At 48.5% G+C, this 278,693-nt stretch overlaps 9 protein-coding genes and 2 long non-coding RNA genes across 21 annotated transcripts in view; 6 read left to right on the top strand and 5 right to left on the bottom strand.

Moving 5' to 3' along the window:
* Nucleotides 1-17,565, top strand: part of VPS8 (VPS8 subunit of CORVET complex) — a 74,677-nt gene extending 57,112 nt beyond the window's left edge. Inside the window, exons 41-45 of the mRNA XM_068692475.1 lie at nucleotides 3,554-3,634; nucleotides 5,063-5,232; nucleotides 6,148-6,316; nucleotides 16,208-16,288; nucleotides 16,964-17,565. Coding sequence (XP_068548576.1) covers nucleotides 3,554-3,634; nucleotides 5,063-5,232; nucleotides 6,148-6,316; nucleotides 16,208-16,288; nucleotides 16,964-17,110 — 648 coding nt within the window. The 3' untranslated portion in view covers nucleotides 17,111-17,565. The remainder of the gene's footprint in view (nucleotides 1-3,553; nucleotides 3,635-5,062; nucleotides 5,233-6,147; nucleotides 6,317-16,207; nucleotides 16,289-16,963) is intronic.
* Nucleotides 17,566-18,367: 802 nt separating this feature from the next.
* On the bottom strand, nucleotides 18,368-38,484 carry C9H3orf70 (chromosome 9 C3orf70 homolog). The gene is made up of 2 exons (XM_068692485.1): nucleotides 38,113-38,484; nucleotides 18,368-21,552 (listed from the first exon to the last, which is right to left on the bottom strand). The coding sequence occupies exons 1-2, from the start codon at nucleotides 38,282-38,284 to the stop codon at nucleotides 20,996-20,998; spliced, it is 729 nt and encodes a 242-aa protein (XP_068548586.1). The 5' UTR covers nucleotides 38,285-38,484; the 3' UTR covers nucleotides 18,368-20,995.
* A 3,244-nt stretch (nucleotides 38,485-41,728) lies between these two features.
* Nucleotides 41,729-68,285, bottom strand: EHHADH (enoyl-CoA hydratase and 3-hydroxyacyl CoA dehydrogenase). Its single transcript, XM_068692476.1, has 7 exons — nucleotides 68,089-68,285; nucleotides 60,522-60,625; nucleotides 59,764-59,936; nucleotides 58,521-58,632; nucleotides 58,092-58,196; nucleotides 51,716-52,057; nucleotides 41,729-44,201 (listed from the first exon to the last, which is right to left on the bottom strand). Exons 1-7 carry the CDS (start codon nucleotides 68,160-68,162, stop codon nucleotides 42,931-42,933), a joined length of 2,181 nt encoding a protein of 726 aa, XP_068548577.1. The 5' UTR covers nucleotides 68,163-68,285; the 3' UTR covers nucleotides 41,729-42,930.
* A 5,693-nt stretch (nucleotides 68,286-73,978) lies between these two features.
* MAP3K13 (mitogen-activated protein kinase kinase kinase 13) lies at nucleotides 73,979-148,490 on the top strand. 6 transcript variants are annotated; one of them, XM_068692849.1, is made up of 18 exons: nucleotides 73,979-74,110; nucleotides 80,659-80,743; nucleotides 81,923-82,039; nucleotides 100,048-100,193; nucleotides 122,476-123,032; nucleotides 129,837-130,020; nucleotides 130,511-130,702; nucleotides 131,508-131,666; nucleotides 134,681-134,839; nucleotides 136,352-136,460; nucleotides 137,388-137,497; nucleotides 138,654-138,770; nucleotides 139,288-139,425; nucleotides 139,876-140,620; nucleotides 142,041-142,111; nucleotides 143,962-144,259; nucleotides 144,931-145,028; nucleotides 145,117-148,490. In XM_068692849.1, exons 5-18 carry the CDS (start codon nucleotides 122,531-122,533, stop codon nucleotides 145,151-145,153), a joined length of 2,919 nt encoding a protein of 972 aa, XP_068548950.1. In that variant the 5' UTR covers nucleotides 73,979-74,110; nucleotides 80,659-80,743; nucleotides 81,923-82,039; nucleotides 100,048-100,193; nucleotides 122,476-122,530; the 3' UTR covers nucleotides 145,154-148,490. The 6 variants fall into 6 exon arrangements, with proteins under 6 accessions (XP_068548950.1, XP_068548949.1, XP_068548952.1 ...); XM_068692848.1 differs by lacking the exon at nucleotides 73,979-74,110 and adding an exon at nucleotides 74,117-74,339; XM_068692850.1 differs by lacking the exon at nucleotides 73,979-74,110 and adding an exon at nucleotides 75,138-75,392.
* A 1,085-nt stretch (nucleotides 148,491-149,575) lies between these two features.
* On the bottom strand, nucleotides 149,576-151,709 carry TMEM41A (transmembrane protein 41A). 2 transcript variants are annotated; one of them, XM_068692858.1, is made up of 5 exons: nucleotides 151,523-151,706; nucleotides 151,273-151,426; nucleotides 151,019-151,180; nucleotides 150,331-150,469; nucleotides 149,576-150,019 (listed from the first exon to the last, which is right to left on the bottom strand). In XM_068692858.1, exons 1-5 carry the CDS (start codon nucleotides 151,618-151,620, stop codon nucleotides 149,799-149,801), a joined length of 774 nt encoding a protein of 257 aa, XP_068548959.1. In that variant the 5' UTR covers nucleotides 151,621-151,706; the 3' UTR covers nucleotides 149,576-149,798. The 2 variants fall into 2 exon arrangements, with proteins under 2 accessions (XP_068548959.1, XP_068548960.1); XM_068692859.1 differs by lacking the exon at nucleotides 150,331-150,469 and having other exon boundaries at nucleotides 151,523-151,709.
* A 132-nt stretch (nucleotides 151,710-151,841) lies between these two features.
* On the top strand, nucleotides 151,842-164,432 carry LOC137861435 (uncharacterized). The gene is made up of 3 exons (XR_011099599.1): nucleotides 151,842-152,097; nucleotides 163,106-163,828; nucleotides 164,009-164,432. It is a non-coding gene; the product is annotated as an uncharacterized lncRNA (long non-coding RNA).
* A 9-nt stretch (nucleotides 164,433-164,441) lies between these two features.
* On the bottom strand, nucleotides 164,442-168,743 carry ANAPC13 (anaphase promoting complex subunit 13). The gene is made up of 3 exons (XM_068692860.1): nucleotides 168,565-168,743; nucleotides 168,238-168,363; nucleotides 164,442-165,698 (listed from the first exon to the last, which is right to left on the bottom strand). The coding sequence occupies exons 2-3, from the start codon at nucleotides 168,334-168,336 to the stop codon at nucleotides 165,573-165,575; spliced, it is 225 nt and encodes a 74-aa protein (XP_068548961.1). The 5' UTR covers nucleotides 168,337-168,363; nucleotides 168,565-168,743; the 3' UTR covers nucleotides 164,442-165,572.
* On the top strand, nucleotides 166,245-189,868 carry CEP63 (centrosomal protein 63). 4 transcript variants are annotated; one of them, XM_068692855.1, is made up of 15 exons: nucleotides 166,245-166,263; nucleotides 169,890-170,025; nucleotides 171,782-171,962; nucleotides 172,989-173,084; nucleotides 175,350-175,475; nucleotides 176,341-176,454; nucleotides 178,845-179,081; nucleotides 179,309-179,454; nucleotides 180,249-180,383; nucleotides 181,008-181,122; nucleotides 183,008-183,205; nucleotides 183,610-183,696; nucleotides 184,157-184,359; nucleotides 184,917-185,241; nucleotides 187,466-189,868. In XM_068692855.1, exons 2-15 carry the CDS (start codon nucleotides 169,982-169,984, stop codon nucleotides 187,622-187,624), a joined length of 2,166 nt encoding a protein of 721 aa, XP_068548956.1. In that variant the 5' UTR covers nucleotides 166,245-166,263; nucleotides 169,890-169,981; the 3' UTR covers nucleotides 187,625-189,868. The 4 variants fall into 4 exon arrangements, with proteins under 4 accessions (XP_068548956.1, XP_068548958.1, XP_068548957.1 ...); XM_068692856.1 differs by lacking the exon at nucleotides 166,245-166,263 and adding an exon at nucleotides 168,812-168,993 and having other exon boundaries at nucleotides 178,848-179,081; XM_068692854.1 differs by lacking the exon at nucleotides 166,245-166,263 and adding an exon at nucleotides 168,812-168,993.
* Nucleotides 189,869-192,609: 2,741 nt separating this feature from the next.
* KY (kyphoscoliosis peptidase) lies at nucleotides 192,610-217,206 on the bottom strand. 2 transcript variants are annotated; one of them, XM_068692196.1, is made up of 14 exons: nucleotides 217,074-217,206; nucleotides 213,101-213,150; nucleotides 211,886-211,939; nucleotides 205,396-205,458; nucleotides 204,631-204,693; nucleotides 202,743-202,817; nucleotides 202,529-202,570; nucleotides 201,955-202,005; nucleotides 200,671-200,753; nucleotides 200,290-200,398; nucleotides 199,558-199,675; nucleotides 195,704-195,889; nucleotides 195,024-195,214; nucleotides 192,610-194,264 (listed from the first exon to the last, which is right to left on the bottom strand). In XM_068692196.1, the coding sequence occupies exons 1-14, from the start codon at nucleotides 217,112-217,114 to the stop codon at nucleotides 193,360-193,362; spliced, it is 2,031 nt and encodes a 676-aa protein (XP_068548297.1). In that variant the 5' UTR covers nucleotides 217,115-217,206; the 3' UTR covers nucleotides 192,610-193,359. The 2 variants fall into 2 exon arrangements, with proteins under 2 accessions (XP_068548297.1, XP_068548296.1); XM_068692195.1 differs by lacking the exons at nucleotides 211,886-211,939; nucleotides 213,101-213,150; nucleotides 217,074-217,206 and adding an exon at nucleotides 206,182-208,496.
* On the top strand, nucleotides 210,464-216,149 carry LOC137861108 (uncharacterized). The gene is made up of 3 exons (XR_011099391.1): nucleotides 210,464-211,710; nucleotides 212,028-212,257; nucleotides 215,260-216,149. It is a non-coding gene; the product is annotated as an uncharacterized lncRNA (long non-coding RNA).
* Nucleotides 217,207-218,466: 1,260 nt separating the features above from the next.
* On the top strand, nucleotides 218,467-267,925 carry EPHB1 (EPH receptor B1). Its single transcript, XM_068691653.1, has 17 exons — nucleotides 218,467-218,786; nucleotides 236,937-237,001; nucleotides 239,273-239,954; nucleotides 247,319-247,474; nucleotides 249,931-250,266; nucleotides 251,882-252,063; nucleotides 252,173-252,335; nucleotides 254,498-254,606; nucleotides 254,802-254,866; nucleotides 257,037-257,159; nucleotides 258,195-258,442; nucleotides 258,541-258,756; nucleotides 260,223-260,372; nucleotides 260,851-261,044; nucleotides 261,143-261,298; nucleotides 261,387-262,738; nucleotides 267,575-267,925. Exons 1-16 carry the CDS (start codon nucleotides 218,729-218,731, stop codon nucleotides 261,493-261,495), a joined length of 3,012 nt encoding a protein of 1,003 aa, XP_068547754.1. The 5' UTR covers nucleotides 218,467-218,728; the 3' UTR covers nucleotides 261,496-262,738; nucleotides 267,575-267,925.
* Nucleotides 267,926-278,693: the final 10,768 nt, after the last annotated feature.

Below are 278,693 nucleotides of genomic sequence, written 5' to 3'. Positions count from 1 at the left end.
TGGGTGCTCAGCTCAGATATTTTTGAACACTCATTGGGGTTGTTTGGGATCAGGAACAAGACTTCCTCTGTGTTAGACAGTTAGCACTGGATTTTTTTTGCCTCCTTGCATAGTGTGATCTGTCATCTGCTTCCTTGGATTGCTTGAGAATGCCGTTTAAGTGTGCTGCAGGGAAGATTAACAACACGGCATGAATACATGGTGCTTCCCCGGTACAGCTTTCTGAACTAGAGGTTGTCTCCTTCTTGTTAGCCTAGGTTGGATATTCCTTTTGCAAAGCTGCCTGGTGGCTCTTGAAGCCACGTGAAATTCTAAACCTGGCTGCCAAACAGCGCTGCCGTGGCTCTGAGCAGTGTGTAGCTTGGTGAAAGTGTTACCGATGTGCCACCTGAACCGTGATCTTAAGTGAGTGCTTAATCTAGCTCTTCTGGGCCCTCTTTCTCAAGATGTTTCTGTGAAATCCAGAAGTACAAGGGGTGCTTGAAGTCTGAAAACACCCTCAAAAGCTGTTGCAGCAGAGGTCAGGTTTTTGTGGTGGAGCACAAATCGCTGGATCTGCTGGTGTGGAAGGTAGAACAGCTGCCCAGGAATTACTGTGTTTTTGTAAGGTGGATGACATCAATAAACTGAGGTAGATGATCTTCCCTTTTCTGAAAAAGAATTAGATTATTCCAGTTTTAGTGGACTGTTTTTCTTCCTCTTCTGTGCTTAACTGCCTAGAGATTATACCTTATGCAAATGTTAACTTTGCAAGCAAAATGCTGCACTAAAGGGCACCTTGCAATGAGCTAGGACCAGACTCCACAGCTTTCACAGAAAATTGGTAGATTCGTAGCATCTGTAAAAATGTATTGACTCAACTTTATACTGTTGAAGTCATATGAAATGAAGATTAATATATTTATGTTCTTGCTCATCCTTAACAAAAACTTTATTTATTAAACAGTCTGAAATAACTGCGTTAGGGGTGATGCTAGAGGAATCCTTTTGAGCATTATGAAAAAAATCCATGTCATTACAGATGTGAACACTGTCTGATGAGGGCTGAAAGGTTGAGTGTTAATTCCCTTACAGAGCTCTAATCCTTCATAAACGTTTTGTAAGTAGATCCAGCTGTTGCATCCTACAAAATAGAGAACTAGAGAAACCAGAAATTTACATCCTACCTGTAGGAACCCCATAATGGCGAGGGAAGGAAGGAAGGAATCTAAAATCTGTTAGCATGGAAGCAGAAAGATTCAAAAAGCCTTTTCTTTATTTTTATTTTTTTCCCCATACCTGCTTAGGGTCCTGCCTGTCCTTTTCTTTCCAGCCCTGGAGGTGTCTGGATTAATTTTACGTACAAGAGTTGCTCTGTCCCCTTGCAAATCAGATGAAGCTTCAGCTGCATACGAATGCATTTTCTGAGTTCATAGTGCATTAGCACAGCTCTGTGAGTGCTGTCAGCAAAGAAATTTTTGTTTCCTGGTCCCAGGAAGAAAGGGAAATGGAGGAGACAGAACTGGCTCAGAGGCTGCATGAGCATCTCTGGTTTGCATACCAATACCGGCAGACTTTTCCTGACGTATGTGTTTGTGTAGCCATGCTGGCAGTGAGTTTGGCTTTGGCTTACGGTGCTGAGTGGTCCACGTGCCTGAGGAAATAACCAGCCTGGGGAAAGTAGCTGTGATCTCTTCCTGACTTGGCACAACTCACTTCTAGTAATGGGCCACCCCATACGGTGCATTCAGAGCATGTATAAATCCCAGAGACAAATTTTACAAGGTGGAATTAATGAAACATATTCCTCCATGAAAGTAATTGATCCCATCAGGCTCTCTGTAAATTTTGTGGGGGCTGAAAGCAGCAAATTGGAAGAAAGCTTTATAACTTGCTGGGAATGTGGACTTACAGATCTGGATTTCATTCTCAAGGCAGGTAAACAGCTGCAGCCTAGGGCTGTGCAGCACTCTAATTGATTCCTCTCTCGTTCATGTTTCCTCTTCTTCCTCCTGTACCTTTATAAAGAAAAGAAACAAGTTGCACTGAAAGTGGTGGCTTGTGGCTTGGGAAGTCTTATTTGCTCCGTGTAAGTGGTTGCCTCTGTACAGTTTGGGTTAGCAGCTTGGCTTTCCTTGGCCATGTGCTTGAGTTCTTCAGAAAAGTATCAGGTGAATACAGAAAGAATATGCTCCGTACGTACATGCTGGGTTGGGAGTCCTGCCTTCTCTGTTGCTCTCTATAATTCATACCGTGACTCAGTGTAGTGTACTTCCTATGCTGTTGCTTTTAAATTATACATGCAGAAAGAAAGCTTAATGTCATTTGAGGCTGTACTGTTCACCTAGCAAAAAAGTAGCCTTTGCAGCATGTCAGGCTCTTCTGTGTATCCCAAATCTACAGCCGTTTTGGACTCTAGTGATATTACTCAATGCTCGTTTTATTTAGGCTTGCATTTTGGCATTTCTCCCCATCACATTTCCTGTGAAAGCTGTTGTCCAAAATTGCCTGCCTGCCTCTCTGTCCCTATTTTGGTGTTCTCTCTGGGTGTCTTGCAGTCTAACTTCCATGCTACTTGTCTCTTCTTTGCCAACTTTTCTGCTCTTGATTCTCCTCTCCCTTGCTCTCACTCCCAGCATGGAAGAAGCTTTACTCCTGCTTTTACTCATTCATCTAATCCAGAACTTGTTTATCTAGGCCCTTCTGTCCCTGTTTCCAGCATGCTTCCATCACTTTTCTACCTTGGTGTTACTTTCCTTATCACATCTTGCCAGTCCATCTCTACTTTTGCCCGTGCCCTGCCCGTTCCACCAGTCAGCTGCTTCTCTGCTTTCAGCAGCCTTCCCCGTTTGCCTTTCACTGCCTCCCAGCAGTGCAAAATATTTTTTCCATGTCCAGCTCAATGACTGCCAGTCTCTGGAATTTGTATGCTCTCTGCCCTTCTTTGCTTCCTATTTATGTTAAAGACACAAAGCTCACCCCAGAACGGGAGGTGCACCCTAGGCTAGGATTCCTGTCCCGTGCTGAGTGATGCCTCAGAGGGTGCCAGAGTGGCTGGGGAGGAGGAGGAGAGGTTTGGTTTGAAGCAGGCATAAGGAAGCTGGCTGAGCTGTGCCAGGGCAGTGACTCGTAGCCAACCCTTCTCTTGTGCTACAGGGAAATGGAAGTGGAGCTGCTCAGAGCATGTGGAACCAGCCCCAAGTGGCACCACGGGTGGAGTCGGTTCCTCTGCTCTTGCTGCAGGGTGCTGCTTGTTGCTTCCTCTGATATTCCTCAAGCATTCTCTAGTCAGCTCTTGCACCTCCTGAAGTTTCCAAGGTCACATCTGAAGTCTTTTGACCCAAGTGCCGTAATCGGTATTGATGATGGCATCTACTTGGTTTTGCTAGTCGCCAGTTTTCCCATCAGTACGTGTGGTTACTGTGCCTGCCTTGTGTGTGTGCAGTGTCTTTAAATCTGGAGTCGTAACTTCTGTGTGTGATGGCAATCTGGAGGGGAGGAAGAAAAGGGGGGTGTGCAATAATAAATTACCATGTCCTGTGATTCAGCTGCAGCTTCTCATTTCTTCACACAGGATCCAGTTTATGGAAAAGGGAAACTTGGAGAAATTCAAGGACTTGTCCTGGGAATGCTGGACACTTTTAACTATGAACAAGTAAGTTGCACGTACTTCTATTCTGTCCATCCCTAAATACAGGGATTCTTTTTAGTGTCTAGCCTACTTCTCTCTCTGATTTGCTATTTTTCTCTGCAAGCAAAGTAAATGGGCATGCCAGTGATCTATATTTGTGTGATCTGGGGAAGGGGAATGAGTTTGTGTAGCTTGCAAGCATATTACAAGTGAAGGGACCGACAGGTACGTGGTGATGTGAACACCTCTGTAGTGGAGATTTATGTTAAATGTACTGGAAGCATGAACACCTGCTTTTTTTTCGGCAGTTAGGGAGTCAAAAGCACAAAAGCAATATGGTTTGTTTTTTTTTAAACATGATTTTAAATATGTGCCTTTTAAATTAGTCTGTTTTGCCATTTCCCAGTGGTAACACTGCACTTCCTTTGTCACCCTATTACATTTTATCTGTCTGACTCCTGCCTTTCTCTGTTCAGTTTTAAATCCCAGAGAGTCTCCAACCTTCTACGTTTTCTAAAGGTCATTTTTCCTGAAACAAAACGTGTAGTCTTCCTCCAAACTCGCTGTCTCCTGTTTTTTCTACCATAAGGCGCTACCATTGTAGCTAGTGCTCAGGCCTCCATGCAGCATCATCCAATTTAAAAATAAAATGGGGAATAGCTTTACTGTGGAGGACTAAATGTAAAGAGAGATTCTCTGAGTTTTTGAGGAAGGTCTGCTCTGAGCAGCACAGGCTCTCTGATCTGTTGTTGAGAGCAGTTGTCTGGTAAAGGCTGCGTATTCATTATATGGACCAGGCCATTGCCTTTGATTTTTGTCTTTCTAAGGAACCACCAATACAACCTTTGAAGCCTTTGGTGAGTTGCTATCAGAGGGCATCAATAAGTCACAGATCAAAGCACCTATCCCTGATACCTGTTTTGTTGTTGCTTAAGGAAGCACTGGCCACTAAAAACTAAGGGTGTTCTGCTTTTGGTTCTTAGAAATGAAGATCTCAGTTGGGAAGAGCTAGCAGATGAGAGAGATGCAGTGTCCTTTCGTATTTTAATTGCGATAGTGCATTGGACTTTGATTTTTCTCTGTACATTTCTAAGAAAATAGGGGGTTGTATGCAGTAACTTAGCAGGTAGAGGGGAAAAGAAGCCTGATACAGAAGATGACAAGATGAGCTTGCTCTCCCACATCTCTTTTAATGCTCTCAGACAAAAATCAATAAAGCACTTACCTATCTATTTAGGAGTGAAAAGGTATCGTCGGCATTAACTTGTGGTAAAAAGGTAAGTATTTTGAAGACAGCAGCTACAAAATGTAAAAAGAAGCAATTTTGTGTGGTTGGGTTTGTTCTTAGCAATCTGATAAGCCACTTGTTATGAAGAATTGAACATTGTGGATTTTCTGCACTGTGAAGATGACACAATGACTTAGGTACTCTGCATATTGTCTTCCACACAGACCCTTCTAGAGACAACTACGAATCTTTTAAACCATGATCTCCACTGGTCGCTGTGTAACCTAAGAGCTTCTGTCACTAGAGGGCTTACCCCAAAGCAGGATTACTGCTGCATTTGTCTACAGCAGTACAAAAGAAGGCAAGAAACTGCCGATGAAATCATTGTTTTCAGGTAAAGTTAAGAGGATAGATTCACAGATGTGTTCATGTTAGTAGTTTAAAATAAAAAATAATTTTAAAAGCTACTGGTCTTCTCTAAGTAATGGTATGTATTCCTGTGGGCATGTATCTCCTGTTCCCTTGCACTGTGAATGGGCTGGCCAGTCAAACTGATCAGAGCCTGATTCTTTGCATTTAGCTACCTCTGTCTTAGCTGAAAAAAAAAATTCCTTACAGTTTTGTGAGAGCAGTTTGGGAAGCTGTCAATTCATGCTAGCTCTCCTGGCAAAGCCTGTGTTAGCAGAAGGTGATTCTTTGATGTATACGGACAGCACAGTCCTCATCAATACCCTTAACCACCTGTGAGCCCTTACTGAGCAATGCTGTAAAACAGAGCAGAAACTCTTTGCAGAGCTTCATAACACATAAATGGTCTGAAAACTGGATGCAGCAAGTAAAACCAGGGCCACTGTATGTTGCTGCCAGCTGACCTAGTGCTGTTCTGTGCCAAATACAGTGCTTTGTGCTGGGGAAGTCTTGGGGCCCGGTGGATACCTGTTGTCCCAGAAATAATTGCAGCATTGTGGTTTTATTTGCCTATATTTGTACATCTCGGATCTATTGCAGCCCTGATGATGTGCTCTGGCACCTCTAATATTCCTGTGTGGCCAAGTGGCTGTAAAACAGGATCATTATTCCTTTAGTATTGTGATCTGTAACTGCATCAGCAAATGCACATCTGCTGCTACTTTTGCAAGGCTAGAAATCCTGCAGGAGAGTGTGGAGGTATGAAGGGGGTGTACACACTGCTGGTGTATATGCAGCCAAACAGACTTGTTTTCCATTGACCAGAGATTTCCTCCACAAACTGTAGTGCCGATAGGCTGCATTACCCTGCTTTAATAGAAGTTTTCTCCTGCCTTTACAGCTGCGGCCACTTGTACCATTCTCTGTGTCTGCTGAGTAAAGAGTGTGGGGTAGTAACCAAAGGCCTGATGCGGTGGATGTGCTATAAATGCAACTCAAGCAACAAGGGAGGAAAACTGAGTGAGAACTTTTCAGAGCTGAAAAAAGGAAGTGCGACATCCTTGGCGCAGGTAAGGCTTGTAAAGCGTTTTCTCTTCAAGTTAACTTCTAGACTTCAGTGCTTTGTTTTCACTCTGCTTCCAGACAAGCCTACAGTCAGTGTCAAACAGTATCTGCAGTTAGCTAGTCACATTTATGAATTTTGTTTTGGTGTGGATATACAGAGCTGTGCAAGAAAATATAATGTGTCCATCCAGAAGGTCTGGGAACCACTAGCCAGTGTGAAGGGAAGCTGGATACGTGCAGCTGATTATCTGACAGATGCATCCATTGCTTTGTCTTGTTTGTGAGAGCTGCGATGGGCCAATGGGGACAATTCATTTCAAACCATATTTAGCTGTGTTTTATGTAAAACTTTTAGTAAAAGCTGGTGCATTCTTGTGGTTGGACTGTAGAACCTCTGTTCTACCTTCCTAGCCTGACTCTGGGTAAGGGATCTGGAATTGATTTGACTCGTAAAACGCTAGCACAATGTTTAAAGAAGCTTGCATGTAAACAAGACTGCTGCAGCTGTATTTGGGCAAGAGAATGGATAATTAGTTTGTATTTATTGTCAATATGTGCAAGAAGTTTCACCACCCCTACTTCAAACAGACACTAGGTCTCAATGTGCATGCTGCTGTGTTTTCCCTGGCCCAGTACTGTGGACTGGAAGCAAAAATAGCAGGTAGCTCGTTGGCATGTCTTTGAGAAATCCTGCATAGGGGTGGAGCTGAACTCTGCTGTCCCATGTTCCAGTCAGGGTCACTGATGAGGGTTTGTTCCTAAACGCCTCGAGGTACGTGGGACACTTGTCACCACCCAAATGGCACGCAAAGCAATGTATTTCCACTTCTGAAAGCAGAGTAATTCAATCTGGGAGTACGTTCTTATAGTACTACTTCAGTTTTCTTCTAGCTGATTATTTCAATTTCTGCCAAATCAATTCTGATCAAAAGATAGCTAACAGCATTAGTCAACTTCCATCAGCTTCTGTATTAACAAAAAAAGAAGCTTCCTGTTTGAAGGGAGACTTAGGGGAAAAGCAGTCTCTGAGGAGTGCAGGGAGCACAATGCAATCTTTGCAGTCAGATTGTGTTAGTTTCTAATATGGTGACAGAAAGAAAAGCTTTCCCAGTAGAGACTGTAAATCGACTGCGATCCAGCCTGCGTACAAATGGTTGGCATTTTGTTTCCATCCCGTTAGCAGTGAGATACAGATACTGGCTCTAAAGCTGGGCAGAATCAACAGCTCTGTATTTTACCCCCTACACTTTTGCTTCAGAGGAATGCGTGCCAAGCAGGTGTGCCAGACCAGACTTAGCTTGAAAAGCTAAAGGCAAAATTAAGTGCTAAAACCACGCCAGTCATTAAAGTGCCTGGTGTTTCACAGCACCGCCTCATAACTTGATTATTGCTGGGCTTCTCATGAGCTGGTCAGAGAAGCCCTGTGTCTCCTTGTTAATAGTAGCCTAGACACACCTGGGAGCAGAACGAAGCAGAAAATGCTCCGGATGACACGGGAGTGATGAGGGCAGGGAGGAGGTGATGCCGCCCTTTAACGGATCCGTTTGCAGGAGTGAGGGACTGGCCGGGGACTCAGGCCTTAAAGGGAGCCATGTGGAGAGGGACTGGATTGGGGAAAAAAAAGGGTAACAGCAGAGATCATCTGACGTTAGGCTAGAAAACATCCATGCCAGGTTACCCGAGTGCTGGATGCTTCCCCGCTGTCTGTCATGTGCTCTTGGCAGGGAAACGCATCCTTCCTGCTCCGCGCAGCCGGCCCGGTGCAGCTTGGCTCGGGCTCCTCAGAGCACTAGCACTGCTTCCAGCCCCCCGCCTCCTCCTCCTGATGGCCCAGATCCTCTCCAAGTTTGCGATGTTCATCATATATTTAAATTATAATATTTAACTGTAGCGCTTGCATGTGATTAAACTGTTGTGCAGTCACATCTTTAAAAAGCTGAATATATTTAGACTTGGCGAGACTGAAATCTCTAGCTTCTCCGGGAAGTTTGTTTGCTTAACAATTGCTGCTCTGTAGTGTTAATTAACCCTGTGAGGTAATGATTCAGCTGGCAGGGAGCAGTCTGAGGCACAGAGCAGACTTGTTCTGGGGAGACACTGGGAGGGTGCGGGGGCTGCACCGAGGCCGACAGCAGAAGGCCGCAGGCAGGCCGGCGCTGCGGGGCTGGGTCTCGTGCAAACTCAAATTAATTTAAGCGGAGGTTCTTAGAGAATTACACATGGGAATAGCTAAGCTCGGCAGGGCATAATCCCCGTGCTTGTTTTGGTGTGGCACTGGTCCATGCAGAAGGCCTGGGGCTGTGGGGAAGGTGGGGCTGGTTCCCCAGCAGCCGGGTGGTGCGGGGTGCTGGAGAGAGGAGCGGACAAGCAGTTTGAGGAGCAGACCCAGAGGTTTGTGCTCGTCACACTGTGCTTGCTTCCACATCTGGCGTTTCTGCAGAGAATGACCAGGACATCCCAGGGAGGTCGCACTGACATACCTGCTGCTTTGGGCCCTGCCTCCCCGCACTCTAGAGAACCAGCTCCGAAGCCCCTGGGATGTTTTGTGTACGAGGCCATGGGAAGGCTGTTTCTTTGCAGATCCTGGAAGTGCTGTCTGTCCCCTGATATGAGCTAATGCTGGTGTCTTCTGTAGTGAAATCTTCACTTTAGATACTTATTTTCTTAGTAGGCCTTGAATTAGGAGCAGATTCATACTGAGAGATGCCACCAAGCATCTGGAGTGCATTTCATAGTACCGGTTCTGCTCTGTTGAAACAAAGACTGTCAGTTTGAATTCTGCGATGTTGTAGAGATTTATATGTGAAATGACAGCCCAGCAGACAGTGTTTTCTCTGTCCCTGCTTTGCATGCATGACTTCTATAGCAATTGCCTTAAAACTGAGGGCGGTGGAGAGGTGCCACAAACCAGCACGGAATCGTTATTGAATCCGGCGACAGCACGTATTTACGTGGAGCCTTGCTCTGGTAGGGGCTTCAGGCATCTTGCCCCAGCAAAGGAGAGGAATAATGAGAAAAGGCCAGAGGGGCTTTCTTTCCCATTCATTTTTCTCACCGAAAGTTTGTGCTTTCTGTGTTATCCCTAACACCTTGCTGTCCTGCCAAGGGTAATCTTCAGTGTCTAAACCCCGATCATCTGTCCTGTATGCCTTACCTTATCTCTTTCCAGAAATGAACATTTGTGCGTGTTGTTTTTCATAATCTCTTTTAAAACCTTTCACTGTGTTTTTTTTTTTTGTTTTGTGGTGATTGAAGTCAACTGATGCAGAAGCACAGTAGATAGTCTTTTGCCTAAATACGTAAGTGAAATAGTCTCTGTATCTTAGTCATTGGTCTTCAAAACTAATTTGCCTCGTTACGGTGAGGTAGGTAGCGTTTTCCATTTATTCTGCCAGGCTGCGCAGTAGGGATCAGGGAGAGGAGCACAGGCTTGGTTTTTGGACCATGAATTCTGCAGAAAACGCTGTGAAAGACTAAGCTGAAATGCTCTGGTGCTTCCATGTCTGAGAGCGATGTGAGTTCTGAGGGCACCATTGTTAGAGCTGTCCAGATGGCAGATATGTTTTATTCAGGAGTTTAATCCTGTGAAGTCACGCCAGGACGGACAATGAGTGTGATCCGTGGTTAATCCAGTTTGTTGGACTCTGCGTTTGGGCTCTGCTCTGCAGCCTGTCTCTGGCACCCCTCTGCAGTGCAGCTTTCCTTCCAGCACGGGGGGGTTTGACAGCACCTGAAGAGGTATTGGTACCACATTGTATCACTCGCCTGAGATGTGAAATGTTCCTCTGCAGCACGTCTGTGTGCTTTCTGTTGGGTAAGAATGAGGGTTAGGACTCTTTTTTCCCCCCCCAATACTTATTTTAGAGCTAGAAAAACGTTACATGATCTCTGTCAACCAGTAGACGGAGCCAATTTTACTGTTCTCAGTGTAATGGCGACCATCAGCCATTACCCTGACTCCAGCAATACCAGAATTTTCCAAGGACTTTTTAACTTTGGAAATATCCACGCATGAATTTTTCCCCAGATGGCACAAGGCAGATAATGAGCACTGCGTACGGTGACAGGATGGCACGTTCTCCTCTGGGAGCCCTGTCCCTCAGCCTTAGAGTTGACGTTGGTGGTGGGTTCCTCAGCTTCTACAACGCTTAGAAAGTCCATGTGAGGAAGGACGGGGAGGCGCTTGGTACTATTGGCTCCTTATCAGCAGAACATCTGTGTTTTAAGATTTCTTCTAATATATTGGAAGCAAAAATGATTTAATAAGAAGAAAACTGAGTGCAGGGGTTTAAATTAGCAGCCAGAAGAGGGCTGGCAGCAAAGTTAAAACTGAAAATAAAATACAAATTTAAAGCAACTAATTTCAGGAAAACAGGCATCCTTTAGCAGCTTCTAAATCAAAATTGACTGTTTTCTTGCACTTTCCATGTCCCTGGGTAGTTTGTTTTGTTGGGATTTTTTTTTTTTTTTTTTTTTTTTTTTTTTTTTTAAGAGAAAATCTGACTGAATTGTGATTGCTTCCCCTGGCCTTGCAGATGTAGTAGTCTGCAGTGCAGCAGAAGTTTTTTTCTGCCTGAAACCCAAAGTCATGCCCTCTGGCACCGGAGAGAGGCTGACACCAGGCGCAGACAGCTTACTTCCAGACTGCCTAACGCAAAGACCAAAGCAGCGGGCTGCTCCCCAGGTGTTGTGTCCTTGCTAAGAGAAAGGGTGGCAAAATTTTGGTGTGTAATCTTCTTCGCTTCAAATCTCAGTTTCAGAGAAAATATTCCTATATGGTTCAGTGGAAATTCCGTGTTTGAATAAAACATCTCAAATCTCGGAGGGTCTGTAAATCAGGCTCGCAGGAAGGCAGTGACAGCTGCGGGACTGCTGCAGCCTGTCGACGTTCCCACAAGCTGCACCAGTCCCTGCTGCCAGCAGCCCTGTGCGGCTCCACACCGCTCGACAGTTGTGTGCCTGCTCCCCGAGAACCAGCACCACTCGCTGCAGGGCTGCAGTGTGACATTGCAGGCTTTCAGCCTGTCTTTGCACATCTGCTGTGGAGCACAGGCAGGAAAGAAACGGCGTGACTTTGCTAGTGGAGGCTGCTTGTCCAGAGCCAGCGTGGTGCTCGGTGCTCCCGGTGGCTGCTGCTCCCCTGGGCTCTGTGCTCCTCCTGAGCTGAGGAATGAGAAACTGCTAAGGGGTCAGGAAGGCCCTACAAGACTGTCCGTTCTCCTTGATGCCCCTTTGGAGGGGAGCAAAATAAGCGGGAGCTGAGGTTTTGTTTCACTTTGCAGTCCCCAGGTGGGAGACTTTGAGAGGGAATTATGGCCTGGCCAGTGGTGGTGTGGGAGCCAAGGGGTCACTGGCTGTCTTGGGCAGCCTTCAGAAGTACAGGTGGTAGACAAACACCTCTCCCTCAGCAGCGGCAGGTTAATGCACGGGTGGCAGGGGCTTTGAAGGGGACAGATAGCAGAGGTGTCTGCGTTTTCACTGGGGGTTGGGGTCATGTTATCAACCAGCCCCTGACACGAGGCCTTAGCGAATCCTTCTCACCCCGGGTAGAACTTCTCTCCTCTGCACCTCATCCTTCCCTTTCTTGCCCTGAAGTCCTGCCACTGAGAGGACACCGCACCTCTTCAGTCTTCTGTGCCCAGCTCTTGTGGAACACGGTCAAGCAGCCTCCATAACTCATATTTAGAAAGTGAATTATTTGTCTCGCGTGATGCTTTTGCTATCTTGGGCTTGGGCACCGAACTGGGATCAGACCGAGCACAGGTAGTTGGGCAACATTTAATGTGATGTTCATTCCACGCGCTGCCGTGCTTCCCCTGGAGCCTGCTACATTATTTATAAATGCTTTGTCTGCTGGGCCACAGTGTCCAGTGAGGATGCTCATAGTGAGGATGCGTGGTTTTTGTTTATCTAATTAATCCCGAGCAGCATTGTTGCTCCTTTGGCTAAAGGCAGCAGCAGAAGTCCTTGGGAATATTCCAGCAGTGCCTGGCGTGAGCGTGAGCTGCTGAGCACAGGGAGAGCAGGGATGCCAGCGTGCTTTCTGGGTATTCCATACAGACAGCTCTCCTGCCTCCCCCCTCCTCAGTCGCTGCAGTACCTCACATCGCAGCAGCAGTGGGGCCACCAGTGCACTGCTAAGCCTCTCCTCTCCCTTGCCTCGAGTGGGAGCTCTGCTCCTGAAGTTCAGCGAAGTTCAGCTGGGACCAAGAGACACCTGCCCTCCCCGTCCTGCTCCTGAGGAGATCGGAGGAGGGCTGTGGTGAGGCAGTGCTTCAGTTCCCTGCAGCTGCTGCTCGCAGCGCTGCCAGCCCCGAGGGACCGGCGCAGTGCCCACGGCTGGAGCCCTGCACGTGCTGGTGGAGGTGGGTGCCGACACTAAGCAGCACCTCATGCTGCTGTGGTGGCCCCAGGCCGTCCTCCCAGCAAAGATGTTGCTTGCTTGCAGCACTGCCTGGCGTGGCCTGCAGGGCCGGGTGCCCCGCTCCAAGGGGATCGCCTGGGCTGCGTCTGTCCTGTACCAGGGGCGCAGATCCGCAGCGACACATCTTTGTTCTGTGAGGAGTTGCCTGAGGTTTTCTGGAGTTAACAATTCTCTAATGACTGTGGGTCCTGTCACTGCAGGGGAGGGCTGGCAGGAGGCAGGTTTGGTGGCCGGTGCTGGTGGGCTCAGCTCTTTAAAAGAGGGAGCCAGGTGTTGCTTTTATTCCTAGGAATCCCGAAACCTTCCCCAGGACTTCTGGCTGCATCTGTCCTGTGTTAGGAAGCGGCCCTCCAAGGTAATGTGGTGCAGCAGCACGCTGTCAGATGGATGTAGCAATGTCTTGTGTGGGAGCTGTGGCTCCGAGAGGCAGCACTTAGATGGCTCTCTTGGTGTGACTGTTATCGGTGCCTCTGCTTACAACTGCGGCATGATCTGCTTTGCTTAGGCACGAGCTGATGATGGATTTTGTAGCTGTTAAATTAAAGATAATTGCAGGCTTAGGAGGGTGGTGTGGTGACTACCAGAGGGGGGTGGAATACGTGCACGCAAAATGTGCTACGAGAGATTAGCATTATAGTGGTGGGATCTCAGTACGACAAAAAGGCACCTTTCGGGTTGCTGGCCCAGCGTCTCAGGGGGATAAACCGAGTCTCTTGGATTCTGCATCAAGTCTGAGACCTTCCTGAGGCGGTGCGAGGGTTGGGCTGGAAAGGGCTTGGAGGAGCTGAAGCGCTTCAGAGCTGATGTAGCCCATAATGAGCTGAGTGGCCCCGGGGTAGTGCTGGAGGCCGTGGCTGCGTTGGGGGGTGAGCGGAGGAGCTGAGCAGATTCCACTAACGCCTGAGTGCTGATGCTGGACTCTGAGAGCCTGCCTGTAGCTCTTGAATGGAAACATGCCTTTAGTGACACGGTTAAAAAAGGAAGAGGCCTGACAGCAGCTGTTCCCATGACAACAGCGAGAGTTGCCTGCAATATTTCAGCTCATCAGCCTGGAGAACAGCCTGATTGATAGTTACATACGCGTGGTAGAGAGATAACAGAAGAGGGGAGGCCAATTATATTGCATTTTCCTTGTCCTTGAATGCCTGTGGCCACACAGCAAATGCGGAGGGCAGTTTTTCCTTGTTCTTCTGTTGATAGTCTTTTTTCTTTTTTTTTTTTTCCCCAAGTAGGAATGACCTGCATGGCCCTTGGGAGTGCCTGTACTCCCTGTCAGCTGCAGATGTGTGACCCTTACGGTCACAGGCTCTCTGGTTCAAAGCCTATGCCATTTGCGCAGGGACTATCAACATTTGGCTCCTTGATTGGTGGTTACAAATAGTTATTTACAATATAAATAATGTAATGGAAAGGGAAGAAATGAGTTTAAGCGCAAGCTCCTAGCATGAGCGAGCTGTAGTCAGGACGTTGTTTGTCTCAAACCACTTGATGAGCATCAAAGGTACAATGTACGGGGCTTCAAGAGCAACAAACCTACTTAGGTTTCAGGAAATGTGTGGCAGGTTGGGTGCATTCCCTCTGAGCACTGCCATGCCCTCCATCTCTGCAGCATTTCCAGGGCATTCATGTGGCGAAGAGGCAGGCGGATGCATGCCGAGCTTCTGCCCTGGCTGGGCTTTGCTCAGAGCTCAGCAGGAATGGGGGCACATGAGGGAGGAGATGCCAGAAGAGAGGGGCAGGTAAAGGTACTATTGGGGAATAAACAACCCCACCAAGGCTCTGAATAAACCATTCCCAGATGGAGTTTCCTTGATACCAGGGCCAACATGGCTGTGGTGCTGCAGGGAGCTGCTGCTGGGAGGGAGGCTTGTGCCACCAGGGAAGCCAAGGCTGCTGCCAGTGCCTTGCTCTGACTGGTGCTTGTGTGCTCCCTGTGGCGTTTGTGCACTGAGTTTTGTCCACCATAACTTTCCTGTGAAGCAGTTTGTTTTGGTTGATTTTCCTTGTGCAGTAGCCAGAAGGGTTCCTGCACCAGGTTGCTGTAGCGTGTGCTTTATTTCTGCACGTAGCACTGGGAGTCGTCCTCACGGAGCTTTTGAACGTGGTCCTTAAACACGCCACAGAGCATGAGAAGCATAAAGGCAGCTGGCTGCTGCAGCACTGCAACCCCGGAGGAGAAATCCTCCCTGGAGAAAGGCCTCATGGTGGCAGGAGCAGCAGCAGCCAGAGAGGAGCAGGACGTGCCCGCCTGGCAGCCACCCTGCTGGGCTGCAGGGAGCAGCAAAGCTCCACCTGCCCTTGTGGGGCCAGTTCAGCCTTCAGCCCAGCTGGCCGTGCTCCTCGAAGTCATGCTGTGTCTTCAAATTGGGCTTGTTCTGTGGCCAAAAAGTTAAGGTAAATTCAACTTCAGTGAGCAGTCGCTTGTAGGACTGTAGCATTTTGGGTTTATAGCCTTTGGGAAGTGTGTTTTGGGGAAAATATTTAAGAATGAATATTGAATGTTCCCTTAAAAATAGATCCCCAGAGACGACAGATGCCAGATTGCTGCTCATGAGGGAGGCTGTTCTCCCTGGCTCCTGTCGTAGCTCCTTGATGATGCTTTTGAAACAATCAAAATAGAAACATCGTGATGTGCTGAAATGGAACAAACCTTACGAGAATCCGTGATACTGTGTCATCCCTCCCTGGGACATTTAAATAATGCCTTTTAAAGCAGTTTGAGTACGCATTCCGCCCTTCCTGCCTAATAATTTGCTGCAGACCGTGGCACCTGTGTTTGCAGCTCTGTTACCCTCACCCGCGGCGCTGCAGCAGCCCCCAGAGCTGCACAGGAGCAGCCCGCGCTGCTGGGGCTGCCTTCCCAAGGAACGTGGTTGCCACTGGCGCATGAATCGCCTCCTCTCCCCACACCCTTTCTCTCCTCATTTCCTAGTTTTTAGCCCACTAGGGGAAAAGCAGACTTTAGGAGAGAGACCGTTAGCAGATAATAATCATTTGAGCAGTTGTTGTTCCCAGTTGTGCCTGATGGCAGCGTGCCGCCGGGCCGGCCGGGAGCGAGCAGGACCTGGGGGACCACAGGGAGAGAGGCCTGGGGGAGCTTGGAGAGGCTGCTCCTCCTGGGAGACCCCTTACTTCTCTTCCTGGCTGGCTGTGGTCCCATCCCCTTTTCTTCCTCTCTTCCTTTTCTTTTTTCTTCCCCCAAACCTAACTTTGTCTGCAGTCAGCTACAGCCTTCCTCCGCCCGAGTCATTGTGCACACAGCAGCACCTCGGCATCCTTTGTTCAACAGCAAGGTTTCCTTTCCAAAGTCACACAGCGCTACTCGCAGTGACTTGCAGCCGGAGGGAAGTCTTATTTCCCCGACCAGGCTGCAGACTGGCTGCTCTGGGCCCAGTGTCAGGGGCAGGGATAAATTTGTGTATGTGAACTTGGCACCTTATTGTTTTTGTAACCTTCTCATTCTCTTCACCAGACAGGTTCAGAGTCTGTGTTAGATCCCCAGCAAATCCAAGCTTTTGACCAACTCTGCCGACTCAACCGAGGAACCTCCAGAGTACGTACCGCCCGTTTTCCTTCCCGTTCTCAATTGGTGCGGGGCATTTTGCGTGTTGCCAGGCCTCTCATTAGAACTGGCAGCGTGGGCTTTGGCTTTTCTCTTGGGTTTCATTCAGTGCTGGCAATTTAGCATGCACAGAGCTGGCCGTTCAACATCACAAGGCATCCACACTGCCTCTGACAGCTGAGGAAATTCACTGGCAGCAAAACAGTGGAAATGCCTCTGGCTCTGAGGCTGGGCCTGAAAGAGTCCACGGTGTGACATTTCTCAGGTACTTTTCAGATCCCTGTGGCTCCTATGCACAGAGGATCCCCTCCTCCTGTCCCCTGCGTGCTGCCCTGCTCGGCCAAGCAGGGCCACTCCCTCTGTCCCTGGCTTTTTCCTTGTGCCTCCTGCCTGTTCTGGCTGCGTTTTTTGGCACTCTGAGCTCTTTTCTGGGATTGTTTTCCAATGATGTAATTTAAAAATAACCCAAAGACACGTGGAAAGTTGCTCAGCTCAAGACTGTTGTGCTGCAGATTTCTGTAGGGTCACCGCACACAGCTTTTTCTTCGCGTGTTAAGGTTTCTCTAACTGCAGCAGGAGATGATCCCTGTGAGCTCTGAGCCCTTCTGCACCTTACACAAGCGCTTCAGGGGCCTCAGTTGATGCTGTCTGGGTTTTGTCTTGCAGCTCGCTCTCCTGACAGAACTGTCCCGCACCCATGGTGAAAAGCACGGGCTGCTCAGCGTGGCGCACGGGGACCCCGCCACCAGCAGCGTCTTCCAGAACGAGACCTTCCAGCTGCACCTGGCGCCGCCCCCGCTGGTGGAAGAGTAGCGCTCCTGCTCTGCAGCGAGCTTTTCTGTGACGATGCTGGAATTTCCCCACTGCCCTTCCCACAGCCCTGTGTGCCATGCTGAGCCTTGCTGGGCATGTGAGGGTTTGCAGCAGCGGGCGAGCTCCTTGTGCCGCCGCTCACCGAACAGAGCGGCAGCTGGATGGGAAACTGGGAAGCCTGGGGTCAAAACAGAGCATGCTGAAGCACTGCAAGCACCGGGGCTGACCCACGCTGACCTGCAGGTTTGTGGCAGCACCTGTAACTTTGCGAAGTAACCGTGTCCTCTCCGCTCCACTGGAGCCTGTGACACAGCGTGCCCTGCTGCCGCGTGCGGGGTTTGGGGGCAAAGGATGGGCAAACCTGGGAAAGGCTGCGGAAAGCAATTCACGTGAGAAAATGAACCTGAGCACAGCGTGTTCATACAAACTTCCATTAAAAAGGCCCTTGGTTGAAATTGGGTGTGTGAGCTGTGTGCCTGGGGAGTGGGTAACAGGCTGCTGGTGTGCCAGTGCTGCTGGCTGCTGTTTTCTTGGTACAACTACTGCTCAACTGGTAGCAAAAGGATGCTCTGCAGAAGTGGCACAGGAGCCAAAACAAAAACTACAAGCCCTGCTGGGCAGCTTTGGGTTCTGCTTTCTGTCTGCCTGCAGTCCTGGCTGGCCTGAAAGGGCCCTGGGATGGCTCAACGTGGTCTGAGGCAGGTCCTCGGGTGCTGCAGGGGGAAGAGGATCGGTGTGACTCTTACTGATTGCTGAAGGTTTGTCACTACTAAGCTCAACTCTTTCTTGTTGAACACCAAGCTGGGGAGTGTCACTAGGTGAGGCTTGGCGTCTGGTGGCACCTTTATCAGTCTGCTCACAGAGTGGCAACCTAATAGCAGTGGTGTTTGTGTGGTCTCCTCTGGCTTGTGAAATGGCGTTACCGGGTTCATGATCACCACCTCCTCTCTTCCTGTGTCTGTTCTGGCACCAGCACTGGGACGTGTTGGGATAACACCCCCTTGGTGTCCCAGCCAGCACACCTCAGAGCTGCAAAGTCTTCAGATGCCTGGTACCCGAGGCTGGGCTCTGTGCCCTGCAGGAGCACCAGGCAGGTGGAGCTCCGTGCACAGAGCTCACCCAGAGCCACAGGGCTCTTCCAGGCATTTGGTACGTGTCAGGTAATGCCATCTGAAGCTGTGAGTGAGCTCTCCTTTGTTGGAAACTCTGCAGTGTTTCACTGTATTATGGGAAATACACAGTTAGGACAATCAGAACTTGAGTTGTTGAGTATTTTATTAAAGAGGAAATATACACACCTCTCCCTGGCGGAGTGGAGCAACTAGCTCAGGGCAAGTCTCTTACAGCACGTCTGCGCAATGTTTGTGCAAACAAAAGGAGTCACGTTTCTGTGAGGAGCGTTTTTCTGATCTGGGGTGCGTGATGGAGCGCAGTGAGAAACCTGCCCCTGCGCTGGCTGCTAGGACGCTTTCCAGAACTAGCCCTGTCCCACACCAGGCTGCTCCTCTCAAGTTTTACAACAGAAGGAAGAGGCAGCTTATTGTGCTTGACATCTGAACAAATCCTGGGTAGGAGACACTCACAGCTTGTGAATATTGCTAATTACTTTACAGTTAAGAAAGAATGTATCCTGACGACAGTGATATGAACCTGCAAGACCACAGGACCACGTGGTAAGTCTTGGTCATGAACACCCAGCTCATCTCACTGCGCTCGCAGCAGGTGCCCCCAAACAGCAGCAGGACGCAGCGGCAGCCCCTCTGTGCTGGCGGAGCAGACCACGGGCGCTCTCGTGGAGCAGGAAGGGCCTGGTGGCCTCTGCAACAGCAGGTAAGGAGCACCCTGGTCTCGGGAAGGGCCCCGGACGTACCCATGCCCACCAGTCTCCCGGCCTCCCTGGGAAGGCTGAGGCAGACCAGGCACCAGAGCAAGTGTTTGCAGCTCTCCACTCAGATTACAATTGAAAGATTAAATATGAGTAAATGCTGTAGGCTTATACATAATGCTTTCTTCTACCTTACGAGATGTGCCTGAATGGTCAAAAGACACTAAAACATTGTTAGAAACCTTAGTTAACCAAGAAAGACAATCCCGCCCTCAGAAAATAATTAAAACCTTACTTAGTTTTACTACAGCCTTCGTTTAAATGCCCTCAAAAAAAGAAAACAGGATACTTAAGTGCCTTGTGAGAATGTATCTGTTCATGCAATGGCCCAACTTCCTCATTTAACAAGCATTGCACTTTTTTTTATATAATTCATCAAAACTATAAAACCTATTATTTTTTGTCTGAAAGTGTTAGTCTAAAAAGTACAGTATTACTTTATAACCATTTATGGTAAACTCCTAGCACGCGCATGTGCACATACACACACTGTTGCCTAAACGTTTTCTAAAGATACCGATTACAAAGTGTATAAAATTAGTAATACATTGTCAGGATACAGTGAGAGATGAGCCATCCTATAACACGGACTATAATCTAGTATCAATCACTAAACTGTACACGTTTATACAGCCTTATATTCACCGATGACTTTTGAAACGTAAACAGCAAGTACACAACGAAATCCAGTAATGCTGTTGAAAACAGTTATTACTGACTCCAACTGATTCAAGCTGACTGAAATCTTCTGAGAAAGGTATTTTTGTTCCGTTAAGGAGGGCTGAAACAAAACCACCAGCAGAACAGCTCTTTCTCACCAGCTATGCGAGCAAAACTTTAAAACCTGCTCTTGAACTGGGTGCAGAGGAGAGTGAGCCGAAGCTTCCTCGCTCAGCATCGGTGGCCGTGGCTGCGTCTGGACAAGCACACGCGCTACGCGTGCCTGGGCCACCTCACGGGCACCTCCGTGCTGTCCCCGAGCTCTGCCAACACAGTGGTGTGGCTGAAGGATTTTGTGTTTTAAGCTTTGTTTTTCTTCAGGCAAATGCAGGCCCTGAGGCCTTTTGGTCCTGAGTGCGCGTGTCCGGCACCAACAGCACAGGAGGAAGCAGCAGGCAAAGCTGAGGGTGGATTTTGCGTGTTTGGAGGTAGTCGCTTCCCTTCACCTGTCGTTTTACACCCGGTCTGGAATGGTATTGGTGAGACTGCTGCGCCTCCTCCCTGCCTGCTCCCCCTCCTGCTGAGCTGCAAGAGCCAGCTCCCCTGCCAGAGATCCACGCGGAGAAGGGATCCGGGCAACTGCTTGGCCTCGGAAGCAACAGTTGCCTTTTCAGGAGATTTCAGAGCCTGACCTAACTCAGCAGATGCTCGGTGCATAGCCTGGAGAAAAGTTGGAGGCACTTTGTGCGTTCTCTAGCCTGCCATACCAACCCACTGGAAGAGTGGTGCCAACGCGTACGGGGAGGGTCGCACCAACACTAGAGAAAAGGACGGGCACTGCGGGAGGCCAGACAGAGGCAGAACGAGCCTCCTGCTGCTGCACCTCGCACCATCTATAAGAAAGAATAAGGACAACTTGGTTTTGCTGCTCGCAGGCGTGCTGCACCAGCTCACCCTCTGTGCTTTGAAGGCCCACTGCAAACATCCTGACAGCTGCAAACATCTCGAGCAGCATGTCCTCATATGAGAAGTAACATAGGATGTAACCCAGACCAAGAAAAAGGCCTTTTTCAGCGATAAGAGTCTTAGGATTTATCGCTACCTTATGTGCAGACATGGGAGGTCTGATCAGGCTGAGAACACGTTAAAATTGCTCAGGCTGCTGCTAGTTCACCACTATGCAAGTCCCGCGGCCACGCTCCCATCAGGGATCTGAAATATCAAGTGCACTGGAAAAAAGGGATTGTCAGAAAAAAGAAAAAAAAAACAACAAAATATAAATACTACAAAAGCAACATTACTGAGTGGGAACTGGACTGATCTGATACCACCTTGTCGGATCACACAGTGGTTTCTATAGTCTCAATCACTTCCATTTCACACTGTGAGGGCGACAAGAGTGGGCATTCATCTGGTTCCCAGCTGCTATCCGGGCTGTAATCTTCTTCTGAACTTAGCTCGGCCACCCCCTCCGTGTCCTCATCGCACGACTCCATGTAGTGAACCCCCACCGCGTTGATCCCGGAGTCCTCCGAGCTGGAAGGGGACGAGCAGTGATCTGTTTTTGGTGTATTGCTCTCTTTTGTGAGTAAGGCATTGCGGACAGAGACTTCCTCGGCCTTTGTCTTGTGGGGCACGGGGGGAGGCTGCCTCTGCACGTAGCACATCTTCCCGTTGATGCATTTCACGCGGTAATTGTCAATGAAGAGGTCTGCGATCGTGCAGAACTGCGGGGAGGCGGGGGGCAGCGGGGGCTGGAAGACGGGCGCGAACTTCAGGAAGTGCTCGGTGAGCGAAACGGCGATCTGGATCGTGTTCGTGGCCTCCCGAGGGCGAACAGGGATCTCGGTGCTGGGAAGCTGCTCCACGGGTGTCATGGGCTGATAGACGTATTTACCTGCGGGGAAGGCAGAAGAGCAGCATGTAAAGACTTAGCTTTAAGTTAGAAAGAAGCCAATCAGGGGCTGCCTGCCTTTGGCAGTCAGTAATAACCTGCAGCTCCTGGCAGTCAGCAGCTGCTGTTTTAGTGGCTTCGAGGTGGTTTTTTTTAGTTCTCTCCTAGTGGAAGGTCTCTGATGCTTAATATTGCGCTAAGCACGGCTTCTCTAGCCCTGGTCCTGCTGCTCTCCCTCTCGCTGCTCCCAAGACGTCTGTAGGAAGTCACTAACTTGACAAAATTGACTCCAGGGACCCAGCTCCCCGGCTGAGAAGTGGGGCAGACAGCAGCTCTGCCTGCGCCCCTTTCTAGGGGGAAGAAAATTGCACAGACGCCCAGAAGACGCTTTTTCTTCCCCCCACCAAATGCAGAGCAGTTCCACCAGACATCTTTGCTACAATGATCTACGTTTTAGATTTTATTATTACTCTCAACGATGAGTCTCCTTGTATGCACTTCCACGTTCGTTCTTTGAGTGCTAATGTGTGATTTTCTGTGTTACAAACCAGAGCACTCACACGTGATGACAACTGGAATTTTAAGGCAGAAAATAAGGGAATTCCCATGCCATAGAAATGCCTTTAACATTTTGATTATCTGGTTAAATAATAAGAAAAACAGGATTATGTTGGCTATATAGAGCTGAACCAAGTGCGAACTAAAGAGCACAACTGAAATTCTCTACTAAAAGAAACAAATAAGAGAGCAGAAAATCAGTACTTTGTTAGGAAAAACTGAGAAACCTGAGGCTACGCCAAGACTGTGAAATGCTGCATTTTATTTGCATGAAGCCTCTGCAAGATTCATGCCTCCCCAGGGGGCTCATACGCTGTGAAAGCACACGTTTCCAGAAGACTTGCAAGTAGTGGGACTCTCAACAGAGTTTTGATGCAGGAGTTACAAATATCACAAATACTCCTTTACAAAGGCCAAGAAAGTATCAAAGCAATGAGGGGCTGCTCTGATGCTCGAAGCTCTGTGGGTAAGGAGCAGAAAGGCACCAAAGGCCTGGCCGTGCTGGGACGAGGCGATGCCTCTGCCTGCCCTGCGTGTTTCTGTTGGCTCAGAGGTGGTGCAGCCTTTCCTCCTGCATTAGCTGTCACTTTGGAAATTCGGAGCGGTGACTGTGTTTGTGTTTCTGCTCGGGGTGGCTGAGCACAGCCTGGACCAGCAACAGGCGAGGAGGGGACAGGAGAGCAGGGCTCGCTCTGCCATGCCTGCCTGGTAAGGAAGCCTGTCCTCAGCCCGGGAACCCTTCCCAGCCACACAACCAGCGCTGACTGCACCGAGCTCTCAGCCAGCGTGGCACTGGGCTGGGCGAAAGGATCCCAGCTCCTGGCTGTAGCTGTCGCTCTGCCAGCCCCAGCGAGCCAGGGCCCACACACAAGCTGTGCGCTGCCAGCCGGGCTCCGGTACGTCACCAGGGGAAACCTCGAGCGCTGGAGAAGGCTCTTCCCACCCTGCTGTGCCTGTTGGTACTGGAAGGGGGACAGCCTGCTGGAAAGCAGCCTGCGCTCTGGGGCTGGGGCTCCCGAACCCCTAGCGTCGGAGGAAAGACCCCAAGGAGGGGTGTGGGAGAGGCACAACGCGTGGCCAGCAAGGCAGAAAGTGGGCTCAGAGGAATGAGCACCAACCGTGCTGAAAAGAAACCCCCCTTGTCGTGCAGCCAGAGGGAACAGCCAGCAGCCGGGCAGAAAGCAGCGAGCGCACTGCAGTAAGTGGGCCGGGGAAGAGAACATTTTGTGAATAGATTTGACCAGCTTCGCTTGAATACCTCATCAAGCAGCTTTCTCCTAGGATCTGCGGAATGATAATTGTTAACAGAGCTGCTGGAAAAGCTCAGTGAGAATAAAACAGCATTTTTTCCTCCTACTTGATTGTGGCTGGATGGCAGTTAGGAAACACACGGCCGTCCTCTCCTCCTGCCATCTTTGTAGCAGTGTGGTCTGAGCTCACTGCGTCTCTGAGGACTTCAGGGCAAGCACCAATGCACTGAAGGCTTCAACCGAGGCAGAACAGAGCGTTTCTCCTCCAGAGCCAGCTGAGGCAGCAGCACGGACGTTGCTGTTGTGGCAGCTGCTGGGGCTGCAGCCTCCTGGGCCCTCCTCAGCCCCTGCACAGCACAACGGCGCCGGGGTGGCCGGGCAGGCCTTGCCCTCCCCACCTCACAGCAGCCTGTGCCTTCCTGCCCGCCGCTCTGCTCTGGAAATCTTTTTTCAAATCAGTGAACATTAAACACGCTCCTGTCTTGCAAAGCGACCCAATGAAATGACCGCCGAGCACGCTGCTGGCTGGATTGGTGTCCAACAAATTCAGCTCCCAGAACTGAAACGCAGCCTGCGTGGGACCAGCAAACCCTCGCCCGAAACAACGAGGCTGTACTGAGGCAGGTATTTGGGCCGCTTCTGTGTGGGCTCCTGTTCCCTTCCATTAGCAGCCAAGGGTAAGACACACCACTGGAGAAAAAAAAGTCTCAACTCTTCTTTTGCCTCAGTTCTGCTTGAAGTGTCCAAGGATGGCTCTGATAAAGATCGCAGTGGGATGAAGAATCAGGGTTTCTGTGCAAGGCTCTGACTGTCCTCTCAACACCGCTGCCACATGCTGCCAGAGGGGCTGGGGGAGGAAAAGCAGAGCACTTAAGCCACGGCAGCTCACAAGCACGGCATTAAAGGAAATCGAAGATTCATCCAATTTTACTCCTTTTCCTTTATGGAAGATGGTCAAGGAAGAAGCTCACTGACGAACCGTGTTAGGCGGAGGACACATGTGCATGCCCTGTGCTGTTTCTCACCGCTTGTTACAGAAGCAGAAATTTGGATTTTCCCAGCCAAGCTGGTGTCTGGTAACTGCAGCACTTCAACCCCCCGGGCAGGGCTTACGGCTGTAGCCTCTGCTGGGTTTTGGAAAACAGAAACCCAATCACAAGTGTGTGGCAATGCGAGGCCCTGGTTGTGGTCACGCTTCGGCTCTGTTCGAAGCCAGGCTGAAAAGCACCGGCAGGAGGAGAGGTCGGGGAGCCAAGGTGCTCCTGGGCACGTGGCTGCCTGTCAGAGCTGCACAACAACGCGGGGCGATTCGCCACCTGCTTCAAAACTGCCACGCTGGCACTAATTTCAGGGTAGAAGAAAGCAGCAGCTAGTCTGTTAGCAGAGGATTTCAAGCCTGTTGGTGTGACCTGACCTTGGCTGGAAACATTTCCTCGCCGTCCAAGGACAAGTGCTGCCAGGGAAAGGCAGAAATCACCTAATGGGAAAAAGAAAATTTTCCACATAAACTGATTTTCTGCGTTTCTTCAGGATTCTGTTATGAATTTGTTATTAAGTTCCAGTGGATTTTAGGGCCAAACCTGTTTATTTTAGACGAAGCCTCTCTTTTATGAACGTGATCAGTTACCTCTGTTAAAAGGTGCTGGTGCTCACAGCTGGAGCTGTCAGAGTGGATCACGGCCAGGGCTGTGGTAATAGCATCGCTTATAGCTCCCTACCCTACATAATGCATGTAAATGCATCAACCACGATGCGGATGCTATGAAAAATTTATGCAGAAATTTAAAAATAAGATCGCCCACCCACTACAGCTTGCAGGATTGGCAGCAGTGTCTTTTTTTTTTTTTTTTTTTGTTACAGCAAATTACCCCCAAAGCACAAGTCCCACCTTCTTTTATAATACATCGTGGTCTGGTAAAAGCCCCCCTGAAATAAGCAGAAATGTTTCTGCTGACTTTAAGCAGCTGGCAAAAATCCATGATAAAATAGTATTTCGAGCACCTATTCCGACACGTTCCTTTTAGTGCTCTAGCACGTAATTTATTGCAGCTTTATTTCCACCAAGTCAGTTGGAGAACTCTGAATTGAGCTCTGCTGATGAATGTTCCTGTAAATTACAGTGTTTTGCACAAATACAGATGCCAGACCAGACACCGCATCGCGAGTTGTTTCCTGGGTCAGTTGCCACTCCTGCCCACGCAGAAGACAGCATTTCAGTGAAGGAAAAATACCGCACATGGTGCACGCGAGGGTTTTTGTCCAAAAAAATCCAACTCTAAGTTCTGTGACAAGCAGCTTGCTGCAGTTGCAGAGGTTTGGGAAGACCCTGAGCACTGTAAGGCTGCTGCAGAGCAACCGCTGCAGCTCCAGCTCTGCGTTCTGCCAGTACGGCACAAGGGCTACGGAAAACAGCACTGGGTTTGTGTCCTGGGTGTTGAACAGGAAATGCATGAAGCCAGGAGTGCCAGGATTGCTTTCATGATAAGTCTCAGTTATCCCTGCCAGCCGTATGTCGATGGATGGTACGAAATGCAAGACAGCTGAGAGCCCAGGGAAGCAGGTACGTCGGCTGCGCTCGGCGTCCTGCGGCTCCAGGCTCACCGAGCATCCTCTGCGTGAACACTGCGCCTTTGTCTGCTGCTAATCACACACCGGGTTGTGCACAACTGCAAGGAGTGATTGTTTTTCCATTGCTTCATTATTCAGCCAACCCTTGTGAAAGCCTAAAAGCCAAATCCCCCAAAGAATTAACCCCCAGAGGCCAGCAGGAGCTGGTTATGGCAAGGGCCAGCGGAGCTGCAAGCCCCGGTGTGGGGCACAGAGCTCAAGCAAACAGACTCGTCCCGCTTGGGAAACACTTTATCCCCGCAAAGTAGACGTACTTCCATGTACATAAAGTCTCTTTGTGGTATTGATTACCAGAGCGATGCGGTTGATTGATTGGAAGCTGTATTATGGTGTCTCCTGAATATAAAAAATAAATAAAAGCTTTTAGAAGTAAGCCATGAGGTCATTTCTTTCTGTTTTTTTGCTAATTGAGCAGTCGGCATGCATCTTTACCGAACAGACACAGCAGTAATTTCCGTGGCTAATACAAAATAACTTAACCATGAAATAAGCAGAGGTGCTGCTTAAACACTTAATTCTCCACTTCGCTTCGTCCCAGCATTCTAGTTTACCTCTGACACCGATGTGCTTGGCATGGTAAAAAAGAAATTAAAACTTCACCTTTCAGCAGCGGGGTTTCTCATAACAAAGCCCCCGCCCTCACCCTCTCAAAATGCTACCTCAAAGGATTTTTCGTAATAAACAGCAACATGAAACGTACCACACTTCAGAAAGACGATAAAAGATAGTTCTGGACCTTCTGTTGTGGGTTTTGCACATCTAAATCAGCAATACCTATGGCGTAGCAAACAGCTGTTTGCATGCAAGACGTTTAGACATATTTTAACCAAAACAAAAGCTTTTTTTCGTATGTATGCTTTCTCTTGCAGCTGCTTGGACAAGGATTTCTACACCTGCCAGTTCACCTACTCTCCCCAAATCTGCAGGATTAGTGACACTGCCAATTGTATGCTAACTAAAAAAGCCTGGCTCAGTTCAACCGGTGCAGCTCAGGAACTGCTCCCGTGGCCCTGAGCTGGCTGAGCGCCGTGGTGAAAGCACGAAGCTGAGGGGTGCTGGAGGAGAACGGGCTCTGGCTGCAAAGCAGATTTCACTGCCTTTGGACGTGGTGCATGATTCAGAGAGGCTGACGCCGCAGCAGCTGTGTGCTCCTGCGGTAGGGGTGAGCACCGTGGGTACCAGCGGAGAGCGGCTGGTTTGGGGCTGAAGCTTTTGCTTGATGCTGCTACACCGGTGTAACAGCGGCAGCGAGCTTGGGTTGCAAAGTCAGCCTGAAGGCTGACACGTGCAGCACTGCCACTGTCGTATCGTACCTAACGCCATGGCAGGTGTCAGGAACGTGAGCCAGGGAATGAGCCACCAGGGGAGAAGAAGATTTCAGGACACTGAGGCACTGTCAGCTTTACGGTACCAGCTGAAGCAGAGCTGAACTGTGCCGTCGGTGGCTGCAATGAAGCACGACTAAAATGTTTGTCAACGTTGAAGCCTCCTCGTATGTAAAGCCAGGGAACGCCTTAACACAAGTGATACTCTTGCCTTGCACTTCTTCCAAGCAAATTTGCAAAGCATGCAGAGGTTGTTCAAACAAATTTCTACTGCGGCAAATGCAAACAGAGCAAGCACCGCGCTCCCAGTACTCCTGGCATAGATGGCAGGCACGGTGAGGGATCGCAGAAGACACAGAGGGACAACTCTGCCGAGGAGCAGTGGTTACCCCAGCACCCCAAAGTTACACCGGTTCCCCCAGCACCACCGTGGAAGAGGTCGCAGCAGGCCTGTGGCAGCCTGTAAGTACACTGGGCAGCGTCAGCAGGCTCTGCCCTCACAGCCGTGTGTCCCCCAAGCAGCAGGGCAAGCAGCCTCCTCTCCCAGACACAGCTGCACCAGAGCACCAACACGTCTGTCCCGCTCCCTGTCTCAGCCAAGCACAGGAAGGAACCAGCCTGGTGCTATTTCTTCAGTGGCTCCCCAGCAGCGATCTCGTACAGTTGCCAATTTTCTTCTGATATGAAGCAGAGGTGTTCCCTCTGATTGCTGTATAGTGAGAGACAGCTGTGACAGCCCTTGACTTGATGAGCCGTGAGCTTTTCACAGAAAGCTGAGAAAGGGGAAAATAAGAAAGTTTTTCTTCCTCATAACGTGTATGCTAATGCCCTTTGGTCTTGATTTGTTTTAAATACAAAGAAGGATCATGATCTTCCATGCTGTGAGTCTTTCAGGGTTTTCTGCACGCTTCCACTAATAGCAAGTAACTCAAATGCAAACAGACCCGGAGCTTCGTGCTACCATCCCTGCTCTTTCCTCTCGTTTCTTGTACGGATTTACCAGCCTTAAGGAAAAAGCAACATTGGAGGATTTAGGAATGCTTCGTGCAGCTATCAGTCCTCATAAAGGGGCCACATTTGCTTTCTGCCTGTTACAAGGGAACCCAACAAGGCACAGCACATGTGTGGTCCAGAAGTAACATGGCAAGGGCTGTGTTCATCACAGGTACTGCTACCCACAGCCTGGCACACGGTGGCTTAGGAGGACACAGACACAGCATCCCAGGTGCCGCAGTGCCTCTCGTTACCTGCATGAGCACAGCTGGCCGTGAGCACAGCAGCTGAGCACTGGCAGTCAGGATCTGAGCTCTGAACCCAGCATTTGCCTTCCACCATCCCTTCGTGCAGCTGCTCTGCAAAGAGGAGAGCAGCCATGTTTTGCGCTTCCCTGAAAAATGTTATTCCTCCAACTTATGCTAGATATTTGTTAAATTCAGCACAGAAAATAGCAAAAAAATGCCTTAGTGTTAAATATTTATTTTACAAAACCATCCCTGTGTACCATCTGCTCGAGATTCAGCATCCCATCACTTCCACGCAGACAGCCAGCGTGCTGATATGGTAACAGAGAAGGATAACCACGGCTCGGTGTCAGGAGCTACCTATGGAGAGCGAAGGCACGTCCTGCTAGGGAGGACTCGCAGGCAGTGGGGACACAAGTACCTGCCCTCCAGGGGCAGAGCACACCCTGCAGGTGGTGCCCCCGTGGGCTCCTGTGCGAGATGGGAACACTTCCCTGCGAAGTCTTAAGCAAACAGAGCAGCTCGATGGTCCTTGAAGGGCAGGTCCTCTCCAAAGGGCCAGGCGCTCTACCCCCACGGCAGAGCTGAGGCAGGAGCCTGTTCTTCGGAGCTCGGAATAGCTGCTGCTTGGCACAGATGTGTCTTTACGGCCGCAGTCCCTTTTCCTGGTGGGTTGACAGGAGAAACAACAGCATATGTGCTGTGCTGTACCTGTGCTGCTGCCTTCCTGGTGTCAGAGCACGCGTCTCCTGCTGACAAGTCATCTGTGCCGGGGCCTGGCAGAGGGCCGGCCTTCTGGGCTCAACAACCAGCACGTTCATCGGCTTCACGGCTGGGGAGCACGGCCCTACGACTGACACAGGCCTCCCTTCTGACCCCATTCTGTTGGTTCTGGTGACCTGCACACGTTTCCATTCATACTTCGCTCATCCCAATCTTTGTATTTCTGTTACAAGGCTCTACAGAACCTATTTCTGAAGTGTTTAATGCTCTCCTCACACAAGAGGGCTGCAGGAGCCCATCAGTGCAACCTGGCAGTGTCCGAGCCCCTCAGCAGGGACAAGCAGCACTCCCTGAGTGAAGCACAGGCACCTAAAATACGGCTCCAAAGCAGCAAAGGCCCCAAAATCCCACCACCGCTGGCAGCCACACAGCAAGGAGCACGAAGCAGCCCAGCTTGATGGCTGAGATGGCCGCAGGTGTGCTCCGGTGTGGGCATCGTGCACGAGGGCAGGCGGCAGAGCTGCTGTGACCGCGCTGCGGGGCCGGGTGCGAGCAGCCAAGCAAAGCAGCGCTTCTGCCAGCACGCGTGTGGGCTCCCCAGCTCTGCAGCCACCGGTGAGAACAGGAATACAAATGCATGCTCCTGTTAAAACTGTTTTACAACACAGGTTATATATAAATTCCAACTGTTACGTTGCTTAAATTAAAGTCTGAGTAGATTAAAAACAAGGTACAGTTGCCAAGCGATCAGACTTTACTTTTCCAGTAGGTCTCTGACCTCCATTGATGTGAAGGTACTGAACTACTGGCAAAAACGTCTCTCAACTGCAGCAACTGCACTTCTTGAATTCTGTGATCGGGCACTATCCAAAAATTGCTTCCCGGGAGAATGCAAGGAGTTCTGAAAACATGCTCCGTATCTTACGGACAGATACATTCACACAGGTGCTGGAGTAAAAACCGCAGCACACTGAAATAGGGTCACTTTCTATACACAGAGGGAGAGACAGACTACCTGGACGCCAACCTACCACCAACCAGCTTTCTGCGTTACTCTGAGCTGATGCCATCCACCGACGGCTAAGCCCACACTGTCACAGCTCTCACTCGGAGCATCTCAGAACGTGAGCGAAGCATTTCAGATCTTGTCCTTTACAGAGACAAAAATTCCCAGCATAGACTTACCAATGTGCAGAACGAAGTTAACAAGGCTTGAAGTGACTCACGAGGTGTAAGGCAGCTTTGGGTAAATTGCGAGGCACTGCAGAAAAACACCCCAAGATGCCCATTCTGTACGAGCCCGGCTCTGCTGGCTTCATCACCACACGCAGAGAAAGAACATGCTCCTGATGAGCACCCAGGTGCTGCCAGGGGACTCAGGGTCCTGTGCCAAGCACCTGAAAGCACTCGTCAGTGCTCCCAGCAAACCTGAGCACACGCTCAGCTCTGCAGACCTGCAGGACAGGAACCATGAAGATGACAATCTCGTGATTCAGGCATAGGGCAATGCGAGGATATGACCACGGGCTGTAGTGAAGATACATGAAACATCCATCAGCAACCACAGGAGTAAAGGTAGCACGTTAGAGGGCACCGGAGCCGTACACTTTTGCATTTAGACACCCAAATTAAATATCTGCTCACAGAATCAAACAGGAAAATCGACTTCCTCACTTGCAGAGTCCAGGAAGGAAGCCGCACGTTTGCCAGGGGCAGTGGAGCTCCAGCACACATTTCATCTGTGAGCTGTTACTCTGCAGTGAGAAAAGTGCCTCGAGCGTTTTCCCAGAGCGAGGACCTCGGAGCAGGAGCAGAGGCTCAGCCTTCATCACAAACCCTTCCAGGAACATCCTGAATTCACAGCCAACCACGCCAGCTGACGGGACACAACATTAATGAATTCTCCCTCCAAGCTGCTTGCTTCTGGAATAAGACAGCCGCAGCCTCCTCAGTTCAGGCTGGTCCTGAGCAAGCTTCACGAAAACAGCAGGTTAACCCTTCAAGCAGTTACAGAAGAGAGGTCTCCTTTATCCACAGCTCTCAGCAGCTTTTTTCAGCAGCTCACGGAGTTTTGGGCAAGCAGACATAATGTTTTGTGAATCATGCTCCTCAGATGGACGGACAGATTATGAAACACAGCCTCATTGTCATGCATGGCAACCAGGAGGTTTTGGCTAGCAGAAAGCAGTTTGGTACACAAGGCTCCTTTTTGTCAGGACTTCTGGAGAAAGAAGTAAAACGATTTCTATTCGATCCTGTATGAGGCACAGAATTAGTCCTGCAAGATGTACTTAGAGCACGTAACTCGAATTCAAAGCTTTTCTCGTGGTCTACTCCAGTTAAGGGTTTCTGTTGGTAATGATGATGATAATAAAAAAGGATCAGGCACGTCTCTAGACATAAGTGTGCATCCCAGCAAGGATTTCAAAATGAATGCCAGCAGGTTCTTTCAAAGGCACTGATGTTTCCACAAGGTTTGATGAAATCTACATGTTTGGGTTCTCTCCCTGAGACACAGCATTAACAGTCTCTTCACGCTGCGATTTGGGGATTATAACTAAAACCACAGCAACAAACCACAGCAATCCAGGGCCAGAAAGGTGCACCCGTGAAAACCGGCAGAACACCGCTTACCCTTTGAGTTCCACGTCAGGATGCATTGAGCTGACACTCCTTTCGCTGTGTACAGCTCAGCGAAATGAAGCCAGAATATCACAGGTCTTCAGAATACAGGTGAGGAGAAGATGTTGCACAGCCACAGGCAGTGACCGCTCGTTAAGCACGTTTCCCCGGCACAAGCTGACAAATCCACCTCTGGGCGAGCCTCGCCTGGTGCTCAGCACAGTGCCTTGCTTGTGCACAAGCATTATGTCCAGATACACAGACTTACACCAGATGGACGTTCAAATCCTTTTCACAGCAAACACAAAAGAAAAGCGGGTATTTCTTCTGGGCTTTGTAGTCATCCTGCCGCCAAGACAAGCCATTCCTCACAGAACCCCCAGCCCCGAGTTCCTGGCCCAGCTGCTCCAGTTCTCCTTAGGCAGAGCTCTTCCACAGCGAAAAGGTGCGAGCTGCCCCCAGTATTCAGCCTCATAATTTAAAACATAACCATGTTACAACTCCTTTTCCACATTTACCCACCAAGTCAGTCCTCAGGACAGGGTTTTGTCCTGTGGCACAGCACCGCTGCAGATTCAGGCCGCCCCCAGTGGTGTCTGGCTGGGACAGGCCGGCCCCTGCTGGAGGAGAGCCCACCTCCAGGTACATGAGGCGCCATCACCCTGCTGCCCAAAAAAGCCACCGAAACCAAGGCAAAGGAAACCCCCCAGAAGAAAAGCAAGTCTTTTGGAGGCCTACAGCACATGCAGTGCCATAGAGCGCCCCAGGGCTGTAGCTGCTTCCCGAATGTGGAGAGATCAACAGAAGCAGGCTGGCAGGCAGAGCCAATTCTCTTTAAACCCGCAAGCTCTGTCACGGTGCACTTGAAAACCTTCAATAGACACTTTAGCTCACTTACCAGTGCTCTGTTACAGGAAACAAAGGCTGCCTTGCTGATTCCCTGCTTACAGTTCTCACAGGCAGGCTGGGGTCTGAATAATTGCATGGGTTTCAAAGATTGTCGGAGCCCTGCTGGCGGCTGCTGTCACTTCAGAGGTGGGGGAGACACCGCGGAAATAGCACTTGGGATGTGCACTTGGGGTGCAGCACCCAGCTGCCTGCGTACCGCGTGCCTCACTGCAGAGCGGGGCCAAGGACCAGCACCCGGGGCCGTGACGTGCCCGCTGCCAGGAGCGGTGGGAGAAAAGAGCGGTTTTGCGGGGTGGAAAAATAATGTTTTTAGCTAAGAATGTTGTAAAGTAAGAACACCGGTGTGTCAAGTAGAGAAGGCTGTCAGAAGCAAAGCTCAGAGTACTCCCAGGTGCAGTGAGTGTACTGACTGGCTTCGCTCCGTGGCAGCAGCTGTGGGAGACCGACCATCACCTCTGGCTGCCCGGGCCCTGCAAGAGCGACCGCACACAGACCCCAAATCACAGCCAGCTTGTCAGCCCCGTGGCAGCCCCAGGTGCCCACGAGCAGGCAATGAGGAAGTGATGCAGCTGGCTCTGAGAGCAAGAACCCCTGGCCTCCCTGTCACCGTGGGCAGCCAGGCACGCGATTTAAGTACGCTTGGGTTCTTCGTCCCCGCAGGGTGCACTGGCACGGCCAAAATCAGGGGAGCCCTCCCCCCTGAGCTGCCCGGAAAACATATGCCCTTCTTGGCATGCCACCTGCCACGTAAGCCCATCTCCTCCTGTTGGCCGAGGAACGCCAGGGCTTCTTGCCAAGCTGCCTGACCTGCTGCAGACCCCACCAGCTCAGGACGCAGTTTGGGGCGCAGCGGTCCCGTAAGGACATGAGGCGCACCATGGAGCAGGGAGCCATCGCAGGGCGCAAGGGCAGGGGAGCATTTGTACCTCTGAAAACCTACACTGCCCCCACAATCTGTTCAGAGGTCTGAGCCCAGCGACTGTTTTTCCTTTCTGACCACCCAAAGGAGGCTCACGGCTCTCAGCCGTGCTCAGTTTGCTTTCCTGTAGTCGTCGAGAACAGCTGGATCTGGAGAAGCGGCGGAACACAAAATTTATTTGCTGCATCAGTTTTTCAGTGTGAGATATGCAAGAGGCTTTAAGTAATAAAGGTCTGCTTTTTGGATGCTGAACCTGGGTAAAATAATAAGCCACAGAGAGACTAATATACGGTAGCAGTTCCTGTCTGCTGATACGACTGCTGTGAAATGAGTGTTGTGGAAGCGTTATTCGTGACGGATTTTTGATAATTGCAACACAGCGTACTGAGAGTTTTGCAAGGTGTTTAACGTACTGCAAAACGTTCAGACGGAAAATAAACCCCTGCAAAGGAGTTACAACAGAATGCCCCATCTTTGCGCTGTCCAGGAACGAAGCCAATCCCGAAATCCTACCGAGTGCAATGCCTTCTCTGATGAGCTACTTTTTAGGCAGTGAGATGAGAAACCACAGCCCAAGTCTAGCTGTCAGGACGGAGGTAACCCCCGGCACCTGCCCCCTTCTGACAGAAGCAGCGACACCACGCAGGCAGCAACCTGCTGATGGGCATCGCAGACAGCACCAGCACGAATCAGACCCGCAGTGGAAACCCAGAGGCGAGGAAAGGAAGGCAAGCACCTTGCCGCACACCCACCTCTGTTGTGTGTCGTCTTTTTGGAAAAACTGAGCAATTTAAGGCTCTCACCCTGCAGCTAATGAACAAAATCCCACAGGGCTGCCAGAGGGACAGAGGAAGGGGAGCAGGGGGAGCCCCCCTGGCAAGAGGAACGTGCACAGGCTGAAAGGTGCAAGCAGGAGCAGCGTGTAACAGGACAAGTGTGGGTCAGACGTTTTTTAAACCAAAAAAAAATCCTCCTTGGGCAGCACTTTCCTCCCTGTTGCATGGCCCCAGCAGGGAGGGCATCACAATGCCTGCTGCAGCCAGCTACACGGTGCTCTCATCCTCCAGAGCCCCTCGTTGCACCCTCAGTGCTCCCACCCCAGGAGCTTACAGAGGTTTTATTTGGCCCACTAGCAAGCCAGCTCCCCCCTCACCCAGAAACCTGCTCCCCACCAAGCACCAAACAGTGACAGTGATCTGAAATAAACTGCCAGGCCCAGGCACAGAAGTCACAGACCCAGCACCTGAGGGTTTTGGAAATGTTTGGACATACCGACCAGTCTCTGCGATCCTGCCTGCAAGCTACTATTGCCATTTTACAGAGGGAAACATCAGAGGTAAAGAGAAAGCCTGAAGGAGTGCTTACTTCAGAGTGTGCCACCAAAAAATGGCTTTGGGGAATTCAGACTAGGTTCTTTCTCAATTATTACTTCTATAGCCAAGTGGCTCAGCAACGCTGAATTGTGTCTGTCACTGAAGTAAGCAGATGTGATGCTGAATACACATGAGGAGGCAATCTACTGCCTGGAGCGGCGGTGAGTTTGTGTCATTTTTCAGTGCAGGTGCACTTCAATCGAGCTGACATCCTCCAGGACCATGGACACCAATGGAAAATAACACTGCACGGGCCATTTTAATTGACGTTGGGATTCCTGTACCCCTGTGCAGCTTTTAGGAGTCACAGCACAGCACTTTCAAGAGCCCTCTGAGGATTGCTGAGGCAGTATTACAGCACTGTCTTTATGGAAGATAACTTCCAACACTGCTTAATTACATCGCTGACCTCTATACCATCTTCCATTATAGGCCTTGTTCTTACCCCCTTTTAAGTCCAACTCCACTCATTTTGCAAGAGCGGGGTACAAAGAGATCCTCAGCTCAGACATTTGCATTAGGAAATAAGGGGGCAAGAAGGCAGCGTTCTTGTTCCTAGCTTTCAGATTAACCAAGAACACGAGGTTTGCGACTTCTTTCATTTAAAATGACAGCTTTGTAGGACAAACATCTGAAAGTTCCCTTAGCTGTAAAGGGAGAAATTAAGAAAAAAGTTTGTACTTTTTACAAAAGCTACAGTTATTTTTAGTTCCTGTGATTGCCACAGGGAAGCTAAGGGTTGGATGGCATCTCAAGAAGGTGTCCTTCCAGGAGGGAATCAGCTCTGTGTCACTCCAGGAGACACTGGTGTAAGCCCTCCTTAAAGGCCTCCAGTGAACGTGACTCCTCACTCTCTGAAGCACTCTGTTGCCTTGCTTCATTTCTCTTGTTTTTTAACATGTTTTTTTACTACCAAGCCTAAACTTCCCTTGCCACAGGTAAGTGGTAACTGGTTATCTTCCAAGTCTGCGAGGAGAAGGACTAGAACACAACTTCCTTTCCCTTTATCCTTTGCAAAGCTCATCTCCCCTCCCTCCCTCGGTGCTTTTACAGCCCAAGCAACGGCTTTGCTTTTGCACCCCCCTGTAAATCCTATTTTCTGCACCGAGCGCTGTGACCTCCTACAGAACCTCCCCAGTTCTCCTACAGTTTTTTTGAAGTGCAATGCTCAAAACTAAACCCATCAGTCTGGTTTCATCATTACTGAGCTGAAGAGACTAATTAAATTGCATGCTTGCAATGTTCCTGTTAATGCATCCCCAGTGAAGTGAAGGCTCGGGTTCTGTTTTTGGATTTTCTACCACAAAGGCCTCCTGCTGATGACGCATATCCAGTTTGTGATCCATCTTAATCCCCAGATCCTTCTCTGCAACGTCACTTCTCCAGGTGTTCCCAGCTCTGCGATTGACTTCCCCATCCCAGGACTACCCCTGCTGATTTCCGACAACATCTCCAGTTTACAAACACCATTTTGAGCTCTGATCTTGTCCTACGGAGTGCTCAAATAACTGAAGTCACAGCAATTCTGGAAAATAAAAATACATCTAGGTCGTAACTGGAGGGCCTTTGTGTCACTGCCGAAACGCCACTCATGAGACATCCCTTTCCCTGCGCAACAGGCGACTGTGACACCTCCTCACGTAGCCAGTTGTCACCACACAGCACTCATTGCAGGGTGCTGACAAAACACAGCTGCTCCAAACTGCTTTCAAATGAGCCCCAAATTAGGGGAACAGTCCTAATCCATGCATTTAATTCAAACACAAGCTCTCGTCCAAATAAAAGGAGCCTTTTTAGGCAGACCCTTTTTCCATTAAACCAAATCTGCAAAAAACGCATGAATGGGAAACCCACGTAGGAGTTTAAATTATAAAGAAAGGCAGTGACAGACCGAAATGGAGAACAGGATGTCAGGAGTCAAGGGACATCCTCGGCAGCACCCAGCAGCCCTCACGCTGAGGTTCAGCTCTAACCCCGTCCCTTCAAGCTTTAAGATCTCCACGGCACAACACGAGCCGAGCCCCTAGCTCCATCACCATTTTCTGACCTCAGACAGACGAACTGGTTGGAAAGCCTGCTCGTCAGGGATGTATGTGATTAATTATTTATTGAACTGCCTTTGGCCGCCCCAGCCATGATTGCCCACATCGGTATCTCCAAGGCAGACATCAAAGTTGTCGGGCACCTTTCCGACAGAGTTGGCTCAGCACTACGTTTTGAGGCAGTAACTATCTGCTGTATCCTGCAGGGGTTATTTCTCTACTCAGAGCATTTTAAGTCACGCATTCCTGCAAGAATAAGCAGGATTGCAAAGCGTAGGAATGGGAAGGAAGCCCCCAGCCACAAGGACAACCCCAGAGGACGAAGCAGAGGCTTTCCCTGATGCTTCAGCACCGGCAGCGGGGCCACGGCACGGGGCTGCCTGCAGCAGGCCTCTGGGCAGCCCCCCGGCTGCTGCCACTGCTCCTTGGGAAGGGACCGATGGGATGGGATGGGATAGGACACAAGGGGATGGGATGGGATGGCATGGGATGGGATGGGACACAAGGGGACAGGATGGGATGGGATGGCATGGGAAGGGACAGGAGGGGATGGGATGGGATAGGATATGGGAAGGGGCAGGAGGGGATGGGAAGGGATGGGATGGGATGGGATAGGATAGGATATCAGGGGATGGAATGTGGGATAGGAAGGGACAGGAGGAGGCAGGATGGGACGGGATGGGATATGAGGGGACAGGATGGAACGGGATGGGATAGGATAGGATAGGATGAGGTGGGACGGGACGGGACGGGATGTGGGATGGGAAGGGACCGGAGGGGATGGGATGGGATGGGGAATGACAGGAGGGGATGGGACAGGAGGGGATGGGACGGGACAGCACAAGATGGGACCGGACGGGACGGGTCAGGACGGCAGCCCCCTGGGCAGCGCGGAGCCGCTCCCCCCCCCCCCTCCCCTCGCCCCCTCGGTTTTGGGGCCGTTTTGGGGCCGCGGGCTCGCTCGCTCACTCACAGTGGCACCATCCCAGGTGGCAGCACCAGTGCAGGCGGAAGCAGCGGCCGTGGCTGTGCGTGGCGCAGAGCGAGAGCCCGTCGCAGGGCTGGAAGTCGGGTCTGCCCGCGCAGCTGCGGGCCAGCGCCTGAGCCTCGTCCAGCTTCTCGCTCTTCGCCGCCGCCCCGCTCATGGCGCCGCCGCTCCGCCCGCAGCCCCCGCGCCGCAGCGGCCAGGAGGAGGAGGAGGAGGAGGAGGAGGAGGAGGAGGAGGAGGAGGAAGAGGAGGGGAGCAGCCGCACGGCAGCAGCAGGAGGAGCAGGAGGCGCCGAGCCGCAGCGGGGACCGCCCGCGCCACGGGGGCAGCGCCGCGGGCAGGGCCCGGCCCCAGCCCCGACGGCTCCGCCCCGCCCCGCCCCGCGGGTGGCCCCGGGGTCCCCTCGGTGTCCCCCTGTCACCCCTGGTCCCCTCTCGTCTCCCCCGGTCCCGGGGCTGCCCCTGTGCCGCCTCGCCCCGACGGTCCTGGCCGGGGCAGGCACGGCTGCGGCTGGGGTTGGGGTTGGGGTCGGGGTTGGGGTTGGGTTGGGGTTGGGTGCTCCCGGGTTCCTTCCGTGCTCCCAGGCAGGTGGAAGTGTTTCTGCCTGCGCATGCTGTGGTTCTGTAAACGCCGATAAACTTTGCCTTCCATTTTGTGGGACGACCACGGCACGATTTCGGCTGTCGGAGGTACGAACGCGTGCCCGTACCTGCAACAAGCGCACCCCCGGGCTGAAGCTGGAGGGGTGTCACCTCTAACAGCTCGATATTTGGCTTCCCGAGGGTAGCAGTGGGCTTGTCTCCCCGTCAAGCCTGAACTTTAACTGTGCTTTGATTGTCCCCCCGGTCAGCACTAGCAGAGCTGAAGCCAGCCTCCTGTTTGGGCAGAAGTCAGGCTGTCGCTCGCAGCCACCCAACTGCGCAGTGCCACCAGCTCCCTGTCTCTCATTTGTCCTCCAAAACGTTCGGACACGGCTCCTTCGGGGCCGTCCTTGGGGCAGATCCCAGAGCTGTCCCAGTGCTGAGCACCCTCCTGAAGATGTGCTGAGCAAAGCGTCTGCGTCGTGCCCACAGAATGAGCTTGAGAACCACCGAGCCGCACGTGTATCACTGTGCCAGCTGTGTGGTTTATGGGGAAAATCAAGGAATATGGGTCAGTGACTGGGCACAGACTTGCCTGGGGACTTTGTCTGTGAGTACGGTCCCTGGCTTGCTGAGCAGAGCCCTCTCCTCCCTGAAGACACCAGAGTGGGAGGGCTTGGATGCTCCCTGTGGTCACCCAGCGCCTTCAGGCAATGCACACGGGCAGCCAGCACCTACCTGGGCACTGCTGCCCGTCCTGCAGTCCTGGGGAGTGTCACAAAATGTTTCCACTGCCAGGGCTGATCGTGGCTGCTGAGTCAAAACGGGAGCTGGCTGCGGGTGGCAGGGAGCTTCAGGCCATGCCTCGGGGATGGGGCCGTCAAACTCAGCTGAACCGGGCTGGAGTTGGGTGCCCCGCTGGGAGCCCTGAGCCTTCCTGGGCACTGGGCGCTGCGACTGAGGGTGCTTCACGAGCCAGCTGATCTTCAGGGCCTCCAGGGTTAATGGCACTGGAAAGTGAATTTGTTGAATCGCTCCTCAAGGCTTAGCTGCCTTTGTTTTGCTGAAATCCCACTGAATTCAGCAAACATTCAGGGCCTTGCACAGCTGTTTGCAAGCAGAGGAAAAACTGATTGCAAAACCAGGTGCTTCTTTGGCACTGTCCTGCTGGTTTGCGAAGAACGTCCTAAAAATTCGTGTTCCCTGGAGCCTGCCAGCAGCAAACAGGAAACGCAGCTCAGCTCCCGTGAGACCCCAGGCGCAAGAACTGCCTCTCCTGCTGCTGGCACAAAGCCGCCCTTCACCACCGCTGCTTCTCCTCCAGAGCTGCTCTCACCCCCAGCTCGGGCTGCAAGATTACTTTCTGTTAAAAAGCAATTCCGTCAAGGAAGGTGAACTGCGGGTCAGAGAACTGGGAGTAGGTGTTTCTGACGAGACTCAGGCGCCCCAGCCAATTCGCCTGCGTGCTGCAAGACGGTGCTCTGAGCACAGGGAGCTTTCTGCCTCTCTTTGAAGGCCCTGTGCTGCAGGGGACGCTGATCAAAGCCGAAGCAATTCTCTCCTTTGGTGCACTCCTATTCTTTACTGTTTTGCAAAACGCCTGTGGCTGAGCAGTTAATGGAGGCATCTGCTGCACTGGCAGAGTTCACTGACTTAATTAAAGACATCTAACAATTCTGCAACTGCATGTGAGACCAGGGGTACTCGCAGGGCTGAAACCAGACAACCTCAGCACTGAAAGCAAGCATCCCTCCTCTGCAGAGAGCACGGCTCTGCAGCCAGACACGCACATAAACGTAGAGTCAGGGCCCAAAAACTGAGGATGGGCTAGAGCCAGCTTGCACCGTGTGCCACGGAGCCCTCATCACGCTGGGTAACGCACAGTCCCAGCTCACACTCACCTAGGTCAGATGTGTGACCAGTGGGCAGAGCCTGGGACGCTCCTGCACACACCAACGCTCATCAGTAGGAAGAGTTTACCTGGAAAACGTTTTAAGTAGATACTTCTTCACTGAATGAAATTTGCCAGCTTGTTTAAACAGACAGTAGGAGAATCAATCCCATATGAGGTGGTTAAAGTTCAGCCCTGGGGGTCTGGGGGCCAGGGAGCTGCGGCTGTCCTCTGGTGTACTCAAGAGGCTGGGGCTCAGAGCCTCACGCTGGCCCTCCCAGAGCTGCCAACGCAGCCTCTCCGTGCTGGCAATGTCACTGGCGGTGGCCGGGACACAAAGCAGACAGAACAATCAATGCTGGGCTGCTCTGGTCAATACGAATTTACAAATGAACTTCTGTCAGTAGAGACGTTGCCAGTGCGAACAGCCTCTGTTCTCAGTAACCTCCTGGAGGGGAGATGGGCAGGGGTGGGCACGTCAGATGCAGCAGCACGGAGGTGCAGCAGGTGAGGAGACATTTCGGCTGCCAAGTAGAAGTCGCTGGGGCTTGGTACTCCGAAACCAACATCTCCCACTCCTCATCCCACTCCCGCTGCAAGGGCAGTGCCCTTTTCCAGCCCGTCTGCGGTGCGGGTGAGCAGGGCAGCACGAGGCACGGGAGAGGGGATGTCAGCGTGGCGTGTCCGGGGCTGTCCTGCCGAAGGACATGCGAGCCGGCAGCGCTGGGCAGAGCTGTTGTGTAACATGTCATGCGGAGTCCGCTCGCGTGGAAGCAGCGCTTCACCTATGAGCAAATGCTGGATTGCTCTCAGCTGTGACACGCAAGTGATGGGGAGGGGGGGAACTGCTGCAGCTTTCTGGGCCTAGAGTTATTTCTGTTTCTGGTCCTGGAGAAAAACGCCCGCTGGAACCAGTCATTTGGTTGGGTTGCGGCTTCTTTTGCACCCTCATCCACAGAAGGACAGGAGTGGAAAGAGGGCAAAATAAGTTACATTTAGAAAAAAGCAGCAAGCAGCCTCTTCAAACAAAGAGTTCTTCATTAACAGGAAATGTATCTAATTCTGCCATGTAAAGAAACAATGGAGGTATGAAGAAAGAACAAACACATTTTCCGTTTTCACTATGGTATCATATAATCAAAGCAGTTTTATTAAAATAAAAAGCAGAATCTGATGTTAATCTTCCTGAGAAGGGAACCCAGACCCACCCACGCCCCACGCCAACCTAGACGATAAATTCAGAGGCCACGAGCAGTGGGTGACTGCCCCACAGCAGCAAGCCTGGAGGAAGCTTGGTCACCTCCCCCTGCTCTGCTCCCTGTGTGCCTGCAGAAATGTTCCTGCCTGCACAGCTCTGGAGCCCTGCACTCCTCCGCGTGCCCTCTGTGCATGTGGAAACCCACTAAGTGCCAGGCCAGGCTTCGGTCTGGTCAATTAGATCAATTAGGTAGCTGTAGGCAGGCAAGAAAGGGGGAGGGTTGGCAACACAAACCCACACTTGGAGATGCCAGAAGATGTTTCTGCCTGGACACAGACAGGTGGATGGTAACGGAGGCTGGAGCCTGGATGCAGAAGGCTGGTCGTGAGCCAACAGCATGGGGCAAGTTAGGCAGGTTGATGCATTTGTGGCTTTTCTGCCATTTATCAGAATTTTCTTCTGTGGGAGGAGGGGACAGTACCAGCCCTGCCCCTCGCTCTCTGTCCAAAGCTGCTCCCTCCAATTCATTTGAATTTACCTCTGAAAGGCGCTGTGCCCCTTGTGCCAACTGCCCCCAGCAGCAGGAAGGGAACAGGTTCCAACTGGCTGCGTTTCGGAGCCAGGAAATCTGGGCTGGAGATGGGCTGCCGGGGGAGATCTGAACAGGCTGGGAAATGGATTCAGGCCAGGATCTGGTAGATCCAGCTCATGCGGGGTGAACCGTGACCATCTCCTTTGTGAATTGTGACCACCTCGCTCTCGCTTCCCTCTGTGATTCGCTCTGAGGGCTGTGTGCTGCTGTCCCTTCGACACAGACAGACCAAAAGAGAAGCACTGCTGTGAAATCCTAAAGGCAGAGCAAAGTGAAACACGTCCGTGCACAGCGATGTGCAAAAAGTGTGGGTGAGGCTGGTGGTGAGACGGAAGGGTGGGCAATGGCAGTGGCTGCCAGCAGCAGGGGGCTGACTGAGATCAATCTTTGGCCAAAGTTATTCTCTGCGAAGGCCCAGGAAGGTTAGTGACATTGTTTATGAGCCTGAAGCACTTTGGTTTTGATTGGAAAAGACAGGGCAATCACAGCACCTGTTTCACGAGATCTCTCCCATGAATTTATAGAGCAGGCGTCAATGAAATCACAGCTTGCTGCTCTGCGAGCCTGAGCAGGACATCCACTCTTTGAGGGGAGGGCTCCCCGCAGCTACCAGCTTTTTCAGAAAGGCACTGGGACGCAGCTCGGGGACATCAGGGTGGGCCTCGGAGTATTTCTGCAGCTTAGCCAGAACGCGAGGGAGCCCGACGGTGGAAGCATAGAACATGGGGCCGCCCTTGTGCTTTGGCCACCCGTAGCCATTGATATAAATGACATCAAGGTGTTCTGGGCCTGAAGCTATTCCTTCAGCCAGGATGTTAAACCCTTCATTGATGAGAGAAAACAAACACCGCTCCAGGATCTCCTCCTGGTCTACAAAGCGGGTCTTGATCTGATGGGTGTCCCTGTACTCAGACAGGAAGCTGTGAAGCCACGGATCTGGCCTGGCTGTCCTGCCCCCAGCCTTCTCGTACTGGTACCAGCCTTTTCCAGTTTTCTGCCCAAACCTGCCTTTCTCACACAGAAGGTCGGGCAGCGGGCTGTAGCGACGGCCGTGCCGCTGGCGGGCAGGTGTTCCTGGAGGCAGTGAGGCCCCAGTGAGGCCCTGGCCCTTTCGAGACCTCCAGCCCACGTCCAGCCCTGCGAGATCGGACATTCGGAGAGGCCCTATCTTAAACCCAAAATCTTCAAGAACCCGATCTACATCCTCTGGTCTGCTTCCTTCCTCTAAAAGGAAAACTGCCTGTTGTACATATGGAAACATCATTCGGTTCCCGACAAAGCCAAAGCAATTCCCTACCACCACTCCAACCTTTTTCATCGCTTTGGCTAGCTGCATGGCAGTGGCAATGGCAGCTGGGGACGTGTGGCGGCCATAGATAATTTCTAATAGCCTCATCACATGAGCAGGGGAGAAGAAGTGTGTGCCAATGACCTGCTGTGGGTGGCTCGTGGCAGAGGCTATTTCATCGATGTTCAGGGCTGATGTGTTTGTGCACAGAAAGGCCCCCGGCTTGCAGATCCCTGATAGCTTTTTGAATATTTCCTTCTTCAGTGCCATGTTCTCAAACACAGCTTCAATAACTAGGTCTACATCCCGCAACCCATCAAAGTCTACAGTGAACTGGAGACGTGCAGGGTTATGGAAATCCAGGCTTTGGGCATCCTGCCCCATTTTCATAGCCTCACGTTCCAAAAGGAGCATCACAGCTTTTCTTCCCGTGTTCAGATACTCCATGTCCTGCTCCAGGGCTACCACGGGTATGTTGGCCTTAACCAGAGAAGTCACAATGCCTCGGCCCATTGTTCCCAGCCCTAGGGATAAAAGGGAGATAGAATCAGAGACTATGAATAGAAAATGTTACAATCAATCACTTGACAGCAGCACTTCCTCTGGTATCTCCAGGATAAAAAGCAGAAGCCTAAGCAAGATGAATGGTGCACAGAGAGAAGAAAAGAACTGAAAACTCCGAAAAAGGAAGGTGAAGTCTCTCTTTCAGCGAGCCTAAATGTTTGAAAAGCAAGAGCAGAAAGGCAAGTTGACGTCTTCTCAAGATTACAAAATACCAATGGGATTCACTCCATGTGATTCACATATTCTCCCTGTGAAGTTTTATACCTACGGAAACCAGCATTGCTTAAGAGTTAGAACCTGGTGAGTGCAGACAAGATCTGAGTTTCTACTTCCACCTTGTTGCCAACTTCTAGCAGCTTCACCCTCAGGATACCAGTGGTTCTCTGGGGCACTCACAGAAGAACATCAGTGCAAGCAAACACACCCCACAGAGATTCAGACACCAGCAAAGCTCAGACAATTGGTTTCTCCCTCCTCCTTGCAAGTTTCCTCTTTGTCTCCTTCTTCTCCCTCTGCTCTTCATTGCATAATCTTTGATGCAAGCACAAATTCAGCTGCAATTTCTGTAAAGACTCTCAGAAACTGAGCTGCTCTTGATTTTGTCTCTGTCTCCTATGTCTCCCATCACCAGTCCAGGCATGGAACTAATAATGTCTTCTTAATCCAGAATTCAACATATCCCACCTCCTTTTTAATCACTTGGGAACATCAATAGCTTTTTTTCTTGCTGTTCACACTTTATCCTGGACATCTCTGCCCACCGGGAACAAGCCAAGTCATCCAATACAGGCTATTGCTAACTTTTGAAGGTCACCGAAGATACACTCTTCCTTGTCCAACCGTGCAGTTAAAATTCTTGTCTAGAATTCCCATTACTGAACACCCATTTGAGCTGTATTTTTTCCTCCAAGATCCATAAATGTGCTATTACCAGCTCATAATAACATTGGAGGAATAATATTGTGGTGATTACTGGCTTGCTCCTTTCCCTCCTCCTGAGCCCTTCCGCCAGCTCTGCCCTCTATTACATTAAACGAAGCCGCAGGCTTACACTCTCCTATGATACCCAACCCACGCTACTTACGCTGTTCTCCCCTGATGGACGCTTTTTGGACTGAGCAAATGCAAACTAGTGAGCAAAGGCCAGTGCAATTTTACCAGCTTTAAAAGTGCAAAGCATTTGAATGGGAGGATTATTAATATCCTAAATAAAGCAGCAACTAGACAAAGTCCAGGTTTGTCATAATTCTGTAAAAATGATTTTTTTAATCCCAGGTTTACAAATGAAAGTCTGCTAAACAAATAAACAGAAACAAGGGGATTAAAAAATTTGTCTAAAGCAGCTTTATAAAGAAGAGCTGAAATTATGTCATCAGTTAAACAAGTTCCAACTCTGAAGGTCAAACAAGGTAGTATATTTCTCCTGCAAGCTACATACCCTTGATTTAGATGTGTCCACGCTAAATTTTTATACACAGAGGACATTTAAAACACTCCCTGCTTAGCTTTAAGAGCAGTTCTTATAGACATCACTATCTGGATGCTTGCTCATAAACCACTTTGCTGCCAAGCAAATGCTGAACTTCCTTTCTAGGAAATTGAATCTTCATGATCAGACACTACTAAAATTAATTTGAAAATAAAGGTAGAACAACATGAATCAATTCTTAGTATTTCATTGTCCACGGTTTGCTGACTGACAACCAAACACAAATAGCTCCTTCTGCTTTGCTCAGTTCTCAGAGGCTTGGATGTGTCGGCAGGGTGTTAAAACAGCTCTTTCTGTCTTTGTTGAGCTACAAAGACTGCTTTCTTCTCAGACAGTGCGGGAGTGTCACGCACAACCTCCTGTACAGCCACCAAGCCTAGACCCATCTTTAAGGCTCTCTTTCGACACCATGGTAAAGGGTTTGCAGTTCCACATCCTGGTTCTTCACAGCTCCCTCTTGAAATCTCTTATTCCATTCTGGGATGGAGACCTGGGGTTTCTCCTCTTTATTTCCAAGCCATACTAAAGAAACAGCCTGTACATCCTGGGCCTTAGTAACTCCTGCTCCTCTCAGCTTCAGTTTCCTGACTGAAATGTTAGCAGTTCTCTCACAACGTGAACAAGCTGTTCCCTCCTAGATCAAAACTTTGGTGTCAGCTGATTCAGCTCTTTGCTTTCTTTCACGTGTAGTGTAAGTACTCCCATCTAGGTTTTCACCGTCCCACGACAGACAGGCGTACATGCCGGTAGTCCTGCACTTTCTAGGCCACAGGAGGAGGCTTATAGATAAGACATGAGCTTGCCAAGCTTGTTTCTGACCTAGAAAAGCTGTCTCTCAACTTACTACATAACTCTTCAGTGGCCTGTATGAAATGATGTTTAATGAAGCTGGCAGAGAGAGTAATGAAAGCCCCAAGGGTTTTGTTACATTAGAGCTTGCACAGCATGACTCCCCTGGAAATATTTTCTAAAATTGGGCTGTAAAACCAAGGAGAGATCTGGCTATTTAGTAGGGAAAGAAGCATTTCTAAGGACTTCCCTTTCAAATTTATAGACTCGTGATCTTGGCAAAAAATGTATTACAGCAGTAAAAAATGGTAGGGAATCACTGGGTCTTGCATGGGTAGCAGGCTGTAGAAGAAAGGGAAGTGTTGCATGCTCAGTTCAGGTTGCGCAGACCAAAACACAGCTAAGAACTACTCCAGGATTTCTACTGTACATTTTGTTTTGTCCCTCAGTTGGGCTCTTACTTCCCCCAAATCTTTACAAAAATCCTATATTCTTGTCTTTTATTCAGTGAACTGTTTCCAGAGCTGTGTTCATGCCCAAGGCCCAGCTTCCAAAAGAAGACTGAAATGTGCTTCAGGAAAAGCCCAGTGTCTAGCCATCTTGCTTCTGGCCTTTCGTTGTGAAATGTAGCCTTGGCATATAAACAAAGCTACACTTAAACTCCCGAAATTTAAGGCCAAACATGGATACAACGAAATCATTTGTGGGGCAAGCAGAGTGAATAATGATTGCTAATTATTGCGCTGTCACATGAGGTACCGAGAATATGAAAAATGATGCAAAGTTAATTGAAGGATTTTAAAAACAAGTTCCAAAACAAATGAACTCGAAATATGTATTAAACAACTTATGTAGAGTCACACGCACTAGAGAAATACTTATCAGTAGAAAATATTCTGAACTATAATGAGTATTTGGACCTTAAAATAACAGGAACTGGAAACAGCACTTTATGAATTGGTAAAAATATACATGGACTGTTCCAATTTTCATGTTAAAAAAGAATAATGAGCAATTGGTGGTGGTGGACTGATGCAGCCTGGAGCTGCTTCTTTCTCTAACTGTTTCAGGGTACAAGCTTCAAGCGGAAATAATGTGGTACTCAAGGCAAGCGGGAAGCTACTGAAAGACTGCGGAAGGGACAGAGATGAACTCTTTTTCTGTGTAACAAGGAATCAGAGAAGGTGGAAAGAGATGGGAGGTGAGAGCACAGAGCAAGCAGGAGCAAATGAGGTAGGTCGCATCGCCTGTGTCTGAAGACAGCCACAGACAGCTAGGCCAAGAGCAGGAGGGATCTTGCCCAGCTGGGTGCTGCCCGTTATCAGTCCTGCAGCAAGCAACCCGCAGACAAAGGTAGCTGACGGGAAGCCAGGACTGCACAGCAACAGTCGCCAACTCATCAGCAATGCCATCTATCAAGCAAGCCTACAAAAATGACACATAATGCTTGATGCTGAACATCCATTAGGACTTGGTGCCAACTCCCTCTAACAATGTCCTGCTAATACTGGATTGACAGGGGGTCCACAAAGCAAGGCTCCCCCAGCATTCATGACACTGAATACCCAAAAAGTCCTCTGTGCTGGCAGAAAAGCTACTGAAGGAGGAAGATGTTGCAGTGATCTGCTCAGCTGCTTCCCATTTTGCAGTGATAACAGACAGAAGAACCAGCATATTGCAACAGGGTTTTAGTGTGTGAAACAGCAGTATTTGGAATCAGGGGCTGCATGATTTCTGACCATCCAAAATGGACGCAAGATCATGTCTTCTTCTCTCCAGGGAAAACAGGGAGACCCTGGATAACCTATAGAGGCTCAGTACTTTAAAGGGATGATCAGCACTATTTTAAGAGGTGACCCTAAAAGTTTGTCCCTAAGAGTTTGGTTTCTGGTGCTACAAGAATGTGTTAAAGATCAAGAATATGGAAATATGAGATGGTACTCGCTGGCGAATGACTTCTTGTTATGGCAGCCTGAGAGAGAAAAAAATGCAACGGTGGTGGCATATTCTGAACCCATCTCCAAAGGACTTGCTATTTGTTTGATACCAAAAGGTAAGACATTAGGAAGTCCTTCCAGAGGAAAGAAAAAAAGCCCAGTGGGGTGGCAGAAAGAAGTAAATGATGGAAAGCAATGACATTTAGTATGGCATAAGATTAAGAGTTAAGAGGAGGTGATCAATGGCCTCCCAAACAGAAGCTGCTTATCAAATGAAGCATAACATCTACACCTCGCACAAACAAAGCAAACTATATTGCTTATGGGGGTTACTGATAGAAGCAGTGATTCAGAAAACGAATTAGGAGGTTTGGCAGGTGTCAAGGCCTTGAGAGGATTGATAAGCTTTAATGACCCTGACCAGCTACACCTGGAGCCTCCACCCCACACCCACCACCCAGGAGCTTCAGAGCCTGATTTAAACTCAGCCCCGGGCCCCTGCTCTCCTTTTGAGCTATGCTGGAGAACTGTATGGCTCTAGCTGTGGTCCCACTGAGCCACACCTCAATCTGTTGATTGGCTTCCCCACTCTACCTTGGACCTGCTTCATCGTGTGAATTTTCATTGATTGTCTGGATCCTGGCATGATCTCAAGTCTGTCTTCTTTGCCTCACTTGGGTACTGTAAATAATTGATGTACCAGAGAGCTGTGCTGCCGTCCAGAGGGAGAACTGACAGGTATGTCATGAACCTCATCAACAGGGAGAGATGCAAAGTACTGTGCCCTGGGTGGCATAATCCTATGCACCAGTACATGCTTGGGGCTGACTGGGTGGAAGTAGCATTGCAGAAAAGGATCTGGGGTCCTGGTGGGCACCAATTTGACCATGAGCAGCAGTGGGTCCTTGCTGCAAAGAAGGCTGATGGTATATGGGGCTGTATGAGGAGTGTTGCCAGCAGGCTGAGGGAGGTGAGATGTCCCCTCTGCTCAGCACTACTGGGTCCAGTTCTGGGCTCCTGAGTATGACAGAAACATGGAGATATTGGAATGAGCCCAATAAAGGGCCACAAAAATGATTAAGAGACTGGAATGACTCATATATGGGGAAGGGCTGTGAGAGCTAGGAGTCTTTCTGCCTTGAGAAGGTGGAAGTGAGGCAGACTCTTGTCAATGTATGCAAAACCCTGAGGGCAAGGTGCAAAGAAGAGGTAACCAGGCTCTTGTCAGTGGAGCCTGGTGGCAAGGCAAGAGGCAAAGGGCAGAAACTGAAAGGGTTTCATCTGAATGTCAGGATTTTTATTTTTATTTTTTTTTGTGCAGTGAGGGTGACTGAGCACTGGTATGAGTTGCCAGGGAGGCTGTGGAGTCTCCATCTGTGGTGATATTCAAGAGCTGTCTTGTCACAGTCCTGGGAAATTGGCTCTAGGTGGCCTTGTTTGAGCATGGGAGCTGGACAGGGTGACTTGTAGAGGATTCTGGGATTCCCCTCAGCACTCCATCCCTTGAAGAACTGCTGGCCCTTGCTGCTTCTGGCCAGTGGATAATTAACAGGATGTAGTAAACATGGCTAATGCAAACATTGGGTGTTACCTTGAGCATATTAGGCAGGAGCAAAGAAGAAATATCTTCTTTGTACCTGGTCTTAGCATAATTGCTTCTGGAATACTGTTCACACGTCTGGTGTGTGTGCTTTGGGGAGTGTTGGGAAAAATCAGAGGAAGTTCAGAGAATAAAGAAAATGACTAAAGCATGACAGACTGTGCTCAGCAGCAAAAGAATCAATGCAATTCGTTTATTTCTTCTGCAAAAGGCATGGGTTAACTTGAACTGTGTCTGTAAACAGCTGCAAGAAAACTGAAACCTAGGTAGAGGTTGGGTCAGCTTCAGACAAGAATTTGGAAGTCTGGCAGATTTTTTTGGCAGTTCTTAATCCAAAGGGTGGGAGATGTAGCCCTGCCAGTTCAGTCTGGAAATAAGATACAGGCTGTTTTTTCTAGGAACCTTCAGACAGGGATTGGATTTGTCCCTAAAATTTCCCTTAGTTTAGTTACAGCATGAACATAAGCAGGTCAGATGCCCTGAATGGTCCTTTTGGCTATACTGTTTATTAGTATTGAGACTCTTCAAGAAAAGTTAGTAATTGTAGCATCATTTATCAGTCCCTAATAAAGACTGTCCATTTAATTGTTGATTCTATTCACCTGATCGTTCCTACAAACTTCAGAATAAGCCCTTTTTGCCAAAGAACACCAGAGGACTGACCTATCTGGGTTTGCTTGCACCCAGGTCACATGATAAATTTGGTGATAGTTCATGCCTTATTATCCACATGACATAACAGCCACAGATCTGCCTCACAAGGCTTGTGGACCAATGTTCAAGAAACATTTTCATTAAAATTAAAGCATGGATTAAGTCAGGGAAGCTAATGAAGAGAAGGGAACTTTGAAAAAAGTGCTTCTCTGGTCTGAAATGAGCTTCCAGAGGGCTTCTTACTGGGCACAGGAGGCCTGGAAAGAGCAGTGTTGGTCTGGTGAGCTTTCTCTGAAACAGAATGGATGTTTTCCAAGTGCTCCATTACTCATCTAACCATTTCTGAGTGCTACTATCAACAGGCAGAGCTGAAAGATTTCTTTTTTTTTTTTTCTGTTTTTAAATCTCAGCAGTGCATCGAAGGTTTTATTTAAATTGCTCTTATAAAAAATTAATGAAGGCATTATCTTGCTGGGCTACAAAATGGCAAGAGTGGATCCCAGTGAGATGAAATCTTCTTAAAATACAGCTGTCAAAACATTTTTGTTTTAATATATCCCTGAGTGACTCTATGCACATGCACTTCTAATACAGAACTAGACCAGGAGGAGGAGAATTTCATGCAAACCTGCTTCTAACATGGAGCGAAGCCAGGACTCAACATGGCAGTATTTAAAAGGGAACAGACTGCTTATGATCCACAGATGAAGCGACTCTGAAAGTGGAGGAAGTTTCTCTCCCAAAGAAAGGGGTGGGATTAGGTAGCAATCTATTAGGAAATGACTTACCATCTGACCTTCCCTGAGCTTACAAGTGACAGCTTCTCTCCTTGCATGTCACTTACGGGCCTGGGATATCTCTCCTGTGCTGGGTACCAGTGACTGCTAGGGAATTAAGGCTTAGGCTTTCTGCCATGAGTAAAGCCTTGCTATACTCATCTTGCTCCCTTTCAGTGCTGCTGTTAGCTGCACAATCAGGAAACGCAACAGCTTTTCATCTCCTTACCTATCACAGCCGCTCTGCGGATGGGCTGAGGGGAAGCACTTTTCCATGAAGCTCCAGTGGGCGTTGTCCACCTCTGCACTGCTCTCTCTGCAAAGAAAGCATACTGCAGTGCTTGGGCCTGGCCTGAGGTCAGCAGGATGTTAAACAGCTCCCGTTCCTTCCGGACTCCATCTGCAAAGGGCTTCTCTGTGGCGGCTTTGACTGCCTGGAAGCAGAGCTCTGGCGCCAGGCACCCCTGGGCCTGTTTCTTCACCTTCATGAGAGCCTCACTGAGAAATGCTTCCATGTTGGGCAGCTTTGGAACAGGCTTCAGGCTGAGCCTGCGGGGTCCCAAGGGCTGGCCTGTGGGTAGAAAAATACAGTTATAGAACAAAACATTCCACACTTGCTGGAGGACTACAGATTTGTTTCTCTACATAGAATGAGAATCTGTTACACCTTTTCCCCCTCCTGCTAAGCCCACTGCACTAGGGCTTGCATGGCACAATGATCTGGGTCAGCATTCAAGTGTCTGATGCTTCTTTAACTTTGTTTGCCTCGACAATGGAAGTTTTTCAAGACCCTTCTCCCTAGACTTCAACAAAGCAAGCTTTCAATTTCAAAGACAACTCTTTCCTTCCTTTTCTTGGCTACAGAGTGACTTGACTTCTCCAGTTCTTACTCCACAGTTCCAGCTGTCACATTCATAAAGCTCCTTCTGTTCTGTGAGCTTCAGTACTAGAGCTTTTCCCCAGTGTTGCTCAGCACTCTGTGCCCAATTGGCATTGCCAGCCAGATGCATTCCAGCCAGGGTCCTGACCCAGGTGTTTGTATGAATGACTGGGAAATGTACCCCGACTTCAATTCTTCCCTAACAGCAGGAGTCCCCCTGTTCCCTGTGAGACCAGCCAAGAGGATGGCTCACACAGCATGAGATGGGGAGCAAATGAATAACAAGGAAGAGTTCATGCTTCTGTGTCAGCAAGGGGTGAATCAAGCAGCCACAGAAATACATGAGCCTCATTACAGAAGGAGGTTGCTATGGTAATACCTAGAAAGAATTCTTAATTGAGAGAAGTTAGTTATATTTCAGACACCAAAATCCTCTTCAGAAACATAAACCTTGGTGCCCACTGGGAGATCTCTGATCTGTCCATGCTCAGGCTATTGCTATGTTCTTAGCAGCTTGCCTCACTAAAGACCATGGAGGAACAAGGTCAGAAATTCAGGATGCATCTCCTCAATATTTGCACAAAGCCTTTTGTCATCATAATTTATGGATCTGGATGTGGCTAAGTGATGTTATGGCATTGAGCACTGCAGCACTGTCCCCACGAGCATCGTGGACCACCACCACAGCAGGATGGTGAGTGGGCCCCCTCTGATGGGAACCCAGAGGTGAGAAGTTCTCTTGTGTGTAACATCATTGGCCTGGCTTCTGTTATGAGCTCTGTGTAGGAGCACATTTCTTTCAAAGGTGGCATATTGCACCCAGCTCTCTCTTCCCTTCCACTGTCTGACTGAAAATGCCGCTGCATCAGCAGAAGATTCAGGAGCAGGAAATCTGGAGCCCCAACATACACAGGGTACTGAAAAGCAGGAATAATGGCAGCACTGCAATTGTGGTTTTCCAAAGAACATGTCCTGACTCTAACTCTTCCTCTAAGACCAGATGCTTTTAAGAGAGGGGGGAAAAAAAAACAAACAACAAAACGCACATGAATTCCCAGGCTGAGTTGGTATTGATTTTCTGAAACAGTGGTCTTCAGAGGTCAGGCTCTTTAACTAAGCCTTTTAGAGAACACAAAGATGAACGCTGACTGTGTAAGTAGCTTCCCTTGTAATGTGAGTCCATCCAAATGCTTCCACACTGACAATGAATATAGCTTGGATTTGCCAGTACTGCAGGATTTCAGTCAAGATATTTCTTTATTTTTGAACCCTTTATCTTCCCTAAGTGTATGTTTTTAATATGAGAATGCTCTTCATCCATAGTCCTTTATTTAGGACTGAAATAGTGGGTTTTGTTCTTTCAAAAAGGAAATCTGATGGCTGGAAGACCACTTAGGACAGGACAGACCAAGAGACCTCACATATGTCCCATGTGAGAAGTGAACGGAAATGCTACTGGCAGCCTTCAAACATGGTCTTCAGACAGCAAATTGTACTTGTTAAGCACAAATACTGATGAGGAATGTGAGACAGTTGCTCAGACTGAAAAGTAACTCTCCTCAGCGTCCTGTAATAAAACTTGTATTCAGCTGAGCATTTCTATAGCACCTCCATGCAGCTTCCTTGCTGCCTAAATGCTACTAAGAACCAAAAGTGTACTTATGAATAGAAAGAATGATCTGAATTTAAACCTTGGAAGAAGAGATTAGTGCAGGATACCTACAGCTTGGTTTCTGAAATCAAAGAAGCAAGAACATGGTGAATGATACTGGACATCAGTGATGTAGGAAAAGGCATCTCCTGTGAACAGGAGCTAGCACAGGTATCTACTTTGTTTTGCTAGGGTTTGTAATCTAGGTGGCACAAAGGATGGACTAAGTCTATAACACTTATCAGCAAAAGCAACATGGAAGCCTGCAGTATCAAACACTGCTATTTAAAGGAAAAAAAAAAGGCATCCCAGAGTGAACTCTAGGGATATTACTGGACTGAAGGCGGGGCTAGCTCAACAGTCTGCATGGTGCAGCAATGCTTGTACATGTCCAGGGAGCAAGGCTGGAACTGGTTCCCTGTTCTTCAGGCTAGCAATGGTCTCAGACCACTCAGAGAGACGAGTGTGGCTGCTGTCAACTCTCAACACTCTCTGGTTGTCTCAAAGGGGCATTTTGCTAGATCTTCTGCTTAAGGAAGGTGGTAGCCAGAATGATAAGCCCAGGAGACAGATTCAAATATCTGCATATTGTACTTCTTTCCAGAGATGATGCACTAAAGGCCCTTGTAAATGTAACCAAAAGACTTTTTCCAGTACTTGCCATTTAAAGCATGCAGTTACTGCATGAGCAGCAGTAGCTGCTACTCATGTGGGTATCATGTTCCTCAGAAAGAACACAACCCTCCTCCACAGTTGCTGCTGGTGGCATACGGTCAGAAACTCCTAATCGTCTTTCCATGCAGAGCGTATTACCTGTGGGGTCTGAACTAATCTAAACTGAACGGACTTTGCTTGGCTCTTTGATGTATGCCATTGATGCTCTTGTGCTCTGAGAAGATAAGTTAAGCAGCAGATATGGTCAGAAAGCAGGAAATCTGCTTTGCAAAGGATCAGCTGCCATTTTCTCCTCCAGCCCAGGAAGGCTACTGCAGGCCAACAGAGGTGGGCAGTGTAAGCTGCAAGCAATTATGGCAAATTTTCAATTTTTTGATGCCATCAGGTGGACAAATTATGTAATGCAGCTTTGAATTAGTGCAGTGGTTATCAAACACATTCAATGAAAGAACATTCTTCTAGTCTCTAAGGACTTAGCTTCTGCCTATTCCTTCCTTCCTTAAATAAAAAACCTTTGAGAGCGAAAACTTTCTCTTACATAAACAAGCAATTTCCTCTGAAGAAGGACAGGAATGCACACTCACTTCCTAGTCTGTGTTACGTAATTACTGGTTTTGACTAAAAAAAAATTGTACTTAGATTAAATGCCTGTGTATTCCCACAGATGTTGATTCAGAGCTGTTCAGAAGGTGTTCTTCATTAAGAATGTTCCATGAAGTTTTACAGATGAAGGTTTCCCAGCCTACCTACCACAAAGGCAGTTCTGTCACCTATGGATAGAAACAATCAGGGACCCTTGCTTCAGTGAGGCCACTCATCTAAGGCTGATCTCTCGCCCTGAGTTACTGCAGCTCCAGTGCTGAGAAAGCTTTAAAAGAAAATCCTATCTGAATGGGTCCTTTGAGATGGATCTTGCAGTAGAGCACTCCCGGGCTAGGAGCAGAAATTCTCTCAGTGACAATGAGTTATTTAGCCAAACTGCTCTGTAAGAAGCCAGCAGTTGTTAGCCTTGTGTATGTTTGTTTTTAAAGAAAAAGTTGTTGCCATATGAAGTGAATTTCTGTGCAATTCTGTTTCTAAGATTGTCTGAAAAATGTTTACTGAAAACATAATTTAGATGGTCTGGGATTGTTTCCCCACACTACGTGAGACTTTCATATCTCTTCTGCAGACCTAAGTTACAGAAATACAGAACTAAAAGTGCTATTTTGCTGTTGTATGGCAGGAGAATTTTATTAAATTTATGCGAAGGCCAAAGCCAGGAAGGACTCTAAAAGAACGTATGGATTCTGGGTACCCCATTCTGTCTGCTTGATTAGGTCACCTGAGGATAAACAATGCAACAAAATTTTTCATAATATTCTGCAAAGTCTAAAGATAAATCTTCCAAGTAGGGGAGAGAGAAAGAGGAGCTGGTCTCCAGTATTTTCACTGTTAAAGAACATCTTGCAAATGCCAGTAGAGCTGTTAGATGAGGTTTGAAAGCATTTTTCTTCAGAGTTCTGTTGGAGTTGGTATACAGTGTGATGACATGAAATGTCTTCAGTGACACCACTCATTTTTCACTGGAGCAAGAAACAGAACTGCTACTGCGAATAATGAGAGCCTGGAACAGACAGGTTACCTGCTGGACATCCAGTCAGGATTCCTGCATGCTTACACAGTTCTCAATTTTCCTTGCTAGTGACGCTTTCCAGTGAAACTGAAGCTATAGAACAGGAATTTGGCAGTAATGGCAGTGCACAAGAGTTCCAGAAAGCAAGTTCTACTGAGAAATAGTGTGGTCAGTGACTCATTCCTGAGGTTTTCCTCTAAGGTCAAGCTGACTTTGACAATTCTCAACCACTGCATATCTGTCACAGAAGAAACAACCATACAAATGTCTACAATTCACCCAGTTTCACTTTGCTTTTGTTGAAAGCCAGGATGCTTGCCAGTTTGCTATAGTTCTAGCAATGTATCTATCACACTTTTTATGATATACTGATTTTGCCATCAGTACTGGTATCAATCTTACACATGGTCTCATTCAGAGGCTGAGAGGGTACATCAAGGGGAACAGTATTTTCTGGGTTATTCAGTCAAGCAAAGTAGTAATATTTCATTGCCCTCCTAGCTGATGGAGAAACAGAACTCTCATTCAAAACAGGAAAGATCAGTGAACCAAAGTGCCTTTGCTTTTCTTAAGCAATAGTGAAGTAGGTTGGATGTTAGGAAGAACTTATTTATTGAAAGGGTTGTTAGGCATTGGAATGGGCTGCCCAGGGAAGTGGTTGAGGCACCAACCCTGGAGGTCTTTAAAAGACATCTCGGTGTAAAGTTTAGTGATATGGTTTAGTGGAGGATTTGGTAGTGCTAGGTCAGAGGTTGGACTGGATAATCTTGCAGGTCTATTCCAACCTAGATGATTCTGTATATTCCCTGTCTTTCCAAAGTTTTATATTTAAATAGTTTACATATGGGGAAAGAGAAAAGGATTGCTTGTGTCATCAGTTCTGCACCAGAACTGAAGCCCCAGAATCATTAGTATGAATATGTTGAGAAGGAAGAACATCTATTATGGAAGACCCAGCCAAAGAACGTGCTTTTGCATCTATCTGATAAATCCCACATTGCAGCTAAGTATTCAAGACACTGATTTTTGAAGAATAGTGTATTCTTTAAGCTGTCTTGAAAATATGGTGCATTGTCATCCAGGACAAAGCTGAGGCTGCTTCAACCCCTAGCATGGGAGAAATACTCCTACAGAGGAGAATTGTTCTTTGCAGTAAAGACAATTGCAGGAGCACCCCAGTTTAGAAAAGCATTGCCTGTAAAGGCCATGTGACCAGAACAACAAGGTTGTGTTTTTCCTTCCTTGCATGCATCTCGTGTGAAAGAGCTCCACATCAAATCCTGACGAGTCAGTCTGTCTCCAAAATAGGCATCTCACCACACAACCCAAGGACAGCAAGACTCATGGATCTTCGAGTTCAGCTGAGGATGTGCCAGTCCCTCCACTAGAGGGAGACAATTATTTTTTATCAGCCCTTACTGATGATGCAACAGGTCTACACCCAATACCAGCTGTCATCCAAAGCTATACATGGGAAGAGCTCATATTCCCCCAAATCAGTTGAGTGCAGTAGCCCAGAGGCGTATGCAAGTTTGGATATATAATTAATAAGCACAGGGACTCCTTATTTCTGTTTTTCTCTGAATCCTCATTTGAATTTCTGCAGCTCTCCAGCATCTGAATTTTTCCACGTTTGCTTAACAGAAAAATTCTGCAGCTAATTCTGTTTCAGATGGATGCCAAAACCCAATGAATGGAGCATATGGAACAAACTAGTGGGCTTTGTTCTGACTCTCTTCGGCCTCAACAATTATTTCTTGGCATTGCTACAGTTCTTTTCTCACCAATCAGCTTGTTTGCCAAGCGAATTCCTGCCTCAACTGTGTTCTCTTCCACAACTTCATCAACCAAGCCCAGCTTCAGTGCTTCAGTTGCTGGAATGTGTCTTCCTGTGATTAAAAAAAAAAAAAAGGTGACTACGGTGGGGCATTACAGGTGACTTCATTCTTTTTATATCTGTTCAAATAGCTTGTGTAGCTGGCTTCAGGCATGAGACAAGCTCATTGAGCACAAAATGCATCACGAGCTATATGCATCAGAAGCGCATACATCCCCTTCCTAGCCAACCCTTATGGGAAGCAAGCTGAATTTCAACCCAAGCAGCTATGTGTTTAAAAAACAAAACCAAAAGCTATTAGGCTTCATTAGACCAATGTGATGGTATGACTTGGTCATCCTCACAAACACAGCAAGGCTGAGGTACAGTACTTTACCTGTAGTGATTAGATCCAGAGCAGCTGGCACCCCGATCAGTCTGGGTAGTCGCTGAGTGCCTTCAGCACCTGGAAGTAACCCGATGGTGACTTCCGGTAAACCCATCCGTGCCTAAAGTGAAGTCAAATTCAACAAGTCTTCTTAGCAAGAGTGTTAATTATGAACCAAGCAGACCTGATTACATGTGATGCTCCTCTAGGAATCTTCAAAGAACTTCTATACAGAAACCTAATCCTTGCTTTTTGCCATTCAAGACAAACCCACTCACCCTCTTCAACAACTTATGTACAGGAGCAGAGGAGGTGTCACGCTTCAGAGGATGTGTGGGTGCTAGCACAGCACTGAATTAGACCAAAGGGGGCAACAGCATCACCCCAGACCGCAACACATGTACAGACAAGGCAAGTAGTTGTTAGTAAATGCTGGAGGGTTGTCTGTGACTTGCTGTCTCCCTACCCTAGTTCTTAGAAATGTATTGAAGGAAGAGTGGTACCACTCACATACTGAGATTCTGAACTAACCCTCCTTCCCAAGTGCTCAAATGGTTCTTGATGCACTTGAGGTTTGGTAGGGTTACAGCAGAAAAGCTAGTGACAGCAGGAAGAGGGCTCCTGTCTTCTTTTAAAAAATCTATGTAGTTTGTTACTTTTAAAATAAGTACATTTCCAGTTGAGCTCTTGAGAGATGTAGGGTTATTTTAAGACTACTACTTCAGGCATCCTTCTTAGGTGGCATACAGGACATGTAGAGTGCCTCTTTATGGTGTTATAGGAACCCACATTGTCAGGGGAAAGTAGGAAAATGAGGAGATGCTCATATCAGTGAAGAGTCTATGTAAGGAGACCAGGTGCTGCTTAAAAGGCAGTTCAGCAATCCTGAAGGTACAGATTCAAGAGGAAAAAAAAAAACTTTTAAAGACTTAAGTGTGTGGGGGGAGAAGTTGTCTGTTGGATAGAGTGCTCCCTGAGGAAACAGAGCCCGTGGGAAATCAAATTGCAAGTGCTCTATGCTAGCTGAGTTTCAGCTACCTATTGAAACTAGGTCACTAGCAGAAAGAAATGCAAAATTCATGTGGCTGGGGAGAAAAGTAAGAGAAAAGTCATGCTGCATAAGCCAACTACATAGAATTCAGATAATGACTACTGAGACTGAAGGCAAATTAACACTCAGTCTCTGAAGTTTCTCTGCAGGAAAGACACAGGAAGCTCCTCTTCAGGAGCAGCCTCTAGTTGAGTATGTTACCTGCACATGTGCAATCCGATAGTGACAGCCAAGCGCCACCTCCAGGCCTCCTCCCAAGGCAATGCCTTCAATGGCAGCCACCACTGGCTTCTCACTCCTTTCGATGAGAGAAATTAAGGGGCCCAAGCCAATACCCTGTCTCTTTGGAGAAGAAAATCCTTGAATGTCAGCACCTGGGAAAGCACAAAGATGAAAAGGAATTACTGGGGAAAGCAGCGACTGGAAGGATCCTTCCCTTGGTGCCATTACACATCACTGCTCACAGATGACTGAGGTCTTGCAGAGATGCTGCTGGCAGGAGAGTGGTTAACAGGGAGCGACTCCTTTGGGGACCAGCTGCAAGAAAGCCAGGCTCCTTAAGCCTATTCAGAGAGCTAGGGGGATTGCAAAGCACAAAAATACATAATTGTAATGATCGTGCAGTTACTAAGGTGGTTTGCAGAGATGCTTATTTAAAAAAGAAAAAAAAATACGGAGTCTGGAATAGTTAAGTTCAAGTTACTACTAACAAGCGATGTTGAGCTCCACAAAAATTCTCTACCTTCACAGATTTCTACAACTGGAGGAGATCTGTTACTCCTACCTGCCCTGTCCAATCTCTCATGTGCCCCATGTCAATCATGGGACAGCAGAGTCAAAAAAAATCCACTGTCTTGTAGCCGTTTTATCAATAGTGTTATAAGGCAGAGAATTGTCAGATGTGGTGGGCAGGGAGTATTTGCTCTCTTTCTCAGACTGATTGAAGAAACTTGCCTTACCTGCACTGAATTTCCCATTTTCGCCACAAATCATAACAGCTTTCACTGAAGGATCTGCATCCGCTCTCTTCAGTCCATCCTCTAATGCCTGAAGAACTGTTAAACTGAAATGAATGAGAGTCAGCAACTAATGGTCAATTACGTTACCTTTCCATCAACACCAAGAGGCTCAGTGAAAATAAGCAGTAAGTCCATGCAAATCTGTCCTCTGACTGGTCTTCTGCCATAGTCCCTGTGGGTGAATCTTCATTAGTCTCTCACTTTAAGGCTAAGTGTCAAAACCCACAAGCTTATCACTGCTGACTGACCTGTCACTCAGCTGCTGCAGAGTCTTCTTGTGACTATGATATTCCTGTTTCCAAAGCAAACAGCACAGGGAAATGTTCTTTTGAAAAATGTCTTTTTGAATTAAACATTCAGATTTTTAGGAAAATAGTTTAGCATAATTTGAAAGTAATTAATGCTAAACCACTGCTAACCTACAAACTTTTTAAAAGGGGATAAAAAGTTATCTTTCAAACACCTGGCATAGAGCTGGTGCTGTGCTGACAATTATGAAGCTTTCACTTTGCAAAGACCAGGCTTGAACTTGTGTGGTGTCCTGTCAAAGTGAATTTGGGCCTAAAACACTAAGAATTTTTTGTCATCTGAACATATCTCCACAGACACAAGCTGTTAATGTGTCCAGTGAAGAATTACTAAAGAACTTCAAAACTGAACAGTATAACTAGTATTTTTACAAATCAGATATTAAGCAGAAATCTGAACTGACTCTTCATCCACTTGGTATTTGAAGCTTAAAAGCTAAATATAAAAAGCTCAATACATACTCTCCATGTCCTTCCATAAATATGTTTTGCTTTAGAAGATGGTGACAAAGATGGATGGTAGGTAAAGAAGCATTGATGCCTATCACCTATTAATAGAAGCTGTAACAAAAATGGTGTGTATGTATAGTTTAGATACCAAACTATGTTCACGTGCACGCACTTCTAAGTACATTAAGTGTGTATGTTGTGGGGGGAGATTCTTTTCTGCATGCATATAAGCTACAGCTGTAGATAATGAGTCTGATTCAGGAAATTTGAGCCATAAGTGGATAGAGAAATACTCAAGTATTATATGTGCTTGTCCAGTCCTTTATAAATAAATACAACTTCTCTTATGTAACTCAGTGGGATAACTGGAGCAAAGGAACTGTGAATCACGTCTGTGATCTATCTTAGGTCAGGTTCCTATCCAGAGGAGCTGACAAAGCACAACCCAGCATGTATGTATAATCTGGGCTATAGGAAAGCCACTGATAAAAAATATTTTGTAAAGTAATAAAAATGATGGCTACATTATTCAGACCTTGTATATTGAAACTTCTTTGAAATCAGGTTTCTAAACTTCTATATTGGCATTTCTTAGGTAAACCCCAGTTGAGAACTGCACAGGGTTTTTTAGTTCCTCATTTCCACTTACAGAGGTTAGGCAAGTGAGATTCTCTGGGAAAGTGGTACTGCCACACAGAATCTTTCAATTCTGATTCACTGTTCTGGACTTGACCCCTGGTGAGAACAGGCACTGTCCCAACTGGAACCTGCCCTCTGCCATGTGATTTGGGCTCAGCTGTGTCTCCACATCACATCTGTGATCAAACTCAGTTCTTTCCTTGTCCTCTGGTTTTGAGTCCCTGACCAGGAAGGAAAGCAGAATTCCTCTTCTTTCCACGTCTGCAGGGCAGCACGCAACTGGGCATTGCTACTGAATTTCCAGTTAAAAGCTGCACGCGTGCCACGTTTTTTTTAACCAACATTTGTCTGCTTGCGTCCAGCCCTGCAGTGCAGCTAGCTCCATCTAGCAGAACACAAAGCCTTTCCAATTTTAGTAAATGTTTTCTTACTCTCTGGGGAAAATACATGTTAAAAACTTGGTTTTATCTCTTTTGTAACATGAAGTGCTGTGGCTGCTGCTGTTTGAGGAGGACCCACAGGCTGCACGCTGTGCTCAGGTCTGGTTTTTGCATCAGTGCCAGGCCACAGAAGTACCAAATTCACTTAATGCTGGAAGATTAAAGGGAAAACCTTTATGAAATGTCACTGCCCCTTACAATATATGGTGTAAAGAGGGGGAAAAATACGCAGCAGGATCCCTAACAAATATTAAATTTTGGATTTGAAAATAGTGTGTAGGAAAATTGCCTGATTTTCTTGCAGAAGCAGACAAGAAGCAATCAGAGCATTTCTGTGTTTACAGTAGCCACATGATTAGCAGTTGCAGAAAGCCCATATAAAAGGTTTGCCCCTGTAGATGAAAAGGTTCAGGGTTTTATATAAGAAATTATTTACAAGCCCTCAGCAGTTATAAAATACTCCCACTAGGAGAAAAATTTGTCATCAAGGCTGCTGTAAAATAACAGTTCAATACCTACATTATCTGCATTAAAAGAACTATTTTTGCCAGAGAATAACTTGACCCTGTTCTTGCATAAATATTTCTTTCCCCTCCATACAACATTTTCCCAGGGAGAAGTGTTTGTGGGACAAAAAGGAAGAAGAAGCAGACTTTTTGCAGCTTCCTTTTGTTCTAAAATGGAGCAATATGTTTGCTCCAAGATAGGTTAAAGTCCAACGCAGAGGCTGCGTGGCTCAGTAACTCATGAGCTGTAACTGGTACTAAAAGATATAAGCTTTCATGCTTCCATGAAAGCAATCATAGCAAAATGTATGACAGCACAATTATAGAAATACTCAAGGGCATCATAACTTCAAACAGCTAAAGCATTAGAGAAGCAAAAAGTCACCATAATTTGCATAAGTGTTTCATTACTGCAACAGTATCATTCATTTAACAGAAACAATGCAAAAATTCACTGCATGTGTTCCAACTGACTCTTAATCCCATGCTATGTAGTCAGCTCTGCCATGTTACTGTTTTGACTGCAAAAGTCGTTACACTGAGAGGATTCAGTGTTATGTGTTTCAGAAACTCGTGGTAGGTGTTGTTAAAAGCACATGCACCCCGGGATAAGAGAGTATTCCTGCAGGTGACCACCCCAGGTTGTTTCTGTTTTGCATAAAGCTCTACCCATTGCAGTGATAGTGTTCTGGATTTGTAACAAGCTTTTAAATAACTTCAAATTTTAGCTCAGATTTGTGAACGTGGACTTTAATTTAAAAAGAAAAAAAAAAAAGCAATTTAAGGGAATCCCCAAAATTAATTCAGTCAGGCTCCAATCTAACAGTAGACAATGCTATTTGTGGGAAACGTGCAGGTCTGGTCCCTCCCCCTTGTATTTCCCCTGACATCCACAATCACTGCATGAGGGATGGTCCCCTATGTATGCACATACCTTCTTTTAGCATCCTCTACTGACCTGCTGTCCATACATTTCTCTAATCCCCAGTTCTGCCGATCCATCTGCCTCCACAGTCTCCTGTGCCATCGAGCTCTGCGTTACCTGTTTTAAAACGATCTCCTACTTAATCAAACACCCCTAGTTCAATGATTGCAGGATCTTGTAAACAGAGTTAGGCCTTCAATTTATTTGCTTTCTTTATGATTTTGTAAATCTTGACCTTATTGTCCCACAGCCTTTTCTTCTCTGAGCTGATGACTCTAGGCCTTTCCAGTATGATTTCCTAAGTCCCCTTAGTTGTTTTTGTCATCCCTTTCTGGATCATCTCCCTGTCCTTTTCCAAATACAAAGTCCATAACTATACACGACATTTAAGCAACTTCTTAGTTTTACACTGCAGAGGTATGATGCCCTCTGTTTTGTTCTCAGCGTACATGCTGATGGTACCCTACATTTTCTAGGTGTTTTGGTCTGTCACAGCACATTGAGCTGATGATTTCAGAGAACTGTCAAGGGTGAGGATCTTTTTCCTGAGCTGTAAATGCCAGTTTTGAACTCAGCATCCTCTAAGCTTGTCCTGGTTTATTAATTTATTTATGTATTTAAAGAACTTTTTGCTTTTTTTTTTTTTTAGCAGGCTTTGAGAAGCACTGTTTATATTTTTAAAGTCATCTTAATTTCCAACTTGCATCTCTCCTATCATATTTTACCCTCTTTCTTGTTCTCATTTGTGTAAGCTTTCCACTTCTTAAAAAAAAAAAAAAAATCGAACTTTTCCCTGAGTCTCCTTAGCTGTCCCACTGAGCTGTTCCGTTCTGGATCACCTGCTGGCTGAATGGTTCACCTAGGTCTCTAAGAAACATTAAAACAGGACAAAACCCCAACAGTAAAAAAACAAACTGGCCTTCATGCTTGATCCTTTGTGCTGTGGACAGCTCCTTTCAGAGTTACCTGTGTTTGGTTTTGGTCATGCTGCCTGATACTTACATAGTTCCCTTCCTTGAACCTCAGTACTGGTGCTGGCTTTAGCTGCTCTGTGCTCTTTCACCTCAGTGCCAGAGCTAGCTGTGGAGCTGCTGTCACAGGGCAGCTCTCCTCTAACACAGCTTGAATTGAGCCATGCATTAATTAATACCAACATTAATTAGTTAATGCCATGCATTAATTAATTAATACCAAATCCAGAATGGCATCTTTGCTGTGGAGTCTAAGATTAGCAGTTTCAGGAAGGAGGCACTTACTGCACCCCACCTCTCCACATCTCAGCTGATGAGGCACTATCCCTGTCCCACACGGGTCATCACGGGCTCCCATCATTGCACCTATCCCAAAACTGCAGCTCCTCCAGCCTCATTTAACATTTTCTGATCGTTATCCTGATGGGGGGTCTGAAGGACTGCCCTAGCAGTCACAAGGAGCTTGGGACTGCTTTTGGCAGCTTTGTGGTTATACTTTATATCATCCCCCACACAAACTCCCCTACCTCATCCCTGTAAATTCAGTGGCCTGGCAACACAGCTAGCAGCTGGGCCCACTTGGTGCCAGGAATCCAGTTCCTCCACCTTATCTTTTTAGAGTTAAAAGCACTGATACAAAATTTCTTGTATGTTTTGCTTTCTGTCACTCACTCAGAACTGCATGTGCTACTCAGCTGGCATTAGCACATTTTTCCACATCCTTCTTAATTTTCAATGCCAGCAGCCTGTCTCTGCTCATGAAGTGTGTCTGCTCCTTTCTCCTGCATGTCTTGTCTGCCTGTCCCCCAAAACTGTCCAGTTCCTTGCACATCTAAATCCCTTCTTTCTATGCCACAGTTTCACAGATGCGTTAGGACTGCAGATCTCTGGAAGTTAAACCTCTGCAAACCAGGAAAAAAAAAAAAAAAAAAAAAAAGCAAGTTTGGCACATGCCAGCTCTGCTGGTGGGGAGATGGATCAGCTTGAAGGGGAGTCTGTGTGTGGGAGCCAAATTTGCTGCCAGACTCGCAAGTCAGCACACATTCCTCAGGAAAGCACTGCCTGGGAGGTACCCGCACAGCAGTGGATGCTGTCAGACAGCAAAAAGCAAATTTCTACCCACCAGTGGCTTCTAAAGTGCTAATGGCTGGTGTGATGGCGTGGGAGCTGGGATAACGGCTCTGAGTGTCACATGTAATGGGGAGAGATAGGTGAGGCCAGAGCAGGAAAAACACACCAGCCTTTTAAAAAGCATCTGTGCCTGCTGTGAAATTAAATTGTCAGGACTGCGGGACATGGCTCCTGTCTGTAAGTTTCCCTGCCTGCTATCACCTATGTAGTCAGACATCTCAAACAGCAATCACAAACCTGCTCTCCTACAGTCCAGCATATAAAACAAGCAGAAGCAGAAGGTTCATGCAAGGATCACGGAGTGCCCTCTACCTTTCCTAGCTATAGCCAGGTCTTAGCTAAAAACTACTCAATGGCAAGTATGAAACAATTGTTGATTCCTGCTAAAACAGGTCTTATCCTCACTGCTAACAGAATAGTGCAAAGCTGGTGAAGGCTGAGCTCAGTGCATGTGTCATGCTTGCTCTCTGCAAATTCAGCAGATCTTAACAGATCAGGAAATAAGCTAAAAGCTCACGAAAACCAAGTTTTCCTTCTGAAGCTGGTTACAACGAAGTGGACGTGCCCGCACCATACTCCAGTGATGTGTACCATTTAGTTGTCTTGAGCAGTGGAACAGTTGGCTGGAACTGCTTGATATAAGACAACACGGACAGGTCAAACCCACCTGTCTTGTTCCCTCACATGTAGCAAGCAAAAGTTTCACAGCAGCTTAACTGGCAGGGCCAGGATCATGGCAGTCTGAATTATGCTGTGTTAGAGTGCTTACTGGTTTGTGTGGTAAGGAAGGCAAGTTCGCTGTGGGCACAGCCGGCAAGTTTTCTTAGCCCAGTCTTGGCCACAGGAGGTCCAAGGGATATTCCGGGAATCCTATATGTCTATACATCTGGGAGTCCTATAAATCAATCAAGTTACTGCAAATTTGCTTTCTCATTGTAATTATCTGACCACGTGAAAATGATCTTTCTGTGCTTTCAAATGTTGCAACAAAAGAGTGAGAGCAGGCATTCATGCTCTTACTTGCTTCTCAGCTTCTTTTTAACAAACTTTCTGCTTTAGAAGTTGGGCATGACTGCAGTGGATTTTTGCCTTGGGAATATACGTGGAATATGTGCTAAGATTACTGCTGCAGACTGGCTCTTCAACCACAGCTGCTTAAGATGGGCCGGTGTGCTGCCATTCAGCTACATGAACTATAATACATTAACCTTGTAACAAATTACATAAACCAAAACGAATGTCTGTCCACTTCAGTTTGGGTGGAAAACTGCAATGTCCAGGGGCTCCTGCATTGTGTTTGACTGTTTTTCACTGGCTGGTTGGAGATCACTTGTGGTCTTCCTTGACCACATTTTTTAAGAGGTCAATTTCTTAATTGTTTTTAAAAGCCAAGTGCGCTGTTTACACTTCTGATACTGGGGCTTAATCTCAGTGCCAGCTCCTCTTGCCGAACCACATCTGCAGCTTGCAGAGCCCTTTGCCCTACCTAACCCCTGTGCTCACTTGGAAGCACGACGCGTAGCCTGCGGGACGAGTAATGTGAACAGCAGCCAGGCTTGGGGGAAAAGCTGGTTTTCACCTACAGACTCCAAAGGAACTGTGGGATGAAGCTGCCGAGCTGCTAATGCTGCTGCGTGACTGCTCGCTGGAAGCTTCATCCTGATACTTAAAGACTGGAAATGACAAGAAACGTGCTAAGTTTGAAAACAGATTCCACAGGAGATGGCAGAAAGCACAGATTGATGAGCCTGGCATCTCTCCCGAGGGAAAAAAAAAAAAAAAAAAGTATCTAAAACTTTTAACAAAGAGCAAAAACCATGGAAAAGTTCAGCATGTTTTTTGCAAAGGGAAAGCTAAGCTCGGAAGCTCGTGTCAGGTTCCCCTTGTGTCAGCGTCCCCTCAGCCGACGGCCGCCCACACACAGCTGCAGCGGGACGGGCACGGGGGCGCCCCGGCCGCCCTCCTCGTCCCTCCGCCCCAGTGGGGACCCCCCCGGCCCCATACCCGAGCGGGGGCCACCACCCGGGGGCCGAGCCGCAGCCCCCCGGGGCCGGGGCCGGGAAGCCGAACGCCCCCGGCCGTGCCCCAGCGCGGCGGCCGCCTCACGAAATGGCGGGCGGGCGGGCGCCGCCGTTACCTCAGCGCGTTGACCGGCGGGTTGCGGAGCCGGATCACGGCCACGGCGGCGGCACCCCTCGCGTACTGCGCCATGCCGGCTGCCTGGCACCGCCGGACGAGCCCCCGGGTACCCGGGCGGAGCCGGGGCAGGGCAAGCAGCGGGGGCGGCCCCTGGTCGTGCCGCCTGCCCTAACGCCGGGACCGGCCGGGCTCTGCCCCCTGGCCGGGCTGCCGCCGGGCGATGTACCTGCGGGTAAATGCCCCGAGCCTAAGGTGGGGGGCAGCCGTCAGAAAAAAAGCCGTTTTGGGCTCACTGAAGCACGGTGAGGCTCGGTGTGGAAGGGCTGTTTTTAACTGATGCTGAAACACGCCAGAAACTTTTATTAACGCTTGTGTTATCCGGCATTTGGAGAGCTCGCTGATCGTTGTCATCGCTCCGCAGCACCCCAGGTGTGCCCTGTGGATAAATAGAAAAGGGGCTGCTGGGTGCTCAGGCCTTGTGTGAGGGTAAAGGTTGGGCTACATGATCGTACAGGTCTTTTCCAACCTAAATGATTCTGTGATTTATATATATATATATATATATATATATATATATATATATATATATATATATATGCAGAAAAGCTAATGAATTGAAGATGTGGTAAGTGTTGTTATAAAATCCCTTCCAGAAAAATATCAGCTTACTAAAATAAGGCAGGAAAAAATAAAGTTGTTTCTAATATCATACCTGTATCCGTTGTACTAAAAAGTAATTTAAAGGAAAGAAAGGGTTCTTCAGAGGGAAATTTCCTGGACCTTGAAGAACTGTTGACTTTTTGTATGGACCTATTGGATTTTACATGGGTTTATTGGTTCGGTCGTCCTATCCTACAGCCATCCCTGGTACAGGTGATGGAGAATGCATCCAGAAAATGTGACAAGGATGCTGCGGGAGCACCCACATGCAGCGCTGGCTCAGAGAGGTCAGAGCTGCCCCTGTACCCAGCTGAATCACACAGCAGCTCCCCCAGGAAAATGCACCAGCCACGCACTGCTCCCAGGTATGGGCATCCAACGTGGCCCACCTTACACTGTGGGTCGCAGAACGGGATCGAGTTTATCTTAATTAGCTTGCTGTGGAAGGTTTTACTGAAATGTTTTTTATATCTCTATAGTCTTTCTTTTTTTCACTTTTTAACCTTAGAAGTCAACCACTGGGCAGAAGGGCTGCAGCTCCTTCCACTGGTGTGGAACAGGTATAGGTAATTATAGAACATGATTTATGTGTCTGGAAGGTTCTGTATGAATATATGGTCTTCTTTCACAGCAGCTGCTGCCTTTCTTGTTCTATGTGGTGGATCACTATGACTCTTTGTTCATTTGTTAAGCAAGATAGAAAACAAAATCAGGAATAATGCTCTGCAATTTGCTTGTAAAACAGTGTATTCTGGGAGTTTACAAAAATGCTGTAACCTGTGCTGTGCAGTTGTAGAAGCTGACTGATCTACTGTTTTTTTTTTTTATTAACCAGAACAAAATCAAAGATCACTCTGATTAGTTGTACTTTCTGTTTATAATTTACAGGTCTATTTTTCTTGTCCTTTAATAATGTAACCAGCATAGTTGTAACAAAGCAGGACCCTTCTGAGCATGAATAAACACAGAAGAAAACAGTTTTCAGGAACAGAAGGCTCTGTGACTTTACATATTCGTAGAAAGGTTCCAGTAGATGTTTAAGGTTTGTTGTTTTAAGCTTTCTGTTTGTCTTTTATTTCTTTTAAAGACAGAGTCTGGTAACAAGAAGACAAAGTTCATTTAAGTTTATATGGTAGAGAGAATTAAACTCTTCAGAGCTTTCTGTCAAATACTTAACGTGTTCTGTGTTGTGCAAGGGCCTGAGCTTAAATGCAAACCTCAAAAGGCAAATTTCAAACCAGAAGAGAAAGAAGAGTGCATGGGCAGGCCCCAGATTAAGCTTCTTGCTGTTCATATTTTTTTGATTGTTTGTTGCTTTCCTCCCACCCCTTAGCTGTTTTCACAGCAGTCTGATCCAAGGCAATGTAGCCCTGCGATATCTGATCTGATCTTGAGCACAGACAGGGAAGAGGCTGCAGAGCCAGTTGGTGCAGTTAACCTCGACAAAATGTAATCAAGACAATCAAGTTTCTTTCTGCAAGCTCTTGAGAAATTCACCAAGAGCTTGTACAGATAGCCAGAGCTTCTAAGGCTCTTTCACGTGGAGCAGTGCTCTTCCCTCCACACTGCCTGGCAGTTTGTACCTTGATGAAAAACAGCTGTTGGCTATAAAGCCATGAGATGTGGTAACAGCTTTCTTAGCCTGCCAAAAGAAAATGTACCTAAAATACAGCTAAACTGGAATCTCAAAAATAGCTCATGTTCATATTCTGCTAAAGACAGTCCTGGTCTTGTCTGCCTCTGCAACAGCTGATGCCATTTCAGAAGTAAGCTATGATTATGTGAAGGCTTAATCTTGTGTAAAAAAAGACCGAGTAACTGAAGGTTTGCTCTCAACAGGACAAGAAGGCAGGGAGATAGTGGCGGATGTTCCTGTGAGCATTGTTGTGTTTTGTCAGCCCTTTGTTTACTGGTCTTTTGCCTACATGGTAGAGGTGTATCTCACAAGATACACCACGTGCCCACTGCAGTTCTGGAGAAGTGAAAAGCTTTTCAAAAGGGGAATAACAATTCCTTAGAGACTCCGTTACGAGAAATGGAAATGAGGAATATTCACCGAAGGACAGATTTCAATGAATATGGATGTTGTGTTCTGTCTGCCACCCCCCAGCATGTGCTGTGGTAAAGAAAAAGAACTCTGCTTCTTCTTGAGTTGGAGTACCACGAGTCTGGCAAGTCTCCTACAACCTCCTGGGATCATCAGCCTTGCTCAGAAAGTGCTGAACGATACAAAGAAATGCTTTACAGGAGGCTCAGGTTAATTTTTATTCCAGTTTACTCTTAATCCATGGTACTTCAGAAGATGCAGCTTGATTTGCTATAAACTTATTCACACGGGAAAAAAAAATCCTGAAAAATGATTATTAGACTAGTTGAAAAAAACATGTCCATCTCTGGCCCCAAAGGCATTTGAAAAGGAGGGACTGCAGTGATGTTGTATCAGCTGCAGGAGCAGTGGACTTCTGCTGAAACTACTGAGGAATATGGGAGATCCAGCTAGCTGCATTGCACAATCCAAGCTGAGTTTTGCGGTAAAACCCATGGATGCACTGATGGGGAGGGAGCTCTGAAAACTTGATCTTGACAACAACTGGTCTAAACAATGGGTTTAAATTACCCTCTGCTGTTGAAGTGGTAAGAGGGCCTGCTGAATTCAACAACTGTTTTCTGCTTTTCTTCGTACAGCTAAGATTATTGGGGGACTAGATTATTTGGGTAGATTATTTGCTGTAAAAAACAGCTGCTGATCTACTCACCTCTGATCTTTTGTCTGGTACACTGTCCTCTGCTCCAGGCTACCACCTTTCTTTATCTATGGTAAAGACAATATTGGTAAACATCTGGTCAGCAAATAGTTTTCAAAGTTTTCTTTGGTTATGCCCACCCTGATGTGACCTCCTCTGCTAACTGTAAGGTCCTTTTCTAAACTGTTTCCCAAAACAGTGAGCTGGAGTTCACAGCCTCAGGGCTGGCAGATGTAACTTTGAAAGGCGCAGCTGGAGTAAGCACAGCAACTACATCTACACAAGATGTGCTCCAAGACATACTGTGGGCTGTAAAATATCACCCTATCCTAAACTGCACATTTCCCCTGCAGAACCTCAGCTGTAGAAGGCTGTTCAGTTGTAGGAGGTTGTTTTAGCAATGAGCCACTTCATGTGATAGGCATATTTAAAAACTTCTCCTCCCTTCTGGGCATCTTCTTAGTCTTTTTTTCCTTTAGTGTAAAAGGTTTTAAATGCCTTGAAAACTTCACCTCCTGTCTTCCAGACCAAGGCTAGGCTTAATTATAAATGCAGTATTTATCACTGTTAATAGGTGCTTAAAACCAGGGCTGTAGGTGCAGCACAATTGTACCTCCAGTAAGTCACCACTGGTGCGTGCCCCTCAAAACAAGCAGCTCCTTTCTGTTGAGATGTGTGTGGAGAGCACAGTGAGACGGTGTTCAGGGCAGGACAGCTAGTTGTCATACGGAGGCTTTGCTCTGTACTTTGTCTTCTTGAAATCACGAGCTACCCCTCTGAAAATCCCCAGGTCTATTTTTTTTTTTTTTTTTATACATATACATAAACAGCAAAGCGTGCAAAGCAAAAGCCATTGACGCTTTTGCACACACAAAGCTGCTGTAACATATTTGTTAGCAATGTGCAAAACCACGATGTTTTCCATCAAGTCAGTGCCCTGTTCAGCGTTTATTTCCCTCTCTATTGTTCTGCACATACAAACCATTTTAAGATTGAAATGATCGCTTTTAAGATAATTTAAAATTAAGGATCTTACGTTGTTCTGGCAGTGAGAACTCATCTGTCAGTTGTGTGCAATCGTCCAAACCTATTTCCTTTCATATTTAAGCTCGGATAATTGCATGGTTTCAAAGCAACACCTTCTGGCAAGCTGCGGTATTGCTTGTGCCGGCAGACACCTTCCTCTTGGAGTTACTTGGGACAAAACAGCGACAGCACAGCGGCCTTCAGAGATGGTCCCTGGTTGCTTAGCGAGCGCGATGCAGTCTGATTGACTTGATTACTGCGGCTTCCACCGGCAGAGAAATACACACGGGGAGCGTTTTCCAGGTTTTTTTGGGTGAGCAAACATAAGCACTTAGTGTTGTCACACAGATAGAGTTGTCTTTTTTGTTTGTTTATACTACATGGGCTAGTTTACAGGTAATAGTATCACCCAAAACAATACAGGACTTCATTCAAAAAACGGAATTCCATGAACAAACGATGCTTGCTATCATGCCTGTATATTGGAGTAATGTAGACATTAGTGGTCCTTCTTACTTTTCCTTCTTATTTTACTCCATTCTACAGCTCACTGTAAAACTGACTGGCAGAAAATTGAAGTGTGAATGAAAAATCAGAACGTTTTCAGAAAACATTATTAATTAAAGTATCAGTTCGTACTACCATAGTCCACTAGCATTGAAGCAATGCCATTGTCCTTATGAACAAGCAGAAACACGATGATGTGGAAGCATTGCAGAAAAGCACTAATGAAGATTACAGTTCCCGTAGAATCTACACATGGTTTAAGCATTGTTGTAAGGTATTAGTATCATCATGAGACATCAGACATAAGCAAATGGGAATCAGACATGAAAAATTCCAGGGGATTTATACAGAAGGCTGAGATGCAATGTAGATGTTCATATACACACTATAAATAAAAGCAACACAAGCGGTTGTAGAGGGACATTTCTTCAAGGAGACAATAAAATTGTCAATAACAATAATAAAAAGATACACAGAATCAATCAGTGTTTCTGCTCTCCGCTCCAGGCTGCAGGATGACTGCAGATGTACCACTAACAAAACTGCAGTAAAGTCCAGTGGTGAAGCACAATGTTAAAAGCACCTGTCCAAGACTGACATCTTAATACCCACTTTGGCTACGTAGGCTGCATCCTAACATTTTGGGAGGACTAGTGCTAAAGTTTGGGGTGCGAAAGTGTGTTTGGCTTTTTGGGCTGGCGTCACCAGCTGTCTCCAACAGCAGGGGCAACCTCAGGTTCTGCGAAAACCATCAGCGTGAGGAACGCCAGCTTCGGGTGACATTTCCCGTAGCCCCCTCCCTGGTGCTGCATCTGCCGTAAACCCTCACAAAGAAATATAAACAGTCACAAATGCTGGGAAGGCCTCTGGGGGGGGGTGACACAGGAGCTGCTCCCAGCCCCCGGCCCGGCCGTTCCCGGGGTCCCTGCGCGGCCCCAAGATGTCGGCGGCTGCCGGCCCACGGCTGCGCCCTGCCGGCGGCGCGGCCCCGGAAGCGGCGGGGCGGTGCTCGGGGGCCCGGCCCGGTGGGGCGGTGCTGTACCGAGCCGTACCGAGCCGCTGGCTTCGGGACACCGTGCCCAGGTAACGGGGGTGGCCGGGGATAGGGCTGGGCGCTGCTGCCCACTCGGGGGTGGCGTGGGGCGGCACGGCGCGGACCCCCGGTGCCCCCCGGTCCCTCCCGGTTGTCTCGCAGCGCTCCCCGCTTGCCCCCCGGTGTCCCTCCCGCAGTGAAAGCAGCATTTTGGCGTGTCTGGGAGCTTCCCCCCGGGGCAGGAGCTGTTTCTCAGTCCCACGGAGAAGCGAGGTGCCGGTAAGGAGCTCTCGAGGCAGGTGTGGCAGGGGATGGTCTCCCCCGTCCCCGGGAAGGAGGCAGCGCTCAGCCAGCTCTTTGCCCAGGATCCGGAGCAAATCGGCTCCGAGTTAAGGCTGTGGCGTCTGTCGCGACCCTGTCGGAGCAAAACGTATCGCAGGCGATCGGCGGGTCAAAATAAGTCCGCGCGGGCTGCTGTGGGTTTGTGCCGGGTTTGGTTAAAAAGTGCAGGCAGTAATTTTGGTGCTTCTCTCTCGTGGCAAGTTTGGGAGAGCGAAAGGGGCGGCTTTAGCTGGCACCTTGCCTGGCCGCAGCTGATGAAGGGAGAGCAGGGGCAGTGGTGTGAGGGGAGGTGGCCCCCGGCCTTCCCCTGGGCACAGCCTGCTGTCCCCAGCCTGTTTTTAGGAGTTGGGATGGAGATGGGAGCAAATAGTGTGCTTGCAAGCCTTGTGCAATGAAAATGAAGTTTTGGGAGTAAATGGTCAGGACCTGTCATCCTCCTTTTATGGGGGTTTGGCGGCTTGAATCTACTAAGATCACATTGTGGCTTCATTTGCATTTCTCATGTCCTCTGGTTACACGACTTCACAGCTAGACTGGTCTTAGCACACTGATCGTGTTGTCAAAGCAGAGCAAAAAAAAAAATAAAGAGAAATGCTTTCAGCAGTCATTCTGAGGTGGATTTGAACCCTGACCTGACAGCTCCAAGCAGCCTGGGAGATGCGAAAGCTTGTGTTTCTGGGAACTGTCAGGAAGGGTGGGAGGTGATGCTGTGGAGGTGGCCCTGTGCGCCTCTTTCCTGCTCTCCAGCTACCCAGTTTCATTGCCTCTTGTGTGCAGCAGGTATCAAGGGTTGTGTGGCCAGCTGGGTTCGTATCTGGCCAGCAATTAGCAGCAGACAGAAAGCGAAGTGAGCGAGCTGACGGGCTGCCTGTATTGCTGCTGGTGCCTGTAGAAGGGAGAGGCAGGCCCGCCCATTGGAGCTGGGGCATGGCTCAAAATCAGTTAAGCTGCTCGTGGAAGTGCACCCTGAGGCTGCGGTTCCTGGGATAGGTGAGCTGGCCAAGTGGTTCTGTTTTATTATCTTTTGAGACTGGAAGATCTTGTTCCCTGTTCACCTCCAGGTCCTAGTCAGGACATTTAGGTAAAAGTTCTGCAGTACTGCCTGCCTCCTTGTTTCATGATGTGGCTGATAGTCTCAGCCTCCTCACGCCTGACTTTTTTCAGTAAATAAACTAAATCAAACTAAAATGCTTCTACTTCTTAAAAAAAAAAAAAGTTACTTTTTTAAGGATGGCATAAAAGTTACTTTTTTTTTTAAGATGGCGTACATGTTACCTTAAGTATACAGGGCTAGAAATGTAGCATTGCAGAATTTTAGAAATTTACCTGTAGTAATTATCACCAGTAACTGCACTAGACTCATGGTTGAAACAGGTGTTCAGTTTCAGAGAACAAAAGCAGTTCTTGGTAAACGCAAAGATAGGAGTCCTTGCCAAAAAAATAAGTAAACCGTGCTTAGATACAGAAAACAGGTGGATAAACAATTGAAATGTAGTAAACAGGTAATTTTAGTCTCAGTTGCTGTGTTTTGATCTGAACTTTGTTTCATGAGCGGTTTGAGAAAGATCTTTGCCTGGAAATATCACAAAAGATGAGAATATTAGCAGTAGTTTACTTTGGAGGCATACAAGGGGTAATTCTGGGATCTAACCAAATCGGTTACAGTTAAAAAATCAGCTGAAATCTGTGCTAGCAGAGATTTCTGTAGATTTATCCGAATATTATTGGAGAATATATACTTCTTGTAAAGCCGAAGAGCTTTACATAAGAGTTTGTGACAAAGTTTAATAGCAGAATTGCAGTGGTAAAGTGGTTGAAAAAGTGCTGAGTTTTTCTTAATTTGTAAATGATTTCTGAACTGTTCCTTCTGCCCCTCTCTTGAACCTGTTCTGGAGTATACATCACATTCCCACAGAAGCATATTGCAATTCCTGAGCAATGTTTTCTTTCAGGTCATTTATTAAGATTATTAGAACTGAATCTTAGCTGCTGTTCATGTAGAATTTGTCCATACAACGTCTCATAAAGAAGATAAATCGCCATTTGTTATTCTTGGTGAGAAAAGATAGTGTAAGATTTAATAAGCTACTGTATCATACTCTAGGTGGGTCCCTGTGGCACAGTTCCCAAGTTAAATATTTACCTGCTGTATAGGACTTTGGCCCTGCGTAACCCTTGCCAAACACCAGCACTGTAGCCAGAAGGAAAGCGGCAAAGATAATGGCATGGTAAAACTTGTCCCCGTCTAGACTGGAGCCGGTCTTGCTGGGCACAGAGACAACGAGTGGTCACAGCGGGCTCAGCCTGGTAACGCTTGTAATGATAAACCTGGAGTCTCAACACCTTATGTCTGTCTTTCCTGTCTCCATGGAAAATAAACATTAATTAAAATGGCATTTCAAGAAAAGTATGAAGTGAAAATATAAAAAATGTTAGTTTTTTTGTTTTTTTTTTAAGCTATGGAAGCATCAACCACCACACAGCGTGCTCTTGTTGAGTGCTGGTGGGCTCTGCTGCAGGGGGTGGCGACAGCCCCTCTGTCACTCTGTAGGTAGTGAAACGACGGGAATCTGCAGTCTCCTAGCTGCTGTCATGTCTGGTGATCCTTTCTGGTCTTGCTCTTGTTTGTACTTAAACATACCTTTAGCTGGAGGAAATGCTGTGTGCCAGTAGAGAGTGCAGAGGCCTGGGGCTTCTGAGGCCATTCCTTCCAGCACAGAAGACTCTTTGTTTCTTTTACAAACATTATCATTTTTGGAGAGAAAAAAATAACATTTCTCTTTCTTGTAAAGATTCCCTTTAAAATAGGAACTAAGCAAAAGCAGCTGAGTATTTTGGGCCTGCTCCATGCCTCTCTTCTTGCTGTTGTAGGCTTTTTTTGCAAAGGTCTAAAATCTGGTTGATAAACTGCCTTGAAAAGAGAGGAATTCCTCTGGAACTGATGAGATTAGATGTGTTCCTCGGTGATGTGGCATGTTTCATTCTTGAGTGCTTTGCTATGGGGAGCTCAGCATGTGACGCTGAAAGCTGTATAATAGAGAACTCATTTTTCTAGCTGAGAGGCTTTGTAAGTGGGAGGCGTCTTAGACTTTATTTGCTAGTGGGGAATAGGAGCTTCCAGCTAGTCAGAGGTTGGTACCAAAATAAAAAAAAAAAAACAACCAAAACAACAAATGATACCAAAAATAACTAGTTATGCATGGTGCTTTAGGTGAAGGAATTTCTGCATGCCTTAGTGGTAAAATGTTTTTGAATTATTTACATGGGGGATAATAATTTTTTTTGGTAAGTCTGGTTTGCTGTCAGAATCCAATTCTGGGAAGATTTCCATGCTATCAGAATGAGGTTGGGTGTGTCATGGGGACTTGATTTGCTTCAGTTGTTTTGGTTCAACAGAAGAAACGTTTTGATTTAGATGTAGGATTGGGTTGGTAGGCCCTGCCTTTTTACTAACTCGTTTTGAAGCTGTTTCCCTAGATGTGATGGACTTGAATCGCCCCTGGCTCAGTCTGTGCGTGTTCTGGAACATGTATCACAGAGCTGTCTGAGAGAGCCTGTGGAGTGAGAGGTCGCTCGGGTTTTTAGTGTTTGTCATCTTTTACTGCTTTGGGAGTTTAATGCGGCGATGTGGTTCACCTCAGGTGTGTTTATATTAAAATCTTGGTTTCAAAGGTGCGTGAATGCTTAGTGAAACCGAGATCAGGATTTAGGCTGACCTCCAGATGGTGGTCAGAGGATTACTTCAAGAGCTGATTATGAGAGTGTTCTTTGTATAAGTCCCATGCCTAACTGAATAGTTACATCACAAAGATTTTTCTTTAATGACTCATCAGGCAATTTAGTGTGTGTGGGGAAAAAAACTCTTAACTTTCTGATGAAACTTGTTTTTCCTTTAGCCCATCTGGCTCCTACTGAGCTGTACCCCAGCACTTGCAGGCTATTTTAGTGAGTGTTCATTTCCTGACTCTGAAAATGACATCTATAGTATCTTTGTTGTCTGGATATCTTTCTCTGCATGTGTGGCCTACATTTGTCCTTGCATTCATCTGCTGAGTGAGCGTACTGCTGCGGTGGGAACTGTGAGCAAAGCCCATTGTTCACGGTGCATTTAGATGTAGACTCCGCTGCGAGAGCGCGTGTGATTTTTGAAGTTCCCTAGTGGAAAAGGAAGCCAGCATGCCCAGCTTCAGAGCCAAGCCAAGGGGAACGTACCAGCACAAGCAGCAAGTTGATGAGAAACAGATTTGCCCGACAAGGCACAGGTACAGGCTGATGCCCTGGCTCCTGCAACTCCGGGTTGCTGCTGGCGTGCTCATCCAGCTGCACGGTCGCTGTCTCATTCGGTGCCTGCTGCTGTGGCCACTGCAGTGTGGGCCTTTGCTGTGTGTCAGGATGGGTCAGTGCTAGAGGGGGTGAAGTTTCCTCAGTTATTGGTCCATGTGTACCACTTGGGTGCTGCTGGAAGAGCAGTTTCCCACTGGTGCTGTGTTTCTAGCACTGCTGCTGGCTTCACATCAGCCCGACACTCCAGTGCTGGAGGACGTGGAGGAGCTGGGCTCTCATGCAGGTGGCCAAGGGCCACAGCAGGTAGCAGACTGACTTCTGACTTCTCCTTAACATCCTTTGTTTTCCGACTGTTTGTGTTAACGACAACCTGAATGCTGAAGTTCGTGGTGTTGCTCAGTGGCACCATGACTGCCCTCAGGGAATGAGAAATGTTTACAGGGCCTTTAGTCACTGCTGCTGCGAGCACTCCTCTCTCCCTGTGCCTTCCCAGGTGGAGGTTAGCACAGCTTATAGGTGACTAGGAGTACTTTGACCTTCTGGTTCACTTATAAATACAGTACATTTTTATGGTTTATTTACATTCCTCAAGGTACTGTGCCCTGTAGTTTCGATGTAATTGCCTGTCTGTAATGGGAGGAAATACTGGTGCTGGTTAACTGATGTGTTGTGCTTCTGTGCTTAGAGACTCCTCCTGCAGCCCAGGGGGCAGAAAATTGTTCAAAGGTGTCAGCTGTGAGCAAGGAGATGATTTTTTGTGTTCAATAATCCCTTGCTCATTCCTGGGGCAAGAACTGCCGGGGAGAAATAATGCAACCTGTGTACGGGAGTTGTTCAGTACGGTTATGTCTGGGGGCTCGGTATGATGACCAGGTAGCCAGTTGACTGAAGAGGACTGTATGTCTGACCCCAAATAGGCTGTGACTGTATGTCTGACCCCAAATAGGATGGGACTGTATGTCTGACCCCAAACAGGCTGCTCCTCAGGGTTCTGCAAGATATGATGCGTTGTGGTGCATCAGATAATGGACGGATGCTCTTGTTGATTCCCTCCTGGCCAAAGGATCCTGGACCCTTCTGCCTATTTTGTGGGAGGCCCACATGGTTACAGGACCAACAGACAGCTCAAACTTCAGATTCATGTATTGGATTGCACAGACTGAGTGCCAGATAGTTCTTGACACTTAAAAGGGCCTGCTTTTTCTCCAGTAAGAGAGTGTCATTGTTACAAAGAAAAACGTTAGTAGAAAGCCTGCCTGGCCAAAAGGCTGGCTTCCCTTTGTGTTCGATGAGTTCACTGTCTCTTTCAGAGCTTAGAATACTTCATACTCCTCATTTCTTATTCTTTCCCAGTAAGTCATGCTCTTTCCTGTTTGTAAGATTTCATTTCAGTCTTTTTCTGAAACCTCACATCTCCAAGGCATAGATGCTATACACTTGTTTCCCAACACCTATTGCATGTTGAGAGAATACTTTTTTGCTTAATTAGAGGACAAAATTTTTCCAGATGCTCTTTGAAATCACTACTGAGAGAGCGAGGCTATTGCCAGAGTCACTTGGAGGTGCATTAGAGACTCTCAGGAGCTTGTTTATGCTCTGTGTGATGAGAGATATTCCTTGTCCTCTTTTCCCCCGGGCCAGTTTAAATTATGCTGATAGTATTAATGAAGAACGCTTCCAAGTCTGATATCACTCCGAACGCACCTCCAGGTTTTTGCTGTAGATACTTACCAAGCACTGAGATTTTGCAGAGTCATCCAGGAATGAAACTGCATTTTGTTGAGCTGTACTAGGATTGTGGTTTGCATGGAGGACTCTGATGCTTATTTCTGGATTCTCCGAGTGAGTAGCTCCAAGCAGGGCTCTGCAAGCATGCTGTGTGCGCTCAGTTACCTGAGGAAAGTTGCTTTTAAGAGGCTGACATTCTTTAATCTATGTTGCTTGACACTCCACTCTCCTTCTTTTTTTGCAGTTCTTTCAAACTCCAGCAGCCAGGTGAGAAGAACTGTGAGTCTGGAACGTATGCAAAGCCTCTGTACCTGTAAGCCTGCAAAGAGGTATGGGACTTGCCCTGCAGATACAGCCAAGGGGGGGGGAAGCTCTTGGGAAGGTTGCATCCCAAGCAGTGGAGTGTGGCAGCTGAGCTGTAGTTCTTGGGAAGTAGCTGTGTTTTCCTAGGCTTCCTGCCTGGTGGGAACCTTGAGAATGTGACCTGAGTAAACTAGAACAGATGGAGGGTTTCACTGCCCTGAATAGCATTGTGACTTTTTCATGGACGCTTGCGAAAGGGCAGGCTACAGAATATTGATAACAGGAACTGCAGGACATGCTGTGTTGAATTTTTATCTGTCTAAATAGCTGCTAGTCCAATTCCATTAATGCTTGCATATTTAATAAACTTTTAATGTTGGATTTTAATGAGTTGGCAGTTATCTCTGAACATCCAGCTGCAGCAGTCACACAGTCGAGGAGGCTCTCAAATGCAGATTTCTTTCAGAAGACGTGGCTTTTTCTTGGGCAGGCAGCACTTCACAGGCGATAGCATGCTTTGCTTTAGCCTGTGCTGATGTGCTTCAACGATGAATTTCCTAATGGGCGAACTTTTGTGGCAGAGGAATCTTAAAAAGCTGAGTGTAAGAGAACATGACCTTGGTTAATCTCACAGTGAACCATTTATCTACCTGGGTTAATTCTTGCTGGAGATCTAAATGTTTTGGCTGCAAAATGGGGCCTGTTAAGGAATTTGTTTCAAACGTGGCATTTGCTCATTTACAATCCAAATGTTTTGGATTTGTCTTTTCAGCTTTATTTTCAAACATCTGTCCAACTCCTCAAAACACCAAACAGGGTAAAAAGTGCCCTCATTGTGCAGCACAATTGTACTTGAGTGTCCCTAATGAGGTTAAGGAAGCTAATCTATTGTTGATGAGACCTTGGTGAAACTGAGCAGAAAAGTTCAGTGTTACTGTTTCCAAGATAAGCCCAACATTCTCAGTTTGCTACTTTAATGAAGATATTAAATACATAAACCGTGAGGGTCGCAGAGGTAAAGATTGGAGCCTTTACTGCCATTCGTCAGCATAGCTGTTCAGTAACTGGAGCCACCAGTTTGGTTTCAGGTGACCTTTCAGTGTGTGCCAGGTAAAAAGCAGGAAAAACGTAGTGTTTATGTAACACAGTATTGCTGTCTGCGAGAGAGCTGTATTTTAAACTGAGTTTTTTTTTTATATCTCCAGAATACCAGTTTCTGAGAGGAACGGCAAAGAAATTTAACTGCAAAAACTGATGGACCATTGCACCTTCCAAAATGAGCCTTTTCACGCTTTTCTACTGGGAGCTAGAATGTCGTGAAGGTGAGTAGGTTTTGTCTGTGACGGATGAACTGTTTAATGTCCTGGGCCCTGACCATCGGTTTTCTCAGAGTTAAGACTGCCCTCGATTCAGCTTAGTGTGCACAGGAAAGGCACAGCCCATGGAAGCATATTTGTGAGGCGATTTATTTTGTCATTGGAAGAAATATCTAGGAAACAGGTGTATTTTCTGCCTTGTCCATTAATTATCATTAATTTGGAAACTCTTGAAGAAATGGAGTGCTTAGTGAAAGAGGTAAACCATGGGAAAGAGCATGGATATTTTTTGGAGGGTGGAGGATGAACAAGTGTTTTACTTGCAGGATGAGGAAGTTAAGTTTAAAAGACAAATTTCAGTTTGCTGAATGTATTAAATTAGGTAAGGCTTTTTCAAGTTCTGTTCCAGTCATACCTCAAGTGATGTTATCAGCATTCAGAGTAGCTGAAGAAGGCTGCCTGCTGTCACAGATAATAAGTTAATATCCCCAAAGTAAAGAACATAGTGCTTCAATGAAATTAAATCCATTTTATTTTGTAGAGTTTGTGGTATCTTTTTGTTATTTTTGTACTCGTACCCTTAGGGCTGTAGGCAGTGACCGTGCAGTATTGTTTTAAAATCCTTTAATAACAGAAATCAAAATGGGAAGTCACAAACAGTTGAGGTTTAAAACATCTTGATTTAGACTTTACTGTCACTTTATGTAAACACATACAAGGAAGCCATGAGTCTGTGTAAGTCCAAGTTTGCTTGCCTAGTGGTATCAATTGTGATTAATTTACTTAGGCTAGTAAAGTTGCTTTTCTGTTAGTTAGCTTATTGATAATTACATTTTCTCTCTTTTTAATATGAACTGCCCAGAACTGATGACCTCAAAGCTAACAGTGCAGTGTGAGTGGTGAAAAATGCATCTAGGTGTCTGCCAGCTGTCATTCGGTCTGCATGGAAATTGTTTCAAAATGCCCAGTGCTGGAGTCATAGGCCTCCGGTGTGCAAATACTGCACACTGTGGGAAGAAAGCCTGCTAGAAGTTCAGCTTACAATGGACTCAGTTTTCATGTGTTTTTGCAGATTTGAAGCTCTGTGTCCTGTTACCCATGTGAGTTTCTGAAATACTTGTATATGGAGCAGTGCTGAGAGTACCCTCTCTTGTGAGTGTGGTACTTGACAGAGGCAGGGCGGTGCAGTAGGAGGGGGCCTTCCTACTGGAGAAGGAGAAGACTTGTAGCTGGAGAGATACTGTGCACGTTCCTTTGTGCTGTTTGGTCTCTTGTAGCTGCAGAGAGAAATACTGTGCATGTTCATTTGCACTATTTGGTCTCTGTATAATCTGCACGATTCTACATGAAAGGATAACAAACTGAAACCCCCAAACCAAAAGGTGTTGCTAAGGTCTAAAACCTTGTCCTGCATTAGCCCTGGGTGACAGTGATCTAGCTTTAGTCCTGGGCCCGTGTTCCTCAGTCAGAAGCTTTGTTTCTGGTTTGTTTTCATTAATGGTAAGTGTGTTTCAATAGAAGTCCCTGATATCTGTGTTTGGGGAAAAAGTGTTACCAAAATGCTCAGTTGACTTCAGTTTGTATTTTTGAGCATATCTTTTTTTTTTCAGCTAGGACAACTGGATTTTGAGCTTTTGTAACGTGTAGTTAGATACTGAGAACTCCGGGAAGACTTTAAGTAGGATCTTGCTGTTGATATTTCATGCTTTCTACCTAATAACGTGGAAGCTAATCTAATGCTACAGATGAGTAAGATGCTTTCTAAGAGTTTTAAGTTGAGTATTTTATATCTATATGGAAGAACAACAATTCTTTTTCTTGTACTGCTTGCAGTCTAAACATTTAAGACACTTACTGTTGAACTTGGAGTGCCCTAGTTTTTTTCCACATTATGCGTTCATTATATGTAAAGAGGCTGTGAATGGCTGCGTATTTATAACAATCTTCAGTTATTTTTGGAGGGAAGGATCTTTTAAATTTGGTCTATGAATCCTGCACAAGTAACTGTATGTGAATATCTAACTAAAAACTACTTGTGACATTTGAGTGGTTGTGGAAGTTGGTAGTTACACTGATGCTGTTTGTGAGCGGGTGAAAGGTGGTTGGAAGGTTAAAAAATGTCATCTGTGAATCCTTTTGCTGGAAAATCTGGAAAACTAGGGAGTGCAATTTGGAAATATTTTTACTGGTGTAGTCTGTACTTTTGTATTGATACAGATGAACAGAAACACCACCTTCCTTTTGCTCTCTTTCTTCTCCTTTTACATCTTGATGAAAAGTGCACCTCTCCTCTCTGGATAAAGATTGTGCAACACAGTGAGAAAAGGGTGAGTGTGTGTGAAAGAAGGATATGTTTCTTGCTACAAGGCTTCTTTGTTCTCTGAGGTCAGGAAGAGCTGAGCTCCCAGTCGTTTTATAAGCTCTTCTGTTACCTGTTCTCTGACTGTTAGGTCAGTTCCCCTAAATGAATGGATCCTCCTCTGTATGAGTCATTAGGTAAATATCAGGTAGTGCTGGTATTCTGATACTGTCTGCTTTGAGTACTTGCTCCTACTTCTTGTTTGCAGTTGACTGAGTAATTTCTGAGCTGTTGTCACAACCCCAGTGGTTTTTCTCAGCACCGGATCTTCTCGCAGCATGCCACAGTAGAGAGAAATCTTCATTGGTCCTGCTTGCTGGTCTGGCCTTGTTGGAGCGTATGTTTTCCACAGTAGCTGGAAAAATATTTGGAGATGTTTCCAGTAAAACAGTTGGTACTGATTCTTGGCTCAAAGCCTCTGCTTGATCAGAGGCAGCATCGTGGTTTGCCAGATGGCCTGCAGGCTGGGTCTGGTGCGTGCTCTGATCGCATCCCTCCTGCAGGACAGGGCACGAGAGGCAGCACTTCGCTGGCCTCCCGTGGGACACCAGAGCATGCTGTGTTCAGAGCTGCCACTAGAGCAGGAGGTGTCAGCAGCTCCTGCCTGCCTCTAGGGACAGCTGACTGCTGCAGGCAGGGCTTCAGGATGGGAGAACTGAGAGCTGTGCCCCTCCAGCTGCTGCTACGACCAAAGGGTGGCTGGGTGGTCGTGATTCCTTGCTGTCTCCTTGAAGAGGAGGCTTGCAGCCTGTGTGTGGGCAGGGCACGTGGGTATTTGTGCGCACTAGGAAGCTCTGTTGGGAGGGAACAGGGCGCATTGCCCTCTGGCCCATGCAGGTGCCACAAGACTGGCCTCCCGTGTGCATGTGTCCAGGTAAGGGATAACTTCTGGGTTCTGCTGAGGCTGTGATTTGTGTCCATTTTTCATGGGGATGAGACTGCAGAAGGCTTCTGTCCAAGGTGCGAGGCCTCGGATAGTCATAGAGGTCCCTGTTGGTTTATCTCCCTTGTCTTTCTGACCCTCACGTCATCACTCATGGCCTTTTTGGATTGAAAATGCCCCAGTATTTCCTATGGACTGTTTGAACCTTGGGCCAAGACCCACAAACTGGAAGGCGCTGTGCAGCGAGAATCAGGTGCCATCCTTGCTTTCTGTGGGAGAGGGACTGCTTCCAGGGCTCGCTGGCTGACTCCAGTTTGGGGGAGCTCCCAGCCCGCTGGGGGCTGGAGCTGTGAAGAAGGAAAATTGCAGAAACCTGCCCTCTGAGGCATTGCCATCCCTTCTCTAAGGGGAGCTATTCCAGCCATCTCCAGAGAGGGTTGTGGAGATGTTAAGGGTTTCTTATTACACGTTGGAAGTGTAACAGTTCAGTTGTGGTACCAGCAGTGCAACAGCCTGCGACAAACGCCAGGTTTCCTAGAGGCAGATCCATCGGACCCATTGCCACGTTGAATTTACAGCTGCTGCCACTGTTGCTGCCGTGAATTTGCCAGCTTGGTTGGTAAAAAATATGTAGACTTTGGGGGATGTTCCGTTTGCTGCGTTGGGAACAATTTGTTTTGCGTCAACCATGTGTAAAATATTACTGCTGGGAACCGGTGGCATTCACTTAGTGGTGAAGGGGCTGTACCATTAATACCAGGCTGAGACTTGCTGTTCTTAGAGCTGTTTTACACAGCCACTCCCTTTAATTAGTTCTCCATAAACAACATTTTAGGAATCCCTGATGTAGGGTATCTCTGTGCCAGGAGAAGTTAATAATTATATATTATAAATAAATATAATAAAAGAAAATAACCTTTCTTTTATGAAGATCCGCTATTAAGAAAAGCAGTTTTGGTAAGCAGAGCACATTGATCCGTCATTTATTTTAGGCAGTAACTGTGAACGACTTTTATCGTGTTGGAGGGGAAGTATTGCTTAGGATTCTTGTCATGTTTTTTTTTTTCTAGCTTCCTGAATATAAATGTTCTTTTTTAAGGTATATTTTTCTTACACTTATATTGAGTGGCTGTAAATAAAAATATTTGATTACATTACGATCATGATTAGCTACATAGAACTAGGAGAGGTGCAGCACTCATTTCACTGTAAATTTGCCAGGTAACATTATTTGTCTGCATGTTGTCTTACCAAATAAGAAAATACTGTTTCTCCAGCACTTTGCACTTGCCCTCTTGAAATAGAGTTACATTTCTATTAAACTAACATGTTTGATCAGTGCCACTGAGTAAAGGAGGAGTTCAGTGTTACTGATAAGGTCCACAATAAATTTGTACTTAGTTTATTTAGCACCTGGCTCTGTCTCCATTCTCTGGTGCGTGAGTATTGCAGTATTGGTAGTTTAGAAATAAGCTGTGTCTGGAAAGGCACTCAAGCCTTCGGCTCAGATGAGTTACCACAATTTATTTTTCCTTGAAATCTAAATGCTGTCTTTGAGTTGATGCATCTTTTTAATCTCAGGCAAAAGGGAGCTCTGGTTTTATCTTTTAATTTAAGCAACCTTGATAAAAAGAAGCCAGGTTATGCTGGAGTCAGTGTGATGATAATCAATTCCTTCTGTTCTTAAGTCATAGTGAAAATGAAAAGAGCTAAATTTACTGGCTGTTCTCCGTGCCTTTTTGTACAGCGTAAAAGAAAATTAAGCTCTTTTGACCTTCCTCTGACATGTGTAGTCAGCGAAGATGAGGGCAGAGAAAGGCTTTGTCAAAATAAATGAAGTCGATACTGGGCTTTCTAAAATTGTTACTAATGTTCTTCAGTGTTACGCTGCAATTAAAGTCACAGCCTGTGAAGACAAGTGCAGGCAATCTCAGCTGCTATTTCATCCACCAGCACATTTCTTGGTTTCAAGTTTTTGTTCTGTCTTTCAAGCGCCCTGTTGCAGACATTTTGAGCCAGTGGCTCTAAACGGGTGCTGTGCTCCTGATGGCAAGCTTTGGCATATGCTTCACCTGGAGTGTGATTGCACCCCCAGAAAACCAGCTGTCCTGGATCTAAGCAGAGCTGGCTGAAATCAGGATTTGGACAGAGCTGTGGCAGTGATACGCGTACATGGATCAAAAGAGGTTTGCAATAAACCAGAGAGTTTAAACCTTAATGCTGTGTATATACCTGTACAACTACAGCTGTGTACCTTTTTTTGCAAGAGAGATGTAATTTTCCATGACAGTGAGGACTGATGAGCTCTCGCATAAACTATTAAAAAGAATACTGGTAAGATTAAAAAATAAATAAATAAAAACAAAACAAAACTGCTTGCTGCTCCAGTGGATCTACCAATGTGTTTCATTGTGTGTTTGCTAATGGCAAAGAAAGCTGGAGAGAGCTTCAGCTGCAGGTCCTTCTCTGAGTTTAAGTTATGCCCACCTGCTCTGTATTGCAGCAAGGGCAGCGAATTCGTTCTTCCTGAGGTGTCTTTGTGGAGGAGATGATGAATTTGGCAGCTTGTGGTGCAGGGGACTAGTTCATTACTTGATGATGGTGATCTGCATTCAAACTGAGGTACCTGCTAGCAGCAGGCATAGAAGAGGTGCTCTGTGCCTCTGCGGCTGCTGGGGGAGCTGGGAGCCCTGCAGGTGCATTTACGCGGTCACTTTTAGCTGTGGCCTCTGAGGGGGGGGGGGCGAAAACCTGAGCGTGCACAGTTTCCCATGTAAAAACTGGTAGTGTGTGTGCTGCTGTTCTGTAGTCTGTGATGCATCTGGAGAACTGAGCGGTGTGCTTGTGAACTGGTTGTGTTTTAACTGAGGTGGCAATTAGGAAGGGGATAGCTTAATGTTTGCTTGGCAGAACATTGCAGCAGTAGCAGAGGATGTTGTATTCTCTGTTTAGTTTCATGTCTAACAAAACTCCTACCTAGTTATGCTTTGGTACATTCCTGCTTCTCTATATTTCCTAGACAGCTGTGTTTGCACTGGCTGACTTATCCAAAAAGTGATTTTACTGGTATCTTTATTTGCTTTACCCTGTACTGATAGCAGCCTTCAGCCAGCTCTCTGTTTCCAGTGTCAGGATGGGCAAAGTGCAGCCTGCAAAATGAGCTTGTCCTGGGGAAGCATCGTACAGTACAGTACAACCTGGACAGCGTAACATAGTGATGAACTCAAATTGTGGTGGATTGTTTTGGGTACGGACCCTAGGAAGTTGAAACCAGCCAGGTTTTGCCTGATGGAAAAGTTAGAAAACTTAGCTAATGTGACTCAAAAGAAAGGCTTTTCTGGATGCTGTTTTTCCTTACAGAAAGTAACAGTGATTTACCTGTTATGCTATTTCTTGCAGCTGGAATGACTGACAGTTCATGGGAAGTGCTATCTGAAAACCGCAGGTGATTTCCTTTGTCACAGTATACCAAAGAGAGCTTCACCTTGCTGTTTCAGCACCAGAAATGACAAAGCTCAGTAGTGGAGTTGTGATGTATGCTGCTACAGGTTTTCATTTTATTTTGCTCTGAAAAGAGCTTGTATCTTTGATGGTACACGTGCTGTAGTTTGCAAACTGCTATAGATGAGGCAAACCAAATTTTCTTTTTCATTGCTGTGAAAAATAGGATTGTACAGAAACACTTTGCATCCCCCAGAAGAAGAAAAATGTGTTGGCACAGCGGTATTGATGGTGGACATCGGATGATGCGAAGTTAAGGTCGGAGTTTGAGGCTACTTAAAAATTCTGCCCCCTCCACTCCTTGTTGGGGAAGGTTGGAAGTCTAGCCTAGATTAAAACAGAGGCTGAGGAAGCAGCAGCGTCAGCAGCTTTTGGAAGTCTGATCCTTCCATTGTATGCCAAAACCAACAGGTATGATCCTATGTTTTTAGGTATGTACAAATTGCTAAGACTTCTGAAGTATTATGAATGCTTCAGCATATTGCTTAAACAGATGAAAAAAACAACATGTTGCTTATGAAATAGCTCTGGTTTTAGTGTTGCATAGAAATTCAGCTTATTGGGACGACTCGGGAAGAATGCTGTCAAATGAAGTTCTATGCATAGCAGCGAACGGAATTTTCTAAATTTTGTTTACGGAAGTATTTCTGTGCAAAAAGAAAGTGTATATATATGTAGCAGTATGCAGTGGCTATAGACATATCCAGTAAAAATGGACAATTATATTAAACCATGAATTTGAGGGAGTGCTAGAGTGGTTGCCTGGGGCTTCAGTATGACTTTTCAGTACTCTGGATAGTTAATATGGAATAGCCTTACTGCTAGGACAGAGGAGCCCAGAATAATTTTCCTTGTCCCAGTTAAGTCAAGAACTATTAGAGCAGTGGAAATAAGGTTTCAACAGGAGGGGGAAAAGGGGTGAGTGAAGTGTCAGCTCTCACTCTCTCTAGTTAGAGGGAAAAGCACACACGTACCAGAAGGCAGAACTGCAAGGAGTGTAAGTAGTAGTTACCAGTGGAAACAGAAATTAGGATAGTGATGCCAAAGCACATAAGTGGATTAGGAATTATTTTCACTCTTTCTGGCCCTTATTTTTAAAAAAAAAAAAAAAAAAAAAAAAGCAAACTGTATATGAATTTGCAGTGAGGAGGGTAGGTCAAAGCAATACATGTTCTTCTGAGCTGCATGTCTGTCAGAAAAGGATTCCTCTCTGTTATCAAGCCTGACACTTGAGCCATTCAGAGTCATTTCTCTCCAAACCAGTACCACTGTGTCACACTGCATGGGCTGTACAGGAGACCTACTGCGATCCGGTGGCATTGTTTCCCCGATGTTGGCAGCAGAAAAGGCACAGCAGCTTAGAAACTCTAGATGTGACATAAAGTACTTTTCAACCTACCTTTCTCACCTCCTTTCCCTAAGGCGTTATATCCCAAGACATGGCAGGAGAAGGACATTTGATTGTATGATGCTGCAATAGAAGTCAAATTTCTGAGCAGCTTATTCAAGGAGCAGGAGCTCGGAAGCTGGGCGTGTTTGTGTGAGAGGTTTCTTCAAGCTTCTCACTGCAACACCCAGGAGGTACTCTGTAAGCAGAATTTCTAGTCTCTCTTTGAAGTGCGGATGTTCCAAGAGCACTGGAAGGAATGGAAGGGTGTAATGTAGAAGACCAGGAACTGGTCAGAACAATCCCATAGGTGACTGCATGTGGTGGGGCTGTTTGCTCTGTAGCCATGAGCAGGGACTGTTTTGCTTCTTAGCCTTCTCGCCTAAGCTGCCTGTTTGAAGAAGTGGGGCTGTTGACTAAAGAAAAAGATATTCCACTATACCATTCCTGACAAGGAACTCAGCATCGTGCTGAGGATTCTTCTGCAGGAATAATTTCTCATTGTGGTGCATCTTTATTCTCCTATCAGCAGAGAGGCTGATACTTGGAAGTTGTGAATTTGGAAAATTACTAAATCCTTTCATGGCTAACACTTGTCTCTTACCCATACAGACTGCTGGTGCATCAGAATCCTTGCAAAAAGGGGCAGTTTTTGGCATTGGGGTTAGTTTTTGTGGTTCTCAAAATACGTATGGTCCTGTGGAGCTGAGATTCATTACCTGTACGATGAATTGGCTTCTGAGCTATTCGAGATGATTTCTGTACTGCCTCCCAATGATGGGTGTGGACAGGAAGAAGTTTGATCAACCCATTGCTTACGCAGAAGAAGATACAAGGCAAGCCCAAAGGGGAGGCAGAAGTGAGCATTAAGTGTTCTCAGCTGGCTCTTCTAATCATCTAACGAAAATTGTCTTTTATGTAATCTCAGATGATGATATTCACAAAAGCCAACCTAGAAAATCATACCTGTATTAGGTACCTACTGTCACCTTTTGTGCCTTTATCTTGATTACCTTTGTTACCTTGGGCACTTGGCACAAAAAGAAAAAGCCACATCATTCTGATTGCTTCGTGTTTCATCTCAAAAACAACATCTTGGAAACATTAACTGAGCTGTGTTAACCTCTGAAGTAGAATTTGGTCTTTCTGGGAATCACATGAGAGCAAGTGATTGCCTGGAGCAATGGAGTAGATACTGAAGCTGCAAGAGCAGAGACCTTGGTATCAAAGGCCACCTGCTATTGCTCTCCTTCTCTTCAGCCTTAAAGTTCACTGGGTCACAAACTGAGCTCGTCATCTTCCTGTACAATGAGTAGCAGTTCTTCAGAGAACAAACAGGACAGTTTCTCAAGGATTATTTCATATTCATTGCCCATCCGGAAATCTCCTCCTTTTTGCGTGCTCCCTTTCCTACTTTATTAGCTTTGACCTTTGGGTTTGTAACTCAGCTTCCACAGTTATCTGGCAGGAGTAAAACAGATGTCTCATAATAGAACAAACTATTTTTTTCCACTAATTGCTTTATATTGATCAGCTGATGTGAAGAATTTCTTATGAAAAGCTAAAGAAACTCCTGAACGTTATCTGCTTGAAGGAATGGGGAAAAATGATTGACAGACCATATTGATGTGGCTGATGTTAAACAATGCTCTGCAAATGTATTTCCTGTTCATGGTGTGCATTTTATTACCTATGCTTAGTCAGAAGTACCTTCCTAACATGCCAGGATTGTATGTCTGGAGTGAACTCAATCGATGTAAAACTGAAAGAGAAATGCTAATGGGCATCACTGTCCGCGTGCAGGTCTGCAGTCTGAAGCACAAAGGACAGAGCGCCTTTTCAGCCATTTTCCTTTTAATTACCTTCAGGAGTTGCACAGAGTTGTTTTAAAATATGTTTTTCTTGTTCAACCCATTTTCTTCAGCTGAAAAGCAAGCACAGGAATCCCATGGGTGTTACAAGATGGCCCCTTCAGCGTGACCTAGGTTCAGGTAATGCAGTATGTGCAAGGCACAGTCCTTTTTCATTTGTTTTGTTCACTGCTTGGCACAAGAGAGACTCCCCCAGCCCCAACTGCTGCCAACAATTAAAGACAGTTACCAGTCCCCAGCGGGAATAAGTGTTTTCAGCCAATATTTACAGCCTGTTCTGTCCTGGAAGAATGGAGCTATTGCTGCTATTGTCAGCTGGAGACATAGGGAGACTTCCTTTGGGCTCTTTGGTGAGAAATAAGATGTAAAATACAGCCCTGGTGGTGGCTGTTAGCTTTATTGATTACCCAAGAAGCGCTGCAAGAAGGCGTTGCATAGCTACGGGTTTCCCTAGCTCAAGCTAATTAGTGCATTTGATTTCTTCTGAGTCCTGATGGGTGAGTAACCCCGGTCACCTTCATCCCGGTGAGGAAGGATCCTCCCTGTGCTTGCATGTCACAGTGTATGGCTGAGGCCAAGCCTCCCAGAGGAGAGTTGTGAGTCGGTCGATGAGCTGCTTCCTTGGAATATGTTCGCTTCTGCATGAGGGCACCATCCTTAACCGGTGTCTGATAAGATACAGGGTGACTGTTTAATATGCTGAATGCCATTTATCTGAATATTAAAAGTTTCTCGTGAGAAGATAGCCTGATTGTCTCACAGGAGATTGCTATTACAATAGAACTGTATCATAATCTGTCAATATAAATCTTTTAATGTTTTCTGCCACTCGAGCAGTGTGGCACAGCCACGATTTGGTTGTTATCTGTATCTTATTCAGTACTTGGCCTCTTTCTCCAGAGGCCTGCAGAGATTGCCGTTCAGTAGGAAGAAGCACCACATCAGCTTTTGGGAAGCTGAAAATTCAGAGTGGCCAGCAGTGTAACTGGGGGTCCTTGTGTGTTGGCAGTGGTATGCCCCTGTGTAAGGTGGGTGTGGAAGAGCCAGGGATGCTGTCTTGGCTTGTGAGTTTGTTGCCAGCAGCTAATTGCAGAGAAAAAGAGACTTCAGATGTGGGTGTGCTTGCAACACTTAATTTTGTCTTTGTAGGTTAATTGTGGTTTTGCTGTGGGTTTCTGTTTCTTCATTTTTTTCCCACTACCTCAGGAGAGAAGGAAACTACATGTTGAACCTACTTCAGAAGCTCGTGGTCACGCTAAAATATACTCCCAACCTTGAGAAGAGTACAAAATATGAAAATACCAGTGTATGTGCTTCAAAAAACGTTACTACTATTTATATACAGGGCAGACCTGTACTCCTTAATGACCTGCCTTGTTGTGTGGAGGATTTCCAAAGGCTGGGCAGCTTTCACTATGCTCAGCATCATTTGTAGCTTGTTACTTCATAGCCTGCCTCTGTGTTCAGCTGTAGGAGGGATTTGGAAAGCCAAGCACACGGCTTTCCTGCTCTTCTTCTGATGCTCTCCCATTTGGGGGAACAGAAATAATTGTAATAAAATACAGTCACGCTACTGGGGTGAATGCTGGGGCTGGCTGAGCCTTTGGGTTCAGTGAAGCTGGGATTTCTCTTTAGGGTTGGAGACTGGGTATACCTGTGGTGATGGCAGAGGAGAGAGAGGCAGTTGTATGAATTTTGGCAAGTGGATGTAAAAACAGGAAAAAGAACTAAGTTTGAGGTGTAAAAGGTATAAATAGGGTAGGGTATTGGGCTGCTCTTTGACAATAGATGCGAAAGAAGCAGATGATCAGGTAATAGTCTGGGGGAGGTGAAACCAAAAAAAGGAAGAAAAGTGGAGGTAGAGATCTCTAGTTGTTAGGGAATGCGTTCATGTCATTTTTAGGATGCGCCTTTTTAGTAATTAAGAAACAGTAATCAGTAACTCTTCTCCCCTCACGAGTTCATTTAACCTGTCTGAGCCTATTCCTTAGCGGGATGGGAGTGACTCAAGGAAATGATGGGGAAAGGGAGATCCTTATTGGTGGATTTTATTTGCAAGGCAAATCGCACAGGGAGAAGATCATTCCTTCTTTTAGGAGAAGTATTGCTAGAGGAATAGTTCCTGTGGGGTCCCTTTTCTGCTCACTGGCCTCTGTGCATTCAGTTTCTTCAGTATTTCTGCATGCATCTTCATTCTCTGCTTCTAGAGTTTCGCTGTGTTCTTAGCAGGTGATGTGGTGCCCTTAACTGGGGCTGAGCAGCGCTTTCTGTTAGGTAAGGTGCGGTGCAACAGCTGTGTTCTCGGGGCTGTTATCCCTAGCACTGTGCCGAACTGTCCGAGCTGTGAAATCGAGGAACTGGCTTGAGAGCTCTGTGTATGTTGCTAGCCGTTGTGCTGCTGTGTTGTGCCAGGTACAAAGATCTCTCTGCTCTTTTTCTCCTATTTTATTTTTATACTTAGGTTTTCACTTTGTGTCACGTAGAAATCAAAGAAGGCGTATGTAGTTCAGCAGCAGCAGAACCATGCTTACTATGAATCGGCTGCTTTGCACAATAAACATTTTGGGGTCCAGAGATTTGAGCCTTTCAACCTCCTATGGTGCAATGTCTTTTTTTTTTTCTTCATACTTTGACACATCTCCTGCAAGAAATACAGTTACCTTTCACCAGCCTCTCTCCCTTACAGCCCATCTTTCCTTTTCCATTTTTTCCCTTAAATGGTGAGAAGCCATCAGGTTAAGTAATACTTAATACTCCTTTGAGTTGGAAGCTTTCATCCCACTCTGATGAGCAGAGATCTGGCCTCAGTTATTTGTACCTTTATGTGCTTTTAGCAGTCTAATTACAGTGAGGTGGTGTAATTGTGTAGGAGCTCCTCACTCCTCCGACCAGGACACGCAGTGGTGCAGCATATTATCGGCTGACACGGCAAGCTGTGTTGACTGGCTTGGTTTTGTAGGGAGCAGTCAGGTACCTTCAGAGTCTTGGATCATATCTGCGGGCTGCTCATATCTGGATCATATCTGCGGCATGGAGCCTGGGGACAAATCTGGGCAGTGGTTCTCTGCTTCTTGGGCACACTAGAAGGGAAGAAGACTTCTGCAGAAGAGAGGGTTGTCTGAAGCTAGGCAGAGGTTTTCACAGGAACCAAGAGATGTCACAAGTATTCAGTCTTCCCCGCAGAAGCGTAGTCTACTTCTTGGATTTACCTTTTTTAGCTTGAAACGGTGCTGCGTGGATGCTAAAAACCCGCGCTCTTAAAATAGATAGAGTAGAACAAGCACTTCACTGATGACTCTTCCTCCAGGAGAGGAGAGGGAGAAGGTAACGATGTACGGATGGCAGGTATTAGTCACGTCCCTTAATATATCTGAAGACCTCAGACACCATCAGCATAAAGGTGGCGGAGGAATCTGGAGGGAATGAGACCTCCTAACAAACTGGGCTGGATGTTAGAGGTGCACTGGGTACGGATGTGAGACCTGAGGAAATGAGGGGACTTCCAGCCGACCGAGCAAAACGATGAAGAGTGTGCTCGCAGAGGCTCAAAGTGCTCGATGGATCCCAAGCCTGCTTTTACCTGCCTGTTTGCAAAGCTGTTCTCTTGTACATTTGACAGGTCTCTCAGAGCATCTCTCCGGGGAGTTCCCGTGCTTACAATGCAGCTGCCTGTGCAGAAAGGCTAGTACAAAGGATCGCTACCTCCAAAATAAGTGATTTTTCCAATATAAATATTGATTTGAATGGTGTTATTCTAGTTTTTACGGTAATGAGGGCTGTACAGAAGCTGCTTGTTCTTTTCACATAGTATCTACGTTGCCAGCATGCACCTTGCAGTCCAATTTGGCTGGCTCAGCATCTCCTCACCTCCTCAGGTCACACATTGGCCTTGGCCCAGTTGGCAATCAGCTTGTGGAAGAGCCTCCGAGGTGCCACTGCCTGCTGATTTGCTGGGAACACATCTTGTAAATGAAATGCAAAGTATGTGTATCCGCTTGTACCTAAGTGGCTTCCAGCAGACTTGACCCCACGGAGCAAGTAGGCCACTGAAGTCCCTGCGGAGGCATCGTGGGAGAAGTGCATCGTTTCCAGTTGCTTGCTCTGATTGCATTGTTTGTATAATTACTTGCTTTAAAGCTAGCGGGTGCGAGAGGCTGTGTGGCTGTGGGCACAGGAGGGTAGGAAGGGAAAGTGCAGCTGTGGGTGCGTTGGACTTCCCTGCACATAGAAGGGGTCACAGGGGTCACAAGAAATCACGGCGCAGGGCTGATTTCCCCACCTTTTTTTTTTTTTTTTTTAAAACAAATCTTCAGCAGCAGTGTCTGAATGTGCACTCTCCTTGTGTTTTCCCAAGACCTTTTGTTTCACCTTTTTGGTGTTTGGTTTTGAAGAGAGCTGCTTTCCTGCGTGTACTCCTGTCTCTTTCTGAGCTTGTGCTCAGACCTCTATGTAAGCCCTGTGGGCTGCTGAGTTACGAGTACTGTTTTGGGGGCACTTGCCATCTTCGGGGATTTACCTATTGCCAGCCACCTAGTGAATGTATGGAGTGAGTGAAGTACTTCCCTGCTGTGAACTCTGCTGATACATCAGGGGCTAAACTAAGCTTTGTTTATTAATGTTGTTAATTTAAATTGTGCCAGAATGCTTTCAAAATGTGACAGCGGACAGGGCAGCAGGCAGTCAACACCATTAAATGACAATACTGCTCAATATTTGCTGTTAATTGAGAGAGGCAGCAGCTGCTGGTATGTGGCTTCAGCCAGGATGAATTAGTAATAAGTCTGTAACTTGATTTATTTTTCTTCCCTAGTTTAAAGTTGCATCCACCCTTTGCAGTTCAGTAGCTTGCTTGGGATAGAAATAAAAGATCATAGCAGGCCTTAATTGAGGACTTAATTTTGTTTCTGTTTCCCAGTGAGTTGTCGTAGCACTATGATAAATTTGGCAACAGGGATAAAATTGCCCTGTATTTAAAGACTAAACTTAAAGATTTTGGGTTATTTTTTTCCACCCTGTGAGGCAGACAGTGTGAATGTAGCAGGCAAAGGTAGCTCCTGCTTTGAAAGAAAGCGTTTTTGTTTCTTTCCCACTGGCTTCCAGAGGTATTTGCAGTTATGGTTTCTCTGAACAGGAGTTTGGTTCATCTCTTTGCTGGATGGCACTGCAGGTCGTGGTGTATCAGTGCTTGGCTCCTGCTGGAGGGACCCAGCAGCAGGAGGGAGAACATGAATTCAACATTTTCCTTGTGCTTTCTGTTTTTTTTCTTTTTTTTTTCTTTTTTTTTTCCCCCATGCAAATGTGTTGTTTAACCTTTTGAAAACTTACTGATAAGCTGTTATCAGCCAGCAGTTAAAACAACAAACCCTCCCACCTCGCTGAGTTGGGACAGGAACTTCCCAAGGCTTCAAGGCCTGGGTGTTGTACAAGAACAATATCACAATATCAACCCAGGGAGAGTAGCCAGGCTGGGGACAAAGTTGAGTCTCTGAAGAAATTGGCCCCAGTTGCTATTTTCATGCTGTTTGTGCAGTCTTCTCTGTAAGTATGTATTTTGCATGAAATACTTTATTTTGAACTGGATATGGTCATGAGAGTGCAAAGCCACGGTAAGGTGGTGGGCAGCATTTTGAACAGATCTTAAACTGGACACGGGAAACGAGATCCTAGCTCCGATGAGAACAATGCTAACAGTCACAGCTCGGCTTTCACCATGAGCAGGAGAACTTCAAAGCAAATAATGTTTTGCTTGTTCAGTTCCATAAACAAAATACATCTGTGAGGGATGGTGTTTGAACTGAATACTCAGAATTCTGATTATCTGTTAGGATGAGAAATACCAGATTGAAAGAAATATTTGGGTCTGTGATGGTTATCCTAAAGTGGAAAAATCTAACCACCAGGTGTGTTTTGTAATTTGTTTCCAGTGTGTATGATTGTCTGTATGACATATAATTGGTTTTGTATTTGTTCTACAACAAAAATAACAATTTTTACCAAGGGCGTAAGTGCATTTATGCATTGTTAGGAGTTCAAGTCTGTGATACTGCCTTGTTTTGTGTATTGGCTTACAGGTGCATAAAATCTCTCAAGTTAAACCTGGCAGGCACTGTGCTAAAGCTGTAGTAAATACAAGTGCAAGAAGAACAAAACTCATCTGGTGGTAAAAGTCCTCAGGCCCCAAAAATCTCGTCTCCGCTAGGGTACTGACAATTCCTACCTTTGCTAGCAGTTACAAAATGATGTTTTATAATACTAGAAAGCTGTAATTTTCACGTGAAATTCAATAATATATTCCAGCGGCATTCTTCCAGCTTCAGGCTGGTGTTTTTTTTAAGAACATCTCTCCAATTTAATGTGCTGTTTTAGCTGTACTGTAATCAAATGCAATTTTTCCCGGTTTGGTATGTTTCTAATTCTCAATTATGCGTTATTGTTTCATCTGTAGCATCTACTTAAGTGTTTTTTTCTTAAGCAAGAAAATATATTTTGGAGTGTGTACACACAGGTGTATATAGGTCCATGATTCCTGTCTTTAAAACTATGGTTTTAAACTTGGATGCTGTGTCTTTGGTGCTCTTGCTCCTCTTGTCCCCACCTTGCTCTCAGGACATGTCTGTGTGGTGTGGTCCTGGTGCCAGGCGATGCTTCTGTGTGGGCACCAGCCCCTACAAGAACACCGCTTGTGCCAATGACCACTTGAGAAGGCACAGCAGAGCTTTGCTGATTTGGAGGTTTTATTTTTCTTTACAAACTGCTGAGCGAAGTGGGAGAAGTCCTCCAGGAGCATCACCTCAGATAACACAGTGTGAAAGCAGAGCTGTAGCATGGCTTCAGGGCACGGGGAGAGTCACCTGCTGCTGCTGCTGGAGGGATGGGGAGGCTGAACAGATTCACTGCAGCCGTGCGTCTCCTAGGGCCAGTGTTGGTACATTGCCTCCAGGATGGTGGGAATTACTGTGCTAATAAATGATTAAAACAGGGCTGGTACAGGTCAACAGTGATTGCAGGTTGGGACTGTTGTGCGTGTATGTTGCTGTTGTCGTCATCCTCCCTTCAGGAGACCAAATAATAGGCTCTGAATGTAGCTTAACCTTGAGTTCACATGCTTTCTTGTTGGGAGTGTGGAATTGCCTTTGCTGCTTAATTTGCCACAAAACCAGTGAATATAAAGAATTAGTTGTGCTAGCATTACTGAATTCCTCTTTAAGTGTTGTAGTAATGTTGATGTGTCTGTGGTGATTAAGGATCTAAGGAAAACAATGTCTGCAGGTAGAGCTAATCTCTTTTTAAGACTATGTACTTCACTTCTCACATTACAGGCTGGTACCAGCCAGTTCTGTAGTTCAAGGTGTTGATTATATTTCTAATTATATGAAGAACCACACTAAGTCTTGCAATCTTTTAGACTTCTGTGGGATGTGAAGAATATACAGGAGGCTCGGGCCTGGCATTCTCAAAATCTGTTATCTCTTTCCCTGCATGTTTGTGACACCAAGAGAAATAATGGTATGGGGAGTTGTAATCTATGCTGGAAGATTGTAATAGTTTAAGCTTTTCCTAAAATTTGCTTAAAATTAGGGAAATAACTTGGAGTGTTAGCATAAAATTAAGTGGAAAAAATCATTAATAGATTCTCTGGAAGTGTTATTTTAAAATCTAATCCAATCCAGAATGATATATAAATATATATGTATTTAATATGGAAATCTGTGAGCTCTTTTATGGGAGCTGCTTGCTTAATTTAAAACGAAATTGTACTATAAAAGGATTATAAAGTGTATGCCTGTGCTGAGAAAGGAAGTGCTAAATGTTATGAGGTGTCTTTCTACTCCTAGGTTCCACCCTTCTTTTTGAAAGGGTGTCCTTTATTTTGGATGTTTTCTGCTGCATTTAAATGTACCACACAACATCAGGATATGCTAATAGGATGTTTTGGATGGGTATTAGGAACATTTATTTAAATGCGTTTTTGTTCAATAGGATTCTGAGTTTTCTTACTGCTTTTCTTTCTAGAGAAAAGAATTCAGTTCTGGACTGTCTTGAACATTACTCATGGTGCAACTTCAGAGAGCAGCTTGATTTATCTGACTTGAAGAGGAGGCACATGTGCAGTAAGCCAAGAGGACATGGGCTTTCAGTGCATCTGGAAAAATGATCAGGTATCAGCAGTTGTTTATGCTTGAACTGTAGTAACTAGCCAGAAACTCGAGGAGGCAGGAAACAAAAGAGCACTCACTCCTGCAGTTATCCTTATGTTTTAGATGTTTTTTGCTTTCCAAAGGTAGGGATTAGGTAAGTTTGCCATCTTGTTCTGTATCATGTCTGTAGCCATTTCACTGCTACACGTGCGCTCGTGCAATAGCTCAGTTGCAGGACATCTGATGCAAGTCCAGTTTAGATGCAACTTGTGAGTGACTAGCAAGCAATGAGTATCAAAAGAACGTTTCCATAGCCTGGGCTGAATTTAATCATAAACTGTTCAGATTTTTCAAATGCAACTTGAACTCTGAGAGCTTTTGAATCTATTCAGTCAAATTTATTGATGATGTGAGGGGACGATTCCGATATATTATTTTTCTGTTGTTTTAAGTACTCTTTCATTGTACTTGCTGCGGTAATTGGATGCTTTTTGGAGAAAGCAGATTTCCACACAGGAATTTACACTGTTTTAGTCTGAGTAGAGACACCAGGGAAGTTCCAGCAAATGCAAAGAATAGTGGTTCACGTTGAAATTGTAGCAGCTTATAGACTAAATAGTTCTAGAATTATAGGTTTTTAGTTATTTGTTTTTCAAGCAGCTGTTCATCATCTCTAAAATAACGTCAAATGTTTAATGTATCAAACTATCTGGTGTAATAAGGGACTTTTTTTTTTTTTTTTTTTTTTTTTTTAGCAAGCTGACAGTTACAGTCTGGTTACAGTGAAGTGGATTCATCGAAACAGTTTGGCATTTCAGCGTAAACAGCATTTGTCAATTTTGTTCCTCTGCTCAGAGCTCTGCTGTCGGAGGAGGTAACTGCTGCCTGGGGGCAGCCAGGTTCAGCTTGGGGAGAGACTTTGGGAGGCTGAGCAGGGCAGGAGAGGAGGAAGGAGCGAGAGGTGCAGGCGGCAGCCAGTAGCCTGCGGCAGGGAGACTGAGCTAGGACTGAGAAGCAGAGATAGCAAGGGCTGAAGGGATGCCTGGAAACAAAGCACAGCTGGCAGGGAAGGTTGTGTGCTAACACCTCCCAGTCTGACTGACCTGGTCTCTTTGAATTTCCTTTGCTGAAGATGTTCTGGTTCATATTCTAAGAAAACTTGGTGTTTTTCTTCAGGGAGCAACCTGTGCAGCAAAGGTCTGTGCATGTTTGGTAAGGAGCTCTGGCTGGTGGGGAGGCCAGTTGCAGACAGGCTGACTGCAGCTTCATTTCCTGAGGAGTTGCCAGCCGTGCAAAATGGATTTTGGATGTGATTGAGAGACTGGTTAGGACACAGGGTTAGGAGCTTTGAGATGATAAAGAAGAGGCCCATGATTTCATAAATTCTTGTTGCTTTGAAATCGAGTTTACCTGTGTTCCTATTAAAAAAGGTGTGATTTTAGTACAAGTTAAATTTGCGGCTACAGGTCGTGCATTGTGTCATTCTGCGTTTCATGAGGGGTTGGACTAGATGGTCAGAGCAGTTCTTTGGTGTTCAGGTGTGCTATTTTCCCCCCCTCTGTCTGCAAACCAAATTTTTGCTATTGCTTTTGAAACTTGAAATAAATGGCAGAAAGTTCTTCTCATATTCTCTAATCTAATGCATCCATGTGAGCTTGTGACGCTTTTCTGTAATGTATATTGCCTTCTGTGTTAGCATGATACTTGATGTTTTAGGTACTGCTATTTTTAAGAATGTCATCCCTTGAATGTATGCAGTTTTTTACCTTAACTATATCTATTCCATATATCTAAAATTAAATGGTAAAACTGGTATATTACCAGGGTTGCTCTGTAAGTGTTCACTTAAAATTGTCCTTTGCTTTTCAAGTGGGAAGTGCTTGATATATTTGTCTGTGATGGTATTCAGATTATTTTTATTCCCTTTTGTGATTACTGTCAGAAATATACTTTGTTTGACTTCTGCTAACCAAGTTAAAAACACTTTTGAAAGCACACACAATTAGTAATTTCAGAGAAATTGCATTAGTCAAATTTTCATTGTATTTTATTTTTATTAAAGGAGAGTATTTGACATTTCAATTGTGAGCATAGGTATATGTGAAGAACCCTGAAAAGGAGCAAATTGTATAATTGTTCTGTAATCTTTGGAAATTTAAGTTTTGAGGAATATTGTCAAGAAAAAAATAGTGTTTTCTTTACGAATACTAGCAGAGAAATCATTTATGCTCATCTTTAACTGTAAAAATATCTTAGTTTTCTTCAGTTAGTGGATGGATATATATGTAAGGGAAGAAAACTTTTCAGCCTCAAAGAGACAGAAAATGTTTTTCTTTAAATTTTCTTTACATTTGTATGATGTTTCTCATAAGTAAATACTTCATGCAGATAATAGTAGACAAGTTTTAGGAAGTAATCGAGCCACCTGTGTGAAGGCTTGCAGGAGCATGCATGATGGGGCTACATTTTGGGATTTGTTTAATGTAAAATCTCTTTTTTTTGTCTGTGAGGGGTGACGGGTGCTGTAGAGGCAAAGTATCCATATGTTTAGTCTCTATCATGTTATGGATTATAATTAAGGTGAAGTATTTTACTGAAGAATGAAATTTTCCCTTGATTTAAACCTGATTACATTTCAATGAAAGCAATTAGTTGCATGAACTACCCTGCCCTTGCTTCATCAACAACAATTTATCAGTTTCTTCATCAGCATTGCTGCTGCTTTTTATTTATTTTATTCAGTTAATAGAGCAGACACTCTATATTGAAGTGCTGAATGCACAGTAGTGGTGGAATAGGGGAACAGAGGTGCCTTAAGGACATAAAGCGGGCCTTTTTGGGGGAACATGATCTTTAGTAGATTGCATGTAACGGGGGAGCAAGCAAACCAGGCAAGCTACTAATCATGTAGTTGGTTATTGGTTTCTGTTTGTTTTTATCCCAACAACATGATATATCCTTTATGAAAAGGACACACATTTTCTGTTCTTTACCACTAAGTGGGAAGTAGCAGTTTGAGCAGGCTTGCATCTCTCAGCTTGAAGGGAAAGTGCAGTCAGCTTTTTTGCTCTGCTTATGCAGAACTACAGGTTTTATATGCTGTTGTGAAATAACTGTCCTGGAAGACCCCACAGTTAATGCTTCAGCTACCATATTTCATGCAGGGTTGTCGTTCTTTCTCTTAGCCATCGCCTGTATTTACAAAGGTGGTGCTTATTTTCCCTGGATGAGCAAAATCTTCTGCAATACCAAGCTGATGGTTTGGTTTAGTTGGAATATTAGGACATTGGCGAACTTTTATGTGCCCCTTTGGTGAAGGTTGTATAATTTTTGGCTGTCACTTAGGGACAGCTTTCTGGCGTAATTCATAAAGCATACATGGTACGCCACACATCATCTCCTGAGAAGGCCCTGCTTGGGGTGATACACACAGTTCTGCATTATCCAGCACTGATCTTGAAAACAAGGATCAAAGTCATCACTGCTGACGAGTTTAATGCTCTTCATCTAAATATTCTGGGCCAAAAATCTGTTAAACGTGATTTGAAATGTTTAAGGTGTTGTCATCGCTCTTTGTAAAGTGAATAATTCTGTGTGTATTCTTTAGACAAGTCAAGAGGGGCAGATCCTAGGGGCTGTGGTTAGCAGCAGGGGAACAGAAGAAATGTCTTGGGAAAGAGGTGCAAAACAAAACCCACAACAGTGAGCTCTAGCAAAAAAGCTACTGATAGCTTCATGACTGGCAGTAGTCTGGGAGGCAGATGCTGAGCAGGTTTTGTGTGTCTTAAGAGCATTTGCATAGGGCTGATCAAATGGTTTTGAAGGAACTTTATCTCAAACTACAGAGAACTATTAACACTAAAAATAGTGCCTTATTCTGTCAGTCTTTAACTTACAAATGCATGAATTCTGCTGTCTTAATGGGCTTTCAATGTTTTTATTATTATTATTATTATTTTGCTATAAATCTGGGTAATATTCCTCAAAGAGGTTGTATAACAGTAGCGAGGCCGGAAGGACTCAATTTGGCAAGACCTCATAGTGCAAAAGATCAGATTAATTTTTTAGCTTCTGGTCGTTCTGCAAAGCATTCAGTATTTCACTGTCTTCATAGGAAAAGAGGCCTGAGAGGTTCCAGAAGATCATCTTGACCCTTTGCCTCAATGCATCATCGTTATTGCTGGATAATTCCTGTGAGGCCTTTTTCATTTACCCTCTAATACAGGAGGCAACGAGACTTCCTTAGATTAGTGCTGTATTTACCACTTAGAAAGCTTCTTCCAACTTAAGTAAACGTCTCTTGTTGCAATTTGAGTCCTTTACACCTTCTTACCACAGAGGTGGAGGATATTTCTTTTCTGTTGTTCTGCAGAAACCATTACTAGATTTAAGGACCCTTATATCTCAGTCTTCTCGTCTCTTTTTAATTTGTTTACACTGAGCAACCTCAATCAGCTCACTCATCCCTTGTAGCTCACTTTATTAACCCTCTGGCCTTTCTTGTACTTGTGTCCGGGGTTCTCTTCTTGGCAAGCCTCACCCCAAAATGGGCTTTACCACAGGCTTGACCAAAACTGAGCAGACCATGAGGGTTTCTTCCATTCTCTCCAATTTGTGTTCCTGTCACTGAAAAAAAGTACCTTGTTTATGACGACTCGATGTTTATAATTTGTGCTCAGTCTGTGATCCTCTCTATCCCCAAATCCTTATCTACAGACCAGCTGCTCAGCAGTTGTTACTATATTTGTGCAGGTGATTTTCTTCCTCTGAACAGAACCTCCCATATGGTTTCACTAATTCCTCAATAGCTTCCCAGTTATGCACGGGCAGATCAGTACCTCTTTGTGGGAATAACTTAAATTATTAGGACTTTTCTTTGCACATGGCACTAATACCGAGGCTTCGTTCTTGGATCTCATTTTTTCCTAGCAGTGTTTTGCAGGCTCCCAGTGTGGGAGAGGAAGGGTGACTGTAGCTCACTCAGCTTTGAAAATGTCCCTTATAGCTGTTAATTATACATACTTAATTTTATTACTTTTGCAGCATTTCTTACTGCTGGCAATTCTGTTAATGTTAATTATTGTTATGGAAGACTTCATTTTGAAACATTCTCTGGGAGAATCACTATTTTATGGCCGTTTCCCTGAACAAATAGATCTGCTGTTCTCACAGGGCCTCTGCCAAGGATTTCTGCAAATGACCTCCAAGGGGAAAAATAAACACATTTCCTTCCCTTTAGTTGTATGTTTTTGGGTAGACACTTTGCAGATGTGGGTGACTTTCAGAGCATTGCATATCTGGTCTGGGTTTGCAGCCCTCTCCAGCTCCCTGCTTTCGTTGCTGAACAGACCTGGAAGGCTCCCTGTGGCTCCAAGTGCTGCTGCTGCGTGAGCAGAGAGGGCCCAAGGCTGGTTCCCGGGGCAGCCCTGATGCACCTCTAGCAGCAGGGTCACCAGAATGGGCACCCTGCTTTCATCCTGCCCCAAAGGCAGCCCCTCAGCCAGGGGATGCTCATCCTCAGTGAGGCAGGAACGGGGGTTGAAATCACAGGCTGTCCTGCTGTGAACCGATCCCCTGTAAAGCAGGGCTTGTAAACAGAGCCCCTGACCCCAATCGCAGCTTGCCTGTTCACGGGGATGTTGCACTTGGCTTGCTTTTGGGCTTTTTCTCTCTGCAGTTTTTCCCTCCTCCAATCACCCCTTGACCCCCAGCACTTGGCTCTGAGACTTGAAGAGACTGAAGATCTTCTGATGGTTTAAGTAAAAAATTTTCCTTTCTTCCTGTCACCCACCAACCAACTGAAGTTTAGGCCGTTCAGAAGGGGAATGTGTTGGAAGGGTTGGAGTGAATCAAATATCTTGCAGGTTTCAGGACTTGACAATAAAACGTCCCTCCAGGCGTCCTATCTATGCAAATACTTAGGCTCTCTGTTCAACAATCATTTGCTCCCTCACTTTACTTTTATTTATTCATGCAGGTAGGAAGTTTTCACAGCGGAGTCCCTCTTGTTACCTCCAAGTGTGTGCAGAGTGGATTTATAAACAGCTTCATGCACATGTTGTTATGAGATTAGCCTTTGAGTCACTGGAATCTCATTTCTAATTTTCCTGTTTTTAGTGGAGTATGCCATTTGCTTTGATTTTCCTGCTTCCCTGTGTGTCTGTCACTGGGCGTCAGGGATGGAGACCTTGGGATGGATGGGCCCTGGCTCTGATGCAGCAGAACCATCCTTTCCAGTCAAAGGCTGAATTAAGATTTTTGCCCCGTATCAATGTCAAGTTACCAAGGCCTATAGATAGCGAGATTATGTTATTTTTGACTATTGGCATAATATTGTTGTTCTCAGCCTTCTGCAATTTCGGTAGTTTTCCAGTTTATTAAAATTGAAGGTCATTGGATTGGAGAACGTGTTAAAAATTATTTTAGGACCAGGCTCAAATTAATATGATGTGCCGGCTTTGAAATGTTATGCCTAGCAGATGCTGTATACCATTCCTATTACTTACTAATTGGCTTGAAAGTGCTTAATTATCCTGCCTTTTTCAAATATAGTGAATAGATATTTGTTAAATGCTTCTAGCTTTCCTTTTGCACCCATTAGCACTGGCTTTGGCTGCTATGATTCCTAATGGCCTATTTAGTTACTCAAATATCCTTTCGGAAATCCTCCTACCTGTGAAGTGTCACCACCACACGTATGTTCCTTTGTGAACTTTTTTTTTTTTTAATAGCTTATACCCTTGTCATACTCTATACATTTCTTTTTATTTTTTTATTTTCCTTTTTTCTCTTTAATACTGAACTGAACTTACCCATAGAGTCATGTTTGGGCATCTGATGCTTTATAAAGATTTCCCTGCTTTTGCCAATGTTCTTGTCTGAATGAGAAGGTGGGGAAATTCTAACGCAGATCAACTTGAAGTTAGCTCTTTTGATGCATAAGTGGTATGCAATATACATTATTAAAATATGTAACTGGTTGTAGCCATCCTGCTTTCTAATGCTGCTGTTTGGCTACTGACATGATCTTGTAAGGAACCATCAGTTTTAGGCCAATGTCTGTTTTTTCTTTTTCCTAATGAGCTAAGGTAGTTATCTTGGGTTAAATTCAGGTGCTTGTATTTGGAAAAATTTAACCTGATCTGTTAAGTCAAGGACAAAATTGCGTCTTGGTACGTTGACCCAAGTCACCATGGAAAAGAAAATCTTAACTTATATGTGCAGGCTCTTTTCTTCTACTGGTGTCTTCCTGGGGTTTTGTTCCCACATACTATCCCTGGTGGGTGCTTTTTAAATGTCATTGCAATTAACCCTTGGAAACCTCTGAAAATTCTATTTTTTCCTCTGAGTTTTTAGTTCTGTGCCACTGTTTCTCCTTTTCTTCTGCTTTTTGCATGTGGCACTGTGCTCCCCTTCTGGATCCTGAGATCCTGAATTTACCCCACCCCCACCCTCCTGCCTTTTTTTTTTTTTTTTTTTTAATAAGGGTTAAAATATAATTCCCATTTCTGTTTGTTTAAGAGTGCCACTGAAATGTGGAAGCTCTTGTTTCTGCACCGCAGTAGTGAGGTGAGCCGTCAGCAGGACAAAGGGAAGGCAGGAGGTCAGGGCAGGTCCTCTGAGCTACAGAACCACGTGCTGCTAGGTGAGACTGTCATACAAAGTGATCCTGTGGAGATGTGTCATTCAGCCTTTAGCCCTGCTTCTCCCTTTGGCAGCAGGTGCATTCTCTGGATAGAAACCTCATGATTTGCTTTTTGTGAATTTTAGCTCTTGAGACGTAATTCTGATTTGGATCTCCTCAGCAAAAGTTCACGTGTGCTCTTTTTGATCTTGAAAGTAGGTAATGAGATTTGCATTAATTTTCTTTGGTCGGCTTTATAAAGCTCCATTCAAAAACCAAAGTCCCAAATCAAAACTCAAATTCAGAGCATACTAATACATTCATAGCAGTAACTCTTTGGCTGGGGTGGTTGCGTCTCCCACACTGCGGTGATGCTAAGAGACGATGTGCTGAGGGCAGGTGTAGAGCCCTGTGAGACCCACTCGGGGTCTTTTAGCATGGACCAGTGGCTGGCACTGTCCGGGCTGTCTGCTGACTCAAAGACACGCTGATGATATAAACCATTGTCCTAACATAAGCAAACTCCAACCTGTCACCTCATATAAGCACACTTTACATAGGTATTCTCAGCAGGCAAGGTTCTGTTAGCCTTCAGGAATGCTTTGTATCCTGCCCTTCTCTCTCCACAGAAGCTAGTATCTGTGATTTAAAGTAGCACAAATTCTTTGTTTTCTAAACCCAAATCTGCCTTGTTGTTATATCCATCCCTAGATCACTTGTGGAGGTTACCCACTTTCTGTAAGGAAAGGTGGGAGAGTCTCAGACGTTCTCCCAAAATGCTCTGCTCTACAGAGTAAGTTTTGGGACATCTGATTTTTGGCTTAGTTGCTTCTTACTTGCTAGGAAAAGGGGTGGTGAAAATACCAAAATTCTGGTTCTTAGTAATCGGGAAGGCTACAAATTGGTCAGGAGCTCAAGAGATCACACCAATGAGTTGTAAACCCCAAGGTGGTGTAGTTGCATAATGTGCAGCCTAGGTTTTTATTCAAACCTTGTCCATAATTCCTGGTTATGCTCAGCTCTCCTCTCCTTCCCTATTATTTCACATACAAAAACAAGGCAGAACCTGTGTTCTGTCTGTCCAGATCCAAGTTAACCGTGGCTGTCCTTGCGTGCCTCCACCAGGACAGCATCATCTGCTTGGGCGTCCAAACTGACGCAGTGTGTCCTCGCATCTGGTGTGCAGAATGAAGCATATGCACTGGCGTAGAAATGAAAATGAAATGAAAATGGCTGGTAGGCGGCTGTGCGGATGACCGCCCTGTTGTGCCCACCATTTGTTACGTAGCTGCATGTGTCAAACTGTGCACGCTCCGATTTTTGGTTCCGAATGTTTCTGACGTTGTGAGCCTGCCTGTCTGCTGTTGTGAATGTTTGAGAGCTGAATGTGTGATTTTGTTAGTGCTCCTATTTTTATTTTGTTGGTGCTTTTGCATTGCTAATCAAATACAAGCCTCCTATTGTTCTCCCTGCGGCTTCCTTCCAGTAGATGCTTATATTTTGTTATTTTAGTAATTCCCAGGGTTTGAAATCCTCAAAAAAAGCCAGAGAGGTGATAAACTCCTTTTCTGATTACTAAATACGTTTGATTCATCTAACAGATGGCTGTTATTTGATCTGCTGTTGTTACCCGAGCTGCACGCAGGGGCAGAAACTCGCAGGAGTGGTGACTTGGAGGCAGCAGAGGATGTCCTCGCCCGGTCCTTCCCGTGGAATGGCAGCGCTGATGCCATTTTACCCCGAGCAAATTGTTTTCGGTGGCATCTCCCCGCCTCGCACACGTAGCACGGGGCCGGGTGGGCTCCCCGCGATTCGGGCGGCTCGGCGGTGGGCTCGGGCTGTGGGGTGCCCAGATTTGGCTGGCAGGAGGTGGCTGACGGTGCCCGCGTGGATTGGCTGCCCCCCAGCTCCCCTCGCCGCACAGCCCCAGCCAGCTCTGCCGAATCTCGAAACAGCCCGATTTACATCCATTCATGAATCCGTGACGTCAGCACGCTTCTGTGCTTCTTTGCAGCAGGCTGCAGGATTGTGTGGGTGGAATTTCCTTTTATTTTGCAACACTTCCTTTTTTTTTTTTTTTTGCCTTCCATCTTTTTAAAGCAAGAAAATGGAGCATCACATAGGCTACCTTAATCCTTGTAAGTATTTTGTCAGAAATGTCTTTTTTGAAGTGTGTGTGTGTTTGTGTGTGTGTGTCTAATGGTCAGCATTACCCTTTCGCCATTTATTTCAGAAGGACAGATGGATGTTGCATTTGTGATGTGAAAGGGCTGAAAAAATGATGCTGAGAGAAGGGATAAGGAAATATGCAAGCTTAATTTATCCATCGCTGCCTGTAAATCTGATAGCTGTCCTGTCCTTTTGCTTGTCTGAGAGAGAGACATTTTTCAGTTACAATTTTGCACGTTATCTTCTTGTGCCCCCCTTTTAAAGGGGAAGGAGGGAATAGCAATGGAGAATGGATATATATGGAATATGCAGGGAATGACATAAGAATTATTAAGGACAGTATAAAGAAGCAGAATTGTGTGTGTATGTACATATATATATATATATATATATATATATATATATATATATATATATATATATATATTTATGCCTTCTGGACAATCAGATTTTTTTCCTTGTGGGCTAATCAATTGATTCTTCTATTGTGTTACAGTAATAAATAATTTAAATCCTCTTTTGAGGTGGTGTAGGGATGTCTGTGTTCTCATCAGCCTGGTAGGAATTTGTTCCTTTATTATTGCAAATAGCACTTTGTGCTGTCTGTGTTGTGCTGAACACATGATTTCTACCCCGTTTTCCTAATAGATGAGGAAGCCGGGAGTACCATTCCAATTAGCGATACTGTTCACTGGGGCAAGATTTGTCATATTCTTGCCTACCTGAATGGGGGCATGATGTCATGTTTTCTCCCAGTGAAGTGAGTGGAGCCATTCTTTATTTTTATTTTTGGAGACTGGGGGGGTGGGGGGTGGAGGGAAGTGTCGGGTACTGCAATAGCTACATAATACCAGGCCAGACGTCTCTCAACTAAATGAAATATTGGGTATTTTAAGTTGATCTGGAGAAAGATGACATCAGGCCCGTGTGTTTGGATATGCTGATTTTATCGATAGGCAGTCTGTTTCCATAGGAGAAACTGAAGGAACCTAGTGATTGTTAATTTTGAGAAAATATGGAAATATTTGAGGAAAAACAATTAAGTGAATCGAGAGAGATTTGGCTAGTCTGATTTGCAAACATAGGCATTTTTTTTGCAGTAACCACTGTGTGTGTAGTCATAGACATCTTGGGATACCCTGTAATGCAGATATGTTTAAAAGTTTCTGGTACTCTCCTTTTTGTTGTTTCCGAAATGTATGTGCATTTTTGTTTCTAGAGAGATGCAACCCTTTGAACCTCAGCTTCTGTAACAGACTTGTGCTGTGAAAATCAAAGAAATTATGATTTTGCTGTAGCAGGCTGTTTGTTTTTGTTTTAACACCAGTTTAGTTTGTATATTTGGGCCCTTGGTCTGATTCTTTGTGATCTGGAATGGTGCTATCATTCAGATTTGTCTTTGTCCCCTGCTGCCTGGTAGTTAAATTTATAGCTGGGATTCAATTTGACTCTTGTGTCTGGAATTAGCAAACAACTTAAAGCACAGAATATACGGTAGGCATTCTTACCATTTCTCAGTTATATGTGAAATAATGTTAATGGGTTTATTTTTTTTTTCTGGTTGCATTTTTAACCTTCCTTTTTGTCTTCTATTATAAAGAGTTGGTAAGTGGCTTATCTCCAGTGGATCAGAAAATGAAATAATGATTTATTTGAAAATCTCTTCATAGATAAGCGGTTTCACAATTGATAGTTATTAAAATGTGGTTCTGCTCTGAGCAGAGGCAGGATAAGAAGGGTTTTACAGTATTTCCTTTTTTTTTTTTTTTTTAATGACTGTTATAGCAAATATGAGAAATGAGAAGGTGACTGATTAGACTGGAGTTGTTTGTATGTGGTACCAATTCTGTGCTTTCTGCAGTTCAGATGTGGGAATAGATTTCAAACAGTGGGACTTCTCCAAATGACAGAATCTTTAAAGCTTTTATATATCTATTTATAAAAATAAATTAAGTCTGGCATCAGTCATGTGAACACATTTAGTCAGAGCAGGTTCTTCTTCAGCTGTGGTCCATGGGGTTGGGGTGGGCAGGGGAAGGCGCCTGAACCTCCTTGTGCACAGAATGTTTTGGCCAAGGTCCTGCCTCAGATACCAGCTGTGGAGGAAGGCAGCAGCCTTACAACTTCCAGTGAGTTTTTCAGTCATAACTGAAAGAAAATGAGTAAATTGAGGCAAATGTTACCTCTGTATCCGCAGAAGAGGCAGGACTTTGGCACTTCAGCAAGCCCTGGCCTGCTTATGGTGCTCTTTTCTCTCCTTAGGAAATGTGCCCCGTGCAGGGGCTTAAGCTTTTGTAGGATGCTGCTATTGTGATTCTGTAGCAAACCACTTGTGCTTCTTGCAGGGGGAAAGGAGGTGGCGAGTAAATATTTCACCTAAAACACACACTGCTTTGGACTGAACAGCAAGTTGGCAGTTGTGGCAGAAATAGCGAGGTGGGCTGGAAGCAGCAACACCGTGTGTGCTTACTCCCTCCCCTATAAATACTCAGCGTGCATTTCGACCTCTGTCCTCTTTCCCTGTTTACAACTTCAGCTGAAAAGTCTTTTGTTGGAGTGGGTTCAAAGGCATTAGTGACAACTGAGAGTAGAGCAGGGTGAAGACTAGATATTTTCTGTGAAAAATTTTATAATCCTCTGGTGAACCTGTAGTTGTTGGTGCTGTTCCTTCTGTGGCAGTTGCTAGCTCAGCACTAGAGGTGCTGTGAGGGAAGGAAGGAGAAACTGGGGTGCAAGTGGGAGGCTGGCCTTCTTCCAGCAGAGTGGGCTTGAGGAATGCAGGTCTCAGTCTGGACATTTTCTTCATTCCTAGGATGTTTGTCCTTTCCTGTCCCCAACCCGTTGCTTTGCCACCTTGAGGCCTTGCAGAGGACACCAACATCATCAGTAATGCACAGTACCACTGAAACATAGAAAGTCTTCCCTCCCCACCCTTCTGGGCCTGAGAAGGTGCCCTTACTTTATCAACAGCAGGCAAAAAGTTGCTCAGTGGGGATGAGCCGGAGGGCTGAGTGTAGCTTTGGAAAGTCTCTGCAGGATATTAGGGGGCATGTGGCCTGTAGGGCCTCTGAGGGTCCTCCATATTCCTCGGTGCGTGACTGTGCGTTGTGTGTGCAGTCCTGATCGTGTTACCGTCGCGTAAAAGCTCTAGTGGCCTGAGAATAGGATCACACCTCTCGGGTGTTGCTCTAACCCCTTACGCTGTGTCGGTAATACAGGCTTAATAGAGGCTCCTGAGCAAGTCATTGTGCTTGCTTCTCTATGGAGGAGTAATCCTCTTTGCTTGTGGAAGTGCTATGGTGCTTACTAAATGCAGCGCTGCCTCTTCCCTGCTGAGTGACCTGCCGGCTGGCCTTCAGGTGTCCCCATGCTCTTCCCATCGGCTGTGCACTCCAGCACTGCCCCCAAAGCACTACACACACCCTAGCTGTTGGTATTTATATTTATATATATATATATATACATATTTTTACTTTCATGGATAGTTGCTTAGATACTTCAATACTGGGTATAAATCATGTAAGCTGCTAGTGCTGAAGAAGTGTGTATTTTTTTTATGTCAAATATGCTTTGTGAATCTTGAATAATTCATGTTTACTACAAAAATAATAACAAATGTGAGTGAATGTACCTGAGACCAGTCTGATGCTTCACACGAATCAAAGCGAGAGTTTGATTCAGTCACTGGATTCCTGAAAATAGCACTTTGATATTGATCTTCATCCTCAAAGATCTTTCAGACATTAATTAATCTTAACACTGCTCCTTGGAGGAAAATATGATGTTTCAGTTCTGTAAGTTGAGGGAAATTACAAGATACAGCTCATTGATAGTACTGGTAAGTTTTAGCACTTAAGTTTTTTTCACTTGGCAATGCCAGGAAAGCTGTAAAGGTATGCGAACTTGAAATTTTTCCTGGATTTTGTAGTTGTAAAATACTGGAATTTAAATCCCTTAATCTGTTATTGTTATTTAGTAATGTAGCATGGATCTTCAGTGAGGTAAGAAAGTGCAAAATTCAAAAGATTGGAGAGAAAACGACTGGAGTGGCACCTGAAGTCTGTGGCTGGGTTTTAAAAGGTGTTTCGTACCAAGAAGACAGCTGTAAAGATGAAAGAGATGAGTGCAACTTAAGGTCATTTCTAAATTTTGATCCAAGACGGATTCCAGTAGTAAGTCAGTGGTATAAAAGGCTAATCAGAGTTTAGTTTTTCATTTATACTAGCTAAATGTTGTACAGTAGCGTAGATGAGCCTGTGATGGAGGCTATCAGTAGTCTATGAGCCATCAGAACATTGTGCTGAAACCACCGGTGTTAAATAGTTGAAGATCTGCCCATAGTTGAAGATGTGCAGACAACCAAAACAGAAGTTGCAAATGGGCATACAGATGCGAGCTGAATTTGGTGAAATCAAACTGTTGTAACAAGATGGTACAAGGTGGTCCCTCATTTGTCACCCCTTTTCCTGCTCCTCAGCCCTGTCCCCTAAGGGCAGGTGGTTGATAAATTATCCTTTTTTTCAAAAACTGAGGGCCTCAGTTTAGAAACACAGAGAAGGGCTGCTTTGCTTTAGAAATATGTAGTACCAAAATCCTGCAGTGAATTTAAGAATCATTATGCAACATCACTTATTTCCTGTGGCATCAGATTATGCAATTTCTGAGCAGAAGAATGCAAAGCCCTGGAAGAACACAGTAGCATTTTAGGAGATCCAAAAATACCTTATACAGGATAGAGGAAGCATTTATGTATGTAGCGCTGAAAATACACAGTTATGTAAGCTGCTTATTTCACAAACTGCTCTTTGGAAAGCTGGCTAGCTAGCAGGTGAAACAGGAATCAATCTAGCTTTCGCTGAAATCAGCTGAAGTGGTCTTCCTGAATACAAGGGAGGGTGGATTGGCTTTTTGTCTGCCTTGTTCGCAAAAATGATTTTCTGCTTTTTTTGTTCCTTGTGCCAAAAAGAAGTGGATGCTTGATTTCTTCTTCCAAATCAAGCTCTCCTCCGCCTCCCACAAATCTGTGACCTCATATTGAAGGAGTTCCTAGCTTAAATATTTGTCTAGTGCTTGTGGAGTTTAAATCATTCCTATGTGGAGAGCCAGTGCAGATGCACAACTTCCACGTAGTGGTAAGAGTCAACGGAGTTGTTTTAAGGTGAAGTAAAGTCCTGGAGATCTATTAAATGTCTTTGGAGGAGTCAAGAGGACGTGAGAAAAGGGGATCTGGTCGATGCAGTCTATTGGAATTTTGACGTGATTACTTGCCCAACACTCTTAAAGAAACTAACCAGCTGTAAAGTAATGGGGACACCCCTCTCACTGAGAAATAATTGGTTAAATGATATGAAATTAGAGTAGGGATATAGAGAGCAGTGTTGAAAACATTTTCACTAAAAGAAGCTGTCGTGGTGGTTCATTCTGGAGATTGCGCTACGTGTGCTCCTTACACCTGTGCTTCCTTTACCCAGGTCATTTAGGAGTATTCTAAAGCAAAAGCATTTGCAGAAGCAAGGCCTACAGGATAAGAAACGTGAAAGGCAGTTGCAGAGAGTACTAGATGGGTCTCAAATTTGGATGATAAAATGGCAGTCAAATTTAGTGTTGATTACATACAGTTTAATCGTAACATCCCGTATGTGGGAATTAGGCTCTGAATTGGCTTTTACTGCTCTGGAATGAGATCTTGAGGTTGTATGAGATCTGTGGAAGTTAGATGAGCATCCTGAAGCACGCCTAGACATCAGATAGCATTGGAGAAATAGTTAGGAAAGAAATGAAGAACAAAACTGATCATTATGCCTTTGTACGCTTCTGTGGTGTGCCCACACTGGGGATTCTCTCTGTGGTTTCACTCCCCCATCTCTAAGATGATACAGAAGAAATGGGAAAGATGCTGAGAGGTGATCAAAGATACAGAGCAACTTTCCTAGGGTGAATGAGTGGGTGGAATGGGACTTCTCAGGCTCAGAAAAAGATGTTGGAGTGGAGGATGAGATGGTTCATAAAATCACAGCTGACATTACGATGAACAGGGTTCAGGTGTCCTTGAAACAGTGAGAACTTGTGGTATGAAGAATGCAATCAGCTGGTGAGAGGTTTGGTGCAAATAATAAGTTGGTGTTACCTTGTGCAACGTACGGTTAAGCTACAAAACCGCTTGCTGCAGCATAGCGTTTACCAAAGGGTTCTGGTTCAAATGACACACTTGTGCAGGAAACATGCAGTGGGCTACAGAATAGAAAAATACCATGGTGTGCTGCTGGCGCACAGAGAGCGGGTGAGCTGCATGTTGTGGGGAAATTGGCTGGGGCTGTACCAGGGAGATTTCTCTGTCCTTGGTTTCCTGCCTTGGTTTTTGGAGGCAGGAAATGGACAGAGATAAACCTGTTCTTCTTGTATGGTATGGTTTTTTTCTTATGGTATGGTCCAGGTGTCACTTATTTCTACTCTGACGAGCTTAGCTGGGATTTATAAGGTGCACAGCAAACCTCCAGCTGGCTCCATGCACAGAGCTTGAATTCAGCCATTATGAGTATTTCTTGGCTGGTATACTGTACTATTTTTGTCACTGTCAGAAAGGGTTCAGACCAGAAAGCGAGACAGAGTTGTCTTTCTCACTGAGACAGCGACAGACAAAAGTACGTTACAACTGTAAAATCACTTTTGCCAAAAACACTGAGTACCTATCTGAGGATAGACGGGGAATGTGTTGAATAAAGGTGAACATTAGTCAGCAGACACATGAGTTCAAGCTTCTGTTGTGATAGCACACTCAACATACGGTTACGTGTTCATGGTCTCACCTGCTTAATGCCCGTGGCTGCATCAAAATACTCTGTTAACATTTTAGTATGACTCCTAGAGGTTTAAGCCCAAATGCACAGCTCAGAAAATGCCTAGGGAGTCTGTAGAAGTTAGTTATCTTATGTTGAGGTGCCATCCAAGTATTTCCCAAAGAAAGGAATTAAAAGTGTAGAGTCTAGTCTTATTCTGCAGTAGGTGCAGAAGTAATGCAGTGTGTATCTGACAACCAGAAATAACAGGGTGAAGCACAGGACGCCCCCTGAGTGTTACAACACCTTGGTTTACCCAGGTATGTGCTGCTTTCTTGTAGAGTAAGCTAGGGTACACGCATAAATGTGTTGAGATCAGAGCCGCTGCAGTGACAGTCGGAAAATCTTGTTGGTTCAGATGAAAGGTTTTCAACTGTTTTATCAGAAATTAATGATGTTTTGGCAACGTCACAGTTGTAATACGCAAAAACAAGGCAGGATTGTGGCTGAGTATCTGAGCAGGTGTGAGAGGTGGGATGTGTGTTGTGATGTGGAAGCAACTTCCTTGAAGGAAGAGAGAGAGATCCAAACAAACAAAAAGCACCCAAGCAAAAACAACCACAAAACAAACAAAACAAGCTGTTGCCTTGGGCTACTTCATAGCTTAAAGATTTGCACATGCTGCGGGCTAGCTTAGTGCAGCTTCGTTTTTGAAAACCTAATAAAATAAAGCTTTTTCTTACATGAAAAAGGGAAGGCAAGGCAGAGCAATGCTGGGTGAAGCATCAGGATATGCTCGGTTACATTTCCTTCATCTGAGTAATACTACTTCAGAAAAAGTAAGAGGTTGCGTTTGGCTGGTCAGTGTATCTCGTTCTGTATTAATATATCTGTTACCACAGGCTGTGTTCAGAACAACCATACAAAACACAAGCATGCGTTCCCAGTGATGTAAAACCGGACAAGTGCAGCATAAGAGGAATATCCGATTCACTCGAACAGCACTTTCCTCACCAAGAGAATGTGAAAATAATACGCATATTTTTGGAATGCTGTGGAATAAAAATGATGTGATTTCAAAACCCAGAGGTCAGAAACGAGAGCCAAAGCTGTGGTACTCGCCAGCAACTCTCGGTTCTTTCATGTGCTGAAGTTAGACTGTGTGCCAGGTCAAGAGATCTTAAAGGACTGTGTGGCAACCTGTTGTGAAAACTCCCTGCAGAAAGAGATAATCACCAGGGGCAGTAGAGCTGCAGGATGCGCATAGCGAGATAACTCTACTTTATAAATTTTTTGTATTTTTGTTAGATTCTGGAAGGTTTTAAAGTATTGTCCCAAGCCAGGAGCGTTGTGTGAGCCTTGAGATGATATTTACATTAACTGCAGTTGCGTTATCAGTGCAGAAAGGTGTGTTTACTTTGCTGTACCTAATGTAGCAAAGAGAAAATCATGTTGAGTACCAGGAAAAGGTAAGGGAGCTCCAGGGTGTGAATATAAGTAGTGCTGTGGACAGGAAGCCCCTCTGACCTTGATGCTTGCCCTTTGTCAGTTTGCTAGTCTTGCCCAGCGGCTCTTATTCAACACTTAACTGTAGATCAGAGGATTGCTTTTATTTCCTTTGTATGATGGAAGTGCAAGCACAGAATATGCTTGACTGTGTAATGTAATAAATAGAGTTTAAGGAAACTAAATATTACTAGAAGCATGCTTATTAGGAAACCGAGTGGTGACTACTTTACACTTACGCAGCCTTTACAGTATACTAAGATTTTATTTGCGTGCTATGTCTAGAATTACGATTTGCCACTTGAGTTTTAGCACAGCACTTCAAAGGAGAAACTTCCACCATAGCCTGTGTGCTTAACTCTGCCACGTCTCCAAACCCCACCATTGCTTTGACACAGTTGTATCTGCTTGGCTCGTACGGGTAGTGCATGCTTTGGTGGCTCTGTGTGCATGAGAACACGCTCCTGGGGGATGCTTCCAGGGGCACGCAGGATCAGGCGATGTGAGAGCACGTCTTGTGATAAGTGATTCACCCACTGGTGCTGCCTCACCTGATCTGTCATTCTTCTAATAGTTGTAAACTGCAGTGCAGGCTGGCTGGCATGCTAAGGTGCAGTCAGTCTCTTTCTTCTTAAAAGAGGTGTGCTTTGTCCTGCTTTTTGTTGGGCATGGTGGGATTTTGCAGGGAAAAAAGCTGTGCCTGGAAATGGAATCACAAAAAGTTGTGATTGTACAAAATTATACTGAGCCCTAAATTTCCTTATAAACTAAAACAAATTTTTTAGCTGCAGAGTGCCTGAACTCATCAAAATAGCTCAAATCAGAGGCTCTGCCTTGAAGTCTGCTGTTGCAGAAGCACTTTGTGAAATCTGAGTATCTTAACTATGCACACAGTCCTCCTACACATGCATGCAGCTTTCAGCTTTGACTTGGAGACTGCTATGGCAGAAGCGTCGGTAAGACAGAAACAGAATGCCGCTTGTCTATGCTCTTCACTGTACAAGTTAAAGAGGCACATACCAATCACAAACATCCCAAACAGCAAACACTCTGTGTAAAATGAAACTTTAAACTTTCAATGAAACATTTTTTTCAGTTCAATATGAATGATCTCAGCCATATCCTCGGTACCGTGAACAAAGAATAGGGGAGGCATGACAGTAAAGCTCGAAAAATTCTCTTTATCCCTTGATGAAAGAGATGGCAAGGTCGAGGACAACCTAATTTGTTAGTGTTAAATCAAATTTTGCTGGGGGAAGAGGTGGTGCATTGCAGAATTTACTGTAATATAAGATGATTTAAAAAAATTCATTTCCCCAAAAAGTCAACATTGATGCATTGTGGCAACCACTGCCTTCTACCCCCTGCTAACGTATTTGGACTACTTTACTTCACATAGGCCCGATACGGAGTTGTTTTAAAATAAATGCTGCCTTCTCATGCTCTGAATGAGTTCACTACACCTCTGAAAAATCAGGCTGCTTATGTAAGTACCTAAATAAGGCTCTATCATGCTGGTTAGAAAACAATTCTGTAACTTTTGTGCACCTCCTGTCCCTTCCTCCTGACTTGATGAAGCAGATATAGTAGTATATACTATATATGCTCTATATACCATACTTTATGATTATTATTTGAAACAGCTAGGACTTGGAGAAGGGAGGTTGATCTAAGGCAGACCTGGTGTCCACAAAGCCGGGGTTTTGTTCTTGGCTGTGTTATCAGTCACTGGGGCGGTGTTGTGCTGGCCCTGCCACGGACAGGAGGGAGGTTGAACCTGGTATCTTCCAGAGGTCTTTCTCAGACAGAACATCTGACTTGGTGGCCAGCCTACTGTATCTAGTGCGGAAAATGCATACGGTTCACCTCAACTTTGTCTTTTTCTTGAGAACAATAAAAAGGATTCTTTGTGCCTTTGCATTTTGTGCTGTATTGTGCCCCTGATCTCGGTGGAAGGCTGTGGGCCTCTGTAGGGCAAATAATATTGGGGTACAAGAGAACTGAGGGTCAGGGTGGTCTGGTAGCTGGTGGCAGCACAACTTACAAATGTTGCAGTGCCTCAGTAGCAGGATGAAAAAGAGAGGCTTAACTTCCCATGCAATGCTGGGAAAGGCAGGGGGAGGCGCATATGGTGCTGATAATCCATCTAGAAACAAGGCAAATGTGGAAAGTATTCCAGGAAAGCTGTTCTTTCTCTATTAAATCTACACAATCCAACATTCCAGAGTCGGGAAACTATGTGAAAAGGTAACAGCAAAATCCTAGTTTTTTATTAGCTAGTGTATTTACAGAATCGTGTAAGAGTAAAATAATTTTATCCCCCAAGTCTGATTTAATCCTTAATGCACTTCCCATTGTTTAAACTTGAGGTATTTTGAGACACAGTTATCTCAAATTCTTGTTTTGGATCTTAGTTCAGAGATTTTTTCAGGTGAAACTGAGACTAATGTTCTACTTACATTGCTTAACATGCTGTTTTGTAAAAAGCAGATTCCACTGTGGGAACATTGGTCACACTTTGCTTTTGCATAAAAAAAATCACTCGTCCCTTTCAGACCTCTGGAAATATCAGGGGAGTGCCCAGGATTGCTGAGTTGGAGCTGGTTTGGTATTTTTCTGAAACTCTGTTTAGCTTTGAACTTTACCCTTTTTCTTCTTTGTATCAGCAACAAAATCTGTCATCATTTAACTCCTACTAGCGGTAACCGTACTGCAGCAGGCACCCTACAACTTCCCATGGCAGGGAGTCAGTCCTTTCATGCCCATCACAGGTATGTCAGGAATAATCAATTTCCAAGATTCCTGTTCATGTTGGTCAGCTCCTTTACCAGCATAGACTGTGATGCAGTTTTGGACTCGCTTGCTATTTTGCTTTCCCTTAAAAAATTAAGTTTACAACTGAGATGACGTCCTTCTAGAAAAGCTCTTATGTGTACCCCACGTGAGCAGGTGGATGTAAGGGGATGTGGAAACAGGCTCTTGGCTGTTCCCATTTGACGCTGCTGCAGAGGGACTGAAGCACAAGGCATCAGCTTTTCATACACCAAGCTGAAGTTCTTATCTTTAATCTCTGTAATGACCTCATCTTGAGAATTTACGGGCCTGAGCTGTTCCCTTGCGATTGGCTGCATGGAGCTGGCCACCTCTTTCTTCCCTTCAGTGCCTGTTTGCAGAGCTCGGGACTTTGCACCAACTGTAACTGATCTTACTTTTTAACAAAATAGGTTCTCTTACTGCCTTTTTTCCCCCTCTAAACTTCATGTGGGATTTAAGGTTGGACTTTGTCCCGTTACAGGCTGCATGTGCTTAATGGCTTCAGGCACAAGGTTAGGCTTGTCCCTGGTGGGCAGCCAGCGCAGCGCCACAGGACCCTTGGCTGCCCCCCGGCTCTGTGTGCAGGCTGGCTACACCGAGAGGTGGCACGAGGCTGCCTCGTGGAAGGGGGAGCTGCAGTGGGGCACGGGGCAAGAGCAAAGAGATGGGGGGACTTTGAGGAGGAGGCACCAGCTCTGAGTTTATACGTGCCAGGGGAAGCAGCAGAGCAGGAGGAGGCGCTCGGCAGGCTGGCAGGAGGAGGGAGATGAGAGGTGTGTACTGTTCCTGGGGAGTTCTGTAAGTCTTCAGTGGTTTTGCGGGTAACATGGTTAGAGAATGTAACGCCTTGCTATATTGACCTTGATGGTATTAAACTGAAGGATTAGCATGGCCATGACTTGGTGGGCCTCTGAGGGAGCAGGTACAGCCACCCCTTGGTGGATTCAGGACACTATCGCTGTGCTGTGTTTCTCTAACGCCTCATCTCGGGGCTTTGCAGAGGAATTCTGAGTCCGTGAGCTGCACCAGACCCAGAAGCAGTGACTGCACTCAGACTATGCCTGAGCTGGAAAACACCTGGGGATCAGCTTCAGTCTGAGAAGGGCTGTGTACTAATCACAAAGGGACCATTCTGTGCTGCAGACTGTCTTTCACAGCTCTGACCTTGAGGCTTTTGTGTATGACTAGTGGTGTTTGTTTACCGGGCCATTCCTGCTCTAGGTTACTGAGAGTACTGTGCCAGTGGAGTTTCTGTAGGAATAATTTATTTGCTTCTTTGAGGGCAGTAAGTATTTAGTAAGTATCAGCGGTTGTCTGGTCTGGCTAGTTAATTATCAGCTCACCTCTCAAAAGTGTACGTTGTGAAAACACTTGAATAAAAATCTGAAAGTTGTTCTTTTTTCTCTCTTTCCAGGTACTGGGTCCTCATGTCACTAATTCTCTAAGTACCAACTCCGACCATCTCCTTGATGCACACTCACGGCATCATGGCCAGTACTCAGGAGCGTCTGAGCTTGTCTTCCTCTCCAAACTCGATTGGCAAAGCTTTCTGTGAAGATAAAGACTTTGGTAGGGTACATGATGAGCATGGACCTACGGGAAACCACCCGTCCCCCGAGCTCATAGAGGATGTGCGTGAGAAGGGCTTGCTGCAGGCAGACCTCATTGAGAACATGAGCAGCCCGGTCACTGCAGCAGTGCTGACCAGCATCAGCGAGGACTCTAGGGACCAATTTGAGAACAGCGTGCTGCAGCTGCGGGAGCAGGATGAATCCGAAGCAGCCATTCCTCAGGGCAACAGGAGCACTATGGATGGAGAGAGCAACAGTGGAGCAGACGACGTCAAAGTCCAGTTCAACAGATCAGGCAGTGGGAGCGGTGGGTTTCTCGAGGGACTCTTTGGTTGTCTGAGGCCCGTGTGGAACATCATAGGCAAAGCATACTCCACAGACTACAAACTGCAACAGCAAGGTAAGTAGGGAAGATGACCTTTGTTTCTTCTGGGGCAGTGTGTGAAGATGTGGAAAGAACCGAGGGCTTTTTCTCAGCTTTTTGTGTGACCATTTTGCCACATACAGCGCTGTAATGGGTTTGCAAAGAGAAATCCTGTGCTGCACAGCCTACAGCTCTCATTGGCAGCAAAGACTACAAGGGACAGAGTGAAAAATAAATGCGTATTCTGACCCAGACCTTGGGCTGTCATGACAAAGTCTGAATCTGAACCAGGTATTTCTTAAGTGAGAAACAGAAAGAACTGTGGCAAATGGGGGATCAAGCCAACTACTTAATTTCTGCACTTTTCTCATGCCAGGTGAGCTTGACATAGGGACGACTTCTGCATGTGCACAAGGGTTATCTCCAGTTGACTGCCAAATAACAGAAATATTGCTTCTCTATGGGCACGTTACGTGGGAAAAAAAATACATGTTTATTTCTGAAAAATGTAATTTGGGAATAAGCTATGTCCCAAATGCTTGCATATGTGTATCCTTAGGGGCTACTGAAAGCTTAAGAGCTGAGTATGCTATGCCTTCGGTGTCCAATTTCTCCCCTAGCACAGGGGGAGGGAAGTAGCAGATGGGAAAAGAACAAGCTGTCATTTGAATTAAGGAGCTGAAATGGGTGAGGTGTCAATAGGAACAGCCTGGCCACCACACCACTACCGTGGGGTAGAAGCCTCCTGTGATCGTGACTCAGTTTAAATCAAATGATTTTCTGGCATAGACAAGTTACAGGTTTTCCAACCACAAATCTTATTGTTAGCAGCTGACATTGTTTATACCTACACCTACAGACCGGTTTGTTGGGGAGCAGTTCCTAAGCTGAGGTAACAGCACGGTTAAATAGCATGTTGGATGAATCTGGCTGGAAATAAACTGACAGCTTCTTCCAAGAGTCAGTCACTTCCAGTCCTTAATTCTGAGCAGGGAAATCCTCCTGCGCGCTGCAGAATGGCAGGTGTCCTCCTGGGCAGCAGAGCCCTGCTGAGCAGTGCTGTGTGCTGAGCAATGCCCTGGCTGTGCTCACGGTCCTTCTGCAGAGGAGGTTTGAAGTTTTGTCCTCATGCTTGAAACTCAGTACAGCACACCTGAATGAGTCTATAAATATTGGAAATGCACTGGAGTCTATAAACTACTGGAAGGATCGCACAATATGCGGAGTCAGATGTGGTGAGTTCTGGAAGAGACGGAGTCTGGTTGGAACCTCCTTTGTAAAGGAAGACGAGCTGCTGAGCAGTCAGGTATCTGGAGGAGGCGTGATATCGGTATGTCAGTGTTATGCTGCTTTGGGTTGTAATATGGTATATTACAATCAGTATTTTTCAGTGAAGCTGAAACTTTTGAATGAGATGACACTTCATATATCAGTAGCTATTATACTCTTTATATTCTTAAACAAACAGTCCAGTTTTGCATCAAAAACTCAATGAGATAACACAAAGCTTAATGAAAATATATATGTTTTTAAATTAATATTAATAATTCCATGTTTTCAGCCCCTAATTTCTCTGTTTTGTTTTACTATTATTTGTTCAGAGTTTTTTTTTTTTTTTTAATGTGGTATTTGAGAGCAAGAAACTGTTTCTCTGTGCAGTCCTTCACAAAGGAAATTCTTGTTCTAAATTGCACTGATGCATGAGTATCACGCTGCAAGTGCACCTTGCCCACAGCTTTCTAGATCTGTGCGGCGCTTTCTAGAAGTCTGGACCCTTCGTGTTGCAGAGCTGCATTGTCTGCTTACAGTGATCCTATGAATATTGCGTGTGAGCACTGTCAGACTTTTCACCAGGTCAGACTGGGGCTGTGGGACCATGCTGTGCTTGCACACGCGTGCAAGCTCAGATGGTGGCTTCAGGAAAGCTACCTGGGAAGCAAAGAGGTCGTATTTTGCATATAATTGGGACAGTGGATGCACTGGAGACCAGTGGTTTAATACGTGCCTTGATGGCCCATAGGGGACGCTTCCTTTTGTATGACAGTCACTAATAAAAAAGATTGAAGCACTAACTAGTGAAAATGAGCAGCTAAGAGTGTTGTTGTGTTTAGGGGATGTATTTAGAGCTCCTCTTCTCACTACAAAGGTAGTGTGCCGTTCTCAGTGTCATGAGCATGTTCAGAGCCAGAGATCCGTGGATGCTTCGCAGTTTGTCATTGCCATTAGGCGCTTCCTCAAAGGGCAGTTCTGAAATGGCCACAGATGTGGCAAGGCTGAAAAGCAATCTGGGTCAGCTGTGTGTGGCCTATGTGTTTTAGCTGCATCTTCAACATCTTCACTGTCATAAGGGAGAATGAAAGGATGTTTCTTCTACAGATTTGCTCTGGTGGCGTTAGATGACTACTAGTGTCTGGGGACAAAGCTTTTAAAGCTGGTTCTGTGCTAAAGCTTGAGGATTTTGTCAGAATGTTTATACTCTGCTTTCCAAATGATCTCATTCCTGCTTATTACTTCCGTGTTGGTACACTTCATCAGCTACGTGCAGACCACCAGGTTGGTATCCTAAGTATGGGATTTTTTACTCTTGTCCTGTTTAGCAAGAGCAGAACAGCTTCAAGGTTCGTGTTTGTGCAGCCTTCTGTGTTTGGAGGCTGCGGAAACGCCCCTGGCCCTTTTGGCAGCATAGGGATGTATGGGACAGCCTTTCATTCCCCCGGGGAGCTTATTTACAGCTTGGGGCTGCTGCCACAGGTCTGTGCAGATGATTTGTCGCCTCTTCATGAAGCAACTCCATTAAGCCAGAGGAGCATTCTGTTGCTAATCCTGGAGCAATACTTTGTGTTGGGCTGAATCACCACTGGGCTATGGGTCTGGTGTGGACCTTCAGGCACGGGCACTGCCGGTAACTGCGAGTCCTTGCTGTGGCTCACCAGCAGCTCTGCTCCCCTGCCTGTGTCCCCTTCGGGCAGCTGCTGCTCCTCTGGGAGCACAGGTTGCCCAGGCATGAGGATATGGGTGCCGTGGTGGGGCGGTTGCACATGGTAAGGGAGAAGTAGGCTTCATGCCCTTTGGAAATGCCTGATACTGAGTACGTGTTGCCTGCCAGGCCTGCTTTGGGACTCGGTGGGTGGAGGAAAAGAGTAAGAAAACCAGATGTAATGAGATTCGCCATTCTCTTCAGGTTGAAATTACTCCCTGCCTTTCCTCCTTAGCATTCAAGATGGTCATCAAGAAGAGTGTTTCTGTGCCTTTCTTCATGGTAAGGCTAGGTTGTGTTTTGTAAGGGTTGATTAGACTTTCGGGCCATTTCCTTTGGATTAAGAGTCAGTTCTTCAGGTGTTGCTCTCACCTTCCGTTTCACAAGTTACACGGTTGCCTTCATTCCCATATAAGCCTGGAGATCAAGGTGCTTGTTGAAGTGTGCGTGTGGTTTTTTATAAAGCAGAGATGCTGCTTGTCGTGATGCCAGTGCTGGCGAGCAGCCAGTGCTAGCAAACAGCAAAAATTTGCTTCAAATAGATGGCTCGGCTGCTCCTGCGTTTCTTCCCCTTGGGATACAGATTACCATCATTCTACTCAAATGGTTCTTAATCACCTTAGAAACGCAAGCCCTTGCGTAATGCCAGCTGCTATTGTGCTTTAATTTATTTAAAGGAAGTGTCCCACAAGTTCGTGGAGGTCCAGAAGGGCCTGGAATACAAACTGCTCTGTGCTGGTAGGAGATGTCCTCAGCTCTCTCCTGCTGGGAGATGTGCTAGGAGAGCTGTAGCGAGCCCTGGGCCTGGGCAGCCCCATGGGATTTGGCCAAGCAATGCCATGGGCTGCTTGATCAAACTGGCAGGGATTAGTGTGTCCAGATGTGTCTCCTGGCCACTCATCATGTCATCTGAAGTGTTGTTCTCATGGACATCCTGACTTGGCTAGGGTTCGTTGTCATAGCCATGCACCCAAAGTCTTGCATCTGGTTTAGGCAAGTCCTTTTCTGTTTTGAGTTGTTGGTTGGGATCCGAGAGCTCGGCATCACCTTGATGTGCCTGCCCCACAGAAGTGCTGCGGCTGGCACACCATCATTCACTGTCCTCTGCTTCGAGGCCTGCTCAGGATGCTTTGTGCAGGCCAAGGGGGGGCTCACAGCCTGCTCTGCACGTGCTGTGTATGGCCACAGCTTCCTGCTGGGTGCAGCTGTGGTTGTGTCCAGTCCTCTCTTTTGCAGTCTTGCCCATTGCCCATCAGCAGAGCTGATCTGACCTGGTACTTCTAATACCGACCCTTGTCAGGCTGCTGTCCTCAAGGGAGGTTCCTGGGAGCAGCAGGAGCATGTGTATAAGGTAACTTGTGTGCGTTTTTTCAGTTGGCAGGTTTGGGTTGTAGGTTTGCACCACTGATGCTAAAACCCTGTTTTTCCCCTGAAGGTAACCCAGTGTTCTCAACCAGCCTCAGTTTCATTGGGAAGCTTTTTGGTGCTTGTTCTGTTATGGAAGCCAAATGACTCCCTGGCTGTCCCAAAATGTTGTATCCTATTCCTGTTCAGTGAACTTTTCAGAGCAGGGGATTTCTGTCTGACTGTTGCGTTGTCTTAAGTGTGGTTTGGCTCTGTGCTCCTGAGATGCTCAGATGCAGGATGCTTCACTGGGCGACTGCGTGATCCTTCTCTGCTGAAACCTTCCCTGAGCCATGCCTCTGGTGTTCAGGCTGCAGCTGGGATATAGGATGGGACACATCACGGGTATTCCTTACCAAATAAACACTAGGTGACTCTGCAGGAGGGGCTGGTGAACTTCTACTAACTTTGCTTACAGTCTCCATCTGTGCCATCGGAGAGGATAACAGCTAATGTTAAGGGACCTGACCTGCTCCTAATGGGTAGCGGTATAGGTTCCCAGTGCCACTCCCAAACCTGGGCCCTTCAGGGAAGTAAATGACAATGTTGCATGCTTGTACAGGAAAGGCAGTCTGATACGTAATGAAACAGCTATTTGAGTGCAGTGGAATAGTTTCCTTGTTGCCCACATAAGTAACTTGTTCGTCAGCCACCACAAAACCCAAACTGTATTTAGCACCTTTCAGAAGCAAGGTGTTTGTCAATTAAGTAGCAATATGTATATCTCAATTTCTCTATGTATGAATGTGTTCTCCTTATTTAAAGACCTGCCTTTTGATTAAATACCAATTTTAAGTGTTGTGACAAATGACTCAAGTTGTTTATTGAAGAAGAATGATTATGATTTTATAATACTTGAACGTCCTGCGATCGAGGTGGTGCTAATAACATATTTCATGCATCGCTTCCTCGTAGTTTCTTAGCTGACAGACAGTTCTTGCTTCAGCACAGAAGTACACGTGCTGGTAGGCAATGCAGCCTTCCCATGTCTGTCACGGCATCTTGTAAGCTGAGGATGGGGATCACCCGCTGCAAACCCCCAGCTGTTACAGTGCCTTGCAGCCGAGAGCCACGTGCCCTCTCCTCTTCGTGCTTCTGCGCAACGTAAGGTTGTGGCTGGGTGCATCAGTACAAAAGCTAGACTTGTCTGCCAGGAGCCATGCTGAACTTTGCCCTGGAAGGTCAAAGGGCGTTTTTGCTGTTGATTAACAATGGTTTTTTTTACGGTTCAGTGAGCAGAGTGGGTGCTGGGGTCTGGCTGCGGGTGGGAGCCGGCCTTCCCTAGCTGTGCCGGGCGAGCAGTCGTGTGGTGATGTCTGAGCGTCGCAGGAGTGCTCTGAGGGAAAGCCTTGGATTGGGATCAGTCCCAGAGGAAGTTTAGCAGTCTGGGTTTTCCTTCAGTGATGACAGTAATGGATGCTTCGGCACAGTCCCAGCTGCAGCCCTGGTAATCCCCAGTGGCTGGGGGCTGGATGAAGCAAGACAACGCCGCGTCTTTGTGGTGACCTGAAATGGGGCTGCGCAGGCCCGGCGTTCTTCTTTCAGAAATTAGGGGCTTAAGTGTTGCTTTTGCTGCTAAATAATTTATTCTCTAAACTTAAGCATTTATTGAGTTACAGTAAATACATTATTGCTTGCATTTTGTCTCGAGGTTAAGGTAATTTCAAGGTGCCTCACAGACGGCAAGGCCTGCTGTTCTGGTGGGCACAGCTTTCTTTAAGCAGTACAAGCAGCTTTCCTGGGCAGCTCTGACAGTGCCCAAATAAGATATGTGCAAATACCAAAGGCGAGCAGTCCCTTAAGATATTTTTGCTTGTTTGACAGCAGGTATACACAAAGTTAGTGTGGAAAAGACCTGTTTCTGTGACCCATAGTGGTGGTTAATGTGCTTTGTGTTGGGTAACTTGGTGGTTGCTGCTCTGGATTTTCCAACCTTCCACCTCTGACTTCCTTTCTGATTTATTATTTTTGATCTGTTTCTAGGGGAAAAAAATCAGGATATATTTTATTTTTTTTTGTAAATTATGAATGCTAAATGCTTCTTCTCATCCATGCTTTTCAATGGGGTCATATAGTTAATAACAGGTACCATCATCCTTCAGTCTTGGAGTAGAGGATCCGCTCCCTAATCTGCCAGCCCATTGTCCCTGATATGTGAAACTGCTGCCTGCCACATCAGAGTGGCTCGCCCAAGTGTTTGGCAGTGGTGGTGAGCTCTTGGAATAAGCCCCTGGAGGTTGAGAAGGGACAGTCTGGAGGCAACTGTGATGTGAGAGGAACTGGAGGAAAGGGCTGCTGGGGCTGAGCATCCCTGTGCTGGGAGGAGATGCCATCTCCCAGCCCCAAAAATCCACCTTGAGCTGTAACAAGGGAGATGGCAGGTGCTGTCTCAGTGTGGTCTTACAGCAGAGAGTTTTTTGGTCTTGTTCCTTCACGCTGCTCCCTTTGCCTTTGCCTAGATACCTGGGAGGTCCCGTTCGAGGAGATCTCGGAGCTGCAGTGGCTGGGCAGTGGCGCGCAAGGAGCAGTCTTCCTGGGCAAATTCCGGGCGGAGGAAGTGGCCATCAAGAAAGTGAGAGATCAGAACGAAACGGATATCAAGCACCTGCGGAAACTCAAGCATCCTAACATCATTGCCTTCAAGTAGGTTGTGAAGTTTGTGAGAAACATACCCAGCACTACCTCTGTCCAGGAAAGAGCCGTTTGTTATGGCTGGGCAAGCTTTTAAATCAAGAAACTAAGTTACATTGACTGCAGGACAAAATGGGTGGTGGTGTTCTTTGCTTCCTCTCTTAAATCATTGCACATTGTTGTGACAGCAAATATGTGGACACCATCCCCACCCAGTGCTGCACTTTGCACTTGGGCTCACTTTGCGTGCAGGCTCATGAAGTGCTTGCTCTGAACCCTATGAACCCACAGTTGTAGGAAATTGAAGGAAACAAATTGTCACAAATTGGGTTCCTTCTGTGCAAAGGGTTCCCCTTCCTGTACAATAAGGAGAGCTGTTAGCAGAGCCTTGCCCAGGCAGGGTAAACAGGTTACTCTCCTGCCCCTTGGCTGCTACCTCTGAGAATTGCTCTGGGACTTGTAGCTGTCCTGATTCTCACTGGATATGTGTTTCCTTTAACAGGGGAGTTTGCACTCAAGCCCCATGCTACTGTATCATCATGGAGTATTGTGCACATGGACAGCTCTATGAAGTCTTGCGTGCAGGCCGGAAAGTCACTCCTCGGCTGCTTGTGGATTGGTCCACTGGGATCGCTAGTGGGATGAATTACCTGCACCTTCACAAGATCATCCATCGAGACCTCAAGTCACCAAAGTGAGTCTCCAGCTACTTAAACATCCCCCCAGTTGTGATTGCCTGTTGTTCTTGAGGAACAGTTTTGTTAAAAAAAAAAATTGTTAAAAAAATTTTGTTAAAAAAAAAAAGTTATGCCTTTTTTTTTTTTCTTTCCACTTTGACTCATAGCTAATGAGTGAAACTAATGAAACTTGTGGTACTCTCCTCCTGTGCTGGAATTTGACAAGACTGGAAATTTTACCAATTGCTTATGTGGGAAGTAGTAATTGGGAAATATTTCCAATGATTTGATGGTGTCTGGTCCTCTTGGAAAATGGAATATTCTGTTGCCTTCTGCTTTTTTATTTTTTTCTATCTTATTTGTTTTATATTTCCCTGTTTTTCTGGAAATTTCTGTTATCTGTTGCTTTCCAACTAAAACTATCTCTAGCTGCTTATATCCTTATTCCCTAGATATTTTTTTATTGCTCCTTTAGCCTGTGACAAGATTGACAGTATGTTAGGTTGAGGCTTTTAAATGTTTTACAGTTTATTGAGGTAGAGCTTTACTAAAACTTTGAAACGTTCCCAGATAAAGCACATTTTCAGTGACTTCTTAATTTGCTGCTTTTTTTTTTTTTACTTGTAGAATTTAGAATAGTTGAGAGACAAAGAAACAATCACCCTAATGGAGTGTTTTCACCAGTGAAAATGTAGAGTCTTTTTCTTTGTACTGTAGTCATAAGCAGCAAGGCCTCCTCAATTGTTTGTATTGATTAGGAAGTGATTCACAGTGGCTCAAGACAACTCGCAAGATGCTGATTTCTTGTTTTCTTTTCTCCAGTGTTTTAGTTACACACACGGATGCAGTTAAAATCTCAGATTTTGGTACATCTAAAGAACTTAGTGATAAAAGTACAAAAATGTCTTTTGCGGGAACTGTGGCTTGGATGGCCCCAGAGGTGATACGCAATGAGCCCGTCTCTGAAAAAGTGGATATCTGGTGAGTATTTAGTATTGTTTTAGTTGAGTACCTTCACCTGCTATTTAACCACTTGGTTCTCCCAGCACTTACTTATTCAGTACTCTCTTCTTAGGGATGGGGATAGCTTGCGCTGTCAATGACTATTCATTTCTACATCTGTCTAGTGCCCTGAACACTGTTGCTGAACCATGGGCTGTAGCAGAAAGAGGAATGACTTGCATGTGTACAGGCTGTGTGTTAAGCCCTGAGGGTCCCTAATGAGACTCAGTGCAGACTGTTTGTATCCTGCAGAGTCCAAAGTAAACAAATGCAACAGTTCCCTTGGTATCCAGGCCAGAGCTTTCTTCCACTAGTGGTGCCTCCTCAGCAGCTTCTGCAGCCAGGGTGTCTTTTACTCGCATCCTATCCTGATCATGGACATGCTTCAACTGTAGAACTGCCTCTACTCTGCCAGCTTGAAGGGTCCAAACACCTTTTGCTTTCTGCGTGCTGGACTTGGCTAAAATGTGTACAGCCACAGGGTTATGGTCCCTCAAATCCAAGAGAGGAAATCAGGTTACATTGTAGGAGGTTTGAACATTGATTTCCACCCCATGCAAAACGCACTCTTTTGTCCAAATGATCAAAAGGGAAGGTTCAGGTCTCCACACTACTAACAATGCTTGAGATAGAACCAAGCCTTAGGGCTCCTTTGGGATGCCTCTGCAAAGATTTTCAGGGTTCCTCGAGGGAACCATGTTTCTGTTCCTGCCTTGTTGTTTCTGCTTATTGAATGCTAGTAGGCAGGACAAATGCCCTTCTCCCCCTTCTACAGCCATGATGAATTTTCCTTTTTGTGGCTTTCAGCTGTGAATGCTGCCGTGTTGCTTACATTGTGTGCAGCTGCAGGTCAAAGCCGTGGGTGGGTGCCTCAAAGTGTGAATGAAGTCAGTCAACTGCCTACTGCTGCTGCTTCAATGCAGAGCTGGGCTGTGACTTCAAGTCAAGGCTTCTTGTAGGGAAAGGGAAAGTCAGAGTCTTCTAGCGTGTGATATACAGCTCTTCTTGTGCCCACAGTGTTTTGTGTGTTTATTTCGTGCAGATGTAGCAGGCTGCAGCATAGCCAGCTCTTCTGGGAGAAACTCTTGTGTTTTCTTTCTGAAACAATCCATCCACCATTTGTCTTCTGAGCCCCTCCTTTAAAATCACAAGTTCGTTAAGAGGAATGCTGCTGTATTTCTACCCTCAATTTTCTGTATTTTAGAGTGGCTTAGGTTCAAGAATATTGTGTGGAGAATCATGTCCAATATGTGTGTGTGTGTGTATATATATATATATTAAAAAAAACAAAAGCTGCTAGCTCTGCTGAGGACTGTGAGCACTCCTTGACCCCTTTTCTCAGTGATTTAGAGATATTGCTCTTTCATGTAAACTTAGGGGTGGGTGCCTTTGGTCCAAATTCCTCTTCAGAGGATGCAGTGGTTATTGCTCAGCCTCATCCTCGACATCCATTCTTTGCCCAGGATGAGTAAAAGTGATGTTTGTGAATCTTGACAACAAATGAGAACAGTTCCTAAGCTGCTTATATGTCTGCTCTCTCTCATCCTTAGCAGCATGCTTAAAAAACAAAAACAACCTTACCAACCCTATAATCTTATCAGGAGTCTTCAAAATCCTTTGCCAGGTCTTAATCATAACAAAGCTGAAACCAGATGGGGTTTCCTGATAGCTCATCCAGCCACCTGGGATCCCTCCTTTCCTGCAGCCCACAGAAAATTTTGAGGGAAATATGTTCCAGTTCTGCTTTCCCCCCCCCCCCCACATGATTTGAAACCAGTAGGTTCTGAATGTGTGACGTTTTTCACATGAAGGCCTGTTTCCTGACTGACAGTTGTTCAGACCCAGCCAGTTTGCCCCCTGGATGTTCTTCTGTAGTTAATAAAAGCAACTTGATACTAGTACAAGCCAGAAACACACTTCTCACTTTTCACCTGGTTTGACTCACCAGCGAGCTTGGCAGGGTCGGTGTCCCACGGACGGCTGGGGCACGCAAGTAAGGTGACACTTGTGTGTGTGAAATTGAGACACTTGTACCTCAGCCTGCCTCGCAGCCTGGTTAATGCGCAGTAAGTTGGTTCTCCACAGTATTTTGTTTACCTCTGTACTGACTGGCTTGATATGTCTTTGTTGTTTTTTGGGTTGAAGGTTGTAAATAAACCAAAAGCTGTTTGCTGCTCTGAATTAAGGTCTTGGTCCTTACTGATCATTTCACTAAAGAAGAGACACAAAGTGATTTTCTTACCTATGATTCTCACCTCTTGTAATAGGAGGTTCTTTCCGCGGCAATGTTCACTTAATGATATTTTTCTCTTTGGCCTTCCTGTCTTCAGCACAAAAGAAATACCAGATGGGGTTGCATGTGCTGATACTGACTTTTACATATGTTGCATTTGTCGTGTTCCCATGTTGCAGTAGTTGTAGCCATGAGTTTCAAACTGTTGAAACATCCAGGACATCCATGGGTAGTTGAAGGCACATAACAGCAAAGGGAACATTTGGTTAAGAAAGTAAAGTTAAAAGACATGTATTGTTAAAGCAAAACAAAAACCCACCACCTTTGCTCTTCCCTGTGAGACTTAACAGTTCCGTCTATCTTGTAGCAGATGATTTGTTCTTGACAGTAAAAATAGTTAAAGGTCTATCTCAGCAGAGCAAACTTTCCTCTTCATTTAACTAGAGTAAGGTTCCATCTGCATGGAAAAGCTTCTAATGTGCTTCCTACTTCCAATGTAGTAGGAAGGGGTAGGTGTGAAGAACAGTGCTGTTCGGTGTTCAGTGCAGAACTGGGGCAGGGGAGGAAGTTACCTGGTGTGCGAAATAGCTACTCTTGGTTTAAAAGCTAGCTTTTTTTAAACAGTGCTGCCCCTTCTTGCAGTTTCAGATCAGACATAACTAGTTCTCTTTTTCACCAAAGAGCAGTTTTTCAAGCTCCAGTTGTTTCTGTTGAACCGAATTCACATGGAAGTTTTTCTCCTGGTTTGTTTCTTTATCAGGTCGTTTGGGGTAGTTTTATGGGAGCTGCTAACAGGAGAGATTCCCTACAAAGATGTGGACTCCTCAGCCATCATTTGGGGAGTGGGCAGTAACAGCCTGCATCTTCCTGTTCCTTCCACCTGCCCGGATGGCTTCAAAATCCTCATGAAGCAGACCTGGTAAGACCTTGAAGCCCACACAGACCTATGGCTCACCCTTAGCTCTGTCCAGACTCCCACTGAAACTGATGAAACCAGAATCAGAGCGGGAGTGTTGAGCCCAGAGCACAAGGCTCTTAAGTACTCTCACACTTGTCAGAAGAACAATCAATTTTAATGTTTTAGATTCTGCTTCCTTATGGCACCAGGACTGGACTCAGGAAGGAAATCTGGAGTTCAGGGAAAGTAGGAAAAAACCTGTGTGGTTTGCTGGGCAGACAGGGCCAGGGAGGGCTCTGGCTGGCTCCAGAGTGAAAGGATATATATGTATATTTTTTTTTTCTGAACACTCTGTGAACCCTCTTTTAAAATGACTGTTCTTTGAACTGGACAGAGAGAATTTCAAACTGTATGTACGAAACCAGGTTTTTGCACATGTAGATATGGGAAATGCTTTCAGTTACTTCTATCTGCCAGATTAGAGTTGAAATTCCTGGTTTTGGGTTCTGTATTAATCGTTAACCTCTGCAATTGCATCTTGACACAGCATTTAAGTGATCTTCCAGCATTTTTCCACACTGAGTTATACCAGCCATCCTCCCAAAGGTACAAAGGGAAGAACAGGCCAAAACATGTGTGGATCTTTAAAATGCCTGTTTACTCTCGTGATCCTGAGATACAGCAGTGCCTGCTGTTGCAGTGTCTGTGCTGAGACGGATGCTCTGCCTGGCTGTGCTTCTGCGCATGGACGCAAAATGCAGGAGGCAGTTCTTGCAGCTATGAGCAGTGTGTACATACACTTGTATCTCCACCTAGTGGAAGGAGGTGAAGAAGCTGTTTCTTGTCCTAAACAATGAGTCCATGCAGCAAGTCTGGAGCATGGACGCATTGATTAGGACAAGAAGCAGCTTCTTCAGCCACCTCTCCCCTACAAATCGCCTCCTTCCACTAGGTGGAGATACAAGTGTGTCTGGTGGTTCAGTCTTCAGGCTTGACTGCTGGTCTCTTAAAGATACAAAAGGATTTGTACTTGAGTAGGATCTCACACAGATGCTCGGTGTGTTACAATACTGTATAGGCTCAGGCACATACTGTGTCATCACATAGTGTTTTTAGGTATCCTGTTATGTTGAATGTAAATTATTAGACTATCATCTCTACTAGATCGATTTCATTTCATTATCTGAATAATTTCCAAATCTTAAAATGGAAATAATCCATTTCTTCTTGCTTAACAAGTTAGGAGTAATTTCATCTTAGTTCCTATCTTTCAATTTGTGATCAAGTTTTCCTATTTTAAATGGCTTTCATCTTTCCCATTTCTGTAGGATAGATCAAACCAAAAGCAGAATAAAAAACTACTCTAGCACAATAAACTCACATTCTACAAAGGACAAAACCTGAGAAGCAACTTTAATCTGTCAGCTGCTGCATTCAGAGAATTGATTCTAGTGAGAAATACTTTCAGAAGGGCAGCAGTAGCCAGCACTGTTAACCTGATCTCATGGTGGACATTTGTCTGTTTTGTTCCAGGCAGAGCAAGCCCCGGAATCGTCCCTCCTTCCGACAGACACTGATGCACCTGGATATTGCATCTGCTGATGTGCTGGCTACTCCTCAGGAAACCTATTTCAAATCACAGGTAACTGGGGAGTGGCTTTGGCCGTTGAGTGTGAGATAGCTGCAAGGGTCTGATTTCACAGGCTGCACCAAATGCAGCAGAGGTCAAGACCCATGATTTCACTTTGATTCCTGGGGAGAAGTGAGCTGATAGGTATTTTAAAATCTTTTACCCAAACTTTGACAAACTGAGACATCCACCGACATCAGTCAGAAACTCTGTTATCTTATGGAGTTCTCCTTGAGACCGCTGACTTTAGAAGTTCTGCTCCCAGCTCTCCTCTGGTACAGGAGACCATGAGACTGTTGAGAGGAACCGTTGCATTTGTAGTGAAGATGAGCAGGGCAGCTATCGCAGGGCAATGAAGGTACTCTGGGACTCGTAGGGAGGATCAGAAAGTGTATGGTCTTTGAGATTCCTCTGAGTCCTACCCAGCTGCTGTCAGGCTGGGAATGAGAAAGGAACTTACCCCCTGGTGCATAAAGGATCTATACAGTGTATGAGAGAAAGTGGATGGATACATTTCTTAAGGCTGCAAGAAGCAGGGCTTTGAGGGGTAAACAGAGTTATGTCATCCTACTGACTGTCATCTTTGTCAAGCACATAGCTTTCCAAATCATCAGCCTTTCTGTTTTCTTCATATCCAAAAGGGAAGAAAATGTTGTCTTAGGATGGAAAGCTTTATGAGAGATTTATTTATTTTTTATAAAGTACAGGTATATTTTAAATGATACAATTGAAGCACAAAATTGGAAGTATCAGTTTAAAATGCTGAAAGTACATCTGCTACAGTGTTACTTCTTTTAGCTGAATTACTTTGGGTAACATGTTTTCAACCCAGATCTGCAATTTTCTGCAGAAGCAAAGAATGTTGTCCAAGAGTTTTTCTTTGGTGGAACCAGGGATCCCAATCCTTTGTAAATACCTGAGAGTAAATTGCTTCCCTAGGCTGAATGGAGAGAAGAAGTGAAGAAGCATTTTGAGAAGATTAAAAGCGAAGGAACTTGTATCCACCGGCTAGATGAAGAATTGATTCGTCGTCGAAGAGAAGAGCTGAGGTCAGTTGGTAGCCTTCCATGTGCCTTGCTCGCTTACCCAATCCAGCCTTCTCCAGCTAAATGAGCCCAGCTCCCTCAGCCTGTCCTGGAGAGAGACTGTCCCTGAAGACTGTCCCTGACAGCTTTCATTCCCCTCGTGTACTGAGGGCTCCAGAACAGGGCTTGGTATTCCTGGTGGCATAAATTCAGGCAGACTCAATATTCCTCATGAGTCCAGAATCTGAAGTTCCTGCAGGCCTGCTCTAGGCTTCGAGCACTGCTTAACTGGTGGAAAGCCACAGAGAAAGAAACAGTGGGAACTGTTCCTGCTCTTGGGCTGTCTGAACAGTTTTCCTCAGGCAAGAGAGGCAAAGGCTTGTGTGTTCACCAGGGAATGTTTCTGCCTGAGTTTTGGCACTTGTGATAACAGTGCAGAAGCAAATTTCTTAACAGGAAATGCATCTTGCAGTTTGCTGTGAGGTTTCTTATACCTGATATTTTGTTTGTATTCGTTTCCAGAGAAGTGAACACATCCAATTTATCATCCCACTGAAATTCATTGTGAACACTAGACCAACTTAAAAATGAAAGCAGAATGTTTATTTAAGAAAGCAAAGTGTTATCTTCTGTGGTACAGACTTACAAAGATAGTTGTTGCAGAGAACCACCAAGTATGTCAAACCTGAGAAATCAAAGGAAGCACTGTTCAGTCAATTTGCTGTAGTTGTTGATCAGTGTTCCTTAGCCCCAACGAAGCTTTTGAAGGCCAGATCTTCCAGCTGTGGTTTGAAATGTCTTATGCAACTATACTGTAGCTGTAGGGACATGCTGCTTTATGTGAAATACAAACTGATGACTTCTGTGCAAACAAGATGATTAGGACTTGGCTGAAGGGCTTATGGATGCATGAAAGGCATTTGCAGCTTCTCTAGTGAGAAGTGTTGCCACTCATTCAAGACTGTTAAACACTTTCTAAATCATATCATGATTTATTCATAGTATCAAGCTCTTAACCTTTATTTGCTGTTAGCTTTATTAGGAGTTCACAGACAGTGCCGTACTGCTGGCAGATTTCACTTTTAGAATGCCTTTTCCTAAACCACCTGTGTATTTCCTTATCCTCCTTGTTCCACAGGCATGAGACTCTAGAGCCATGATTTTTTTTTCTGTTTTTCAGACATGCGTTGGATATCCGCGAGCACTACGAGAGGAAGCTGGAGCGAGCCAATAACTTATACATGGAGCTCAGTGCTATTATGCTGCAGCTGGAGGTCCGTGAGAAGGAGCTCATAAAGTATGTATCTATAGCAGAATGGTATGCCACACTCGTGGTAGTTTGCACACTGGAGAATAAACCAATGCTTCGTTTCTAAACTGTGCAGCAGCACTTGTAGATTTAGTGTCCCCTGGCATTATTTTAGAGCTAAACAAAGGGCTGGCAGGCAGTGATGGGCCCCTTATGAGCAGACCACTGCAGACCACTTAGTGCATGCATCTTTACACCGTGTTTACCAACTGAGAGACAGGCATCTTTCCCATTTGGTATTGGCATCCTTTGGCCCCTTTGTAAAGAGAAAAGCAGCGCTGTTTCTGGACTGTGTGCCAGGGCCATGTTCCAATTGCCTGATCTCTGCAGAGAGAATTTAGAAAATGACTCTGTCCTTTCCCAGAACAGCATGTTGTGTTGCACCCAGCCATAGCTGAGAAACAGGCACGCAGTGTGCTCATTGTACAGCTGTGTTTCTGTCCAGCAGGAGCTGCAGTTGGATAGAGAGAAAACTGGTCTGTTTTTTTCTTGTCCAATGTTTCAGGAGAGAACAAGCAGTGGAAAAGAAATATCCTGGGACTTATAAACGCCACCCAGTCAGACCAATAATCCACCCTAATACAGTGGAGAAGCTGATGAAGAGGAAAGGGGTCTCCCATAAACCAGGCAGCCAGACTAAACGGTAAGAAGTAACTACCTAATTTTGTGCTATGTTCACATGTGCCTCTGAAACAAGCTGGCCAAGACCATTAGGAGGTTAGGGTCCTACTGTGCCGAGCATTGTATGCCCGCATAGGGAGATGTGCCCTACACCAATGCATAGACATAGAAAGGAGCAATTCTGGGAGTAGATCATCAAAATGAGAGTGGAGAAAGGAGAGTATGTGGTGGATATTGGGAAGAGCAGCAACAAAGGAGCATGGAGCATGATGGGCTAAACAGAAAGGATGCTGAGTAGAGGGAAGCAAAGGAAACTAGAGGTAGAAGTCAAACAGCTGAAAGGGAGGGAGGTGTGTAGATTACAGAAAGCAGAGTATGCTTATGGCTACGGTTGCCTCTTCATCCTGATTCTGAGCTGATGTCATTTCTTAGTTTGTGGATTAATGTTAAACATTTGCTGACTTTCTCTCAGGCCAGATCTACTGAAGTCAGAGGGCATACCCAGCACAGAAGCAGCATCTAATGGCTCACCAGTCTCAGGAAGTCCCAAAATGTCAACACTGAGTGGCAAAAGTCGCTACCGCAGTAAGCCACGTCACCGCCGAGGGAACAGCAAAGGCAGCTACAACGATTTTGCAGGGATCTTGAAAAACCAGCCAGTGCAAGATGATGCACCCCCACCTCCACCTCATAGTCATTCTCATCCTCCTGGTCTACCGCAGCAACATGGCCCTGGCCATCCCCATGGCCATCACTCACGGCTTCACGCCCATGGACAAGATATTGCCAACTGCGCAAACAACTTAAGGTACTTTGGCCCTGCAGCAGCGCTGCGGAGCCCTCTCAGTAACCACGCGCAAAGGCGGATGTCTGGCTCCAGCCCTGATCTCATCTCCACTGCCATGGAAGCAGATTGCCGAAGGAATCTGGAGAGCAAAGAAAGCAAAGATGATCATTGGGAGTGTTGCAAAACAGATCCATATAATTCCTGTCTTCAGTGCAGGGACGAGGACAGTGGTCAGGTGCAGATGTCATCTGTTGAAACAGGAATGAGCCATTCTCAATCACCAACGTCTGTTTCCCTATATGAAAACGCGCAGTACATTGAGAAGATGGAGGAAGAGGGCTTCAGCAACGGTACATCAGCGTCTGCTCTAGGCACACCACAGCACATGGCTTCCTCAGTGCTACCGTGCAAAGCAAGACCCATTCAGAAGGTAAGGGCAGCACAGCGATTCAGGAAAAAAAAAAAAAAAAACAACAATGCTTTCTCCTCTTTCCCTTCTTCACCAAAAGAGCAGTAGAGTTATGTGTACAATTTTATCTTGAAGAGGTCGTGCCTACATGAACTTTGCTTTGTGATCTGGACATTCTTTTAAAGTCAATTTTATTGAGAAGGACTGTAGGCATATCAGAGAGTATTGCTAATAATTAGGGTTGTTAAAATGTCTTTGATAATGCCTCATTCTGTTTCCTGCAGTTCAGCCAGTATTTGTTAGAGCTGAATCTTGATCTGCTGCGTGCTTGCTATTGAAACAGTCTGGAAATGGAATCAAGCCATTCTCAAAACATAGGAGGGGGTGAACACATTCTTTTGTTGATGTTAAAGATCATGCTGCAGTTTCAGTGAGCATCTGTAGCACTGTTGTGCCTTGGAACAGAAATACGACCTTTGCTGTGGTCTTGGAGACATGCCTTTTGCTGCACCTGCAAAAAACTGTCCTCCTTGCCTGGAAGTCCTGGTTTTAGGATAGCAGATTTTTATAAAATACATGCTCAGTTAAGCACTGAGCACACTCTGTCCTGGGGCTGCCAGAGTTGAAAAGATGTTATGGCACAGCTGTGCTACAGAAAGAATGCTGCTGTATTCCTCCTTTTTCCATCCAGGTGGTAAGAGAAGTAGGAGCGGGTCTGAGAGGAATTCAAAGAGCAAGAAAACAGCCTAAGCGGGAAAGTGAAGGCAAAGAGGATGAATACTAGAATCAAGAGTGTGGTTTTGAGCCCAGAATAAAAGGAGGAGAAGCTCATATTACAAGGGGATAGAAGCAGAGGCTGAACTGGGGGATGGCAGGCTGGATGGGATAAGAGGAGGCTGTAAAAAACAGAGTGCGGAGGGGGATTTTGGATGGGAAGAGAAGAATAAAAGGCTGTGCTCACTGAAGCAGAAAATAGAAGAAAACTCAATTTTTCTAGTTGATGAAACCCACCAGCAAAGCATGTGTCATCCCCAGTGCTGCTCTGTGATAGGCCCATGCAGACGAGGTTGAAGTGGTAAAGCTAAGAGTGCCAGATCAGCTCAATAATTTGAATTGTGGATTTCGGGGGATTACTTGTTTCGCTTCTGTTTGGGGAGCGGGGATGGGGGCGAATCTGGAACATGATGTTCTCAGTGCCTAAGGTGTTCCTGTCTGTTCTGAAGTCGATCGCTCCAAAATTCAGAAATGGCAACATTACGGTTGCCTGAAATAACCTAGTAAGGTGAAGGCTGAGTGAGTTCTCACTGTTTTTTCTTGTCTGGTTGGTTGCAGCCTGTTGATCCAGTGACTTTGTACTGGAGGACCTGGGGGCAGCCATGTAGTTGTGTGTTTGCTCCTTCACAGGTGTGTGATATCATTCTTGTCCTTTGTTTTCTGCCAGAGTGGTGATGACTCCTCAGAAGAGGAAGAGGGCGAAGTAGACAGTGAAGTGGAGTTTCCTCGTAGACAAAGGTAAAAGGTGAATTCACTCTAATCTCTTATTGCTGGGACAAATCTCAGGACAGCTGTCATAGCAACTGCACACCATTATTCAAACTGCTGGCAAAAGAGCAGAATCACATTCGGGGTGTCCCATCTGCTCGTGGTGATCCTTCATATTAACTCACTCTTTTCAGCTTGTTCTGAGATGTTATCTCCAGCATAGCTTTCCTCCCGCAGGCTGTTCACAGCACAACTTGATCACACTTGTTTAGGAAGAGGTAACACGATTCAGCCTGTAAAATAAGCTGCTGAATCTGTTTCACCAGAATCAGACGTCCTAGATGTTGGGACCTTCTGCAGACTCTTCCAAAAACTGGTTTATCTGTTGCTGCAGCAAGCTGACTCCAGAGCCTTCACAGTTGAATTCAAGTAGGATATGAGGGCTAGGTGAGAGCACAGCAGATAAATTTGATGGTGTTGCCTATAAAATAAGAGGCTTGAAGGGGAGTTTCTACTTATGGATTTGTAATAGTAGACTTCACAGTCTTCTGCTCTGGAAAGAGATCATGAATTGTTGCAGTAACTTCATGGAAACCACTGCTTGAAGTGCAGAAGATATCCAGTGAGCAAGCAAGGGTTGTTAAGAAAGGAGCAGAGAAGATAAAAGCTTGTCTGCTGTTATATTCATTCACAGCACACCTGCAGCTTGAATCCTAAATGCCACCTTCATTACCCCGGTTCAAAGACCACGGTAGAGTTTGAGAAAATACTGAGAGGTGTGACTTGGATAGTTAGAGATGGTTTCTATAAAAGAAGAGATTAAATCCATGAGAAATCTGTGTCTAGCAGGAGGAGAAGCTATAACTGAGGTGCATGAAATTGAGTTATGTGGAGAAAGGAAACAAGGAACGATTCCTCACATTCACGTTAGGGATGCCTAGTGAACAATGGGTTTAAAATGAATAAAAAGTGCTTTTTTGCATTCAAGACATTGTTACATGTGGAGTCCATTGCCAAGGAGTGCTGTAGAAATCAAAACATAAACAAATCCTAAGTGTTAAATTTATGGCAGTAGGTCCATCAGTGGCTGTTACGCACAGTCATCCAGGTTTGATCTTCAGCTCACATGTCTGATTTCAAACCAGGAAGATGTGCCAGGAGTAAGCCGGCTCTTTCTGCACACCCTGCTCTTGTATTTTCCCGTGATTGTTTTTTCTTGCTGAGGGTTGGAGATGCAGTGCTGGGCTAGATGAGTTTTCTGACTCACATGGTTCTTGTGTGTGTGATTGTTGCTTCTTCTGTCATTTACTATCGTGGAAGACAAATTGCCTTCTCTGAACTCAGTGTGATGACCTATTGTGGGGCTCTTGGCATGTTCAGCCAACTGATAGTTTGTACTGGTGCTGTTGAATCCTGGCATGAGGTGATTTTCACATTCAAGTAACGTGCAAGTACTTAAATTCTAGCCTGGCTGTAGGGGCAGCTGCCAGGTGGTGCAGATATTCCCAACTGAATTAGCGTGAGCCCTACAGCACAGCTTTTTCTTTTTTTTTGGAAAAGGAATGTTACAGAAAAATATGCTCCGGAGTAGATCAGCTGATGTGAATGTGTAGGAGATGAAAACAAAAAGAACAGATGAATTTAAAGATGCAGATCTTAAAGTAAATAATTCAAAAGGTGGTGGATTTCCATAGCTCCAAAAGGTGAACGGCAGCCTGTGCAGAGCCCTTGCTGCCAGCCTTGCAGATCAGTTGTGACTCAGCTGATGTGCACTAATGGTGGAAGGAGGCTCTGGTGCCTAACACAGCACCTGGGAAATTGCTTTTCCTCTGCAGTCAGAGGCACTGTGATAGAAGCTGAACTACTCTTCTGGTTTGCAGACCTCACCGCTGTATTAGCAGCTGCCAGTCTTACTCAACCTTCAGCTCGGAGAACTTTTCTGTGTCAGACGGAGAGGAGGGGAACACCAGCGACCATTCGAACAGCCCAGATGAGCTGGCCACCAAGCTGGAAGATGAGCTGGCTGAGAAGCTGGAGGACATGTTGTCCCAGACTCCAGAGATCCCCATTGAAATCTCCACCCAGTCCGATGGGCTTTCAGACAAAGAGTGCGCTGTGCGGAGAGTCAAGACTCAGATGTCTCTGGGCAAACTTTGTGCAGATGAACACAGCTGTGAGGTGAGTTGCAAGCTTAGCAGTCCCTTCTTTGTCTATTGGGTAACAAATAAGTAAAAATGGAATCCAAGGGCCAGGAAGTTGGATGACTGCCTAGGAAATGTTGTAGCAGATGTGCTACGTCAAGGGGATGGTTTAGATACCCAGGCTTTTTGCACGTGGTCCGATGAATAGATGAGTTGAAGGTGGCACACAGAAAGCTGAACATGATTTGCTGATCAAGATGAGTGCAGAACTGGGAGGCCATCGGATTTGCAGTTGCATAAAATAGGACATAAATATAGGACATAAAACAGAAGTGCAAGGGATATAAAGTGTCTGCCTCAAACTTATCCATTGGCAGCCTGGCTGACAAAGCCAGAACAATCTCCTTTCTCTTACTGTCTTTCTAGTGTTCAGGTGGGGAAGAGCGGAGCTTGCTGCACTATTTGCTCATGCCTCTGTCTGTGTGGTGATGGTGCTCTGACGAGATATTTTTCTGTTTCCTGTCCCTGAGGGGGAGAGAAGTGACCTTTGGTAGCGCACTTGTGTGCTGTTTGCATCTCTGTGTTGTCGATTTGTCCGTCTCTGCTGGTGGTGACCTTTGCCTGCCTCTTGTTGCAGACTGGGACGGTGTGGTTGATCTGCAGGGTAGGAATGTTGCTTACATATTCCCCTTTCCTTTTGCTTTGCAGAACCCAGCACAGTTTGGAGAATCAGACTGTGACTCTTCTGAAGGGGAGTGTTCTGATGCCACAGTCAGGACCAATAAGCCCTGCAGCTCTGCTACTTGGTAATTCAGATCTCCCCCAAAGCTTCCTGATACTGGCATTTTGATTTCCCTGAGATTCCACTTCATTCCCCTTCATCACACTTTACAGGAAGAGAAGATGCTTCTCCTTCCCACCCCAGGAGTGATTTGCAATAACCCGAATCTCTGGAAAATGTCCAAATGAAATTAATTCTCTTTGAGCATTTCAATCAAGAATGGCAGGGATGTATTTTATTGAATAATCTAGTTACTGTAACATGGATATTTATTTTTTTGACATTTTAACACTTTTTACTGTAAAGAGTGGATTGTATTTATAGACACACAGACTCGTTGCAAAAAAAAAAAAGTTCAGAAAGCAAGCACATTACAGAGAAACATCCTGGGAGTCCTGCCTGGACAGCTTTGTGTACAAATGCGGGGGGATTCTCTTGCTGCTTTCACAGGGGACCAGGCCGTGTGGCCCTGAAGATTGGAGAACAGATCAAGAAAACTAAACCACTCAGTCTTATCAAATGAGGAAGCATAAAAAGACCTTACTATAAGGTAACCTGTGAACAAAGCGAATTCAGTATAACCAGCTGGGTCATTTTTTAATCAGAAGGTGGACATGTTCCTGGAGAAAACTGGTACTGAGGTGCTAACATCCAGGGTCTTCTGAGTCAATACATCCCCAGGAATGTAATAGTGGGTTTTATTTTAAAGATTTTTAGTTTCTTTTTTAATCAACATTTTGTTGTGAGATCCTGCAAATGTATTCTAACCTCGTCCTCTCAAGAATTGGTATAAGAGCACTTCTTAACATCATCCTTGCTTCACTCTGGCAGTGTCGATCTCCAGTTGAGCAGGGAAGCCTCTTTCAGACGCAGTGTGCCATTTCCCAGTTTACTTCCTCCTCTTACCTCCTGTCTGTTTCAGTCAGTTAAAGAAATCAATCAAATCAGTGTTGGAAAAGCAAGAACTTGCAAACCGTGGAAAGCACATTCTGCAGAGCCCGAGCACTCTTCTGGGGAGGAAACTGGAGATGCCTGTACTGGACTTGGAGAAGCAGTCTCTCACCTACAACAGCATCGATAACCAGCAGAGAGCTGTGTGTCGAGGGGGAAGACCAGAAATCGCTGGCCTAGATAGGAGCATCAGCCCTGCTCCGTCTCCTTCCTCACTGTACGTTCCTGAAAGCATTAACAGCTGCCTGCCCTTCATGTCAGGCTTGTGCAAAACAGGTTGCACGGGGAACCTCGAGGGTGGCTGTGGCACAGCTGTGTCTCGGGCCTACCCCGAGGCCTCTGTTTCTCCTTCAAGCTGAAACTCGACAGGTGAAAGTGAGGATAGTACTGGTATGTGACAGGCCGAGGCATTGGCAGATGAGAGAATTTGTTTTCTGATTAGAACTCATAGTGCCTTCCCTTCAAACACTACTCTTCTAAATCAATATTTAAAGAGAACAAAATGGTAGAGCACGTCCTCCCCTGTCCCCCCCTACCCCTTAGTTGATGCCCCCCTTGCAAGAGCTTTCACTCTGCCCTTCGTAGCGTGCCGGGTGCCACGGCCGTGCCACGCTGCTGGGTGCTGCCCTGCAGCCTGGCACACCAGCCTGAGGTGAACGGCAGGAATGGACCATGGACAGGTACTTCTGTTGCTTTGTTTGTTTACATTTTATGTTAAAATATTGGTTTGCATTTAACTGTGGTAATTTATAGCCTCATGGCAAAATGAAGGAAAATGTCTTATACAGAGAGCAGTATTGTATGAGTTAAATTATCCCATATTTTTAAATTTTCGTAGCTGGACTACACACAGATCTTAAGTTATGATGTTATTTTGTTATTTATTATCATTTCTGTAGATCAGAAGGTTGGCTTCACTGCTAGCACAATTGTAATCTGTTTGTGTGACGTTGCCTTCTCCCCGGTCACGGCGGGAGATGGGAGCAGAGCTGGTTTCAGCGGCTGTCAGTAGTTGCTGCCTCCTGTGATTGCCACGGATGCTGGGGCTGGGCTGAGAGGGATGGGTGCAGGCAGCCCCGCGGGCCCTGTGATATTCCTCACGGTGCTGCTGCGATTTGCTCGCGTTGGTGGTCCCTGAGCTGGTGGGGAATGGTGATCAGGGACCGGGGGGCTTCTGTACTGATGGCAAAGTAACCGGCCCCTGTGAGAGCCTCTGGCAGGAGCGCCCAGAAGGACAGGCAGAGAGGAGGGCGATTGCTGCGGGCAGTGGGGGCAGGATCAGGGTGGCCAGCAGTGCATCCCTGTGTGGGACCAAAAGGCAGCTGAAGCGAACAGGGAGCGAGCAGCTCTCCCCTTCCTGCTGCAGCAATACTCTGCTCAGGGCAGAGGCAGAAGGTGGAGGGGAGTGAAACTTATCTGGTTTGTTTCTGGCTTCCTCTCCCCATCACTCCTTCTTCCACCCAGATGTCCTCTTGGCCAGCAGCACGAGGAGGCGGCCAGGCCAGAGGTGGCTTTGCTGTTGTGGTGTGGGAGAGGCGCTGCGGGTGGTGACTCAGCCAGCTGAGCCGGGAATTTAGCGGTGTGGGATTGTGCACGTAACACATGCACACGGAGATCCAGCTATTCCATAAAGGAGAGGCTGAGAACTACCCTCCCCTCTACACCATCAGCTCTCCGCCCCAGCCCAGTTTGCCTGTCGCTGGGATTTGGCAGGCTCCGATCAAATCCTCAGTGCAGGGACTTCAGTCTGTGGGAACTCAGTCCCTACCAAAACGATGCTGCAGGGCTTTTGGTAGCTGCACTCTGCTCAGAGCTCCATGGTGGGATGCACTCTCTGCTCCGAGCTCTGCTGGGTGTGCGGAGGTGCAGAGAGGCCTTGGCGTGGGGGATTTCGGGCCCCTTCTGGCCAGCTGTCCTGGACATGTCCCCATTCCTCCCCATCCTTGCCCTGGGACATGCCTGGAGAAGCGGAGCTGAACCCTTCTGGGGTTCAGCCACACTTGGGTCTGCAGTAAACATGACCCCTGGCCCTCCCCTGCGCACACCTCGTGCTCTCGGCTGCGTGTGGGCAGCGGTTCTGCCGAGGGCTGTGCGGGCACTGCTCTGTGCAACTCGCCCAGCTCTGCAGGCGTGTTGCTGTGCAGGTCCCTTGCACTTTCTCTCCTGGCAGGATGCAGGGCTGGGATGCGCAGAGCTGCCCGCTTCCTCCTCGCTGTAACGCCTCGTTGGCAGGACAGAAGTAAACGGTGGGTTCCCTTCTCAGCATCCTGACTTCCCTGATGCAGTTCTCGTGGCTGCTGACAGCTCCTGAACGCTAGCCTAGATTTTCTCCCAGAGCTGAATGTTGCCTTCCCCACTGTCGTGTTAAGTAACCATTTCATCTTGGCCCTGTCCAGTAGTGTTCATCTCTCTCCTCCCTGCTCTGCGGATTCCTGATACAAACTTGATTTTTTTGTATTGAACAGTGTACAGTGATGGAAACAAGAATGACTATCAAAGCAAACAATGCATGGAATAAAAAGCCAGTGTACTTCAATGCTTCTCAGGCTGGTCTGGTGATCTGGGAAGGGTTTGTGATGTACGTTGGGGGAGTCATGAAGTCTGACAACAAGATATTAGCAAGCAGTGTTTTTAAGTTACCTGTCACCACTGGGACTAGGGGGAGTTCCAAGTCCCAGGGCAGAAGCTTGGTGGGACGCACACATCATCTTTGATCACCCAGGTGTCCTTGAATGTTGGCCTTTGCTTGTGTCAAGGGATTTTGCTGTCAGCTGGGCAGCTGAATCCTGGGAACTTTGCCCTTTGCTGTCCCAACCCAGTCCAATCCTGGCTGCTTCTGGGGGTGAGGAGCAGCTGACAGGCCCGACACATCCAGACAACTTCTAACTGTCCCCAAAACCTGGGGACAAAAGGTGACCTGACCAAAGGTGAAAATGTTTTCCCTGCAGCATGCACTTACCATCTGAGTGACAGGAAGAGTTCTGCATGGATGAAAACTCTCCTGTTGGAGGTGCTGGGACAAACCACTGACCCCACAACATTATTTTTCTCGACTTGCTACTTGTACCTCTGCACCTCACAGCACATGAAGTGCTGTTTTCATTTTATGACAAAACTACTGAATAGGTACGGGTGGGGAGAGGGCTGGGGGAGGAAGGAACACAGCCCGAGCTGGGAACTGCTGCTGTTTGAATGGCACTGAAAAACAGCCAAGGCTTCTGCTGTTGCAGCTCAATGAAGCTGTGTGCTGAGGCCTCGTAGTTGCCTCCAGCCAAGGAGGGCTGAGGCTGGGCAGAAACACTGCTGCAGGCAGCAGCTCTCTGCCCCATCAGTCGTGCCTGCTGCACCAAGGGCAAAGCTGCAGCCAGAGCTGGACGTGGTGGGAAGCACAGGAGCCCAGGGGCAGCCTGTGACTCGGGCTGGCAGGGAGGCCACAGGAGTGAGGCGCTTAGCCTCCGTGTTCAAGGGTGAGCAGAGACCGCTGGCCTTCCTCCAGGGATGCTAAAAACTCCCCCTTTCCACCCCCTCACCCCCCCTTCACCAACACGTTTGCAAGAGGCTGGCAACACCCTCAGGCACGCTGCAGACACAGCCTGACTTAAAGGACCCAGGCAATTTACCTCAAGTGTTCACAGAGCTTCATTATAGAGAATTTTCAGTGCAGATACATGCACAGTAAAACACTGATTAAAAACAAGATTATATCTCCTCTTAGATGAGAAGAACAGTAAAAACTGCAATTGTCCTTGGTCCACATGGGCACAGAGCATGCAGAATATGACCCACATGGGCAAAGACCCACAGCTTTTGAGAGACAGTTCCCCAACAGCTGGGGCCTGAGCCATCACATGCTCTTCTTGCCATTGAGTAACGGAGCATGCTGGTCTTCATCCAGCTTCAAGTGCTTCTTGCTGTATTTCTTGATAAGGGTCCCTGGTATCAGTGCTGCCACAGCCATCGCAAGCAGTTTGAGCAGTGTGTCCCAGGAGAAAATGGCATCCAGAGAGTTGATTTGTGACAGAATGGCTCCTGTCTGTACGCAGATGAAGTTATAGGGTGTAAGACCTGGAAGAGGCAGAGCAAATAAGCCAGTTAGCATCCCCCTTGCCTCCATGCAAGAGTGCAAACTTAGCTCCAGTCACATCCTTGCCCAAGGCCGGACGGGTCTCAGTAACAGAGCAGGGTGTGATACAGAACTGTACACGCACTTGCTCAGTGCCCTAAGACGAGCAGCACGAAGGCAACCAGGTAAATGGGACAGAGTCACAGCCACGACCCTGCTGCTCCACCTTCCCCTGCCCTTGGTTGCTTCCCAGGGCTCAGTGACGAGGAGGGAGGCAGCGTCACACTGTCCCCTCGGGCTTCCCCGACCTTACCGATGAGAACGGAGAAGAAGAACTGGGACACAGGGATGTTTAAGATGGGGGCCGAGAGATTCAGAAACCAGTTCGGTGTCATGGGGAACAGCCTCAAGAACAACAGGAAGAAGAACAAGCAGCTCCTGTTCTCCTCTACCTGTCAAGAGAAGCGCTCCAAGTTAGTTCTGTTACTGAGCAGTAACATCTGAGTTACCACACCACTGAAGTAAATGTAAGTTTTGTTTTTTTTTTTTTCTCCTCCACCATTCCACAACAGAACATCGGTGTGGAACTGATGAAAAGTGGCAACTTCACATATGCCTGGGACATACACGTGTGTCTGGGATCCCAGTGGTGAGCCAACCCCTTTCACACAAGAGGTGAAAACAGGATCTAACCTGAACGAGAGAGCAGGCAGACGCCAGCAGAACCTCCCCTGGCTGTGGGACGGAGCACAGGGTTATGAGGCAGTTCTGAAACACAGGGCCTTGCCCATTGGCCTCTTGTTTTACATCAGATTTTCCTCGGGAGCTGGCCTTTTCCACAGATCCCTTCTGCAGACGGGCCCGATCCCAAGGGCACAGCCTCGCTTACACTGCCGAGGCCCCTGCCCGACCCGAGGCCCCCCTTGCACACTCGGCTTTGTACCGAGCCGCCCCAAAAGCAGCCCCGAGCGGAGGGGCCTCCTGCGGCACTGGCCGCTCACCTTCCCTTGCAGCAGGGCCACTTTGTCGGGGAAGCAGTAGACGACGAAGCGCTTCCCGAAGGCGCCGGACAAGAGGTAGCAGCAGGTGGCTCCCAGCGAGGTCAGGGCAGAGCACAGCACCAGCCCGGTCCACGGCCCGAAAAGCGCCCCGGCCAGCACGTTCTGCGGGGACACGGCTTGGGGTGAAGGCGGCCGAGACCCAAATTCCCCCAAATTCCTCCCCCGGGGGCTCAGGGGAGGCACCGGCGCCCTACCAGGAGGCTGGAGCCGGGGATGGCGAAGCTCTGCTTGTAGAGGTAGGCGGCGCAGAACAGCGCCAGCGCCGCGCCGCGGTGCTCCCGCTCGTAGTCCCGCAGCGCCTCGGCCAGCTCCCGCAGCTCCTCCAGGTCCGACGGGAACCGCAGCGGCCTGGGGGGGGGACAGCATGGGGCAGAGCACGGGGTAGAGCAAGGCACGGGGGGAGAGCCGAGCCCGCAGCCCCGCAGCCCGGCCCCCGGCACCCACCTGCGGGCGCTCCCCGCGCTCAGCCGCGCCGACAGCAGCCACAGCGCGGCCGTGGCGGCCACGAAGACGAAGAGCAGCGCGGCCAAGCGCCGCCACATCCCGCTGCCGGCCCGGGGACAGCCCCGGGACGCCGCCGGGACCGGCCCCTCACGGCCCCGCACGCAGGCGCCGGGCCCCGGGGCGGTGCTGAGGGGAGGGAGCCGGGCGGGCCCTGGGTTAAAGGCTGCTGGGGCGCCGCCGCCTGCACGGAGGGTGCATGTCAGCGCTTCACCTTGCTCCGGGCCGGGCAATAAATGTTTGTATTGGCACCAAACACGCGAGTCGCGCCCTTCTTTGGTCCCCCCCGAGGTCCCGCGGGTGGCCGTGGGGGCGGGCTGCCTGCCACCGCCTCGCCGTCGGGTGTCAGCGCCTGGCGGGGCACGGCACGGGCCGGAAGGTTTTCCTGGTGTTCTCCGGCAGGACGAGGTCGTAGCGGCACAGCTGCGGTCTGCGGGAGGACAGCAAGAAGTGACAAAGCCGCCCTTTCCCTGCCGTTCCCCCAGCCGAGCCTCCCGCTGTGCACTGATGTACATGAGGTAGGTCATGTCAGCAAGGCAGTGGGAAGGCTCCACCAAGGTGTGGTGCAAAGGTTACAGAGGTCAAGGGTTCCTTGAATATATTTTCATTTTGCTGTAGGTTCTCCTTTGCTTTGTGTGAATAAAGAACCCACCGCACCAGCCGGCACTGCAGGATCAGCTGCCTGGGTTCAGGGGCAGCCACCACGCGGGGTGTCCTGCCCGCCTCCGCCTGCCTCTGTCTCTTTTGCTACACCCTTTTCTCTCTGCGATACACGACCCTTATTTTAAACCAAGTTTAAAGCATCTATGGCCTGATGTTCACACACTGTCCTCGTACCGCAGGCTCAGCCTGAGGGATTCTGTGCTCGGTGGACTCAGGCAGATTGCCTCCCTCAAAGGTGTCCTAAAAATGAGGGGAGTTTAAGGGCTTCACTTTGACTGCAGAGCAGGTGGAGGTTAACGAGATAAGTGCTCTGGGGCATGATGGTCAGCAGCTCCCAGTCACTGGGGCTGCAGGAATAAATGAATCTTCCTACTTGACTGGACATAGGAATTGACTGTGATATAAGATGTGTATTTGAGACTGCATATCTGTGTTTCCCCGAGAGTCACAATTGATTTCAGTCCTGAGTTCAGGCCTGGGTAGCTTCTCTGTAGCTACACAAAGGTCGTGATCCTGGCCAAAGGTGAAAATGTCAGACCACGTTGAGATCAGACCACGCGTTGTGTTTTCAATGCAGTGAGATAACCTCTGTGGTCAAGTAGGTGTTCAGGGAGTTGCGTGCATGTGTGCAAGGCAGAATTTATTCCCAAGATATGTGCACAAGAATTATTAAATGTGAAATAAATGAAATTCTTCCAGATGAACTTGCCAGGTCAAGAATCTGTGAGATTCATTGCCTTGTGCCCAGTTTGCATCAGGAATGGTTGGTAAAGCAGTGCTTACCTTTCTGGGTTTGTAAGTGACCGGAACCTCATTTGGAGAATCCTGAGTTTGTATTTTGGGCCGATGACAGATCCCGTGGAAAATGTCAAGGAAATTCTTTTTACATTCTCAAAATCCTGGTCAAATCCAATTAGCAAACTGATCTGGTTGTACTGCTGAAAGGCTGCAGCTTCTCTAAAGACAAAGTGGATGAGGTGTCAGGGAGTCACAAGGGGAATAGCACAGTTTTAATACTTACAGTGTAATATTAGACACAGTGCTGGGGGAGCAGGACTGAGCTTATGACTGGTTTCAGGCTTTCAGGAAGTGGGTACGTGTTCAGGTCTCTAGCTTTCAACCTGCTCAGCCACTTTTTGTACTCAGTTACTTGGGGACACAGCGATCTGATCCCCGCTGTCCTGGGCACCCAGAGCTGAAATGCAGAGCTCTCCCTGGAGAGGAGATGTGTTTTTCCTCCTGCTCTTGTGGAAGACCAGGACAGCCATGGGATTGCTGAGATAGCTCATGGCCATCCTCAGGTTGACTACAGAGGGCCCAAACCAAAGGGCCAGGCTGGCGGTGGTGTGCACCGGGGAGCCTGTGGAAATCACCTTGGGCCAGGCAAGGCCCAAGGCCTGTGTGCTGTTGAGCATCAGCAAAAAAAAGAGGAGGATGTCTTGCTTCCTCCCAGGTCCAGTTGTGCTGAGTTGTTTGCTAACATTTGTGGAACATCAGATCAGGGAGACTTACGGATTAACTTTAGATTCTGCCTTCTGCCCAGCGTCATCAGCTAATACCACGCTGAAGGTGCCTCTCCTGGTGTCCTTGTTCCACGTAACGATGTCCACAAAGTAGTGGTAAACTGCGAGACGAGACAGAGAGCACGCAGTTAGACTGCCCCATGCCGTGCTCATCCAACACAGCCTGTCCCATTCGGCTCTAGGACCTTTCTCCTCCCTGCTTGCCTTCATCCTTCAGGGATATGTAACAAATGCTCGGAGCCATGGGATGTGGTGTGGGTGGATATGGGTGTGGGAAAGCCCCGGGAGAGGCACTAGAGCTAGGCTTACACCGGTGGCACGGCTTTCATCACACTTCCTCTCACTCCCCGCCTTCCGCGTCCATGTGCAAATTGCGTTTTGTTTCTTTTGTCCCTGTCTCCCTGATAGAGCATGATCCCCTCTGTTTCTGTTCTCAGCATCCTTCATTTGTCTTCTTTGTCCCTTCTTTGGATCCCTTTGCCATGGGGCAGAATTGTCTGTTCTTGACTCTGATCTGTAACTCACGCGAGTTTGCTTGCTGACGTCCCTGCCCACAGGTTTGTGTGCTGGTGATCATCATGGGTGAGAAGAAACCCTGATTTTCACTGATTCCCCCTTGCCCTTTCCCTCTGCCCATCCCTTTTGCCCAGGGCAGCTCAATTTGCTGGTTTAGCTGGGAGCATGTCTTTACCTCTCACCGTTCCCACACACACCTCTTATCATGCAAGCATGAAAGAGCGTCAGGCTGTTTTGAAACAACCACACTTTAAAGCTTTGTTCACACGTTCCCAACAAATTTCCTAGCCCTGTAAGCAAGACGAGCCTGCTCTGGCACATCTTTAGCTAGCGAGCTGTCGTCTTTCACAGCACCAAGTATATTTGCAGTTAGGGAATATAATGGCAGGACTGCAGGTGGACACAACTCTATCCTGCAGCACTGGCTTTGTTTCTGAAGTGCCGGGTACAATGCTGATAGCAACCAACCATCTCTGCTCGGCTGCTGCTGAAGGAGGCAATACACAAAGAAAAATCATTTCAGAAATCTTAGTCACTTACTACAAAATGGCTCTTTGTCCGCTGTATCAAAAAACATGTTTGTCACTGGATGGCTCTGTTGTGTTAAATAGCTTTTCCACTTGTGGGCATAATAGCCTATAGACGACAGTTTAAAAATGAAACAAGGTTACAGCACGGGTATATAAGCAATTAAATTGCTGAAAATAACAAGGCAAATGTTTAAGAAATACTGTATCACGGTTCAGCTGCAAGGTAGCACTGTGATGCATGCTCCTATGCTCCATAGACTCACTTGAGGTTTTAATTTTACTTCTGTAACTAAAACCAACTGTGGGTCAAAATATACCTGGTTACTGTTTGGCACCTATTTTCAGATCAGTCTTTTTCCACATCGGATATCAGTGATCTAGAAAGGTCTTACAGCAAGGAATGAAAATAACCCCCCAGCTTTGCAAGGTAATTTCTGGAAGCGTCAGGTTTTTTTAGCATCAAAATTGCAGAAGTGGCAGCCTGAAGCTGGGCTGTTGCCTCCAGGCTGGGGGGGTGCTTACAGAAAAGCGGAATACCCTTTGTTCACCCCTCCCTGCCATTCCTGTGGTGGTCAAGAGGGCTTTGGGGTGCTGAAAGTTTCTTAGAAAAGAGTATATTTTAGCAAGAGCATGCCCCTGCCCCTCAAACTGCAGCTAATGGGCTTTAATTCATTGCTGCTTTGACTCTTCTGTAAAGATCCCAAGAGTTGTTTTGGCTTTTCTAGTTCTGGATCCTGTGCACGTGGATTTCTGTTGTAGATCATAACATGTTGTGTTTGTACAAAGTGCAGAGAAGTCTCTTCAGCCTCTTGCTTGCAGCAGAGGCTTGTCCCTCTGCAGCAGTCACAGAGGGATCACCCCCCAAAACGAGCAGAATGCACATGCGCTTACAAAGCACCCTACGTTCTGTTAGTCCTTTAGCAAAACATTTGTTCCACTCACACAGCTGGAGTAAAAGTTAGAGTAAGGCTAGGCAGCTCTGTCAGGCATGTGTAGCCCCGACATATTTACATTCCCCGGATCCTTACCTAGGATGGGGCATGGCATAGGCTGAAAAATTTCACAGCTGGTGCATTTGCCATTCCTGTAGCTTCTGTACGAGTCACACGGGTATGCCGTAATATTGCAGCTCTTTTTCAGGGATGACATGAACAGGAAAACAGACCTCTGGTGGTCGCATTTAAAATACTGCATTCCTTAATCACACAGAGAAGAAATATTTCATTACCGGTCCTCGTGGTTCAGGAAATCAGCATTAAGGCACTAGAAAAAAGGACTCGCCAGCAGACAGTCACCGACCAGTCTGAATGCAGCAGGTTGAACTGGGAAGCACTGGGCAGTGGCAGAGCAGTGAGTGGGCACCAGCTTCTCTTTGAGTGAACTCAGCTCTGTCAATGTCTCCTTTCCTTCTTGTCTGTTTTTATTTATTTATTTTTATTTTTTAACAACATATCTGCTGGTGCTGCCACTGCAGTTCCAGAGGAGCCAGCTACAGAGCCTGCCCCATCTCAGGTGTTCTCCTCTTCCCTCTGAGCTGACACAACAGGCGGGTATTGCATTTATTTTGCACAAGACCTTGCCATTTTGTCACCCAGCATTGTCAAAACCCGTTCTGCTGCTGAGCTGGGGAGGAAAAAAAGCTTCCTTGTGTTCAAGGCTAGGGCTCTACCTGCCAGGCTGCCAAGGAAAGCTCCCTGGATTCAGTCTCGCAGTCTGTGCTGTGCTCCTCTTGAACCTGGTTTCTGAACAGTTCTTGTCATTGCTAGCTAGTCCTTGGGGTTTTGCGTGTATTTTAAGTGATTAGATAATAAAAAAACCTCTCTCTTTTCTAAACATAGTTACAAAACGAGGGCACAAATTCACCTGATATGTTTTTGCATGGAAAATTGATCCCACCTGCATTCGTGACACCCCTGACCGATACGCCTGCCTGGTGTGTGTCAGCTAAGCCCCCGTTACATTAGTATGCTGCAGCAGTGCTGGGAGGAGATTGCTTTCATGGCTTTCCCAGAAAATGGTTTTCGCGTATTTTCTAGCATTGATGATGTTTCTGTGGCCTTCTCCTCCTTCCTGATTGGAAACATTTTGTCAGTGTGTGTGCAATTCCAGGCAGAATTAGTTACCAGAAAATATTGTCAGTGGACAGCCGGGCTGGTCGGTGCCACCATTGGGGTAGAAGTCTATGTGGCCCAGGGTGTCCGCGTAGCCGAGTCCTGACCAAAGAAAGCATCAGGGGAGGGAATATTAAATCGTAGAGCACAGAAGAAGGAAACATGAGAAACTAACTGGAAAAAAATAATAGTGTTTCAGCTCTAAGATGCCTTTTTGTGGGAAAGGCTGGGGAAGGAGAGGGCTGAGGGAGATGCTGTATTTGGCCTGGGGGATGCACCCTCCTGCACTGGTGCTCAGGTCCTTGCGCTTCGTGGGCCGTGAGGCCATACCTGCTGTGAAACAGCAGCATGCCTTGAACTGCAAGTAAAAGGGCAGCTCCCGAGGGTGTGCCAAGCACAGCATGGGCAGCATGGGACTGCAGAGACCTTCCCAGCACCCCTGCACTGGGAGGGATGGGCTAATGGGGCAGGGATCGCCCCGGCGGAGCCACCGCTTGCCACAGGCCCTGCTGCCCATCGCTCTCTGGGTTTCCCTGCAGCAGTGAGGAGAGGTGTCACGTACCGTCGGTGTCTGAGTGGATAACATCAACGAACTGCGCATCAGTGGGGTCCAGCCTCTCGCCGGGGGGCTGCCCTCTGTACAGGGGGCCTGCTGGGTCAAGGCCTGCAGCGAAAAACCACCACGGTGTCGCCTCAGTGCTGGGCTCATGGCGAGCAGCTCTCCCCAGGGCGAAGGGCTGCCAGGGCAAGGCTCACCTGTGATTCTGCCGAGTTTACCGTCAAACATCTGTCCCACGAAGCCGGCGATGTGTGCTCCCAGGCTTACTCCTACCATGTGAATGGAGTCGAGTGATGCTCCGGCAAGCTGGGATTTAAGAATACCCACAGTCACGGGTGTTGGGCATGTTAAAGGCTTAAAAACATCAGGAGGGGGAAAGCAAACACATCTCCCTGCTTTTCCCACACTTGCCAGTGGTGTGTCCCACTCCATGCAAATATTCTCCCTTTTGATAGCCCCAAAGCACAACCGGCACTTGTACGTGGGGCCTCTGTGGGAGCTGTGAAGACAGCAGCACAGGCAATGGTTGTATCTTCCTGAGGCTCTGACTGAGGCTGGACAGGAACAATTATTTGTGGACCCCCTGAATACAACTCCAGTTGCCCTCATGTTGTTCCTGGAAGGTGTTAGCAGGTAGAAAGATCCTAAAGGCCCGCTGCCATAGCTGCCTGTGCCTGTGCAGCGCCTTGCAGGAGCTGCAAGCTGTAGCTGATCCCCATCCGCTGACTTTGGACATCCAGAAGGTGGAAATAGAGTTTGTATGGACAGGAAAACAGATCTGTGGGGTTTTGTATCCAGCAATGTAGGGACTTGGAGTGTGAACTGAATACTGCAGCGAAATGCCATCATACCGAGTCCAAGTGCAGAATTTGGCACTGCCGTGTAGCTACACTTCCAAAAAATGAATGCATTCCTTTTTAGGAGGTTCTTTTCCCAGACACGCTGCTGTTTTTAAACACTTCCTTTGTGCCCTTTACATATTAACAACTATATCATAGTGTGAACATTCAACTTACCAACATTTCATCAATAAGTTTCTTCAGAATCTCAGCAACTTTCTTGCTGTTTCTGGAAGCCGTGCTGTAGATGATGGTCGTTGCCCCCCGGTTCCAGTCCACTACGATGATGTTCATGGCTTCTGCAGAAAGCAGGAGCTGCACCAAGCCAGGGATCCAGACCGGGGCAGAGCCTGTGGGCCGGTACCCGTGGATAATGAAGGTGGTTTTCTTGGTCAGATCTAGATACTTGGAGGCTGTAGAATTGAGCTCTTCGGCACAGTCTGGGTTTTGCCTGGTGTACAGCATGAGCTTCACTTTCAGGTCGGTCCCTATCAAAGCGTTGCTGAAGCTGAGAGCTGTGAATGCAGGACATGTCTCCCCGGGATCTGAAACGAGCACAGTGTGGCAATCCTGAGGTTAGCACCAAGGGGCTTGCCTTGTGGGTTTGCCTCTCCACATGGCTTTCTTGCCATGTTGGATCAAAGGCAGCAAGTGTACCTGCTGGGAGCAGCGCTCCCTGAAACGGCCCAGTCCTGCTCCCACGAGCAGCGTGGGCTCTCCCAAAATCTCATAAGGGTGAGGAAGGTATCGGACAATGGCACCTCGGATGATTGCTGTATTGGTTTCAGAGCACGCCCAGATGCCCTGGGCAGGTTCTAGGGTAAAGAAATATCCTCGTATTTTGTTATCGGAATGGTTTGGGGTGGAAGGGACCTTAAAGACCATCTAGTTCCGAGCACCCTGCCGCAGGCAGGGACACCTCCCACTAGGTCAGGTTGTTCATAGCTCCAGGCAGGAGCTGACAAGCTGCATGGGAGCTTGCTGTTGTGAGGGCCAGCTCAGTGCTTTGCTGGTATTTGCAGTTGCAGCCTGCTGTTTCTGACTGTGAAATGGGACACCCTTTGTCTGCATAAGATAAGGTACTGATACTGCTTTCTACACAGCTGGAGAGTTCCCGAATTTTCTGTAAGTGCTGCTTTTCAGGACAGTCTCTGCTGTTTGAAAGCCTGTCTTTGTTCACTGCTTTTCCAGCAGACCACCAGCTGAGCCTTCAGAGTCCAATACGATCTCCAGCAGGGCACTGCCAGGGAAAGGAATAACAGTCTCCAGACAGATGCTGCTGCTGAAGGCCCTCCCAGGTTTTGTAGCTTCTTTCTGGCTCTTTCTGCCTCACAGGTCTTTTCCCCCCAGTCCTCTTGTTTTTACTGAAGAACCTTGTGGGAGAGAGTGTTTCTCACGCACACAGCCTGGGCTGCAATAATTGCTCAGGCTGCAGTTGCAAGAGGGATCTTCTGGATTTTCACTGCTTAAAAGGGCTGTGCAGTAGGGTAGAAGAGGTTTAGAAAACCTGCAGCTTTGAGCCAGTTGTGCTCGAGCAGGTGTCCAGTAGTCCGTGCATTTTAATTCCTAAATGATGAATCTCTCACCATTTCCACAATAAACTTTCCCTCCTTTCCTCCTATGGAAATAGAAGCATGAGAGTGATATAAATGCTGTGTGCCCAGCACATAAAATAATCTGCTCAGTTGCCATAGTTCTGCTAATTACTTTGAAGAAGCCCCAGGAGCTCCAGAAATAAAAGTTAATAGGCTAAGAGGATGTTGCAGTTATCTCCAACTGGATATTTTAAATTACTACTATAAATTCAGAAATAAATTTTAACATTTGAAATCCACGGAGTCCTTCCTGTGTAAAGCCTATGGTAAAATATGAATAGCAGGACTGGAGCGGTGGGAAATGAACTCAGCCAGGGCCAGTGGATTTGAGTTGAAATCAGTGGCCTCTGAATTGAGGGTGCTCTGCCTCTGTAATGCCTCTGTTGGGGCTCCCAGTGACAGGATGGGCCGTGCTTGCAAGGGTAAAGGTGAGCCGGGTGCTTCTCTCCTGGTCTGTGTGCTCTTGCCACTTTTTTACAGTGCCAAAATGCTCCAGAGAAACAGCATGCAGATTTCTCCCCTAAGACTGCTCATCTGGAGGTCTCAAAGTAACAAGCAGAGAAAAATTATCATTTTTTGCTGATACGCAGCAGCATGTACAGTGATAATCAGCAACTGTCCTCTAGGTGCTACTGCAGCATCAAAGAAAAATAAATATTTATTTTTTTTAAATAGTTATTAATCGCTAGATACTGTTTGAGTTCTTGTGTAGTATTGTTGTATAGTATTGTTAATCATCTTTACTGCCACTGAGGCTGTAGTAATGCAGGCAGAAATGCTGGACAAGAATTATTTCTACATGGTACAAGACTGCATTGATTGCTTAATTTGTTCCCGTGTCTCCCATGTTGTGCTGAGACTTGCCCAGGGGAGCACTGTGTTGTCACCAGAGCAGCCCAAACCTTCTGGTAAAGAAGAGCTTTTAAAGAGCTGATCAGCATTTGCTAACACCTAATACAGGAAGCGTTTAAAAAGCCACGCTGTATCTGCACCGAGTCTGTTAAATTTGCTCTAGCTTGATTAACAAAATCAGATCCGTGCTAATCATGGGGGAAGACCTGCCAGCTTCTCTTTGGCAGGCTGGTGCATATCCCCGAATCATCCACCATGTGTTACAAAAGCTGCTACACGAGGGCAGCCGCTTGTCCTGGCTTTGCTCTTCTTCCAATAAGCACAAGAATCCTACCCAAATGGCTGGAAGTGTCTTTGAACCAGACATGATTTCTCTGATGGGGCAAGAGGCTTACTGTGATTAACTCTAAATGAGGGTGGTGGAAACTCACAGCTTCACGCTGTGCTTAACCCGTGTCCAGCAGACCCCTTCTCCCCAGGAAAGGTGAATAAATGCTGGCAATTAACCCAGCGTCCCATTAACTTGCTTCCTGGCCATTAACTTGCCGGACAGCCTCAGGCAATTCCTTTTCCTCCCTTTGCTGGGTTTCCCTGTGTAAAACAGGATGGCAAATGCTGCTTTCCTGGGCAAGGTGCTCTGACGCCTCGGGACCTGTAGCAGGGGGTATGCCAACATGATAAACTGCTGCTCCTGCGTGGGGGCTGGACATCTTTTGTCTTGAGCATGAGATCAGCCTCCCAGGTGCTTTTGCAGCAGGAGGGACACCTGCAGCAGTTCTGTTTTTTTTTGGAGACCAAGTGCAGGTAGGAGTTTTTTGCAGTCATGAGAATGGTGCCAGGCAGACCCCATGGCGTCTGCTGCAGGCAGTGCTATGTAAAGCTTGTGCTCCCCTGCAGATGGTGTTCAGAGACGTTGTCTTCCTTTTGTCCTGGATGTTCAGCCTATGGCCAGGGGGGGTTTACAACAGTGATGTTTTGGGGCTGGCACCTTGAGGCTTTCTGCACAAACAGAATACCGATTTATTATTATTATTATTTAACTCCACCAGTTTGTCCTCTTGCAAAGCAAAGTTCCAAAAAGCTTTCACATCTTTGGGTCAGTGGCGATTCGGTCAGATTTGTGCTTTTCCCAGCTGTGATCCTTGGGACAGCAAATTGCCACACGGAGCGCACAAAGGGGGTCGCTTACCGGGTCAGCACTTGTGCAGACCTCATCCAGGTGTGCTGCTGCTTCTGCACCTCTCTGCAGCTTCCCTGACTTTCAAACCCCCGTCACATTGCCTGGGCTTTACCATTTGTTTTAAAGGACCGGTCTTATGCATCAGTACTGAAGTCCTCAGCTTTAAGCGCTACCACCCAGCCAATCTCAGCAGCATTACCAAGATAATGCTGGAAATAATACCGAGCAGCATTTTACACACCACCGCTTTCCACACAGAGGGTGTGCCCTCCACCTCTTAAAATGGTCTTCAGTATCTTGCTGGGTTTCCTTGGTGCTTTTTCACACAATTCTCTTTTCCCACTTATTACTACATTGCCTACAGTGTATCCTTCGAAATAAGTAAAACGAGACCCCCAGGATTACTCCAGGGAACCTGATGAAATATGAGCTGGTTTTTAAAAGAATACTCTGTTTTTTGTTTTTTTTTTTTAATCCTGTTTGTTTTCCCTACAAAGCAGAAAGCTATAGCTTCACTAACCAAGCAACTTGCTCCCGTGTGTATGCTAACAGAAGGCAGTACATTTGTTTATTATTATACAGGTTGATTCTTGATGGGGCTATGAGGATATCAAGTGAAGTTTAGTGTTCATAAATGCTAATTCATCCTTTGCGTCTGTCATATAAGACGCTGCTGAAAAGAAATCATCCTTCTCTAAAGATTTCAAATGGCATTTTCAGTGTCGATGGATAGTACTTATATAAGAAAAATGTTTGCAAAGTAAAGAAAAGATAATAAAAATAACTTCTGGTTTTACGTTTGGAACTCTTACATCTGACTACATTCATTAAACCGGGATAGTTTGCTTTGCCAAATAACTCATAGTAGTGAAAAATCATACATAGTAACTTCATAATGCACCTAATACATTATAATGCATCTATGATACATTCATGTATCTGCAAAGCAAAGGAAGGGTTATATTTGACAAAAACATTAAAAATGTTTGATTTCCTACCTGTTTTCACCCCATATGAAAGGTAGATGAACACAACACACAGCCTCAGCATATGGACGCCCACATGAAACTTCTACAGGTAGAAGATTTTAAGGATCCCACAGTTTCTTTGGCATGTACTTGCTGTCTCTGACAACAGTTTGCTCTCTTTTTCTGCCAGTAACGTAGGTGTGGTGAAAGGAGGAAGTTACCAGCCAAGAAATGAAGACCAGTCGCTAGTTATACAACTAAACCTTCTTTTTAAAAAGGTGGGGCACCTTCTATTCTATCAGGATTCCTTATTTTAAATACAGTTTGCCCTGGGGAGTGGCTAATCAAAGACACAAGTGGTCTGGTAGCTCACTGTAAGCAGCAATCTGACTACATGCGTTGAAATGAAGGAAATGATTGCGTGCTATTTGTCTTCCACAAAGAATGTCAGAAGGCAGCAAAGAACGTGGGTGTCACTGCAAATCCGATAAGCATCTGGGCAGGGCTGGCACTCGTTTTCACAGGACCCTAAGTTGGTGATGATCCCCACACTCCCACGTTCCCCTGGCTGTCTCTGGGAGCTGGAGGCTTGGCATCCCTTTTAGCCCAGGAGATCCTGCAGTCTCAGGCAGGACGCAGGTGCACACCGCTCCGTCGCAACAAAGGGCAGGTACCAGTTGGGTTCAATGTGAGCCTCCATCGGGCTCCAAGCAGCTGCTGTCTTGGGTGGCACTGGTGTATCTGGCATCCCCCCTACTTTTTTTTTGCAGCCGGGCTGGAACCTCATGGAGCCAGCTCCAAGTCAAGTAAGGAAGGCTTCTGTCCCTGCCGGGCAGGAGGAGGAAGATGTGAGATGCAAAGACAACTGGCAGGGGCCAGAAAGGAAGTCTGAAATTGGAACTGGGCAAAATGGGTAAGATGAGGCTGGTGTGGAGTTTGTAATGGGGTGAGAGAGGGGAGGGCTGCTAGACAGAAGCAGTGTGGGGGCTTTACCTAATATTTTCTTTGCAAGTTCCTCTAGCGTAGGCCAGGGAAAGGGAACATGGGGAGGATCAGAAATACCTTATTAAGTGCAGGCTGTTTTTCCCCCCAGTGAGATCCAGTGAGGAACTGAACTAATACAGCTCGCAGCTGCACAGCTGTTTCTTTGGTCCATACTGTACAAGGTAAGCTTTTTGATTTGGCTGATTCTTGGGTTAATCTTTACCTCTGCCTGCTGGCTGCCTGCAGCTCCTTCTTGTTCAGACAAGTGCGTGCTGCTTGTCAGCTGCAGGCACTGCTGACACCTCAGACAGGGGCACACCCAGCAGCACACAGTTTGTTCACAAGCACCTCGACCCAAGCATCCTCACGCGGCTCAGCAGTCAGTCTCTTAGGGCTTGTGCCATGCTGTGATTCCATTTGGTACTCAAACAGATGAAAGTTTTATTAATTTTAATTGGGTTTTGTTAATTTCGAATAGGATAAACATTGTGAAAAGACACCAAAAAACTTCTGTGGAATCTGGAAGCTATGAGTTCCAGGAATTTATTTTTTTTTCTTTTCCTGGTGCACTGGCAATAGAAAATCATTTGAAACATTGTTTTCCTTCCAGTTCCTTTCTCACTTCTACCAGTAATCCTAAACTCTGTCAAAATATTTTCTCCTTAGCAAGTTCTGCCAATGGTGTGAAGGAATCGGTCCAACAGTGAAACATGCAGGATGAACAGAAGGCTTTTACCTATCGCAAAAGACATTTGAGAATCAGAGATAAGATGAGGTAACAAAATCAATAGGCCCTTGCCTTTCTTCTCAGCATTAAAAGAGGTAACAATTTATTGCCTGAAGCTAAGCTCCACTTGTTTCTTTTCCCCACCACTTCCCTTAGATTGCTGTTTCCCCTACGAGACAACTCATCCAAGCAGCTATCATCAGTCAATTGACTGGGACTGGCAGGCTCTTCCCTGTAACTCTCAAACATCTGTCAAAAGACAATGATTCTGAGTAACCCCCATTTCAGCATAAATTAGACTGGTGACAGAATGCACGTTGGCAAACATCCCCAGGATGTCAGCACTGGAGATGTTGTCCAACGCCACCATCAAATCCTGAGATGAGGAGTTCAAAGAGCCACTTGTGTTTGCACGTGACTTCCAGCCCTAGAATCTGACTGACCAGTCTTGCACTCACATCACACACTGGTTAAAGATGGTAACAAGTGACTCAAGGTTATTTGGGTTTTCTGTAGTGAGCTCTAACCACAAAATACACCGTTATGCTTGGAACATGAGCCTTCAGAGTCACAAATGATCCCGTTGTGAGATTTGAAAGGAAAGAACAACGTCAGACAGTAAAAACTACTTTTATATCACATGTAGAAAACATTTAAGAACGAAATTGGCACCAACTTAAGAATAAGTTAACAGAAGATATAAAATAATGTTACATAAGTAAAGAGAAACATTCTGATGTTAGCTCTGAGGTTTCAGATAGCCTTTGTTGTTTCACACAAATCACAGAAGCATGTTAAACTGTGTTTAGTCACTGAGTAGTTTGAATCCAAGCCTTCTTCAGGAACTTTGTTTCCTCCTTAGAGAAGCTTATGATAATGATGGTCAGACGAAAAATAATTTTTATATCACATTCATGCATCCCCTGCATGAAATCTGACTGATTCGCTAGTTTCCTGTGGGAGGAACGTTTTCGTGGAGATACTGGAGAGCCAGATCTGTCCACTTCATTTCTTGTTCTTTCACAGACTCAGTTGTGCCACCATTGTCTTGCTCTGGTTCAGGAAGCTCATTCTGAGAACAAACAAAAAAAAAGGTACAATGCATTCCATGCATAATAGGCTTGCTTCCTAGAAGGAGCAGGTGACTAAGACTTCGTATGAATAAATACAAAAATCCACAAATGAGACCAGAGGGGGCATCTGAACAATACATTTCACACATAGTGATTCAGTTAAAACATTACTAAGCCCAGTTATGAACAATATTCTTTTCATATGATTATGATGCTTCATCTGAAAGGTAAATTGGCTTTCCAGGGCCCTGGGGCCTTGCTGTATACTCAGACTGCACACGCAGTGAAGGAGAATATATAGCAAATGCAAAATAAGTAAATAATAGTATGGTGCAATTATTTCAGTGCTGGTTTGCAATGTGTTTCTTTTGCTGTTGCCAAGAATACAGATATTGCATTTATTGTAGCTGTATTTAGACAACTGGCTCTGTAACATATTACTTTCCTGCGGCAGGTGAGAAATCCTTCCTCTTCCTACATGCTGAACACAGGTGTGGCTGTGCTACAGCAAGAGGAAATGGCAGAAACCCCTACCAGGTGCAGCACAGAGCTCCTCAGGGCATGGTAAGGAGGAAGTACAGCTTAAGTGAAATTTCTTTTTGCTTCCTTATATTATTTGTTCTCAGTGTTGCTGTATTGGTGTGGTCACAAAGAGTATGTGTTATTCCGCAAGACGTTCCGCAAACAACCATTTGGGCAAGAATTCTGAGTCCTAGATCTCTGGATATCCCAGCATGAGCTAAATAAAATCTGCCAGTTTTGAAAATGGCATGTGATTTCAGCCCATGTTAGTTCATGGGAATCTCTCCAGCGAGCACTGGATTAGATGCTCAGGACAGCTCAAATACCACTGTGCAGCTATTCTGCTTGCTCCTTCACAGCGCTTCTGATTAAGTCTCCCATGAATTTGTGCTGGTTTCTCCATGTGATCAGAGCCAATCCCATCCCTGGGGATCTGTGTATCCACAACCAGGCCTTTCTTTCTATTGTTAATTGATGAGGCTTCCTGCTCTGAGGCTGCCACCTGTATGTGCTGTAAGTAGCTGAAAAGGTGATAGCTGTAAGGAAAGAAACAGTAGTGTTTCTTGACCTGGACACAGCGTGATAGCAAATGTCATCATGGAACCAATTTATAATATTCAGACTGCCTTAAAAACACATTATTCTAAGCAAAGTGGGGTTTGGGTTCTCATATCTGAGAACCACAGTTGTGCAAAATCTTTCCCTCTAGCTCAAACCTTGGCAGGAAAGTGGTTAGCTTAGTGATATGGTTTAGTGGAGGGCTTGTTAGTGTTAGGTCAGAGGTTGGACTAGGTGATCTTGGAGGTCTCTTCCAACCTAGATGATTCTGTGAAAACTTGTGTGTTGTATACATGGATTTTGGAAGTGAGTAGCTGCGTCTTGTCCCCTGAAGAGACAGTGCTGGGCGTCTCGCTCTGACCGGATCATAGTTTTGAGATCCCCTCACCGCACCAAGGAGGGGCTTGGCCAAACCTGAGCTGCGTTATCCAAGAATGGTGGCATGCTGTGATATAAGGGCTAAAGCCTGAGCCATGTCACTGGAAATTTGGAAATGTCTCTGTGCTAAAAATCACTGTCCTGGGGTGTTTAAGGAAAGGCTGGTTGTGGTACCTAGGGACATGGTTTAGTGGGTAATATTGGTGGTAGGGAGACGGCTGCACAAGATGATTTTGGAAGTCTTTTCCAACCTTTATGATTCTGTGATTCTAAAATAAACTAGCAGCCTCTGGTTTGCCACAATTTTGGCATGACTACTTTGTCAGTGCTAGCCAGGATAAAGCTTGTTCACCTGACTGAAGAAGGGAAAATCCTCAGCTACTTCTCAGTTCACAGACAGCCCCCAATGGCTAAGGAAGGTGCTGGTGGGGGATATGTGAAGCTTCAGTCTGGGGATTTGTGGGATAAGAGGTAGCTTTTCCTCAGCTGCACCTCTCTGGCCTAGCAGCTGTACAGGCCGTACACTGGATGGAAGGATAGCTGCCATGCATTGGATGCAGCATTACAAGCAAGAGTCCTACTTGCAGGTGCCAGCATTTTCCCTGCTATCCTTGAAGTGGCAACTGCAACAATGAGTTTGGAGAAGTCTGAAAGTAGGAAGACATTTGAAAAAAAGGGAATGTCAGGAATTGGAAATAAAGCGAAACCAGGACTTTAACTGTTAGCATAAGACTGACCCTCTCTGTTCTACAAATGAACCGGCCACTGCAGGCAATGCCAAAGGATAGCACAGAGAGAGAGAGAGGGCAATTCTGCTTCCCCCGATGCCAAACCCCACAGTGTGTGGTGGGACGGGTGCTAGTTCTGAGGAGATTTGGTCACTGGCTGGGGAAGGGGGACAGGGACATCCACGTCCTCATCTACACGCAGGCCTGACTGGCACACCGGGCAGGAAAGAGCACGTCACACCCATCCCAGGAGCCTTTCATACACATCAGTGGTGCCACTGGCGATATTGCCTGTGCTGTTTTTGGCAGGGGCTGTGTGAAACCTCGGGCTGACGAGCCGCCGCTCACCTACCAGCGGGATGGCCACGTCCTCGTAGGGCAGCTTGTCCTCCCTCCAGGCGTCGTCGATCAGGTCCAAGATCCTGCCGTCCCTCTGCACCTCGCTGTCCATCCTGGCAGCGGGCAGGCAACGCCAAGCCTGGGACACCGAGACACCATTTCAGACACACATTAACACCCCGCAGCCTGCACGCACCCACATGGAACAGCCGAGGCACCTCGGCTCCCCTTGCTCCCACCCTTTCCAGGCATGGCCACCCGGCTTTTGGGCTCAAGCCTGGCACAAAGGGAGCCTGGTGCTACCCACGGCACAGCCCTGAGCGCGTTCATGGCTACTGACCTTCACAGATTCCCTTCAGGAGACCGTGAGGCAGCACCGGGGCGGCAGCACCCGCCGCGTAATGGCGGCGCAGCGCGGCCCCCGCCCGCTGCCAACCCCCCGGCCCCGCCGGCTCCCTCTGGCCCCTGGGCGGCTCCCGAGGCCGGGGCCGCTGCCTCCGCCCGCCTCAAGGCTCCTCGGGCCGCCTGGGGCCGCCGCCGCTCCCCGGCGCCTGCCGCCAGCCGTCATCAAGCGGCGCCGTCCCCCGGCGGAGGCCGGGCGGGGAGCGGGGAGCGGAGCAGCGCGGGGCCGCCTGAGGCGCTCGGGGGCGGCCGGGCCCGGCGCTCGCCAGGTCCCCCCCTCGGTTCTCCCCTCGGCTGGGTCTTGGGCTGGGGTGCCCGGGGGGTGCTGAGCACGGAGCTGGGAGAGGATTTTGTGTGCTCCTCCTGGGTGAGACGGAGTCCTGCGTGCACGGGGGGTTGCGGTGCTGCTTGGGTCCCTAGGTCTGGTGTCCCCATGGGGTTTGGAAGCGCTGTAGGAGCGGGATGGGGGCTTTATGCTCAGGTGTGTAACCGCCTTTCTGTTACGGAGCCACTGGTTCCTGGGGGAGCCATTGAAATAAATTCTAGCTTTCTGGCATGGGGCCGTTGTAACTTAGCTTTTTCTGTTGTTTACATTTTTAACCTCCCCCTACTTTTGCCTGTAGGATCAGCCCTTCTTGCTTCACATACAGGTGAAAATGTTGTGTGCATGCATACGTATCTGCGTGTTTGTGACCCGAAGGACGGTGGTGGGTTAGCTGAGGCAACGAACTGCTGCTGTGCAGCTGGGCAGCTCGCCTTCAGAGCTTAAGGCACCAGAGGAGTCTTTAAGAAGTGATTTCTGTCTTCAAAAGGCACTTCTCAGAACTACACCAAGCCCCGGTGTATCCTGAGCGCAGCAGAACATCGCGGGGGCTGTTTAGATTGATAGGCTAGGGAGAGACCTGAGTGAAGGATAGATTCATACCCCTGCTTTTACACAGCGCTGATATTTGTTGTCTGAAGTGACAAATGCGTCAGTCAGAGGTGGGTCTCGGGCTGGCCGTGTGGACGTTTGGCAAAGTTTGGTACAGCTGCTGCGTGAGCTGCAGTTGTGTGCTCTAAGGAGCGTAGCATCGCTGCGGTCTCACTGCTGCGTGCTTGTATCAGGTCTTCTTCTGTATAAAAAACTGTTTTCCCTTATTTTGCTTGTAAATTCATGAAGGTGACCGCTGTTCTGCTCACTTGTAATAGTGTGATAATTATATATATATATGTATATATTTTAACTTCTTTCCCCTGTGGCCTTGTCTGTTTGTTCTGCAGCTGGATGGAGAAGTAGGCTTGCTCTTGCATTGCCACGGGTGAGCGCTGCTTTTGTGTGCTTTCCTAGCTGCTAAATCTACCCCGATTTGCTGATGGAGGCTCTGTTGGAAGGAATGCAAAGAAATGGGCAGGGAAGGTATGTAAGCAAAAGTGTATGCCAGTCTTTTAAAATAGTTTAAGTACAGAGCTTCCCTCTTATTTACAACCAAATCAGTTTTACACCAAAACCGTTGTTATGCAAACTTCCATTGCTTAAATAAGGCCTTTGGTGTTTATCCCCCAGTGTCTGCTGGTGGACAAATACAGCCTGCAGTGGCCTTCAGCTGGGTCAGAAGCAAAGTTGCTGGTTCAGCTAGCTGGCTTTGCAGTAATCCCTTGCTGTCAGATATTGTGGTCTTAATTGTTAGAATTTCAGTGTTTCATCTTCCTAAAACCTTTACCCCTTTCCCCCTTTTTTTTAAAAGACCCTTCTTACCTTGTAGCATCAGGAGCAATGGCAATTAGAAGTGTGAATAAATATTTTTCTTAAGAGCCCTGCAAGGTTAATGAGACATATCTTTGCTGTCTGTTTTTAATGCAAGCATCTGATTAGTTCCTGCTTATGTTGAAACGGCAGAGTCCCATTCGTCTCTGAAGAATCCTTAATGGTCTGTCTTAGGTTAAAGTATCTAGACTTTTGGATCCCAGAGAGAGACTGTAGTGCCAATAATGGAAAAAATGTTTTATTTACTAAACAAACACAAAGCAGAAGTCATTGATGCCATTTTCATAGTTTTCTCTGAGAACGTGACTCAAGTTTACCGATACCATGTATTTTCTACAGATAACTGGTTGCATAAATCAAGTTTAGACTTAGCGTTATATTAGCAGATGCTGAGAAGGAAATGTTCTTGCTCTGCATAATAGCTGCTAATTTTTGGTTAACTCGCAGGACAGGGTGAACTTCAAATTTAACTGATTTTGGCTGCTTTAAGAACTATTTCTTTCCCTATAGAAAAACTGTCAAGTTGTGAAGTGTGCATATGCTCTGGGGGAACAGAGAAATTTCAATCCTTTAACCTATTGATTTCCATTTCTTTTCAGTGCTTTCTGTTTGACAGGCAAATTAAAGGGGTGAAGATCGTCATGGAGTTCACTGCCCTCTAGGGCTGTATCTTGCAAGCCTTAATATTGTCCCTGGCTTAGCAGCTTGTGAAGTTTCAGAGGAGATAGTTGTATTGGCTTCAATAATTACTGCACCAAATTAGAAACTGCAGCATCACTAGGGAGCAGACTCTCCCCATTGGATTGAGAATGTTTTATTCTTCATTATCATGTTGTCATCCAACCCCCTCTACTTAGGGGTTTGTCTGCATTTGTGATAAACTTTTGTTTTCGGGAGCTGATAGCTTGGCTGTAAGATTTCTCTGGTGACTGAAACTTAGTATAAAATGCCTCTGTCTGGAGAGCAATTAAGACCAGTACAAAATGTGGATATAACATATTCTGGTTTGCCTTGATAACGCATACTATCAAGACAAAAGTATTTATAGGTGCTTGTTATGTGGTGAGTAGAAGGCAAAACACCTTACATTTTAAAGTGTATAGGTCATTTGTTCTGACTGGGATTTCAAAAGTACTCTTCATTGGTCATTGTCAAATGTAAGTTTCTGCTCAGTGATATAAACGTACCAGTTGTGAGTTAGTGCGTTAGACAATTGGGTGAACGCGTTAAGTATTCCATAAATTTCTCTGCAAGCTGACTTGCATAGACTTCACAGTACTGCAGTGTAGCTTGCAGTGCTGGTGCCTTTAGGGCAAGTTGGTTTGTTCTGCTGACTTCATTGGTGTGGGGGTGCTGGACCTGTGTGGGGTGGTGCCTGCTTTGTGACCTGAAGCTCTTTCCCTTCCAGCGGTGGGTTCTTGACTTCCTGCGAGGCTGAGCTGCAGGAGCTGATGAAGCAGATCGACATTATGGTGGCTCACAAGAAGTCTGAGTGGGAAGGTCAGACACAGGCTTTGGAATCTTGCTTGAGTGTTCGAGAGCAGGAGCTTTCCTCAGCCAGGGCTGCTCTGGAGGAAAAATATAAGGAGGTACTGCCTCTGGTTTATTGCTTCCTGATCAGCATCCACCTGTGTGTTTTGCATGTTACAATACAATATAAAGACTGAACCTCAGTTTCAGAGTCTGCTGACTTTGCATGGACCTGTATTTTAGTTAGTTTCATCAGATTTGATTCACATTTGTTTGTTTAACTGCCAGGCCAAAACAAAGGATTAACTTTAGCAAACAGCTGTGCTAAGCAAAACAGGAGCCTGTCTCATGACTGGAAATTTATAAAGCACTCGAATTTATAAAGGAGCTTGTTGGACAAGGGTGTCCAGTTCATAATTCAACCAAAGTCAGATGATCAGCTCTCTAAGGGTTGGCTGAAGTTGGTGCAAGTTGAATGGCCAGAGTTTCTAAAGAGAACCCGGAGGTGCTGAATCTGGATACAGCAGTAGCCAACAGCCTTGCAGCCTGCATGCGTGGGCAGAAAAATGTTCAGTGGTGTAAACTAAACCAAGATGTTGCTGAGAGTTTTTCTGAGGGCTATTTTATGCAGGTCAGGTATTGTAGCCTCTATCTTAAGACTGAAGGAAATGTAATAAATTTATTTATTAGTGTAGAAGCATCAACGTGTGACGTTTCTGCACAGGATGTGGAGCATTGGCTTTCTTTTGTACAATGAGTTTCTGTATCTTTCTGTGGATCAGATAAAATTAGCAAGAGTCAAGGAGGCCATATGATGAAAATGATAGAGAAAAATACCATTTTCTTTCAAGCCAAAACTGTCAGTTTTGTCCCCAAAAATGAAAGCCAGAAACTGGTTGAAAGCAAGAGGCCAGAACAGAAGCAGTTCTGATCCCAACCAACCAAAGATTCAGGCATAAGCTTACTCTGGTTCATAGTGAGCGACCCCATTGAAACATCCAGTTGCTAGGAGATTGAGGGTCTCTTAGCATTCATTTGCCACTCCCTCTCCAGTGTATATTTATGAAATGAAAAGTAATCCCTGTATTTACTGACAATGAAGTCTGTTTCTATTTTATTCATCTGCATTTTGATTTGTCGTTCAGGTTGGCATGTTGCGTCAGCAGCTGGAAGACATGGAAACAGCCAAACAGGACTTGGTTAGAGAATACGAACAGCAACTAAAGAAATTTCAAGAGGAGGTAAGTTTCAAAAAGAGAGGATTGGTTTTTGGTTCCCAGCTGACATATGATCTGATAGGTAAAATACTTCGCATCATTGCTGTTGTTTAAATGTCATGGTTTTAAAACTTCCCATTCTATGGATGTTTATGTTCTTAAAAAAAGAGAGCATTGCACACATACAAAGTGGTATTTTTATGCTTTGATAGCCCTGTTTTTTAGCACTTGGGAGGAACTCCGTGACAAAGAAGACTATTGGAGTAGAAATGTGTAGTAAGTGTACTGTTGCAATTTTCATGTGTTAGACATCTGCAGAAGTTTACTGCAAAAATTTCCTGTATTTGCCAATTCTAGTCACCATAGTGCTTATACAGAAGTTGCTATGGGTACAGGCAGCAGCAGTTTGCTCCTTCAGCATTTCATGAAATTAAAATGGGGTGGTGGTGTAACTGGCCTTGATTGTATGAAAAAAATGAGACGAGATTGGTATGCAGTCTCATCATCTTTCTGCCTCCATTCATTCTGATTTTTTTTTTTGATGGGGATTTTGTTCTTCCAAGGCATATTAGTCTTAATATGCTTAATAAAAACTAAGTGCACTTGGAAAATATTTTGAAAAAAACAGTTTCAGAGCTTTCATCTCAAAAAGCTTGTTCACCGCAAGGAGATACACACGCAATATCCTGCAGGTAGTACAGCAGCATTCCGTGTTTATGCCTTAACTCTTTGCCTGTCTCCACTTGCTTGTCAGAAGCAGCGAGTAAATGGCATGAACAGCTAGTAGAGCGCTCACCTTTTTTCTCTGGAGGGTTGGGCTTGGTTCATGCTCGCTGTAAGCTGTAAGTTAAATTAATTTGGTAGTCTTAGCTTTGACGATGGAAAGCATCTGTCCTCATTTAAAACACCTTACTGTTCAGTATGATTAACAGTGTTCATTCACTAGATGTTCCCACTGGAATAGTGGATAAGCTGCAGAGCAAAGCTGAGGTGCATTGGCAGATCCGCCTAAATTGTGAAGGCTAAAATAAAGTGTGTGTTGTGGTTAAAATTGCAATGCGTTGGTGTTTTACCCACAAAGTATTAATGTAGATGACATTAAGCTGCAATATTCCTCGGTCTTCTGTTGCTAGTGCTGTTTGGGGAAATTCTTTCTATCTCAGTTTACCACGATTACCAGTAAAATTACAGGTACAGTGTCCAACTCACTGAGGTTGATGAAAGAATAAACCACTGCTTGTAATCTCCTGACTCGTTTGGCAAAACATGTTCACCTATTAACTCTAAGCCTGTACATCTGTCCATTCCCATTGAACGTGCCGAAGTACTGTGCTGACTCAGGGCACTGGAGAACCTTTTGTGACCGGTGTGTGGGACTGAATCATGAGGCCTTGATTCAGACGTTTGTTCTCACAGTCCTCCTCTTTATCCATGAGCTTAAGTTTCTCCATCGTTTCCCAAAATGGGTATGATGTCTTCTCAAATTCTTGTGACCATGAAGTGGAAACTTAATTTATTTAATAATTGAGTTGAGGGAGCTCATCAGATGGAAAATGCTGTGCGAGTTGTAAGTGATTGTTTGCACAGAGGGTCATTTTAATGTCAAGAGTTTTTTCCTCATTCGTACTTCTGATAAGAGTTTAGCTTTCTAGCAGTAGGCGGAGGAGTGATATTTTCTGTTGGCATGCTCCAGTCATTCTGAAATGCTCAGTGTATCTAAGCAGAAAATGACAGATGAAATAGTGTTAATATTATGTATAATAGCAATTCTCAGATCTTCCTTCTGCTAAGTGGAAGAGTTCCAGTCCCCACCTGAGCTTCGCTTTAACCTCGAAGAAACTGTGTAGGACTGCCGCCTGCCCCTGTTTGGCATGGTGTGCCCCACCACAGGAGATGGAGCACAGGTCCTGCTGCTGCTGCTGTGGCTGGGAACCACCTGTAGAGAGAGGAGGTACCACGCTGTAGCTACGTTACCAGCTACAAGTAAACCTCCATCTGATCAATATTTTAGTCATGCTTTAATTGTGATAAGACAGGGGTCTAATTGGAGCTGCTGATGTCATGACTTAAGTGTGGCATCTTGCTCCTCTTATATAACTCAGCGTATTTTGTGATACTATCAGTATAATAGGCTCATTATACAAATATAAATCTTCATTTGCAAGCTGTGTGGCCTTGATTGGGGGAATTGTTTGCGTGAAACCATTTTGTATGCCTTCCCTCAAAGTGCTATTTAATTCTTGCCTGGTGGCCTTGAACAAAGTTGTCCTTTTTACTGAACTCCTGCAGTTAGCTAGGCTGAGAAGAAGCTATGAGAAGCTGCAGAAGAAACAAATGAGAGAAGCTAGAGAAGAATGTAACAAGAGACAAGGGGATGACCAGTTTGAAATGAGGCGACTGACCAGGAAGCTGGAGGTAAGTAGTTCAAAAGCAATTGCTAATCTGTTCGCACGTATGAACTGATTTTCTGGGCTTCACTGGTGACTTTGAGTAGTGAACTGGGAAGTGGACTGTGAATCCTGGTTAAAAGGTACCCTCCATCTAGCTCTTCTCAATTACTTGTGTAATAAAGACTGTTGCCTGCATTGAGGCCTCTAAGTACACAGGATAAACTATTTCACTGTTCCTAATCTTTGAATAAATGAAAGGAAGAAAGTGCTGGAAGAGTAATTAATTATGTGAGTGGAATAATTCCCGTGTGGTGAGGTTGTCATCTGGCTTCTTCGAGAGGGGAAGAGCTACTTATAAAACTTCTCAGCCATGTTTCGTCTTTTAATCTTCCTGCTATGCAGAGCTCAACCACACTCAATTTTCTTCTAATGTACCCTGTAGATGTAGCTGACAAATGCATCTGACTGATGGCAGTGTCCAATTTGTGGAGCAGAGGATAGCATTAAAACTCTGTAGTTAATGGTTGCCATCTTTGTGACTTCAATAGCAGCCTGTCTTGGAAGCTAAAGCCAGTCTGAATTGTTAAACCTCTGACAACAAATCCATGAAACTAGCCATGAATCTTTTAGCACTTAACATTTGTAAACAGCAATAATTGACACTGACGTTCATCTCGAGAGGGAGGGAAATACAAGCAAGCACAGTATGTGAGGGGCTTTGTACCGCTGAGTTGGTGCATCAAATGACTGGCTAATGGTATCCCCGCTGTGGGGAAAGGTGCGTGAGAATGTGGTGGAGAGAGAAAGCAAACATGGGTATGACCTGGAAGGGGGCAATCTTGTCAACTGAGTGGATGTGCCGCTCTAAGCCACCCCTGCTGTCCTTGCAGGAGTTTCGTCAGAAATCACTTGACTGGGAGAAGCAGCGTTTGCGTTACCAGCAGCAGGTGGCATCGCTGGAAGCACAGAGGAAGGCTTTGGCTGAGCAGTCTGAGCTCATTCAGGTACAATTAATATGCGCTGAAAGTTTTTTTTTGTTTTGTTTTGTTTGTGGCAGCAGGTGGGAGAGCAGGGAGGAGGGAAGAGGGAGAGACTAATGAAATCTCTCAGGCTTGAATCCAGTTTAGGTTGCCATTGAAATGACTTTTAATGTCCCAGTGGAATAAGCTTTACTTTGTATAAGTGCTGTATGGAAAAAAGATCTGGAGTCTATCAACAGAGGTTAGACAAACCTCTTGCAGCTCTCCCTCCCCCTGCTCCAATTAGCAGAGAAGGTAGTAGGTTGAAGCTTTCCCTGAGAGGCAGAAACCACGACATACAACACTTTAAAATAGCCATTATATCAAGTCATCTAGTTCAAAGCTATTTACCTGCCAGTAGCTAAATATGTACCTTGTAGGTCCAGCTCAGAGGATGATGCTGGAAAATAGCCTTCCCCTACAACGGATACTTCAAAGTACTGAAGTAACAGCATTTTTCAGCCCTGTTTTTTATTTTTATTGTTGGTCTCCTAAAAGCAAGAAGTAATGGGGCTGCTGTTCCTGAAAAGCTAATCGTTGAGTGAGTTAGTGGTGCTGCAGCAGAGCAAGATGAATTGACCTAGAGCACAGCTGTGAAGTCACACTGACACAATCACAGCAGACACTGATAAGAAGCTCTTGCTGGGGACTTTACACTTAATGGGCTCCTGAATTACTCTTGAGTGGAAGCTCCTGCAAGGAGGAAGTTTGTGATGACAGGATTGAAGCTGGCTCTGACAGGGGCTTTGTGAGAGGCTGACACTAGTAGATCTACAAATGCAGAGAGAGTCGTTGAGCAGAAGGTCTTGCTGCTCTGCTGTCTTTTTATCATTGATAGCTCAATTGTCTGAGAACAGATGTGTCCTTGGAGTGCAGGCTGGTATACCGGAGCACAGAGGAACTCAGTGTGCAGCAGAAGAACAGACATTTGGGGACATTTTTCCTAAGCAGTGTAGGTGAGTTAGGTGCATAGTTGCTGTGAACAGACTGCCTGAAACCTTAGTTTCTTTGAAAAGCCCAGCATGAAACTACTAAATTCTTGTCTTGGATGTTTCTATGCATTTTGTATGCTTGGTTGCTTTTCTGGCACAAGGTCAAGCTGAGATCTGTGACCGCGGAGTACTCTCTCTTTCCATGCTTTCAGCTGGGTCCCCCTCATATCTTTCAGCGTAGTTAAGGGAAGCCTGCCATTCTCATCCAGTGATGAGCACCTCTCTGTAACACCTGCAGCCCTTAAAGTCAACAGGTGAAACTTACTTTCTGTGCTGCCCTGCACGTTCTGTGGCTGGAAATAAGAGAGAGCTTATATATTTTCCTAATGCAGAAACAAATGCTCAGGTAGTCTGGCACTCTGGTTTATTGGGCTGAGAAAGGCTATACTTTAAACTGTTGCCCCTCTTGATTACATTTTCTGTCATGACTATTCAAATAATGAAAAGGCTGTAATCAAAATTATACCATAGTCTTCCAAACGCACAGTTACTATAGTTTTCTCAGTTACGAGGCATTATGTGTCAGGCAAGTGGTGATTCTGAAACTGGCAGGAATTGCTGCTCTTAGAAATTGGGAGTAAAGGACTACTCAAATATTTTGTTTCAGCCCTTAAAAATTATAAGGTACTATACAAAAGGAAATACACCAAGTGAGTATTCTTAGAAGCTTACATGAGAGCTGGGTTGTTAAATTTCGCCAATTAACTATGTGGAAAAAATGCTATGAAATAAAGTATCATGCTTGTAAATAATAGTGCATGTATTGTTTGCTAGTCATATGTTCCTTACGCTATTACGTCTTTTTGTCTGCTGCTAAAACAATAAAACATTCAAAGTGAGCATTCTAGCAGGGTGTTAGAACCAGATTATTTACTGCATAAAGCGAAGCATAATTGGTGGTTGTACCCAATTCAGTTTCTGATCTTTTTTTTTCTTTCCCCTTATTGTGCACCAAGAGCTGCTTTCTGTCCTAGCGTGGAATTAATGATGGGGTAATCTCTAGCTTATGTATGGCATTTGCAAACCTTACATGCTGTCATTTCTTCTGGTCTAGCCTTAGGTTAATGGGCAAAAATATTAAGCAGCTTTGTTCTTAGTTCATACCTGGACAACTTGAGTGATTTGAGGTCCTCTTTTCTGGGATTCTCTTTGAAACCCTTTCAGAATCAGAGAGGCCTCTCATTTATTTTTAATTCTGTCTAGCTTCAGAACTACCTTACCTTGTAACCCTGGAATAATGCTTTCCTTCATTCCCTGAAAGGTAATCATGCTTACTTCAAGGATGTGACTTGTTCTGCAAAGAAACTAATGGTTGTTTCGAATTCAGGTTTGATGTACTGTACTATTGAGAATTTCACTTTCATACATACTGATTACTGTTAGCAGACTCAGCTTGCCAATAGGAAGCAGATTCTGGAGTCAGTGGAGCTGGCTAGCCGATCGGAAATCCAGCACTTAACTAGCAAGCTGGAGAGGGCCAATGATGCTATCTGTGCCAACGAGCTGGAGGTGGAGAGGCTTAACATGAGAGTGGACGATCTGACTGAAAACAATCGGATGATTCTGGAAGATCAACAAAGAGTTCAAGAAGAACTAGTGCAATCCAAGAAAATGTTAGAGGTCAGTGAAGGAATTGTTGGGAAACTGCATTTAAAGCAGTGAGCCTTTGTAAGCCTTCTAGAGCCTTTGTGAAGTGCCTGATTGGCCTCAAAGCTGGCTTTGTACCCATGTGGTGCTCCTCACTATTTTCAAGGGTTCTTTAGAAATCTGTTCAACCTCTCTTCTCATTACAACAATCTGATCTAGTCTAGTCCATCTTGCAACAATCATTTCTTCCTCCCCTGCAGGTGTTACAGGATGAGAAGATGGAACTGAGAGCCACCTTGCAGTCTCAGGAAGATTTCATTGACAGCTCCAAGCTGCACCAGGAACAGTTGCAGAAAGAGCTGGCCAGAGTGACTGAAACTCTTCACACAAAAGAACTCCTCATCAGGTAACATCTGTGCTTCACTGGTACTTATGCTCTTGCATCCAAATCTATATGCCAGTTTCTTCCACTGAGAACAGAAGCAGCATTTTCATAGAGCTGGCTCTGTATCACTTGGAATACAGGGTAGTATACAGTAGTTTCTCACAAGTGCTGTGCTTCCTTGCAGTATTTGCCAGTTTGCATTGCTTTTGATTCTCAGCAGAGTGTGGAAGGAATCAGCTTTCTACTCAGATAGCTTTCTGGGGACAGCACAGAGCTTTTGAGCATGGTTTACTTCTTTTTTGTGTGTGTGTGTTTATGTGTGCTGGAGGGCTTTCAGGTTTTGATACTGAGCTTACCAATGTCAGTGGAAGTTCTCAGTGAATTAAGGATGTAAAATGAGGGCCCTGGTAAGGTAACACATGTGAGAAGATTATCTCGGCCTTTCCCTTCTGCACTGGCAACGTGCAAAAGCTAGAGGGTTCCAATGGCCACGTCAAAACACGTTGGCTTATGTTACCTGACCACCACACAGTTTCTTGTGAGCAGTTACTGGATGTCTGCTGATGGCAGTGGAACTGCCTGGTTCAGGGAGGCCAACATCAAATTGGATGCAGTCCTATTCAATCACCCTGAACTCAAAAGGGAGCTGTCCTCTAGCTGACATGTTTATGTATTCACAGTGCATACGTGTCACCTAGTGTTGGGTTTTGTGCAGTTTTCAGAGAATTCCAAGCAGATAGTGATTGTGTTTCCTGTATTGGTGTAATCAGGCATAATGGTTTTCTACTGAAACTAAATTTCATGTTTCTGGTTAGGGCCTTGGAGGAGCGCTTGCAGGAGAAGCAGTTGTCTTCTCCTGGGCTAGAGCTGGAGCATGTACTCCTGCAGCTGGATGTTGCCCAGAAGAAGGAACAGCACTTACAGTCGGAGGTGACTCACCTTGAGAACAGGTAGCTGACTGCTTGCTTCCTCTGAATGTGCAATGAAACTTGGATAATAATGTAATACCTAATGTGTTGTATTCATCAAATTAACCAGGCCCACTGATTTTTGTAGGCTTTTAAAAATATTAAAGGGCTAAAGAAATCAAATGTTATTCATTTTGCAGTTTAATAGTGAGACTGTTTTGCTAATTGGCTGGCTGCTTTTCACTGCACACTGTGGGTGTTTTCAGTATGTTGGCTTGCTTAGGCTTAGCACTTTCATTTGTAATAGGTTAGGGAGCCTTTGTTAGGCAGCTGGTAAGAACCAGATCTAAACCTGTGAAATAAGAATTATAAACAAGTTTTCCTTTCTGAATTTGTGGTTTTCAGACAAATGTTTGCATGGGAAGTTGGTAATCTTATTATGACAAAGAAGCAAACAAGAAACCACTGTATCTATTAGATCAGCTTCCTTATTCCTTTTAAAATCATTTTGGTACAGAAACCCAAAGGATTGCTAAGGAACTTCTAGGTTAGAGTTCAGTTTCTGTTGTGACAGACATAGGAGACTGCTTGGAAGATCAAAGTTTCTCCTGACCATGTTCTCCTTCTTGGAGTATTCTAATCCGTAGTTTTACATTTGGCATCTAGCCTGGTGTCTTCAAATGCAAGGTGTGTACAGCTGAGTGAAGAACTGGCTGAGAATATCAAAGAGCTGCAGTCAATGGAAGAACACCATACTGAGTCGAAGGCAGAGATTAAAAAGGTAACGTCACTTTGTTCCTGGAGAGTGGGAAAGGCGTTGTGGAGTCAGCCGTTCTCTGTGCGTGTCATGTGCCTCAGCAGAGACTGTGGTGCACTGTTAGCAAAGCTGCGGAGGGGATCCAAAGCCGGGAGTGCTGTGGAGGCAGGGATATGCTAAAGAGTAAGGAGAAGATCTGAAAAGGGGGAACTGAGAGGATGGTTTCTCAGGTTTCTGTACGTGGCTGTGCAGTTGACTTTGTGTGCCTCTCTTAGACCTGTTTCTTATGTTGCACAGTGCTTCTCTGCAGTGTGGAGATACTCTTATTGATGCTGTAAGGGCGAATGTGCAAAGAAATTCAAGCCTAGAATACTGAGCTTCTGCCTTCTACAGGCTCCCAACAGGATGAAGAACAGGGAAGGAATGGGTTCTGCTCTAATAAATGCTACCACACTTGAGATACGGCTTCAAGTTGTGTTCTTGTCTGTATGTGAATAAAGGAGTTTGTTTTAGGCTTGATACCTAGATGTGAATCCAGAATCTGGAAAAAATAAGAGTAGCTCATATGCCGTGAAACCCCACCCTAATGCTCTATGCACCCTGGGGGAGCAGGCCCTCCAAAAGGTTTGGCTTTTAATAAGGGTCTAGAGCTTTAAACTGGAGCCAGGCTAGAGTAGAAACCTTATTGGACTTGAGCAAAAACCTCAGTTTTGTGCAAATCTTTTGTCCCACATTCAAAATGTATAGAGATGCAGATCCTGCCAGAGATGTGTACTTGGCTGCACATTTAAACAGCCACCCAATCAATGAATCTTCTGCAGGCTGTGAGGAGGAAAGAGATTTGTTATGGTTGTTTCTATTTTATATACTAGGGAGGCATTGAGGTGACATGGATATAAATCAATATATATATATATGTGTGTGTGTGTATATATTGTGTATGGTATTTACATGGCTAGGCAGAGATCATCCGTTTCAGTTTTCTAAAATGTATGTAGTTCTCAGCAAAATCCTGGAGGTTTAGGTGCTCAATATTTCTGGTTAATGGAATAAAATATTAGGGAAGAAATTACTCTATATTGTTCTGTATGTCACTGAATAAACCTTCGGTGTCCCTGCCAGAATATTGTATGCAATTCAGATCTGGCTTCTCAAAGGGAATTGAATAAAACAAGGTAAGGTATGGAAAAAGAAGACCAAAAGGATGGTGTGATTTTTATGGAAGGAACAGCTGAATGAAATGGGATTTACCAAACTGGAAAAGAGATAAATGAGATTGAATATACTAAAAATAAAGTCATGCCTGTCATGTGGAACATAAATAGGGAATGATTATTCTCTCATAATACAGGGACTAGTGGTCATCAAATAGAGTTATGAAAACAAAGAGGTATATTTTTACCCTGTGCATAGCTAGCTTGTGGAAATTTGCCATGGATAGCTTTAGTTGCTACAAGCTACCATTGAATCAAAAGTGTTTGGACACCTTCATGTTAGGAAAGTCTGGTTAGGGCTATTTAAAGATACCATCTCCAACTCAGGAAGGCAGTTTGGCAAACTGCGAGGTTATGTTATGGAAGTGTTACTGTGCTTGCCCAGTAACTTCATCGGGTCTCTGTTGACCACTGAGGTAGCATGGTGAGCTAAAGGGGCTGTGATTTCATTGACTGTAGATCATCTTAAGTACTCCACAGCATGCATCTTGTCCCAGTTGGCAGTTTATGGTGTGAGAAAGGAGTGGGATGGGATGGTTTTCAATCAGGAAGGACTGGCATGCACTGGGGGGTTGTTACTTAGAGCTTTCTGTTTTCCAGTACTTAGTTGTCACATGACTCTATCCAACGCATTGTCTGTCTTGCTGAAACATCTGTTAAAAGATCATGGGTTGTGTGTGCATATCTTCCTCCAGTTGAAAGAGCAGCTCTGCCAGGCTGATCAAACTCACAGAAGTGAGTTAGAAGGGATGAAAAAAGAAATCTCGAGACTGACACAAGAGTTACACCAGAGGGACATCACAATTGCATCTGCAAATGGTTCCACATCAGACCTAGAACAACAGCTGAGAACAGAAATTGAAAGAGCAGAGAGGAAAGCAGTGGAGCACAGGGTAAAAAACTCTTCTGCTGTCTCTTTAATGGAACAGAGGGCTTGGAATACTGCCCTACACTTTCTAGCTATGTTGAGTTTCTTTCTGTCTGCAACCTTTAAACAAAGACTTTGAGACTTCTGGTGAAATCTTCTGATTTTTGGTGAATCTATCTTCCTTCTTTTCAAACCTGTAACAGGCAGTCCTACAGAATTATTTGAGATCGCTCATGTTATCTAGGTCTGGATGATGACAATTTTGGAAACCAAATAAATGATTGTGTGTTGTTACTTGCCTGGTCTTCCCTACAGTCTTGCAGGAATAATGGCTCAGATCTTGCAACTGAGGGTGGAAAAGGGCTGTGGGGTTTTGTAGGTATGTGTTGTGTTCTTTTTCTGAGCTGTTACTTGCCTCTGTCTCCTCAGGTAATTCTAGTTCAGCTGGAAACTTTGAGGCTGGAAAACCGTCATCTCTCAGAGATGCTGGAAAAAATTGAGTTTGGTATGCGAGAGGTATGCATGAGGGAACAGGGATGGGAAGCCAGTAGCATTGTGGGTCCCCCACCTAAATGTTCTCAGCTTAGGCTGAGAGGTTTGCGTCTTAACTAAGTGAGGGAATCCTGCAATATACAGCCGGAAGAGGACTTGAGGTCATGTTTCTGCCTCTGGCGTTGGTGTCACGAGAATGACTACATCTGAACGCCTCTTGGTCCATCTTTTCCTGACTGTTTTTAAAAGCCTCATCCAGTGATGAGAAAGATTTCCTTTCCTAGGCAGATTAGCACATCTTGTCTAAATGCAGACACGATAAGTCATATATAATTGATTTGCTCTTAGGAAAGCCGTGAAAATTTTGCCAGTCAAAACTGGGATGGTAGAATATGTTTTAGGAAGTCACTTCCCAGCCTTTGCTCTGGATTTAACTGTGGTATCTTGCCAAACAGAAGTTTTGACTTCAGCCCTTCTCTGTTAGGGAAAACATGTCACCCTGAGAGCACTCAGTGAAGGCTATGCTACTGAATTGAATAAATTGAAATCGGAGAACCAGCAATTGCAGAAGGATCTAGCAGAGGCCAGAGCAAAACTGGAGCTCACTACCCAGGTCTGCCAGGATGAACCCGAGGACACTGCTCAGTTGCAAAGCGAAGAGCCCAAGACCAGGGATGTGCACTGCAGGTGAGTGTTGTATAACCCCAAGGATGCTGCTTCAATGCTATGAAGGAAAATGGACGGTGTGGGGATGCGTGGGATTTTAATGACATGCTGTAGGAACAGCATCTCTGTCCAGTATGTATGGGAGAGCACAAAGGGCTGCTTTGGAATCTGCCTTTATGCTTTAAGCAGCTCAATAGCTTTTAGTCCCAGCTATTTTGCATTCTGCAAAGCCAGCTAGTATTTGACTGCCTCTGTTCTAGATAGAGAAGCAGTATGTGCTGCTTTTGGTGAAAGGATTAGATTTGGCACATGCAGCTGTGCTTTTTTTTTTTTTTTCAGTGCTAGGATGTGTGTATACTATAGCTTTTGATATCTACAGTAGCAGGAGAGTGAGAGAGAATTCCCTGCTGACTGGATGTGCATCTGGGAGTCATATGGAAATGAGAGATAGCCAGTCTGGATTGCCAAGGCTATCAGTAAACTATATGTTAATTGCTATTTCTGTGCAAGTTCTTGCTGAAATTCAGCTGTTACGAGGCAAACTGTCAGCCAGTTATGTTTTCAAACCTGCCTTGCAGGACAACTAGGGAATCACAGCACAAACATGATGAACAAACAGAGAAAACGCATCACAAGCCTGACAAGATTATTCAGCATCATCAAGGGGAGCCCCAGGGACGGAAGATCCAGCCTTTGCCTGCTGAAATGGGAGCTGTGATCCCTGAGACTGGTGAGCTAACCACCCAGACCAGCAGGAAGGGCTGCCTGGAGTCACCTACCCTTGCTTCGGATTCCTTGCAGGGAACAGATTCTTCGCTCTTTGTGGTGGATGACAGCACAGGTTTTCCAGATGGAGCGTCTAAGAAGCACATCGCAAATCATCAGCGAGAATCTGTGCCTTTGGTAAGCAGTTGCATAGAAGCTGTTTGCCATTCAGCTGCTGACAATATATCTGGGTTCTCATCTGGCAAAATTCACATCTTTGAGTCTATGATCTGTCTGTGTGGTGCCTTGTTCTGTGAGCGTATGTCAAGGGTAAATCAGGAAAGAGAAAACAATGCTGGGTGGTCATTACTTGGACAATGGGAGTCATGTAATTACTGTTCAGAACTCTCTGGGGAAAGGTTTTGTTTGCTGTAACTGCTAAGCTCATTCCAGAAGCACTTGGTTCTCTCCATACTGGTGATGTACATCAGTGTGAATCAGGACCTGCTTCTGTTGCTTCGGGATTCTGCTTGAGCTTTTGGTTTGGGATTGTATAAGGTGAGTCTGACTCCTCTGGATGGGACTGCAGTAGGCAGCACCCTGCACTTGGAGCCATTTATGTCAGCTGATAGGAGAGCTTGAAATGAGTGCTCTACTGCACATGTGGAGGTTGTAAATATAAAAATAACACCTTCTCTGTCCTCCTACCTCAGCTCTGCTGCTGAAGCACTTGCCCAACACACAGGAAACTTGGGCTCATTGCTTGCCTGAGGTGTTTAGGACTGTATACCCCAGTGCCTCCTGCAGTTGCCAGTCTAGACAGATTTGAGCAGGGAAGGGAGGGGAATGGCAGAAGGATGCAGACTAGTGTGCTGGAATTTGTCAAACCAGGGAGGTTTGTAGTAGTATAGGGACGGTGGAAGCCTGGGTACTGGTCCTTGTTCCAGATGTGTTGCCCCTAGCAGTCTTTGGAGTTTTTTCTCCTCTGGTTGCGTGTTGTAAGCTGTGACAACAGGTATTTTTGTCTTGTGGGGACCCTGGAGAAGTCTCCAAGGCTCATGTGTGGGCAAGTGGAGGCTTGTCAGGTCTAAGTGGAAGCTCTTCAAATGGCAGGATTGGCATCAAAGTGCAAACAGTTCCACTTTAGGCCCTGATACTTTGTAGAGAGAAATTGCAGCTATTTGTTCTGTATCTTCTCAGAGGTAGAAACAAGATTTCTGAGGAAACACAATTATTCTGGTGTGATGACTGGGACTCCCTTCTCATGGTCAAGCTCCTGTGTCTTTAAACTAGTTCCTTTAACATCGAGAGAGGAGATTTCATGCCAGTAGGCAATAACAGAGTGGGAGAGGTTTTCTTGCTGTTTGCAGCATTTTTTTTTGTTTTCCTTTGTTCCTGTCTGTTGATAGAAGGCCAGAAAACCATGAGACTCCAGGGTTGGGAAATAACCAGTTGTATTGTCTTGCCAAGACACTGAGGCAAGTTTTCTGTAATGGAAAGCAGCTCTGTTGTAATTCACCTGCCAGCCCCTGTGCAGGAAGCTTCTCTTCAACTCATTATTTAAGCTTAGTTTACAATGTTATTTTTGTAAGTTCAGAACTTGTGGGTAAGTGATGCGAGTAGCAGGAACAATTCTTGACTGTAAAGCAAAGAATCTGGAATAGTTCATTGACCATTGCTAGCCAAACTGAAGTGGCATTCAGTGAGCTGCGATGGGAGTTTGCCCTGTGCTTCCCCTGTGGGACTGTGGCAGACACCCATTAATTCAGGAAGAGGAGGTGTGTAAAAGAAAGAGATTCCTGGTGCTGCTCCAGCGTGGCAGTTCTCTCTTCTCTGGAACCCATATTCTGAGATGTTACCGCACACTGAGGTTTTTATGAAGGCGAGGAGCAAAATATAGACCTTAAGTGAGGCTGGACTAATGCTCCCAGGGCAAGGTGACCCTTGGGATTTTGTGGTGACCTTCTGTAGAGTTAAGCGATGGTTGCACAAGCCTCTCATTATCTTAAGGGGAGGGGCTGGTGATTGAAGTGAAACTCCAGTTTCTCCAAAGTAAATAGCCAATTCCTGTTGATGCTTCTGGGGCCAGGATTCTACTGTGAAGTGCAGCAGCTATGCAGGTACGTGGAGAGCTTGTTTCTGTTCAGCTCTAGCCCCCAGCTGGCTCTGTGGGGAATGGCTGAAACGGAAAAGGTACACATGCTGAGGTACCAGCCTTACTCCCTGCACGTTGGCAAAAGCTTTGGAAGTATTTGCTGCTGCTTGGAGACTGTTGGGAGGGACATTTACACATGACACAAGTGTGAAATTCTGAGTGACACAATCCTTAGAAGTGTATTTAGCTGTGTGATTTGCTGATCAGTAACATTTCTTACTGAAACTCAGAATGAAAGAATACCTTATACCCCTTTTTTCTCCTCAGTGCCCCCTGCCTACAGCTTCAGTTGGATCAATAGCTGCGAGGTACCTGGAAGAGGAAGAACTGAGATCCCAGCACATCCTGGAATGCCTAGATGCTCACATTGAGGAACTGAAAAAAGAGAGTGAAAAGATAGTGAGACATTTCGGACAGCAGGAGTAGTGTTTCTTCAAATGCACTGCTTTGAATGCTGCTTTACTTGCATGGTTTCAAACTGCCCCTGAAGGAGGTACCTAAAAGCAGTTGCCATTGGGGCTTGAGTGAGAGACCTCCTGCTCCGAGCTGGATCAGCAGCCTGGATGCCAAGGAAAGGAAACTCCTCTCTAAACGTTTGATCTGATGGAGGGCAGTACTCCCCCACAAACCTTTAGTCAGCAGGCTGTGGGTCACAAGACTGCATCAGAGATACGTGTTTGTGCACTCGGTCAGATTATGGTGTTTTTAGAAGCATTTTCTATTTTTAATGTAAAGTATTTAAAGTGTATTTTATACATGTAAAAGCATTGAAATAAAGAGGAAAACCGTCCCTTTTCTTCTCTGTGGAAATTTAGAGTGAATTCTGTGCCTTATGTTGCTATCTCATCAGGAACTATGATAAACAATTTTTCCATTCTTTCCCTCTACCAGTGTTCTTCAAGAAATATAATTCCTTTTCCTTGAGTCTGCCTGTATTTTCTCCAGTTACTTTTCCCATAGCGGAATTTCTTAATATTTCCTGGTTCATCTTGCAACTTGTGCACTTTACTGTTTGTATAGTATCTGGCTTCTTTATCTTGCTTGCACGTTGCTTGGAGAACTACAAAACAACTGAGGAGTGAATAGCTGAATTCTGATTGTGGTCACAGCTCTTATAAGATAAAGAATAGTAGTTGGAAGTGGAAAATGAAATCGGGTGGGAGGGGAACCCGCAAACAGGAGAAATTCATCAGTACAGCAGATGTAATTGCAGCTGCTGTGTGAGCTGGTTATCAGCCTACTTGTATCTAGGCAGTGTCTTGGACACTGCCCAGTCGGATTGAGCTGTGTCATTAGAATACATTCGAGATGTGTTTCTTCAGTCCTTTTGCAAGAAAAATTGTAAATGAGTTAACAGAATTTGTTTTCTATAGACTTGCCTTTCTTCTAGGGGCATTCTGCAACTCTTCCTATGGTTGAGTCTTCACAACCTTTGTCCAGACAAACCTAGGCACGGAGGCACTCCTTGTCCCTGTCTGTAAGTTTCCCGTTCCTTTCCATCAGCTTCACCTTGTCCTAAAACAGCTTAATGCTGTCAACAACTAGGAATACAAAGGTAACCTATGCATGCATAAAGCAGCCATCTGATGAGGTAGATGTATTCAGCAAAGATGATGCCTGCGTGCAGACTGCAACTCTTTGTTGTGCCAAAAAACAAGAATTGAAGAGGTGGAGGATTTTTGAATCAACGAGTTCTTTTATTTTGGCTTTCTTCTAGAGTTCTTTGAACAAGGATAAAACCTTCAAGTCCATTTTGAATTCTCTTTGTGTGGTCTCTGTAATGAGGCGTTCAGCTGCCCACAACCGTGGACAAACCGTGGTCGTGTATTTTGCAAATAGTCAGCTTTGGCCTCAGTTCCTCTTCAGAGCTGCCCACAGGTAGGCATTCTTGGAACATCCACCTTAACTATCCCGATCTCAGGTAAGGACTTGTTGGTCATGAGGTGTTTTGACAAAAACTGAACAGCAAACCAGAACAAATGCTGTATCCCCTTCCCCCATAGAGCCACTGAGCCTGTAGAGCCATGGAGCACCCGGTATGCCAGAACTCTTACAGATTCCTCACGTCCTCCAGCTGTGACAGCATTACCATTTTTTAAATGATACCTTTTGAATGTGCCTTACAAATTATTTTATGTTTTTTGAAGACTTGATAAATTACTGAGTGTTGCATCATGCACTAAATGCTTTCAGAAGTTAGGAGACATTTTGACTCAGTGTTTCCCTTCCACTGGAGAGACTCACCAATTCATCTTCATGTTGGCAGAAGTGAGCAGTGAAACTAAAGATGATCCATCTGTTCAATTAGGTATAATCCTGTGGTATTTATCAATTTCTAATACAGGTAATGAGCAGCTTCATTCATGGTGTTGGTTGTGGAAAAAAAGATAGTAAATTCTCTGCCTGCCTCCTCCCCCTCAAGTCTCCATGCTAGTGTACCACTTTAGCTCCATTGCACCTTTCTCCCTTTTCTTAAAGGTCAGGAAGAATACTTGGGTGAAGGTCCATGAAAATGTGTGCTTTTTAAGTGGTGCACTTTTTTTTTTGAAAAAATAATGTATGTTTCCATGTAGATTGACTTTAGGTGATCTTGCTTGTAAGATCTAGAAAGAAAACAGTATTCTAGGTGAAGGCCTCCGTGTTTCTGGGTATCCTTTTTTTTTTTTTTTTTTAATTGCCTTAAAGAATTCCTGGGCATTGTTCCCCAAAGAAACATTGATTTTGTAGCAGGGGAGAAGGAGCTGCTAGTGAAGTCATGAAGAAAGCTGGCACAGGTGCAGGTAACTGCTGGTTTTGCCAAAGCTGGTGCACGTGCTACACAGCCTTCTTTGAGGTGTGATGGAAGGAGCAGTTACATTCATTCAGCAATGACTGGAAACATAGAACTTACTGCCCGAGACAGCAGTCTGCATGGAGAAGTCTGATCAGAAGTTAGGCTGTGTGGACTGAGCAGGTATGTGGCTTAAAATAAAAGATTGCAGCGTGGTTTGTGGTGAGCCCTGTGCAGAGGGGACAGGATGTCTTTGGCTCTGAGGTGGAAATGGTGGGACAGAGTTTGTGGGGAGAAGACGTGCCTGAAAGCTCTTTTTCTCAGCTAGCTTAGCAATCCTTATTTTTGTTTTTCTAGGAAGAGGATTTGAGGCTTTTGTGATTCTTGGCAAACAGAAATGTGCCAGAGACCATATCTGCCTCGTAACTGGCTTGCACCTTGATGGAAGCAATCTGAGTACTTTTAAGTCCTGTCTGGTTACACGGGCCAGTAGGACTGCGCTAGAGAATGTCTGGAGAGCCAGTTTGGAGAACCAGAGAATATAAAAACCAAGTAATAATAAAATGTAATGAAACATTCCCAACATCCTTCCCTCTCTTGTGCCTTCTTTTTCTGGATCCGCTGTGCCTGGGCAGCAGGAGGAGGCTGAGCAGGCAGCGTGGCGTTGTCTGAATTCATCATGCCACGTACCTGCTCCTCTTGGTGGTGCAGGGATTGCAGAAGCTGTCTGGTCCTAATGCCTGCCAGGGAGAACTTGGGATGAAAGGGGAGAGCCGATAGTGCAGGAGATAACGGAGAAGGGGCTTCCAGAGGTGTTCAGCCAGTGTTAAGTCTCGGCAATACTGAAGAATGCGCATTTTTTTTATGAGGGGGAGGAGGAAAAGACTCGTTTATCCTGGAGGGAGATGTCACAGCAAGTACAGACTTATGAGGTGCTTTTATCTGGGGCTGCAGGGTTTCGCAGGCGTTATTTCTCTGCCTTTGCAGAGTCAGACATCCCTTGGAATAATCGCCTGGCCCTGACAGCATTATAATTAACAAGGCTGGAGAGGCTTTTTTTTTTTTTTTGTCTTTGAACTCATGCTTTCAATAGCACCAAAGAATTCCTTACACACTTGCAGGGCTGAGCCAGATGTTTGCTTTCTGCTAGAAATGTGGAAATTTGCTTGCAATATTCCCGTCTGCAGCAGGGCCACATCTCAAACATGGGAAGCTGCTGCGGGCTCTGCCCGCTGTTAGCGTGCTGCAGATGTTCCTCTGCGGGCACCGCAGTGCTCTGGGCCACTTTTTGCTGTGAGGGGTTCGATGCTTGTGCCTACGTGTGCATGTACAACCACAGGTACCTGAGTTTTCAGCATTTTCTGTGGGGAGGAGGGAGTACTCACCTGAGGCTGTGCCAGCCCTGGTGTGAGCTGATGCTGGTGCCCGCCACGGGGTCCCAAAATGCTGGTGTCCTCTGAGAGCCGGGGTGAGTGAGCACCAAATGCTCAGCGGGGATTGAGGCTGTTTCAGTGCAGGGGAGCTGGCAGTTTGTGTAGCTCTGTCTGTTGGTGTGCATGTAAGTGAACATCAAGCGTTTGGTTGCATGAAGAGTGTATCTAGTTTGGTGCCTGTGACCCTTTTATGTGGAGAAAGGGGTTTCCTTTAGTTCCTAAGCACTCCGGGATGCCTCCTTATCCTCCCGTTCTAAGAAGTGAAGGATTTGCCTGGATCAGCTTGGCACGCAGAAAGAAAGCTACTGAAATGTGTCTTCCTTGAACTGAAGAGCGTGACCTAAGGAAAAAAAGATCTCTGCTATGCACCAGGATGAGCTAGGGCAGTCTGAATTTAGAGAGAACGCTTGATTTAGCCTTCAAGGTCCTAGGCAATCAAAACATCCCAGAGTTTTGCTTGCATCCGTGCTGTTCAGTCTGTGTTGTTGCCCAGGGAGTGGATACCTGCTGGGCTCCGAGGCTCATTAGTGGCCCTGCAGTGAGCTGCTGCCAGTTTTTGAGGGCAAAGACACTTAGCTGTTTGGGGAGGACTTAAAACTTACTTTCCTGTCGTGTGTAGCCTCCTTGCCTCAAAGTACAAAAGAACCCAAAGCATTGCTTTGCTCCTGGCATCCTACAGAAAGCTTGGTTAGCTTACGCTTCGTGTTTATTCTGGGAGCTCACTTCTCTGACAGCCTGTGTCCTCCCCGAGGTTCTGCTACACGAGTGTGGCTCCCAGTGCCCTGCACACTTACTGCACCTGCTTCAAGCTGGGGCTCAAGGCTGCTTGCCTCCAGCAAAGCAAATCCCACACAGGAACAACCTGCGGATCTTGTGCAGAAAATGCAGGGCCTTTGTGAGGAGGAACTTGTATCATTTGGTCAATGAAATAGAATGCAACAACAAAGCAGATTTATTTCAAATTCAAGCTCAAACATAGTATCTGTCAGGCTGCACTAACACAGACATTTGAGTTTTATGGATCTCGTGGTGTGTACTTGTGGTGAGATCCACTAGAAGACCACCTTGCATGTGTATGATTTTTCCAAGAGCATAGCACTGGATGTTTTTTTTTTTTTATATGATAATTATGTCACTTGGCCTGCTGTTCCATTTAGCCCCTTAAGTTCTTTAGTTCCAGTTTTGCATATACAAGTAAGACGAATGAGTGATTTCTGAAAACTTTATTCTCCTTTTACTGTAGTTTTAATTACAGAAACACCGCTATGCTTGAGATACGATTACAGTGCTAACATTACAGAAAAAGTGCTTACAATTCAAATGCTCTAATATAAAAAGGTAAAAATTATTTTGTTGAATTTAAGATTCAGTGTAAGAAGTCATTTCGCAGTATCACTTAAATTTGTAAGACAATGAAGTGCACAAGAAAACTTCACTTTGTGTCTCCTTCCTAACAGTTCTTTCTCCTGGGATGTATTTTGCAACTAAAGTTATATAGAAGCCTGCTTTAAATATCCTGAAATTCCTCATGTCCTATATTGCTGCTGAAAAACAGAGGGTACTTCCTTCATCCTGCCCCAAAATTAGGTGGATTCTTCTCTTAAGTAGCCATGATAAGACTTCTCCTATGGTCCATAATTTGGAAACTAGCCATCACTGTTAATGTGTCGTGAGCTGCGTTGTGATAGCCAGTCATTTCCGTCAAAACGTCAGTCTGCATGATGTTACTGAAACATAGGTGAGGGGTTTATCTAATTCCTTCCACTGCTGCTCCCTTCATAAAAGGATTTTCTGCCTCCTTGTACCCCTTTGAGCCCTTGATCTCGCAAAAGCGCACAGGTGTTGCTCTGCATTTGTCAAATGAATGAACTTGATTGAGAGAGCTAATGATCTCTTACAGCTGTATTGTTTTCAGGCGTGTTGGTTCCTGCAGGAGAGCTGGAGTGAAGGAAGGGCTGCTACGGGGTCTCAACCGTGTACTTGAGGACGTGGGAGTAGAAGCTGTGGTTGGCGTTCTCCTGCACCATAACGAACAACTCTGTGCATCCGGCGGTGTTGCAGGTTCCCTCCCAGAAGCCGTCTCTGCTCAGGGTCAGCGTGTGAGTGTCCTGGGCCTGAACTAGCACCTTTGATATCCCGTGCATTTTGAGTTTAAACTGCACGTTGCGGTTGGCTGGCAGCAGCCCGGAGAGTGGCTCCAGTATTTCGTAGTCGTTCGCCCAGTTGCTATAGGTCTGAGGGAAAGCCGGCCACTTCACTTCGTTGTTCAGGCAACTGATGAGGTAGTTGAAGACGTAGGTATAATTGCCAGGATCTGACTTCTTCTTGGAAAAGAATTTCAGAACAAATTTCCCTGCATGGGGGAGATGGACCAGAAACTCAACTTGGTTGCCACGATGGATTTGCATGATGTGCTGCCTTCTCCTGTCCTCTGTCAGGCCGCTGTTATCAGACTGCAGCGTGGGTAAGATGCTTATGTCCTTTCCCAGGGTGAAGGTGAAAGAGCACCGTCCATCGTTGGTGTGGACGACTGGGTCGGGCTGTGACGGCCTCAGGAATCCCTGGCGCTCTGAGAGCCAACTTGGTCCAACGGGCTGGTCTAGGTCCTTCGGGAAGTGAACGCTCTTGTCCACAGACTTGCACTCGACAACATACTGCAACACGTGGTTGTAGACATCTTCTGGGGAGTTGGAGGACTTGGCAAAGATCTCCAGTTCCTGGCGCCCTGTACTCTGTGGGTAGATCTCCAGCTTCATTCCGTGTTTCCTCAAAGTCAGTAAGCCATGTTTTTCTCTTCCCTTCAGCGAAAATGTAAATAATGTGGAAGAGCGGCAATCCACTGATATGGTGGCGGTTCCATTGACTATGAAATACGTAAGAAAAGAAACCACATCAGAGTTTCAGTGCATTTTTTTTTGCATGTACATACCCTGTTCCAGAAGACTAATCTGTCCCAACTGATTGTCACTTCCCTATCAGTAAAAGAAAGAGCTGTGGCTGACAGGTCACCTGTTTACAGAAACTGGTGCCCCTCAAAAGAACCAGGTGATGAATGACCTTTTTTTTTGGAGGTGTGCATTAATCCTGCTTTGATATCAACTGAAATGGAGCTGTGGTCCTATAGAATATGAAAACCTGTGAGAAATGCAACTGCAAGTACTGTCAGCCTGTGTGCTCAAGAAGGGCTTAGTTAGACGTGGCCAGACCCGATTTCTAGTCCAGCAGCCATTTCAAGAAGCTTCAGAGAAAGGTGTAGGAGTCCTGCAGTACACAGGCATGAGATAATTGACCTCCCTATGAGCCTGTTCCCAAAGTGCTTGAAGACAACATTAAGTCCTAAAATGTTGCTGCCCTTCAGTTTGAACTTTCGTGTTCTTGGCATTCATAAAAATGGCTAACTATTAAAATTCCTGCAGCCCTTTTAAAATCTGAAGATGGTGACCTGCAATGTGGGCTCTTTGGGGCAGTGAGGTTACCTGAATGGTTTCGTGTTAAAATTGCTGCTGGATGCTGCAGGGTGCTGAGTATCACGTAAAGAAGAGCCTAGTTATATGTTGTTCAGTAAGTCAAACTTTTTGAACACAGAAAATTGTTTTAATGTCATTTTCAAGGCAGGGATTACCTGTTTGGATGATGGCTGTATCTGGGTGCACAGCCAGCAGGCCCAGCTTGTAGAAGTCACTGCTGTACATCACGGTAGTCTCAAATTCCTTCAGCGTCAGAGCTGGTTTGAGAAGCTGCCAATTACTGTTATTTGGGAAGTGATCCTTAATGAACAGAGCTGGGTGAGTCAGAAAATAAAACTCGTTGTATCTGGAAGGAGAAGGAAGAGATAAAAGGAAAGTGAGTAATTATAAGCAGTTACTTCTTCCGCCGCACAGTGGTGGTGGTTTCAGTAGGAGGAAGTCAGAGTGTTTGGGGCTGCTGAGAAGCTGAGCTCTGTGGGTTTGAAACTCTCCAGGGAGAGAAGGAACCTCAGCTTTGGTTTTCTATTTCCAGGGCAAAATGCTGAGCTCTTGTATAAACCCAGGGTATTTGTGCTGTCCCCTGCAACCACGGGCCCTGAAGAAAGAGGGAGGCACCTCCTCTGGGGCGGCTGAAAGCTGTGAGTCCCACTGCTTGCTGCTCGAGGTCACCCCCTTTCCACAGCAACGAGCTCCCTCCCTTGGACAGGCAGCCCAGAGGGTGTGAAGGGGTCCCCTTGCAGTGAGACCTAAACTTTGTCCCCGGTGTCTCTTAGCACACCCGCTAGCTTGCCTTTGTGGTAGGTTTATGTATTAAATTAGAGAATTGTTTCTCTACCTGAAGGTGAACTTGTCAGAAGTGTCAATATTACCGCTTCCCCAGGTGCTATCGAGTAAGTGCCACCTTCCTTCCAGGTAGACGGCGTTCCAGGCATGGTTGGAGTCTCCCTCGAAGGCCTGCCCAACCGTGTACCCGTACCCCTTAGAGTATCCTGATAGCTTCATGCACTGGATTCCTGCGATGCTAAAAGAGAACAACGAGGTGCAGCAGGACATTTTGGTTTTAAATCCTTCAGTGTACTTCTGTGGGAGGACGTGAGGAGCCACATCCAGCGCATCCACAGAACTTTAATTCTGTACTGAACGGGAGCACAGCCCCCCACACCGTCCCACACCAGTGCCAGCACACCACAGGTGCCTGCTCCGGCCACGTGCCGCCCAAATCACTGGGCTCATTGCACCTCTGCTGGGCCGGTGGCTCAGCCCTGAGCATGGCATGACCTCCTCAGCCCTTCCAGAGGCAGGAGAGTTCTCCCCATTGCCCAGTGGCATCAGGTGGAGACTGTGCCCTTCTGGGGGCTGGCTCCGTGCAGGGCAGCAGAGCACAGGACAGCAGCACGAGGCAGCGACACCCGAGGCTGTTAGCGTTGCCCAGTGTTGCGTAGAGGTCTTCTTTCCCTTGTAGCTTTTGCACAGAAATTTGGAGAGAGGGTCCCACGGGAGGAAGGGGCCCTTCTCTTCCAGTTCTTGCATGTTCCATCTCTTTTGCCTGATGCGCCATCAACTCAGTCTTTCTGGGGGAGGATGACAAAGATGAGGTGCATTTAATTGCTCTCTGTCTTATTCCTCAGTGGGATCCCTTTGATGCTCTCCACAATTAGCCCATGTAATTATAAATTAAAACTGCATTTGTTCGTGCTCTCTCTAACAGTAGGCCCAGTGTTTGACACTAGCCAAGATCTCTTAGACCTCCCAGGACTGTGGAGGTTGATTTAGTTTCCTTAAAGAGTGACCTTGTGCTTGCCCAGGGTACAAATGATTAAATAGTTTCCCTCTCTCTCTTTTTTAAATAATGAATACTTGTTGAAGTGTAAACAGGATTTAAATAAGCAATGTGTTAATAAGCTCTCTGCTGTTGATAGCAACGGATTCTAATATTGGCCTCGTATTTCAGCATTAATCTAAACTTACTTCACTTAGAGGATTGTCTTTTGTGTAGGATGGTATTGACATTTTTCTTCTTCATTGAAAAGTAAGCTAGCTGTAACAGCTACCTTAAGTAACAAACCGTGCATGCGTCAAGATCAAGACTGTCTGCATAACGTGGGTTTAATTCAGTGAGAAGAAAAATGATATTTATGGGGAAGATAATTAGCATGCTTGTTAAGACGCCTGGGTCTGATAACTGAGATACTGGCTGGTAATTAGCAGTTTGGCAGTGCTCGTAGGGAAGACCACTTTATTCACGGAGGGGATGCCTGTGTAGAGGGAAGACAGCCCCATCAGCTTCGCACGCAGACATCCTAGCGCCTGGAAGACCTTGTGCTGCTTAGTTATCTGTTCCTCTGTCGTTGTGAAAGGGGAACTGAGAGTCAGCTGGGAGCTGGCTGGGCAGCCTGCAGAGAGAAGACAGAGGTGTACGGGGAGGAGAGCCGTGGCAGCGCCCTGTTGCTGCTCGGTTGTCTGGGTGTTCAGACAGAACACCAAGGGACACCTTCTGCCCTCCCTTCTGTCTGTGCTCTCGCTTAACATGAAGCTAGCAAAGGTACAGCAAGAGTCCGTGCTTGGATGTGCTGAGTTTCCCAGAGAAAGGTCAGAGCATCTCAGTGAAGTCTCCTTAATAAGATGGACAAAAGCACACTAAAACCTCCTGTAGGAGCAATCCTCTACTGGTGAAGAGAGTGAGTGATCACGTCTCTGTTCTTGTATAAACAACTTTACACAGGTAAGTTAACTGTGCAGAATGAAGATGGAGAAGGTCTCCAGAAATGCCTGATGTGGCAACGTGATGGTAGGAAATACCCTAAAAGCAAGGTGGACCAGAAGAAATGAGTTAAGGAACTGTTCTCAACATCTGCTCAGTGCACCAAGGTGGTTAAGCCTAAAATGCTTTTCGACTTCAAGAAAAGTAGGAAATAATCTGGGTCTTGCTGTAGATGTCACTTGAATTCAATGGCAGCCTCTTCCCTTTCATTTCAGGTTGGCTTTGGAGATTTCATTTGAAAAAAAGAAGCAAATCTGGCTTCTCCAGAGGGAGGCAGTTGTACCCAAGAGCCAGGAACAGCCACAGACTGTAGAGGAGAGGGAAAGGAGAGGATGGGCAGCCTGGGCTATTTGCAGACCAACTCTGCACGAGGAGCAGCTGAGTGGGCAGTGGGCAGACCCGCTGTGGGGTGTGTGGCCAGCTCTGCTCCTGTGGTTGTGCTGAAACCTCTGAAGAGCAAACAATTGTTGTGCCTTCGCTGCTGCTGCTGCTGCTGCTGTGAGCGTTTCTCCCCAGGTGCTCAGTGCTAGGCTTGCCTGAAGTTGAACTTGGGGGTACTTGTGGTGAGGGGCGAATTGGGCTGTTTGTTAAAGCTGCCTTGGTGGGAGCTAGGAGAAAAGGCATGTTAGAAAACCCAAATCTGTCTCTGAAAACTTTTATATAAGAAGGCTGCTCTTTGCCTCTCACCTTTATGCTTAGACTCAGTGTAAGACTTGAATGGTGCATGAGAAGAAAGAATGAGGAAATTGTCTTGCAAGAAGGAGGTGGCTTGGGTTATAGTTTTTCAGGAGAGGAGCTGAAATATTTAGCTAATTGTCAAAAGTGATAGACTGCATGACTGGGAGGTTTCCTGAATCACGGAATGAATAATCAACCTGGATCTGAGGAATGAAGGATGAATCAACAGAGCCTTTAAATAGTAAAAAAGATCCTTGGAAAGATTAATGTTTTTAATGAACTAAACATATGCTTTCTAATGAACAGATGATAATTTCCCCCACTTTTAACCGCTAATAACTGTTTCATAATATGCAGTTATAAATTCATACTTCATCATCCCCTTTCTTTATTTTACTCTTTGGTAAGCAGGATCAGGTATCATGGGATATGTTATTGGTTGGAAGCATTTACCACATTAGCATCATTAGCATCTGTCACAGTATTTATTTATTTATTTTTAAATCTGGCCTTTTCCTTCTAGATTTTGTTTATCTAATGGTGAAAGCCTTCCTAAATCTTTTTGGATGGTGTGGCAAGCCAATTGTTACGTACATGTGCCAGCAGGTGACTGATCTTCCATTTTTCCAAAGCCTGTCGGTGGAAGCTGGTCTACCGAGAAGAGGAAGGCACAGCACTGCCTCACAAACCTGTGCTCTAGGAAACTACACAATTGCTTTCTGGTGCTAGGAGGCCCCTTCCAATTTTGTGCTGCTGAGTCATCAGGGCAAGTCATCTCCTGCGGACACCCTCTCTCTGTTGGGCCGTCCCTTCCAGCGGAGAGGGCACCTGCAGAGGGCTCTGGGCGAGCTCCTGCTGGGGCTTTGCCTGCCTGTGCCACAGGAGCATGCTGCAGGCAGAGTTCAGTTTTGTCTGAGGCTCGCCATGCTTTTAACCTTCACATACGGACACTCGAAGGAAAAACCTAGCCTCTTCTAACCAAATTATCTCCGTGTTTTCATCTGCCATTATGTTAATGCGATGCGAAGCTCAGCAGATGGCACAAAGCAAATTATGCTGGGGAGGGGAGGAGGAGGGAGCAAAATTGACCTTTCCAGGACTTGCTGGTTTCCCACAGCATGGTTTGAAAGCTGAAGTTCTGCGTCCTGCTTAAAGTCACATCAGTCAATGCAAAGGCAGACAGAATAGGCACGGAGATGACAACAAACGTTAACCCTCCCTGGCACCGAATGTTCCTGAGCTTAATTTACCTGCACATTTGCTTAAAGAGCGCAGCGTATCCCTCACAAACGCTCTTCCCCCTCCGCAGCACGTCTATGGGACTGCACAGCCGCTGGCTTTTGTCACGGAAGCCCACTACGTCGTACTCTGCGGGAAGGAGCACAGGCTAAAGTTCATCCAGAAGCCCGAGGCAGCAGGCTCGGTGGGCAGCAGAAGCAACTCTTGCTTTGTTTTCCACCTCCGTGAGCGCAAACGAAGCGAGATGAGCTGCAGCACGTATGGCTCATTTCATTTTTTTTTTTTTTTTTTTAAACTGGTTTAAATCCACATCTTCCCCTAAGAGCTTGTGCATGTCCTATGCAAAATGCAATCGGTCTGCAAATCCAGTGGTGCTGTAGGGCTCTGGATGTGACAACCAAGCCTCTGGTGCTCGGCAGCCTGGCTTTGTGCTTCAGCTGCTTTGATGATGGGGACTGGTATGGTTGCACCCTCGAATACATTGGGTAGGTGTTACAGAGCCATCATACGGAGAGAAACCATTTGCACAATGCCTTGTAGGGCCTGGCAGTGCAAGGAGGGGGAGTGTGGAAACAGAGATGGTGAGATAACCTCTGAAGGTATTTCTGGATAAATATATCCGGAAAGCGCTCCTTTGCGCCTTCTGTGTGAAACCACCCACAAGACACAGAGTGAATCACAGCGGCAGCGTAATGAGACCAACAGCAGCAGCGTTACCTTCTCTATGGAAGACCCCGACCCACCTATGTGATGGCATATCCACATCCATATGACGCGGACTTTCTCCAGGTCGGTCCGGGCTCGTTTAAGCAGGACTTGAACAAGCTCCTCTATGCTGTTGTTGACGTTCACCTGTTTGGCAGGAGGAAGTGTTGGGTGAGATTGGGGTGAAGAAAGGTTGTGGTGGACACCCCTGCCTTCCCCATCCCTTGTCCTGCTAAAGCTGGTGAGACCCCACCTGCCGGGACGCTGCTCTAGCTCGAGCTTTGTTAAAAATAGAAGCACAGAGCTGTAATTCCACGTTTCAAGCAAGATGTATTTTTGGTCACAGGTTCCCTCCCAGAGTGGGATGTCTGCTGCTGGTGTATGCAGGGAAGAGGGACGGAGGCAGAAGCGAGACTTACTTTTAATGCGTAGGCATCCAGCTTCTCAAATTGCTGCAGATCTAGTGGCATGGATTTCAAAGAGGATTTGTCCCATGGATACGCTGGGAAGAAACAAGAGGGTATTGTCTGGGGAAGGGAGGGGCAGAGGGAGGGAGAGAGGGCTGTGGCTGCCCCCGGGGCCACGGCTGAGCCACTGTCTGTCCTGCAGGATGGCCAGAACTGGTGCTTGGGGACAGAGGACACGAGGGCAGCTGTGGAGGCTCCTTGCTAGCTGCATGGCAAGCAGGGCTCATCGCCTCCGCTCCAGTGGAGTTTGGGCAGGGCGGGAGGTACCCAGGGTCTTTGGAGCTGTGTGGCAGCACTGAAAATGCCTGGCTGCTGGATGTGAGAGCACAAAACACTGCAGAAACATCAGGGAAAACCTGTGCTGTGCAATCCTCTGCAAAGCAAGACTTTCTAAACAAAACCAGCAAAGAGCTGGGTTTCTTCACGCTGACACCTGTGCCCGCTGTGCTCCCCCTCCCAGCTCCCCAAAACTGGGCTCGGGCTCATCCCCCCAGCTCCAGCCCCCGGGAGAGGCGTCCATCTCCCCTCCCTTCGCAGAGGGGCTATTCCTGACCTGCAAAGATGCTCTGCTAACATGAGCCCTGCTCTTCTCGGAAACCCCTGCCCCGGGGAGGGATTACAGGGCTGGGCGCTGGGTCCGGCTCAGCCCCTGGGGACGGTACTGCCTGCCAGCAGGACGCGGGCCACCACACTGGCTGTCCTGCCAAAATCAGCCTGCAAGCACGCCGCTTCTGCTCCTGTAACAGGCTGTTTGTTTATCTCCGTTTTCCCTGAAAAGGGCTATTAGGCTGACCTAAAGAGAGATAAAGCAGATTTACGCGCTTAACGGTTCCTACTCTACACCGCTCCGAAAATTACTTTTTGCCTTTTGGGAACTGGATGTTTTCTTAAAATTGGTTATCGGTTTTCATCTTTGTCAGGTTATAGCTGCAAAGGCTCCCCGCAGATGTGGGGTCCAGAATAACTCAGGCAGGCTCACGCTGTTAGCTGGGCAGCGTGCATTGTGCCCCTTTGTGTGCACGGAGATGTGAGATCGTCCCTGTCCAGCCTGTTGGGTGGTCACAGAGCCACCCAGGACTTGTGGGGGACTGGGAAGCTGGACGTGCTCATATTGGTAAAACCAAGATCACAGCTCCGTACCCTCCAGGAGCAGAGCAAGCCTGTTTGGGGGAGAAATTGGGGTCCCTGCCTGGGGCTGCACCCTCCTGGCGCGGGTTGGGTGCAGATGATAGTTACCATGCAGGTCTTTCCCACTTGGTGCCTGCGGGGCTTCGGGCCTTTCGAAAGCTGGAAAATTGGAGAAAGAAGAATGAGGCGATCAGTTGTTGGCAAGAGAAAAAGAAGTGAGAGGGGTGAATTCTGGGAGTCCCCAGGCTCTGTGGACACTGTGTTCCCCGGCAGTCGGACGCCTCCCCTTGCAGCCCTGGGGCTGGGAACACCACACCCCAGCCAAGGCGCTGGTGGCATGGACAAGCTGGAAGCCTGGATGCTGCATGAGGCCCCTGCGCTGGCTTGGCCATAGATGGTGCCTCTGCAGGCAGCTGCTGAGGGTTTCTGATGGCCTCATATCATCGCCAGCTGTGTTAACCCTGCCCCAGGAAGAGAAAGGTTTTGCTGTCACCAGCAGCTGCTTCTCAGCATCACTGCACCCACCCACATGGGTATGGCCACCACTGGGCAGTGTGGCCAGCGCCTGACCCCAAGGGCTGGTGGCATCTCAAGAGCTTCAAGACACCAGCCCCACCAGGGGAGGAGGGAGCCACCTCCTCCTGGGAGCAATTTCCCTGGCTTGGAGGTCGGGCAGCCTCACCTTTGTTGTCCTGGCCTCTCAGGCTGGGCAGCCTCTGGGAACCTGCAATGATATGGGCACAATTAGTGAAAGTGCTGTGGGGCTGTGGTGATCAGCACCCCAGCTCCAGGGCTGCAGCATCGCCTGCAGCTCCCGGGAGTCCCCGCCAGTGTGGTGCCCATGAAGGGAGGGGTGTCCCCTTGGCCATGGGCAGGTTTCCTGGCTGGGAACGTACCTTTCCTGAAGGAGAGCTTCTTGAAGAGCTGCGGGGTGGTGTTCCTGGGATGGACCTCCACCGTCACCTGGGTTCCTGGAAGAAATGGTGACAAACGTGCTTGGGAAGGGAACACAATCAGTGCTCGGATGTGAAGGAGAGCCAAAGGGTCGGCGTGCCAAACCTGGTCACATCCACCCAAACATCGCTGAAATGACACAACCTTAGCAAAACAGGCAGCACCTCTGCCATCTGAGAAGGTACCAAAGTGCTCTGCTTTCCTGGCAGAACGAATAAACCATACTGTAAGAAAACCTGTAGTCACCTCTGACATGGCTCTCAAAAAAATTCTCAGTTCTCAAAAAAAAAAAAAAAAAAGGAAAGAAAGCCTGTTATAGTGTAGCAGGTGTTGAAGCAAGTGATAATAAAGCAGAGGTCCTCAATGAGGATCATGTGGCAGCTTAAAGAAGGGGTTTATTGCCGTATTAAGTAGTTCTTGATGGAGATACAGTAAACAGAGAATCAATGTCTCATTGATTTTTCTCAGAATAAAATGAAAAAAGGCTCAAAGCTATGGAAATGGCTTGGTTTGTGGTATGAAAACCTTTGGAAAAGGCCATTGCCTGCAAGGGGCAGTGTTGGCTGAGAGCATTGTGCTCTGCGTGCCGCGATGCTCCCAGACAACCTCCCTGGAAATTCGGGGTCTTTTGCTTAAAGCTTCACTCTGACCATGAGAGAGAGACACAAGGAAGAAGTCAGGAAGTGTTACAGGAGCTACCTGAACTTTCTGAAAGAGGCTGCACTTCAGGCAAGCATTTTAGGAGGTTTCAGCTGCCCGAGTTCCCACGCGGGTGGGCTCGCTGGGCCAGGCAGCATGGGGTTATTTTGGAGATGAAAGGTCAAGGTGTGAATGCACTTCGGGGCTGCCAGCACGTTGTACCTGCTGCCCCCAGCAGCTCTAGCCAGAGCCTCGTGGTTTTTGAGGTTTTCCCTAAAACCCAGCTCTTGGGAGCAGCTAATTAGGTAGGAATCTGCACTCTCATTGAATAATAAGTTTTTCTCAGAATTTAACTTTTTAAAAAGTTTTCTTTTATCTCCTGTGGTTTTGCAGAAAAGTTCGATGTCCTTAAATCCCAACAGCAGAAGGCAAGAAAGACTGTAAAAACTATACAACCCTTTAAAATCCTAGAGGTTGGCTCCAGTTCTGGGATGCTTGCAGGTACCCGGGGGCCAAGATGAGGGCTGGTTGGTGTGTTTTGTTAGCTAATTTAAAGGTGAAATGATGTTGTTTCTCAAAGGCTTGCCTTTCTGCAAATAGTATGATTTCCTTAGATTTTTATATTTTGCAAAGGTGCTATTTCTCAAGATTATTCATATCTGTGGATTTTTGTGGGCTTTCTTGCCAATTCCCACTTTCTCAATTTTCCCCCCTAAATTAGAATTCTTTGTTTTCCAAGAAACAAATTTAGCACACAGGAATGCTTTCTCCCAGTAAGCTTAAACAATGTTTAACAAATGATAAAAAGTAATCCCACAGTAAATGTTCAAAGTGCTGCACCTGTTTCCTTAAAAACTACAGAGATGAAATGGTTGCTGATGTTTTTATGGTGTTTTCTGCTATTCCTAATTACGACGCCCTCCATAAGGAACTGGGAAGTCTTTAGCTGTGAGCCAGAGGAGCGCGTGAAACTTGAGATGGTTCCACCAGGAGAAATAAGGATGTTTGTCTGTCCTGCTGCTTGTCCCCTTCCATCTGCACTGAAATATCTGGCATTGGTTACATCCATGCTACATCCTGGTTTCTGTTCGTGTGGGGTGTCCTGTTGGTGTGTTTGTTACAAACCAGCTTGAGCAGGAGCTTGCTGAAGCCCTGCTCTGAAAAACCCATGTACTTTGGCTGGTCACTTACCTTCATTTTTATACGAAGTAATGGTTTGCTTCTGCTCGTAGGGCTCCTCGGAGGCTTTCTGGCCTGTTCATAGGGAGAAGAACATCTCAGTGCCACGAGGAGAGCAGTGTCAGCTCGGCAGTGCAGTAAGGATGAGGAAGCAGGCTTGCTTGGGGCATGGGGCAAAATGGTGGGATGTGGCCCTGCTCCGGAGGCTGGTGCCCAGGTAGGATGGTTTGAGGAGGGCATGGGCTGGAGCTGCTGGAGCTGGCCTGCCCTTCCAGGCGGTGGTCGCCCAGATGTGCTCGCCCTGTTGGGCACAGCCAAAATGTCCTGTGCTTGGGAGCACGGAGAGGTGCGGGGTGCCTGGAAGTGGTGAGGTCCCTGAGCGAGAGCATGGCGCAGCGCTCAGCATCTCACCTGCAGCCCTCCCCTGTGTCCTGTGCTGGGGAAAGGGGCCCATTGAGATGCTGATTCAGGAGGAACGTGTTAACCTCTGTGGTGCCACGGGAGAAAGAGTGCTGCCTGCTCTTCCAACACTGCTGTGCCACCGGTGTCAGAAGCGCATATCCTGGCCGTGCAATGTAGGAGAGCATGCAGGGGACCCCCCATGACCTAAGAGCCCTGTGCCCACTGAAGCCTCCCAAGGTGCTGTTAGGAGATAGTTTGCTTCAAACATGTTGCTGTCTTGAGGCAGAGCTGGGCACTACAAGATTGTGGATGGGCACTGTGTACTGTTTTTTGGTAGGGGGGTGTTCCCATGTGCGGAGTGAGGAGACAACTTACCACTAAGGTCTCTCCCCTGTGCAGGTTGCGGTCTGTTGTTTCCATTTCCATCACTCTGTAAACCTGTAAAACATAAATATGAGTCTGTGCTAGCACTGCAGGATGTCAGCTGGGCGTTATTTCCCAAATAAATGAGCAGATGAACACAGTGGTCAGGTCTGTCCCTGCAGCTCCCTTCCCTCTGGAGACCCAGACCCAGCAGGCATCAGCCCATCTGGAGGAGCCAGCCTTTCCCTAAGGAATTTGAGCAGAAACACTTTTTTTTTTTTTTTTTCTCTTTTTTTTCTTTTATTTTCTTTTTATCCCCCCTCCTTTTATTCCTGCAGGGAAGGTCCCCTTGCATTCGCAGAGCATGTTCTCAGCTTTTTGGAAGATCCCCTGAACGCTAGGAGCTGGGCCAGGGAGAGTGGCACGGACTGGAGCTATAAATGGCTCGGGGCAGCCACCTGTGGGGACAAAGCCTGCACACCCTTCGCACACAACGCTTTTGCCCCCGTGCTCTGCTGCTCGCAGGGCAGAGCAAGGTGCACGCGTGGTCCTCAGCGGTGGCCCGCGCACGTCACCTCCTCCTGCAGCTGCGGTGGCACGTGCCAGTGCCCAGAAGTGTGCAGGAGCAAAGGGCTCTCCTGCAAAAAAAGGGGAAGTTTGGGCATTTTGCAGCACATCTCTTAAAACAGGAGGGAGATGCGGAGGGGGAAAAGCCCAAGCTCTACTCCCAAGCTGCTGCTTGGCCCCAGCAAGCAGCTGGCGCCACACCTGCAGCCCTCCCCTCCCTTGGGGTTTTACCTGCGCTGTCTGTCTGTCTGTCCCTCTGCCCTTTCTGCTCGGGGCGGACGATAAGCATCATGTTGATCACCACGGTGCTGGGACCTTCCTTCAGGTCCACGGTACCCATCGCGGCAGGGCCACCGCTGAGCTGCCGCCACGCCGAGCTGCCCCGCTCGGTCACCATCCGTGCTCTGCCAATGCCAAGCCCTGTGAACTTCCTACGGCTGAGGAAGGAGCCGCGATTCGGCTGGGGGCTCTGGTTTCAGAGCGTGCCCTGGGCTCCCCCTCCCCTCGCTCTGCCCTTTCGGCGTTGAGCACTTGCCTGCACTCAAATCCCCCTCGCAGCTCTCTTGGCTTGGGGGGGATTCGCTTTCCCAAGCGGGCAGAAATCCTTAAAAGGCTTTCCCTTCTGATTCTGTCCCCCCAGTGGAAACTTAAAGGATGCTTAGGGACAGAAATAATAATAATGAGTGCTGTCCAGGGAGGTGGCTTGCTGCCGCGAAGCTGCAGCTTGGTGCAGCGGGGGGAGAGCTGCTGGAAACGGGGTGCATGAGCAGCCATTTCGGGCACACCAGGCAGAGGGAGTGAGGGGAAGTGCCCGGCGCCGAAGAGGACAGCTGAATAATTCCCCCACCGGCTGTCTGCAGGCGCACCAAGTGGGAGCTGGCGCTTTGCAGAAAAATCCCGCTTTTCCAGCAGCTCCCCCAGCCAACAAAACAGGGCAGTGCCGCAGGGGTTAGCGGCTCCTGCAGCCCGCGTAAGGGACTGGCAGGGAAACGCTTTTCTAATTTTATCACTGGCCCCCGTCCCACCCCGCGCGGCCGCTGGCCCAGGGCGGCCTGGGCACCGCTGGGCTCACCGGGCAGGCTTGCCCAGCCACCTGGGGCTTGCCCGTCTCCGCTCCCCGAGATTTATGGCCGTGGTGACTTTCTGCTCGCCGCTTCGCCATCTGCCCGCTGGCCTTTAGTGCTCCCTTGCCTGGCTCCAGCCCCGGCCTGCAGCACCCTTTCCTCCCCGCCATCCCCTGGCCTCTTGCGTTATGCCATGAACGTGGGCTGGAGTGGGGCAGGCCCCCAAGGTAGCGCTGTCACAGGAGCTGGATATGAAGCTGATGCGGTTTGTCCACGGTCGTGATGATAATTTATTTATTTTAATGGTGCACGTGGGTGCTCCTGGGCCGGCACCCATACAGTCACCAGCACTGCTCTGCCATCACTGTCACGGCTGCCCTGCCAAAACGTGTGTCCAGAGAGATGAGAAAATTTGCAGAAATTTCCTGCTTTCCTAGAAATAGCGATCATCAGGAAGAAGGCGTTTCTTCTTGGAGGGCTTTCTCGCATTTTTCTTTGCTCATTTATCCCAGGGGGGATTTCTGTTAGTGTTTTTATCACGAAGTGCAGGCTTTGCTTGCAGCAAGCGCTGCTCATAGGATCCCAGAGTCATTCTGTCTGGAAAAGACCTTCAAGATCAAGCCCAACCACCAGCCTGCCCCACCGAGTCCTATCACTCCAACACATCCTCCGGTGCCGGTTACCTGCCCCGGCCACAGCACATGGCAGTCAGGAGGTTTTTTAAACCCTGCGACTTCTCATGCATGGGAAATCTGTCATTGGCCTGAGATAAGGTCACGGCCAGCAACAGCTGTCTGTGTGCCAGGATATTTTTGAAGCTAAAAATTTGCATTTTGAGGAGGGAAAGGAGAAAGGCTTTTATTGTCGTGTTGATTTTAAAATAAAGGCAGCTCTTTGAATTTGCTGCGGGATGCAAAACGTTCACCTAAGTCCCAGGGAGATGAATTAATGGCCAGAGAACAAGAGAAGCTATCAGACTGGCATGATTACATGTATTTACCACATAGCTGTCATTTCTCCAGGGGTGAGCTGGGGGAAGGAGAGCCCATACAAATGTAGAACAAGAATTAGGTTATTTGAGTCCCATTGGGTGGAGAAGAAGATTGCAGGCTGCTTCGCTGAGGAAAGCGCTTTAACTCTTCCGCAGGCGTTTTGCGGCTGGCGTGTCTCTGGCGGCTGTGCAGAAGGGGCGGTGGGAAGACCGAAGATATTTGAGGGTCTTTTACATTCATTTGATCTTAACAAAGGCCACTTTGTTAAGTGGCCACAGATGGCCATGGCCAGAAGCAGTGCGAGGGTGGCCCTTCTGCTCCATGGGGCATGGTCTCCAGAGGAGCTTGGCCTGCTCAGCCTTGGGAGCGGGCTGCCCCTGGGCACCGTGTCCCCTTGGCTGTCACCAGTTCCACATGAAGCCTGGGGACGTGAGGCCCCCCATCAGGGGTAGGGGAACTGTGTTGGGCCAGCCCCAAAGGGCCTCTAGGTCGGGCCTGGTCCCTCACAGAGGCCTCGGGCCTCTGCCAGAGGACCCTCTGCAGGATGTCAGAGCACAAGAAGAAAACAAAGTGTGCAAGGCACCACCAGGGCGGTGTCTGAACTGCCCTCTCCACAAAGATGCCCAAGATCTGTCTCCCGGCTCAGAATAGCTCATTTAGGGCTCATTAGTCCGTGTGTGTGCATATGTATTTGGTGCCTGTTGTTAGTTTTTTGTTTTTTTTTTTTTTTTCCCCACACATTGCTTTGCATTTGCAGCCATTGAATCTCAGCTGCCATTTTCCCTCAATTGTGGGCTGACTTTGAAGTGCCAGGCTGTGTTCGTGTTGCACCGGGTATTACAATGGCATTCTGATGAGTTTTAATCTACTCTTCTGGCCTGTCCTTTCCTTCTCCCTCCAACAGAGCTGCAAGACGCTGTGCTTATTCTCGTCCCGGCGGCCTCCAAACCACAGATTGCACAAATGCTCTGTTCGCTTTGCAGCTTGTGCTGTGTCAGCAGCTGTGCTTTATGATTTAAGACAGCAGCAGAACTTTCCACTGAACTATAAACCCCCGTGCTCAGTTTCCTGGTATCCACGTAGACAGGAGGTTAACGGGTGGCCAGGAGGGTCCCGTCGAGGCGGGTCAGGATGAATTTAGGTCACAGCAGGACGATGCGGCTGGGTGGTGTGCGCAGACGCGAGGCGGGTGCCACAGCCCCCAAGGAAGAAACACCACGGGGATTATGCTTTGGATGCAGGATCTACTTGCCTCCTTTCTCAGTGTGAGAACAGGTGAGAGAACATGTGCTTCTGGTAGCAGGAGGCATCTCAGATTGTGTTGCTGGTCCATAAAAGCCAAGGCGTGTTGTTCCCAGGCTATTACTACAGCAGAGCAGGGCCTATCTCCCACCAGTGGGACATGTGGTACTGCATGGACACCCTGCCCTTGTCCCCAGCACAGGGAGGTACCAGCACATGAGCTAACCTAAGGCTGTTATTTTTTTTTTTTCTTTTTTAAACAAGCAAAAAATACCACCATTTGTATTCTGTGGCAGAGACCTGGAAGCGTGGCCATGTGCCCTCATCTCTCCATCCCCAGCCTTGACATTGACATTTTGTGTCCCTTCTGCAGGTGGCTTCCCCTCTCCTCACGCTGCGGCAGCTGGATGCTGCTCAGTCTGAGCAAGAGCTGGGCACACGGAGCTGCTGAAGGGCTTTGGGCAGGACGTCTTGCAGCACTGGGAGCTGTGCTGCCTTGTGTCAGAGCACGGATCTGCTGACCTTCAGCATGCTGCTCGGCTTGCTTTTTGTCGCTGCCTCTTCTAGAGGGGCAGAGCGATCCTGGCTGGGCTGAGCACTGTGATTAAGGCACTGATTCTCTTAAAATCTCCAAACAACTCCTCCTTTGAAGGCAGACAGAGGACCTGTGATGGACCCCATCCCTCTGACATCACGTGGAGATCAGCGAGCTCTCCTGGCCACTGCAGGTCCCTGGAGAGGTTTTTTCCCCTCTCAGTCACCATGGGACCAGCTCCCGAAATGTCCCGTTCAGCCTTTCTGGGACAGTTTGTCCTTTAATCCCTATTTGCAATTTGGGGATTGCACCTCAGGGTGTCCTGGTAACCTGAATTATGCATCGGCCATGTCGTGGGGCCACATGCCTTATTGCTAACCACTGGTTTAACATTGCCCCTGGACAAGCTGGGTTAACATCAAGGTACACCCGAGGTAGGTGGTGAGGTTACAAATGTTTTAAGAGACATAGATGAAGAAAGAGGGAAAAAACTTGGAATATCTGCTTGCATTAAACATGAAGGGGGGCTCTTTCCCTGAGCAGAATGGTTTTCTCAACACCCCCTTCTCAGAAACTGTGGCTCTTGTCTGGCGGAGATTTTATACATATTTTTTTCCTAATGTCCTCCATAATACTCTGGCAGGTTTATTATTATTACTATTATCGCCCCCCCCCCCCAGAAGGCTGTTTCTGGTTTATTCAGGAGAGAGCCTTGACCTTTCTAATTAAACAGGCAGTTTGTCACTTCCTGGGAGATGCAGAAGGTACTTTGCTAGACCAAGCATCATCTTTTGTGTTTTATCAACACCTCTCTGCTGCAGTGATGAACAACCTCCTTTTTCCTGCTGACCTGTAGCACACATGAGTTATCTCCTCTGCCCGATTACCCTGGTATTTTCTATCAATTTCTACCAGATGACAAACAACTGGAAAACATGTTTTTGGAAAAAAATACATGCAACTCATTATTATTTTCCTGAAAGTGGATGTGGTAGTAATGAACTCTCCTGGTGTGACAGTGAGCCTGGGGTGACCAAACCGTCCTTCCTGAGACACCATAAGAATGGGTCTGGGCACTGGGAACACTGGGTTCCTCAGGAACATCTGTCTGCAGATGGGCACGCTGCTTGGTTGTGGTCACATGGAGCTAGAGCTAAAGGACCCAAATGGTCATTTAGAGGCAAGATCATGACAGTTCTCATTGGGCTTATTCTTCCTGACCCGAGAGTCCAGGATGCCATGGGAAGAGCTGGATGCTCTACAGCATGGAGCAAAAGTAAGCTGTGGGATGATCCGATGACAAAGGTGGCAACAGAAGCAGTATACTGGTGACTTAGGGAAACTGCCATGGAAACTGTCTCTTGTGTTTGAGATGGTCTCTGCATGTCTGCTGCTGGTGGGACACCAGTGGTGTCGGCAGCAGGGGCCGAGCAGTGTGGCTGTGCTGAGACGCCTGCGTTCAGAGTCATCCTGGTGTTTCAGTGGGCCCTTCCCTGAACTGCACCTACCAAACAGGATCCCAAGTGCCCCTGAGGTAAGAGCCTGGTGCTTGTCAGGACTGAATGAGCTGCCACGAAGCCAACAGGAGGCAGGTAAAGTTAATTTGGGTGGGTCAGGCCTTGTTTCCCTATATAAGGGTCCTCCAGGAGTAGGGTGGTTGCAAAGGAGGCCTCATGCCCCCCTCAGTGCATGACAGAAAGCTGGCAGGAAGCACATTCCTGAGGGGAGGCAGGACTTCCCTCCACATGTACTCTCAAATTGTGGCCAAGAACCAGAAGGAAACTTTGCTGCTGCCTCCGAAGAGCCGCTCGGCTGGACCCCTAGGTTGAAGCCAGCAGGCTTCTGCACTGGCATGTTGCTCTGCTAGCTCCTGGAGGTGCACCAGGAGGAAGCGGAACCCTCCTGGTTCCCGTCAGCCTTCCAAAAGGTGGTGGGAGATGGGCCGGATGGGCTGCCTCTGATGGGCATCTCTAACTTTTCAGAGAGCTGGCAGGATGCTGGGGGAACCTAAGCAACATTGGCAGTGCTGAAGTGTGTCCTCTGTGCTCCAAGGGACAAAAAGCGTTCAGGGAGACTTCTCTGCTTGGATGGAATGAGCTTACCTGTGGGGCTGGGCTGCTGGGGTCGTCCTGTTTCATGTCTCACTTCCACCTGGGCTGTTGGAAAGAGGAGGAGACGTTATTAAGCTATTTCCTGGAGCTGCTGGCCCAAAATCACACTATGTTTTTCCTTCTGCTTGCATAGTTTGGGGATGCTGAGCATTCATTGATCAGCGTGATGAGATGGGCCTGGTGCGGTGCACAGCACCTTGCTGTGAGGAGCAGACAGATTTCTGACAAAGAAGTGGCAAAAAAAGGGAAGAAAGCACAGCCAACGCCAGTGCATCAGAGCAAGTATTGGAGCCAGACCCAGAGGGTTAAAGCAACCCAGAAAGCCTGAGAGGATCCCTCAGGACATCTCCCAAGTGGACTCAGGTAATGAATTTTCACTTCCGTACTTTCATTATCATTGTTCTTAGCTGGAGATTTACCATTTGTCCCCCGCCAGCTCTGCTGCACGTTATTTGTGTCATTGAGATGGTGGCAAGGACAGTGCTGCTCATGCGGCTTTTCTGCTGGGCACGTGATGGGCTCTGCTCCTGGGGCTCCTGCAGAGCCTGAGCTGGAGAGCTGCGGCCCCCGGAGCTGTGCTCAGCTCTGCTTCTCCTTGCCCAGAACAGTGCCAGGGTGCCCATGATGCTGAAGCCCTGTCCTGCCCCTGCTGCTCCCACCAAAAGCGTGCCTCGTGTTTAAGGGTGAGAGCGGATGAGCCTGGGTTCAGCACAGCCAAAGTCAGTGGGAAAAGTGTTGGCCAGCAAGGTAGTGTCTTTTTTTTTTTTTCTCCAGAAATATTTTGTTGCATCCTATAAATTATCTACACCTTTTCAGAGAGGTGAAGAGGAGAGCAAATTCAGATTGCCGTGTTGCAGTGCATGCAGGTGGCAGCACTTTGTGGTACCATGGCATTGGTTCCAATCAGAAGCCCTTTTTCATTGTTTATGCTATTTATTAGTGCACCGTTTCTGTAACTTTCTTGGAAAATACAGGACTGGGGAGGCAATGCTGGGTCAGTCCCATATTGCTCCCTGGTACAATTTCTTTTGGAGTTTATCCTCTCCCCTTCAGTGAGATCAGTGAAAGTGATTTCCTTTTTCCTGAGCACTGCGGAGCAGAAGAGGGATGGCAGTGTGCTCCGTGCACTGGTGATGTGCCTGATGTTCATGCTTCGTGCCAGCACCTCCCCACCTCCTGCCAGCACAGCTCCCGCGGGTGACTTACTGAGGTCGGTGGATTTGTCTTCCCCTTCATTCCAGCAGCAGCGGCACAGCCTGCAAGGACGACACGGCCATCAGCTCGCAGCCCAGGAGGACACCTCTTGCTCTCCCACCCCACATCCCCATCCGCCTTAGGGTTTCCAAGGAAAGGAAGACCCAACCAGACCCAACCCCATGGCACTGTACAGCTGCAGAAACGAGGAGCGGTCCCTGTTCAAACATCTTCATCACCCCAGAAGTATTGGTTTCGATAAGCGCTCCTGAAGCTGGCACGGTAAGGGTGGCTGCACCCAAGGGTGTTGGGCACCCTGAGCCTGAAGCTCATCTGCCCAGCACCCTGGGGTGCTGTGGGTGCACGTGCCAGCACGCCGACAGCTCGCTGGCTTGTCGGAAAGCTTTGCGCTCCCTTCCGAAGCCGCCGCTAGCCTGTCCCAATTGGTGGCCAAATGTCAGCGGATTCAAATCGCTCGCAGCACCTCGGCAGCCAGCTCCGTGCTCTTTCCATCAGCGCTGGCTCAGATGACAGGGCATGCTACCGACCCCCCCCGAGTATTATTATCATTATTTATTTGTGTCGTGGCAGTGCCTAGGAACATCCCCGCTGTGGACCGGAGGCCCTTCATGCCCTGCACTACCGCAGAGCAGGTTGTGCCATGAGCACTGCCGTGCGCCGTGAGCACCCAGCGCTGCTGCAGCAGCCAGCAACGGGACGGCTGGGTGAAAGCAACAGGTCTGCAATCCAGTGTAACGGGAAGGAATTGTTTCCCTGGATTTTGCTCTGCAAGACCAACTGTCTTAATTAGCTGGCTCCCCTTACAGTGTTTTTCAACTGTACAGAGACGAGCCAAGGACACATGAACGTAACGTGATCTAGGAAGATTCCCCGAGTGCCAGGAAGTTGGGGCCGCTCACCCGGCCACTGCACTGCCTTTCTCTTTATGGATGTGCTCTGGCTCCCCTCTGAAGCTGTGAGAAGAGAGTTTAGGGCTTGCTCGTGCTCGCGGCTGTTCACATGAATGCTGCGGTAACTGGGCTGCCCGTGGCTGGTCTCTTCCCTGGGGCTCTTTGCAAGACTCCGCTCTTCTACCCCAGCCCTGCAGGGACCAGGGGTCATTCTCCTTCCCAGTGCCCACCAGTTGTAGGAGGACTGTCTGGGCACAGACTGCCCTTGGCTCCACTCTGCCTTTTTCTGCCCCCTGTGCCTCATCTCCCCCTGTTTAGCAGCAGTGGATGCTCAGCGGGACCTGTGGGCAGCAGGGCAAAATGAGGCTGCATCAGCAACCACCAGAAGGTAATCATTTGGTGATAATGAGGCTTTGGGCTATTTGCACGAGGTCCTGCTGGTGGCTCTGGTCCCTCTGCCTTCAGTTTTGCTCTCCCTGCTGGTGACTGCCCACGTCCCCCAGCCTGGTGCCCGTGCTGAAGAGGAATCACCACCACATGTGGCAGAAGGGGCCACCGGGAGCCACTGGCGGTGCCCAGGGTTGGCTGGTGACCTGCTCAGGACCCTGCTGCGAGGCAGGGAGCGCTGCCTTCGCCCCCATGGCGTGGTGCCCTGCCCAGGTGGCACGGCAAAATCATGTGAGGCGAGGAGCTGGGGGCTGACAGCATCCCCCGGCCAAGTCATCGTGACCATCTGCTCCGCGCCGTGCCAGGCTGACGGCTGCTGCAAAGAGCGTGCGTGCCGCAGAGTGCTGGGGATCTGGCGGTAACAGGATCTGACGGGCTTCGGAGAGGCGCTGACTCTGTCTTTTCAGCTCTGCCTTATGTATATTTATCTGCGTGTACAAATAGAGCGGGCGGGACGGTTGGGTTTCGCTCAGCTGTGCCGGGGCGGGATGGCCGAGCGGGTTGCTGAGGATGAAGCTCCCAGTGCCCTGTCCCTCTCCTGTCTGCCCTGGCCCCGTGCTGTGGGAAGAGCAGGGAGAGCGAGGCAGGAGGTCGGGCAGCCAACGCCTCGGTCAGAAACGTGACTTTTATCTAAAACGCACACCTTGGTGATGCAGAAAAAAGGCAGGAAAGGGCTTTCATTCGGTGCTGTGCCTTAGTCATCAAATACCTGACTCCACAGTTTGATTTCAGCCGACCAAATTAATGCAGGCTGATGCAAGGTTTTCTCTCAAATCGGTTTTGATTTTTTTTTTTTTTTTTTTTTTTTTACAGGAAAACGTGCTATCAAAGGCTGAAACCTGGCAAAAAGATGGAATGGGGACCGTGTGGGTATGGTGCGCTGAGGGGCTCAGTGCAGCACGCGGCTGGGCTTGGGGCTGGCTGTGTTAGGAAATTTTCTAATGTTCTGTCTTTGAGCTTTAGTCCTCTTGTTTCTTTTAACTTATGAAAAGTGTAAGGCTGTTCCTAGCTCTGCCGAGAGCTTTTCTTTGTGAGGCTGCCCGGACAAACTTTGGGGACCTGCTCAGTGCTGGCTCTGGCCAGCCTAAGCCGACATTAATTCCAACTGAGATTCAAAGGCTTTCACGAACAGACTTAAAGCCCAAGGTCGCTTCAACACATCAGCATTGAAAAGAACCATTTAAAAATAAGTTGTGATAACTGAATGGGATGTTCTCTGGCTGACCAAGCCCTGGGCACCTCGACTGGCTGTGACCTTGTGCTGATCTCCACTTGATCATTTTCCTTCCCTCCAGGAGGTGATGTGAAAATGAGTGGGGTCACGTTGGCGAAGCAGTCCCCTTCCCCTTGCTCCCTGCAGCAGTCAATGAGCCACCAGCTCGGGTTTTAGTTGAGTAATGGGCTCCTGGTGCTTTTGGACTGCGGCGAGTTTGGATACATGAGCCTTATGGTTTGGACACTGAAAGTCAAAGAAAAAGAAACCTAAACCCATTTGACTTAAAGGTCACGAGACGTGGTGTCATGGTATTTGGGGTCTCGTGATTTTTAAATGTTAATGCTGCAAGCCCGGAGCCTGGCAATTCACTGCCAGTAGTTATCAGCAGTGACTCGGAGACTCAGGTTGGTTCTAACCTGCCTCAGCAGAGGCTTGATGACAGAAAGTGACGTGTGGTCACGGCCTTCTTTACAGGGCCCATTACAAAGTATACAGATCTAGAGAGTGTCCCACACCCCAGAGAAGCGCCTCGAGCTGCTGCCTGTGTCCTGCAGGGTGAAGGGGGCTTGTCCAGGAGCCTGGGGCTGGGCTCAGAGTCGCATTTCCCCCATCCCTTGATTTCCTGAGCCTTCCCCTCTTCCCCCTTCCCAGCCCCAAATCTGATACACGCATATACGAAATGCATCTGGATAAAATATACATATTTTGAAACACCCCAGGAAATTAACGGGGGGATACTGCGAAAGGCTGGCCCCATGCCAGCGCCTGCTGATGGATGGAGCAAACCCCTGGACACGTTGTGGTGTCCGAGGACACCACAGGACTCCGAGCTGCCCCCGGAGGGCTGCGGTGCACGGGGTCACCTCGCTGCCCGCCGTGCTTCCTCCCCGGCAGCAATCACCGAGGGCATCAATTAGTCGGGAAAGGCAATGCTCAGCTACTCAGTTACTTGGTAACGCAGGCAAACGCTTCGATGCTGCCATACATTGCCCAGACAAGGCGAATTCATTTCCTGCACCTGCAGTGCAAACCCGTCCATGAATCCGCGGGGCTGCGGGGCCACGGGGAGCACCGGCTCCTGCTCCCGGGGTGCCTGCCCGCATGGTGCGAACCCTGTGCTGGTAAGCACCTGATTAATTCCCCTGCTTTTAAGGAAGTGAAGCCACGCAGAAACGTGCCACCGGTAACAAATTACACGGTGCTGGTGCCACCGATTAATGCTTCGGGGAGAAGTACTCTGCTTCAGGCGCAGAGCGCTTCTCTGCCCTAAGAGAGTTTGTTGCTGACAGCCACCCATGACCGTTGTCCTGCCCCGAAGCTGCATAGGGGTGGCAAAGGGGAAAAGCTCTTCAAAATGGGGATTTTTATTTTTTTTTGGTCAGCCTGCCCTGCCCGCCCCGCTCGCCGTTACCTCCTCGCCCAGGTGGAGCAGAAGCTCCTGATGTTCCCCATGCAGGTGGGATGCGAAGGGGAGCTCGCCGTGTGCGGACCGGGGCAGCTACAGCTGGAGGAGGAAGCAGGAGCAGCACGCACTGACAGCGGGATGATCTTTGCACCCTGAACCCTACTCACAGTGGCAGTGCCTTTGTGGGGAAGGTTGGCTCCCCTGCCCAGGCGTGGTACCAATGCATGGGGCAAGGTGTTTGTTTCTTTTTTTGGTTTTGTTTTCTGCCGCCACAAGCACTGAGGATGCGTGCAGCTGCACCAGGAAACGCCGAGGTGCACAATCAGGGTGCGGGATGGGGCAGTGGTGCCATAGGGCGATGACACCCACTATCTGCAGGGAGGGGACAGTGAATTACCTGGGCTGTGCCTGGCTTTAATGCCCTTGGGCTCTCAGCTCGCCAGGCTTGGCTCAGAACCAGCCAGGACTCTGCTCTTGGTGCTTTCCTTGAATGCCACCGGCTCTCGCCTGTGGGAGACCCATCAGCCGGCCTTGGGGTGAGCCCAGTGATACACCCAGCTGCCTGGGTTTGTGCCCGGATACGAACTCCAGAACGGGGCAACAACGGGACTTACTGGGAAGGGAGCTGGGGCTGCTCTGCCCCACCCCACGGAGCTGCTGGGCAGCCGGGAAGGAGAAGGCCTGGCTCCAGAGGGCTCCCCAGGGCTTCCCAGGGCTACCTCACATCTCCCCCATGACTTCCCCGTGGCTGTCCCGTGACTTCCCCATGGCTCCCCCATGACTTCCCCATGACTCCCTGTGTCTTCCCCGTGGCTTCCCGGTGTCTCCCCGGGATTTCCCCGTGGTTTCCTGGTGTATCCCCATGAGCTCCCCGTGATGTCCCCATGATGTCCCCATGGCCACCCGTGATGTCCCCATCATGATGTCCCCATGATGTCCCCATGACGTCCCCATGATGTCCCCGTGCTGTCCCCGTGCTGTCCCCATGGCCACCCGCTGTCCCCCCATGTCCCCTCTCCCCTCCACGCTCCCCCAGGTGTCCCCATGCCTCTCACCCTCTCCCACCCCTCCCAGCGCGGGTTGGGGGCCGCCTCCAGCACCCCACACCCTCCATCCCTTGACGTCACCCCTCGCTGACGTCACCCCCACCTCGTGACGTCACGCCCCCTCATGACGTCACGGGGGGGGGGTGTGACGCAGCGCCGCCGTCACTCCCCCCCCCCCTTCCCCTCCCCTCCCCGCCTCCCCGCCTGCTCCCGCCGGGGGGCGCCCTCGGCCTTCGCACGGCGGCGGCGGGGGCGTGGCCGGGGGGCGGCGGGCGGGGCGCGGCGATTGGCGGGCGGGCGGGGGCGGGGGCGGGGGCGTGGCCGGCGGGCGGGCGGCGGGGGCGTGCGGCGGCGGCGTGGCCGCGCGTCCCACTCGCGGCTGCGATGTGAGCCGGGCGGGCGGCGCGGTCCCGCGGCTCGGCTCGGCGCGGCCCGGCCCGGCCCGGCCCGGCGCGGCCAGGCTCGGCTCGGCTCGGCTCTGCCCGGCTCGGCTCTGCCGCCTCCCGCCGCCCATGCCCGCCCGCCGCCGGCGGCGCCCGACGCCTGCGGAGCCCCGCGCGGTGCCCGCGGAAGGCCGAGGCGGAGCGGCGGGGGGGACGCCGGCCCGGGGGGGCGATGGCTGCGGGGCTGGTGGCGCTGCTCTGCCTGGCCGCCGCCGCGGCTGCCGTGGAAGGTGAGGCTCCGAGGGGGGGGACGCGTGTCGGGGTGGCCGCTGTCCCGCTGCCGGCTATGGGGGGGTGGTATGGTGGAGGGGATGCTCCGGTGCCTCCTGTCCCCAAAAATCAGGGGTGCTCCACGCTCAGCCCCCTCTCCGCCGCCGCCGCCGTGCTCGGTGCGGGGGGAAAAAAAGCCCGGAGAAAGCGCCCCCGGTGCCAGCCCCCCGGTTTCTGCCCGTCCCGGGGGGACGAGCCCCGCGCCGCGCCGTGCTGTGCCCCCGAAACCTGTTGAGGAGCAGCCCGGCAGCGCTCGGTGCCTGCCCCCCGAGCCTCGGGACGTGTCCCCGGTGCTGCCAGCAGCTTGCCCTCCGTGCCCCTTGCGGGCTGGCGGCGCCCGGCTTGTGCCCGAGCATCCTCGCGGCGTGGCAGCGCTTTGCCACGCGTGGCTTCGCCTTTCGGCTGCTCCCACTTGGCGTTTCGGGTGCTCCCGGTTGCGAAGCGGTGCCAGGAGCCAGCTCGCTGCCTCTCCGAGCCCCGACATCGCTCCGGGAAGGTCGGCGTGCTGGGCGGCAGCTGAACCCGCTGCGATCGCAGGCTGGCGGCACGCCTCGTAACTCTGCGGCTGCAGGAGCTTTTGGGGTGCTGGCAGGTCAGCTAAGAGATGGAGCTGGCCCTGGTTCGTCTGCCTACCTGCTTGCACGCCTGTTGGCTTGCTTGTGCACGGAGCGAGCTCGGAGAGCTGCCGTAGCTCTGCTTTGGCTGCTCCGTGCGCTTATCTGCTGCCTGACTGCCTGTCCGGAGAGGATCGGGGACAAGGGTTTGGTTGGGTGATGTCCCGGAGCTGGTTCCTGCAGCCTGCGAGCCCCGTGGGCATCCTCCCCTCCTCGGCTCGGGGCATGCACATCTGGTGCTCGTGTCCGTCGGGCTTCCCCTGCTTCCACCTCACACTGCCGCGGTGAGCAGGGCGAGAGCTGCCTCCACAGGGGCTGCTCCTGCTGCTATGCCCAGAGCAGAGCCAGAGCTAAGTCTCGAGATGTTGCAAGCTCTGGTCTTCTGTGCCAACCCGTAGCCATCCCTTTATTATTTATTTTTTTGCACAATCTGGAAAAAGGAAACCTAAGGGGAACAACCGGAGTGCTGGCGTGATGAGTGAGCCCAGATCTCGTCAGCCTGGAGGGAGAGCGTTTTGTTAAGTCATGGGAAACGGGCCCTCGCCCGCAGATGCCTGTGCTGCTTTTTTTGACTAATTGCTGGTATCACTGACTCATTATTCCTCGTCTCGGTCGCCTTCCTGTTTCCCCGCGTGCTTCAAGACTCGGGGATGTAGGCGATGGGAGGACGAAGTTTCAGCGGCCCTCCGTCACTTCCCACCAAACGCGCCGGGCGCACGGCAAACCCATCTCGCTGGCACTGCTCCTGCGGCTGAATTTCGTCTTGCTTTTCTTCCTTAAGATGCAGGTCTTTTTTTTTTTTTTTTTCCTGCTTTAATTAAGGCTTTGAATTTCAATTTCCCTGAACGCAGCGCAGCCTGCTGAAAGTTGAATAACTTACAGTGCTCTGGTGGCCTCTTAGAGGTGAAAACAAGCGCCGGTAGTGATGGAGAGATCAGAAAAGCAGCGCTGGAGGGGGAAAGCTTGTGAGCTGGGCTGCCGTCACTGGTATTTCTGTGCTGCTGAAGATGCTTTTGGAGCAGTTCACGCAAAGAAAGGCCACGGAGGAGCTGTAGAAGGGCAGGTGCTGAGGATGTGGGGTCTGGGATGCGTTTTGGCCACTCTCTTTCTGCCCGTGCTGCAGTTGGTACCCAGCTGAACGCAGGAGCCGCGGATTCGTGGGGTGCCCGCAGGAGGATGCTGCAGCTCTCCGTCCTCCCTTACCACATGCAGCGGCAGAGTGGTCACTTAACAGCACGGCGAGGCTGAGTAAATAGTTGGGGGGCGGAGGAAATGGTTTTCCCCAAATATTCATTAGGATTTGAAAGCACACTTCAATTTAACCTTGCTTCTTTCTGCAAATATTCAAGCCATCGAGCTTCACACGCATGAATACTTGCACAAGGAAAATGTTAAGCTGGGATGTTCGCTGGCAGTGGTGTGGAGTGGCACGTTCTGGGCTGTGGTGCTGGAAACCCAGAGCCTGTGCAGCGGGGCTGATACAGGGACCTGGTGCTGTAGGAGCTGGGGTGCCTGTGGAGCTGTGGCTGCCAGCCATGGCGTGTTTTTTGGGGTGTTTTCTGTCACCGGGTGTTTTTCCAGCAAGTCACACGGTGAGAAATCGTGAGAAAAATGGGATGTGCATTTGTAAAAGCCAAAAGCCCTGTGCTTTATCTATTTATTTCTCGTAACTTTTGAATTATTAAAGTGCGTTCAGCGGAGATTAACTCGCTCTGCTCAATATTTATTATTGTTTCATTTCAGTGGAAGTTGGGACTCAGAGAGCTGTGATAAATGGCCTGAAATATTCTGCAGTTTCCTTATAGTGAATCTAAATATCCCTGTACCCTTTGCTGAAAAAGCTAAACTGTAATTTCCTACAGTAATGCCGCTTAGGGAATTATAACCATGTGTGTTGGGGTGTGTGTGTGTGTGCGTCTGCTTTTCCTCCCCAGCCCTGTGCTGGGGGAATACCACTGACCCCAGAAAACCTCGCAAAACCTGGCACCTGCTGGCCTGGCAGTCAGAGCGTGGTCCCTGCTCCGCAGGACGGGTGGCAGCCGTGCCCTGTGAGCATCCCCAGCCAGGTCCAGAGGGAGAAACCCAGCCCGCTTATAGCGAGTGTCGTCCCTCCTCTGAATAATTGAAGAGCCTTCCTGTTAAATATTTAATTACAATAATATTTGGTTAGCAGGGATTGTTGGTCTGCTTTTGTGCAACTGAGAGTTGTTGTGAGAAAACAAACAGTTAAAAAAAAAAAAAAAAAAAAAGGCAGCTGTCTATGATCATTGATTTTATTTTTCTTTTTAACTCATCAGTTATTCAGTCAAAATTGGTTAATTAGCTCAGTTCCATTAAGACTCTTTGGCATTTAAACTCAATGTTTCTAAATAATTATAGTTTTGCCCGCTAAACCTGCAGCCCGGTGTGACCTAATTGCTGTTACCGCGGCCTGCCTGCAATGAGTTGCTGCTGGGCCGGAGGAGATGGCAGTTCAAAGGGAAGGGGCCTGCACCCCAGCACCACTCCAGCAGGATCAGGGGAGGTTTGGATTGGATATGGGGAAGAATTCCTTCGTGGAGAGGGTGGCCAAGCATTGGGATGGGCTTCTTGGGGAAGGGGTGGAGTCCCCATCCCTGGAGGTGGGGGACGCAACGTGCAGTTGTGGCACTGAGGGATGTGCTTGAGCAGCAAGACTTGGAAGGTCTGCTTGATGGTTAGATTTGATGGTTTTGAAGGTCTTTTCCAACCTAGATGGTTCTGTGATCATATTGGTTCAGGACTGCTGCTTTGAGCTTCAGCCCAAAGGGAGGGAGCAGGGCTGGATTCGGGGATGCTTCTTGGGGGGATGCTCCCTCCGGCAACCCTGCATGTCTTTGGGGTGGGTGGGAGGCGATGACGATTGTAAATTGCTTGTATTTGTTAATAAGCAGGCAGATTCCTTTCAAGGGCTTTGCCAAGTAGAGGGAGAAAAAGTATTAAGTTTTTTTTATTTATTTACTTGTATATTTTGATTCGGAAATAACTATGCCGAGTAATTAGGGACTAGGAAGGCCTCAGGTATGTGCTTGTTAGCGCAGTGAAAGAAGCGTTTAATATCTGGGGAGGCATCCAGGCAGCATCGCTGGTATTCAGAGCTGATTAAGCTATAATTTATGTTGCAGCGAGGCAAGGTGATTGCTGGGAATAGGCAAGAGGCTGCGGAAATCCTCGCTTTTAGGCCATTTCCTTGCATCTGAGGTGGGGGCTTTGTCACAACTTGAATTGTTTAGTATTGCACTGCTGCTTTCTCCCATTAAGGAGTCCTGCTCCTCTCAAAACCACACTGCTGATGTCCCAGGCACCCAGGTTTTGGTTACTCAAACCCAACCAACTCATCCTTGGGTTGCTTTGAGGTTTTGGTGTCTGTGCCCAGCTCTGTTTCTGGTTATTTCTTTACTCAGGCCTCCACGCGTGAGTTGTGCCCCTCTGCCAGAAACACATTTTGTGTCAGCCCCCTTTCTGTTGGTGCCAAATCCTGCACCTCAGGTAGAGGCATTGGGATGGGGAATGGCGAGGACTGAAGTTTTACAGGTTTTTTATTTTATTTTTATTTTGCAGTCAGATGCAGGGCTTTGGATACTGGAGGCCTCCTCTTGCTTCAGCCAAGGCCTAGCCACAGGGGCTGAACCAACTCATTAACATCCTTGTGAGGGTCCTGTTGATGTGGGGATAATTGCTTTTTGTTCGAAAAAAGGTAAATCACCACAGAGGAGCTGCAAGGGTGTGAATTACATCTTCCTCAGGCAAATAAGGAGCCCAGCAGAAAAGTTGAAAAGGGAATGCTGGACTTGAGGTGGGATGGGAAAGGAAGAGGTGCAGGGTCCTGCTGGTTTGGCCACCGGAGGTTGCTGGGCATTTCTTTATTTTTAATTTTCTAATCGGAACTGCTGTTCGTATCTTGGGCCAGGTGAGAGGCTGAGCAATTTGGAAGAGTTGGACACTTGAGAAGTCGTCCTGGTATCTGGTGCAGGAGGACAGCCATGTGCCGGTGGAGGGACTCGAGCCCTGGTGTACTAGAGACAGCCATTGGGGGAGTGGGCTTCTGAAGTCCTTGGCCTCACAACAAGACCTGGGCTCCTAAGTCCAGGAGGTTCCCTAAATCCACCTCGTATTGCTGTCTAACCTCGGGAGTGTCTCTTGGAGCTGGAGGAGATCAGGGAAACGTGAAGCAATGGCTTCAGTTCTGTAAGTCTGAAGCAGAGGAGGATGTGCTGGGCGTATGGACAAAGGAGCAATGGGATATTTCCAGAGAGCTCTGTGAGGCATCAGCTGTGCTTTTAATTTGAAACAAATGTGTTTGAAATGAACAAAACTTGGCTTTTCAAGATTACCAGAACAGCTGGCTGCATTGCCAGAAGTACTTCATGCAATGTTTCCAAGCATTAGAAGACCTCTGTGCTCGAGCTGCCTCATGCCGTGTACCCTCAGCGCTGTGTGTTTTGCTCTCTCATGGTGTGCAGCAGCTCGGAGGAGCTGTGGCTACGTGGCTGCTCTGCCCCTGCATTAATTATTTTTGAAGTGGCAAGGGTCTTGGTGTCCTTATCCTGTGCTGGGAATGATGGGCTGCAGGTAGCCTTGGACTACAGAGCCACAGTGTCCCCTGAGCAAAACCCACAGGCCTGGTGAAGCTGTCCAAAAGCTTCATGCAGGTGAGTAAGCTCTCTGGAGATTATGCTGGGGAGGTTTAGATTAGATATGAGGAAGAATTTCTTCACGGAGGGGGCAGTCAGGCATTGGAACAGGCTACCCAGGGAGGTGACAATCCCCAACCCAGAGGAGTTTATGAGAAGGTGGATGTGGTTTAGTGGTGGGACCTGGCAGGTCAGGCTGGTGGTTGGCCTTGGTGATCTTGAAGGTCTTTTCTGACCTGGATGCTTCTGTGGTTCTGAGATGTGTAGCCTTTGCTGTCCAAGCCTTTCCACTTGAGATGAAGTTGTTTGTGTGGCTTGCATCGAAGTCTTCTGAGCCCTTCAGGCTTTCAGCAGAGAAGCTGTGACGTGCAGCGAGGTTACTCTTGCAGAGCCAACTCGATGCATGGTGGCTGGCACAACCTCCTGTGTCCAGGATTGAGTTGTCTCCTCCGGCAGGTCTGGTCCTCCTCTAGCTTTGTTGGGTGCTGGCTGGTGGGATCTGCAAGATCACAAGCTAGTCAGATTCTATCTCTGTCTAAAAACTGGCTTTTATTATCCCTCTGTGCACCACACCTGGGTTATTACCGAGGCAGGAGGCTGCTGAGCTGAAAGGCCGTCTCTCCAGCCGGCTGGAGGCTACAAAAAAGCGCTCATTAACTTCAATAGCCTTCGGTGGAGGCCAGAGGAAAAGGGCTGCTTTGAGGAGGACACAGCTCTGGGCACCCTCCTGCTCTGCCTTTGTGAGCCCTGCCCGGCACGGAGGGGTGACGTATCGGGGCTGGAGGTGGTTCACGGGGCTGGCCAGCCCCTGTGGGTGTGAACAGGGACAGGAAACCCGTGCTTTTACACTCATCTGCTTGCTTCTGGTCCAGCTGCTGCTGAGGAGCATCTTGCGTCTCCCTGGGCCACGTCCTTGATCCTGCATTAAGCAGCAGCCGTGCTGCGGGGCTTTGATGCCTCCTGGCAGGGAGCAGCTGCTGCTCCTGAGCCAGCCCGGCTGCTCTCGGGCACGGGGCCGCTGTGATGGAGCGGGGATCTCCAGAGCACTGCGGCGTTTGGGGCCGCCTCACGGTGCTGCACCAGCAGCCCCAGAACTGGGGATGGACGTGCTCCAGGTGGTAGTGGTGAGCTGTTCACAAAGCACGACCAAAATTTTCATCAATTCCTCCTGAAGTGCGTATGGATGATACAAGTAGTGATGCTGCTGTGAAGCGTGGAAGGAGCAATGGTGCTTTGTGTGGTGTTTTTTTTTTTTTTTTTTTTTTTCATTTTTAAGCCATATCCTTTTTTTGTACAGGATTCTGGTTGTGGTAGGGAAATGTTCCTTCCTGGAGGGCTTCCTGCCCCATCTCCAGTCCAGCTGTGGTGTCAACCTACCTGTGCCAGCAGCTCCGATGACCCCACACCAAACGTGACAGGGATGTGCTCCACCGGGCTGGCTTGCTCGCTTCCATATCCTGTAGCTTGAATCACCAGCCTGGTAGATTTTTGAGGTAGTTTACTGCAAAAGCGTGTTTTTATTTATTTATTTAAAGTATTGAAATGTTCAGGGGAACTGTGATGCCTTTCAAACACTTTAAGTATTCCTAATAGGTTACCTTGAAAGCTTCCTTAAATCTTGAATGAATCAAAGTGCAAATGTTTATAATGCAACACCCACACAGAGTAGGAGAGGCATTTTATAAAGGCAGGAGAGTCAGAAAACAATAATAATAAAACATCTTTTATGAAGTTGGTGAGAAACTTATAAACCAGGTGAAGTTTTACAGCATATGAAGTTGATACAAGTTGTAAACTTGAATTCCCAGGCTGGTCCTCAGGTCTTGCTCTTTATTACCTGAGATAACATCCTCCACTTTTAATAGTTTGCTTCGGCAGAGTGAACGCAATTTTATCTTCCTAAATGATAGGCCGATAGAGTCGTAAACTCTTACCTATTCCAAAGACTTCAGTCCTTCAGCAAGGAGGCTTCCCTGGGATGTGACCCCTTGGTGCCTGTTTGGTGTCCCTGTCCCCAGTGGCCATCGTCCCTCTGGGCAGCGAGTGCCTGGATGCCTCTGTAGGGGTGAAGGTCTGGCTCAGGTTATTCCTTGTTAGAAAATACGTGATTACTGATGTAAAGGTTTCTAGCTAATTGCCAGATTATTCCCTTTAAAATGGGAAAGTAATTAGGGATGTTTTTTTAAATAAGCTTCCCACCCTTGGATCTGCTGGGATTAGTGTACGTGGGTGTGTAAATATTTAGTTTCCAATGACTCTTTTTCCCCTCCTTGAAGAAACAGCAATGATGAGCAATTGAAACGAGGCAGCAGCAGTGCTTGGACACTTCCCACAGCATCCCAAATATAATTGAAATTAAAGATGACCCACAAAGGGAAAAGAAGTAAGGCTTCTGCTAGCATGATGCACAAAGCAGGCTTACAGCCTGCCTTTCCACGCAGGGGTTTCATCCCACGGGGTGTTGGTGTGCTCAATTCCTGGTGAGCATCCAGAATCAAAGGGGAAGGCAGCTGTGTGTGCTCAGGGACCTTCTTGGGACTGTAGGGGATGGCTCTTCTGTCCAATTTATGTTGGGAGTGAGGCTTGGTTGGGGCTTGTGCCCATGGGGAGCGTGGAGCCTGCTGCTGGCTCTCTGTAACACCTCAGCAGTTCAGGCTTTTTGCAACAAGGTGCTCTGAAGCTCAGATTCCAAATGCTCGTTTGTTTTGAATCTTGTTCCAACGTTTGCTCTGCTTTCATAAAGCAAAACTGAAATACAGAGTTAAGTGCACAAGTGGTTTTAATTGAATGGTCTGGTGGAGCTGCGGGTTAAAGGGATGGCTGAAACCAGCCATGCACACAGCTCTCCTAGCAGCCTGCATCCCTGGAGATGCCCAGAGCCCTTCCTGCAGCCAGCTGTAAGGATCAGAATTCACCTTCCCTTTCGGATTAAAAATGTAAAATACCCTGCCCTCCGGGTGCCAGAAAGCCACCTGCAAGGCGCTGCTTGTGGCTCAGGCAAAATCCACATCACCTGCGGGGTTTGGTCCTGCACCATGAGATGCTCACAGGGGCTTCAAATGCCGTGTGCACACCTCAGTTCTTTTTCTGGCAGGGGTTATTTATCGCAGGCATCAACCTGGGGCTGTCATTCGTCTGCCTCGTGTCTTTTTTTTTTAGCAGTTGCAGCTGTGATTGGTAACTTTGGTCTTTTTGTTTCCTTGCTTGTGCTCTGGAAAGCCTTCAGAGGTTGTTTAAGAGGAAAGGGGCTGGGGACCGTGTAGCTTTTTGTGTTATTATTATTATATATTATTATAATTAAAACATATTTTTAGCAGCTGAAACCCAAGCCCGTCTGGGTATTTATACAGCAAGATGTTTTGGATGAGGAATAGGCCAAGACAGTCACGTGGCCGGGGCCAACATGAAACAAAAGAATCCATTTATTATCCAGGCAGGAAATTTGTTCTTCTGGATGCTGTAGCTGCAGACATAATGATTTCATTTCCTTTGGTTCGCCCAGATTAATGGCTTGCGCTCTTTTGTGTGCGTGCCTGTGTTATTTCTGAAACGCGGTCCCCCCTGGCCGGTGCCTGCGCGTGCGAACGCGCCGCGTCCATGTGTCCGTCAGCCCTGTCCATGTGTCTGTCGTCGCCTGTCCTCCGTCTGCCAGAGGGAGTGCGGAGCTCCCCAGCACGCAGGGTAGGGGGGCAGAAGCTTGCCTGATGCCAACAAAACCCATCAGCATCGTGACCACCACCAGGGCCGAGGCATTGGATCGGAAACACCGGTTCTGCCATCACCGGCGCGGAAGGGGCATTTGTGGGAAGAGCTGGGATGTCAGAGGGAAGAGCTGGGATGTCAGAGGGAAGAGCTGGGATGTCCATCGCATGGAAGGCGATGGCAGCACCTCCTCTACTTGACCACGCTCATGGGTGTGAGTAGCTGCTGAGCTCTTCTCCTGGAAACCTCCACCTCTGTGCGGCCTCAGATGTCGAGCTGCTCTTCCCAGCCACGACGAGGTGCGGGGATGTGGTCCCGGTGCTTTGGTCCTGCCGTTCCCTGGTGAGCATCATCTCCTGCCCGTCACGTCCCAGCTGCGAGGCGCTGGTCCCACCGCCGCCTGCTCGGCCAGAACAGCGGGCAGGTTTTAGATGCGGGCGCTACGAGATTAGCGGCAGCTTTAATTGCTCCCTCTCTCTTTTGGAGTGTTTGGCTTTTGAAAGCAATGTGACAGGCAAACAATGCCTCTGCATTGTTATCGCTCGAGCAGTCTTGGCGGGGGTTTGGCACGGAGCTTTTCATTTACTGCTTGAAGCACGGTCGCAACGCTGCTTTGGATTGATCTGGGGTGACCTAGTGGGGTTTGAACGCCTGCATGCGAGGAGGAACTGGAGGCGGGACACGCAGCTGGGAAAGGTTTGGGGAGCACCCAGCCCTGCCTCTGTCCTTCCTTCAGCGTTCCCGAGCCCTAAGTAGGGGCTTGGAGGGGTTCTGCTGCCCTCCTGGAGGAGGTTTCAGCCCAGCGCCAGCTCTCCTAGCCATCAGGGCGCGTTTGCCATCACCTGTGCTGCATGCTGGGGTGCGAAATGACTGCGTTGGGGCTCACATCTTTTGGGTGCTCACGTGTTATGATCTCTCCACCCTCTTGCCTGTGTGTGGCAGTGGCTCCTGGTCACACTGGTCCTCCCAGGGGCTTTCACAGCGCATCTCCCCGTCCCGCATCCCGCCTGGGTTGCCCAGGTGACAGAAGCCGCCAGGATGTGACAGCTCCGTCGTGCGGGCGGTGATGAACAGTAACGAGGCCCGGAGCACAATGTGCACTTAGGGTGATTTATTTCAGCGAGGAAACCACAATCAGGGAGGATGGGTCAGTGTCATCAGGAGAAGAGGTGGTATGGAGATGAGCCTTACGGGGAAGTTTATCACCAGCTGGCACCACGTTAAAAGGGAGCGCTGTTAGCGTTGCCTGGAGCGGAGCCGTGCTGCTCTTGCGCCTGGTGGATTTCCAGGTTGCAGGAGGGCTGCAGGACTTGGGCAGCGAGTTTCCCATGGGGTCTTCGTGAAAAGGGAGGTCTGTCCGCCCGCATTCAGCCGCGGCGTCACCAGGATCCAGCGGGATTCAAGCCCAAGCGGAGGCAGCGGCCCCGTGACCGCAGCAGGAGCCGCTTCCTGCTCCTCCTGGACGGGAAAGCCCTGCGGATGCTGGCGCCCGTGACCTTCCCGTTGGGACTGTCCCCATCACGCTGGGGGGACGATGACCTCGGGTTGGGAGAATCTGGGGACGCCCCTTTGGTGATGGCTTCTACACCCAGCCCAGAAGTGCGATGTGGGAATGCTGTGTGGGGAAGCTCCGCTTCGTGGCTGCACCATTCCCTGCTGAAGCATTTCGGCAAGGTGTTGGCCGCTGGGGCCGGCGGCCGTGAGGGAAGAGAGGAGGCTGACCTCGCACGGGAAAAGGGGGGTGGTGTGTGGAAAATCCATCCCCCAGCGCTCCTTGGCACAGCTCCCGGCGTGCAGATGGCTCTCCTCCCGCCTGCTCCGCTCCAGCCTTTTCCCAGCTTGCGCTCGTGCAGGCGGCTGGGCTGGAGGCAGGAGCGTGCGCGGCCGGCCGGGAGCCAAGCAGTGCCTCCTTCAGCTTCCTCCTCCTCCTCCTCCTCCTCTTCTCCTCCCCTGGGCCGGCAGTCCGTGCTGCGTAATGCTCAGCACCAGCAGCCTTACAGCCAAAGTTTTTCTCCCTCCTGCTGGAATATATGTGGGTTTATATAACGCCCTGCACCGATGGCTTTTTTTTTTTTTCTCCTTATTTGTGCTCCCCCTGTCTCTGCCCCTGTGCTCCTCTTCCATCCCACTCTCTGCATTTACAGCAGGACCAGCAAACGCTGGCCGCACACCTCGTTAATCAAGGAGCCAGCGCTGTCCCACAGCTTGTTTTTCCGCTACAGAGCCCCCGACCTGCAGAGACACCGGGTGAGCATTTCTCCCTCCGCCCACAAGTGTGCCCTAGACGGGTTTTGTGGGGCCGGGAACTGCAGCGGGGACCCCTCTGAGGTGAGATTTCTGCCCCGGGAAGGTTTGGCCGCAGGCAGCCCTGGTGTGTGTGGCTCCCAGCGCGCCTCCCCGGCACGGCACGGGGCAGCAGCAGCACCGGCGGGCGTCTGGCAATCTTGGCGAGCTAACTTTGTTATTTACTCCACGGACCAGCTGTCGCGTACGCACGTACCTAGAGACGGCTCAAATTGAGAGTAAAATGGTTCAGGAGAGGAGGTGGGGCACAGCCAGGCACGGTTTTGAAGAGATCTGGTGGAATAAAAAATAAAATAAACCTGCAGAAAAATGGATTTTGGATGGGCTCCGTGTGCACCCTGGGGCTCCAGCGGACGGGGAAGCAGAACAAGCACCCGGTGCGAGATTTTCCCCATCCTCCGACCTCAAGCTGGTTGTAATTTGGCATGGGGATGGTGTCGGACCCGAATGCTGCTGTTGCTGCTGCTCGGAAGCTGTGAAAGCAGGCGGCTGGCTCTCCCAAGGGCCACAGGGCATGGGCGCATGTTGGGCGCTGCGTTAACCAGTGCGGGGTGAGTCCGGGTGCAGGAAGCACCACTGGCTCCTTCCCTGTGCAGGATGTATGGGGTAGGGCTCTGGTGGATGGCTTTTCCCCCAAATTGTGATGTCTGGAGGAAACGCCAAGGCCCTGGCTGCATCCTGGGTTCGGGAGGAGGTGGGGCTGGGCGAAGGGAAGCTGCTCAGTGACCCCGGAGCCAACGACCTGCGCTTGTTTGCCGTTTGAGCGGCCCGTTGTGTTCGTAGCTCACGCAGAATCCCTCTGACATTTTAAGCTAAGACCTAGTAAATAGGAGCAGGACGATGCCAGGTGCACCTCTTGTAGTGAGGGCTCCTTGACAGCACGGCTGGCATTTCAGGCTCAGGGCTCGGAGCTGCGTGTGTCTGTAGCAAGCCTGTAGCTTTTCTGGGGAACAGAGGCCAAGGCAGTGACTCATCCCAAATCTCTACGGCAGCGGTGGCGCCTAGGGAAAAGCAGGGTAAATGTTTTGATCCCGAGAGCTTCCCTCCTAGGCAGTGCTGTCCTGGAGTAAGGCAAAACAAGTCCTCTGGGGAAGGAGAGTGGCAGGAAGGGGGGACAGGTTTGGTGCATGGGTTCGGCAGAGTTTATTGTACCGGTGCCTTTGTGCTCGTGGCCTTTGAGGGTGTTGTAGGCAGGACTGACGCCGTTCCGCACGTGAGCAGACCCCAGCTGCTGGGGGAATCCCTCTGCGATCCCGTGGGTGCCCATCGAGGCGTGAAGACTGCATGTCCTTTTAAATTACCCTAACAAGTGTAATTGCGGGCGCTGTTGACGTTTATGGCTGCTCGGTCTTCTCAGCTGACTGACTGCGTTTGTAGGCTGCCATTTCCAGGGAATCCCAGTGGAGTAGGACACCGTGTCCACTGGGCCCATTAAGCTTCCACCACCCTTGTGTGTGAAATCTCAAACCGTGCTCCAGTTTTTTCCCCCTCTGTTGGCGTTCCTTCTTGCTTTCTCACAGGATGGACAAAGGCTGCTTCCCTTCGAGCTGGCTGGAGCAGCTGAAGCTGGTGCCTCGCTTTTGGGGAGCAGAAAACACAAACTTGCAGAGTTCAGGATCAAACCTCTGTGATTCCTGTGCTTGGAAAGCACTCGACCAGCCCTACCCAGGGAGGAGCTGGAGGAGCTGTAGGCTGTGTGTTTGGGGTGGTGCATCCCTGATGACGGCCCTGCTTTGCCCACAGCTGCCTGCTGCCGTTGACCAGACCGCAGCAACCTCTGTTACTGGTTTGTCTAAAACCAGAGACAAGCAGCAGCTTGATATCTTCCACCCGAGGGGCCAGCAAAGGCTTTCGGGCAGGCAGGGAGTTCATGCATGCCCCTGGGTGGCGGTGGTGTGGGTGGAGAAGAGATTGGGCTCAGCTCAGACTTGAGCACTGCAGCTGGTGGCACGGAGACCCCTGCTGGGACAGGGCCACGTGTGTCCCAAAGCTGTGCTGGAAGCTGGAGCAGCAAGGCACCAAGCAGCACTCACCTCCCTGCTGTGTTCCTGTGGGGTGTCTTCTGCAAAGCTCCCCCGAAGGGTTTCATTTCTCCATGAAGAAAAGTCCTTCGTGCAAGCCAGACCCGTTTAGCTGGACTCCCACAGCCTTTAGCTGGTCCTCAGATGGGAGAGTGCCAGTGGTGTCGAGTGGTCCCACAGCTTTTGGGTTTACTGGAAGCCTCTGCCCGTCCCTGGGCGGCCCAGTTCCTCTTCCCTGCCTTCCGGAGGCTGGAAGGGGAGGCTGCCAAGCGTGACATATGGTGATTTTGGGGGCAGACTGCGGAGTTCAGTGATGCTTGTTGGCAACCCAGCCTCGAGAAAGCAAAGATGAGGATTTAAATGCATTGTGACATTGTTCTGGAAGATGTTCTCCCGAAAGATAGCCTTGTCATTTTTGCAGCCCTGAATCACTCCTCCGGCGCTGGAGCGGAGGCAGAGCCGAGCTCCCGGGACTCCCAGCCCTGTCCTGGTGGCCTGCGGCGTTCCCTAAAGCCCTGTCTCAGCCCGGGATGCTTTTTGGGTTGCTAAATGCATCTGTGCTGATCTGTAATTGCTTCCACGTGGTCCCATGGCATGGCCTTAGCGTGTGCACTTTGTGTGTCCATGGCCTGTGAGCAGCATGGCCCTGGGGAGCTGCTTTGTCACTTTTGTCACCGCGGGGGCAGCTGAGCCCCTTGTGCTGGAGAGCACCAGGCTCCTGAGACCCTCTGGGGCTGCTGCCTCGTATGAGCTCAGCGGATTAAAACTTGTTCCCAAATTTTATCAAATAGGCTTGTAATTTGGAAAACAAGGTATTGAAAGCACTATCTTATTTCTCTTATCTTCGTATTTGCTTTGGTCCCCTTTGTCTTTTTTCCCCGTGATGTGTGCTTTTTTGTAATTTTCTGCTGTTTCCTTCCCTCTCTCTTATCTCTCCCTCTGCAGTTCTCTCCCCTTTTTCTCTCTGTTTCTCTCTCCCTCTCCCTCCCCCCTGCAATTTATTTGCAGGCAGGTTGTCTCTTTGATTTACTGTATCTCTCCTCAGTGGGATTATGATAAATGGCTTGTACGGCCACGGCTGAGCTGGCCCAGCACCGCGTGCTCGCATGGGGTCAGGCCCCTTTGGAGCACGAAAACCACGCAGAGGTGCGTGCGGAGCGCTGCTGCCTGCGTGAGACCCACGCCTCCTTCTGCCCCACCATCATTTCCCTAGGTTTGAAGAGCATGAGAAGGATCAAGAGGGGAGAAAAGCCCCCTACCACTGGGGAAGGTGATGCTGAGGGCATTCATGGTGGCACCAAGTCAGCGGGCGCTCCCGTGTGCGGCTGCGGTAACACCTTGCTGCATCGACTCCCTCGGTGGAGATCCTGGGGAGGGCTGGGGCAGAGCGTGGTGCAGCCCATCACGAAGTGACGCAGCACCTTTGCACCCAGCTGATGTATGTGCAAATCCATTTTCCAACACGAGTTTTGGTTTTTAGCCACTCCAAGTCAGCCCACGTGGGCTGGTAGCGTCGGCATAGCCGAGACGTCTTCATGGAGCTGCTCCTCTCCGACAGGTTCCTCACAAAGACCCCAAGGTGCTGGCATTCCTGTTCAAAACGACGGGCAGAGAAAGCTCCTGACTTGTTTTTGTTGTTTAGCGTGTCCTCTGCGATCTGAACTTGGTTTGTTATTCTGGGGATAATCCTTCATAATGAATCTGCGGGAGATTGATGGGGATAGCTCGTTATGCACTTCCAGAGCAGTTTCGCTGTAATTCTGTAGCAGCAAAATGTACCATTAAAGGCAGAGAGCCATGGGAATGATGGGACATAATTAGTTGTTGCTGTAATATTTTTGATTGAAAGTGTATAGATACTGCAAGCGGCTCTTTCGGAAGCTGGGGCTCGTAGGGAATGGTGAAGAGGAGCGGTGCTTCTCCGCTGGGAGAGGGCGATCCCGCTCTTCCCCTGCCCACCTCTCTGGCACCATCATGAAAAAGGGCAAGTCCTCCTGAATCTGAGATGTTGTGGGTGAGACGTGAGCCCAGCAGTTTGCACGTCTGGCTCGCTCCTGCTTTGCTTTTTCTGCCTTGGTGGAAGCCTGGGGCACGTGGAAACCTTGCAGAGGGAAGCTGGGTGGCAGCGCGGGGTTTGCGCCCTGGGAGCATCATGGCCCTAAGCAGGGGCTGCCATGGGTGTGGGGAGTGACCTGAAATTATCCGGGTGACCTTCTGGTGTGGGCTGGAGCCCCAGCTCTCTTTGTACACGGGGAATGGCAAGAATTAAATTCAAGCACTTCCCCTGCCACCTGCGGGGCTTCTTTCCCACCAACATTAAGAGGCTTAATCCAGGTTGGGTGTGGTGATGGAAGCCGTGACGCAGCCTGGCTGAGCTCGCAGCCACAGCATCGTCTCTGTCAGCGTTGGTTCGTGCCGGTCTTTGCAGTGAAGCTTCATGGCTTTATTTTCCAGTTGTTCCCTCTTTCTGCTTTTTGTTCGCTCTGGGAGCGGGACCGCGTCCCCAAGCACCCGCTGAAGCGTGCAGCGGGGAGGGAAGCGCTCCGTGGCGCATCCAGCTGCTCCCTACTCCCACCCCCAAATTTTTCACCCCCCCCCCAGCTGCTCAAACAATGCCAGCCACCTGTCAGCTCCCCCCAGCCCCACCACGGCACCCCCTGGGCGCTGGTGCCACCGCGCACGGCTCCGCTGAGGGTGTCCGGGACCTGGGACCGCGCTGGTGCTGCCGCAGATGGACCCGCTGCCGCGCAGCGAGGATGTTCCTGCATGCTAATTGCTGGCATCTTTACTCGTTACGAGTGTAATTGTGAGTAGACGTTTGTTTTTGTATTGATAATTAGGGACTGGAACAGATGGTGGAGGCTTAGTTTAAAGTAATGTGTCCATTAAAGAAAATCTACTGTATACAGCTGAAGATTCTTCACTCGAAGAGAGCTTGGCTCTCCGCAACAAAGCTCGGCTTCTCCACAACGAGGGCTTCAGCCCTGACTGGAGGCTTAAGTCCCGGCCGGTGGGCACCTTTCCAGGGTGATGGGCACCTCTCTGTGCCCACGTGGTGAGCTCAGCCCTGGGCAATGCCTGGAGCCCCCTGAGCACGTCTCGTGCTGGGAGGACGGAGCCAGGCTCCTTGCGGTGGTGCCCAGGGACAGGATGAGAGGCACCGGGCACAGACCCAAGCAGAGGAGGTTCCCTAGGACATGATGGAGCAGTTCTTCCCTGCAGGTGATGGAGCAGTGGAGCAGGCTGCCCAAAGAGGTTGTAAAACCTCCTTGGAGGCCATCAAAAGTGTCTGGCTATGGTCCTGGGCACCCTGCTCCAGGTGGCCCTGCTTGAGCAGGGGTGTGACCAGAGGGGCCCAGAGGTCCCTTCCTACCTCAGTCCTGCTGTGGTTTGGTGATCAGCCAGGGGTTTTGGTGGGGCGAGGCTTTCCTAGAGGCTCAGAGACAGGCTTTGGGTTGCTCTTGTCCCTCCTCCTCCTCCCCGCAGAGGAGGGCGTTGCAAACCCCTGTGGGTAGACTTGTCCACTGGAAAAGGGTCAAGATCCCTGGAAAAAAACAAAATGTGGAGGAAAAGCCTAACTGGCGGTGTGTGAATTCAGATGGAAGGATAACTTGGTTTTCACACCTTGTTTTCCATCAGCTAATTGTCCCCTTGCCCTCCTGTATCAGTTTGCCCCATGCTCTGGGCTGCTAGCACAGGAGCGGAGCCTTCCCCGTTCCCTGTGATTTAGGGTAGGGGCATGGCCGTGGGGTGAGGCAAGAGCTTCTTGGTAGGGAGGCAGCTCCTCCGCTGTTGGCTTTGGCTTCTTTTCAATTTATATATTTCTCTTTATTTCTAGCCTCCTGCCTAGGGAGCTGCTGTGTGCCGTGTCGTGCTGTTCCTCCCAGTTTTCTTTCCAAGATTCAGAGCCTGTTGGGGGCTTTTGGATCGAGGAGCTGATGAGGAGGGAAGGGCTGAGTTTTTTGGGAGGGGATTGGGCTGTGCATCACCCTGGTGCTGAAATCTTTGCAGCACCCTGTTTATTTGAAGGGTTGTGGCAAGGACTAACGAGCACTTAATGATGTGCACGGCTGAACTTACAGCAAGGGGAGAAATAATATTTGCATGGCGCCTGTCGGTGTGGGACACAGATCCTCGGTGGGGACACGGATGGGAGCACAAACCATCAGCAGTGCTAGAGGGAAGCTGTGGCTGAGATGTGTTGGTTTTGGCCAACACAAAGAGAAGCCAAATCCCAAAAGGAGCTGTGCCCTCCTGCCTTGGCTGTGGAGGGACGGACGGGTCGATTCTGGGCAGGGGCAGTGCGTTTCCTTCCCGTACTTGGTTGAGACGCGGGAATCGAGCAAATTCATCTGCATGTCTGCTTGCTGAAAACAAATAAATAAAACCTGGAGGATTTTTCCCATCTGTTTCTGTATGTTGTTGCTCTCACTATTATTGTTGCTACTCTTTCTTGTGAAAGAACAAGAAAAAAAAAGCGGGGAAATGCCAGCTGTAGTGTGGCTTTTAGATCTTTTCCACCAAACCTGCCGTGGAAAGCCCCCCAGCAGTGGAGCACCGCTCCAGCAGCCCTGTTTTTATTCACGTGTCTGAAATCACTGCCAAACCACAGCTGCTTGGAGCTGTCACGGGCCAATGTGGGTGCGTGATGTGGGATGTCCCGGGTGGTCCCGTGAAGCACACAGGTGCTGGGGGGCTTCTCCTTGGTTTTCCTGGTGCCTGGGGGTTGATGCAGACACGTACCTTGGGTTTTTGCAGGTGAAGATGATGACTCCTTTATCTTATATATTTTTTTTTTTCTTCTTGTGTTTCCCCAGAAACCCTGATGGACACGCGGACGGCGACGGCTGAGCTGGGCTGGACCGCCAACCCACCCTCAGGGGTAAGTCCTGTGTCCGGCTGTGTGCGCCCCTTCTCCTGAGGCCAGGTTGGGTCCAAGCCCGTCCCCTCCCTGCCCCGCTGTCTCCTCCATCCAGGCAGGTCCCCGTGCTCGCTCCTCCCCATCCTCCTGCTCGTGCTTCCCCTCTCCCTGTACCACAAGGCTTGTAATTAGGAAACATTAGCAGGCTCAAAACAGCTTTCATACCTGGAACATCATCCATAATTGCACTCAGCAGTGCTCTTCCCTGGCTATTAATGTCACTTTTATGAAGTAATGAGGAACAAAACACCCTGAGGCACTTAAAACATCTTTTTTATATAATACGAGTCTTTGAGGGATGGAAGCATAAAATAACCTGACTCACATTCCCCTGACAGAGAAAGTGATAGACAAAGACAGGCGCAGACAGGGAGGGGAGCAGTGGGGTGGGTGGCAGGCTGGTACCCGCACGGCGCTGGCCCTGTGCTCCCCAAAACCCACAGCTGGAGAGCTGGGCTGTCGGGATGCCAGGCGCCTTGCTGGGTGGGCTCAGAGCATCTCCGAGGGCTTTGGGGCTGCCCCGCTGTGCTGTGTACCCACTGGGGTTTGTTGGCCCCACGGTCATCCCCTGTGAAGTTTGGACAGGCCTGGAAGACCAGAAAGAGCTCAGGGATGTGCAGTTAGATACGTATGTGCAGGCGTGTAATGATAGAAGTAGGGATGTGTAAATAAATAACAGTACACAGCACCGAACCCTCTGTCCTCCTGTAGGAGATCAAACAGGATGAGCATCCTTAGGCTGTCCCCTAAAAGAATTTTCCAACCTATAAGACATTCTTGTCACCTTTTTCCACTTTTCACGTTTTCCCTGTGATGTATGACAGGGGAAGCCCCACTGGGGGTGGTTCTGGGGTTTAACGTTTTTTTTTTTTCTTTTTTTTTTTTTTTCCTGGGTATTATTTTGCCTAATTGATAAGTGGTCGAGCAAATGGTGCTTCTGGGAGCACCTTGCTGCTGGGGAAAACATGAGCGTGCACAGAGCAGGTCCTGGTGGGGTGGGTAAGGAGCTGAGGGATTGTGTTGTGCCAGACAGCACCTTGATACGGAGCAGGTGAAAAGAAGAAACAAGAAAGGTGGGAGAGAAGCAGCAGATGTGTGTGGGTCCTTCCTGCTCTGTGGGCAGTGCAGGGCAATGGAGAAGATGGGAGCAGATCCCTGGCTGCTTCTGGGACCTCAGCTCCTCCTGGCTCTTTCCATCCACCTCCCTGGGGAGTTTTGTCTCCCTGCCCCTCCTGATGCCACCAGCTTCCCCATTCTCCATCTGGGGCTGGCTCTGCTTGGTCCCGCTGTCACCAGAGCGATCCCCGGGGAGGGGTGGGAGAGTTCAAAGGGGAGAGGGCAAAACCTCATTACCGTGGGGATGGTTTTGGTTTGCCAGCTCTTCTGGGAAGAGTCGATGCTCAGTGCTGCCCCTCCACACACTCAAACGCCCGCAGTTGCTGCCGCCGTGTTGCCCCCAGGAATTACGCCCGTATCTGGCGTGCTGCGTCAAGGTTGCCGTATGAATAATGCTGTTATGAGGAGACTGTAAATATGGATTAGTGAAAATGAATGGATTATGAGGCTGTAAATCTGTCTGTGGGACTCTAATTCCATCATACTCCATTCACAGTTTGCTGCTGTCTCTTAATTGAAATTGTAGCCTGGATTGTATTAATGCCCTTCTATAAATCGAACTGTGAATCTATATTCTCTCTCTGCTGCGACGTGCTTTGGTAATGCTTTATTTAAAGAGTATTTTTTTGCTGGGGGAAGCAATCCCGTTGTGCCCAGAGCTTGAGCCTGGCCTTGCCTGTCAGCCCGTGTGTTGGCTCGGTGTCTGATGAAGACCCGGCCTCGTGCATTGCTGTTCTTCACTTCTCAAAGTGCTTTGAGAAATTCCGTCTCCCCATTTGTACGTCCTCCTCGCCTCCTGGGGCAGCTGAGGCAATTTCCCCCGTGGAAATGATGTTTTAGCCTCAGCTGGGAGCGTGGGGCAGCGAGAAGGAGGTGAGGTTTCCTCCTGGTGCTGTTTCCCTGTGCACCCAGGGCTGTATGTCTGTGACAGTGCTCCTGGCCCCACCTCACGAGGTGCAGCCAGATGACCTCTGGAGGTCCTACTGACTGGCACCAGAATGATTTGGGGTCCTCCTTTGAGGCCATCCCTGCCTTTGGGGGGACTGGTGCCTCCGGTGTCACCTCCAGCCCCACCACCTCCCTCTCACGGCCTCTCCTCTCCTCTCCTTTGCGCAGTGGGAAGAAGTGAGCGGCTACGACGAGAACCTGAACACCATCCGGACCTACCAGGTGTGCAACGTCTTCGAGCCCAACCAGAACAACTGGCTCCTCACCACCTTCATCAACCGGCGGGGCGCCCACCGCATCTACACCGAGATGCGCTTCACCGTGCGGGACTGCAGCAGCCTCCCCAACGTCCCCGGCTCCTGCAAGGAGACCTTCAACCTCTACTATTACGAGACGGACTCAGTCATTGCCACCAAGAAGTCCGCCTTCTGGACGGAGGCACCCTACCTCAAAGTGGACACCATTGCTGCTGACGAGAGCTTCTCCCAGGTGGACTTTGGTGGCAGGTTGATGAAGGTGAACACCGAAGTGAGAAGTTTCGGGCCCTTGACCCGCAATGGCTTTTACCTGGCTTTCCAGGACTACGGGGCTTGCATGTCTCTGCTCTCCGTCAGGGTCTTCTTCAAGAAGTGCCCGAGCGTGGTGCAGAACTTCGCCATCTTCCCCGAGACGATGACGGGGGCGGAGAGCACCTCTCTGGTGACTGCCCGCGGCACCTGCATCCCCAACGCCGAGGAGGTGGACGTGCCCATCAAACTGTACTGCAACGGGGACGGGGAGTGGATGGTCCCCATAGGGCGCTGCACCTGCAAGGCCGGCTACGAGCCGGAGAACAACGTGGCCTGCAAAGGTAGGGTTGGCCTTGGTTTGCGAGGTGCTTTGTGCTTCTGGAGCTTTGCTGACGTGATGTTCGTCCCCAGACAAGCTGCTGTGGGTGATGTGAGTGGCCTGGAGCTGGTTTCCAAATGGATCTGCCGTGAAAACTGTTTTGCTCTGGGGGAACCAGGCAGGGATCTGGGAGCTGCGGTGCCCAGATCTGCTCCCAGGTCCATAAATGTTGAAAATGTGCAGAGAGCAACTTCCTTTCTGCTCCTTCCACCCCAGCACTGTTGAGACAGCTGGTGTGTGTCACTTCTGTCGGTGCACAGGGAGCCTCCAAAGCTTTGTGGTGTCCTCTGGGGGTGCAGGTGCTCTTGGTGCACCATGCTGGTGTGATGCTGCAGGGCGCATGGCCCCTGCCTGCACCCTGATGTCAGCCCCTGCTCGCAGTGGGGGCACTGGGTCCTCTGGGGGGGCTTGTTTGTGCATGGAAAAACACGGTAGAGCATGGAAGGAAAACCTTTGCTTAAAATGAGGTGGTGTGCTAGGTGTTGTCGTGCTCATCTTCAGAAGGCTGTTGGGCCACTTTCCTGGTGACGTGTGTTTTGTTCTGCTGCCCCTGACCTACAGTCACTGGTGTCCCTTTGCAGAAGCCTGAATTTCCCCTCCTGTCCAAGTCTGAATCTGTCTTGGTGGTCTTTGCCCCATGATCTCTGCCATGAGAGCACGGAGCAGCACTGCTTCAGAGCAGAGGCTGCTGTGAATCTCCTGCACGCTGCCATGACCCAGTGTGGAGCAAAAAGGGTAAGAGCAGAGCAAAAACCCGCAGCCCCGGGAACGACTGCAGCACACAGAACCCAATCTGCATTTTCCTGGTGCTTTCCAGAACTTGCAAAACCGGCCACGTGTCCTGGACACGGACGTGCATCGTGACGGGGATGGGGGCACCCATTTGAGCCCCTGTGCCACCGCCACCAGCGTGCTGGAAGCTGCGGCGATTTGCTGCCTTCAAAGGGTGATGCTTGCTGGCAAAGCCACTTTCATCTCCTCGTTATTTCCTGAGCAAAGCTGCAGGAGCAAGGCAGCCGTCGCCGGCCTGACCGCCGTGCCGCTGCTCTGGTTCTGGGTATTAATTGGTTTTGCTGTGTTTTTTTTTTGCTGTTTTCCTGGGTTCCCCCAGCCATGCCGCTGGTTTGCAGCTGCTGGGTTATAAATATGGAAACGGTGCTCGCTGCTTGTCATCTCCTTTTGCAGTTCTGATGAATATTTCCCAAATAGAAAAAAAAAATCCTGCAACCCTTATTAGCATTACAAGCTGCCCTTTCAGTCTCCTCTCCTAAATTATGGTCGTGTTTCTGTACCTTGCTTGGGAGCAGGGGGGAGCAGAGGGTTTCCACATGAGAAGGGCTGCAATCCCATCCATTAATCCTGTCCATCGCCGGGGGGAATGTTTGGGAAGTTGCTTGTTGCTGCTGTTTTCCTGACCTTTCCTCATGGTTCGTGCCCTGTGCTCCTGCTCTGCAGTGCCAGGGCTGAAGAAGAAACTTCTGCCACTGCTCCGCAGAGCTCCAGGCTGTTGTTTTGCCTTTGCATGGTGGGCGTGCATCGTGCCATGGCTCCTTTGGGTGAAAGTTTGTCCAGTAGAAACAGCCCTAAAAGCCAGGGCTTTGCTCAGGTCTGTTGGAAATCTGACCATGTTTGGGTAAAAATCTGGCCTTGGGTTGGACCCTGGCTTCTTGGTGGCTTGTGTGGACCCTTTGGTCACGAAGCTCGTGAGGGTGCAGCGCCTCATGGGGGGATGCCGGTTAGGGATGGGCACCCACCACCTGCTCTGGGTCTCCTGCAGCAGGATCTGGGTCTCTCCATCACAGCAGGGTGTGGGATCGCACCCCAAAGTGTGGGGTGAGCATCTCTGCCGGGTGGCTCCGCCGCCGTCGCACCGGCTCCTGGGAGGCTGGCGCTCCTGACATCTGCTTGAAGCCTTCGTCAACCTGAGCAGCTGAGATGAGCCACTTAACGAGCCCGGGGGAATTGTCACAGAAAAATCCGTGGTATTTTAAGGTTGAGAAAATGGGATTAATTCCTCAGGGAAAGAAGGAAAAAAAAATAAAAGGGGAGGGTTGAGTTGTTGAGCTCCATCACCCCAATCTCATCCCTCCTACCCCAGGAGTGGAGGCAGTGCTGTGGTGGGGCTGACGGAGTGGATCAGCGCCAGGGGCTCGTTAATTGGGATTATCATTGGGTATTCACAGTGTTTGGGGTCCTTGTTCTCCCCGTGTTTTCCCCGCTGGATGGTGGGGCTCCGTGCCTGAAAGCCCAGGTGGGGCTGCCCCAGCTGCTCTGAGCCTCAGGTCGATGCGAAGCGGAGGCTGTTGCTGAGCCCAGAATGAATAATTCATGGGGCACGGTAGCCCACGCGCCGTGCAGGTGGATATTAAACCCATCCATCTCTCCCACCCCGGCCCTCAGCCGTGCTTTATGGCTTGCCGCCCGGTCAACGAGGAGGAGGCCTTGGGCACGTTCCTTGGTTCCTCCCAGAGGGAATTAATTCATCCCTTCCTCTGCCGGGGCTTCACTCTGAAACCTAACGATGGCAGGCAGAGGGGCTGCCCGCTTTGCCCCCATGGGGAAGGGGCGGTTCTGGCTTGAATCTGGGGGAGGTGGGGGAGCACCGTGGGGGCCAGCCGGTGGTGCGGGTGATTTTGCCTTTCCCCGTGGCCAGCTCCACGGAGAAACCGGTGAAGGAAACCGTCTGGAACGAAAGCAGCTCGGTGCCACGTTTTTACGCTGCGTTTCTAAAGGCGGAGAGAAGGGCTGAGAGCGCCGTTGTGCTGCTTCCCAAGCTTTTTCCAATCTTTTTTTTTTTTTTTCCCCTCCCTCTGTTGGCAAATTCCTCTTTCTTTGTCTCCGCTTCGCCTTCCCTCCCGCCCCTCGCCGTGCGGGTGCCCCAAGAGGAAGGCTCCTTCGGGTGACGAAGGCGACGGCGGTTCTGTCCCGTGGGCAGATGGCTTTAGGGATGGGGGCTGCAGAAAAACCCTTTTATTTTTTGCTCACCCCGAGGTGGCTGCAGCCGGCCCCTTTCCACCGCTGGGTGGAACAGGCAGCACGGCTCTGCCAGCGCCGGGCAGGGATGCGCCGGAGCTGTGGAAAGGAGGTGGGGGGGAAAATAATCATTTTTCTGAAGTTACGGCTTAATGAAGACATCCGTTAACAGCCGTACCCATTTCTCAAGGAGAACATCCAGGAAAACCTTGTTAATTTTTTTTTTCCCCCCCTAATGAGCATGGTGGGTTTTAATGGAGGTGTTAATTGGACGTCATTAGCCAAAAGGCTCTGCGGGTGGGTTCGGGTCCTGTGCGGACACCCGGAGGAGCCGGGGCAGGATCAGGCCACCGAGGGCTCAGGGCAGCTGCCCACTGCTTCGCTTTGCTGCATGTGGGCTTTTTATTTTATTTTTTCCTCCTCAAAGACTACCGTTTATATATTCCCTCCAATTTACAACGAGGACTTTTGAGTGTTGTATCGATTTTAGCCTTAAAAGAGGCAGAAAAAGCCCATGGATTTTTTTTCAATAATTACGTGTATATATATATATTTTTTTTTTTTTCTTCCAAGGGTTTTTTCAAGAGCCTATTTACAAACAGGGGAATAAATCCACCTCCGACACGCCGGCTTTGTTCCACCAGGCTTACGGGCAGGCCTGGGAGCGAGCCCCACAGCCCGTGCTCGGCCCCGCGGGAGCCGGGATTGTTCTCATGCACAATGGCAGGGCGGCGAGGAAGCGCAGGGTCCGGCCCGCGTCCGGCCCCGCATTGTTCCCCGCCGATGTTTGCAAAAACGCCAAGCACCTGGCCAAGCCGGTGACTCATTCCCAGCAGCCCGAAAACCTCCCTGTGACTTTTTTTTTCCCTTTCCCCTTGGTTTGGTTTGTTGGGTTTGTGGTGGGACGTGCCGCGGGGTGATGCCCTTGCTGTGCTCACGCCTGGCGGTGATTTCGGTCACATTTGGTTGTTGAAATCGGTGCCATTGTAGGGAGCCCCAACGTGCAAGCGATGTTTCGCAGCTTGGAAAAGCCCCCGGAGCTGCCCACGTACAGAAAATCTCGGCCTCACTGCGTGCACAGCAGGTGTTGAGGATGGGGGAGACTTTTCTCCTCCTTCCCCCCCCCATTTGTTGATGCCACACCAGTGTCGGCGCTGTTTGCAGAGGGGCTGTTCCCAAAATCAGCCTGGCAGGGTGTCCGGGCAGCGTGCGGCGAGGCGCAGAGGGTGACTTAACCTCATCTCAGCCCGGCAGTGCTCACAAGCAGCTTTGCTCCTCTTTTTTTTTTTTTGGTTTTGCTTTTTCCCCCGTTCCTTCATTTCCTATTTCTATCTGGCAGTGGAGCCAAAGTGCCACAGCAAAGCACGCTTCCAGGGGATTTGATTTCTCCTGCAGCCTTTCTGGTGAGCAGGGGGAGGAGGGTGCCTGCTGTGGGGTCTGGCCCCTTGTGCCCATGGGGTTGTGCCCTATTTGGGGCTTCCTCCCTGCCTGGCTCCATCCCAGTGCGCTCCCCCCGTTAAAACCAGCGCTGCTCTGCGTCTGTGTGTCCCGACAGCGCGAGCGGGGCCACGTGGCTGGAGCCCTCCACCGGCACCGTCCCGGGGTGCCTCATCCATCACGGCATCGGCGCTAACGAGGAACCACTTCAGGCGTAATTAATAAGCACTTGATGTTGTCTAGATCGAGGGGCTACTTGCCTGGCGTGAGCGGGCGGTGGAGGGAAAGGTGCTTAATGAGCTCCTGGCAGGAGAGGGGAAGGTTTCCAACCAGCGCCAAGGGGCTGTGCGGGGCACGGGGCTGCTCCAGGTGCTGGTGGCACCACGAGGTGCTCCTGGCTTCCCCATGGGGCAACATGCAGCGTCCTGGGGGCCCCCAGGGACCCCGATGGTCACAAGGCAGAAAGCGGATGCGTTCCCAAGTGGTCCACGACTGCCTGCTCCCTGCCAGCACGCCCTCGGTGCCGCCTCTTGTCCCTAAGGAGATGTGACCTTGCTTGATGCAGCCCCTTGCATCCAGATTTGCTTTTTGTTCCTGCAGCGCCTGTTTCCCGTAGTGCTTCTTAAGAGCCAAGCAGAAACGAGCTTGAGCAGGCGAAAAAAGGGGCTTACAAAAGTGACCTGGAGTTTTGTTTTATTCCCCTTGACTGCTTTTGAGGGCAAAAATGAATTTTCCTGCTTTCCGCCGAGCTGGCAGCCCTGTGGCATCATCTGCTTTCCTTTTTACGTGTTGAGCTTTGCTTTTTCTACATGAATAAACCATTGTGGGCCAGGCTCGGAAGCTGCTGACTTTAATTTATGTGTGTCCCACGGCAGATCTAAGCCTATTTCTCCAGAGGTGAAGGGCTGGCTTAATTAACTCGCTGCGTCAACGCGACGAGACCGGAGCTGCTTGTAATTACGTTGGGCGGGCGCTCAGCTCCCAGCCTTTGGTGCGTGTTTGGAAAATGGGGTGAGTCGAGGTGGTTTAAGGCAAATGGAGATGGCTTTTTCCTTCCGTAAATTCCTCCAGCTTCCCCGGACTGAGGACTGGGAGGCGGGGAGGCTCCGTGGTGGCGGTGTGTCCCCATCGTGGTGGCACAGCAGGTATCCAGGGCCAGCTGGTCCAGGAGAAGACCTCACCCTGGTCTGAGGTTGTGTCCACACATCCCCAGGCCACCGCGTTGATTTGTCCCCCTAGGAACAGTCAGGACGGGATGAGGGCGATAAATGCCCTCGGATCACCTCGAGCGTAATCGTAGCATCCTCCAAATGTCACTTTTTCCTACTAGGTGCAACTTCAGGTGGGCGTTTATTTGCCTTTATGGCATCTTTCATCCTCTTTAGCCTCCGTGGGGTCCTTGCTTGGAGGTGGCGGCAGGAGGAGGAGCGCTGCCTCCCTGCTCCAACACCCTTAAAGCACCCTCGTTAGGGCTAATTGCAAAATCAACGCTGGGGGATAGCGGGGCTGGTTTTGGGGCGGGGGGCTTGGGAGAGGCCCCGGGCTCAGCCTGGAGGACTTAAGCAAACCTACTGTAATTACAGGAGAGCAGTGCTAATTGGCAATAGTAACAATTAAGGGCCACGTGTTTGTGGATTACAGGAATTTGCAGAGAAGCAAAGTGATAAAAGAAACCCGAGGATGCCGGCTCGCGGAGCGGACTTTGTTCCCATATTTTGACAGGTGTCGCTGGGCTTCCTTGTAATTAAAACAAACGAAGCCCTCACACCGACCCCCCAGTGCGCTGAAGCCAGGGGCTGTTTGTACGAAAGCCTTCCTCTTGTCATCCCCCCTCGCTCTCCTGTTGCCTGCCCTATGGGTTCAGGTGGACATCCTTACCCTGGTAGGCGCCCAGCGTGCTCCCCGTGCTTTTCCAAGAGCAGAAAGGGCACGTGGGGATGGACCCACTGTGTGTGGGGACAGCACGGGGAGCGGGGACGTTCCAGCCCTTGGCCGTGGTGGCCTCTGCTTTGGTGTCCTGATGGTCACCTTCAGGGCTGGTGGCCCGTGTGTCTGGCTGCCTGCCTGCACAAGCCTTTGGCTCGTGGCCCCTGCGTGCTTCCAGAAGAGGCCACAAATGTGGCACAGGGGCTGTGGGACGCAGGGGATGGTGGTGGGTCCCTCCGGGATGCTGCCAGGAAGAGATGGTCCTTTGTAAAGCACCAGGGCCATGTTTCAGGCCAGGGGAAGATCCCCTGAATAATCAAATCGTAAAATATTGTTTTGATTTATTCCTTTTTATCATCTTTTAATATCTGGAGAGACTGCGCAAGCAAGAGGCCTTCATGAGTTTTGAATGACAGGTTAAAGGGCTCCAATAAAGATTAGATGGGCCACTATCTCCCAAGGAAATTGCATCAAAGTGGTTACTCCTGCTTGCTCCTATTAATTTCCTCTTCATGGCTGCTAGGAGATGCCTCATATCCTGATGCGGCAGGCAGGGGCTAAGAGGCACTTCCCATTATCTCCATCATCGCCGTGTTTATGAGACACTTAGTGTGGTTCTTCGCCGCGCGGCGCCTCGGAGGTGGTGGCACCGCGGGGCAGAGCTGGGAACAAGCGGCCGTGGGGCCACCACCGTGCAGGTGACGGGGGAGCCGCCCTGGCCGGGTGGTGGCCTGGTCCCTCTGGTACAGCCAGGGAAATTTGGGAGCTCCCTTCTTCTGCCTTGTGTCTTTTGGGTGTGCTTGCACAAGGGACCCCATCTGTGTCTCTCCATCCTCACCTTCTAGCACGGAGCAGTGATGATTAACGAAGCCTCCTCCCGTTAAAGGCTCAAGGGGATGATGGGGAGCAGGGACGTCCACCACCACCCGGCAGAGCCCCAGCTCCTGCCCGTCCCATCCGAGCACAACCTCTCTGCTCTTCCCTTTGCAGCCTGCCCAGCCGGGACCTTCAAGGCCAGCCAGGGTGCGGGGCTGTGCGCCCCGTGTCCCCCCAACAGCCGCTCCAGCGCCGAGGCGTCGCCGCTCTGCGCCTGCCGCAATGGCTACTACCGGGCAGACCTGGACCCGCCGGCGGCCGCCTGCACCAGTAAGTACTGGGAGGAAACTGGGGGCCGGGCTCAATCCCCACAGCTGTGTCTGCACTCCGCTGTCTTGTTCCTTGTCTTGTGGAGGGAGTGTTTTGGGGTGGGGAAGAGGGGTTCTGCCTGGTGGCGTGTGCCGTCAGGGGTATTTCTAGGGTGGTGGTTATGGGCTCCAGCCTGATTTTTGGTGAGGAGAGAGGCCAGGCAGGAAGAGAGGGCTGCTGGTGTTCTTCAGCCTGCTGGGAGCGTGGCTCCTGGCCTCAACGCCTCCCAAACTGCCCCCCCAAAATCGCCACTGACTCAGGTCTTTAAGCCAGGAGCTTTAACACCAAGATGTTACAGAATATGACCGCTGAAGATGCTCTCCCTTACCCTCATTTTCCAGACCTCACCGTTTGGCTGCAAGCTGCTGTGGGTGCTGGCCACCTCCTCTCCCACAGGGGCGCACCCCTTGTACCGAGCCTCAAAGCCCCAGTTGCTCAGTGGTGGTGGCAGCGCTGCCCTCTCGCCCTGTGGCTGCCTGGGGGCCAGCACGGAGAGTGGTTCAGGGGCCGAGGATTTCTGGTCTGCATCCCCCTTGTTTTATTATTTAGGGGGTGTGGCTGGGACTTCCCATGCTGTGTCCGATCTGCAGCTCCTTAGAAGATCTGTTGTAGATGAGCTTAACCTATAGAAACCCTATTTTTGCGGGCGATGGGATGTTTCCCATGCTGGCCACCCCACATCTTTCTCTGCATGGGTTAGTGCCGTTGTGCTTGTGCCTGCTGAGATGCACCTGATGCCAAGGAGTCCCCGAGGTTCCCCTTCAGAGCTGGAAATGTGTTTCCATGTGGTGCCGAATCACTCGACCTGTTGGAGCAGAAGTCAGGAGGTACAACACCTGCGGATGAATCTGTGCCTTCTTTGTGTCTCGTTACGTTGCTGATTTACAGTACTGCTTCATGAAGGGATTACAGTATAAAAAAAAAAAGCCCATTTACTGATTTTATTCTTCCTTCTCATCAAAGCTTAGTTTTCAAACAGGCTAACTGGAGGTGCCAGCTGTTCACTGACGAAGCTGTTCTGTGTCACAGGAGTAAATGCTTCTCCATCTTTATTTAATTTATTAGTTGATCAGTGATGCGAAATCCCCCCAGTAAAGCAGTGGCACAGCCTCGCTGGTGCCTTGAACAGGGCGGCTTCTTCCCGAAACTCTTCCCCATTTCTTTTTTTTTTTTTCCTAAGAGCCCTTAAAGCTCAAAACATTGCAGCTGAAAGCTTCCACCTGTGTCAGTGCTGTGGTCCTGGGTGTGCCAGGGGGGCAGTGTGGTTCTGGGGCTAAGCATGGATAACTGGGAGGTGTGCTGGTGGTGCCTTGGTTTGGAAGAGAACCGTGCTAGGCAGGCAAGCAGTAATGCTGGGAGCACAAGAAGCTGGTGGCAGGAGCCTCCTAGACCAGGGCAAAAGGCTTTTTCTCCTTTTTTTTTTCTTATCATCTGTTAAGGGTCAGAGGCACCTTGAGCCTGCAAAATCCCTTGCTGGCAAGGATGCTGTGCTGGCAGCTGCTCAGTGACAAGCACCTTCAGCCCAGTGCTGGGGCAAATAATTAAATGGATGGGATTTTTGTTACTTGATTCTATTTTACTTGTTGCCTGTTGCCTCCCATTCCAGCGAATAATTCCTCCACATCCCCAGATTCCCCAGCACACTTGTGGGAGGTCCCCCAGGACATTTTTCCTCTTTCAACCTCTTCTCTAAGGTCAGGTCCTCCATCATTTTTATTGCTCCCTCTGAACTCTTCCTGACGTGGAGAAGTCCTTTTTTTCTTCCTTGCAAGTGCAGTGCTCACACCCGCGCCCTGCTGGCACGAGTAATTAATTGCTCTCTTGGCCTTAATGTAAGGCAGCAGACAGCTTTTGGGTTTTCAGAGGTGGACCCACCCGGATGACACAGCTGTGCACTGGATTTCTCTCCCTGGTGTGGCTGGCACCTCCTTTGTCGCTCCCTATCGATCCCAGCTGCGTTTTGCCAACATACAAAATCGGTGCTGTATTTAATTCCCTTCCGAAGCATCCGCCACAGCTCCCATCTCGGTACTACCCGCGGCGTTGATCAATGAACTCTCTCGTCTGACATCCCAGCTGCTAATAAAACACTCCGACGTTGTGGGTAAATACCCATGCTCCCAACCTGAAGCACTGAACCACCAACAACCGTTTACTATTTCTGACTCTTTTCTCCCCTTGTTCCTGCGTTTCTGTGAGGTTTTGGCTAGGTGACGTGTCAGAGTCCTAATCTGAACCCCCAAGCCCCTTTCTTCTGCTGGAGGTGTTGGTGGGTGGGGATGGAGACAGGAGAAGATAGGCAGAGGTGGGGAAAGTCTGTGCCGTGTCCAAAGAGGTGGTGATGTCCCTCCTGCCCAGCCCCAGAGCAGGCAACGTTTGGCACGAGGACCCGTCTCAACCCCTCTCTTTCCCCACAGGCGTCCCCTCTGGCCCCCGCAACGTCATCTCCATCGTCAACGAGACCTCCATCATCCTGGAGTGGAACCCGCCGCGGGAGACGGGGGGCCGGGACGATGTCACCTACAACATCGTCTGCAAGAAGTGCCGCTCGGACCGGCGCGCCTGCTCCCGCTGCGACGACAACGTGGAGTTCGTGCCCCGGCAGCTGGGGCTGACGGAGACCCGCGTCTTCATCAGCAGCCTCTGGGCGCACACGCCGTACACCTTCGAGATCCAGGCGGTCAATGGGGTGTCCAACAAGAGCCCCTTCCCGCCCCAGCACGTCTCCGTCAACATCACCACCAACCAAGCCGGTGAGTCGGGGGGAGCTGGTTGCGATGCCAGGGTCTGTGCCTGCTGTTTATCCCCCCTAGATTTAGGTGGCACCAGCCCTTCCCTGCACTTCTGCGGTGGGAAGGGGGAAGTGAGTTGAAACCTGGCCCTTCCCTGTGGGGCAGGAGCACAGCAGGAAGAGGGGATTGGGAAGAAGGGGATGGTAATTTCTGCTTTGTGCTGAGTGTGTAACGCAGGCAGCCTTTGTTAACCTGCTCCCTCAGGAGACTGCAAGACAGAAACCTGGCGTAAATTTTTTAGTATCTCCCCTCCTGGGAATGCTGATCCTGTCAGACTCTTGTGTTACGTTTGCGCCTGGCTATCATTGCTGTCTTGTTAACCATGTGCAAACAAACCTGCTCCTTGCACTGAGACCTTTTCTTCTGGGGTGCGTTTTGGAGGAGTATTTTTGCTGCCCCCTGCTCCTCCATCCCTGCAAGTCCCCTTCATCTCCCCAGCTCTGCTTTCCTGGAGCTCGTGTGGCTCTGCCTCCTGGTCTCCCTTTCTTCCCTTCTCCCCCTCTTCCTTGCTGCGTTTGCCTTGTGAATGCTGTGTGCCCCCCTCCCCGCTGCTCTCAGCACTGATCCTGGCTCTGCAGTGAGCTTTTCTACCTGGTTTCCAAGTGGCCTCGTGTTTGCGCATGGCCGGATCCATGCAGGTTGGTTGATGTTGGCTCGCCCCAGTTGGGCACTGGGCGTTTGGGCACAGCATCAGCCCTGCCATAGACAGGCAGGAACGTGGTGGGGCTGGGAACGCAGCAATTAACAGCACAGCAATCAAGCTAAGTGTTTAAATTCAGAAAATGAATGTCTTGGAGTGAAAGTGGAAAAGATTTAAGGGGGAAAAAAAGGATTAAACGTGCTGGATAAACAAAGGCAGCACCGGACTGTCGACATCTCCTGCAGCACGGTGCAGGTGTGCCACTCGTTCTGATGTGCTGAGCGGGAGGGAGCGATTATCCTCCCTCCTTTGTCCTGAGCACGGTGACCCTGTGTGGGTCACCCTGGCACAGCTGCAGTTCAATAGGGCCTTGGATACCTTTCCTGGAAGCTTTTGGTAGGAAGGAGGGCGTGATTAGGGCCATGCTGCCTGGCTCTGGCCCTTTCACTTGCACCTTGGAGGGCAGCGGGTCTGGGGTGGTTTGAGTCCGTGCTGCAAGTTTGGGCTTTGGAAATGGAGCTCCTTGGAGGCTGGGCACTGCGGCTCAGTGCTCCTGGAGAGCCCCTAAGAGCAGAGCCAGCAGTGAGCAGTGGATGCAGGCGCCACAGCCAGGTGCCCCTTGGTGTGCTGGGGTCACGTCCTCGACTGCCTCAAGTTACAGAGCGTGCCCAGGGAGCAGGAGCACTGAGGATTTCCAGATCCCTAATTAAAAAGAGTAATTGGTTTAAATACCAGAATTCCCCCGCTGGCACGCCGCTCAGGCTCCGTGTGAGCTGCTGCACTGCTGCTCTTCCCACTGCCAGACGGGGACCTTGTCCCGTGGGGCCAACAGCCGCAGGCGTGAGAACCAGGAGATAGGTGTAAATGAGAGCTTCCACCCTCCCCTGGCGCTCAGTCCTACCCCTCGGCATTAATTTTCCCCCCCTCCCTTGGCAGCACCCTCCACCGTCCCCATCATGCACCAGGTGAGTGCCACCATGAGGAGCATCACGCTGTCCTGGCCGCAGCCCGAGCAGCCGAATGGCATCATCCTGGACTACGAGCTGCGCTACTACGAGAAGGTGAGCCGCATCTGCACGCCCGACGTCAGCAACGCCGTGGGCTCAAGGCCGGCAGCGGTAAGCTCGGGTGGAAACCTCACCATGGAGGGTGGGCAGCACGACCTTCCTGAAATGTCCATCGCCGCCTGCTCCAGCTGACCCCTTTGTCTCCCGGCCCTACCCACAGGACCACAACGAGTACAACTCCTCCATGGCCCGCAGCCAGACCAACACGGCCAGGATCGAGGGGCTGCGCCCCGGCATGGTCTACGTGGTGCAGGTGCGAGCGCGGACGGTGGCTGGCTACGGGAAGTACAGTGGGAAGATGTGCTTCCAGACACTGACTGATGGTGAGTGAGTGGCCGGGGTGCAGGGGGGGAGGAGGACGCGTTCCCAGCTGCAGCTTCAGGCTCTAATTGGATTAAATGAACTTGTCTCTGCGAACCTCTCCCCCAGCGGGCAGCATGGCAAAAGCCAGGTGATTTACAGGGATGTCTTATTAATTGCCAGCTGGAGGAGTAATCTGCTGTAAATCTCCTATCTGTGTTTGTTCCCCTGTTATTTAGCTGTGGTTTCGTCTTTCCTGCATCCATCCGTGGTGTTGGGGCTGGGTGCTCTCCAACCCAGTCGGGTCCCCTCCCTGCTCTCATTTCTCCGGGTGTTTGAATCGTCCCTCCTATAAATCAGTCCTTCCAGCCCTTTCATCAGTTTTATTGCTTTTCTCTGAATAATGTCAATAAAAGATGCAGAGAGCAGAACAGATGGATGGAAAAGAGCCATGCCTTCTCCTGCCCCAGGTCATCATCCATGGTGTGCTCAGCATGCTGCGGTGGGGAGAAGTGGAGGGGTGCAGGCCCCCCAAAAGGATGTGAAGCTGTCCTGAGGTGTTTGGAGCCACAGCTGTGTCCTTTCAGGCAAACCTTGAAGGCTCAGACCCGTCTCTCCTGGGGTTCCTCCCCCAAGGTGCTACACTGGAGGAAAGGGCAAGTCACAACCTTCACGGTGTCTTCTGGCCTCCTCACCAGAGTCTTGCTCTCATTCCCCTTCCCAGTGAGTGGACTCCCAGAAATACTGCATCCCTTTAGGCACTAATAACTCATGGGAAGGCTTTTCATCACTCCTGGCTTTGGAACAAATGCAGGAGTCAGTGAGTGGAACAAGGCTGTTTTCTTGGTCCTTCTGCCCCTCTAGAAGCTGAAGTCCCTGCAGCCCTTTTTCTGTTGCTCTCAGCCCAGCTGTGCTCCAGCTAGGTGACACCCGTGGGTCCCAGCCCACTGGTTCACCAACCTCTGCAGGCTGGTGAATGCCCAGCGCCAGGGCTACAAAACTGCAGGAGCACTGGCTCCCCAGGGAGCCTTGAGAGAACCCGACTTTGAGGTCAGGCTGCATGACAAACAACCGTTTAATATCTTTGTCAACGCAGTTAAAGTTGCCTTTGGGTTGGCCACGTCTTGGTCATGAGAAATGTGTCCTGCTGTGATGAGATGGGGTCTGCAGTTGGACTGTCTCGGGGTGGGACAGTGCCTTGCAGGCACTCCATGACCCCAGCCCCAATCTCCACCCTGGCATCTCCAAACTCGTGGTTTTCCCAGTCTGGGGCAGGAACCAGCCAGCTGCAGGATGCTCAGAGCAGGGCATGTGTTGGGCAAGCTTCTGGCAGCAGGGAAAAGAGGGAAAAGCACACAGGGGACTGAAAGGAAGGAAATGGTAATAACCCCCCAGTGCCTTCAAGATCCAGGATTAGAGAAGTGAGAAGAAAAACCCTGCCTCAAATAAGCAATTAATTGAAATTTAATAAGAATGGATATTGTAGATTATTAAATAATAATTGATTGTTAGAGGAGAATTTCTTCGGATTTGAGCAGCATGCAAGGGAAAAATCTAGCTGCTGGTAATTAACTGCAGAGCAGAAAAATACAGATAAAAGGGTGTTAAATACTTCCTTTTGGAGTGAATTTTATTTTCATCCCTGCTTGTGGCTTCTGGCATGAGCGACAGGGCAGGACTGTGCTGGTTAGTTAGGTATTGCTCCGCAGACCTAAATGCAAACAGGTCAAGCCTGCTTCTCGTTTACACCAACATCCTCTTGCTTTAATGTGGCCTGAAGTTAGGTACAAAAATCAAATGAAAGTGGCCTTGTCTTGAATGAGGTTTGCTGTTGAGTCTGATGCTCTCAGTTGTACCTCTTCTCTGGAGGGTCTCTTCCCCACCTGCTTTCCTGGAATGTTTAGGAGCTCTGTGAGACCCCATGTTAAATTTGGTTGAAATGACCAACGGGTCTAAATTTATTGAGCGAAGGTGTGGCCAAAGCCACCCTGTAAACTTCTCCCCTTTGGAAAACTGGACCTAAGCTCTGCTGGTTTGATTTCATTCCTAGGACCTTCTCTTCAATATTTTTAACCCTTGCTGATCACCCTTCCCATGGGAGCAGTCCCCATGGGGATGTTTTGGGAGCTCTGCTCATTTCCAGGGGCTGCGAGGGAGGGCTCACCTTGTCCTTTCTCTCCTGCAGATGACTACAAATCCGAGCTGAGGGAGCAGCTGCCGTTGATCGCGGGGTCCGCAGCGGCTGGGGTGGTCTTCATCGTCTCGCTGGTGGCCATCTCCATAGTCTGCAGCAGGTGAGAATATGGAGGAGTGGCTGGAAGAGATTGGGTGCAGGAGGGGAGGGATGGGGAAATCACTCGGGATGCCATCAGCAGAGAAGGGAGCTGGAGGTGGTCACCACGGTGTGGGCAAAGGCACCAAGGTGCAGGCTGCCTGTTGGGGGGTGGTTTGTGGCACTGCTCACGCAGTTTTCTGGTCTCTCCTCCCAGGAAGCGTGCGTACAGCAAGGAGGCCGTTTACAGTGATAAGTTACAGCACTACAGCACCGGGCGAGGTGAGCAGGACAGGGGAGAGGGGTCAGGGTGGCTTTGTGGGGTTGTGGTACTGCCGGTGGGGAGGGAGAAGAGCGAGCAGTGGGGGAGGATCCAGGGGATGGAGGAGGATGCTGTGAAGGCTCCCAAAGGGAAGAAGAGGCAATCTGATCATAAAGGAGCAAAGCAGCAGCTCCAGGTGGTAATTGTGACCCAGCCCTCGGCTCCTGCACAGACCTGGCACACCAGGCTTACAGCTCTGTGCATCGTGAGCACCGGCAAACCCCATTTACACCCTCCTGAAAAAGTCTCCCAGGTGGATTTGCTTCCTTTCAGAGGACTTGGTGCCTGGGACAAATGAGATCAGGCTATTAGAAATTAATTGATAAGAGCTGATGGGGAAATATGCCCAGGTTTGTGAGCAGATGGCAGGGAGGTGCCCATGTGGGGTTATATAGGAAAAAGATTGTATATTGCATTTTTAATTGTATCCTGGCTGGCAGCAGTCCCTCTGTGTAGCCTTAGAGGGGTTTTGCTGTGCTTGTAGGAAGAAATCTTCATTGTGGGGCTGGGTCCTTCTGAAATACAACCCACACAGACGCAGGGAAGCTGGGATCCAGCCTGGGAGAAAACAGAGCAGTCAGTGCCAGGGCTGGGTCTCCCCTGGGGATTTGGGGCTGGCAGCTCCAGCATGGCAGGGCTCAAAACCAGGTAGAAAACTGGTGAAACAGGTCTTGGTATTTTATATATGACCGGGAAAAACCCGGTCAAGGTTAGCAAGCCTCCGGGCGCGTGGTTATTGCACGTGCCCAAGCAAAACAGGTGGGAGATTTGTGGCGAGCGACTAATGGGGAGATGAGCTCAGCAGCGGAACAAAGCCGCTCGTTTAAGGCACGGCAATTAGAGCATCCTCTTACAGCTCCGTGTGCGTCGCCCGAGGGGTGTCTGCGCTGGGGCTGGTAACTTCAGAGTTAGAGGTGGTGAGAAGTGGGCTGCAATTTCTCGTGCCTCGTCCCTGCGTGATGCTTTGAGAGAGCCCCGCAGCGTTCTGTAGGGATAGAAAAAACAACCAACGGCCCAAGGTGCCCAAGTCACGCTTGCTTGGATGGGATGGGAAATGCGAGTGCCTTAGGGAGATTTGGGGGGGGGAGCTCAACCTGGTGTTTGCTGAGCCTGGAGTACGTCAGAGGGTGTTTAAAAGCCAGCCTGCATTGAGAGCGGGCAGGAAACTTTGGCGTTATTTTTCTCCTTTATTTATTCAATTTTTTGATCGGTGAGTCAGTCTTGGTTACGATCCTGTAAATCCCTTTGTAATCCTGGCTGGAGCATCAGCTGCTCTTGTAAAAAAATTTATGGGGCAGTTAAAGTGTACGAGACAGAGCCGTAAAGGGATTTATGAACTGGGAGATGCACAGATGGCTTCATTGCAGTTGTCGTCACCCGCCCCGGAGGTGCAGAGCTCCTGCCCCAAACACCCCCGCTGTGGAGCAGGCGATGCCATGAGCCACGTGTTCAGCAGCTTTAGTGATGCCCTGGCCAGTGCCGGCCCTCCAGGTCAGCCTTGAGGACCAAGTGTCCCCTGCACCGACATGCTTTTAGGGTCGGGATTTACTGTCACCATCCCCTGCCCTTCCTGGGTTGTGGTCTGGCCTGAAGGCAGTGCTCGTGTCTCCCCGTGGTGCGGCCGGATCCTGCTGCCGCCCAGCAGGGACAGATGAAAGGCCAGCAAAGCCGCACTTTTATGGCTCCATACAGGTTTTTGATTATAATTGCTGCACTCTGTCAATTTAGTGGCAGCCACAAAACTATCAGAGGCCTTTTTGGGTAAATAAATATTTCTTAAATAATGCATCTCGCCTCATAAAGTTGCCAATTCCCCTGCCATAAAAACCGCTAATTGTAGTTGCGGTCTGTCGGTGTCCCTGTGAGCTGGATGCTCATCGGTGGTTCCTGCCTGCCTCGTTCTCTCTCCTCTCCCCTTCTTCAGCTTCTGCTCCCTCCTCTACCCTTGCTGGAAGGGACAAAAGAGGAACATAGTGGGCTGTTGGAGGTGGTGTGGAAGAGCACATAGCAGCTGATTTAATGGACACGGGGAAGGGAAAGTGTGAGAACAGTCTTCAGGTCTTGGCCATAGCACAATGACTTCTGTTTTTCTTTCTCTTTTGCCACTTCTCCTGTGTTTCTCATGACAAGGGTCTCCAGGGATGAAAATCTACATCGACCCCTTCACTTATGAGGACCCCAACGAGGCGGTCCGTGAGTTTGCCAAGGAGATCGACGTCTCCTTTGTGAAGATCGAAGAGGTCATTGGAGCAGGTGGGTCCCCACATACTCACCTCCTTGCCCTCTCCACTCCTCTTGGGTGGACACCTGTGGACCTGGGGCAGTTTTCTGGGGGGTGCATGAATGGTTCTTTGCTGGGAAATGCACAACCCTTAATGAGGCATCGGGATATCAGCCTTTCATGTGTTTTTGATGGATTAGGGGATATGAGGTTGATTTCTGCTCTCAAAGTAAATTCCTCTGAGACTGGGAGGAACTCTGTTAATGTATTTGCTGGGTGACCGTGGGATTTCCTAGTTTGCTTCCATGAGGTAATAAGAAGAAGCCAGATCTCTTTCCAGTCTGTGCCATATTCCCATACATATGTATATGTACACATGCATACACGTATCTGTAAGTCATCTGTGCTGCTTTTATTGCAATTTTTAAATGACTGTGTCGTACTCGTAGAAGAGAGTGCGAAGCTGGGGGAAAGCCACAAGGAAGCAGTGAGCTGTTTCAGTCGGGATCAAGTTCAGCAATGTATCAGCTGCCTTTTGCTGCTCATCAAGGCAAAGCAGCTATAAGCCTGGCTTAAATGTAATCCCTCCGCAGACAAATTTCACCTTGGCGAAGGAAAAGCTCTCCCGGTGGAAACAAGAGGGAGCCTTCTCTGCGTTTTAAATCAGAATGCAGCAATGAAAATAGACCAGTTATTTTCCATCCCTAGATAAATGATGTGCAAAAAGGTGGCCACGATTATCGACGTTGACACCTTGCACTTGAAGGAGCCCTTAGAAGTTTGAGTTCCGCCAACGTTCCCTTGGGATTCACAAGAGCAGCCCCAGGCTCCACGGTGGTTGGTGATGGGCTCTGGCAGCCTGGAGAAGGCTGCAAGCCCAACCACGTCCTCAGCACCTTTCAAAGAGGATGAGCACGTAGACTTGTGAGCACCATTAGGTGTCGACGGGTTGAGAGCACCGTTGGGTGTCAGCTGGTTGGTGTTTTTCAGCCGCTTGGTTTGGAGCTCCAGGTACTGTTCTGTGCAGTTGTATATGGAGGTGGTAATAGATGGTCTTGCACTTGCAGGGGAGTTTGGAGAAGTGTATAAAGGCCGCCTGAAGCTACCTGGCAAGCGGGAGATCTACGTGGCCATCAAAACGCTTAAAGCTGGCTACTCGGAGAAGCAGCGTCGGGATTTCCTGAGCGAGGCCAGCATCATGGGGCAGTTTGATCACCCCAACATCATCCGGCTGGAAGGGGTGGTGACCAAGAGCCGACCTGTCATGATCATCACTGAGTTCATGGAGAATGGGGCCCTGGACTCCTTCCTACGGGTAAGGCGACGTGGGGCTGTGCCGGCTGTTGGTCAGCCACAGGATTTGGGGTTCAGGCTCTGTTGCTCCATCCTGACCTCATGCTTGCTCTTTCACAGCAAAACGACGGGCAGTTCACGGTGATCCAGCTGGTGGGGATGCTCAGAGGAATTGCAGCTGGGATGAAGTACCTTGCAGAGATGAACTATGTCCACCGAGATCTGGCAGCCAGGAACATCCTGGTCAACAGCAACCTAGTGTGCAAAGTGTCAGACTTCGGGCTCTCACGCTACCTGCAAGATGACACATCCGACCCCACCTACACCAGCTCCTTGGTACGTACCTCGCTTCCTGCAGCAGCAACCCCACCAGCCTCCTGATGATCCCCTACCACCATGGTAGGGGATCAGCCCCTCTCTCAAGGGCTCTGGGCTTGAGAGCAGCTTGGGTGGGTGCTCAGAGGGCTGGTCCACCTCTTGTCTCCTCTTGCTGCTTTCCTTCCATCAGCAGGGAAGGCTCTACTGCTCAGCTGCTGCCTCGTTTGGGAAAGCTGACTTTCCTTGTTCTTATTCCCTTTTTCATTATCCTCTTTTTCTTCCTTTCTCTTCCTCCCTTTTATGAGTTTTCTGTCTCCCTTGTCTCCAAAGCACCTTTCTTTTCTGTCCTGACCGTGCCGTATGGAGGGGTTAGGTGGAACCAGGGAGACATCAGTAGGCAGTGTCTGCGCTGCATAAACCCCTGCCAGCAGGCTGGCGAGGCTGTCAGCGGCATTATGGATGAGCAGACAAGAAGGCTGTGAGTGCCCTGTTGACCTGCTGGGCTCTCTAATTGATTAATCACTTATTAAAAGAGCTAATAACCTTCCTAACTCCTTGCAAACAATTCATAATACAGGGGTCTAACATGTGGCAGGGTCAGGCCTGGAAGAAGGAGAATGGAGGCAGTGCCTCTTCTCCAGGCAGACGTCAGGGCAGCGAGCAGGGCCATGGGTTGGGTGCAAGAGTGAGGATGCACGTCCTACACCAACCCCTGCAAAGCAGTTTCTTGGGCTGCCCAGCTGTGCCCAGGCGTGCTTCGGCGTGATGTAGCTTACAACAGGAGCCCCAAGGAGATCAGACTGTTAGGATTTCATCAAATGGAAATAAACGGATCAAGTGAGTCACGGCACAGCCAGGGGGGTTAAAGCGAGCTGCGGGGTTTCTGGCTGGGCTCGGGTCTGCTCCTGCTCCCTGCCCAGACTCGTCCTGCGGCCATTGAGCAGAAACGCATCAGGTTTTTTGTTTGAAGACCCCAGCAGTAGCTGCTGGGAAGAGGCCTGGAGTAGCCTTTTCCCACCTTTAGAGATAAAAGAGATTATCTCATCTGTGTTTTTATTTAATTTAGGCCATAATAGATCTCCTCGGCAGCTGGGAAATGATGCTGTGCCTGCGATTACATCACTCTGCCTCCCACAGCAGGTTTCTAGCTCTGGGGAAAAGGCAGGAAAAACAACCTAGCAGTTAATTTCTCCATTTGTAGTTATTCAAATCAAATTTTTGCCATTCAGCCTTAAAGAGCAGCTGATGCTTCATTGGAAAGGCTACGGAAAACAATTGTGCTCAACGATTTACAATGCAGTTCTGCCCCGAGCACATACCACGCGTTTCTGTGTTGTGTTTTTTTTTTTTCTTTTCCCCTCTGTCCCTTGGCTTTCTGCTAGAAGAGCTGGGCTGTGCTTCACTGCAAGGCACTCACTGTCTTGAGCAGGATGTGTGTGCAGGCTGCTGAGGCCGGGGTGCTCACCAGCTCCTGTTCTTGGCAGGGTGGGAAGATCCCCGTGCGGTGGACGGCCCCAGAGGCCATCGCCTACCGCAAGTTCACATCGGCCAGCGACGTCTGGAGCTACGGCATCGTCATGTGGGAGGTGATGTCGTTCGGGGAGAGGCCCTACTGGGACATGTCCAACCAAGATGTAAGTGCTGGGAGTTCGCTGAAAAAAAAAAAAAAAAAAAGGCCAAGAAAAAAAAAAAAGCCCTGCCCAAATGGAAACCGAGGGGTCAAGGCAGTGCTGGAGATGTTCCAGACCCCGTCACCTTGGTTTTTGAGATGAAACAGGCTGGCGAGCGAGAGGGATGGCGGGAGGGAAGCTGGGAAGAAAAGCCAGTGGGCTGGTAATTGGACTTCAGGAAGCTGCAGTGCCTTTGAAAATGTTCAGAGGGTTTGTGAGCTGGGAAAGAGCTTTGGTAGTGCGACTGCCGTACTCCAACGCGATCCGCCGAGATAACGAGTGGCAGCGCTCCGCCGCGAGGAGCTGCGGCGCGCAGAGCATCAGAGCGGAGATTAACCTCCTGTGGCATCTCCTCCCGCCTGCTTTGCCGGCAATCACGGCCCGGCAGAGCTGCCTGCACGTCGCTGTGCCACATTCTCACGCTCTGCCTTGCTCCCCGCAGGTCATCAACGCCATCGAGCAGGACTACCGGCTCCCGCCACCCATGGACTGCCCGGCCGCCCTGCACCAGCTGATGCTGGACTGCTGGCAGAAGGACCGCAACACCCGGCCTCGCTTCACGGAGATCGTCAACACCCTCGACAAAATGATCCGCAACCCGGCAAGCCTCAAAACTGTGGCTACCATCACCGCTGTGTGAGTCCCCCAGCGCCTGGCTTCCCTCCCTCCCTCCCTCCCCAGGGATGAGTTTGGGAGTCCCGTCCTCACCCTGGTGCCTCTCTCTTCCCTTCCAGGCCTTCTCAGCCCCTCCTCGACCGCTCCATCCCCGATTTCACTGCCTTTACCTCAGTAGAAGACTGGCTGAGCGCCGTCAAGATGAGCCAGTACAGAGACAACTTCCTGAGCGCTGGCTTCACCTCCCTCCAGCTGGTCGCCCAGATGACATCTGAGTAAGTCCAGTGCCTCTACATGGCACCAGCTCGCGGGGTTGCTCAGCAGGGCTGTCCACTGATGTCCCTCTGTCTGTCTGTCTTCCAGAGACCTCCTGAGAATAGGGGTGACTCTGGCTGGGCACCAGAAGAAGATCCTGAACAGCGTCCAGTCCATGCGAGTGCAGATGAGTCAGTCTCCGACGTCGATGGCGTGACGTCCCTCACTCTACGGGGAGGGGACGGGGAGGGCAGGCGGCGGAGGCGGGAGGGGAGGAGCTGACGGAGCCGCGGTGCGACGGTCGGAGAGGGGCGGCCGCGGCCGGGGGCTGCGCCTGCCGGCGAAGGATGCTCCTGGGACTGGCCTTGGCCTGGTGACTCCCGTTCCTCGCCTACAGAAGCACACTTACCGATGTCACGGGGAATGGCATATAAATAAGTATAAATATGTACAAATAGTATATTTAAAAATGACAAAAAGACAAAACCACACACAAAAAAAAACCCACAACCAACCGACAATGAAGACAAACCAATGTACGTTGGGGAAACGAACCCAAATCCTAGAGACCAGACTCCACTCCCACCGCCAGTGAGCAGGAGTCAAAACTGAGGCAGAGGAAGGGGCTGTTGGGGAAGGGAGAGGCACCAGATTGAGTTCCCCGACCGGAGAAGCCACCGGCAGCGACCGCCTTCCTTCCTTTCTGCTTCCTTTGCTCTTCCTCCCTGCCCCGGCCCCTCCTGCTGCCCCCGCTCCCTTCTGTGCTCACGGCCTGGTGGAGCTCCTCGGCAGCCTCCGCAGCTGCCCCCATCGTGTCCAGGTGTCGCTCTGCCAACTACCAAAGGACTTCACTGACCGCTGCAAGGGGGGGGGATCCGACTCAGTCCAGTTAATGTCTTCATATTGAAGAAGAGATGTACCTTCAATAGAAAAACCTTGGTTTTTTTCTTTTGCTTGCATTTTTTTGCAAAAAGGAAAAACAACAACAACAACAAAAAAATCCATCATGGAAAACGGAAAGAGGTGTTCCCGTGTGTGTGTGTGTGCGTGTGCGCGCGTGTACCTTGTCAACCTACCGTGGACTCGCTGCTTGTCCGTGCTCGGAGGTCGCCACCCACCCGAAGGCAGTGGGCGGCCAGGTCCCAGGCCTGGAGCCGTGCCTGGAGCCGGCAGAGGTGAGGCCCCAGCGAGGCCGGCGCTCAGCGTGGCGCAGGTGGGACCAGGACGAGGAGGATGCGAGGGGCCAGCGGGGACAGGACTGGAGGAGCCGCAGCGCGTGGGTACTGGGTTGTGGAGGAGGAGGAGGAGGAGGAGGAGAGATGCTCTGGGGAAGAGACTGATGAGGCCTCCAGAGCCTCGGGGATCTGCAGAAGATGGCTACGGAGAACTTTATTTCCCCCATCTTGTGGACCTAAGGATTTTGATATTGGGTTACAGACTTGGGTTTCATGGCTTCAGAGGTAGGTCCATTTGTCTCGTGTGCTTCTCTGTCTGTCCATCCTTCTCTGTGTTTTTCTGCTTACTTCCTCGAAGCCTCTTCCAGTGAATATTTCAGTGTTTAATTTGATATTTTTTTTTTTCCCGACCGCTGATCTCCTTTGCAAATTGATCTAGTTAAAATTACTAGACGCATGTCAGTGTTTACACAGAATATTGTAAGTCTGGGCAATCTAACTTCCCTCTGCGGACTGCGCGGAGAGTTTATAAAATGAATGAACTCTTAATAAGGCTTTTACTTAGACGGCTGTGTGCGAGTTGTAACGATCCATCACCGCGCCTGGCAGCCGGAACGGGGGCTCGCCGTGCCCTGAGGGCTGTGGGTCCCTGTCAGGAAGATGTTGGGGCTGCCTGGTACCTCCCAGCCCTACCGGGGTGCCTCAGGTGTCTGTAAGATGCCCGTCCCCTGCGTCTGTCCATGCTGTGGGGTGCCCCGTGTCTTTCTGTCCAAGCGTGTGGCTTGGGGGGATGTGGGCTGACACTGCTGGCAGGAGAGGGTCCCACAAGTTGGGGAGCTCTTTACTTCAGGTTTTTCTTCCCAATCGTCCAAGGAAACATCCTGCCGTGCTGCCGGAGAGCAGGAGCAAGCAGCAGGACTGAGCTTGTTTCAAATCGCTGAGCTCCCTCCAGAGAAAGAGGCAGAGAAAAACACCCCGTGTTTACAACGGCGGGGACTGCTCCTGGCCTGTCAGATAGACGATCGCTGGTACCTCTCGGGATCCTCGCGGCCCGAATCTGTATTCCGGGATGTTGTCGCAGCGCATACAACATGCAGATGGAGCGGGCGCCGTGCATGCTAACGCGCTGCCTCGCCACCTTGGTATTCACCGCAGCTGATGGATCCTTTGTGTTTTTTTTATCACTTCTCTTTTACCAAAAGGAAGCTAAAGGCATTTAAAGGGACAAATGGCAGTGACACAGGGTAAATATCAAAACTCCCCCTTTGTGGCTGCTCTGCCTCGCTCGGTGTCCTTCTGCTGCCCGCCTGGGGCTGGAGGGACGTCGTGACAGCACCACTGCCTGTACCTAACCTGCAGCCCACACCTCCTGGGCTGCGCTGGGACAGGCCATTCCCAGCCCCAGCTCTTCTCACTGGTCCTTGCTGTGGTGGCACTGGGCCTGGAGATGTCCCCTGTGGTGTTACACAAGAGCCCAGGGCTCAACAAGAAGGAGTCTGAGGATGGCGTGAGCAATTCCTCCAGGGCTGAGGCACGGCTGGTGAAGGGGTGGCTATCTGATGCCCAAAGGTGGGCCACCTGGTCCCATGCCTTCAGAGACTTTGGACGCTTCTTTTTCTCTTCAGACATAGCTGGGATGCAAATGTTGGGGCCTGAAGCATCCCTGACACCACCAGTGATGAGCAAGTCTGGCTGACAGTTCCTGACTCTGGATTTAGAGGGGGTTGTAAGCAAGCGGCGGCATTGTCCATAGTGTTCAAGAGGTCCCTTCCGTCAGCGATGGATGGAGAAGCTGCCCAGATGCTCTGCCTTGCTGTTGCTTTTTCTCCGGACCCAGGAGGAATGTGTATTTGGGTCAGGTGGATGCTCTGCAGACTGAGAGGGACTCTGCCAAATGGTTTCAGCGAGGAAAGAACCCTCCCCAGAACCCCAAACCAAAACCAAAAGCTCCCATTTCACATCATCTGCTCTGTGTCGTGCTTGGTGTTCCTTTCCTCGATCCTAAATCAGAAGGGGTGTCTCGGAAATATTTTTTTTTCCCGGAAGTTTCACTTTGCATAGGAAATAAGAGGGGGGAAAAAACAAAAAAACAAAGTGCCTCCCTCTCTGCACTGACCTTTCCTCGGGCTGAGGGTTCACCCAACACACCTGGTGCTGGCTCTGGGGGTCCTTCATCACTGGGTGCCACCCGGACGGATCCTGGCCCTATCCCTGCTCCTCACCCCCTGCTATCACAGCCATGCTCTGGGGCTCTTGGCTCCTTCTGCGCCTTCCTGCAGCAACTGCCAGGGGCCCGGGGGCGAGAGCCCCTCTGCGGTTTGGATGCTTTGTTCCCCCTCTGGAACTTGCTGCTCCTTTCCCAAAGCGCCGGCGCTGGCTCAATAGCGGTAATTAAACCAGCCGAGGGGAGCCCAGCGTGGCCAGGGCAGGAGCGGGGACGAGGTGCACCCGTTAATAGCAGCATTGTGTGCCTCTTGCCAGAAAAAAAAAGAGGAACGCGCTTTGTGCCATTTAATGACCTTCAAATTAGCAGTTCTTTGAAAGCGCTTATGTATATTTAATTTTAAATGTTGCCGCAAGTCAGAGCGGGGCTGGCAATGAAAGCAGCAGGCGGCCGGTTTTTAACTAAGAGCAAGCCCGGAGTGGTATTTCCGAGCCCGGCAGCGGCTGCGGCCCCCTCCCCCTGCACCGAGGAGCCTGGTCTGGAGGGATGGGGACGGACACATCGTTGTCTGTAAGGGGCTGAATCGAGCCTCTGAGGCATAAAGAACAGCCGGTATATTTGGGATACCCTCTGTTCCTGTTGGAAAAAAAAAAAAAAAGAAAGGATAAAACATCAAGCAGCTTCTAAGGTGAGAAATGGATTTACAGAACCAGCAGTGGAGTTGCAAGCTCTTGGGGCTGCGTTGTGACTCCAAGGCCACCCTGCTGTCCCTGTGACACCCTGTTAAAACGCCGATGGGAAGGCAGGGCATCAGGTCAGGGTTTCACATCCACCTCGTGTGTTCATCCACGTGCTCTGCGTCCCCTTCTCTGGCGGGGTCCCTACGGCACAAGGAGCTGCAGGAGGTCACACAACGTCCCTGTTGGCATCGTCTGCTTTGGTGCCCCATTTATGGATGCTCCTGCCAGGATGGATGCCTGTCTTGGTACAGCTTGGGTGCCTCCAAAATGATGCTCCAAGAGATGGAAGGAGACCTTTCTGGGTGAGGCTCTTTTCTATTTCGGAAGGAGCCTGAAGCACCCCAAGAGGCACCTTCCCCATAGCCCAGCTGTGCTGGTGGGACTGCCTCGGCACGGGGTCTCACCCCACTGCTCCTGGCCCCACAAGTTGCACTCTGTGCTTGTCCCAGCTGAGCTCGCCCTTCTCCAAAACCCCTCGGCTGCCTTGTCCTGCTCTCCTGTTTCTACTACCTGTGGGTTTTGGCTCTGCATCCATCTCTTGGGGGGTTCTGCTGGTTTGGGTCCATGTTTTGTGTGGCAGCAAGAGGAGGAGAAGCCGGCTGCTCTGCTGGTGGCGTGGCTGCGGATGGGGTCACCCTTTGGCTCGCAGAGGTTAATCCAAAGAAATCAGCTGCGTGAATTGTAAGTGGATTAGCTGAACGAGCTGGTTCCCAAAACAGGCGCGCCCTTCCAGGGCGGCCGTGGAAGTGGATTAGGCAAAAATCTGCTTACGGCCGCATTAACTCCGGGTAAGCGTTGGGGGGGATTAGCGAGCTTGTGTTATCCACTTAAAAAATGAATTTGAGCGAACTTTTCTCCACGTTCCCAAACAAAGAAGCCTCGGTCACTTCTTCATTCCTGTTTCTTCTCCCTTGCCCGTCTGTCTGGTACACACGCTGCCTTTGCCTGGGTACTTTCTTGGGGAGCAGCTTTCCCTGCTGCTTATCCCCAGGGTGTTGTTAGGCGATTGAACCTTCGTGCCAAGGTGGGGAGAAAGGGCAAGAAAATTATGGTCAACATCAGTGCAATTATCAACGCCAATTAACGCTGAGCAGGACTGGCAGCTGGAGATGCAGCCCATGCCAGAGGCTGCCCTCTTCCCTGGGGAGGGCTGGTGGGAATCGTGTGCACCCTGCAAGTAGCACCTGGGAATAACAGGTGTTTGCACTCTGCTTGGTCTTGGGCATCTCGGATGTGCAGCAGACTTTTTGAGTTTTTTTAGGCTGCCCGACCTCTATCAGTGCCCTGGGGCTGGTGTGCTGCTGGAGGTGATGCCGATGCTCATGGTGCCTCCCTTGCAGGATGGGTTTTCCTCTCAAAAACATGTGTGCAGCTGGATCCCTGAGTGTGGCACCAAAAATGGACCCTGGTACATAATAAATGCACAGCAATAACTTTACCCCCAACACTGCTTGCTTTTCTTTCTGTCTGTCTTCCTGATGTTCTCTCTGTCTTTCTGATAATCTCAGTGTCTCTTCCCCTTCCTGGCGTGTCCCCTTTTCTGCTAAGCACTAAATAACTAAATAAAAGTTTTATTACTACCTGGATTTGCTGGAAATGATTTTCATTCAGCAGAATGATGAATTTTAATAGGAGCAAAATGTCAGCCACAGCTGGAATTTTTTTTAAAAGCACTGACACATTCGCACAGAGGTGCCCTGGAATAATTATGGCAGTGATCCCCGGTTATCGGCAGCCAAGCAAGGGGTGCAGTGGTCAACGGTATTGTTATTTAATGTAGTGGCTTTATGCTTCTGAGGTACAATTCTGTATTAAAAGCATCTTTGCCTCTTGGAAGGGGCTAAGAAATGGGATTTTGCTGCTGTGCGGTGCTTGGTGGTTGCTCTCTAGGTCTGTGGGCCTTTCCCTCAGCAGCAGAGGAAAGCGATGGTTTCTGATACTTTGGAAGGAGCAGGTTTTGGTGCTTGACTGCTGGCTTCTGTGTTAGCCCCAGGGGTGCTTCTATTGCAGTGTGGGGAGGGGAAAAGCACCTTTTGGGGGGTCACTGTCTTTTTTTTGTTATTATTTCTGGAAACGCAGTACATGGGCTTTGCCGAACCTGCTCCAAACCCGACTTCTGCATCCCCGAGTGGCATCGGGGTTGTGCTAAGCCTGCACCATGCAGCTCTGCACGGGACAGGCTCCTTCTCACCCTCATTCCCCACTCTTCCCTTGCAGGGGTACGGATGCACCGGCAGCGCCGCCTCTCCCGCACCCTCCGCCACCCACGGGATGAGCTGGGATGTCTTCGGAGCCCCGAGCCGGGCTGTGGGAGCCTCCGCCGCCGCAGCATGCCCCGTGCCGGCCGGCAGCGCCCCGTCCTGTACATAACAGTGAGGTGTCCGTAAAAGGTTTTCACCCGTTGTAATTTTTTTTTTTTTTAATTATCATTTTTTATTTCTTATTTTTTTGCCCCCTCCCCCAGTTTGTCGATTGTGTTGAACTTGTCGGAGTTTGTAACGGTAACTTTCAGAGAATATTGTACTAAAGAGAGAATTGCACTCAATAAAAATAATGAAATAAGCCTGATCCTTTCTCTTCCCCTTCCCAGAGGCGGTCTTTCTGCCGCTGTGTTATCTGCAACTTGGCCATGAATATTCATTTGGGGAGCTGGCAGTGCTCCATCGCTCCTTGACTTACCTCGAATTTTGATGTATATCAGATTTGGCTCTCCGGTTTGTAAATGAAGTGACTTTATTCCCATTGATCCCTATCAGTGGCTGCTCGCTGAAGAAAAAAAAAAAAAAAAAGAAAAAAAGCTGCAAGAAGGAATTTTCTTGGCACGGGTTTTTACACACAGCACATTTCAAAACACTCATGTGCAGTCATTTGGGGAAGCCGCGCTGGAAGTGCTGACTTGGATGAAAGTGCCGGCTGTGTGGTGTGAGCACAGAGGCTCCTCGCTTCCCCAGGCGTGCCGGGGCCTGTCAAAGTCCAGTGCTCTGCTTGAACCTATACCTGCAGGTGTATGTGCTTATCGGGCGCAGAAAGAGGAGTTACTGCTGGGCAGTGTGCGGGCTGAGGGTTAGGATGTCCCATGCCCCTTGTTTTTGGGTGACATGGGTGGGGCCGGTGTGTCCCCAAGGTTGCTGCTGCCCTGTAATTCTGCATGAAGCCCCCAGCAAGGAGCCTGCCCCCCTGGCAGCCCCTCCAATATACGCAATGCAAATGGACAGAAGCAAATGGGCAGTGGTTGACCCAGGGCTGAGCCGAGCTTGTTTGTGTGCCCTTAACTGAATGTATATTGGATTTAATGGGCTTGTGGTGTGGTTTAAATGAGTGCTCACATTTCTTGGTTCCTCTGGGATTTGGGGCGCTGAGAGGGTATATCCCTTACACAGGTCACCTGAGGTTTCCCCCTTAAGCAACCAAAAGACATTTACAGCCAGTGCTTAAAGTTCCCAGAGCAGCTTGTCTGGGAATATCCTTTTAATAGGGTCTGCAGGAGCCCTGCTGACAGCTTGATGGCTTAACAGGGCTCCAAAGGATGCGGGGGGAGCCCAGGCATCACCGCGGGGCTGGTCCCTGCCTCCCCATAGCTGCGGCGGCGATGGGGCTGCACCATGGGCACCTCATTGCTGCCTCAGATCCCCACCTGGCCCGGAGCAGCTCCTGCCTCCCAACCCAAGTGAAATGCTGTTTAGGGAGCCCACACAGAGGCCAAAAAAAGTTTTCCTGAGCATCGAATACAGATATAGGCGGCTGTCACAGCCCGCACGGAGACAAACTCTCAAAATGAAAAATCTCCACGTCATGGCTATCGGGTTTGAAAAATGGAAGCGGCGTGCTGGCTCAGAGTACTCCGCAGCAGCTGTGAGAAATTTCAAGGAACTCCAGTGCTGTCAGACCAAGTAAGTCCTGGCTTACCCTGGTGTAAGCAGAAAGCGGGGCCAGGGCTCGCGTCGAGTGGGTGCAGGGAGGAGCAGCAGGGCTGTGGCGTGCCTCTGGGTCACCATGGGATGCGTCCCTGGTGGCTGGTGGCAGGTGGGTGTCAGGGCACGGGGACACAGGGAGCAAGGATGTCACCTACACGTGGGGAGGTGGCACTGCAGGCGGTGGGAGACAGGCAGGAGCCCGTCTTCTCCGTGCCGTGCTTGGCAGTGGAAGACAGATAAAAGACAAGCCCAAGAGGACTGTAGGCTAAATTGTAATTGGAGCAATATGGTCCGATTATAAAGTTATGTGCCAGCCCGCATTAAACGGCAGCATCTGCTGGAGTTATCGGAGGTGCCTCGTTGCCTATTAAAAGTGATCGTTTTGCCCTGGAGGGCTGGAGAGCCAGAGCTGGGAGGGCTCAGCCGTGCCCAAAACCAAAAGGGCAGGGCCGCGTGCCCAGATCTTGGTACCTGCAGGGTTTTTGGGGCTGCTCTGGTGGGCTCCCCCTCCCAGCCCTGTCACGGTGCTACCAGCTCTTCCCTCTCCTTGTGTGCATCCCCCTGCCGGGCTCCCCAGGGGGAGATGGGCACTGCTTGGCATTCAGCACGGCGCCGTCAGTCAGGTTCTGCCCCACAGACGGGTGTCCCGGCTGTGCTCCCAGCCCCAAAGCTTTCCGCGGTGCTTTGGGGAGAGGCAGAGAGCAGGAACCTCTGCCAGGGGGAGGGAGCCGGTGACCAGCAGCCGTCCTGGTGCTATGGCAACTCGCTAAGCCCTGGGTGTTGATTTAATGCGTTCTGCCGTCCTCGGCCGCTTTACAAACCGCAGCCCCTGCGCTGAGTGGGAACTGCTCCCCTGAGCCAGGAGACCACCTCGGAGACTGCTGCGGCCTGGCTGTAAATTCTGGCCTGCAGATTGCCGGGAGCCCTGCTTGCCGTCAGCCCCGGCGGCAGCGGGGGGTTCATGGGGAAGCCGTGCCCATGGCGAAGGGGAAGGGGCTGGAAACCCCCCTGCCTCCTGCCCTCGGCTGTGGGGGCAAAGCCTGCTGCGTGCTGAGCCCCAGATGGGCCCACCAGCTGCCCCCGAAGCAGCGCCACATGGCTTGGCCAAACGTCCTCTGCTCCCTGTCCCCCATGCTGCTTTCCCTGGTGGAAAGCCAGGGGAGGCCTGCCCCACGCTCTGGCAGCTGTGGCCATCCCCTGACTTTGTTCTCATCTGATCTGTGGAGGACAAATCCCTTCCTGTGCTGGGGGGGAAGTTTTATCTCTGTGCCCTGCAATGCTCGCTGCCACCTCAGCCTGCCTGGCCACTGGCTGGGCAGTCCCATGCCCTCTTCCTACAGCTGGGGCTTATCCAAGTACAAACAGATCCCTGGGAGCCACTACCCATGGCCTTCAGGAGAGAAATGTGATTGTTGGGTGTCCTGCTTCTGTGGGTGTCCTGAAAGGTGGGGAGCTGGAGTCTCCCCACTGTCACAGGCCTGAGTACCTGCCCCTTGTCTGAAAATGAGGCCCTTTAAGGTGCTGTTGGTTGGTCAACCAGCATCACTAATTGCTTTTAGGACTGTTGGCTGTGAAAGCTCATTTTGTGCATTACTTGACATTTAACGCAAAGGTCTGCTCTGAATCTCAAGATCTCTGCCAGGCTCGTGTGGCTAATGCAGCGGATTTCATTGCAGTCCATAGCACAAGGGGTGCCTAGCAAGGCCTGTGGCCTTGATACCAGCTGCTTTGGTCCTCAAGGTTAAATTAACACTTGGCTGGACTCAAACAAGCCTGATGAGAGATTTGTAGGGCCTGGGGGCTGAGGGCAAGGAAGTTCAACTGCTCTGCCTCTTCAGTGGGCATCCCCACGGCACCAGGTGAGGGATCCTCCACCAGGCTCACAGCTGCAGGTTGTGCCGGGGCCAAAACCCACTGCTGAAAAATCACCTGGAAAAAGTCAGGCAAGTTTCAGCGAGGTTTTCAGAGCGTGCAGGGCTCTTGATCAGCAGTACCGGGCTTCTCCCTGGCTGAGCCATGGGAGCATCTCTTGCAGCGTGGTCCTCTGCTCTGCATGGCTCCGAGGAGCCTGTTCTGCTGTTTTTGGCCTTTGTGAAGAGCAGGTGGAGGTGCTAACAACCTTGTAATGCCTGTGGGGACAGCCACGGCAAGCGGCAATGATTGCATGGACGAAATAAAAGTTGTGAGTTGTTTTGCAAATATTTCTGAAGCCTGTGATACAGCGGCAGAAGTAGGCGTAATTACACGTAAAAATGTATCTACTTTGTAGTCTTTTAATTATCCACTCAGGTGAACCATAATGTGAGGGGAAAAGCTTTAAATCTGTTCATTTCTAATAATAAAAAATGAGGCGGGAGAGTGTTATTTGAATGTAATTAAGAGAAGATCCAGTTGGATGGATGAGCTAGAGAGCAGGGATCCGTGCTGTACTCCAGAGCCCTCAGGCTCTGCTGCCTTCCCCATCTCCGCCCGCATCCTTCCTCCTCGATGGAGGAGGCTGCTGGGGAGAGCGAACTTGAAACTGGGGAGAGCAACTAGAAATGGTTCCCTTCCCCCTCCACTGCTCTGCTTGCTGAGCTACTGTCAGGTGAGGTACCTTTAAAAATAATTTATTTCCATCAAGCCTGCTGTAGTGCAGAGCTTTGCGAGAGAGGAATGAGTGCTGAACTTTATTTTTTCTTATAATGGCTCCTCGGAGCCCCGGATAAGATGGAAACCTGGCTCTCTGGGGCTGTGTGCTCCACCGGTGTGGTACGTGTCCTGTAGCGCTTGCAAGTGGGATGGGAAATCCACATCCTGGGGAAGAAAGCTGAGGCATGAGGGAATAGGGCAGATCTCCCAGGGGAGGGGATGTGGCCTGTCCCAGGGGTGCCACAAGAGCTCATGCAACTCCCACAGCTTGCCCTGCTTGCCTGGGAGCCAGCTAGCAAACTGGGAAGCCTAGGCTGTTTTTAGCAGCACACATGCTTTCCCAGAAAGACAGAAGGCCTTGCTGCCTATCTGCTCTTCTTCTGTTATCATGAATGTCAAGCACTTTACAGACAGAGGCATTAAATGTCAGATCCTGTCCCTACAAGCCCTGCTTGTAACGTGAACGCTCAGACATGCACTGTGGTCATCTCGTTCCCGTTTCCTTCCTCTGATAAGCGTTGTCCTCTGTGCTGCTGTGTTTGGAGACGAGGCCACAAAGCAGTGCTCTTTGTGCTGCTGTGGATGCTCACCCTGACATCTGCATCCTCTGTCCCAGATATTTGAAAACACTTGGGATCAGCTCTCTGCCTCTTCTTTAGGGACTCTGATGTGCATTTTGGCACAGTGTTCAGATCCCAGTGACTCTGGTCTCTGCCTGTGCTGCTCCCGTCACTGCTCAGGCTGAAGGCTCAGCCTTTGCTTGGTGCTGAGCCCCAGTGTGGGGCCTCCCCCTGAGGCTCAGCAGCCCCTGCTCTGGTGTTGCTGCTCTGGGACCTCTGTGGGGCTTTGCCCTCGCGGCTCCCTTGGGTGAGCAAGACGAGGCACACTGCATCCAGCACCAGGCTGCAAACTATCTTGCGGCTCCTCTCCTATCCTATTTTTCTATCAGTTCTCATCCTTTGCTGTCATTTTGGAGAATAACAGTGCTTTGGGTGATCTGGTTTGTGCCCTTAAAGGGATAACGAGGCTTCCCCGCTTCTGTGTTATCGCTTTCCCCTTGGTATATGCCCCTAGCTGGCCCTTCTTCCACACCTCCTGGTGTGCTCAGTGAGAGCAGGCACCGTGACGGCTGCAGCTCTCCAGTTGCTTGTCCTTGATGTAAGGGGGGATGTGACAACTCCACGTGCATTGGTGACATAAAATGCTAAAGTATATCCCATTTGGTGCCTTTGAGATGGGATTTCTCTTTTGCACTGTGGCATTGACACACAGTAAAATAATACACAAACTACATATAATAAATTAGAGCAAATACTGCATGCTGATGTCCGGAAATTTGGAACTTGCTGCATGTTCAGTACAGGCTAACAAGATGCATTTTAATAATTACAAACGAACCTATGGCCAAAAGAGCCTTTACTGAGCACACCTGTAATGAATGCTGATGCGGCCGTTCCCCACAGAATGCTGATAATCACATTTGCTAGTGCATTAGAGCTGATTTAGGGGTAAACAATAGCTTCCACCTGAATTTGCTTTACAACCTATTGGCTGTAGCAGGTAGCTTTTTCTGTTATTGAAATATTTGTAAATATTTTACCAGGCCTCCACACTGCAGTTGTTGGCTGTGTTTTTTTTTGGGGGGTTTATTTTGTACTATTTATTGTGAATTGACAACAATCCTGTTCACCCTCTGTATGACCCAAGGAGCTCACGCTTGTCCCCCCCCTTCCTTTGTTGGAATAATTGCTCTTCCCACAGTGACTGCCGCATGGTTTGTAAGCTTATTTCAGGCACAACTGTGGGGATTAGTGATAACGCTGCCTATTGTACCAAGGTTCATACTATTTAAAATTGGAAGCAGAACAAAGGCAATTCAATTCCAGTCCCTCACTCTATGGGTAAAATAGCATTTTCTGACACCGTCCAGGAAATGTACAGGAAGAGCTGAGTTTCTGCCTGTTGCCTGTCTCTTGGGGCCACAGGCGGGGGTGCCGGGCAGGCTGCTCCCTAAAAACTCCTTCATGGGACATTCTAACAGGTGAGAGCCCCACGCCATGTGGCCCTGCATCCTATGTCTTTGCTCTTCAAATTTCTCTTCTTGGGACTCAAGGGTGAAGGAAAGACATGGCTGTTTCCCCTCCGGTGGGTCTTTGGGTTAATTTTCCCCGCAGCATCCAGCCCCCCAACAGTCCCTGTCCTGCCCCATGGCCCTGCCTGGGCAGAGGGAGCTGGGAGCACGGGGCATGCAGGGGGTGGCGAGGAGCTCGGCACACACAAAAGCTGGAGCAGCCACCAGCAGCTGTAACCCTAGCAACAGTGTCTCAGGATTTGAATGTAATTATACCTCAAACGTGATAAACACTCCGAAGGACTCCTTATGTGGAGATCATACTAAACAAGTCTTTGAAATTACCCTCATCAAATATTGATAGAGGGAGAGTTTGGGGAAAAAAAAAAAAAAGACAAAAAAAAAAAAAAGGAGAGAGAGAAAAGGCGAATTCTTGTTCTTGCCCATGGGCCGCAGGTTAATGGGAATCTGTTGGTTTATCACCGCAGCGCAAGCCCCGCCGATAGCTCCAGCTCACAACGAAATTAAAAGCGGGGGCGGGAGGATAAGAGAAATAAAAGCATCAGGTGAAGCAGCCGTATCGATTGACATTTTGTTTTATGTTCGGCATGCAGGAAAGCGATCCCAATAAACACCATTTATCTTTCCCATCCGCGGCCAGCAGGATTTAATTGCTGCGCGAGGGAGCAGGGGCCTTGCTAGGGGGCTGCAGGGACTCGGCTGTGGTGGCATGGAGGGCAGGGATCCCCCTCCTGCAGCGTGGGGCCTACGGGGAGAGCTCAAAACTTCCTTGAAACGTCAGCCCTGGAGATGTGGAGGGGGGTAAGAGCTCTTTGCTGCAGCTCCACGAGTGGTGAGTATCAGGAGAAAAGCAGCTATGGAGAGCCAGCCCTGTCTGTGGCACTGCCAGTCGCAAGGTGCTCAGTGGTCCTGAGGTTGGGCTCAGTGGTCCTGAGGTTGGGCTCAACGTGGTGAAAAGGCCAGCAGCGGAGTGTCCTCGGGATGGCTGGCAGCACAAAATGCTTGCGTACAGGCGGTGGCTGCCAGGGCTGAGAGAGGCCCGGGGGTGAGGGTGCATTTGCACCCTGTGTGCAGTGCTGCGGGTGCTCTGTGGTAGCTCTCTGCGCTTGCAGCTTTCTGTCATTTGTTTTTTTGCAGAGAAAACCCAAGGATCAGTGAACGAGGTGGCTGCTGGCATCACGAAGGGAGTCACCTGTGGGGCACAAGGCAGGGAGCACGCGGGACGCTTCATCTGGTGGTGGCACCGCTGCTCGTGCCCTGGAGAACTGTGCTTTGGGGCAGGCCTGGCTGAACCCGTGCTTAAAAGCACCTTGTATAGCACTGCTGGCAAACCTCTGAGTGATCCGAAAACCACGTTTCAGCTCCAGCCACCCAGATCTGTAAAGTCCACCTGAAGCCAGAAGATGTGCTGAGATAGATGAAGGTTTTAGAGCACGGGGCCAAAAAAAAAAGTGGCAGGCAGTCGAGCCCCCAGCTGTGTGCCCATCGGTCCTGTGCCACAGCAACCAGCTCTTTGCCAAAAACAGCTGGTGAATAGAATGCACAAACATGGTGCCTGGTCAAGCACTGCTGGCTATTTTACGGGCTGCTTACAAACAGGTGAAAACCCCTGTAATGCCAGTGCTGAGTATTAGTTACTGCTGATGTAGCTGGGAGAGGAATTGGGGGGGGGGGGGGGGAAATGCATCTTTAAAGGTTGGTGGCAGGACGCAGAGGGTGACATTATGCAGTGCGAGTTGGCTGTGAGGGACTGGTGGAAAGCAGAGGGTCTGCAGGCTCCTGGATGCTTGGAGATGCTGTTAAACAGCGTGTGGTGTCGGGGGAAAAGGACTGCATGTTGTCTTCTGGAAAGTATTTTTATGATTTAAAGAAAGCTGTGCTAACCCTAAGGCTACTCTGCCTACTGGAGAGCTTCTGTCTGATGTAGTTCCCAACCCGAGAGCAGAGCAGGGTGGATCCTGTGTAGTTGGCGATGGTGAGCAGCTCCTGTTGGCTGGACAGCATCTTGTATTTGAAGCCCCTGAGGAAGGATCCAGATGATGTCTGCATCCCTCTGTTTAATCAGGGGATTAAAAAAATAATTTCTGTGGCTTCCTTTCGCAGTGAAAATTGCCATAAACATCCCTTTCTGGAGCTTCTGGAAGGGGGAGGATGGAAGATTCCTTTGGGCTCATATGGAGCATCCCTGGAAAATACTCCTGCCATCAGCAGCAGATGTCAACAGCTGCACAGATCCTTTGGAAGGGAGAGGCACAGCACCACGGAGCTGAGAGGTGCAAACAGGAGGGCAAGCATGGACAAACAGCACCCAGGGCGTGTACAAGGAGAAGATGCTGGTCTGGGTTAAAAGTGATGCTTTGACTTTGTGGGGGAGCTGTCACTGTGAGGTGGCTGGGCTGCTGTGAGTCGGGTAACAGAAATTAAAGGAACTCCTGGGCTGGGCCAGGCAGGCAGTGGCTCCCAGGAATGCTCCCTGAGTTCATGCCCAGGTGGTTTTTTAAAGGTTAATTCCTCCTGGTAGCACCTGGAAGGAGACTTGGAGTGTTCAGAGGGAATTAAGCTCAGTACAAAGGGTCTTAGAGTTTGCAGGATTCTTAGTCCTCATTTTTTAAATGTTAAAATTTGCTCCTATTCATTTCTTTTAAAAAATGAAATAGAAATCCCAAGCTTGCCTCCCAGTGCAGAGGCACAAAGAGAGAGCCGTTCCTAGAGTCAGTAGCAGGGTACGCTGCACTTCCTCCTGCTCCAAGGTGGCAGAATAAAGAGCTCCTGCAGTAATCTTTTTTCTAAGAGTTGCATTGTTAAAACCTTCCTTAGGGAAATCCAGGGAGCGTAATTGCTCTGGTCTGACTCTGCCCGCTGAGCCGCTTGAATTAAGTGGGTGTTTTGGCATCCTGAGCAGAGCCTTGTGGGAAGTGACCTTCGCCTTCCGCCGCTGCACTCTGCAACCTGCCGCTAATTAGGATGGAGAGAGCCCTCCTTTGTTTTCAAATACTAGTTTACCTCTGTCTTAGCTTTCTGCCGGGAGCTGACCGGCGTGACTCGGTGCATAATGAACGGGGCGCAGCAGATGGTAGTGCTCCAACGCCGTGAAACACAACTTTTAACACCACAAAGCAGAGCGGGAGGGAGAGGCCAGGCTTTGAACTGCTTGCGGAGTCTGTTCGCAGCAAAGCTTCTCATTACCCGGAGCTGGAATTAATGTCTGAAACAGCGCTTTGTTTAAAAAAAAGTCTTTTCCCCGGCTGCTTTCATTCAGTATTTGCAAACTTGGGAAGCCTGGATGAGGAGGTGATTTGGTGGATAGGCAAGGCTAATGTCTGCGGAAAGACCTGCATTTTCTGGGGCAGGTGCCAGGCTGTGCCGTGGCCCCATGAGAGGGGGCTTCGGCTGCTGCCTGGCTTCCCTCTGCGGTCACCTCTCCCCTGTAAGACTCTGAGACTGCCTCGGCATCAGACACTGGTGAAAGGATGAAGTGGGGGCTCTGCCTTTTGGAAAGCTCCTTGTTTCCAACCTGAAAAATGGGACAGAGAAGATGAAGTTTTCAAAGGTAAACCTCAGTACCTCCCCTGCGGCAGAAGCTGGAATATTGAGCACTTAGAGGGTTTAAGCCAAATTTGCTCCTAAAGAGGATTAGTTAAACTGCGCTGAATTTCTATGTGAACACCCTCATTCAAATGTAATCTGGTTTATCTTAATTTGCTTTGGAAATGAATTCGGTAAACCCAATTAATGTCACTTCAATTCTGAATGAGAGCATCCCCGTAGGGATTTACTAACTTTAAAGTAATCCACTTTAAGTTCACACCTTCAACTAATTTGTACAAACTTTACTCAGCACTCCTCATCAGACAGCAGCTAGCCACATCTGGAGGCAAGCAGACATGATCCACAAGGAGCCTGACAGATCTCTTTGGGTGGGTGAAAAATCTCTGCCCAAGGTCTCGAAATACCATGGTCCTGAGAAACCTCGGGCCAAAGGCATCTGCACTGAAAAGCACCGGGGTCGTGGTACGAGGCAGCAGGCTGGAGATGCAGGCTCCCTGTGTGGGCACTTGATCAGTTCAGTTCCCAGGACATCTGTGCAGCTAGAAATCACCTTCATGTTGTGTGAGGGTGAGCGTAACGTGCTCAGCCCTGCTTGGAGATAAGGCACAGGGAGGGCTGGCTGCTGGCTTACCCCTACGTGGCCGTGCCTGTGTAGGAGGCAAGGAGGCTCCCACGATGAAAACCAGGAGGGCGTGGAGGCTTGCACAGAGCTTTTCTCTCAGAGGAGGTGTGTGGGAGGCCTGCTCTGATGTGGCCAGCACAGGAGCACCTGAGAAAAGGAGAGGACAGGAGCCTACTTCTGCCTCCCAGCCCTAGCGTGCAATGGCTGTTGGAGCGAGCCTGTGACAGGCCCTGCTCTTCCCAAAGCATGAGGGAAACGCCTCAGGTTATGCGTGGGCAGGCTGCTGTGGGCTCGCAATCATGTTGCAAGGCTCCAGATGTGCACCTGAACAGCCGTGCTCCATCGATTCAAGGGCAGGAGGGAACGGCCTAATGCCATACGTGTGTGGTGTAAAGACTTCTGCAGATGTTGGGTTCAGCCCCTGGGGCAGGGGGCTTCTCCTGGAGCCCTGCTTTCCAGTGGGGCTTCAATCAGATCCTTCTGGCCCAAAGTGCAGTGTGAAACCCAGACAGATTGGTGGCACCACGC

The sequence above is a fragment of the Anas acuta genome, chromosome 9 (assembly GCF_963932015.1).
Source record: "Anas acuta chromosome 9, bAnaAcu1.1, whole genome shotgun sequence".
Lineage (NCBI taxonomy): Eukaryota > Metazoa > Chordata > Aves > Anseriformes > Anatidae > Anas > Anas acuta.
Note: the sequence above shows the minus strand (reverse complement) of the source record. Positions and strands in the feature narration are given on the sequence as shown.

What these genes read in the sequence shown, in the direction of transcription:
- C9H3orf70 (XM_068692485.1), bottom strand. Translation starts at nt 38,284, where the DNA reads ATGAGCGGGGCGGCGGCGAAGAGCGAGAAGCTGGACGAGGCTCAGGCG. An exon ending in CCACCTGGGATGGTGCCACT is followed by an intron (nt 21,553 to 38,112) that starts GTGAGTGAGCGA and finishes CCTTCCCCGCAG; the next exon opens with GTAAATACGTCTATCAGCCC.
- EHHADH (XM_068692476.1), bottom strand. Translation starts at nt 68,162, where the DNA reads ATGGCGCAGTACGCGAGGGGTGCCGCCGCCGTGGCCGTGATCCGGCTC. An exon ending in AAATGGGAAATTCAGTGCAG is followed by an intron (nt 59,937 to 60,521) that starts GTAAGGCAAGTT and finishes GTGCTTTCCCAG; the next exon opens with GTGCTGACATTCAAGGATTT. An exon ending in CTTGGCAAACAAGCTGATTG is followed by an intron (nt 52,058 to 58,091) that starts GTGAGAAAAGAA and finishes TTCTACCCACAG; the next exon opens with GCCAGCCCTTGGGACCCCGC.
- MAP3K13 (XM_068692849.1), top strand. Translation starts at nt 122,531, where the DNA reads ATGCACACTCACGGCATCATGGCCAGTACTCAGGAGCGTCTGAGCTTG. An exon ending in CCTAACATCATTGCCTTCAA is followed by an intron (nt 130,021 to 130,510) that starts GTAGGTTGTGAA and finishes TTCCTTTAACAG; the next exon opens with GGGAGTTTGCACTCAAGCCC. An exon ending in AAACCTATTTCAAATCACAG is followed by an intron (nt 136,461 to 137,387) that starts GTAACTGGGGAG and finishes TTGCTTCCCTAG; the next exon opens with GCTGAATGGAGAGAAGAAGT.
- TMEM41A (XM_068692858.1), bottom strand. Translation starts at nt 151,620, where the DNA reads ATGTGGCGGCGCTTGGCCGCGCTGCTCTTCGTCTTCGTGGCCGCCACG. An exon ending in AGCGCGGGGAGCGCCCGCAG is followed by an intron (nt 151,427 to 151,522) that starts GTGGGTGCCGGG and finishes TCCCCCCCCCAG; the next exon opens with GCCGCTGCGGTTCCCGTCGG. An exon ending in CTTCTTCTCCGTTCTCATCG is followed by an intron (nt 150,020 to 150,330) that starts GTAAGGTCGGGG and finishes TGCCTCTTCCAG; the next exon opens with GTCTTACACCCTATAACTTC.
- ANAPC13 (XM_068692860.1), bottom strand. Translation starts at nt 168,336, where the DNA reads ATGGACAGCGAGGTGCAGAGGGACGGCAGGATCTTGGACCTGATCGAC. An exon ending in AGGACGTGGCCATCCCGCTG is followed by an intron (nt 165,699 to 168,237) that starts GTAGGTGAGCGG and finishes GTTTGTTCTCAG; the next exon opens with AATGAGCTTCCTGAACCAGA.
- CEP63 (XM_068692855.1), top strand. Translation starts at nt 169,982, where the DNA reads ATGGAGGCTCTGTTGGAAGGAATGCAAAGAAATGGGCAGGGAAG. An exon ending in TTGAGTTTGGTATGCGAGAG is followed by an intron (nt 183,697 to 184,156) that starts GTATGCATGAGG and finishes CTTCTCTGTTAG; the next exon opens with GGAAAACATGTCACCCTGAG. An exon ending in AGCGAGAATCTGTGCCTTTG is followed by an intron (nt 185,242 to 187,465) that starts GTAAGCAGTTGC and finishes TTTTCTCCTCAG; the next exon opens with TGCCCCCTGCCTACAGCTTC.
- KY (XM_068692195.1), bottom strand. Translation starts at nt 206,347, where the DNA reads ATGGTGACCGAGCGGGGCAGCTCGGCGTGGCGGCAGCTCAGCGGTGGC. An exon ending in AAGTGGGAAAGACCTGCATG is followed by an intron (nt 200,754 to 201,954) that starts GTAACTATCATC and finishes GTTTCTTCCCAG; the next exon opens with CGTATCCATGGGACAAATCC. An exon ending in TCTGACAAGTTCACCTTCAG is followed by an intron (nt 195,215 to 195,703) that starts GTAGAGAAACAA and finishes TTCTCCTTCCAG; the next exon opens with ATACAACGAGTTTTATTTTC.
- EPHB1 (XM_068691653.1), top strand. Translation starts at nt 218,729, where the DNA reads ATGGCTGCGGGGCTGGTGGCGCTGCTCTGCCTGGCCGCCGCCGCGGCT. An exon ending in CATCACCACCAACCAAGCCG is followed by an intron (nt 250,267 to 251,881) that starts GTGAGTCGGGGG and finishes CTCCCTTGGCAG; the next exon opens with CACCCTCCACCGTCCCCATC. An exon ending in GTGGCTACCATCACCGCTGT is followed by an intron (nt 261,045 to 261,142) that starts GTGAGTCCCCCA and finishes CTTCCCTTCCAG; the next exon opens with GCCTTCTCAGCCCCTCCTCG.